This window comes from Lepidochelys kempii, chromosome 8 (assembly GCF_965140285.1).
Source record: "Lepidochelys kempii isolate rLepKem1 chromosome 8, rLepKem1.hap1, whole genome shotgun sequence".
NCBI lineage: Eukaryota > Metazoa > Chordata > Testudines > Cheloniidae > Lepidochelys > Lepidochelys kempii.
The window spans coordinates 79,034,755-79,305,191 of record NC_136387.1 but is presented as its reverse complement, the minus strand read 5'-3'; the positions used below and the strand labels follow the sequence as shown (position 1 = coordinate 79,305,191).

General features: G+C 42.5%; 7 protein-coding genes across 12 annotated transcripts; 2 read left to right on the top strand and 5 right to left on the bottom strand.

Moving 5' to 3' along the window:
- Positions 1-41,883: 41,883 nt before the first annotated feature.
- Positions 41,884-53,665, top strand: RPF1 (ribosome production factor 1 homolog). Its single transcript, XM_073357221.2, has 9 exons — positions 41,884-42,199; positions 42,633-42,689; positions 45,513-45,593; positions 46,034-46,129; positions 48,019-48,172; positions 49,218-49,300; positions 50,284-50,465; positions 50,554-50,680; positions 51,677-53,665. The coding sequence occupies exons 1-9, from the start codon at positions 42,017-42,019 to the stop codon at positions 51,716-51,718; spliced, it is 1,005 nt and encodes a 334-aa protein (XP_073213322.1). The 5' UTR covers positions 41,884-42,016; the 3' UTR covers positions 51,719-53,665.
- Positions 53,332-58,168, bottom strand: GNG5 (G protein subunit gamma 5). The gene is made up of 3 exons (XM_073357222.2): positions 57,958-58,168; positions 54,770-54,925; positions 53,332-53,577 (listed from the first exon to the last, which is right to left on the bottom strand). The coding sequence occupies exons 1-2, from the start codon at positions 58,036-58,038 to the stop codon at positions 54,800-54,802; spliced, it is 207 nt and encodes a 68-aa protein (XP_073213323.1). The 5' UTR covers positions 58,039-58,168; the 3' UTR covers positions 53,332-53,577; positions 54,770-54,799.
- Positions 58,169-58,307: 139 nt separating this feature from the next.
- On the top strand, positions 58,308-95,510 carry SPATA1 (spermatogenesis associated 1). Its single transcript, XM_073357224.1, has 14 exons — positions 58,308-58,469; positions 61,590-61,855; positions 67,081-67,187; positions 71,850-71,967; positions 73,194-73,247; positions 73,341-73,674; positions 77,259-77,510; positions 81,088-81,232; positions 81,394-81,454; positions 83,131-83,242; positions 84,027-84,152; positions 90,653-90,831; positions 93,190-93,288; positions 95,234-95,510. The coding sequence occupies exons 2-14, from the start codon at positions 61,820-61,822 to the stop codon at positions 95,336-95,338; spliced, it is 1,728 nt and encodes a 575-aa protein (XP_073213325.1). The 5' UTR covers positions 58,308-58,469; positions 61,590-61,819; the 3' UTR covers positions 95,339-95,510.
- Positions 95,511-99,567: 4,057 nt separating this feature from the next.
- Positions 99,568-109,765, bottom strand: CTBS (chitobiase). Of its 3 annotated transcripts, XR_012160432.1 has the most exons (8): positions 109,203-109,765; positions 107,688-107,826; positions 106,535-106,743; positions 105,493-105,664; positions 103,185-103,282; positions 101,996-102,189; positions 101,424-101,585; positions 100,122-100,209 (listed from the first exon to the last, which is right to left on the bottom strand). XR_012160432.1 is itself a non-coding variant. In XM_073357216.2 (7 exons), the coding sequence occupies exons 1-7, from the start codon at positions 109,350-109,352 to the stop codon at positions 100,024-100,026; spliced, it is 1,116 nt and encodes a 371-aa protein (XP_073213317.1). In that variant the 5' UTR covers positions 109,353-109,758; the 3' UTR covers positions 99,568-100,023. The 3 variants fall into 3 exon arrangements, 2 of the variants coding, with proteins under 2 accessions (XP_073213317.1, XP_073213318.1); XM_073357216.2 differs by lacking the exon at positions 101,996-102,189 and having other exon boundaries at positions 99,568-100,209; positions 109,203-109,758; XM_073357217.1 differs by lacking the exons at positions 101,424-101,585; positions 101,996-102,189 and having other exon boundaries at positions 99,568-100,209; positions 109,203-109,761.
- A 938-nt stretch (positions 109,766-110,703) lies between these two features.
- On the bottom strand, positions 110,704-144,085 carry LOC140916629 (vitellogenin-2). Its single transcript, XM_073358302.1, has 33 exons — positions 144,046-144,085; positions 143,789-143,809; positions 143,440-143,591; positions 140,772-141,023; positions 140,434-140,595; positions 140,105-140,253; positions 139,188-139,338; positions 138,908-139,065; positions 138,656-138,821; positions 136,418-136,543; positions 135,074-135,292; positions 133,375-133,592; positions 133,160-133,257; positions 132,569-132,693; positions 131,910-132,011; positions 131,268-131,387; positions 130,974-131,163; positions 130,473-130,566; positions 129,323-129,508; positions 127,863-128,007; positions 126,946-127,174; positions 126,678-126,853; positions 123,841-124,215; positions 121,891-122,103; positions 121,644-121,786; positions 119,676-119,814; positions 118,706-118,841; positions 117,195-117,381; positions 114,634-114,728; positions 112,973-113,070; positions 112,729-112,888; positions 111,494-111,655; positions 110,704-110,822 (listed from the first exon to the last, which is right to left on the bottom strand). Exons 1-33 carry the CDS (start codon positions 144,083-144,085, stop codon positions 110,704-110,706), a joined length of 5,106 nt encoding a protein of 1,701 aa, XP_073214403.1.
- Positions 144,086-158,106: 14,021 nt separating this feature from the next.
- LOC140916570 (vitellogenin-2) lies at positions 158,107-185,176 on the bottom strand. The gene is made up of 36 exons (XM_073358228.2): positions 185,137-185,176; positions 184,992-185,012; positions 184,726-184,877; positions 183,367-183,618; positions 182,594-182,755; positions 182,355-182,503; positions 181,543-181,693; positions 181,262-181,419; positions 181,007-181,172; positions 179,963-180,088; positions 179,410-179,628; positions 178,610-178,827; positions 178,340-178,441; positions 177,624-177,744; positions 177,391-177,492; positions 175,662-175,781; positions 175,389-175,578; positions 173,366-173,459; positions 173,045-173,230; positions 172,126-172,270; positions 171,775-171,973; positions 171,512-171,687; positions 170,784-171,097; positions 170,558-170,579; positions 169,976-170,026; positions 166,970-167,098; positions 165,967-166,179; positions 165,724-165,866; positions 164,963-165,101; positions 164,256-164,397; positions 163,440-163,626; positions 162,820-162,914; positions 161,588-161,685; positions 160,484-160,643; positions 158,950-159,111; positions 158,107-158,230 (listed from the first exon to the last, which is right to left on the bottom strand). The coding sequence occupies exons 1-36, from the start codon at positions 185,174-185,176 to the stop codon at positions 158,112-158,114; spliced, it is 5,223 nt and encodes a 1,740-aa protein (XP_073214329.2). The 3' UTR covers positions 158,107-158,111.
- Positions 185,177-198,586: 13,410 nt separating this feature from the next.
- Positions 198,587-245,985, bottom strand: SSX2IP (SSX family member 2 interacting protein). Of its 4 annotated transcripts, none has more exons than XM_073357213.2 (15): positions 245,749-245,854; positions 220,001-220,061; positions 217,540-217,671; positions 216,615-216,784; positions 216,169-216,369; positions 213,886-213,996; positions 212,899-213,034; positions 211,804-211,879; positions 211,542-211,719; positions 208,195-208,345; positions 205,212-205,348; positions 204,242-204,412; positions 202,524-202,635; positions 199,821-199,941; positions 198,587-199,575 (listed from the first exon to the last, which is right to left on the bottom strand). In XM_073357213.2, the coding sequence occupies exons 3-15, from the start codon at positions 217,580-217,582 to the stop codon at positions 199,491-199,493; spliced, it is 1,692 nt and encodes a 563-aa protein (XP_073213314.1). In that variant the 5' UTR covers positions 217,583-217,671; positions 220,001-220,061; positions 245,749-245,854; the 3' UTR covers positions 198,587-199,490. The 4 variants fall into 4 exon arrangements, with proteins under 4 accessions (XP_073213314.1, XP_073213315.1, XP_078710225.1 ...); XM_073357214.2 differs by having other exon boundaries at positions 204,242-204,367; XM_078854099.1 differs by lacking the exon at positions 245,749-245,854 and adding an exon at positions 245,963-245,985 and having other exon boundaries at positions 198,590-199,575; positions 204,242-204,415.
- Positions 245,986-270,437: the final 24,452 nt, after the last annotated feature.

The following is a 270,437-nucleotide window of genomic DNA, read 5'->3' as shown; positions in this document are numbered from 1 at the left end:
GTCTCACACTCCTTAATGTTTCTCTTCCTGACAACTATATTTCAACAAATCCTTCAAGTAGCATTTCTTTAATGAATTATAATTTCAATATAATTCATTCTACTTTCACAATCCCTCCTTTTGGTCAAGCTACGCAATGACCAACAATGACGGGGTTCCACATATCAAGCGTTCTTTATCTCTTTGTTCATCAGTGATATTTAAAATCATCAAATTAGCACTCTGGTTTGGGGCAGCTATCTGTGTAGCATGCCTGACACAATTTTGGATACAACAGGAAAGTAACTGAAAACACATAAAAATTATTAGGATTCCAAACAGGAGAGTTAGGGCTCCCTGAAAGAACCAATTTCCTATGCCAGAGAAATTGAAAAGGTTACTTAGCCACTTCCATAAAGAACTTGGCTCTTCGTGGGGAAGATATGCGATTTGTTCTAAGTGGCTAGCACGATCTGTTACCTCATTGGTGTTGTCTGGTATATACACACAGCAGTCTTTTCCAATGAGAGCACAAGTCCCTCCTTTTGCCGCGAGCACTATGTCCAATGCCTGACGGTTTTGGAGAGCCATCTGTCGGATAGCCCCTGTTTCTTTGGCCAGGGCTCTTAAACTTTCTCCGGTTTCATTTGCCATTATTTCAACTACTGCTTGTAACCTTAGGAGCCTTTTTGCATGGTGTATTACTCCCCCTAATGGTATTAAGGAACCGCCAATGGCCTCTTCCCAGGTTAAGGGGCTTATGTTATTTACATACCATTGGGCATCTGTTAAGTCCCTTCTTTTTCACCTGAAATTGCGGAGGCGTTCGAGGGAAGGTTCCTAGCACTCGGAATTGTGGGAAGAGTCGGGCGGGATAACAGATTCCTGACCAATTAGCTGGTAGTGCGGTATAAGGTCTGGTCCCACACACCCAGTTATGGCCTATTAAGGCCGGGAAGGGTCGGTTGCACCCATTTGTCGTATAGGTGTTTGCAAAGGAGGAGTAGTATCCCCTAAAGGGTACAGGTAATTCTCCTTACGAGGAGTGGTGTTATTTGCATGACATTGAAAGATTGTATTGTTTTCACTAATGTTTCTATAGGGGGAACACAAGATTGATTTCTCTGTTTGATCCCAGGTTGAGAAAAAGTTCATATCTCCATACCTGGCCCACCGCTTTTTAGTTTTGTTTGAATAATCCCATACACCATTGGCCACAATATGCTGAAGGCAACAGCTCTTCCCCAGATCCAGCCCTGTCACATTACACACCCAACACCAATGACCTTTTCCCTCCACCACACTTATCCATTTAGATGCATTTATTCCCACTGCTTCCCAAGTGTCATTGCTGTTCCATATTTTGTTAAACGGACGAGGCCCTCCAGTGAGGTCTGGGGACTTGAGTGGGATAGCCAGGACAGGAACACCAGTTTGAGAGCGGGCTGGGATGTGGCTGCAGACCCAGCAATTAGAAATATTAAGGGTCTGAGCTATCCACACCTGCTGCTGGATAAAAGAATTGTCATCATGGTCTCCCCAGACTTTAAGATACCAGTAGCCGAGGAACAGGCAGAGACGCATGTTGGAGGCAAGGCTCTTCTGGTTCTGACAACCCCAACTGGGGGAACCGCAGTCACGGTTTTATGCCCACCAGGCAGTAGGCGCTAGGCTCGCTACTGCTTTTTTGTTTGTTTGTTTTTTGTTCGTCGTCTACTTCTGGCAACCCTTACGAGAGCGTAGATTGTAAGGTATTGCAGACTGTTCCTCTACGTCTTCTTCTGGAAATTGACTCTGCGTTGTCCTGAGGTGATGATTGGTTCTCTGGGGATGGTGCCTTCTTACACTGTAAAGCATGTATCCACGCTGCGATGCCAGATAGTTTAACAGCCGTCTGTGTAGTAAGCAGTACCTGATGAGGACCCTTCCACCGGGGCTCCAAGGCGCGCTTTCGATGATGGCGCCGTACGTAGACCCAATCACCTGGCTCGAGGTTGTGGCAAGTGTTGGAGGTGGATTCCGTGGGCCAGGCGACTCGAACCTGTGAATGGAAGTGACTTACAGCTTGCATTAGTCCCTTGCAATACTGAAGGAGTGTACTGTGAGTCAAGTTCAAATCTGGAACGGGAGTAATGGTAATCATAGCTCGCATAGGGCGTCCCATAACAATTTCAAAGGGACTTAATTTATGCCTTTGGGATGGAGTGGATCTCATGTCCATAAGGGCTACTGGCCAGCTTAATCCTGTAGAGTCACAAATTTTAGCAAGCTTATTCTTAAGTACACCATTTTGTCTTTCAACTGCACCTGCACTCTGTGGGTGGTAGGGACAGTGCAACAGGTGTTTGATATGCAATATACGGTCCAGGTGTTGAACAAGTTGTCCAGTAAAATGTGTACCCCGATCACTGGACAGAGTAGCAGGAATTCCCTTGGCAGGCATAATATGATTTAACAAACATTTGGCAACAGACAGTGAGTCAGCCTTGTGACAAGGAAAGGCTTCAATCCAACCGGAGAATAAACATACCATAACCAATATAAATTCATATTGTTGACACTTAGGCATTTGTGCAAGAACGGTGCTTGAGGCAGGCCCCTGAACCCCTGGGCCACTTTTACAGGTTTACCTGTAAATATTATGGCTTTGGCAAATGGTACAGGCTGCACAGTGGCGGGCTGCAAAAGAGCTAAAATGTGGGGGCCCACCATCCTGTCTTTGTTACAGCAGAAACCATCCCCTCCTTTCCGACATGTGAAACACCGTGTAGCAGGGCGGCCAGAGATGGGTAGAGTGAAAAGGGGGCCACAAAGGCGCTCGTAGACGAGCACCAAAAGGAATCGGGATGTAGAGAGCAACCCTGGGCAACCCAGGATTCTTTCTCGATTTCTGGGGCAGAGTCTTGGAGCAGGATGAGGTCAGTGAGGGACCAGGGGTAAGAGAAGAGTGGAGAACAAGGGAATCAGACATTTCGACTAGGCGCACTGCAGCAGCCACAGCACGCAGGCAGGGGGGTAAGCCTTGGGCAACAGGGTCTAAAGTGGCAGAGAAATAAGCCACTGGGCAGTTCTTTTCTCCGTGCATCTGAGTGAGAACTCCAAGTGCACACCCAGATTGTTCATGGCAGAAAAGGGTAAAAGGCTTAGAATAGTCAGGCAGCCCTAAGGCAGGGGCAGAAGCCAAACCCTGTTTGAGGGAAACAAAGGCAGAATTGGCCTCAGGGGGCCACGGCATGGGGTCAGGCACAGAGAATCGAGTGAGTTCCTGGAGAGGTTTTGCAAGGGAGACATATTGGGGAATCCATTTTCTGCAAAATCCAGCCATGCCTAAAAACTTCCGGACCTGGCATGGGGAGTGGTGTCGGGGAAAGCTAAGGATAGCTTGGACGCAAGTGGGAGAAAGTGCACAGGAACCCTGGGAGAGGAGAAAGCCAAGGTATGTGGCAGAAGCTTGACAGAGTGGTAGTTTAGAGCGAGAAGCTTTGTGACCCTTATTTGCTAGGGCAGTAAGGAGCACTAAAGAGTCAGTTAGATCATCTACATTTTGGACTAGTGTGGACCTGGACGGGAAAACAAGGTCAGCAAGGTCTCGGGCTAATGCTTGGGAAAAATATGGCAGGCTTTCAGTATACCCCTGGGACAGTGTGGTCCATGTGTACTGTTGACCCTTGTAAGAAAAGGGAAACAGGAACTAGGAGTCAGGGTGAACCGGGACAGAAAAGAAAGCAGAGCACAAATCAACAACAGTAAAATGAGTTGCATCTGGTAGGATAGAAGCCAGAATCTTTGAGAGAGGCAAGTATTGATTCTGTCCACCTATGATTTGCCTCTTCCCACCACTGCATGAAACAATCAACCTCTCCTTTTGCCAATTTAGTTTTAGGTTGGCCGAGTTTGGCTTTTAAGATGTCTACTTGGTCTTTGTCCCAAGATCCTAACAGAGGCCACTGAATTTTGGGATTCTCCTGAGTTAGCCTTTTGCATTCCCATACACATCTTCCCCTCCCCCCCCCCAAGGTCAGCCTTTTGAAGCCATCCCCCACCCATGTCATGAGGTTTTCTGTTCATTAAAACACAACAATGCTAGCAACAAGACAAACACCACAGACAAACAACACAAAACATAGATCCATGGTATTCTGAGTTATTCTTCCGCTGGCGCCAGCTTGCTTGTAGAGTCTAAAAACAAAAGAAACAATTTCCACCCCCATGGTGGGGACAGATTATTGCTTAATAATAATACCACTTTCTTTTACAAATTTCCTTGCTAATTGCAGGAAAAAAAGAAGAATTACCTCCAGGCTGTACTTATTTTGTTCTATAGTCAGGCTGTTCTATAGTCAGGCTAGTGAATTACCCCAAGGGTTTTACCCAAGGCGCGGTGCAGCTGCGATTGTGCAGATTTCACTCACTCAGACCGTGGGGACAGGAACCCTTTGGTCAGTTTATCCCCAGACGGAGACGGCGCCCAGACTCAAACACACCACAGGGAGGATGGATAGACACAGAGACAAGACAGTCCTCAGTCCGGACAAAACACAGAAATAATTACCTGACCAGATTCCTGATGTCAGATCCCGGGATCCCTACCAGAACAGAGTGGGAACCAACAGGTTCGATGGCGTAGACTTCACTGTGGTCATGCACCCTTCCGTTCTGGCGGAGGACCGCTTGGGCCAAATGACCAGGTGCCAGCTTGCCACGGCCATCCTAAGAACACTCAGGAGTCACATGGCCCCAGTGAAGATGGCTGCCATCTCGGTGGAACCTCCAAATTGTCAAAGTCAGATTCAGGACTCACATAATTTGTCAGACCATTCTGTTTATTAGCAAAGCGCCTTGCTAATGCACCCAGAGGTGAGCCCCTCTCTGAGGCCCAAGATAACTTATTTATACAGCTAAGCCAAAGCCAATTTAACATAAGAGACAAAAGAAAGCAGAAACTGACAAATATACATACATATCTTATTTGCATACTAACATTTACCAATCTCCTAGCTCAGTAGGAGCTCTAAGTTAATTCGTTTGAGGACCCATTGTCTCACACTCCTTAATGTGTCTCTTCCTGACAACTATATTTCAACAAACCCTTCAAGTAGCATTTCTTTAATGAATTATAATTTCAATATAATTCATTCTACTTTCACAGATGGAAATTGTTGAAATCATGGTGGAATTCCTCAAGGGCTTCTTTTCCATGGGTCCAGATGATGCAGATGTCATCAGTGTAGCGCAAGTAGAGTAGGGGCATTAGGGGATGAGAGCTGAGGAAGCGTTGTTCTAAGTCAGCCATAAAAATGTTGGCATATTGTGCAGCCATGCAGGTACCCATAGCAGTGCTGCTGATTCCTCACACGTTGCCCTACTGTTCCTCACACGTTCTTGTCAACTACTGGAAATGGCCCACCTTGATTATCACTATAAAAGGTTTTTTTTCTCTCCTGCTGGTAATAGCTCACCTTACCTACATGGGGAGGAGGTGACCAGCCCTCTGTGGAGAAAGAAGTGTTTCGGGACTATTTAAAAAAGCTGGACGAGCACAAGTCCATGGGGCTGGATGCGCTGCATCCGAGAGTGCTAAAGGAGTTGGCAGATGTGATTGCAGAGCCATTGGCCGTTATCTTTGAAAACTCATGGCGATCCGGGGGATGACTGGAAAAAGGCTAATGTAGTGCCCATCTTTAAAAAAGGGAAGAAGGAGGATCCTGGGAACTACAGGCCAGTCAGCCTCACCTCAGTCCCTGGAAAAATCATGGAGCAGGTCCTCAAGGAATCAATTCTGAAGCACTTAGAGGAGAGGAAAGTGATCAGGAACAGTCAGCATGGATTCACCAAGGGCAAGTCATGCCTGACTAATCTAATTGCCTTCTATGGCGAGATAACTCGTTCTGTGGATGAAGGGAAAGCAGTGGACATGTTGTTCCTTGACTTTAGCAAAGCTTTTGACACGGTCTCCCACAGTATTCTTGCCAGCAAGTTAAAGAAGTCTGGGCTGGATGAATGGACTATAAGGTGGATAGAAAGTTGGCTAGATTGTCAGGCTCAATGGGTAGTGATCAATGGCTCCATGTCTAGTTGGCAGCCGGTATCAAGTGGAGTGCCCCAAGGGTCGGTCCTCGGGCCGGTTTTGTTCAATATCTTCGTAAATGATCTGAAGGATGGTGTGGATTGCACCCTCAGCAAGTTTGCAGATGACACTAAACTGGGAGGAGAGGTAGATACGCTGGAGGGTAGGGATAGGATACAGAGGGCCCCAGACAAATTAGAGGATTGGGCCAAAAGAAATCTGATGAGGTTCAACAAGGACAAGTGCAGAGTCCTGCACTTAGGATGGAAGAATCCCATGATCTGCTACAGACTAGGGACTGAGTGGGTAGGCAGCAGTTCTGCAGAAAAGGACCTAGGTGTTACAGTGGACGAGAAGCTGGATATGAGTCAACAGTGTGCCCTTGTTGCCAAGAAGGCCAATGGCATTTTGGGATGTATACGTAGGGGCATTGCCAGCAGATCGAGAAACGTGATCATTCCCCTCTATTCGACATTGGTGAGGCCTCATCTGGAGTACTGTGTCCAGTTTTGGGCCCCACACGACAAGAAGATGTGGAAAAATTGGAAAACGCCCAGCAGAGGGCAACAAAAATGATTATGGGACTGGAACACATGACTTATGAGGAGAGGCTGAGGGAACTGGGATTGTTTAGTCTGCAGAAGAGAAGAATGAGGGGGAATTTGAAAGGGGGTTCCAAAGAGGATGGATCTAGACTGTTTTCAGTGGTAGCTGATGACAGAACAAGGAGGAATGGTCTCAAGTTGCAGTGGGGGAGATTTAGTTGGATATCAGGAAAAACTTTTTCACTAGGAGGGTGGTGAAACACTGGAACGCATTACCTAGGGAGGTGGTGGAATCTCCTTCCTTAGATATTTTTAATGTCAGGCTTGACAAAGCCCTGGCTGGGATGATTTAGTTGGGGATTGGTCCTGCTTTGAGCAGGCTGTTGGACTAGATGGCCTCCTGAGGTCCCTTCCAACCCTGATATTCTATGATTCTACCTGATGATTTTCATTACAGTGTGTATGGTAACACCCATTGTTTCATGTTCTTTGTGTATCTAAAATCTCCCTACTGTATTTTCCACTGCATGCATCCAATGAACTGAGCTGTAGTTCACAAAAGCTTATGCTCAAATAAATTTGTTAGTCTCTAAGGTGCCACAAGTACTCCTGTTCTAGTTGCAGACTGAATATGCTCACTTCTCCCTGAACATCTGTGTTAAGTTCAGGTTCCTCTCTCAGCTCTTGAAATAGTCCACACACAGTCCTAGCAAACAAAAAAATAAACCCAACATCCAATTTTCCTAACCTGGCCAGGGAAAAAAACCTAATCAGATTGGAAATATGGACATGGCAAAGTGGTGCTTAGCTAATTCTTCCTTATCCACAGGGTACAGTGATCTCTTACTGAAAGGGTGTTCCTGATCCTTTTCCCTACCCGTTATCATGGAAGAAAGGAGGGGGGTCAGTCTTCTGGGGTGCACTTTGTGAATGGCAGGGTGAGCACAAAATGTGCTGAACCACCGGAGCACAGACTCGAGCTAGGGATCAACAGCTGTTCAAGGAAACGTAGCCCAAGTCCCAGCTTCATAGTAAATTGGATCATACTTGATTCATGTGAAGGAAGTGAATCGGACTAAGCTGGACCAGACAAGCTCCTTCTGTAAATCACTATAAAACAAGGTGAAATCTAGGCACGGGCTAACAGAGCATAACTTGGGGAACTCTCTGGGTTTTCTGGAGGGCAGGGGTGGCTTTATGTGAGGGAGGTAAATGCCACTTGACTTTTTGTTAATAGTAATTAAGCATATCTTGAGCTTTATTAATAAAAGATACATGTGCATACTGAAGAAGAGCTTCTTCCACACTAGGAGCATTACATTTTGCCAGCTAAATGTTTTACAATATTCACTACCTTCTGTTATTTCAATATTAGTATTATTTATATATTGCCCAAAGATATACAGTTTACAGATGCAAGAGAAGAAAGATTCCTGCCACAACGAATTTACAATATAAATAAACACACAGACCACAAAGAGGGGGGCAATGGGATACACACCTAAAGTTTTTACCCCAGTTTTCCCTTTTTTAAATTGTTTTTTCCTTGCATAGTTTGTCCATTTGCTTTTAAAAGCTTTTGCTTTTTGTTGTTTGACGCATGTCCGTTTGCCTTTTGCTTCTCAGGTTCTTTTGTAACCATTTCCAAAAACAGATATATACTTTCCAAAAAAAATCAGCCTGATACAGACACACAGCAGGGTTTTATAAGGGTTTTTCTGCTTCCCTGTTAATGTTTCGCAGTCATAGAATTTGAGACCAGAAGAGATTGTTGTGATTATTTAGTCTGACCTGCACAAACACATGCCACAGAATTTCAACAAGTGATTCCTGCATCAAGTCCATAACTTTCTGTTGAACTAGGGCAGTGGTTCCCAAACTTGTTCCACCACTTGTGCAGGGAAAGCCCCTGGCGGGCCCGGCCGGTTTGTTTACCTGCTGCATCTTCAGGTTCGGCCGATTGCGGCTCCCAGTGGCTGCGGTTCGCTGCTCCAGGCCAATGGGAGCTGCTGGAAGTGGCGCGGGCCAAGGGACGTACTAAACACGGCAAAGTGGTGCTTAGCTAATTCTTCCTTATCCACTGGGTACAGTGAACAAACTGGCGCAGCCCGCCAAGGGCTTTCCTTGCACAAGCGGCGGAACAAGTTTGGGAACCACTAAACTAGGGAATATTTTTGAGAAAGACACCCATTCTTGATTTAAAGACGTGAAATGATGGAGAATCCACCACATCACTAGATAAGTTGTTCCAATGGTTAATTATCCTCATTATAAAATTTGCACTTACTTCTAGTCTTAATTTGTCAGTCTTCAGTTTCCAGCAATGGGATCTTGTTCCGCTTTTGATAAAGTAAAGAGACTTCTACTGTCATAAACATTCTCTTCATTTAGGTACTTCTAGGCCATGATCAAGAATCCTTTAACCTTATCTTTGATAAGCTAAATAGACTTGAGTTTCTTTAATTTCTCACCGCAAGCAATGTTTTCCATATCTCAGATGATTCTTGTAGGTCTTTTCTGAACCATTTCTAATTTTTCAATATCCTCTTCCAAGTATGGACACTTGAACCAACATAGCATTCCAGTAATGGTGTATACACTAGTAATAAAACTTTCCTACTTCTACTCAGTGTTCCCCTGCTTATCCATCCAAGGATTGCATTTGATCTCTTAGGCACCACATTGCACTGGGAATTTATGTTCAGTTGGTTATCAACCATGACTCTTAAGTCCTTTTCTGAGTCGTAGATTCATATATTCCAAAGCCAGAAGGGACCATTGTGATCATCTAATCTGACCCCCTGTATAACATAGGCCACAGAACTTCCCCAAGATACAGCCCCCACCCCATCCTATAAGGGTGACCTATAATCCTTGTTTCTAGATGTATGGCCTGGCATTTAACTGTACTGAAATCATGTTGTTCAAGTCAGTTCAGTGTACTATTCAGTTCGGCTCACTTTGAAGAACTGACCTGTCCTTATCATTATTTACCACTCCACCAATTTTCCTATCATCTGCAAACATTATCAGCAATAATTTTATAAGTGTCTCTTCAGCAAGGGAGTAACTGATGGTCTATAAAGGGTAACGGTGAAACTGACTAAAGTGTCATTGGCACTCTATAAATACCTGTGATAGATATTGGTTATGCTAGGTAGATAAGGGTACTGATTCTACTGTCCATCCAATGTAAAACCACTGCTTCTGAGAGGAGAATAAGGCCTACTGTTTAACTATCCACCACAAGTATTTGCAGAGTACTAATGAGCATGAGATCTAGGCATTGAAATACAATAACATAAAATTTACAGGGACTTAATATTTAAATAATATGATTTTGTGAACCCACAGTCCAGGTCAACTCCTCCTGCGTCTGATCAAGAGTTGGGAGGTTTGGGGGGAACCCGGGCCCGCCCTCTACTCTGGGTTCCAGCCCAGAGCCCTGTGGAATGCAGCTATCTAGAGTGCCTCCTGGAACAGCTGTGCAACAGCTACAACTCCCTGGGCTACTTCCCCATGGCCTCCTCCCAACACCTTCTTTATCCTCACCATAGGACCTTCCTCCTGGAGTCTGATAATGCTTGTACTCCTCAGTCCTCCAGCAGTACGCCTTCTCACTCTCAGCTCCTGGTGCCTCTTGCTCCCAGCTCCTCACACACACCACAAACTGGCATGAGCTTCTTTTTAAACCCAGGTGTCCTGATTAGCATGCCTTAATTGATTCTAGCAGCTTCTTGATTGGCTGCAGGTGTTCTAATCAGTCTGTCTGCCTTAATTGTTTCCAGAAAATTCCTGATTGTTCTGGAACCTTCCCTGTTACCTTACCCAGGGAAAAGGGACCTACTTAACCTGGGGCTAATATATCTGCCTTCTGTCACTCTCCTGTAGCCATCTGGCCTGACCCTGTCACAATATATATATGTTAAAAGAGGTCCTGTGGAAAAAATAGTCTATGGTCACCTAATTAAAGACTAGCTCATAAAACGTATGCACAAAGGGGCTGAATTAATGGTGCACAGGCAACCCTAACTCTGGCATTTCCTAACTTTGCACACTTGACTTTACACACACAGAAAACTTGCATTAAAAAGTTAAGGTTGCAATAAAAAAAAAAAAACCTTCCCTGTTACCTTACCCAGGGAAAAGGGACCTACTTAGCCTGCTCTCCTGCTGCTGCCCTCTGGCCTGGGCTTTCCTTGCTTTTTGCCCCTGCTTTTGGCTTCCCCCCGACCGGGCCAGATGCTCTCCCCCCTTCTCCTCCCTTTCTTTCCTTTTTGTTGTTTTTTTTTCTTTCCTGCTGTTGCTAGAGTGCTGGCCGGCTGCTGGCCGGCTGTTAGCCCCCCCCCCCCCCCCCCCGCCCTCAGACGCTGCTGCCGCTCCAACTGAAACCCTGCCCTGAGAGAGGGGGGGCCTGCCGGCCCGCTCCCCAAAGTGGGGGAGTGGAAGGACCCAGACCCAACCGCTTGCTGTTTGTCTGCAGACCCATCTTCGGTTGAGAGGACTCTTATCACTTACTCTGGCATTTCTGGAATGCTGTTGCTGAAAAAAAGAAAACCCGGAATAGACAGAGAAAAAGCCATCCACCAGAGGAACACCACCTGGGGAATCTACAAATCGCCATGGAGGGGGCCTAAGACTGAGTAACTTTCAAACTGTGCTCTCTGGGTTCTCTCGTGTGGGGGGAGACCTTCACTGTGTCTTAATTGTTTTTGTAGGGACATGGGGGGTGTGGCACGGAGCTGCCCCTGATCCATCTGTGTCCTCCCAACCCCCACACTACGACCTTCCTCACTGCCCCCCCCCCATCTTTGCTGGCTATTTAACATCTGCCTCTGGACTCAGCTGCTCGCCCTGATTCCACCGCATGGACCAGAAGCACCAGCCAACCAAACAGGACTCTCTGGACAAGCGTACAGTGGTTTATGTGCCCCCCCCCGAATTGTCCACCCCCCAGCTTGTCCCTTTCTATCTGACCCCAACTCCTGTTAACCACCTGCCACCGCCCCCGCTGGGGTATCGGCAATGGAGGGCACCGGGGTGACCTCCACCGCTGCTATGCCCATCGCCTCCCCAGACTCTCGGGAAGCCCCTCCAGCCGGCGGGAAAGGCCAGGGCAAGAAGAAGGGGAAGGGCCCCGCTAAAACCACCGGGCCCTCCATGGCAGGGGCCACCCCCACTGCTGCGGCCCCGCCACCGACCACGGCGTCCTCCCCTGCTGCCCCCTCCACCAGCTCTGTGGATGTCCCTCCCTCAGCCCCCAGGACGTATGCCCAGGCGGCGGCAGCCCCCCCGCCTGCCACCTCGTCATCTCTCCCGCCTACTGCCTCCGCCACCATCAATAGCGGCTGGGGCCCCTTCCTCACCATGACAAGGAAGCACGGTGTCCGATGCCTCCTGGTGCCCACCTCGCCCCACGTGGAGACCTACGTTGGGGCGTTGGCGAGGGTGGTGGGGCCCTTGGCCATTGTGGCGGCCTCCAAAATGTACGGGAAGGTCGTCTTCTTCTTAGCATCGGAGGCTGCCGCCCAGGAAGCAGTGGAGAGGGGCCTGGCGGTGGGGGGGGTGTTTGTCCCCCTAGAGCCGCTAGAGGACCTGGGCATCCACCTGGTCCTGACCTCCGTCCCTCCTTTTCTCCCCAGTGCTGCCCTGCTACCTGCCCTTTCCACCCTGGGGAAACCTTTTTCTGTTATCAGCCCTCTCCCGTTGGGCTGCAAAGACCCCACCCTCCGTCACATTTTTTTCCTTCCGCCGGCAACTTTTATTGCCATTGGTAGCACGCGACGGAGTGGTGCTCGAAGGGTCCTTCCTAGTCCCCCACCACGGGGCCCGTTACCGGGTGTACTTTTCCACGGGGGAAGCCCGGTGCTACCTCTGCCGGGCGTCGGGGCATGTCCAGAGGGACTGCCCCTTAGCCTGGCAAAGAGGGGCACCTGGGATCCCCGAGACCCGGCAGGACATCGGCCCCGTCATTGCCAACGCCTCTGGCCACCCAGTACCCGAACCCGCCCCCCTCCTCTTCAGACCACTGCTACTTCCGCTCAGGCCCAAGGGGCACCTCCCCTATAGCGCCCAGACGAGCGGAGAGCCCCGCCCTCGCTGCTGACAATCTAGCGGGGCCTATGGAGGAGAGTGTGGCAGAGATACCACCAGGCGTGGGAGAGAGCCTGCCCCAGGGAGAATCCTCCCTCCCTTATGCCGCCCCACCGTCCCCCTCACAAGTCCCTGAGCCATCGCCTTTACCCCCTGACATGACCCCTGCTAACCAGCCCCCAGATGATGCCATGGAGGGCTGGGCCCTAGACCAGGGGAAGCGAGGCAAGCAGAAGCCTCGAGCTCCACCTCATCTACCCGAGGCGGAGGCCCCCCGGAAGACCAGGAAGGGGGGCACCGATGCCGAACCTTCCGCTTTGCCCACGAGTGTGTCCCATCCACCAGTGTCAGCCGGGAAAGACATGGCAGCACCGGAAGGTAGTGTCTCCCCTCCATGGGAGGCCCTCCCGTCCGAGACCCTCGAGGAAGCCCCTTCTGTCCTGATGCTACCCGAAGCCCCCGTGAACCCCAAGACAACCGTCGTGGCGGGTGCCGGTGGGGAGAACCCTGGGGCGGCGGAAAGTGTCCTCTGCTCCATGTTTGAGGAGATTGAAGGCCTTAGATCTGACCCCGGTTGCCCAGGGGGAGGACGAACTTCTGCCAGCAAATCTCGATCTGGGCGACCTCACTCCACCCCTCTTTTCCCCATGCTCCATCCCCTTAACTGTTGCTTCCGCTCCCACCTCCGAGGAGCCCCTGGACTCCTCCACCAAACCAGGCGCTGATGGCACCCCGCTGACGACCACTGAGCCTGCTCAAGTGACAGCTGGTGCCACGTGGCCGGGGCACAAGTCGCCAGGGGCACCCCCCGTTGGTGCGGAGCAATCGACTTCCTTGCTGGGCGGGGGCCCTACAGAAGATAATCCACCTCCTGATGCTGTGGCCGCTAAATCCACCATAGAGCGCGTGCCCAGTGTCACTGAGAGCTCCCTCCCCACCCCCTTAACCCTTGAGCCTGATCGGGAGGTGCCACCATTCAGCTGCTTGCCTCCTGAAACCCAGAACCTCGCCTCTGCCCCTGCCCCTATCCCTATCCAATTTACCTCCTGCAACCCCCGGGGCTGTCTCCTTCCCTTTCCCAGCTGATGACCCCCAGGGAGCGGCCTTTGTGTTCTCCTGCCCTGACCCATTAGGAGCTGCTATCTTCCCTCCACCGCCCCCTATCGCCCCAGAGCTGGAGGCGGGCCTAGAAGCTCCAGCCCATCAGGCACCCCGTCGGGAGTCCGCACCCTGCTTGTCCGTTTTAGTGGACCACAGGGCTGCACCAAGGGCCCTGCCGGGAAACAACCGGAAACTGTAACCCCACCCCCCGCCCCCATGAGCTGCAAGGAGAGCTGCGGAAGTTTTTAGAGGATGTCCGTGGCTCCCGCAACAAGGTACAGCTTGCTTTCCAGCGATGGGGGGATTTTTTTTCAAATCCTCCAGGCCACAAGGGCCCTCATGAGGGAAGGTAAAGGGACGGAGAAGCAGGATGCTGCGGCCTACTGGTGGGTCCGTGTCTTCCGTGACCAATTACTGACCTACGGGATGGGTCAATAACTGTCATACGGCCCGCTGGGGCATGCGAGTGTCCCTGCCAGTGAGGATTCCCCCCAGCCCCCCGCATGACACCTGTCACCATCGCAACATTGAACACCCAGGATTGTAGGATGGCTCTCTGCAGGTCCCAGGTGCTCTCCTTTCTTCGGGAGGGAGGATACTCTGTGATTTTCCTGCAGGAGACCCATACGGATCCGACCGCCAAAGACAGTTGGCGGCTGGAGGGGGGGACAGGGTCTACTTTAGCCATTCCACGATTCAGCAGGCTGGAGTGGCGACCCTGTTCTCCCCCGACCTACAGCCCAAAGTGCTAGGGGTCGCCGAGGCCATACCAGATCACCTGCTGCATCTCCGGGTCCGTATAGAGGGGCTCATGGTTAACCTGGTTAACGTCTATGCCCCGACATCAGGCCCAGAGCTGCTGCAATTCTATCAGCAGGCGTCCGCTTTCCTCGGCACCTTAGGTTCTCACAAGTGCCTGGTCCTGGGAGGGGATTTTAATACCACCCTTGAGAAGCGAGACCGCTCGGGGACCGAGCAGAGCCCGGCCGCCGCAAACACCCTCCGGGAGATAGTTGAACATCACTCCCTAGTGGACATCTGGTGTGACCACCACCCGGATGACACTTCCACATTCACCTTTGTCCGGGTGGAAGCCCATCGGTCGAGCCACTCCCAGTTGGACCGCATTTATTTATCATGCTTCCATCTCTCACAAGCCCACTCCTCCAGCATTCGGCTGGCCCCATTTTCTGACCATCACCTAGCCACCGTGACAGCCTCCCTCTGTGCGGAGAGGCCGGGGCTGACCTATTGGCATTTTAGGAACAGCCTGTTGGAGGATGAGGGCTTTGTGACGTCCTTCTGGGAATTCTGGCTGGCCTGGCGAGGGCAGCGGCGTGCCTTTCCCTCGGCGTGGCGATAATGGGACCTGGGGAAGGTGCGCACCAGGCTTTTCTGCCGGGACTACACCCGGGGCACCAGCCAATGGAGAAATGCGGCGATAGAGCAGTTGGAAAGGGAGGTCTTAGAGCTGGAGAGGCGTTTGGCCGCCAGCCCGAAGACCCGCTCCTCTGCGGACCGTGCTGGGAGAAGCAGGAAGAGCTCCAGGCCCTCGAGGACCATCGGGCCCGGGGCACCTTTGTTCGATCCCGCATCCGCCTCCTTCGGGAGATGGATCGCAGCTGCTGCTTCTTCTATGCCCTGGAGAAAACGAGGGGGGCCAAGAAACACATCACCTGCCTCCTGGCAGAAGACGGCACCCCCCTCATGGAACCAGTGGAAATGTGCGGGAGGGCCTGAGCCTTGTACACACGTCTTTTCTCCCTGGATCCGACTGACCCTAGCACTTGCAGAGTGCTTTGGGAGGAGCTTCCTACGGTCAGCGCGAGCGACTGAGACCAGCTAAAGTTGCCTCTCACTCTGGCCGAGTTCTCGGAAGCCCTCCGTCGTATGCCCACTAATAAGTCTCCAGGCATGGACAGGCTGACCATGGAGTTCTACCGCGTGTTTTGGGACGTCCTCGACCCAGACCTAGTCACCGTCTGGGCCGAGTTTCTGCAGAGCGGGGTCCTCCCTCTTTTGTGCAAGCGAGCCGTGCTCGCCTTATTGCCGAAGAAGGGGGACCTCCGCGATTTACGAAATTGGCGTCCCATCTCGCTCCTCAGCACAGACTACAAAATCGTAGTGAAAGCAATCTCGCTGCAGCTAGGGTCTGTGCTGGTGGACGTGATCCACACAGACCAGACCTACACCGTCCCGGACCGCAGTATCTTTGATAACCTATTTATGGTTCAGGACCTTTTGGAACTCGGACATAGAGATGGTCTGTCGTTCGCCCTCCAGTCCCTAGATTAGGAGAAGGCGTTCAATAGGGTGGACCACGGGTACCTCCTGAGCACTCTGCAGGCATTTGGCTTCGGACCCCAGTTTGTGGGTTTTCTCTGGGTGCTGTACACTTCCGCAGAGTGTCTGATTAAGCTCAACTGGACCCTGACCAAACCGATCAGCTTCGGGCGAGGAGTACGGCAGGGGTGCTCCCTCTCGGGCCAGCTGTACACTCTGGCGATCGAGCCCTTCCTCTGTCTCCTCCGCAGGAGGTTGACAGCGTTGGTGCTGCGGGAGCTGGAGCTGCAGCTGGTCCTGTCAGCGTATGCTGATGTCATGCTTCTCGGGATCCAGGACCCCGGCAGCCTCCTCTGCCCGGGTCAACTGGGTCAAGAGCTCTGGCTTGGCGGTAGGAGACTGGCGGCAGGCGAGCTCCCTCCCACCCACACTTATACCATCCGGTGGAGCACGGGTCCGCTGCTCTACCTTGGCATTTACCTTTCTGCCACGCATCCCTCTCCGCTGGAAAACTGGGAAAATTTAGAGGGCGGGGTGATAGAGCTGCTCTGGAAATGGACGGGACTACTCCGATGTCTCTTCCTCCGAGGGAGAGCGCTGGTGCTTAATCAACTAGTCCTGTCCATGCTCTGGTACCGGCTCAACACCCTGGTCCCTGCACCAGGTTTCCTGACCAACCTCTGGACATCGATTCTGGGGTTCTTTTGGTCAGGAATGCACTGGGCCCCTGTAGGGGTTCTTCATCTACCCCTGAAGGAAGGAGGACAGGGCCTGAAGTATCTACACGCTCAGGTCCGTGTCTTCCGCCTCCAGACCCTACAGAGGATCCTCTATGGTGCAGGCAGTTCGGCATGAAGCACACTGGCGCACGCCATCCTGCGCCGCATCTGAGGGCTCCGATATGACCGGCAGCTCTTTTGTCTCCGTCCGGGAAGTCTTCCGCGAGACCTCTCGGGGGCTGCCGGTCTTCTACCAGGACCTCCTCCGGACTTGGAAACTGCTTTCAACGACCAGGTCTATGGCGGCCACCGAGAGGGTAGATCTCCTCGCAGAGCCCCTGCTACACAACCCCCAGCTCCGTGTGCAGGTGGCGGAGTCCCGCTCGGTGCGCCAGAGCTTGATCCTGGCAGAAGTAATGAGAGTCGGAGACCTCCTGGACTACGACCGGAGTGACTGGCTGGATCCCCTGACACTCGCCCGGCGCAAGGGGCTCTCCAGACCTCGCACCCCCTGGCACGTACTTCAGGAGGCGAAGGCCGCTTTGCCGCCCGCTGCTCAAGCTTACCTCGATCGGGTCCTGCTCGAGGGCATGCCCCGCCCACCCTCTACCCCAGGCCCGCCAGACCTTTTAATTGGACCCCTGCTCCGCAGACCCAATCTACCCCTTCACCCCTTCACTGTGTGCCAGCTACATGAACTGCATCCGGTCTGTTTCCAAACTGCGCCAAGGAAACATCTATACACGCTTGTGCTCCACATCCTTCACGCCCTCACCCTAGTGTCCCACCCTGACACAAAGTGGCGAGACCTTCTGCCACCTTTGGAGGGTGAGCAGCCCCGGTGGACCGGCCTATATTCCACCTTGGTTCCGAGGCCCATCGGGGACATCAGTTGGCGGCTCCTTCATGGAGCTGTGAGCATGGGCACATACTTGGCGCTGTTCACCCCCGTCCCAGATACTTGTCCCTTTTGTGGAGCGAGGGAAACCCTGGCGCACATATATTTGGAGTGCGCCAGGCTGCAGCCCCTGTTCCAGCTCCTCACAAATCTCCTATTACATTTTTGGTTGCATTTTTCCTCTCACCTTTTTATTTATGCACTCCTGGTCCGTGGCCTCACAAAGTCGCGGGATATCCTAGTTAACCTCCTTCTGGCCCTGGCTAAAATGGCTATCTATAAAGCCAGAGAGAGGAGGTTGGCCGATGGAGTTTCCTGTGACTGTGGGGCCATTTTCCGATCCTCGGTCCGTTCACGTATCCAGGCGGAGTTTCTCTGGGTGGCATCCACCGACTCCCTTGATGCTTTTGAGGAGCGGTGGGCGCTGACCGAGGTTCTCTGCTCCATGTCCCCGTCCGGGTCCCTTTGTCTGACCCTTTGATTGGGGGAGAGAGTAAGAGGCCCCAGCCATTGTTGCTGCGGACACCACCACCTTAGAGGGGTCCTTTCACATGTGGGTGCACGTGCCCCCCCCCGGATTGTCCACCCCACAGCCTGCCCCTCTTGTTTGGTGCTTTCAGAGAAGGGAATTGTTGGTGACGCTCAGGCGTGGCGCCAGGTAACTCGAGGGGGTGGAAGACCACGAGAGTCGAGGAAGCCCCCCACTCTGGGCCCTGGCAAGCTTGAACACTTCCCACCCCTGAAGCTAATGAGAAAACAATTGTGATTGGTTGCTGTGTTACACATTGCATATGCTGCTGTTTTTACTTTGTAAGTGTGTTATGCAAATAAAAACACCTTTTACTTAAAAAAAAAATTACTCTCCTGTAGCCTTCTGGCCTGGAGGGAGAGGGCTGTTCCTCCTCCTCTCCCGGCTGGTACTGCTGTTGCTGCTCCAGCTGCTCCCCTGGCTGTGCCAGACACCACACACACACACCCCGCTGCTACCTGGTTGCTGGCCAGCTGCTGGACCCCCCACCCTCGGGTGCTGCTACTGCTCCAACTGCGGCCCCTTGCAGGGAGGGGGCCTGCTGGGCCGTTCCCTAGAAGGGGGGAGTGAGGGACCCCAGCCCCAGCCGTTGCTGCTGTGGACACCACCAACACCACGACCACTTGAGAGGGGCCCTTTCTGCCTGCCTGGACCACCACCTAGAGTTGCTGCTGCACAGTTTACTGCCTGGAGCTGCTGAAGCCCTGAGGAGGAGAAGAAGAGAACCATCTACCAGAGGGGGAGTACCTAGAGACTTTGCAGACCACCGTGGAGGGGGCCTTAAGGCTGAGTATCTTTCAAACTGTGTTCTTGTGGTGGGGGTCTTGACTGTGTTTGTAAGGACACAGGGGGTGTGGCATGGAGCTGCCCCCTGATCCATCTGTGTCCCTCCCCAACCCCCACCACTACCACCACCGCTGCCCTCTCCACTCCCCCCCACTGGCTGTTTACCATCTGCCTCAGCTCCTACCTCTAGACTCAGGTCCACCTCTTCCGTGACTCCTTACTCACCTACGGGGTAGGTGACGGACTGTTGCACGGCCCGTCGGGAGCTGCGAGCGTCCCTGCCGGTGAGGATCCCTCCAGCCCTCCTCATGGGACCTCTTACCATCGCAACGTTGAACACCCAGGGCTGTAGGATGGGTCTATGCACGTCCCAGGTGCTCTCCTTCCTTTGGGAGTGGGGGTACTCTGTGGTTTTCCTGCAGGAGACCCCATACGGATCCGACTGCCGAAGACAGCTGGAGGCTGGATTGGGGGGACAGGGTCTACTTTAGCCATCTCACAGTTCGTACGGCTGGAGTGGCAACTCTGTTCTCCCCCGACCTACAGCCCGAGGTGCTGGAGGTTGCCGAGGCTGTGCCAGGCCGCCTGCTGCACCTCCGGGTCTGTATGGAGGGGCTCGTGGTCAACCTCATTAACGTCTATGCCCCGACATCGAGCCCAGAGCAGCTGCCATTCTATCAGCAGGCGTCCGCCTTCCTCGGCACCTAGGATCCTCATGAGTGCCTGGTCCTGGGAGGGGACTTTAACATCACCCTCGAGGAGTGGGACCGCTTGGGGACTGAGCAGAGCCCTGCCGCCGCGGACGTCCTCCTGGAGATAGTCGAACACCACTCCCTGGTGGACGTCTGGCACGACCACCACCCGGATGACATTTCCACCTTCACCTTTGTCCGGGTGGAGGCCCATCAGCCGTGCCACTTCCGGTTGGACTGTATTTATTTATCACGCTTCCATCTTTCATGAGCCCACTCCTCCAGCATCTGGCCGGCCCCTTTTTCTGACCATCATTTAGCCACCGTGACAGCCTCCCTCTGCGTGGAAAGGCTGGGGCCGGCCTATTGGCATTTCAACAACAATTTGTTGGAGGATGTGGGCTTCGTGACGTCCTTCTGGGAGTTCTGGCTGGCCTGGCGAGAGCAGCGGCGTGCCTTTCCCTCGGCGTGGCAGTGGTGGGATCTGGGGAAGGTGCACGCCCAGCTCTTCTGCTGTGACTAGACTCGGGGTGCCAGCCGACGGAGGGATACGACGATAGAGCAGTTGGAACGGGAGGTCTTAGAGCTGGAGAGGCATCTAGCCACCAGCCCCGAGGATCCGCCCCTCTGTGGAGCATGCCGGGAGAAGCGGGAGGAGCTCCTGGCCCTTGAGGACCATCGGGCCCGGGGTGCCTTTGTTCGATCCCGCATCTGTCTCTTCTTCTACACCCTGGAGAAAAGGAGGGGGGCCAAGAAACATGTCACCTGCATCCTGGCAGAAGACGGCACCCCCCTCACGGATCCAGTGGAGATGTGCGGGAGGGCGAGAGCCTTTTACGCAAGCCTTTTCTCCCCGGATCCGACCGATCCTAACACTTGCAGAGTGCTCTGGGAGGAGCTCCCTACGGTCAGCGCAGGCGACCGAGAATGGCTCATGCTGCCTCTCACTCTGGCCGAGTTCTCGGAAGCCCTCCGTCGCATGCCCACCAATAAATCTCCAGGCCTGGTCAGGCTGACCGTGGAGTTCTACAGTGTGTTCTGGGACGTCCTCGACCTAGACCTAGTCACCGTCTGGGCCGAGTCCTTGCAGAGTGCGGTCGTCCCTCTTTCGTGCAGGCGAGCCGTGCTCGCCTTATTGCCAAAGAAGGGGGACCTCCGCAATTTATGAAATTGGCATCCCGTCTCGCTCCTCAGCATGGACTACAAAGTCGTGGCAAAAGCAATCTCGCTGCGGCTAGGGTCCGTGCTGGCGGACGTGGTCCACCCAGACCAGACCTACACTGTCCCGGGCTGCAGCATCTTTGACAACCTATATCTGGTCCAGGACCTTTTGGAACTCGGGTGTAGGGATGGTATGTTGTTCGCCCTCCTGTCCTTGGATCAGGAGAAGGCATTCGACAGGGTGGATCACGGGTATCTCCTGAACACTCTGCAAGCATTTGGCTTCAGACCCCAGTTTGTGGGTTTTCTCCAGGCGCTGTACGCCTCCCCAGAGTGTCTGGTCAGGCTCAACTGGACCCTGATCGAACCAGTCAGCTTCGGGTGAGGAGTACGGCAGGGGTGCCCCCTCTCGGGCCAGCTGTACGCTCTGGCAATCGAGCCCTTCCTCTGTCTCCTCTGCAGGAGGTTAACAGGGTTGGTGCTGTGGTATCCAGAATTGTGGCTGATCCTGTCGGCGTACGCCGACGACATGCTCCTCGTGGTCCAGGACCCGGGTGACTTGGCGTGGGTGGAGGCTTGCCAGGCCATCTATTCGGCAGCCTCCTCTGCCTGTGTCAACTGGGTCAAGAGCTCTGGCCTGGTGGTCGGGGATGGCTGGCAGGCGAGCTCCCTCCCACCCGCACTTCAGACCATCCGATGGAGCACGGGTCCGCTGCTCTATCTCGGTGTTTACCTTTCTGCCAAGCATCCCTCTCTGCCGAAGAACTGGCACAATTTAGAGGGCAGGGTCACAGAGCGGCTCCGGAAATGGACAGGACTACTCTGGTGCCTCTCCCTTCGAGGGAGACCGCTGGTGCTTAATCAACTAGTCCCTGGCACATACATATTATAGAAGCACCTGTTGTGACTCCACTCTACCTACAGGTAAAGATGACCTGCAAAGGAGGGAAAAAACACCTTGAATATTGCACTTGCAACAAACTGTTCACAAACAATCTACAGTCAAAGAATTATTTGTAGGAATTCCTTGGTAATAATTTTGGACAGTGGGGAAATCGTCAGTTGTTTGTGTACAATGTGCAAGCAGAAAGAAACAAAATTTAATTAATAAATGATTTGCTATGAATTCTACACCTACCACTATTTAGTACCTAGAAGCTACTCCAACAATACACAAAAATACTTTAATAGCAATTAACTGAAAACAAAGAAACATAATGAAAAGACAGAAGGTAATAAATTATGTAAACCATTTGGATAGAAATGAATCATACTCCCGGTATCAGAGAAACTTTTTTCTTCAGTACATGCAGGTATGTTTTATTAATGTAGTACCAGCCATGCCTAATTACCACTAACAGAAAGGCCATGGTATTCACCGCCCACACAGAGAAGCACAACTGCCCTGCAGAAAATGCAGGTATTTCCTCAAGAAGTGAAGGTGTGTCAGCACTTGCCTAGATCTGCTCTTAACCAGCTCTCATTACAAAAAGATGGGCTTTGGACCAACAGGTCTGGCTCCTCCCCTCTGTGAGAAGCTGATCTGCTTCACCCTGCTCTGTCTCCCCTTCTCTGAGTTAGTCCAGCTGCTATCCTTTAAGTGTGGTCCAGTCTGAGTTGGCTCATATACGTCAGGTCTGGTGTGGTTCAGCTTCTCAGGATAATGTCTGGTATATTAGGTGCCCCAGGGTGAGACTGAGACTTTGTCTAGGCCTTCTTTTGTTGATTCTGGCCCCTGGCTCTGGTCCAACCTCCCCCTCATGTAGCAAGGTCTGTGCTTCTTCTTGGGTATCAAGTTATATACGCCCTGTTCCACTCACTGAGAGTCTCACAGATAGGCGCTCAGCAGATACGTCCCTTGCAGCCCAGGAGACAGGGGAAAGAGGAGAAAGAAGAAAGAACACCATTTTTATTTAATTTTTGTCGTGTCCGAGATAAATAAAAAGAGGAACAGTTGTATGGGAACTGAAGAGTACTAAATGTTGCATCAGAGAGCAGGAGTAAGAGAAAACTGCCTGTCTAGAAGATATGAACCAGTGGATTGAGTCAAAAAATCAAAATATCATAAGATACTGAGTATACATGAAAGCTGAGTTTTATTTTTAGTCTTGCACATTAATAATATTTTACATAGTAATTTATTTTTAAATTATAAGCTTTTCTTCAAGTCTATCCAATTTTCATACAAACTCTGAATATCAAATACTAATAATATCTCAAGCCATGGATGGATTGATTTGAACATAACTCATAGCTTCATTGACTTCAGTTCAGTTTAGAAACAATTTTAGGGTATGGTTACACTCCTACCCATCCATACATAACTTTGACTCAGGTTTGGAGGTGTTTTAAGTCTAGGTTAGTTTCCCAGCATAGAGATGTGAATTAAAACCTGAGCTCCAGTTTACCTCAGGCTGGAGTCTGCCCACTTTGCAGTGACGATGCAGGCAAAATCACTTGAGTGTTGATAGTCCTCCAATGCCCTTCCCACAATTCCTCCCCACCAAGGACAAACAAGTTTCTCACAGTTTACAGAAAAAGAATCCTAGGTGTCTAGCACAAAGAACCATGGGATGTGCCCAAAGACACACAAACCAGTGCAGAAACAGTGGGTATGTTTACACTGCAATGTAAGGCCAGGGTTAGTGGGACTCGAGTGAACTGACCCTAGGTTAGAGAACCCGGGGCTTGAGTATCTATACTGATTGTTAACCCTAGATTAAGAATTTTCTAAGCCAGGTTCAAACCTGGGGCTCTGGCATCCACACTGCAGCATGCAGACCTGAGTCAAATCAACCATATCGCAGACTCTCTAGCACCCACTCGAAATGTGGCCACTCTAGCCCTTTGACCATGGTGCAGTGTGGGAAAACTTGACTGTCCACCCTGCAAATTACAGGAAGTTTGAACAGCCCCAACACATCCTGCTGAGCAGTCATTTTGGTCTGTGTGATTCCCAGCTCCTGGAGCCAGCAACAAGGAAGAGGCACTTTCACTCCTGTGTTAGGAAATGAGCAGAGCTGCCATGAGATGCTTGTGGAGATTTCAACAACATTTTCTGACCCACCAAAGGCACCTGACACAGACTATGATAGAGCAGGAAGAGGAGGAAGCAGAAGAGGAGGAGTACACAGGCATGGCAGACTCAAACTGGCAGATGTTTCTCAATACACTTGGGCCCTTGGTGTAAATCGATGTTTTTGGAGCAAGGCCACAAGCACAGACTGCTGGGATCACATTGTCATGAAGGCCTGTGATGACCAGCAGTGAGTCCAGAACTTTTGCATGAAGAAAGCTATATTTCTGGATCTTTGAAAGCAGCTTGTCCAGACCCTCCAGCATAAAGATACATGCATGAGATCAACTCTGCAAATCCAGAAGTGGGTTGCTGTAGCCATCTAGAAGCTGGCTATGCCAAACTGCTACAGGTCCATTGCAAACCAGTTTGGTGCTGGAAAGTCAACTTGTGTAAAGTGGTTGCAGAAGTTTCTGAGGCAATCAGGCATGTGATTTACCCCAAGGTGGCTGGCATAAAAGATATTCCTGAAGTAATTGCTGGCTTTGAGTTAATGGAATTTCCAGACTACGCTGTGGCCATTGATGGGATTCATGTGCCCATAGTTTTCACTTCTCAAGGAGAAGATAAACCATAAAGGGTACTACTCTATTGTTATGGAGGCCCTCATGGACCACAAAGGGTGATTTACGAATGTCAGCATGGGTTGCACTAGAAAAGTTTATGATGCCAGGGTTTTCCACTGATCAGGAGTCTACATTCATGGACAGGCTGGGACACTATGGCACCAAATGACATTGTCACAAATGGAGTTACTGTCCTCACCATTATTCTGGGAGGGACCCTGAAAACCTTTGCCTTGGCTTATGAAACAGTACCCTGATTTCAGAGGCCCTGGCAAAAGATGGCTTAATTACACTTTTAGCAGGTTCAGAATGGTTGCTGAATGTGCTTTTGGCAGATTGAAATCCCGTTTGATATGTTTACAGACCCATTTGGATGCCAGTGTCATCAATGCTGTCTGCATGGAATTTTAGTGCCATGCAATATTCTTATGAATGACATGACCACTTATAAAAATGAGAGGAGGGGGTTCTTCACAGTATGAATTGATGTAAGGAAATGATTGAAGTATGAATTACTATAGATAACTATATTGAGGGAAAGTCTTTGCATACTAATTCCCAGTTGTCCCTGATCACGTGCTTACCTTTATTATGTTGAATATGCATCATGTGATGTGAAGCAGTGACAGAAATAAACTTTCCTGATGAAATAAAAAACTTTATTTATAAACAGGTATTAGAAAAGTACGCTGACCCTTTCCCAGGCAGGCCAGCTGCCATTCCCACACCAAAACACTAGTAACAACAGAACCTTACAGGGGAAAAAAAATCAAAACAAAGTGCATGAAAGTGCAAACAGTAAAATCATGTACAAGACAGAAACACTCTACCCCTGACCACCTGTTCTCCTTTCCCTTCTGTCCTGTGCTAGTGGTGCTGTGGGAGCGAGGTGGAGGTATCCACAGGGGAGGAGGTCAATATGGAGGGCTGTATGGGGCAAGGTTGCCCTGCCCAGCAACTCATGGGACCTGATTCCATGTGCCACCCAGGCATGTAGTCTTCCAAGCTGCTTTTGGACCGCAGCACAGGGTAGCACGCAAGGGACTCAAGCCATGGTGTCAGTGATGCAGCAGTAGCCATACTCTTATCATGAGTGAGATGAGACACTCAAGCAACTCTTTCTGATGAGCTCTGTCCTCCTCACTTAGTCACCATTCCTGTTCCAGGAACTGAGAAGCAAGTGCCTACTCACATACTGAAACCCTGTCCTCAAGCTGTGCAGCCAGCCCGAGCATATTCTGTTGCCTTGCAGCATGCCCTTCTTCTAGCCACAAGTCCCTCTGTCTTTGGTAGTGGGCTTGCTGGTTAGCCCTGTCCAGAACTTCAACCATAAGTTCATCATGGAAACACTTCCTCTTGGAATGGTCCATGAAACTACCTTGGCCCAGGCTTCTGCTGCAGAGTGGAAAAGCTGTGGAGATACTGCAGCCAGTAGAGGTTGCAGAGCCTGCAACAGGACAACACACAGAGGATTATTGTCTCATATAGTTCATTGCAGGCATGAACACAGAAAAAATCCTTTATCATTTGCTAAAATGATACTTTTAACAAACTGAACTTCATTATTTTCTGAGAAGGCTGCTTTAGACAACAGAAGCTCTCTGGACACAGCTAGGTTAACTGCAGCAAAAGAATTGCAGAAACAATGGTAAGTTAAAAATGCAAAGTTGCTTTTCTGATTTTAGAAAATTGCAAAACTACTTGCATTGGGGGGGGGGTGCGGGGAGGAGGAAAGCCGCCATCAGCGGCTGTGCTACAAAAGCTTTTTCTATGATTTCAGGCCTTCCACATTTTGGAGGGCATAACAGTTCTTGTGGTGCCTGACTGTCAAAGGGAGATGTTATTCCAAGCTGCTGCTGGGAAACCTGCAATTTATGCAACAGAAGTATTCAAACATATAGTGACTGAACAGCACATCTATGAGTGGTGTTGGCTAGTCATCTACTAAGATGGCCCTGGAAAATATGCCCTTCCCTAAAATACATGTCTGGAACTTCAGGTAAAGTTTGCAGCTATCAGCACTGAGGATTGGTTCAATTCATGAGGGAATCAACAGGATGCTGTGTTAGCTCCCACTTCCTGTTAAGACTGTATGCAAACATGCAGAAATCCACAGCCTTCCTCCTCCCTACCCCTGGTACATTTCTGAACAAAATTTCAAACTGCAGTCATATTTGGGATAAAAGATTTTGTCATCTATGGACTACATGAACCACATCTACCTGAAATGGACAAGGTTTGTGAATGTAACACATCTCCCCGAACACACAGAGTTCACTGTTTCTAGGTGGCTCGATAGACCGTAGAATGGTTGCAGAGTGGCATACTTACAGGTATAACAATGTAAAGTTATCATTTTTCATGAACAGGAATGGCCCTAGCAAAAATCTGTGCCTTTCTAGTCAAAATACACTTTAAAGGTGCTATTTACTGTTTGCCATTTTGAACTCCATTTGGTGATGAGGGAGACATGCTCCTGGCACACAATCCGGCATTTGTTTTGCATTGGAGCAGAAATCCCTCCCATTACTGTATTAATAAACATTAAAATGGAGCCAGAAACTTACCAGGCTCGAGGGGTGGCTTCTCTGTCTGCTTCAAGCTCCACAGCAGGCTGTTTCTCAGGGAGTGCATCAGCTCCTCTGAGTGCTGACCCAGAAGGTACTGCTGCTGCTCCAAAGCCTGCTCTGGAACTGGTTTCAGCAACAGAGTGACTTCCCTGTCTCCACTCAGTGCCTGTTGCTGGCTCCCATCAGCCCCCATGCTGGACTCTGGGGCCAGCAGGGCACCATCCCAGGTGACCAGATCATCATTCACTATGGTTGGCTCCACGCTGGGTGCAGGGCCCAGTACCCAGTCAAATTCCTCATAAAACACGCATGATTTTGGCAAGTTGGTTTTCCAGTACTCTCTCTTGAGCCACTTAATCCACTCCCTGCACTGGTCACTGGGCTGGTAAATTTGCAAAGCTATCAGTTTCTTCACTATTTGCTAGTACGCATGGTCATTCCTGGTACTCTGACTAAAGTCCACAGTTCTGCTGGCCTTGCACCAGAAATGTACCAAAATCAGTAGGGTTGCCACCTTTCTAATTGCTGGTAACTAGACCCCTGAGGCCCCACACCCTGCCCTGCCTCTTCTCCCCAGGCCTCACCCCCTGCTCTGCCTCTTTCCCTGAGGCCTCACCCCCCTGCTCCGCTTCCTCCCTCCAAGGCCCGGAATCCATCACTCGCTTCTCTCCCCTGCCCCACATCATTCACTGGATAGTCTGCAGGTAGGAGGCAGTCCCAGCTGAGCAGGGGCTGGCACAGGTTAATGACCCGGTGCTTTCTCCTGCCCCGCGGCAATCGGACTTTTGGTTCCCAGCTGGGCAGGAAGCCAGGATCCTGGGGCACAGCAAGGTTCCCAGCAGGGAGCCTGGGTGGCAGCCCAAGCCAGGAGTCTGGGTGGCAGCCCGGTTTGGAGTGGAGACCGGGTGGCAGCCCGGCTGGGAGCCAGGAGTTAGCTTTCTTGTAAATTTTAAGCCTCCAATGGAGCCGTGAAATTTACAAGAATGATAGCCAACAGCCGATGTAAGGAACGCAGTGTCTACACACTAATAAAGTGTGTATCCCATTCCCTTCTAATGGCTGGTCCACATAAAGGAGAACACTTTAGTACTGTACCAGTTACTCTGCTAGCACAAGTGGCAGAGGTCTGTTCTGTGGATCTCAAGATTCCAACCCTTGTTGCCTGTGCAACTTTAATTCAACCCCACTGCACACGTACATTATGATACAGTCTTTAATTCAGTGTTCCCATGTACTTAAGTGTATTGAAGTATTCTACATACTTGTATTTAAGTGCTTTAAATATTCTGTACTTAGTACTTGTATTTAAGTACATTTAAAGGTACTTAAAGTGTGAGTAACTTTTTTATCTGTAAGTACTTTTCAACATAGCTTTTTGAAACAATCACATCCCTCCCAACTGTCTGGGATTCTGGTTGGCCCCCAGAACCCACTGTCCCAGTTTGGGAGCTTCAGGCATTGAGTTCCAGCTGCCAGCGCTTTTTCTGTTAGCTCTGCTGTTCTACCCGCAGGGAGCTAGCAGCCCTGTTTCCATCACTTCTGAATGGTCATGCAAAAGGCAGCAGGGAGCCTTGCTCACTAGCCCAGCAGCAGTGGGAAGACTTATCATCTAGCCTGGCCAAGCCCAGCAGAAGGGTGAATCAGTGTAGTAGGGCTGAGACCCCTTGGGAGGCTTATTTGTCTCAGTTTAACTTCACAGCCCAAATGAATGGCTACAGAGATAGACAGAGAGGGGAGTTTCTAGCAGCCAACCTGAGGGGCCCAACTCCAGTGGTGTTGCAGAACATACCTCCAGAAAAGAGACTGAGTTAAACACATCTGGTACACGCTCTTGATATGCAGTTCAGCACCAACCATCCATCTGAGCTGGCCAGGGAACAGCTAAGAGCTAGAATGAGATGGATAGAAGGGAGACCACCTGAACTGGCAGAAGACCAAAGGAGACGTGTTCCTGGCATATCCAGATACTAACAAGTCCTGCCAGGATAAATTAGCAATTCATAGATGCTCATCTGGATTTGACTTTCAGGTCAGTGAAAGGAGGCTAAGGACACTTCAAGAGGCTGTGAAATTTGCCATGGAAGTTGATTCTTTCCTTGCAGCAGCCCATCAGTAAAGAAAGGGGGAGGGATAGCTCAGTGGTTTGAGCATTGGCCTGCTAAACCCAGCGTTGTGAGTTCAATCCTTGAGGGGGCCATATAGGGATCTGGGGCAAAAATTGGGGATTGATCTTGTTTTGAGCAGGGAGGTGGACTAGATGATCTCCTGAGGTCCCTTCCAACCCTGATATTCTATGAAGGAGCCTCTAGGAAGATGAAAGCTGTCAGTACAGACATGTCTAATATGCATGATGGAAAAGGGGATTCTAATTTGGTTTGTGACATTTTTAAACAATTGGAAAAAATGTTAAATTTGGTTTGTAGAAGAATGAAAATTGGCAATATTGCAAACATGAAGAGAAGCAGTTCAGTAAATGGTGGTACTATGGAAAATTGTCCACAAAAAGGATTGTTATAAATTTAAGGTTGGCCAGGACGCAGCATCACAGGCAGTTAGTGAAAGTCCATCACCCACTACAGAAAATGGGGGACATCAAGCTGAAGGGGCAAAGTTTGGAGGTGTCTCCATGTTTCTTGTGATACACTACAGTACAGCCACAGAAAGGTGTGTGAGATCTTCCTGGAATGGTGCATTTGTGGGATTCCTGTTTCTGAGGGGCCACCCACAGAAGAAGGAGATGCGGGGAAAGAGGAAGAGGTAGCGGCAGAGGAGGAGAAAGAGGAAGAGTAGCAGGAGGTTGTGGCTCTCAAGGAGGGGCGCCATCAATATCCATGACAGGCCCAGCGGCAACAGTCCCTTGTTGACAGAGGAAGGAGCATATGGAATCAGCTCCTGTGAGAGGTGTTCTAGACCATCAGCAGGTACCTGTTACTTAAAATGAATTTTAGCAAAAAAGAAAGAGAGACTCCAAAGTGTATGCCAAAATTTACGTCTATTTAGTGCAACACAAATGCTGGGGGAGGGAGGAGTGGTACCTAACTAAAGAAGTTGCATAAAATTCCACAAATAAGGGTCTGAATAAAATACAGAAACAATATAAATCTGAATTAAAACAATACAAGGTTCAAAAACACTCTGAGTTAAAAATGCCAAATGGTCAGGTGCTCTGAGTTAAAAAAACATCGTGTTCCAAATCAGAAAGATAAGATGATGTCCTTAAAATTCTGTAGGTGACACACTCAAACAAAATGGCACTGGATGTTCTGCTCAGAGATAAAAGGTTAAAATAAGGATCAGTTAAAACAATGAAAGAATTCTCATGATGATAATTGACTGGGTAAATGTCACCTCAGGACGGCATGCAGAGATAAAGTTTCTTGACACCTTAAATGACTGCTTCTTGGAGCAGCTAGTCTCTGGAACCCACAAGAGGAGAGGTAATTTTAGATTTAGTCCTAAGTGGAGCACAGGATCTGATCCCACAGATGAATATAGCTGAACAGCTTGGTAAGAGTGACCATAATATAATTAAATTTAACATCCCTGTAGTGGGGAAAACACCACAGCAGCCCAACACGATAGCATTTAATTTCAGAAAGGGGAACTACACAAAAATGAGGAAGTTCATTAGTTAAACAGAAATTAAAAGGTACAGTGCCAAAAGTGAAATCCCTGCAAGCTGCTGCATGGAAACTTTTTAAAAATACCATAATAGAGGCTCAACTTAAATGTATACCCCAAATTAAAAATCATAATAAGAGAACCAAAAAAGTGGCACTGTGGCTAAACAATGAAGTAAAAAGAAGCAGTAAAAGGCAAAAAGGCATCCTTTAAAAAGTGGAAGTTAAATCCTCCTGAGGAAAAGAGAAAGGAGCATAAACTCTGGCAAATGAGGTATAAAAGTATAATTAGGAAGGCCAAAAAAGAATTTGAGGAACAGCTAGCCAAAGACTCAAAAAATAATAACAAAAAAAAATGTAAGTACATCAGAAGCAGGAAGACTGCTAAACAACTAGTGAGGCCTTTGGACAATTGTGATGCTAAAGGAGCACTCAGGGATGATAAGGCCATTGTGGAGAAACTAAATGAATTCTTTGCCTCAGTCTTCACGGCTGAGGATGTGAGGGAGATTCCCAAACCTGAGCCATTCTTTTTAGGTGACAAATCTGAGGAACTGTCCCAGATTGAGGTGTCATTAGAAGAGGTTTTGGAACAAACTGATAAACTAAATGGTAATAAGTCACCTGGACCAGATGGTATTCACCCAAGAGTTCTGAAGGAACTCAAATGTGAAATTGCAGAACTACTAACTCTGGTATATAATCTATCATTTAAATCAGCTTCTGTACCAGATGACTGGAGGATAGCTAATGTGACGCCAACTTTTTAAAAAGGCTCCAGAGGTGATGCTGGCAATTACAGGCCTGTAAGTCTGACGTCAGTACCGGGCAAACTGGTTGAAACTACAGTAAAGAACAGAATTGTCAGAGGCATAGATGAACATGACTTGTTGGGGAAGAGTCAACATGTTTTTTGGAGAAATCATGCCTCACTAATCTAATAGAATTCTTTGGGGGGTTCAACAAGCTTGTGGACAAGGGGGATCCGTTGGATATAGTGTACTTAGATTTTCAGAAAACCTTTGACAAGGTCCCTCACCAAAGGCTCTTAAGCAAAGTAAGCTGTCATGGGATAAGAAGGAAGGTCCTCTCAGGAATCGGTAACTGGTTAAAAGATAGGAAACAAAAGGTAGGAATAAATGGTCAGTTTTCAGAATGGAGAGAGGTTAAATAGTGGTGTCCCCCAGGGGTCTGTAGTAGGACCAGTCCTATTCAACATATTCATAAATGATCTGGAAAAAGGGGTAAACAGTGAGGTGGCAAGATTTGCAGATGATGCAAAACTACTCAAGAGAGTTACATCCCAGACAGACTGTGAAGAGTTACAAAGGGATCTCACAAAACTGTGGGACTAGGCAACAAAATGGCAGATGAAATTCAGTGTGGAAAAATGCAACGTAATGCACACTGGAAAACATAATCTCAACTATACTTATAAAATGATGGGGTCTAAATTAGCTGTCACCACTCAAGAAAGAGATCTTGGAGTCGTGGATACTTCTCTGAAAACATTCACTCAATGTGCAGTGGTAGTCAAAAAAGTGAACAGAATGTTGGGAATCATTAAGAATGGGATAGATAATGAGACAGAAAATATAATATTGCCTCTATATAAATCCTTGTCCGCCCACAGCTTGAATACTGTGTGCAGATGTGATCGCCCCATCTCAGAAAAAGATATATTGGAATTGGAAAAGGTTCAGAAAAGGGCAACAAAAATTATTAGAAGTATGGAGCAATTTCCATATGAGGAGAGATTAATAAGATTGGGACTTTTCAGCTTGGAAAAGTGGCAAGTAAGGGAGGCTATGATAGTCTATAAAATCATGACTGGTGTGGCGAAAGTAAATAAGGAAGTGTTATTTACTCCTCATAACACAAGAACTAGGGGTAACCAAATGAAATTAATAGACAGCAGGTTTAAAACAAACAAAAGGGAGTATTTTTTCACACAACACACAGTCAACCTGTGGAATTCCTTTCCAGAGGATGTAGTGAAGGCCAAGATAAAAACAGGGTTCAAAAAAGAACTAGATAGATTCACGGAGGGTAGGACCATCTATGCCTATTAGCCAGGATGCACAGGGATGGTGTCCCTAGCCTCTGTTTGCCAGAAGCTGGGAATAGGTGACGGGATGGATCACTTGATGATTACCTGTTCTGTTCATTCCCTTTGGGGCAACTACTATTGGCCACTGTCAGAAGAGAGGATACTGGACTAGATGGACCTTTGGTCTGATCCTGTTCTTATGTTCTTATGTAATGCTAAAATAACGTTAAGAATAATGGTAAAATAAGGATAATAAGGGTAAAAACAGAACAGTATTGAAATGGTATCCAGTTAAAAAACTGCTTTACAGACATGTACAGTGGGGTGGGCTATCAAGGTGTGGTGCTGTAGGAAGTGGGGCTATCAGCGAAGGAGGTGTTAAAAGCAGAAGCCCACCACCGCTTAACACCTCATACTTCCACATTTTCCCTGTGGAGTGTCTACAAAGCCCAAGCCTGGCAGTGACTATCTCCACATGTTCTTGGCCAGCTTGAAGAGACATGCAGACACTCAGGGGGGCCATATTTGTCAGGATTATGTAGTCACATGTGAGGACAATGGGGAAGCCTTGGCAGTGGGAAGGGCCTGATGATGGGGAATTTCTGTTTCGGTCTCTATGGAGATGTGGGGAAATGGGGGCGGGAATGTCTAATGGTCTAAGTTGCTGGGGGAGGCTGTGTCCAGGGAGAGGCAATGGGAAAATATATGTTGGGTGCAATAGCTTCTTCAGTGGGGGAGGGGGAAGGAGAGAGAGGACCCCAGACAGGGAAGGGTGTGGGTCAGGAAATGGATTGGGAGGTGGGGAAGGTGAAGGGGTGGAGGAGTACATGGGTGTGAAGACAGAGGAGGGCAAGAGGAAGGGCTAAAATACATGGGGTGAGTAAGATTGCACAACAGGGAACAAGACATTCAATGAGGGCTGACTGAAGCTGTCAGAGAGAAAAGAAATGGGGTATTGGACAAACAACACTGAGAGACAAGGCAGAGACAGATGAGGGGGCATGATGGAGGGACACCTGGGGTCAGCAGGGAAAACAGTGGGGGAAAGAGAGGAGGGGCGTGTGATGAAATAGGAGGCAGAGAGGGTGACAGAAGAGAGCAGAGAAAATGTCAGAGGAAGAGAAAGAGCAGGAGCAGAAGAGCAAGAGGGAGTAGGAAAGAGAGTGAGTGGGGGGAGAGAGAACAGGAAAACACGATGAAGAAGTAGGAGGAGAGAGAAAAGGGAAGCCAGGAGAAAAGGAGATAGGAGAGGTGGGGGGACCAAAATTGGGGTACCCAGGCTCCAGGTGATGACAGTAACACTCTGGGGGTCTGGGTGGGGCTTGGTCTCTGACACATTCAGTAGGTGAGTGCTGAGGCCCCACTGGCATGGGTTGCTTCCTAGGGAGAAGAGATGCATCCTGGTTCTGGGTGGCATTAGCAATACATCAGCTATTCAATTCACTGCCAGAACTAGTCTGTCCAGCGTCTCATTCTGAGCTAAAATGACCTTGTAACACCATTGTGGATGACATTGCTCACGTGTGCCTCTTTGATCTGTAGATCCCAGTGCCACATCACCCATTTGAGACCTTTTGGATGCCCCCTTCTAAGCCCTGCAATTTTTCACACCAGGGCCTTATTCTGGATGACAAGGAAGCAGAAACAGTCTTGTATTACCAGAACTGGGACCGGTTGTGCATTTGGTGGCTCCCTGGGCTCATCCGGAGCTTGGGATGAGATAAGCCTAGATTCTGATGTTGTGTTGTTTGAGGGAGCTATATCCAGGGCACCCTGCCTGTGATGTTTCACTTACTGGATCAGTGGCGGGCTGTGGACAAGGAGGGAGCTGGTCGAGAGCAGGATCACAGGGGAAACAGCAGAGGAACAGAATGTTGCAAGGGACATGCCAGATGGTGATGGTGTTCCAGTGGACGCATGCAGCAGGGTAACATCGGGTCTGCACTTGGGGTCTGTGGTGATGTCGTAGATGTGCCAGGTCGTGGGAAATGAAGGTGAAGTAATGGAGGTTTCAGACAAGGCAGTGAGGCAATGTGCAAGATGATGTTGGTGAGGTGCTCCAATTCAGTGCTGATAGGGGGGCTTGTTCTTTAAGGACTGGGGTGCATCACCTGGTGATGTGCTACATGGGAAACAGAAACCTTTGGACTGTGAAAAGCTTTCTTTGTGCAGTGTGTACCACTATCAGACACCCTGCAGTGCACTACCTGAAGACCCACACTGGAGTGACAAGTGGCAATATGTAAGACTGATGCCTTTCTTGACCTGCTTTCCTGGGACTGGGAGAGAGGTGACAGGATTAATGGGAAATGGAATTATGGTGCTTCTTTGTTGCTGTGATCCCTCTCTGGACAGTAGGACAGGTGACAGTGGAGTCTGTGACTGTACAACATGGCTATTGCAATAAATGACCTATAAAGTGCATGTGTCCAGTCCATGCGTTGCAGTGTCCTCATCCGTCCTATTGCTCACACTTACAATGTTACTGGTGATGCACCCCTGTGGTGTCAAACTCCTCACACCCATCATGATCAGGGCAGTGAGGGTAGCCCCTGCCAACCTCAGTTTCTCTGGGAGCTGAGCCACCCATGCTTCTTCCTCTTATGGCCCCACTTTCCTCATGCAATAGCCTGCATGCCTACTTTTACCTGTTGCTACTTCTTAATGTCTTTGATTCCCTGCCCATGACCTCCCAGGGCGTGGACTTGAGCCCTAAGCTTCCCTCAAAACCTGTCCCTAGCAGCTGAGTTTGTGTTTGCAGCACCCATCAAGACGTTGACTGAGGTAGTCATAAATGCATTTATGACCTCACAGTGTTGGTTGGTTGTTCTAATCCTTTTTTAAAGTTGTAATTCCCTTTTAACTATAGTTCTCCAGCTTATTGTTCAATACATTCTGGTTGCTATTTCAAAACCTTACCTTCTCCCTTAACCTTCATATTTTTTCATTTATTTTCTTTTACTCTCTCTCTGTAAATAATTTGTAATGGCATATTTTATCCCCTGCTGTATACACCCTCCTTTCAACCTGACCCTAACACACTCCCAGTTACTTAACTGACATGGAGAAAAAAAAACACCAGAAGCTGCCAGAATCTTGTGTATGCTACACTCCAATTGGTGCTACCACCAGAGACGGTCAACACGGGTTACACAAATGCAATTTTTCCCAGAACAATTCCATACCATACACACAACCTGAATGTTGACTTTTTCCATTACTGACCCCTAGTTGGACCAGCCATTTGTCAATTAACCCAAAATGAAACTCCCAATGTCTGTTCTTATTAAAGTACCGAAGCAGCTTGTCCCAGAGCATCAGCTGAGTCTGCTCGCACTGAGACATGACAGTTGTAAACAACTCTGGAGTAAGTATTTAGAATCTGCAGCTAGGATTAGCACAAGACTGCAGGGCCCATCAAGCCAATGAGAGACATTGTATCTCTTATTAATAAATATTTGTTTAGTAGTAGGTTTCAGAGTAGCAGCCCTGTTAGTCTGTATTCGCAAAAAGAAAAGGAGTACTAGTGGCACCTTAGAGACTAACCAATTTATTTGAGCATAAGCTTTCGTGAGCTACAGCTCACTTCATCCGACATCACGATGAGCTCACGAAAGCTTATGCTCAAATAAATTGGTTAGTCTCTAAGGTGCCACTAGTACTCCTTTTCTGTTTAGTAGTAGTTTGTCATGTTTTAATTCAATGGTTATGTCTCCTATTAAAGTATTAAGTGATTTTGCCATATTCTTCCCAAGTTCACGTTGTAATTTTGTTTGTGTTTGCAATTATTTTCATTGCCTGTCCTGGGCTCTGTGAAGTTTTAGTATTTATTAACATATATCATTGGTGAGGGGAAAGAGGATTACTGGAAGAAAAGCTTTGGAATATTAGCAGTCTACCCACCCACCCCCTTTACTGGAACAGGAACAGATAATGTGGTTTTTCACAGGTAGGAAATGAGCTTCTTACTGTAACCTGAGCCCCGCCGCTCATGGTTGAAGCCATTGCAGTTTGGCCCTGGACAGTGGGGCTCAGGCTTTGGTTTTGGCCCTGGGCCCCAGCAAGTCTAATGCCAGCCCTGGTGACCCCATTAAAACAGGGTTGCAACCCACTTTGGGTCCCGACCCACAGTTTGAAAACCACTGTAATACTCAATGAAGAAAACTACCCATGCACTTCTGATCAGTTTAAAGTACTATTGGCAACCATACTTTATGCTGCGTATCGTAAAGACTTTAGTTAGCTAGTCGAATTGCCACTTCTGGTTGCAAAGTCTAGAAAGATTTTCACAGGGCTTAACTGTTGTAGAATCTGTGTCAGGACCAAAATTACCTAGCACTATGCCAGTATTTTTTTAAAAAAGAAACATCTGTTGAATGTAATGAAGAAAATGCTAGACAGTCTTGGGGCCACCAAAGGACTCCACTCCACACTACTATTTCTTCCCCCTTAAGTATCGGGGTGGGAAGAGGCAGGGCTGGGGCAGAGCAGAGGTGGGGCACGGGCTGGAGCAGCACACAGCTGTGCAGGGCACCAGGAAATTTGCTGCGTACTTTGCATATGGGTAGCGACGGCCCAAGTTAGAAGAGACCTCAGGAGGCCATCTACTCCAATCCCCTGCTCAAAGCAGGACCAACACCAACTAAATCATCCCAGCCAGGGAAAGGTGTTGTGCTCCCCATCAGGAAATCAGTCTCCTGCGTGAAAGGCAGGAATACTCACCACTATACTAACAAGGAAGTTGTATGGTCCCACCCTAGCTCAGAGAATTTGTCTTCCAGTTACTCTGCAGTTTGAGACTGAAGAATAGAACTCTATACTTTGGAAAGTATTTTACCCTTAAAGCCTGAAAGTTCAGGTTCTATGCAGATGGAATGTGGAAAGGTAAAATTCACCACCCGAAACCACAACCAGGGTCTGAGATTGCTGCTACGCAGCAACTCTCCCAGCTGCTATGCAGCAACCCTCCCAACTGCTATGCTAGTCTTTGCACAGTAAAAGCAGCTGCAGCCCTAAGAACTAGTTGCACAGGGCACTGGGGTCACTGGATCTGCACAATCAGAAATCCAGTCCCTCAGTACTGTCCTGTGCTGGCCTTGCACAGGTTAGTATGGAGACTAGTTTTGTGATATGTGAGGCATGTGTAGGCCCCCCTGCATGGCTGCTTCACCAGCCAATCCCTAGCACAACCCCTACAAGAGGGTAAGTGGTGTGGAGGGCCAACACAAGACCCTCTAGTCTAAGCTAACAGTTAATTTCACTTAAGTGGAAATACAATAAAACCTCCATGTGTAGGCCCTAAGATTTAACAGCCCAAATAAATTTAAGTAAAAAGATTTCAGTTATCACAGGAGCCAAGTACAGCTGTAATGGTTAAAGAGACTTTATGTGTAACCTTTTACATTTTCAGAAATGCTTGCTGAACACATTACAAGATGACACGTGAGTATATTTGTTTTCCTTTTTATATACAGTGGAATACCAAACTACCTATGATTTTAATAAAGCTGTGAAATCTCTAGGTCTGGGAGTTCTCATTTCACCATCACAATAATTAAGAATCTTGGCACAATTTACTTCCTTTCAGATAAAAAATCATAATTATTTAAAATATGTGCTGATTCTCATATATTAGCAAAAATAAATAATATTCTAAAAAATTGAGAATATGGGGAGGGGGTCAATTATGCAAAAAAGGTTGTTGTGCCCACAATGTCCTACAATTAATTTTAAAAAAAAATATGTTGAGCAAATAACTAAATGCGAAACAATGAGTATATACTAGAAAATACAGAACAGGGAGCATGCTCATACCATTGACTTCCATTTGAGAACATATGACAGCTGTGTGAATGTTGTCAAAACAGAAAACTTTAAAAATTACGACAATGTGGAATATACGTGTGACTATGAGAGTTGGCGTGACAGCCTGATTGTAAATTACATATTAATAATACTTTACATTCAGGAACTGCCTTTCATCTGATGATCTCAATGTTCCTTGCAAGATGAGTAGTTACTAATATCCCTATTTACACACGGGAATAGTGAAGCACACAAAGGTTACGTGAACAGCCTACAGTCACGTACAAAGTTAAGTATCACTATAATTGGAGAATTCAAGAGTTCTGACTCCCAGACTCCAACACTTACCCCTGGCCAACACTCTTTTAATAATAAGTCTCACCTCACAGCCATTACTATATTGGCACTTGGGCAGAATCCTCTGGCATAATGCTGTCCACACTCACTCACCTAAAAAGAAAAGGAGGACTTGTGGCACCTTAGAGACTAACCAATTTATTTGAGCATAAGCTTTCATGAGCTACAGCTCACTTCATCGGATGCGTACTGTGGAAACTGCAGAAGACATTATATACACAGAGACCATGAAACAATACCTCCTCCCACCCCACTCTCCTGCTGGTAATAGCTTATCTAAAGTGATCACTCTCCTTACAATGTGTATGATAATCAAGTTGGGCCATTTCCAGCACAAATGAGTTTGTGTGGGGACGGGGGGCGGAGGGTGAGAAAACCTGGATTTGTGCTGGAAATGGCCCAACTTGATTATCATACACATTGTAAGGAGAGTGATCACTTTAGATAAGCTATTACCAGCAGGAGAGTGGGGTGGGAGGAGGTATTGTTTCATGGTCTCTGTGTATATAATGTCTTCTGCAGTTTCCACAGTATGCATCCGATGAAGTGAGCTGTAGCTCACGAAAGCTTATGCTCAAATAAATTGGTTAGTCTCTAAGGTGCCACAAGTACTCCTTTTCTTTTTGTGAATACAGACTAACACGTCTGTTACTCTGAAACCTGCTATAATTCTCGACATCTGATTTGTGTCCATTTATTCTTTTACATAGAGACTGTCCAGTTTGACCAATGTACATGGCAGAGGGGCATTGCTTGCACATGATGGCATATATCACATTGATAGATGTGCAGGTGAACGAGCCTCTGATAGTGTGGTTGATGTTATTAGGCCCTGTGATGGTGTCCCCTGAATAGATATGTGGGCACAGTTGGCAACGGGCTTTGTTGCAAGGATAGGTTCCTGGGTTAGTGGTTCTGTTGTGTGGTATGTAGTTGCTGGTGAGTATTTGCTTCAGGTTGGGGGGCTGTCTGTAGGCAAGGACTGGCCTGTCTCCCAAGATTTTTGAGAGTGATGGGTCGTCCTTCAGGATAGGTTGTAGATCCTTGATAATGCGTTGGAGAGGTTTTAGTTGGGGGCTGAAGATGATGGCTAGTGGCGTTCTGTTATTTTCTTTGTTAGGCCTGTCCCGTAGTAGGTGACTTCTGGGTACTCTTCTGGCGCCATCAATCTGTTTCTTCAGTTCAGCAGGTGGGTATTGTAGTTGTAAGAATGCTTGACAGAGATCTTGTAGGTGTTTGTCTCTGTCTGAGGGGTTGGAGCAAATGCGGCTGTATCGCAAAGCTTGGCTGTAGACAATGGATCGTGTGGTGCGGTCAGGGTGAAAGCTGGAGGCATGTAGGTAGGAACAGCGGTCAGTAGGTTTCCGGTATAGGGTGGTGTTTATGTGACCATCGTTTATTAGCACTGTAGTGTCCAGGAAGTGGGTCTCTTGTGTGGACTGGACCAGGCTGAGGTTGATGGTGGGATGGAAATTGTTGAAATCACGGTGGAATTCCTCAAGGGCTTCTTTTCCATGGGTCCAGATGATGAAGATGTCATCAATGTAGCGCAAGTAGAGTAGGGGCATCAAGGGACGAGAGCTGAGGAAGCATTGTTCTAAGTCAGCCATAAAAATGTTAGCATACTGTGGGGCCATGCGGGTTATGGGTGAGGACAAATAGTTATGGATGAGGACAAAGTCACAAAGTTCAGCCACCAGGTTTGCCGTGACATTATCGGGGATAGTGTTCCTGACGGCTTTGTCCTCACCCATAACTATTTCACATTTGGGGACAATGTATACCTTCAAATCAGCTGCACTGCTATGGGTACCCGCATGGCCCCCCACACTGTTCCTCAGACGTTCTTGTTAAACCCTGGATTTGTGCTGGAAATGGCCCACCTTGATTATCATACACATTGTAAGGAGAGTGATCACTTTAGATAAGCTATTACCAGTAGGAGAGTGGGGTAGGGGGGAGAGAAAACCTTTTGAAGTGGTAAACACCCATTTTTTCATGGTCTGTGTGTATAAAACACCCTCACTGCATTTTCCACTTTATGCATCCGATGAAGTGAGCTGTAGCTCATGAAAGCTTATGCTCAAATAAATTGGTTAGTCTCCAAGGTGCCACAAGTCCTCCTTTTCCTTTTGCGAATACAGACTAACACGGCTGCTACTCTGAAACTCACTCACCTGAATCCAGAGGGTCCACAACTACTGTCACAAGTATCAGCAGGGTTATTAATTCAAAACCTAACCACATATTGACAAGATGACAACTTTAAAAGAGCCACAATTTAGTGCATGGAAGCATTTATTTTTATTCATATTTATTTCCATGCTGTCTTCTTTATATTGGTGTTTTAGACACTTTGACATTTAAAGCTCCCCCTACGATTTTCGCATTAAATACTTAGCTTATAGTTAGAACTTTTAAACTTGAAGGTGCCTTATAAAAGCTAAATAATTAATCCTCACCCCGTGCGGGGAAGCGAGTAAAAATTGTCTCCATTTTAAGATGTGGAAACTCAAACAGTGTGAAGTTGTGCAACAAGCCAAGATCCCATTGCACTACAGAATGTGTTGTCCTGGCTCCACAGCCTGTGCACAGCCTATCTCTGATGACGTCTGCCTCTCACACCACTTCAAAGGGGACCTGACACACGCTCTTTACAAGCATTAGATGCCTTCTTGAAACCAGCGAGTCAGCCACCTCCACTCCACTTAAACAATAAAGGCCACGCGCTTGGGACCAGCCAGGGACACTGCGCACGCGCCAGCCCTCCTCCCACAGGGACCGGCAGGCGCAGCGACGAAGAGACAGACGCGAGCGTGCGCGCCACCCGTGCCGTCGCCAGCGCACAGGGGCGCGCACCCTCCGCGCTCTCCCATCCCATAGCCCACCTCGCTTGACGCAGGCGCGCACCCTTTCCATTTTTATTGCGGTCTCACTCCACTCCCATCGCGCAGGCGCACAAACCAGTTGCTGGTTGGTCGGAAAAGAAACAAGTGAGTCCTGCAGCAGCCTGCCTCCCCCTTCCCCTGTACTGGCTTCTGGTCCCTACCGAGCTGGGGACCGCGCCTCCTGTTTGCGCATGCCCAGTTAGCGGGCCCACTGGCGGCCCCGGAAGGAAAATGTCTGGCCTGGGCAGCATGGCCAGCATGGCCAGCGCAGCGGCGGGCTCGGCCGCGGGGCCTGGGGACTCGGCGCGGGCCCCGGACCAGGCCCTGTTCCCGCCGGGATTCAGCGTATCGGAGATCAAGAACAAGCAGCGGCGCCATTTCATGTTCGTGCGCTGGAAGCAGCAGCAGAGGAAGGTGGGAGGCCTGGGGCTGCCTGCGGGGGTCCGCGCTCGGCCCGGCCGGAGGGCGTGTGGCGCTTGCTTGTATTGCAGCACGTGGGCCGGGACCCGCTGGGCTCGGTGCTGTAGCAACCGCCGGCCGGACAGCCCCTGCCCCGGAGAGCTCACACGCTAAGAATCAGACCCGACCGCTGCAGACACACAGGGCAGCACAGGAAACACTGTTTCGAAGGGAGAAGGGGGGGGGAGCCTCTGTCACTGGGTGCATCGTTAAAATACTTCCCAGGAAATGGTTTTGGAGTTAAAGTCCTTCCTCTCTGAAAGGGCGGCGGATGGAGCCAGTGTAGAGAGGGGATTCCTGTGCGAAGGCCAGCAGAGTGACAGGCACATGCAGAGCTGCCTTTAACCCACTGTTCCCAGCTAACCAATCCGATATCTGTCTTATTCAGGATAAATTGGCAAATAAGAAAAAACGGAAAAAGGAGAGAGAAGCCCTTGGAGATAAGGTAAAAAAAAATGTTATTTATAGGGTCCTGTGTGTTACTATTTGTGTCTGTAAAGCATTATGCATGGTATAATATTTGTATCCCTTTAAAATAAAATTTTAAGTTTAGTATTGTACCTTTTGCAGTTTGATACCTGGAATTATTTCTCTAAACATGCTCTAACAAACTGGGGTAGTGGATGCTTTATAATTGTGTAGTCAGACCATTAGTGATCATAGTGCTGTTCACATCTATTGTTGTGGCACAGGTGGGGAGATACAATGAGTATTGTTTTGAATCTAAGAGAACCGTTGTTTAATATTCTGTTGAATTGTGGTATGACTTTGGGCAGATAATTTCTCAGGTGTTTCAGTCAAATGGACTGTAAAATTGCGGAAAAGCAAGGCCTTCCTGAAAACCAGATGCAGTGTTTATATATGCACATATATATAAACAGTGGCTTTGCTAGGTTCTAGCCATTTGGCTGAAACCTATACAACACTGTGTCTCAACAGCACTATGATGAGCAGTCCCAGGTAAACTGACTATAAATACTCACATTTATACAAACAGTGAATAAACTGGTTTTTGCTTGTTGCTGAAACCCAGCGACGTTTTGGTATTTGCTTGTTGCTGAAACCCAGGGGTCTTTTAATCTCCACCGTTGCAATGTTCACGAGGAGCTATTATTATAAATCATTACTTGTACATTTCTGCACTAATGCACTCTGTATCTAATGCTGCTTTGAGTGAAACAGCCTAACGCTGTGTGATCTTAGTCAACTTTACAGCGGATGCTGTGGGTAAAATATTTTGCAGCAGGAACCTGGTGCTTTTCTTTCACAGCTACTGGCTGAAGCCTGGAGAGAATGGTGGGGAAGAAAAAAAACAGGCTGACACAGAACAAAGAAACGGGGAACATAATGGGGAGCAATCACTTCCTATGAACTTGGAAACTAAGTGGGTTGAATATTGTAGCAATGTGTTCTGCTCCATATATTGCCTTTCTAGTATTAAACTAATGATTTCATTTCAGAATGAAGGTGATGGTATCACTGATGTACAAATAAAGTAAAGCCTCGTCCACACTTAAAATTGAGATTGATTTAGTTACCTCGGTTGGGGTATGAAAAATCCACGTCTGTAAGCAATGTAACTATGCTGACTTAACCCAGTGTTGATGCAGAATGCCTCTGTTGACTTAGCTGCTGTCACTCAGGGAGGTGGTGTTCTACAACAATGGATAAACCTTTTCCATTGGTGTAGGCTGTACTATGGATTTGTGCCAGCATAGTCTCTGTAGTGTAGCCAAAGACCACAGTTAGTCTTAGGGCACGGTTCTCAACCTTTTTCTTTCTGAGCCCCCCTCAGCATGCTATAAAAACTCCATGCCCCACCTGTGCCACAACAATTGTTTTTCTGCATGTAAAAGCCAGGGCCGGCGTTGTGGGGGGAGCGAGCAGGGCAGTTGCCCAGGGCTCCATGCCATAGGGGGCCCCGCAAAGCTAAGTTGCTCAGGCTTCAGCTTTAGCCGCAAGTGGCGGGGCTCTTGGCTTCTGCCCTGGGCCCCAGTGAGTCTAACACCGGCCTCCTTGGCAGATCCACTGAAACCTGCTTGCGACCCCCCCCCCCGCCAGGGGGTCTCAGACTCCTGGTTGAGAACTGCTGTCTTAGGGTATCTTCCAGCTTTTAAAGAATTATTACTAAAAACTGACAAAATGCATTACAGAATAATTGAGTCACTCACTTGAATGTGGAATTGAGCTCATTGTTTGACTCAGAGCTTGTCTACTTAGCATGACAAAGTGTGCCAGAAGGGTGTGATTTGTAAGAAACTTTGTTGATGTGAACTAGGTTCCTTTAGAGCATGCCAGCAGGGTTTCCTCAAGATAGAGCACAACATATTAGAGCACTTTACAAATCACAACCCTCTAGCCCAGGGGTGGGCAAACTACGGCCCACAGGCCGGATCCAGCCCGTCAGGGCTTTGGATCTGGCCTGTGGGATCGCAGCCCCCGCGCCGCTGCTGGAAGCAGCCGGCACCACGTCCCTGCGGCCCCTAGGGGAAAGGGCACAGAGGGCTTCTTGCGCTGCCCTCACCTGCAGGCTCCGCCCCCCACAGCTCCCATTGGCCAGGAATGGGGAACTGTGGCCAATGGGCGCTTTGGGGGAGGCACCCGCAGGGGAGGGCAGCGCGTGGAGGTCCCCGTCCTTCCTCGGCCCCCCCGGGGGCCACTGGGCCATGGTGCTGGCTGCTTCCGGGAATGGCCTGGTGCGGGGCCAGTGCAGGCAGGGAGCCTGCTTTTGCGCCGCTGCCACCCCAGAGCTGCCCCAGGTAAGCGGCTCCGGGCCAGAGCCCACACCCTTAACCCCTCCTGCACCCCATCCCCCTGCCACATGCTTCCTGCACCCCAATCCCCTGCCCTGAGCCCCCTGCCACACCCTCCTGCACCCCAACCCCCTGGCCTGAGCCCACTCTGCACCCCCTCCTGCACCCCGATCCTCTGCCCTGAGCCCCCTTGTACACCCTGCACCCCTCCTGCGCCCCAGCCCCCTGCCCTGAGCCCCTTCCTGCACACCGCACCCCCTCCCACATCCCACACTCCCTCCCACACCCCAACCTCCTGCCCCAGCCCTACATTCATGACCTGGCATGCAATTTCCCCACCCCGATGTGGCCCTCGAGCCAAAAAGTTTGCCCACCCCTGCTGTAGTCTGCTTTGCCAGCACCGTGTAGACAAGTCCTCAGTACCGCAAAGTACAAATAATGCCTTACATTTTATTTTTTTAAAGGGATTATTGCTGTAATTTATTGTATTCTTAATAAACTACTTTATATTAAAGGCACCACCAAAGCCTGTACCGAAGACAATTGAAAATCAGAGAGTTTATGACGAAACAACTGTAGATCCTAATGATGAAGAGGTAAATGTATAATCCCTACATATGTGGTGGTAAAGCACATTTTGGAGGAAATCATGGTTTAACTAAAAGGGACTGATTATAAAGTATGAATATTTATTTTCCACTCTTATGTTAGGGCATTTATGAATTCATAATATTGCAGATGTTGTCATCCCTTTATCATTTCATTTAAGATAATTTTCTTAGCAATAATTTCTTAGCAAGCCTTGTCTGTGATCTTCTCTCCCGTTGTATTGTTAAAAACATAGATACAAAATGGGACAGATTGACTAAACAATACAGTATAGGCCAGAACTTGGACCCGTATAGAATTTTGCTATTGACTTCAATGGTACCAGAATTTAAGTGAACAACTGTGTAACAGGGCTTCTACTCTGAAACCCAAAAACGGTGCGTTTTTCCTGTACGTTTTTTAATTCGCCGTCTTTTTTGGTTCCCAGGTTGCTTTTGATGAATCTACCGATGAGTTTGCACCATACTTCAATAGACAGACAGTTCCCAAGATTCTTATCACAACTTCAGATAGACCTCGTGGGGTAAAATACATTTATAAAATTTAAGTGTAATCTTTAAATTTTTGTGAATCACTTTATGGGGAGGTCTGAAAGACTTAGGCAGCTGATTATGGAATAGAGGTTTTCATTTCATGCTAGATGGTGCTACTGGAGTCCAGAAGTGACTTAAACAATGGTCCCTTTGTTGGTAATCTCAACAGAGAGACAGAGGACTTAATGGGCAGGGAAACGTCTTAATTCTCAACTCTGCGGTTCCTCTGTGTCAGGATAGATGTACATTGGCAGTGCAGCATCAGGAAATGTTTACTGCCACTGTCTTAAGCTTTGTCTCTTCATTTGATGAATAGGAGACTTCATTCTGTAGATCTTTAAATGTAATGCCTTTCACAATACCTCTGCATTTGCGCAGTCTTAAAAGAACACCTCCAAATTGAAAATTGCATCTCTATCTGAATTGTTTTTCTTCAGTTGGTTTACTTTGTTTATAGTCTGTTCCTTCCCTTTGATCTCAATCCTGCAATGAACTCTTCATGGGTAGAGCTTTGTGCCAACGCAGTTTTTTATTGCAGGATTGGGGCTATTGGTGGTTTTCGCACAGAGCATAGAAGAATGAAAAACACTTTTTAAAATTAAGAAAATGTGATCTGTAAAACCTCAAATTGTCAGGGGACTTGGGCAGGTGTCGTACCTGAAACTACTTTTAACTCTTTTTTTTTTTAAGTGATTTATTTGCAAGCTGATTGTGTCCCTTTAATATTTTGTTATTGTATTAAAACCATGAGTGCTATTACTTAATATTAGAATTTTTCCACTTTACTGTGTTCAAGGAATAATGGAGTCTCTACAAAAATAGTGTTTTCTGCATTTTTTGAGTGTCAACACAGAGTGCCCTCCAAAATGGAGGGAAGCTACTGTCCTTGCCCCAAGGAGTTTACTTTCTAAGTAGAAGATGGACAATACAGTTCAGACCTGTAATGCAGCAGAATATCAGACACTTTTTTCTCTAGTGACTGGTGTGGTGTTTTCAATGTACAGCACTTTGCTTTGTGTTAATGTTGGTAGAGTTCATGGAAGAAATGTTTAAGAAAAACACAGTACGGTAAAAGCTTTGTTATCCGGAATGTTGGGGGATTGGGGGACGCTGGTTAGTCAAAAATTATAGTCAACTAAGAGTTATACTTACCAAATGGAATACCAACTTTCAAAGCATTAGAATACAGTAAAACGAATAAACTATACAATAGTACTCACTAATCCAGTAGTAGTACTGCACTGCAGGGTGGTTGGTTTCTTGAAGCACTTAGGTGTCTACAGGTAAAGGTTTCTATACAGTAGGTTATCTTATGACACCATGTATCACCGTGGGAAGCACATGACGTGTACCCAAATCACAAAAAATATACTTAACACTAAAACTATACTGAATATAATTTAATCTTTGATTCTGAAGACACTTCAGGATCTTGCAGTGCCTCAGGGTCATCATTATCAACATCAATTATCACTGTAGATGTAGAAGGTATAGGAGATTGGGCTGAATCTGTAATGACCCTATGACAAACCTTGGAAGCTGCTTTTTTGAATAAGTTCCTGATGTCAGCTTGCTTACTTGTCTTCTGCCTCTTTTGCATAAAAGTAGAGTGCAGAATGTGCAGTTGCATAACCTACTGGGCAGTATACTAGTCTCGGTTACTAGATTGAAGATTTGTATTAGTAAATATCAGAAATGCCCGTTAATAGAGTTTTCTGGTTGATAAAGTGCCACATAACACAGCTTCTGCTGTATTTGATGAAGAGGTAGCTAGATACACTGAAAGAAGGAGGCAGTTGTATGAAATGTAACCCTTTTTATGAACCTTACAATATACCCAACAATTGAGATATTGCAATCAAGGCTTTCTATTGTGCAGAGAACAGTGAGATTCTGTGAACAGCTGTCTACTATCATACCTAACTCACATGTTTACTATCGAAGAGGACTGGCTCTGAAAAGAATTATCCCACAGTGCATCTCAAGAGACTTCACAGATCTGATTGTTATTAATGAAGATCGCAAAATACCAAGTATCCTTCATACACAAGAGGGAGTTTCTTCATAGAGTTCTCTATTATATGATGAAGATATTAGTACACTAATTCTAGACAAAGTTAAGAAAATAATTGGGCTATATAAGTCTCCAAGTTCTCTCCCAAATCCTTTATGCTTTTGTCTTCACTGTGCAATTTCAAGTTGATGTAGTGCAATTTTTCACTGTCTTTAGAAGTTAAAAACCAGTATTTCTACTTTTCTACAGGCCAAATATGAAACCAAAGACCATTTTTTGGGTCTGTCTCAAACTGTAACTTGTAACTTTGTATTTATAAGGTTTTAAGAACAATAACTTGCTACTCAGATATCTGCATGCCTCAGGTCAATTCTGAGGCCCACAGCACAGGTGCCATAATATGGTTCCATATCGGTATTCGATTTGGCACATCCTTGTATGTATTGTTTTCATGTTTGATCATAAAGGGCATCAATTTAGCACTTTAAATGGAAGGATATTCTTGGTGGTTAGGTAAAGAAATGCTGAATGTATCCAATATACTGGCATTCTATGTATGGCTTGGAATTCTTATCAACAAGTGAATCACTCTATTTTTTTGAGACAACTTAGTGCATGAATAAACATTCTTATTGCACTAAATTTAAGTAGTTTAATCAGCTGTTGGATTTTGTTAATATACATAAACTTTCATTGTTATGTTTATAGTGATCTATAGCAAAATAGAAAATAAATAATGTGTTCTGGTTAACTATTTGACCAGTAAAGTTTTAATGATACTTCATAGTATGCTAATATATTTTCTATAGTGTCTTTGTGTAAGTATGGAAATTTTAGTAATATGAGACCTTGTTACAGCATTCCAAGCTCCACTATTGCAGAGAAGAGGGTAGGTATAACTGTCTTATATATGAAATATAGGTTGTGTAAATTAGAAGAGCTCTAATGTAATGTTTCTGTGGAACTCAACACAGGTTTCTATATAAATCACTTCTGTTGTATTCTGTTTAAATTGCATTCTGAACTTCTTATCTATGCCAGCTTTTCTTAACTCTCTGAAACAGATGGGCTTGTTTTAAGTCATTTGCCTGATGGTCCAACTGCTCATTTTAGAATGAGCAGCGTTCGTCTGCGTAAAGAAATAAAGGTCAGGTTTATTATTCCCTCAATAACAGCAAAAAACTAATAAATGCATGATCCAAATGGCTTAGTGGTATAAGTTTTTTCCTTTCACATTTTCTTAACTTTTGTCTGCTGAGGAAACTGTTCAGACTTGCATGATATGCAGTTGGTTTCATAAAGATGGTGATGTTCTACTGTTTTTGAGGCGAGGAGGACCAGGACCTCTATTCTTTAGTTTGACTTCTTACATAGCAGGGCAATAGACTTTCACCCAATAATTCCTGCAGTGGATTGATCACTTTGTTTTTATCTCTGATACATTTTTTGCACTCATTGCAATAGCATTATATAAAATCAGTTGTGTACCAACTCCCAAAGTCTCAGTTCTCCACTTTGTGTATATATTCTCTTACTTTGTTTTTTATACACTGCCATCACAAATGTATAGGAATCCTGATGGTGTACTGGAAATACTGAACTCTTGTTTAGCCCCAAGTAGTCTAAAAGCACTGTGCTCTTTTTTTTAATGTACTTTAACAATGAAGGAACTGAAATCACCTTTAGTCAATCTGGTGTCATTAAAGGTTGGCCTGGATGGATGGATGAAAAGAGTAGCTTTGGTAGCAACGAGACTTGAATGTCCACAGAGATTTTCAAGGTTTTTGTGATGGCTGAACTGATTTTTTTTTTTTTTTTTTTTTTTGGTGAGGGGAAAATATAGAAGGAATAACTATCATTCTCTTCATATTTATTCAAGAAATTTGTTTTTTTAATCAATGAATTCGTAGAATTTTGAGGTCCTTAAATGTTTCCAAACGATGCTGTACTATATATATGTTCTTTATAGCATTTAACGTGGGGAGTTAATACATCTTTTGGCCTTAACCTTCTTCCCCTCTTTTTTATATTTGTTCAAATTTCTGTCTTTGAATATATATATATATATATCTTTGGAAATTTTTTTGTATTTAACTTGTTATCCTCCCTACCTTGTTACTTTCATTCCAGCGAAAAGGAAAGGCGCCCACAGAACATCAACCTGAAGTAATCCTGAATAACTTTACAACACGACTGGGCCATTCCGTTGGTCGCATGTTTGCCTCTCTCTTCCCACATGATCCTCAGTTCATTGGAAGACAAGTAGCTACCTTTCACAATCAGCGAGACTATATCTTTTTTAGATTTCACAGGTAATCTTTTCTCACATTTTGCTAGTGGCTAAGAAAAACTGCATTCCTGTAACATCCCACCCTAATGTGTTCCCCTTTGGCTTTGAAGGTACATCTTCAGGAGTGAAAAGAAAGTGGGAATTCAAGAGCTTGGGCCACGATTTACCTTAAAACTGAGGTCTCTTCAAAAAGGAACCTTTGATTCCAAATTTGGAGAGTATGAATGGATTCACAAGGTATGCCTTTCAGTAATGATATCGGGATGGGCACTTAAAATTTTGGCATTCTGAAATGTGACCACAAACGTCAGCCTAAAAGAAAAGTTGTAAATGGCATTTAAAGTATGGACATGGCTAACTGAAACTTCATTTAGAGTTTCTAAAGAAATATAGCAGAACCTTTCTAACTTGCATATTGGAAAATAAGTGATCAATAAAAAAAAGCAGGGATAACAAGTACTAATATAGCTCAATCAGTTATTTGTAAAGTGTAGTTGAACTTTAGCATAATTAGTAGTATACAACTGTTCTGTGACAGAACTTGTAAAAAGTCTTACTGAGACTTTATTAATGTGAACTTGCTACTATCTTGCTGGTAAAGTTGATTATGATTATTTCATTAGTGTGTAAACAGAAATAAATCTAATGTGCGAGTAAGTGAGGCTTGATTGTGTGCATAAATATCTCAGGTCAAACTGACTTTTCACATAATTTTAAATAAAATGGGAGTGATAGAATCAATAAGTAGTATTGAACAACTTCACTAGTCATTTTTGGCCATGGAGTTGTAGCACTTAGCTTCCAAGTTTAGAAATATTAGGCAGCATTGCAAAGCTACAAGAGGGAAAAACTCTGGTACACTTTGATCTGCCGGAGTAAGTGGTAGATGTAGTCCTCTTCTTAAACAGACATGAAAGAACCATAATCACCTTTATGGTGAGTGTGTCAGCACATTTCCATTTATGAGCCATCTATGTGATTTTGATAATGCCACACCTAAAAATGGAGTATGTACTCTCTGATCTTCATCTTCCCCACTGCTAATCCTGGCAGGCTGAATCCAAGAACTAGTTAAAGTACATTGCAGCTGCAATGCCACTGGGAAGATACACACCACCTTCCTCCCCCGCTATAGTTTTGTTTTAAAATATGTATTTGCCTATTTCTTTAGTGTCTGCTACTGTTACATTTAACAGCAAATTTTACAGTGAATATCTTTTCTTTAAATTTCAGCACCGTGAAATGGACACAAGTAGAAGAAAATTCCACTTATAATGGAAATGATCATCTAGTTCTACCTAATTAATAGGAGTGCAGAACTTTCTTGAATTCTTCTGTAACTAAATTGAGTCTGGCTTTGGTCCTGTCATCTCAAATTCATTGTTGTTAAACAATGTTGCTCATCACTGAGCAATGTTATCTGCACAGGCAAGCAGACTACAAACAGCTTCAAACTTTCTACAACAGATATTTTGAAACAGAATTGGTGTCGTCCTCAACCTTCCCACTAGGCCTCATTGCTTACTCCTAAAGCATTGCCTCTAAGGGTATGTCTGTCTACTGCCTCTAAGGGTATGTCTGTGCAGCAGCTGGGAAGCATAATCCCAGTGCTGGTAGACAAACACGTACTAACTCTGCTTGAGCACAGCAGTGTGGCTGTGGGGGTGGCAGGGGCTGGTCACCTGAGTGCAAACCTGCCTGATCCCCTAGGAACTTACTCAGATGACTGGCCTGAGCTGGGGCTCATGCCACCCCCAGCCACACTTCTGTTTTTAGCACTCTAGTATGAGCAGAGCTAACGCGTGTTTGTCAGCCTGCATTGGGAAGCATGCTATAGAATGCTGAGTAGACACATCCTTTGATTCAAAACTGGCAAAGTTTCCTAGAATGTGAGTAGTAGCTGCCAGTAGGTTGCACGGTAGTAATTACTGAGACTGTATCATTACTACCCCAGTGCCTTAGTAACAAAGCTGTTTGGGAGTAGCATGGTTGGTTGTGCTCAAAGGTAAGTAGACACAGACTCTACTGTCAGTTAAAATAGGTTAAACATGAATAGTGTTGCCGTTTCTGTAAATTGTGCAGTGTCATTGCTGTCACAGCTCTACTTCTGCTGTTCCCAAGAACTGCATTTCATAACCAGATTAGCTGTACTTGAAGAAAAGCTTTATTGTGAGAGGTGGAGTCTGAAGGAAAAGATATCTGACCAGAGATATGTATAGTCTCTTACTAAGACAGCTCAGAGTTAAAATACACTAAGTATTTAACAAGTTTCCAAAAATGGAGCAAGTGTGTGTGTGTGTATATATATAGCTGTATCTGAACTTCATTAAATGTACACACTGTCTGAAAGGCAGCTTCTTCCATTTGAGTAATTTGCCTCCAGGTGCAAATACAGCCCTAATCTGGGTGCTAAAAAGCGAATAGTTGGCCAGTGGTTTAACAAATTGGTAATCAAAGTCTGTTTTGTAGACAAACGCTTTAAATCAGCTAAATGGGTGTGAGGAATTGGATTGTACAGCTTCCAAGAGGGACTTTTGTAACCAAACAGTCTTATGTTGCTTTTAAGAACAAGTAACATAAAAATTATGAAGATACTTTATGTATCTTGAGTAGAAAAGAGCAATGGTTCTTCTCTACTGCAAGTAACGAGTAAAACAAAAACCTTCACTGGCTTCAGCACCGACTTTGTATAGGCACAGATGAGTACTTCTGAAGAAATCTGTGCTTTTGGCTTCAGTTGGAATTGTTACAGGCGAGTGATGTGGAATACCCACAATATTTGAAGTCTCCGATCAGAGTATGCTTTAGTAAATATATAACTCAAATAACTTTCGAGAAGTATTGGAGTCACAGTAACAAAACAGCCGTACAGTCATTCCAAAAACAGATTAAGTCAAAACATTTTTATTTTTTGCTTGGTATGTAAAACTGATTCCCTCATGAAGTAGAAGTTATTGCAACTAGCACACAGTTCATTTGGAGAGGTAGATGGTAAGAGGTTTGACAACAGTAGCGATTTACAGAGTTAACTTGGCACATTGTTAAGGCTAAGCTTTTGTACAGACTTCAAACCAAGCCACTCCTTGAGTCACATTCTCTCCACACAGAGCAGCTGTGAAAAGGTGTTAAAAGATCTGAAAGACAAAAAAAAAAAAAAGGAAGTGGTTAGAAAAAAGTAATGAAAATCTGTATGCATGCTTGATGAAAGTACTCCCATGTAAATCTATGACACTATAGACAAGTAAAAAGAAAAGGAGTACTTGTGGCACCTTAGAGACTAACCAGTTTATTTGAGCATAAGCTTTTGTGAGCTATAGCTCACTTCATTGGATGCACAAGTAGGTATAAATTAGTTCACCTTCACAGGTAGCTCATGGGACAAAGGGTGGCTTTCATTGCCATCACTTTCAGAAGTTTATATATTGTAAATTCTCCGAGGTAGGATGTTATACAGCAGGGACTAGAGGCAGAATCCAACTTGTACAAGTAAATAGGGGGCTTGTTGTCCTAGGAGCTGGATCTGTTAAATTGAGTGGTCTGAACTGGTTGACCAGAGAAAATAAATTGTTCTACAGCAACAATAGTTGCAAACATTCTCCTCTAAATACCACTTCCACATGAAGAGACACAGACTATTGGGTGAGAGGTGGTAGCTACTGCCTCCACTAATGCTGTAGACTAAGGACAATCACTTTGCTGCCCACCACCACCAGGTGTTCCTAACTTTTCTGGCTCATCCTCAAAACAGAGTAGGACTGCCCCCATAAAGTTTGCTGTCTGGAGAGGTTACAGGGGGAAAAAACCCTCTCTTTTAGAGGTAGTATGTCTAAACTGTTGTCCAAAGGACTTCTGCATGTGATGTCAGCAGAAACAGATGTTTCAGTCCCCCCCCCCCCCCAATTGTGATGGTAGGGGCTGGGACTTGAGAAATAGCATTTAAATTCTTATTACAAGTAAGGGGTTTTTTGAGTGGAGTACTAAAAGAACTTGATTACCACTGCATCTTAATTCCTGGGTGTGGTTCTCAGGAAAAGCTTAGTGTAGAGCAGAATCTTACACTGCCAGAATCCATGCTCTACCTGTTCCATGGACAAAAGACTTTAGGACTGGCAAACAGGACATTGTTCACTAGCATTAAATTCTTTTCTTTGGTGAGGAAATGAGAGCAGTCTATTTTAGTGGAAAAGTTTATTGAAAAGTCAGAACTTTTTAAAAATATACTCCAAAATGAATGTTATATACATTTAAAATGAATGACCTGATGGCAGCTTATATTATCAGGACAAATAGGAACAACTTGTATCATTGTTCATTTAAAAAACTTACCACTGAAAGAGACCAAGATAGTTCACCAAATTACAAAAATGAACAGACTTTCTGGGGTCTGAATGGATTTGTACTTGAAGACACTCCTGTCAGTAGGGGATCATGTTGTGCATTCTGCAGACAGAACTGCTTCAAGTCTGCTGCGGCTTGAGAAACCTAGTCATAAAGTAAATTTTAAATTAGGATTCACAGCAAATACTTTATCTTGTACGTAACATATTCTGTAACGTATAGAGGGTGCTGCATTCAGTACAGCTAGATTTTATTACACACAAAACACTTGCATTTTAGTTTTTGTTCAGTCAGAAAAACTACAGCATTCAGTAATACTCTATTTTAAGGGAGTTGGTCTTGTCTTCAGATACTGGGTGCACAGTTCAGCACATCTTTGAAAGTCAGCTCTTGGCTACTATACATACAGGTCCCTCAAGCTGAAGTAGCATTGAATGCACTATGGCTAATTTTTACAAGACATGCAATCATACACCAGTGTCTGCCACCTGATGCAAGTCCCAAGACTGTTTTACTTTATACTTTTTCTAAGGGCTTGTCTTCACTACAGGGTTAGCTCAAGGTATAACAAGTGTTGACTCTATCCCAGCTCCTGTGCACAAACAACTAGGTTCAGATAAGTGGTGCTTTTAACTTGAGGTGGCTGGTTTGGCAGTGTATAGGTTGAAGCTCAGGTGTTGCTAGGACAGAGATTGGAAACTGCGGCCTGTGGGACCGTCCTGCCCGGCCCTTTAGCTCCTGGACGGGGAGGCTAGCCCCTGGCCCCTCCCTGGCTCCCCTCCCTCCCCTGCAGCCTCAGCTTGCCGTGCCACCAGTGCTCTGGGCAGTGGGGCAGCAAGCTCCTGCTGGGCAGCATAGCTGCCAGTCCTGGCACTCTGAGCAGCATGGTAAGGGGGCAGAGGGTCCTGGGGGGCAGTTGGGACACGGAGTGGTTGGCTAGGGGGTGGGGTTCTGGGAGGGGGCAGTCAGGGGACAAGGAATGGGGGGTTGGATGGCTCCGAGAAGGGCAGTCAGGGGGTGGGAAGTGGGAGGGGGCAGAGGCCACGCTGTTTGGGGAGGCACATCCTTTCCTACCCAGCCCTCCATACAGTTTTGGAAACCCCCATGTGGCCCTCGGGCCAGAAAGCTTGCCCACCCCTGTGCTAGGACTAGTAAAGCAGTGGGGACTCAACTACTCCATGCTGCTAATCCAATCCTATTGTGCTGCTCTAATGTTGTGTTTCAGTGTTTTCAACTTCTCTCACTTGAATAAGTGTGAACTCGATAACTTAAGCTAACACTGAAGACAAGCCTTAAGAATAACAAGAGCTATGTCAGTATACCATTTTTGTATAAATATATTGATATAAGAATCTATATATGCCCTCAAGAATGTGAAAAATCCACCCACTGTATTTTAAAATTCAGTTCCAAACTAAGCACAGTGATGATCCTAGAAGTGGTGTCTATATCTGTATTACAGTTGCAGGCTGATGACTCAGAGTGGGGTGACACTGTGGAGGTCACAGTGCAAACTCTTGAGACACAGTGCTTCCCCAAAAGAGTTTAAGCCTTTGAATTAAGTGGGAGGAGTGGCTGAAAACAAAGCCTAATTTACTCTGACCAAACCTTCCAGTAGCTGGTCATTTAAATTGTATTTTATATGCACCAAAAGGAGAGGGAAAAGCCTTCTGCCACTCAGGTGAAGAATTTTAAATAAGTGGTTTTCAACCAGGGACATGCGTTCTGGGGTTACATAAACTTATCTAGATATGTGTCTAGTTTTACAACAGGCTACAGAAAAAGCACTAGTGAAATCAGTACAAACTAAAATTTCATACAATGACTTATTTATACTGCGCCATATGCTGTACACAGAAATAAGTATATTTATATTCCAGTTGATTTATTTTATAATTCTATGGTAAAAATGAAAGTGCACATTTTCAGTACTAGTGTACTGTGACACTTTTGTATTTTTATGTCTGATTTTGTAAGCAAGTAGATTTTAAGTGAGGTGAAACTTGGGGGTTTGTAAGACAAATCAGACTCAAGAAAGGGGTACAGTAGTCTGGAAAGGTTGAGTCTCACTGTTTTAAATAATCCTTGATGCTGTCATGCTTAACTAACATGTCTGCAAGTCCATCACCAAATAAATGTTAAAAAAACCAATTCTCTCTAACTTAGCCTGAAGGTTGCTTTACACATTTTTTTAAGCTTTCCCCACAACATAAGAATAGCCCTCATTTTGGAGGAAAAACAAGGCCAATTGTGGCTGCCTCAGATAAATTAACTTCATTGTCCCATTCCTCTCCATCAAGAAAACATTCTTGGGATGAGACAAGACATGAAGAGCATTATTTTTTTACAAAAGGTTGTAGGTACATTAAAACATAGCAGTAAAATGAAAACATAGCAGGTGCTTTCTCCCCAGTTACTCATTTTGAAGGGAGACCTGCAAACTGTAGCTTGCCAATTTGACACAAGGCCTATCCTAGCCACCAAGTCCACAGGCGATGCTCACTCAGCGTATGCGAGGGCTCCAGGGATGTCTCAACTTTATATCTGAATGATCAAAAAGGGGTAGAGGCCTGCAACAGCCGAAACCAGGGGTAGTCAACAGGTGGACCGGGGGCCAAACGCAGATCAGTGGGAACTGACCTGGACTTTTAATTATTTTCTCTGCAGTTTGGTCCTTGACCAAAGCTAATCGCCTGGCCCAGGCCCAGGCCGAGCGAGCCCTGTGCAGAGAGGTGGCAGGGCGGGGAGACTCCGCACAGCAGGGCACCTTAAGTGACGGGCCCGGAGGGGAAGGTGCCCAGCTGGGGCAGCCCCGCCCTGCAGCACAGCACACCCCGGGATCAGGAAGCGAGCGGCTGGGACGCGCTGAGCCCGCGGCCGCTGCCACCCCACCCAGTTGCCCGGCGCAGCAGCGCGGTACGACAGCCCTGCGCGTGGGGCGCGTCTGTCCGCACGTACAAGAACGGCCTGGAGCCCCGCGCGGGGCTCGGGGCTGGGCACGCGCGGACAGCTGCGCACAGGGGCTCTCGACTAGCCGTTAGCCCAGAGTAACGGGAGCTGCGGGCCGCCCCGGGGGGGTGGTGGACGGGACGGGGCGGGCGGCAGCTCTGCCCCTCCGGCGCGGGGCCTGGGCGCGGCACTGGCGGCCCGGCCGGGTGCCCCGCGGCCTTTCCCACCTTCACGCGGCTCACGCTGGCCTCCAGGCGCAGCTGCTGCACCACCTTCTTCATGGCCGCCACGCTGGAGGAGCCCGACATGGCGCGCGGGGAGCGGCTCGGCTCGGCTCGGGCGGCGGAGCCAGGCGCTGCTCGGAACTTTAGCACGAAGTTTCCGGCGCTTCCCAAACTGCCGCCGGCGCCTGCGCAGCCGCCGTCTCAGCGGGAGGGCGGCGCGCCGGCCCGGCCTGAGGGGGCGCTGCGACCGCGCTCGAGGGCTCGCCGGAGCGGCCCCAGCCCGGGTGTGCTGTGGGGTCTGGGGCGGCGGAGCCTGTGGGAAATGACGCCAATGTCACTGTCCGGATACAGCGCCGCAGGTGTCCCCGTAGCGGCGTATCTCCCTAGGGCCTGATAGCGTGGCCATACCCCGTCCCTGGGCCGCCCCAGCGCCAGGAGTCCCGGGGTCGGGGTTCAGCGCCTCGGCTTGGTTTGCTCCGGCCCCTGGGACGCGTGGCGAGAAGGCGCCGGGGCAGGTAATCGTGGCGCCTTAGTGACCCGCTGTTTCTGTGGTCAAGGGCCTCTGCTCGCCTGGCAGTGTTTGAAAAGGGAAACGTTACCCAGGAAACCCCTCCCTCGGCCGGGGCAAGGCCAGCCAAGCGGCGCAGGGTAAATCAAATAACCCAAACCGAAGAAGAAACATACAAGATCATGTAATTTGCGGCTCTGTTGCACCTGCTAGCCAGCGATCCCAAAGTGCTTTCTATATAAACTCATGAAGTGAACCTCCTGCCCTGCTCACCTTTGGAGTAACAGCCCATTTTATAAATGGGGAAGGAGAAGCTGCAACTTGCCTAAGATGAGATCACACAAGCCTGTGGCAAAGTCGACCAAAAACCGCAATCTCCTTCCCTCATTATATTTGAACAATCAGAACATGGTTCTTAGGAGTGCCCCTCTGGCACTAGTGACTTTTGTTTCTTTCATGTACTGCTTAAACTGGCTTATCCTTTCATCAACACCAAGTTGATTTACCTCACCCACCCTGCCTCTAGGATGGTGAACAGTTAGTTCTACAAGTATACATTAGTATACCGTTTTGTATTAGATTTTTCATGGATTTTGAGTATTTGATTTATAATTCACTATTTCTGAGAAAAATAAGGTGAATAGTAAAACAAAGTTTCAATCGCTGGCATATAATGCTCCCACTATATATTGTGGGTTTGGGACTTTGCATTTCTTTAGTAGCTTCCAAGTAATTTCTGGAGAAATTCCCCTAAAATGGAGACAAAATGGAAAATTTTTTTAGGTTGGATTTAGGGAGAAAATAATGCTGAATCCAGGCCTAGAGAGTTTTTATACTATAAAATAATGCTTGTGATGAGTCAGAATAAAATTAGCTCCTCAGATAAATTGACCTAAACATATCAATCTAATTTCAACAGATGTTTCTAGGAAAAAATACTAATTTAGAGGACTCCCATTAACTAGATGCATTTTGAGTTTGTTGCAATTAATTCAGACAACAAAAGATTAATAGAAATTGTAGCTTGAGGGGTTTTTTTGCTGAAAAACATAAATTCTCATCTAAAACCTTTTGACAACTGGTTTTAAATCCCTTATTCTAGAAAAAGATGGTAACTGAACGACTGTGATATAGTATTTGATAATAGATATGTTGTACAATTATTGGCCATTTTATAATCCCATTGATTTCAGTAGAAGTTAGGAACCTAAATACCTCCGAGGTTCTTGGCCAAAGATCTTAGAATCTGGATTTACTTTGACAAAACAGGAAAAAGCAATGGGATAGAGACCGAGAGGGAGGAAAGAAGGAAGGAAGGAATATGTAGAATAAGGCACTGGGGTGGGTGGTACAGTAAGCATAGGCTTTTTGTTTGTTTTTATAGTGATAGAAAATTACATCCGTGTAAAACACAAGATTGGAGAATTTGTGGTTTGTAGGCCAAGGGCCTAAAGAGACAATTAAATCTGTTGTTTTAAAGGAACCATTAGATATGGTAATCTCAGTCATCAGCGAAAAATGTAAACAGTGTTTGCAGTCTAAATGGAATAGGAGGAAGAAGAATACTTTGCACTCCTCAGGTCTTTTTACCGAGGATCTTAAAGCACTTTATGAACAATCATTAATCAAGACTCATAACAGCCATGGGAGGTCAATGAGAATTATTATTTTCATTTTAGTGATAGGGATACTGAGGCACAGAGTTGTTAAATGACTTTCCTAATGTCTCAAAAGAGGGGTCTGATCAAAGTGACCTTGTGTTCCTTATTCAGGTAAAACTACTGAAGTCAGGATCAGAACTCAGTGAAGGGCAGAACTGGGAATTAAAGCCAGACACTCAATTCTGTCCTTTTAATGATAATCTATCTGTCTCTATTTGTTAATCATAAATAGGGCTTCTTAATTTAGGTTTTAACCAAAAAACACAAATAAAACACCCCCGATGCAAAACAAATTAAATTGGTGCTTATCCAGTAAATACCAGAAAAGGTTACTTTTGTCTGAGAGCTTGTCTACATGGAGCAGTAATGCAGACTATGGGAGGTGTGATTTGTAATGCACACTAACATATTGCAACGTTAATTGGTCTCAGTAGACCTTGCTGATGCTCACTAGGGAACATTACAAAGAGATTACTCATTACAGCATATATGACTGTAATGAGTAATATATATATAACATATACAAAGAGAAAGCCATGAAAAACCCTGTTTTTTGGACACCTACATAAAATTCAAAAATTGATACAAATAATCCTCCAAAAATTAAATTAATAAACTCAAAAAACCAGAAGCACTAATCATCAGCCTGTCTATACTAGCACGTTTGGTACTTGTCAGCAACCTGACAGGTAGTGTATATTTATGGCAGCAAAGGATCTAAAGCAAGTGTTGTGTAAAAGCCTAGGAAGTGTATGTGCCTTTTTGATGTTGAGCCTTGCACCCAGGCCAAGAAACAACCTTTATTCTGGTTTGACCAGGCATTTGCTTTTACCAGTCTAGATAAGATGTGTCCTATTACCAGTCAGATTTGTCAGCTTCCAACACTGATCCAGGAAGCCTTTCTTGCATTGAAACAATGCATTGATGGTTCAATACCCCGCTAAAATGAGGGTTAAATAGCATGAAAAATCTGGGTATTGGAATCCGTGGAGAAATTATCACAGTTTGAAATGTGCATATCCGTAGATAGGATTAATGATACAGGGACTTGCCCATTCCCACATCCTCTCTTGCTTCATGGATGAAGCCAAGTGTCCTTGGACTACTTTTCCATTTTGATTCTTGCATGCTGAAATGTCATAGGTGTGAATGACTGCATGGCTTCAGACTCTGCCATTCTTGCCCACCTACCAAAAATAAATCCAGACACTGGAAGAAATACATCTTGTGTTTGTTAGATGCACTGTAGAAATATAGAAAACTATATACAGTAATTAAATACTTTTTGATGAAAGAAGAATGGAAAATGTTACTCAGAATACTAATGCAAACCTTAGTTGCACAACTGCAATTATGCAATTCACTGGGTTACTTAGGTGATATTTAGTTGTATAGAAGGTGTGTTCACATCAAAGGGAGTGTTAAGCCTACTAGTCAGTACTTAACTCTTTGCAGTTTGTCTTCAGGTTTTGCTGGAATCAAAGCCTTCAGCCTGAATCCAGGACCTACTTACAAGCTCTCTGCTGCTTTTTTCTAAAACTTTTGTACGAAGTGGAAACAGATTCAAACTGAATGGAATACCATTTTTGACTTACAGGATTTATCATAACCCTTACTGTTACATAGTGCTAAGATACAAACGAAATTTAAAAATCCATCTGGAATTCAGTGACATCCAATACAGGCACCAGTGAATATGTCATTCAGTCAAACTAGACCTCCAACATCAGAGGTGAGAATTTTTGCTCTGAATATTTTAGAAAATCTATATAACTGTTCTAAACTGTGAAAGTTTCTGCCATGCAACATTTTCTGGCAGATATGTGAAGAAAATATCCACTTATTTTAAAGATGTGTACGTGAAAAACCATTCAAAGTTTAGTTTATATTTAATAACCAAAAGTTTGTAGGAATATTCACTAAAGCTTATTTGTGATGGTTGTTTATATAGGCCACATATACACTAGGAAACTTTTCCAAAAATTTCCCACTATTTCTAACACTGGTTCAGCTGCATCAAAGATAGCAATATTGGCAGCTCAGCTATCAACAGGGCTCCCATGGCCATCACAGTTTTAAGCATAATATCACCTAACCCTCCTCAGCTCAGGTCTAGTCGTGGTTTCAACAGCCACTGGCCTGTGCACTTGAGTACTTGGACTATTGCTATAATTCTTAGAAGTCTGGAAATGTTTTGAATTTTTTTCCTAGTGTTGTGAAGACCTCCGTCTGTGTTTGTCATTAATAAGACGAATGTATATTAATGGTGAGCCCTGCACTCCTTTCTGTTGCATGGCTCAGAGTGAAGGCAAGGAGTAAAACTAGAGCATAAAGGGCCTGATTTTCCATTGCCTTACACTTTGTGTAGCCATTTACATCCATGCAAAGTAGCTGTTAAATGCCAGCATTCTGATCTGGAAAAGTGTATATGAATACACAAGATGCAAGGCAGTAGAGACAGTGATTACTTTGTGCCAGGGCTGAGCCTGGCACCTCTAAGCTTTGCATTTCATAGCCCTGGCACTTCTGGGCTTGCTGCATCAGTTATGAATGTAAATAAATTGCTTGAACTCCAGCACCTAATTGCTTGAGCCCGAGCACCTCTTTCATTACAAATTAAGCCCTGAGCCCTTTCCCTCAACACAGGCACATGGAGGCTTCTCCACAAACCGTTTTACACTGAGGCCCTGATCCAAGCCCATTCAAGTTCATAGAAGCCTTTGCATTGACTTCAATGGACTTTGCATCAGGCTCTTAGAGCTCTACAGATTTTGGGAGGTCACATATCTCTCTGAGGACTTCAAGTATTTTTAGTCAGTTCCAATCATTGCTGGTGGAGTAACATCCAACAGCAGCACAGCTCCTCTCCCCTGACTTCTACAGAATAAAATATAAAATCGTTTCAACGTTATTTCTGTGAAAAATTTCCACACTGAACATGCTGTCAATTGAAATGTGTGCGGTCCAAATCCAGCCCTCATGATTATTTATGTGGCCCACGTGAAATATTCAGATTGTGCTGAATCCAGGTTTTCTTTCTTTTTTTTTAAAGTACTTCTTTAGAACTTATAATTGCAGAGAGAGCCTGCCAAATGTGAACCAAGTGTAAATTGATATAATGTCTGCAAACAATGACTCAGAGGTGTAAACTCCTCTGCTGGTCTTGAGTCTGCATTAGTATTTTTATTAATATAGAAAACATTTATAATTTTATAAAATGATAATTGGAGTGAGGTTTGTAAGGAGCAGAAAGGAGATATTGGACCCAAGTTTATAGTTCTACTGAAACATTCTAATTTGCAAAAGTGAACCTCTACAATCATTCATAATTATTCCATGGCTGACATTTGTCAGCACTTTAGCTATTTTTCTTATTCGTGAGCTATATCCTATCACTGGGAAATTTCTGAGTTAATACTGCAGGATATGGTCCATTATTATTATATTATTTCAGGTTTCAGAGTAACAGCCATGTTAGTCTGTATTCGCAAAAAGAAAAGGAGTACTTGTGGCACCTTAGAGACTAACCAATTTATTTGAGCATAAGCTTTCGTGAGCTACAGCTCACTTCATCGGATGCATATTGTGGAAAATACAGAAGATGTTTTTATACACACAAACCATGAAAAAGATGGGTGTTTATCACTACAAAAGGCTTTCTCCCCCACCCCACTCTCCTGCTGGTAATAGCTTATCTAAAGTGATCACTCTCCTTACAATGTATATGATAATCAAGGTGGGCCATTTCCAGCACAAATCTAGGTTTTCTCTTCCCCCCACCCCCCAAACAAACCCACTCTCCTGTTGGTAATAGCTTATCTAAAGTGATCACTCTCCTTACAATGTGTATGATAATCAAGGTGGGCCATTTCCAGCACAAATCCAGGGTTTAACAAGAACTCTGAGGAACAGTGGGTGGGGGGGAAAGGAATAAGCAAGGGGAAATAGGTTACTTTTTATAATGACTCAACCATTCTCAGGCATTGGCACCCTGACAGCAGGATTGTCTGGCTATGTAGACTCCCTCCTCAGGCCCTACACTTCCAGCACTCTCAGCTACCTTTGAGACACCACTGACTTCCTCAGGATACTACAGTCCATCAGTGATCTTCCTGATGACACCATCCTGGCCACTATGAATGTAGAAGCCCTCTACACCAACATTCCACACAAAGATGGACTACAAGCAGTCAAGAACGCTATCCCCAATAATGTCACGGCTAACCTGGTGGCTGAACTTTGTGACTTTGTCCTTACCCATAACTATTTTACATTTGGGGACAATGTATACCTTCAAATCAGCGGCACTGCTATGGGTACCTGCATGGCCCCACAGTATGCCAACATTTTTATGGCTGACTTAGAACAACGCTTCCTCAGCTCTCGTCCCCTAACGCCCCTACTCTACTTGCGCTATATTGATGACATCTTCATCATCTGGACCCATGGAAAAGAAGCCCTTGAGGAATTCCACCATGATTTCAACAATTTCCATCCCACCATCAACCTCAGCCTGGTCCAGTCCACACAAGTGACCCACTTCCTGGACACTACAGTGCTAATAAACGATGGTCACATAAACACCACCCTATACCGGAAACCTACTGACCGCTGTTCCTACCTACATGCCTCCAGCTTTCACCCTGACCGCACCACACGATCCATTGTCTACAGCCAAGCTTTGCGATACAGCCGCATTTGCTCCAACCCCTCAGACAGAGACAAACACCTACAAGATCTCTGTCAAGCTTTCTTACAACTACAATACCTACCTGCGGAAGTGAAGAAACAGATAGAGCCAGAAGAATTCCCAGAAGTCACCTACTACAGGACAGGCCTAACAAAGAAAATAACAGAACGCCACTAGCCATCACCTTCAGTCCCCAACTAAAACCTCTCCAACGCATTATCAAGGATCTACAACCTATCCTGAAGGATGACCCATCACACTCACAAATCTTGGGAGACAGGCCAGTCCTTGCTTACAGACAGCCCCCCAACCTGAAGCAAATACTCACCAGCAACTACATACCACACAACAGAACCACTAACCCAGGAACCTATCCTTGCAACAAAGCTCGTTGCCAACTGTGCCCACATGTCTATTCAGGGGACACCATCACAGGGCCTAATAACATCAGCCACACTATCAAAGACTCGTTCACCTGCACATCTACCAATGTGATATATGCCATTGTGCCAACAATGCCCCTCTGCCATGTACATTGGTCAAACTGGACAGTCTCTACGTAAAAGAATAAATGGACACAAATCAGATGTCAAGAATTATAACATTCATAAACCAGTCGGAGAACACTTCAATCTCTCTGGTCACTCGATTTCTGATCTCAAAGTTACTATCCTTCAACAAAAAAAATTCGAAAACAGACTCCAATGAGAGACTGCTGGATTGGAATTAATTTGCAAATTGGATACAATTAATTTAGGCTTGAATAGAGACTGGGAATGGTTGAGTCATTATAAAAAGTAACCTATTTCCCCTTGCTTATTCCTTTCCTCCCCCCACCCACTGTTCCTCAGACATTCTTGTTAAACCCTGGATTTGTGCTGGAAATGGCCCACCTTGATTATCATACACATTGTAAGGAGAGTGATCACTTTAGATAAGCTATTACCAACAGGAGAGTGGGTTTGTTTTCGGGGGGGAGAAAACCTGGATTTGTGCTGGAAATGACCCACCTTGATTATCATATACATTGTAAGGAGAGGTTTCAGAGTAACAGCCGTGTTAGTCTGTATTTGCAAAAAGAAAAGGAGTACTTATGGCACCTTAGAGACTAACCAATGCATCCGATGAAGTGAGCTGTAGCTCACGAAAGCTCATGCTCAGATAAATTGGTTAGTCTCTAAGGTGCCACAAGTACTCCTTTTCTTATTGTAAGGAGAGTGATCACTTTAGATAAGCTATTACCAGCAGGAGAGTAGGGTGTGGGGCAGGGGGGAGAGAAAACCTTTTGTAGTGATAAACACCCATTTTTTTCATGGTTTGTGTGTAAAAACATCTTCTGTATTTTCCACAGTATGCATCCAATGAAGTGAGCTGTAGCTCACGAAAGCTCATGCTCAAATAAATTGGTTAGTCTCTAAGGTGCCACAAGTACTCCTTTTCTTTTTATTATATTATTGTAAATCTCCTTTCTGCTAGCAGTCCAAAGCCTGTATAACTGACTACCTGATAATGATTTTTAACCATGTTTATACAGTACTTCGAAAATCTACCTGACTCTGCAAGTCTAAATGTTATTATTCAAATAACTGGTTCACTGATACCAAGTAAAAGCCTTGTGTGCATTAAAAACATGTATGTTCTAAGGAGCCTGCCCTGCCCGCAGTGCGCACCAGGCTGGACCCGCCCCCAAACCCCTCCTGCAGCCAACCCCCCTGCTGCACCCCACACCTCTCATGCACCCCGACACCCTGCCCTGAGCCCCCTGCCACACCCCACACTGCTGCCCTGAGCCCCCTGACACACCCCACAGCCCTCCTGCACCCCAACCCCCTGCCCTGAGCCCCCTGCCACACCCCACACCGCTGCCCTGAGCCCCCTGCCGCACCCTGCATACCTCCTGCACCCAAACCCCCTGCCCTGAACCTCCTGCCACACCCTGCACCCTGACCCCCTGCACCCCAACCACCTGCCCTGAGCCCCCTGCCACATCCTGCACCACTCCTGCACCCCCTGGGGGCAGGGAGCAGCGGAGTTGGGATGGGGATTTCAGGGAAGGGGTTGGAATGGGGGCAGGGAAGGGGTGGGAAGAGGCGATGCAGGGGCGGGGCCTCATGGAAGGGGAGGAGTGGGGGCAGGGCCAGGGCAGTGGTGGCGGGTGGTCAGTGGTGCAGTCCTCAGGCCAATCGTGGTCATTTGAATTTGAGACTTCTGATTTAAATGCTTACTGTATATCTATAACTGAGATAATCTTCTCTCACTGCATTTAGTTGGTAGAGCTTCATGTTTTTTATGTCCCAGAAGAAGTGTGGAACTTCACATTAAATACAGTTTCTGCAGCTCTTACTAGCAAATTCATTTCAGCTGGATTTATAAGGTGAGTAATTCCTAAATAATGACGAAAAACGCTGCTTTAGACCCCAATCCTTCATACACGTATGCCTGTGAGTAATTCCTTTATACATTGCTTCAGCTAATCCATGCAGCTGGATAGCTCTGTAGGGAACCATTGCAGCACCGCATTAGCTAGAACAGTCCTTGATGTTCCTGTTCTGTGGTCGCTTCCAGAATCCAGGAGATACAAAGGTGGCACACAGCCAACTTTGCTTTTCTTGGGCTACACGAAACTTAGCTGCACCACAGCCAAGAATCTGGACCACTAAAATGCATTTCCAAAAGGGGAATTAGTGAAAGAGAGAGAGAGAGAGAGTGCCTCCCTTTTAAAAAGACATGGTGTTGGACAGGTGGTTAGACAGCAACATGAATTCCACAATTGTAATGTTTTTTATTGATACAATTGGAATGTTTGCCTGTCCATATTTATTGTCCTTTGTGTAACTTAGACTCCAATCCTGCATTGAGCTCTGCTTGGAACCTATTAAAATTGATGTGGCTCCATGTGTGCATAGGGTCTACCTGGGCAGAGCTCATTGCAGAATCTGGGCCTAAATTTCTAAAATATTTTTACCAGACCTTGCAACAGAAAGCAAAAGATTAACCTTTAACATTTTTTATTTTCTGAATGTTTTCTCTTTTGTAACATGCAAGTTATTAAGGATGAAACCCTAACCCCTTTGCAGCCCTGAGAGTTTTGCCATTGATTTCACCACTAAAAGTCTAATGAGTTTAAGAAAAGGAAGTGAATGCTATAGTTAATTTAACTTGAAAGAAGACACTGTCTGACATGCTTTAAAACAGGGGTCTGAAACTCAAATGACCATGAGGGCCACATGAGGATTAGTAAATTGGCCCGAGGGCTGCCCTGCTGCCCTGGCCCCGCCCCCACTCCACCCCTTTTGTGAGACCCCGCCTCTTCCCATCCCTTCCCTGCCCCCATTCCAACCCCTTCCCTGAAATCCCCACCCCAACTCTGCCCTCTTCCTGCCCCCAGGGGGTAAAGGATGGGTGCAGGGTGTGGCAGGGGGCTCAAGGCAGGGGGTTGGGGTGCAGGGTGTGGCAGGGGGCTCAGGGCAGGGGGTTGGGGTGCAGCAGGGGGCTCAGGGGAGGGGGTTGGGGTGCAGGAGGTGTGCAGGGTGCGGCAGGGGGCTCAGGGCAGGGGTTCGGGGTGCTGTAGGCGGCTTAAGGCGGGGGGTCAGGGTGCAGGAGGGGTGTGGGGTGCAGCAGGGAGCTCAGGGCAGGGGGTTCGGCTGCAGGAGGGGTTCGGGGGGGTGGGTCTGGCCCGGCGCACACCGGGGGCAGGGCAGGGGAGGGCAGACTCCTTGCCTGCCTGCCCTGCCCCTGCACTGCTCCAGGAAGCGGCCAGGACCTGAGGGGGAGGGGCCACAGGAGTCTGTGTGTTGCCCTGGCCGCTCCTCCAGGTACCTCCCCCGAAGCTCCCATTGGTCGCGGTTCCCCATTCCCGGCCAATGGGAGCTGCGGGGGGGGTGTGCTTGGAGGAGCTGCCAGTGCAACACACAGACCCCTGTGCCCCCCCCGCCCGCCTCCCTCGGGTCCTGGCCCCTTCCCGGAGCGGCACGGGGGCAAGGCAGGCAGGCAAGGAGCCTGCCCTGTCCCCGGTGCGCACTGGACCGGAGCCACTCTAAGTAAATGCTGGGGGGTGCTGCGGAGAGCTGGCGGGCCGCAGAAAATAACCCCGCAGGCCATGTGTTTTAGACCCCTGCTTTAAAAGAATGTTACCCCTGACTTGCTACTGAAGGCAGGTCCTGTTGGTGTGAATGACCAGCTGAAGCCCAATCCACTCCCACTTAAAGCAGGATTGAGCCCTAATCTGTGATCACAGGTAAGGAAGGGTACTATAGTCTTTACTCACAAGAACAGTCATTAGGAACCCTGAGGGTGCAAAGAAGTTACAGAAGATCAAAATGATCTAAAGGTAATAAGTACCATCAAGCAGTCTAATAAATTGAAATGTTCACTTGCATTGTAAGCTCTCTGCATACCAAAAGGATAGCTAGTTGTCCTTGTCACATGAGCCCCAAAAGAACTTCTTACAAAGCATGGAGGGATGTCAAAGTAAATATTCTCTCACATTCTTTGTGGAGCTTTGAGAAGAAAACTAATCACTGATGGAGATCTTGCAATGTAGAAATCAAGTTTAAAATAGCAAAGCAACCCAGAGTGTGGGTATTGCACACAAATTGGGGTATTAAATTATGTACATGTTTAGCTTATGGTAAACGTATCAAATGTTTATTATGGTAATGTTTTGATGTTGCAGTGAACATTGTATCTGTGTTTGCATTATATGCTCCAGCTTTATTTTCAAGAGTTGCTATGTGGGCTGCAAAAATTTGCTGTTAGCTAAATCTTGACACTCAAAAGTTTAGAGAAAGAATGAATATTTTCTTTTTGAGGTAAAACATTAGATTTTTTTTCTACATGATCGGAAAGAAAAAAATAGTAAATTTGTCTGTTTTCAGATAAACTCATGTGCTCTAATTAAATAACAACATTGTTTTTCAAATTGAAATTTTCTAGCCTACCTGTCTAGCCTTAAAATATACAAGGACATAAGACAAAAAGTCAGCTCTGGCTCATGAGATGATTTCTGAAATATTTCATAAAGTCATCATGTCACAATACCATCCCAAAAGGTCCCGTGCTGTGGGAAACCATCCCTGAAGGAGGGACAGCAAGTGAAGGCAAAGTATATGAGGAGGCAGTCAACCAAAGAGAGGCTAAATTCCCAAGTAGAACCTTGCATTCTCATGTGGTTGGCTCTGTCCCATTTCTATTCTACTCTACCTTGGTATCAATGGGCTTTTCTACATTTAAAACGTTACAGCAGCACAGCTGTCCCTCTGCAACTTCACTGCTGTGGCACTTCTGTGTAGTCCCTACCTATTGCTGATGTGAGGGATTCCCCTGTCAGTCTAGGTAATCCACCTCCCCAGGAGGCAGTAACTAAGTCTACAGAAGAATTCTTCAGTCAATCTACAACTGTCCATACGGAAACTTAGGTCGGCTTAACAATGCTGTTTAGGGGTGTTGATTTTTCACACCTGTGACCCAGGTAGTTAAACAACCTAATGTTCTAGTGTAGACCAGCCTAAGTACCTTCCAGTAGCGCATTAAGCACCATAGAATCATAGAAATGTAGGACTGGAAGAGACCTTGGTAGGTCATCTAGTTTAGTTCCCTGCACTGAGACAGGGCTAAGTATTATCTAGACCAGGGGTCTCAAACACGCGGCCCGCGGGGTTATTTTCCGCAGCCCACCACTCCCCCAGCATTTACCTAGAGCAGCTCCCATTGGCCGGGAACAGGGAACCACGGCCAACACAGGGCAACACACAGACCCCTGTGCCCCCGCCACCCAGGTCCCTGCCTCTTCCCGGAGTGGCGCGGGGGCACGGCAGGCAGGCAAGGAGCCCTGCCCCCAGTGCGCACTGGGCCAGACCGGACCCCTGAACCCCTCCTGCAGCCAGACCCCCTGCCCTGAGCCCCCTGCCACACCCTGCACACCCTGGGGGCAGGGAGGGGGTGGAGTTGGGGTGGGATTTCAGGGAAGGGGTTGGAATGGGGGCACAGAAGGGGTGGGAAGAGGCAGGGCAGGGGAGGGGCCTCACGGAAGGGATGGAGTGGGGGCGGGACCAGGGCAGGAGGTGGTCAATGGTGCGGCCCTCGGGCCCATGTACTAGTCCTCATGTGGCCCTCATGGTCATTGAGTTTGAGACACCTGATCTAGACCATGTCTGGCAGGTGTTTGTCTAACCAGTTCTTAAAAACCTCCAGTGATGGAGATTCACAACTTCCCTAGGTAATTTGTTCCTTACAGTTCAGAAGGTTTCCTAATGTCTAACTTAAATCTCCTTTGCTGCAGTTTAAGCCCATTACTTCTTGTCCTGTCCTCAGTGAAGAACATTTTATCACCTTCCACATACTTGAAGACTGTTACCATGTCCCCTCTGAGTCTTCTCTTCTCCAGATTAAACAAACCCAATTTTTTCAATCTTTCCCTGTAGGCCATGTTTTCTAGACCATTAATCATTTTTGTTGCTCTCCTCTGGTCTTTCTCCAATTTGTCCACTAACATGATTAACATCTGTCACATATTTTTGTTCTCTCATCCTTCTCTGGGGAAGAAGTGTGTGCTGTGGAGTTTTTTGTTTAATAACACACATGCACATACATTCCTGTATGTTTCTATAGAGAAGGCAAGATGCACTTTGCATTTAGAGAACATCTGTGATACTCCTTTTTTTCCTAGGGGAATTGATTCTGCAGTTTTGGGCCAGCCACCAAGAAAGTTCTGTCTTTTGCACAGATACCCTCATTGTAGTTCCCAGTAATTTTGTCTTCTAGTGTCAGACAAGCAAAAGTGTTTCCCACACTTTTTTCAAATTGCAGGTCCTGCCCCTTTGCTTTTTGTATGGATAAGTGAGATGTGAACACTTCTCAGGTAGTTTTGTGATCACATTTGATTCGCAGTATTATCATATTGTGATGCACCATCATGACTTTGAAACACTAAGCCTGTCTGATCTGGAAATACAACATTTCAGGCACATTCTCACATTGCAAACTAAATAGCCATCATCATTTCTTACAAATGTAATAATGAATAATGGTTTTCTAGGGTGCCTCGTCATGTCACACTGAGGGTACTGCGGGAGCAGCTTGGAGACTTCCTGGGTGAAGATGCTGTTGCAGATAAGTTTATATTTCTGAAACATATAGGGAAAAAGCTAGCAGTGGTAAGTTATTTCTGCATTTTCCCTAGATTTTTTCTTTTGCGTTTTTTTTTTTTTTGAAACTGGATATTTGGCAACATTTTATACCTTTTCCCCCATTAAACTTTTCTGAAGCAAAACAGGGAAGATTTTCCCCTGCTCTACTGAGATTGTCACATATTTAATAAAGTATTTTTTCTTTAATAGTTAGAAAATTAAAATATCCTAGCATAGATAACTGGACATTTTTAGCACCAAGCTGTAAATATTGATTTAATCTTGTGAATTTTAAAGTAGTCCTATGCAGTTGGTATTATCTTCCTGTTTGTTTGGGGTCATGGTAACCTCTTGTATTTGTATCTCTATGATCAAATATTTGCTGAGTTTTTCAGTTCTGCTGTTTCACAACAGTAACAATGTAAGCTATTCCAAGAGCTGCACCTTTCTTACAAAGTAAGGGGCATTTGAATTAGGAAAACACGTTAATTTTTTTTTTAATAATTTGTAAGTGAAATCGATGTTATTGCCTTTGAGTAACTGAGAGCAGAATTTTGTCCTATATTTAGTTTAATTGAATTTATTTAATTGGTTAAAGACAGGGTTAAATAGAAGTTCAGATTTCTTATTCTCCATAAGACACACTGATTTCAAATATGCTCTTAAATATGCATTGATCACCTGAGATTTTGTTTGTTAAGAGGACTAAGTGAAAATCTGAAAAGGATGTAGCCAAAGATATCAAGACAACTAATAAAAAATTCCTTAAGCACAATAGAAGTCTTCAGGAGAGTCAGTGGATTCTTTTTCTATATTAAAATATTTGTTTTAACAATTGAATTGAGAGAACCATATTACTTAACACACACTTCCTATTCAGACTGGGCCTAATCCAACTCCTAATGAAGTCAACAGGGAGTCTTTCCACTGACTTCAGCTGGGAGTTGGCTAAGGGCCTTTGAGCCCTAAGTGAAAGCGTAATGGGTGAAGATATTTATAAAAATACACACACGCTCCTGTTGGGCTGATTATAGCACACATTTTGAAGTCTGACAAAAGTACTAATGAATAGATGCCATGTCAGAAAACAGAGAATTGTCATCTATGTTATTCCCACCCAAAGTGCTAGTGTAATAAATGTAATTTGTCATATGTAACTTACCAAGAAAATAACATATACAAATCGATTGGTATGCTGCATACCTTTTATAGAAGTTATTTTGTTGATTTTACTTGCTTTTTTATGTTCCAAGGTGAAGGCAAAACAAGAAACAGAACTGAAACTCAAGTTATTTGCTCCCCCACATGTACGTATCATACAGTTTTCAAGTTATCATTTCAAGTGTGCAGTTCATGTCGCTTATTTCTTCCTTGTCTAATTAACACATTGTATGTTTTAGGCACTTCATCCCGAATTATATTTGCTCCCTGGAGTGGACCACTTAGAAATTGCTTATTCATCATCATCAACTCCAGATACACAGCACTTTAATGTAGAATCCCATAGGTCTCCCCATGGACCAAGTACTTTAAGTCTTCCAAAGAAAAAGCCTGAAAAAAGTCCAACATTTCTAGAAGGTCCACAGAAACATACTCTCAGGCAGAATCAGGAAGATTCTAGCTCTTTAGAATGGAGTGAGACAGCAAAAGAAATGATTCCAGTTTTGCACATAAAACCTGAACAAAGCCTGAACAACAGGACTCAGGAAAAAAAGATTCCACATAGAAGGAAAGGTAAGATTTAACTAGTATGGGGAAGAGAGAATGAGATGCTTAGGTACAGACCTAAACAGGAACAAAAAAGAAAATGGCCAATTACACTATAAATCCAAACAAATACAAACCTGTTGAAATAACGTTGTAAGAAGACTGACTTAAATGATCAAATTCAGATCTGAAGATGAAGCCATTTCCTTCACCTCACTATACCATACTAACAGTCAAATAATTTACTTCTTTGTACTTCGCCTTTGGTGATTTTTGTTGTTGTTGTTGTTCAGATTGACTTATAAAAGAAGGGAAATGGATTTCTGCTCTTTTTTGCCTGATTAGAATGCACAAAGTAGTCCTGAAAGGGTGATTTTTGTTTGGGGTTGTATTTCTTTCATTTTTTTTTTCAGATTAATTTTTACATTACAGTACAGATCTTTTCTTCTCTGGGAGAGACTGTGGATAGCTGGAGAATTGGTATGGTTATGACATCAGGGAGGTCATGCCATTAAAACTTGATTAATTGAGATCTAAAACTTTGTTTTGGTGATAACACACACTTAAACCAAAATACTCTACAAAAGGAGGGAAGAAAAGATCTCTTTCAAATATTTAACACCTGGCCCTTTGAGTTAAGGGCTGAGAAACCTCACAATATACATGAGAGACCTCCAACATGTTCTCCATCAAAGCTAGAGAAGATCAGACTTGATGTTTCTTTTGCTGTTTCAAGTCTTTGTATTTTATAAGGAAGCTGAAAATAAAGAAGCGTGATGCTATCTGAAGTGGCTCACAACCGTGAGTGCTGATCTCAGGTCAGACTGTCAGAAAAAAAGGGCAGACTCTTCAAACTGGTGGTGTATCTATAATTAGATTTCACCAAGCCAGTAACATATGTGCATGCCTGGATCACTATATTAGTCTTCCCATGGAGTCACAAACAGTCCCCCTACCTTGCCACCCAGACAAACTGGACTTTATGATATTGGTCACGATACCAAATATCACATCATGTGAGGGGTTACTCCCAGCTCCAAAGGGCCAGTCACTTACCCAGGTCAAGTTGGTACTCCAGATCTCACCAAAGACAATGCTGAAGCCAATTTCTCTAATAAGCTAATTAAGGCCATGTCAACACTTACAAGCTCACAGCAGCACAGGTGTACCAATACAGCTGCGCTGCTGTAAGATCACTGGTGTAGCCACATTATGCCAATGAGAGAGAGCTCTCCTGTCAACTTAATAAAACTAACTCAATGCGCGACGGTTGCTATTTCAGCGGACGAGCATCTCCTGCCAACATAGTGCTGTACACATGAGCACTTATGCGGGAAAAAACTTACGTCACTCGGGGGCGGTGGTTTTTTCACACCCCCGAGTGACAAAAGTTTTGCCGACATAAGCGCTATTGTAGACATGGCCTAAAGGTTTATTCGCCAATAAAAAGAAATTAGAGTTATTGAGAGGTTAAAACAGGTTAAATACATTAATAGGTGAGTCCAAATTTGTAAGTCCAAAGTGATAGCAGAAATGTGGTAATCTGCAAGTGTTCTATAAATTTCTCGTGGTTACCCACAGTAATTCTGGGGATCTCAGTCCACTTGTTCAGTATTTCACCCTGTTAGAATTCAAAACACTTCAAAGATACAGGTAAGGTTGCCAGCTTTCTAATTGCACAAAACTGAACACCTTTGCCCCACCCCTGCCCTGCCCCCCCACTCGCTCCAACCCTCTGCCCTTCTTCTGTTGCTCGCTGTCCTCCACCCTCACTCACTTTCACTGGGCTAGGGCTGGGGTTTGGGAGCGGGAGGGGATGCTGTGTGCGGACTCCAGGAGGGGGCTCAGGGCTGGGGTTGGGGTGCAGGAGGAAGTGCAAAGAGTGAGCTCTGTGAGGTGGTTTGGGTGTGAGGGGGGGTTCTGACCTGGGGCAGGGGTTTAGGGTGCAGGGTCTGGGAGGGAATTAGGATGCGGAAGGGGATTCCAACTGGGGGCAGAGGGTTCAGGGTGCAGGGTCTAGCCCAGTGACGCTTACCTCAGGCGGCTCCCGGTCGATGGCGCAGCAGGGCTTAAGGCGGAGTCCCTGCCTGCCCTGGCTCTGTGCTGCTTCTGGAGGCAGCCGCCATGGCCGGCCAGTTCCCAGCCAATGGGAGCTGCAGAGGTGGCCCTTGGGATGGGGGTGGCGCACAGAGCTTTCCTGACCGCACCTGTGCCTAGGGGCTACAGTGACATGCCGGTCACTTCCAGGAGCTGCATGGAGCCAAGGCAGACGAGGAGCCTACCTTAGCCCCACTGCACCGCCAACCCTACTTTTAACGGCCTGGTCAGCAGTGCTGTCCGGAGCCACCAGGGTCGCTTTTCAACCGGGCGTTCCTATCAAAAAACAGACGCTTGACAACCCTAGATACAGGATCGATCCCTGGATCCATTCTTTTAGCATCTTTTCAGGAAAGGCAATCTGGCAGCCATATTCGTTTACAGCATGGGCTCTTCCTTTGTTGATTAAATGCAAACAGAGTCTGTGAATATCCATTGTCAAACAAAATGACCCATGCTTTGAAGTTAGCAATCTTTTACATTTCCAATGCGCCAATCTTGTGTGATGGATAAATGTAATGTAAACACATTGTGACAGCCAGAAACAATCCTTCATTAGTTTTCATCAAGTAAATTCCCATCTTAATACTAACACACAGTTTTGATCTAGGGTTAATTAAGTGCAGGGATATACATAATGTAATGCGATTGCATTCATCAGGTTACAAATAAGTGAAGACAATAACATTAACACTTTTTTTTATATCCACACACAAGTTAACTGTCCTATTCCTCCTTTGATATTCACACACAAGTGAATTGGTCTATGGCTTTAATTTGAGCTGGTCTGTCAGCGTCACAAGCACAATCCCATTTTCTTCCCTGAGAAGGCTCAAATTAGGGAAACGACAATTGGTTGGAAGTAGGAGAAGGATATTTTCACTGGGATGTACAGGGGTTAAATTGGCAGCCTAAGAAATCCAGCAGGTGTGTAATTTGTGCCACCTATTTTCCATTCCCGGGTTCTTGAGAGCCTCTCTTGCATAGGCAGCATGATTAGTAAAACAGATGGCACAAGATCTGAAACTGATGCAGACTTGGCAAGGTGTACAACCGATAAGTCCTATGATGTTTTATAGACTTGTTTCCTGACCTGTTGTTTATCACCAAGATCTGTATGGTCTGAGAGTCTGTACTGTGACCATGAATTCCACTGAGAGCATTGAGTTTAGGAAGCAGGGACATTTCTTTTGAGGGGCCTGTATAACCCTGAAATTCTCTCTTTCTGTCATTGGTATCATTTGGGGAAAGCTCAAAATCTGTTTGTTTCCTTTTAATTTTGTATATGTGGTTTGATTATACTTATTCCTTACTGCTTTGCTCTGAGACATACTTGGGATGTGTTGCTCTTTTGTGAATATCACTTTTAGTTTGTTTTCATTTACTAAGGCTTTCAAAGATTTTCAGCTATTGGACTCTGAAGAAAATAAAATGTATGATTATTAACATTTTAAAGGGCACATTTAAAATTGTGTATTTCTTTTCCCATGTGAAACTGGTCCATTGTAATGCAGACCAAATTGGATCCAATGGATCTCTCCACATACCAAGTAGTTTAAATCCCACGAAGTGGGAATCTGGAAAAAATCCTACATCTTTGGAAAGTGCTCAGAAAAATCATCTCAGCCAGGATCAGAAAGAATCTAATACACTTAGGTGGAGCCAGAAAGACAAAGGGACTCTTTCAGGTCATCATGTAAAACAGAGCATTGAACAAGCCAAGAACAATGAGACTCAGGAAAATTACATTCCCCCTGGAAAAAAAGGTATGATTAATTAAGTTGTCTACTCTTTAAGGGTGCTTTTTAGAAAGGGGGCATATAAAGCTAAACAAGAGTAAAAAAATCTCTAATTTCACTATGAAAACTGTTCAGACAATGTTATAAGAATGATTTGGAATCACAAAAACAAAGGAATCCAATTCTTTCCTTCACCTCACCCTGTTATGCCAAAGGCACAGTAAAATGCTCTTTAACTGCATCCACTGTTTTGAGACCCTTGCAATATGTATGCCCAGTTATGTAAATTAATGGAATTTCTGCATAAACTCTAAATTTTATTGTGGAGAAATAGTAGTTAAAAAGTTTGAAGCCAGTTTCTGTTATAAAAAACACTTTGACTTCCGCTTTCCTAATTTCCTCAAAATCTACCTGAAATTTTGCAGCCATTAATTTATGTTGGGGTAGAATTTTTCTGGAAAGTTTGAAGCAAAATGGAAAAGGCCTTTGGGAAATAAGGTTAAAAAAATGAGGTGAGCTTGTTTCTTGAACATTTTCTTGAATTTGTTTATCTCATCATAATTCCAAAATGGTTTGGTTTAGAAACTCTGAATTTGCTTTAATCTGTTAGCGTTTGAGATGAAGAGATTGGGAGGCAAACTTCCATGTTTTTCAGAATTTCTAGGTTAATTTCAAGACTAGGTTTTTTTTGACTGAACCAAAGTGTTCCCTTAAGGAATTAATAGATGTTTACAGTATTAATTTAAGTTTAAGAAAGTTTTCTTTCTCATCTGGAATTTATCATTTAACCAGATGTACTAGAACCTTCAGATGGTAAATGTAAACGTTTATTACAATCCGTAACTAAAATCCTGATTCCATTGAAGTCAACAGCAAATCTCCTATTGTCTTAAGTGAGGCCAGGATTTCATCCATAATTTTTACACCATATGCCTCCTACTGTACTGGTTAATATATGGCATGAAATATGAGTTTATGTCAAGGTCCAATTGTCCCATTTATCCTTCACATATATGTATTTCTTGTTCCCCATTTTACTGATATGATTTCCTCAACATTTTCAAACACAAGTTCCTAAAATTAAGCTCTTAAATCCATTGTACCTGCAATACCCAAAGAGTTCAATGTAGATGTTCAGCATCCCTGAAAATAAAAATATTTTATTCAGATGCCTTATAGATTTAGGAGCCTAAATTTAGACACCTGACTTTCAAAAATTTGACTTACAAATATAGTTTTGTGGGTACACTAATATCTTAATTTCCAGAGTGCATAGATGTTTCCTCATATACCTTGTCAAATACACAGTGAGATTTTTGTTATTTTTTGGGAATGTCATTTACAGAAAAGGTCTAAAGATCTAAAAGCTATGGGTGCTAATGGGTTCTGGATCAGGCCCAAATTACACACTCAGAACTCCCATTGACCTCAATAGAAGTTTTGCCTAAGAACTGAAAGATGGGACCCAAAATTTTTAACCTGTGATATCAAGGCTCATTATATAATACATAAATAAAGTGATTGAGCAATTAATCTGTAGACAGCTGCTTTATTGAGCTATTTTACACTTTAAAATGAAAGCCTTTTATGATTCTCCAAGAAAAAATTTTCAAAGATCTGCAGCTATGATTTATCCTGGCTGAGCCCTCCTTCATCCCTGACTACTGATACGGGAATACTTAAACATGCTCAGGTTTCAGAGTAACAGCCATGTTAGTATGTATTCACAAAAAGAAAAGGAGTACTTGTGGCACCTTAGAGACTAACCAAATGCTCAAATAAATTGGTTAGTCTCTAAGGTGCCACAAGTACTCCTTTTCTTATTGTAAGGAGAGTGGTCACTTTAGATAAGCTATTACCAACAGGAGAGTGGGTTTGTGTGTGGGGGGGGGGGGGGGGAACCTGGATTTGTGCTGGAAATGGCCCAGCTTGATTATCATACACATTGTAAGGAGAGTGATCACTTTAGATAAGCTATTACCAGCAGGAGAGTGGGGTGGGGGGAGGTATTTTTTCATGCTTTGTGTGTATAAAAACATCTTATGTATTTTCCACAGTATGCATCCGATGAAGTGAGCTGTAGCTCAGGAAAGCTTATGCTCAGATAAATTGGTTAGTCTCTAAGGTGCCACAAGTACTCCTTTTCTTTTTTCTTTAAACATGCTCAGTGGATTTTTGCATGAAAAGACTTTATTTCCATATGATAATTAGGAGCAATAAATTATTAAAATCCGTTATCAAGAATCTGAATTAGAATACGATAACGGGGAAAGTAATTTCATTCACTTCAGTTTTCATTTTTAACGATATCTACTGCAATTTACATTTAGCCATGCTCTTAGCACTCAGAAAAGGAAAATATTTCTACAGTCCTCCCACAAAGTAGAATTTGAATTTGCTTTTACAATATTAAAGTTTGACTCCTAAAACTGAGAATTGAACATTTTCTCTGATTAGACTAGAATGGAAATAGTACAAAGGTGTGGGTGGGATTAAAGCAAAAATAAAGCTAACAGTTATATGCCAGAATTGAAAATGTTTTTTTGAAAGAGATCTGTCAGCTACACATTTTTGTCTAAGACTGGATGGTTGCTGAGTACTGGAAGCCAATATTTATAGTAGTCTCTTCAGAATGGTCTACTACATTACTCTACTACCCGATTTAAAAGGAAATAATTGATTCAATGGGTATAGTTGGATGGTAAGTGACAACTGATGTAACGTTAGTAGCTTGCCTATGACCATCTTCTTGTCTTTCATTTCTGAAGAAGACATAGTTTAAAAAGTTCTAATTAATTCTTTGTTTAGCATCCATTCTGATTAAATTACAGTTTTAAATCACATTGTTAATACAACATTCAAAATCTGAATAAAAAGAATTTTTACAGTCAAATATAAAAACTTCACATTGTCCTACCTTAGCATTAGCTGATAAAACTTGTACTGAGAAACTACTAGATGCATTAATATTCCAAGTTTTCAAGTGCACCGGCACTATTAAATGTTAATTTAGGCAAACCCCTGGATGTCCAGCAATTTGGATTAGCACCCAGTGGTTTGGACACTTATCAAAGTTTTAGCCAAATTTCTGTTTTACACTGGAAAAAAAATGATGGTTCAGAGAATCCAATCCCTCTTAATGTTGCACATTTTCACGTGTTTTCAAAAACTCTAAGATTCTTTAATTATATAAAGATATAAGATTTTTTTTTTTTAAAGGAGTGCGTCCTCTGAATCAATATTTTCATTTTGAACATTGGATCTTAATGTAATTGTCACTCATTTTTAATAACATTGCAAATATATAGATTTGATTTAGACAAAATCAGAATCTGCTTTTGAAGTCAGACACTGGAAGTGTAAATTACTGGATTATCTTTTTAACGATAAAAAATCAGGAAATGTTCAAAATCATTTTTGTATGCAGTGTAGTTGACAATTTCATTTTATTTTCCCTAAAGCAAAACAGTGAGCTTTCCAGTTTTTCTTAATGATGCTAACAAGACCTATTTTTAACTTAGTCCTTTTGATGGGCCATTAGTAAAGTCTAAAGGGACCCTTGAATATTGTATATGTTGCCTAAATATTCTGTACTTTGCTGTAGAAGAAATCCCTATAGTGGTGGGTGCAAATGTGGAAAATAGATGCAATCTAAAAGCTATCAGGATGGGAAGAAACACTACAGGGGATTCTGAAATTCCAGAATCATTGGAAGATGGAGACAAGGAATATTTGCACAATAAGAAAAGGTAATAATCGTGAGTGGTTATACTGACAAAACATTTCATTAATGGAAACTTCTTTAAATACTCTATTAAATGAAACCAAGGAGAAAAATATACACTTTAATTAAATTTAAGACAAATTTATGTTTTTTAAGTTAATTTTTACTTGGTACTTTTATCTTCAGTCCTCAGCCGTCTGGAATGGGAGAATCTGGGGCTGATAGTGGTATCAATCAGGATGATAAGGTATGTTTCAAAGATAAAGTGTTAGTGCTAGTATAAAGAAATAGATCCATTCCTCCCAGCAGGGAAATTCCCAACTTTGGTTCAGCTGGCTCAGGTTGCAAAGATGCACTCGCTATTCAAATGTAGGGTTCCGTATAACTGGAAACCGTTGAGTCTGCTCTGAAACAAATTTGCAAATGAAAAATATCAACAACTGCTTAAGCAATGAATGAACCCCTCAAAAGTAGGCATTAAAGTGACTAGCAGCTTGTTCCATTGAATAGAGAGTACATTTACTAGGTATTATAATATTTTTTAAATCTTAACTGATTTTGGTCCTGCTCATTACCAACCATAAATATAGATTTATTGACATTGGCTGCTTTTTAGTAATTAGTATCCATTTCCTACTGGCAATATCTTGAAGACCTCATTCAAGTACAAATGCCATTGAAGTGTAATATAAAAAACCACTTACGTTGAGACTTCTGAAAACAACAGGTATAGTATATCTATAAAGCTAAAATTAGAGCATCTTTGAAACAGTGCAGAAGACACATCTGAGGTCCTGAGTACCACTTAAACTCAGAAATTAGAGTTCAAGTGGGTTTAACTCGCACATGTGGGCCTTCTGTAGAGGCGTGACTTTTGATCGTTAGTTGAATTACTTTTGTAGAATCTTACTAAAGGAATTGGACAACACAAAGGCTGCTCTTATGACTTCTGCTATACTTAGAGTAGAGCTGGCTGAAAAAAATTGAAAATTTCAATATTTGACACACTTTTTAACAATTTTTCCCACTTTTTAATTTTCACACAGCTCTGCTTTACAGCAGTTGAAAGTTCTGGTTTTTTTAAAGGAAATGGTTGTTAGTTGTCAGAAGGAACCTCACACCAGCTGGATTGTCTGTGAAGAGTGACTTTTAGTACAAGTTATTTTTATACTATCATAAATTATACAGAGTGTGCGAATACACGTATTTACATTCTTTTTTTATTTTATTAATGATAAAATATAACCACACATAAATATATGTATCACTCAATAAGAAGAAAGCTACATAATAAAAAAGATTACCACAAATCTTTGATTTCAGTATATTTCTCAAGGATAGTGAAAGATTCATTACAGTATCAAAGGATATCTCTTAGAAATGTGTAAGAGAAATGGAAAGCTCATAAAAGTTATCTGAAATGTTAATGTTCAGCTTACTCTGAAATGTGATTTGATAAAATTGGCATTGTGGAGCTTCATGTTTTGTCTCAATGATTTCTATATAAAATGTTCTCTGTTTACAAGTCAAAAGATGTTTTTCTTTCAGCCCTAAAATTCAACCTGGATCTAAGAAAGAAGCTAGGTTCTTTTCTTCTCGTGCATTATCACCAGAAATTAAAGTTCTTTAGGCTAAATTCTGCCATCAGATTTACCTCTGCAACCCTACTTCTTTCTTTTGGTTTGCAGAGGTCTGACTGACTGGAGCTTAGTAAACATGTCTTTTGATGACACACAAAAAGAAAGCTTAGTCAAATTCAGACCTCCCATTCACCCATGCATTCTTTTTGGGCAGCACAGATTAAGGGGATGGCTGAGTTTGGCCCCTCATGCATATTAACTTGATTAGAAACGTTTCTCCAAATACAGTACAAGAATTCAAGGGTCAATATTATGCATTTTTATACTTTTCATTTGCCTCTAGACAGATAAGAATAACGTAACTCATCTTGAGTATTCAAGTCGATACATTTCTCCTCCTCCTCCACCGGCTCTTTCTATAAACAGAGCTCAAGTTCCCATATTTCAGACAGAGAGTAAGTATACGCTTCCAAGAAATTACAAGAAATTGAACCTTTATTCAAGATGTGAATGTTTATTTTAAAAGGTGAATTTATAAGTGCAAAGTATTAGTTAGCCCTGGAGCACCCCTGGAGTCGGCGCTATGTACCAGATCACATCTGCCAGCTGAGATAGATGGGCGAATGCCTAGTCCATGAATCTCCCTGGAGCTCAGGCTTAGCACATGCCCCAAGACACTTAGGGGATTCTAACAGTGGAAACTTAGGCATCTATAGGATTAGGTGGCAGCTGAGCAGGGGTTCTGCAAATGCCCCTGGCATCTAAGTGTTGGACTTAGGTGCCTAAAAAGGAAGTTTGGTGCCTAAATCCCCTTTCTGAATCTAGCTTCTAGTACTAACTAACCATTTTGTTGCAGTATATTTAGCAAAATGCTTTCAGCAGGAAATAGCCCTCTTGAGTATCTGGCAACAGTTTTCAGCACATGTAATGTGTTTCTCATGCCTTCCCTTTTAAATATAGTTTTAGTGATGTATATGTATTTAATATGGACATTAGTTCTAATTCATTTATGCATTTATAAATATATATATAACCCTTGTGTGAAGCATTAAGTAGAGGCCAGTGTTAGAGATAGTTTATTGGACTGTGGGAATCCCTACTCTATGTTCCTGCAAGGAGACAAACTGAAAAAGTTGGGCATGCTTTATGATACATGCACTCACTGAGACATAACTATGGCTGGCCTTTCCCTCTTTTAGCATCCAGAACTTTACTAAGTGTAGGTTGTAATTTCTTTAGAAAGCAAGATGGTTGAACAACTGAAACAAATGAAGGCAGAAAGAAGGCACATGGAAAGAACTAGAGAGGAACTGGTTAAAAAAGTCAAAGGTTTGCTTGAACAAAATAAGCTGAGGAGATATCATGGTATGTTTTTCAATTGTATCATAACTGTGTGAAAGTAAATGTGAAACTTTTTATCTGCCTGTGTCTATGTAGTGTTATAGTATATGCTTAATTACAGAGATAGCAGCTGGAAAAAAATACCGCTCAAAAGGCTCATTTGTGTGACTAAGTATGGTAGAGAGGTCGAGGACTAAAATGTCTGCTCCCATTGATGCTCAGTGGTACTCCTATAAATATCTATGTCCCTAGATATTATGAACCATAGCACCGTTATGTTATCTGTAGAAGTACAGTATTCAGAAGGCATCCGTAAACCACATCATAGTGCCAAGCTCATGAGTTAAGCATTCCAAAGTGCTGTTTTTAGGAGTGATATATGAGGGCATGACAGAAAACTTGTCTGCTACAACCCATACAGTTATTAGCGGCACCCAGATACCCCTCTATTTTATTCCATGAAATAACTGGTGACAAACCTTATTTTTCTATAATAACAGATAAAGCCTATAGAAACAAAATGCATACAGAACATGAGCTTATCTGAAAACCAGATCTGCCTCTTTGGCATGGCCCATGCCTTCTTTTGTGCTTGTACATATAAAACATCTTAATTCTTTTCCCTTTCAATTGTTTAAATGATAAATTAATTCTCAAAACAAAAATATGGTAAGTACATTAGGGGAAAACAAGCAATGTAGTAATGCTCCATTTCATAGGTGTCAGGCAGAATGAAAAGAGCTCTGGACAAATCTATGGATTCTGTGAGAACCACACAGGGTACCTTACAGAGTCGCATGCATCTCTACAGCCATATGATGAGTGTCACTGCCCAGAATGGTTAAATATCACAGATACCTAACTGATCTATGGAGAAATATCAATATACAGTAATTATTGATATAGTGCAACCTACATTATACAAAAGTCTCAGTGGACAACTGAAAACTTCAACTCCTGTTGGGCTGGTTTCCCCCTATCATAGAGACAACAGGCCTCTGCAGGTTTGGTTGGTTTTTCATACTCGGGACTTCACGTTTCCAGTAGAGTCCTGCCATTCCATTTATCAACAGCCCCAGGAGTTTTCACCAAGTGCCTTGTGGTAGGCATTTTTAAGATTACAGAGTATTCATGTTTACCTTACCTCAAAGACTGGCTCATTTAAGGAACTTCTCCTTAGCAGGTCTCAGACAAACATCCATTACATCCTTGCATTCTTTGCCACGTCAAGGCTCAGGGTAAGCAAGAAGTCACCTGTAGTACCTTTCCAAAAGACAGAATTTGTAGGTGTGCAACAGCATACTTACTGCCCATCAACTGTGAAGTTGTGGCAGAGCTTATGAGTCAGTTACACAGCAATCCTCAGACAGCAGTACAGGAATGTCTAAGAATGCTATATTACATGCATTGTGCATGTTTGTCACTCCTCATGCGTTGTTGTATTCAAGACTGGTTGAAGTCCAGCTACCTATCAAGCAAACACCACATAGATATGGCCATGCAGATACCTCAGGAGGTCCTATTATCATGAGATCGGTGGAAGGATCCTATTCAAGTATGCAGAAGTGCTCAGTTTTCTTCTCCTCTATACACAGTAATGGTAGTAATGAATGCTTCCAACCTCAGATTGGGAGTGTACTTGAATCAACATAAGACACAGGGACTATGGTCAAGAGCAGAGGTGGGCAAACTATGGCCCATGAGCCACATCCAGTCCGCGGGACCCTCCGACCCGACCCCTGAGCTCAGTGGCCCCTCCCCCACTCTTCCCCCTCCCGTGCAGCCTCAGCTCACGGCAAGGCTGGCACAGTGCTCTGGGCGGGGGCGGAGGGGGCAGGAGCTGCGAGCTCCTGGGGCAGCGCAGCTGCAGAGCCCTGGCCTGAGCCGGTGCTTGGAGCTGCATAGCAGTGCAGCTGTAGTGCCGCCAGCTACTGGTGCTCCAGGCAGCGCGGTAAGGGAGCGGGGGGGTTGGATAGAGGGCCGGGGCACTTGTGGGGGTGGTCAGGGGCCAGGGGTGTGGATGGGGGCGGGGCGGTCAGAGGGTGGGAAACGGGGGTTGAATGGGGGCAGGAGTCCCAGGAGGGCGGTCAGGAAGGAGAGGGGGGGATGGATGGGGCGATGGGGGGAAGTCAGGGGCAGGGGGTCTGGGGCAGTCAGGGGACGTGGATCGGGCAGGAGTCCCAAGGGGGCCATGAGGGAACAGGGGGATGGATGGCGTAGGAGTGCTGGGGAGGCCGTCAGGGGGCGAGAAGCAGGGTGGGGTCAGATAGCGGTCGGGGACAAGGCCAAGCCTGGCTGTTTGGGGAGGCACAGCCTTCCCTAACCGGCCCTCCATACAATTTTGGAAACCCAATGTGGCCCTCAGGCCCAAAAGTTTGCCCACCCCTGGTCAAGAGACAAGTCTCATCTTCACATAAATATCTTAGAACCCAGAGAAATTTGTTTACTGTATATGACATTCCAGTCTCTAATCCATGGTAAAACAATACAGGCAAGACAAACAGCTTGGCGATGTTTTACGTAAACAGACAAGGAGGAAGCATATCATTTCCGTTATGCCAGGAAGCTGTTAGCGAATGGAACTGGTGCAGCCGACATCAGATTACCCTGACAGCCATTCACCTCCCAGGATTAATATCCTAGCACGGTGTTTCCCAAACTTGGGACACCACTTGTTCAGGGAAAGCCTCTGGCGGGCCGCGCCGGTTTGTTTACCTGCCACATCCGCAGGTTCGGCAGATTGCAGCTCCCACTGGCCAGTTCAAACAAACCGGCTGGGGAAGGAGGAACACCCTCCCACATAGCTTTTTGCCCTACAGTTAGGGTATTCACCGGGGTTGGGGGAGACCCCCCACTCCAAGTACCCCTTCTACCTGAGGAAAAGAAGGGATTTGAACACGTCTGCTACTTCTCAGGTGGGGCATAGGACATTTTGGGGTGTGTGTTGGGGGGGGGGGGCTCCCTCCGTTTCATTGAAGCAGGGGAACTGGATTTTTGGGTTTCCCATCTCCTTGATAAATGCACCGGCCACAAGCGTCAGTGTCATACTTTCTTTCTCACTGGTCCAATGCCGCTTTCATTATTTTTCCACAGTGGAATGTTTCAACAGGAGAAGCTGAGAAAACCCTCACATCGGTATAGTCTCTAGCCCAATGTTTAGGCCACCTTCTCCAACAAGTAGTAGATTCCCTATTCAAATCCCTTCTTTCAGTGCAGGTGAACTTCAAGGGGGTGTCTCCCATAAGCCAGGTAATCTAATGCCAATGGGGGGGTTGCACTCAAGAATGCCAAGCAGATGGAAGTGCTTCACTGAAGTCTGGACTTAGATGTGAAACTCTCTGAGAGAAGTGGGGCTTTGGCCATGTCCCACATCTTGGTAGCTCTCATTGGTTAGCTTAGGCAGGGAGCCACCTAGCATGTTGGGTTTTGTTAATCCCATTCTAAGGTCCCTATCTAGCCCCACTCATTGTATAGGCGCGTAGGTGCCTCACTCAGGCTTTGTGAATCCCAGTGATTTTCTAGGCACCTAAAAGGGGTGTGTGTGGCGGGGGGAAGGGGGTTGATGCTGACCACTGCCACACTTACACGCCTTTGTGAATCTAGCAGTCCATGAGTTGCATGTGCTCTGTGCGTGCGGGATTGGACTCTCTTGCCCAACAGTGTTTTTGGCTTGTGCCTGCCCCCTAGGTGCCCGGACACACACACCTTCACGGGGCATAAAAGGGTGGACAGGGAAGAACTACCTCTCAGATCTGTTGCCACTGTAGAATCCAGGTGTTACAGGCTCCCAGAGTACTGGCGAAGTAAGGGGAGGTCATGGAACACATAGACAACATCTCTCATAGAACCAGAGTTACTTTTTTGAGGGATTGTCTATATGTAGCACACAGGAGTGGCAAGTTGTATGGCCCTGTGGTGCCTGGGAGCCCGGCTCCACCAATGTTTGGGGCCAGGCCTCTCCCCCAGCCCCAATGCACCTCCCCCGAGTGTCCCTTGGCCCCCACTTGGTGCCCCCATGCACCTCCCCCAGCCCCCGAAGCATCCCTGCCTCTCCCCTGCAGCTCCACTCCGTGCTGCTGGCTCTGGGCATCAACTTCCACCGCAGGGTCCTAGTGCCCCCCGTTCATTAGTGGCAGGGCAGGCTGCCCTTACCTTGCCCTTCCGCCTCGGACCCTTCCCTTTTCCAGCAGGGGGCTCCCCCCGCCCGCAGTCACCGCTCCTGCCCCACGGTGGGCAAGGGGCAGCTCCAGCCCTCACCTGCAGTGAGGCACAGCAGGAGGGGAGGAGGCGCGCATGTGATGGCAGCACCACAGGGGAGACGAGGGGGCTTCCTGGACCTGAGAGGGGCTCTAGGAGCACGTGCAGTGGTGCAGGGTGTGTGTGTGTGCTTGGGGGAGGGGGGAATCCCCCAGAGCTCACTGCTGCTGGCGGGAAGAGGGCTGGGGGGGGGTCCTCCTCTCTGGCCCCAGCCCCAGGGCAGCCTGCCTGCACCCCAAACTCCTCATGCCCTGCCCCACCCCAGAGCCTGCACCCCCCCCCAGCCAGAGCCCTCACCGCCCCTCCCCTCCCCCCCGCACCGCTACGTGAGTCCTTGAGGAATGAGCCTTAATTTGAGCATGAGGTCCTAACTTAGTTAACTGATAGCATAATATAAAATAGTCTGAGCTTCATTTAGCTAATTGCTGGAAAGAAATGGCCTAGCTGCTCATTCTTTCAGCAAATGCTACAAATACTCTAGCTGTGCGTCTGACGGGCAGAGTTCTCCTTAACTAAAAAGAAAAGCTGTGCTATGGCCGGGGAGTAAAGGCTCTTCTGTTATCATTCCAAAGGGGTTTTAGGGAGAAAACAGGCATGTGAATACAGCAGTCCGGTTTACATGAAAATCTGAAACTACATTAGAAACAAATTTTGGCTGGGGTTTAAGGGAGACCGTATCCTTATCAAAACTAGTGTATGATGGCCCTGCCATGACTGCTTGCGGGTCTCCTACTCTACATGCCAGGGTAATTGCCACTAAGAAAGCTCTTTTCACAGAAAGGTAGTATAAAGAACATGATGCTAATGGTTCAAATGGCAGTTCCCATCAATCCAGCTGAAGCCACACTGCAATCTCAGGAGGGAGGTGGCCCCTATATAGGAGAGAATAGATGTATTAATTCTTTGACACTGTAGGATGTGACAATATACTGTGATAAGTGGAGATAGTGTACTCTTTTAATAGTGTATTCAGATCACTTTAATCCACATAGATAATTTTAAATCATGGGACTGAATGAGAGAGTTGATGTTGTTCTGCTCAAAGGGTGAATCTTTTCCATTTGGCGTAAGTGAGCTTTGTCAAGGCCTTTCTGCTGTGAATCAAGATGATCTGGACAGCTTTGGAACATGATTTCTCTGTATTAGTCAGGCAGCCAGCATCTACGCTTGTAAGGTACAGAGAAAGTGGGTCTGGCTGGAATGTCTTGGGAGATTATATCCAGATCCAGGGGTAATGTTATTGGAGATTATACTGAGAGTGTTAACAGGTCTGAGAACTATAACTACCTGCACCAAGAGGCTGCTAGCCATATCTATATGTCACCATCTTGTCTGAGCTTCCACACTGTCCTCAGAATTGGAGGGATCAGTGGATAGATATAAGTTAGCCCTTAAGTTAGCCCAGGAGATGAGCTGAGGAAAAGTGTCCAAAAGAGATCCTGGACTCAGACTCCCTTCTGGAATAAAAGGTATGGCATTTCTTGTTTGTCTCCATCACCAACAAGTCTATGGCTGGGTGATCTGATTTGTGAAAGATATGTGATTGACTGAATCCTTTACGGACTATTCATCATTAAAAGAAGAATGTCTGCTCACATGATCTGCTGGGACAGGAGCTGCTGCTGCAGCAGGGATAGTGTAGGGTCGGGCTTGTTCTCCAGCCAATTCCATCCTCCCCCCTGCCTCCCCTTTGCACCTGGCTGGGATTAGGGTTGCACGACTGGGGCAAAGAGTGCTGCTGTGGACGGTTAGTGCCCCCCCTTGGCATCAGTATATTGCACCCACTGAGGCAGGAGGCTACATCCACCTCTGAATTCTGCTCAGCAACTCTGGACCTGTGGAGTTCCCCAGCTCTGCATAACACATGCTCCTCATTGGGCTTCTCTTTAGCGCTGGACCTGCAGAATTAGCAAACTTGGCGCTCTTTTGTACATCTTAGTCATGCAGCACTGCAAAGCTCCACAGGACTGAAACTCTGGTCCTACAGCGTTCCTGCTGCAGCTTCAGAGAACAGATCTAGCCTTTAATTTTAGTTGGCTGGGGTCCAGCTAATGCTGGTTTGACTGAATAGTTAGTGTAAGGTTGAGTTTGGCTAAACATTCATTGATTTTTTAAAAAAAAATCTTACATTTTTCATACATGTATAAAGCACTGAAGTTGAAGCACACTACAGAAGGACTGTGTGCTGGTCATTATTAATTATTATTATTAATGTACTGTATATTAACCTGATGAAGAACAAACAGAGCGATTGTTGTCCTGTATAGCCCGTGATGCATGGAAAAAGAAATACTTTGAAACTAAGAAAGCTACCACTTCATTGGAGGACATTTTAAATAAACTGCGACAAGATTTAGAGCTTTACTACCAAAAGTTACTGTTGCAGCTGGAAGCCAGAGATATCAGGAAACGACCAAACAATTTAACACACATTGCAAACGCCAAGGTAATATCTTTTGTTCATATTTGTCAATTCCTTTCTCTCTTTCCATGAAATTTGGCTTCTGTTATAGAGTATAAATTGTAACAACAAATTTACCACCATAATCCAGAGATTCCAAATTTTACTAATTCTTTCTGAATGACATTATCTGTAAAACAGTCGTATGTCCTTCAGAGGTGAGCATAGCCCATCTAATTTAATCAGTGTACACCATTGACCAGGTTTGTTTTAGGGATTTTATATCTAAAAAAAGCTTAATTAGTTTAGAAAACCATTTACCAAGAATAGGAGCATTAGTCCATTTGCATAGTATAAGCCATTCTGTTTGCATAGGCCAAGTGTGGACCATCCCTGCTGATCTTATAAATTACTCTTTGTTTGCCCAGAGTGTTTCATGGAAGTAGTATACCCCCCTCTTCCATGAATGCTGGATGAATGCATGAGTGTGCATGGAAGAACACAGTTTACTTCTTTTCCATATGGTAACAACTTGTTTAGTTTTGTATAAACTAGTATATTTTTAACGTAACAGATTTTTCATGAATGAATTCTATGTATCACGGTTTGCATGCTGGTGTAAAGATGTTCCAAATGCTTTTGTACAATAGCACAGCCATAGCTCTGGGTGCACACTGGGCACAAATATCCTTTAGGAAGTATGCAATCTTTCTGCATGAACTTACTCTGTTGAAGAAGTAGGGAAATAGTAATCTCGGTCTAAATGCCTTTGGTGCACTTGCACTTTGAAAATTGTGGGTAGCTCTGAAACCCACATTAGCAGAAGGAATTGGTGAGAGTTAAGGGAAGAGTAAACTAAACTGGTCAGATAGACTGAGGAAAAGCTTCCTGACAGTGAAATCTCCTAAATAGTGGAATAATTTGTCAAGAGAAGTAGTGGAAGCCCCTTTGATAGTTAATCTGAAACTAGAGTAGGCAAAATAACAGAAAACCTACCGTGGCAAAGTATTTGTGGATGTTTTTATGTTCACATCTGAAAGCTGTAAGTGTAATTGTTATTAAGCATACTAATGTTCATGGACCAGCACGTGGCTCTCTGTCTGCCCTGCCAGTATTACAGAAGCATGTGCTGTCAGTTACTTCTGTTACTTCAACCTCACTTTAAGGGGATGTCTACACTGCACCCTTCTTTCATTGGTGCGTAGTGTACCTATATGCGTAAGCCCATAGCACAGCTGCCAGTAGCAGTGTAGATGGTGAGGCACAGCTCAGACAAGTAAAGGCATGCTTGAACAATGTGCCTATGTCCCTGCACACATACCCTAATGGCTCTCTACTCGCCCTAGCTCTGCCTCCACATCTACACTGCTAGTTTCAGTAGTGTAGTGTCCTGTTGCTTGCCCACTGCAGGAGCTTTTCCTCACCACAGGAAGAGACTCTGGCAGCAGGGAAAGGCTCGGGCAGGTTGAAAGACTCCAGCAGTGTTGAAAGGCTCTGGCAGGGGGCAGCCACCAGGGCTCAGGCAAAGGCTCTACCAGCTCCCTGCTGCTGGAGCCCTTCCCCCACCCCAGGGAAGACTCCAGTAACGCCCTGCCGGACTCTTTCTTTGCCACAGTGAAAGGCTCCAGCGGTGGAGAGCTGCTGAAGGTTTTCTCCACTGCCTACTCTCTGCTGGAGCCTTTCGTTAACACATGTAGCTACATACTGCAGTGTGGACCAACCTGTTTTTCACTGTGCCATGTACACTGCACACCACCTCCGGTGGCATGTAATGCAGATATAGCTGCTAGGATATAAAGAGGTTTTCAAAGGCCTAGACTAACACACACATCCCCTTCAGCTTCATTCACTTCAAGGAAGTAATGCTGATTTACAGCAGCTAAGGATCTGGCCCATACTTTTGAAAACTAAGCCATTTAATTTTTGAAAAATGACACTGCCATTGTAGAGGTGGTGTTCTGTTTAATCCACACTATTCAAGACTATAGCAGGTTGCCCTCAATGTCCTGACTGAGACAAAGTAATGGCATTCTATGGGTGAGATTGAGACATTCATATTTTTTTAAATCATAGACAGAGTCCAGTCGTGAAGACCAGTAGCAGAATAATGTGCTACTATACATCGCCCAAAGTAACAGGGATTGGGAAAATTGTGGGTGCCCCCTGCTCATCTGAAGGCAAGCAGGGCCTGGCTCTTGGAGGGAGCTTCCCTCCTTTTGAGAGAAGACTGCTACAATACAGGACATTTGAGGGCAGGAAGTCAAAAATGGAAGGAGGCTTGGAAGAAGAGTTTAGAGGATTACTGTCCCGGGGAGGGGGGGAATTATGGTCAATAACTGCAGCGGTAGAAAAAATATATAATATAGCAGAGCTGCATAAAAGCTTTTTGTTTATTCCCCATAGAACACCACAATCATCCAGATTACAACAGTGCAGCACGAAATTGATCAACTGAAGAGAAAGCTGGATAATACAAAAATGAAACTCATAATCGAAATTAAGGTAATCTGCATTTATTCTAGCCAACCTGGAAATTAAACAAATAGAGATTTTCTTCGCTATAAAATCTAGAGCCATAAAATATTTGAAATTTTTAAAAGTTAGGCAGTATTTGAGGAGATATTATGTTAAATGACCATCCTGCCTTACTCCACATCATGTAGTAATAAGCAGCATTCATAGTGTTTCCATTTTCCATGAACTGCATAAACTAAAGCCTTGTCTACACTGCACAGTTTTGTCAGCAAAACTCTACTGCTGTGCCAACAAAATAAAACCCCCTCGACAAGAGGCATAGAGCTTTTTGCGGCAAAGTTAAAACGACAAAGCATCAGTGTAGACACTGCTGTCTGTTATGTCACCATAACTGACCTCCCCCAGTATCCCACAATGTCCACCGTGACCGCTCTGCTCACTGTTTTGAACTCAGCTGCCTTGGCATGCAACCGCTCCCCTTTCAAAGCTCTGGGAAGTTCTGACAGCGGAGCATGCCGCTCTGCTCCAGCAGTAAAGAGCAAATCATTGCCATGGAATCCTGCTCTCTCCAGCACTAGGGTTATCAACTTTCTAAGCCCCAAAAACCAAGCACCCCTGCCCCACCCCTTCCCCTGCCTGTACCCCCACCCCTCCCTAATGCTCCACCCCCGCCCCATCGCTCACTACCCATCTCTCTGTAGGAGAAAGCTGACATAGTAGACAATATAGGCCATAGTTTGGAGACTCTGAGATTGACACATCCTCGTAGAGCCTTTCAGAAATGTCTGATGAAAAGATGAGTAGCGTGATATGGAAGGCTACACCAGCCTAAGAGTTGTAAAGAACCAGCAGACTTAGATAAGCACAATAGAAAAATCTATAAATAAAAAAAAACACTGATGTCCATTGCTCGCTAATGAAAGAAAGAGGATGCAGAGGTGGAATAAGCATCCCATAAAGTATTTTCAAATCTAAATCAATGACATTGAGGGCATTTTGGAAGGGCAAAGTAAAAAAGGGACCTGAGAAAGTTATTACTGCCTCACATTGTATCCTGACAGCAAATGAAGTGGAACAAAAGTTGAGTATTTGGGAAAACAAGCTCAAACACAGCTCTAGGACAGTAATTCATTATCCAGCCTTGTTTGTAAGACACCAGCTTCAGAAAGTGGAAGAAAAACATCTAATTATAGCTGTTGGAGATATATCCTTGATGTAGAGTCACATCTATGAGAGACTGACAGGAGTAAATTCACAGTTTTAAACATCCACAGGGTAACAAGGTATTGACATCCTCAAAGGGTATAATGGAGCAGGCAACAACAGAGATGAGATAAGGGGGCTAGCAAACATTTATAAAGAAATGGAAAAAATTAGTATAATGGAAATCAGATGGTCTAACCTGAAGATAAAGAACAGAATGAAAACCCATGAGCGTTTGTCTGACAAGGTCATTTTATTCACAGACCAGGTCTGGTCTAGACAACTGCAGTACAATACACATCTTTTCACACGAGCTTGGAGCCAGATTTTAATTTTAGTTATAGAGAAGTGAGTTCAGAGTATGACACTGAAATCAATGTGGATTGTACTGTTGCAACTAAAATAAGAATTTGTCCCTTTGCCTTATCATTTGCAGTGTGGGAGACAATTCTGTCCATTGCTAGCAAAATGGAAACGACTAGAAAACTTATTTCTAGAAGAGAAATATTGTCAGTTATACAAAGCAGTCCTGAGTGTCTTAGTCAGGCAAACCCTTACTGATGGCGATCGGAATTTGCCGAGTAAGGATTTCAGGATTTGACTTTTAAAGACGACACAACAAAGGAAACATGCAGAAAAGCAGGACTAGAACTGGATAGAATCAAAGCGTCCTGGAGATGAAAGGCACATTCTATATCCATCTGACCCACATAAAAGTTAAATCTTCAACTTCAAAATCTTCCTTAAATAATCTCTAGTTCTTTTGCAGATGAGAAAGCAGGCAGCCTCTGATTTACGAGCATTGAGAGCAGAGCTGGCACAGAAGAAAATTCAGTCATCTTTAATACTCCAGTCTGAAACACCAATATTTTAGAAGGATCACATTACTTGGGATTGTGTGATATATTTGTATCGAAGCTCAACATATCAGTAGTTGGTTTTATGTTCCTATGCTTTTATTGTACAGACTTCTCAATATGTAAGATAGGATAATTGTATATGTTAAAATAGAGGTATATCATTTATTTAAAATGCCCTAAAATATCTCAAGCTAATAATTGTAACTTAGTTGTAATTCACTTATACTTATAAAAATATGCAGTTTAACCAATTAGCGTGTTTATTTTTGACTATAAGCTAATAAAATGTAAAGAAATGGCATTAATTTTTTTCAAATAGTGAATTATGTTTATTTTATACAATGAAGATCAACATGGAATTGTAATTTGAACTAGTATACCCATAGTTGTGAATAAAAATGTATATTTGGTCTTTTGAAGTACATATAGCTCAATCAGTTTAACCCACAAAATACAGTCGGCAATTTTTACAGGACTGGGGCAGCAGAAATCTGATTTCAGATATCTACTCATTGTGCTTTGAAATTCAAGCATTGTAATCATAGCAGTCTTGTAGTTTCTTTTCCCTCTCTTACGTGTAGCTGCACTGACAATCAAGTGCCCTTGTCCTAGCCATGAGGTTGTGAATATGATCACGGTCAGACTTATATGAAAGAAAATGTAGAGCATACAGTATTTATTAACCAAGTTCAGAGTGGAGGCAACAGGCATGTTCCTGTATGGAGTATCAGATCTCTGGAAGGGAAATAGTACCCCCTCCATGTTAACTTTTTCCATTCTCTCCTGCTTGCTTCCTCAGTTCCAAAGGGTATTATATCTAGCAAAGCAGGACGCTGCAAGAGGTTAATGTGAAGCGGCCACAAAACTGACAAGGCTATACTAAATTATTGCAAGTGACAGAAACAGACAGGATGTCAGTAATAGGATGTGAAAGTTCTTGCAACACTTTCAAAAGGAGGAACTCTAAATCTTGTGAGCTATACAACCTCTCTGTCTCCAATGTAATCCCTCTTTAAATCCTTCTATAAAGCTTTCCCAACAAATGAACCAACCCCTGTTCCACTTCAAGATTGGAACCTAAATCCTATGAATCTGAACTGTATTGTCTAGGACCAATTTAGATTTCAAACTCTAGAAGGAAGGGACTGTCTTTTCTGTTTATTCAGCATGGAAAACACTAACGGTATTTAATAAATAAGAGCAGAGGACTGGACTTTGGGTTCCAGTCACTGCTGTGATACAGAAAACTTGAAATTATAAATAGTTCAATTAAAATTCTAGTTGATGAAACAGATTCAAGTGTTTAATTTTTAAAGTTTTAACAAAAATTAGCAAATGAAATACACAGCAGCAGATGAAAAGAGATACCACAGGTAGAAGGTGATCTAGTCCCTTTTGTTTTACATCTAGTCCCTTTTGTTTAGTATAAGGAATCCAGATCCAATCTGTGACCCCCTGAGGGCTGGAAGTTTAGAGTTATGGCTCTGCAGCAGCATCCCTTTTCCCCAGAAGCACTTCATGGGAATGTGGCTCAAAATGTTGGGAGGGGAGTGGACTGGACTGAGACAGTTCCCCAAAGCATTGTCTTTTCTCAGCCCCATAGAGATTCCCCATTCTCAGATACTGCTGAAATCCCTTCATAGGAGTCAGGTTTCACAGGGTTTTGAGGCAGGGCCAAAGGGTGAGTGGCTACAATATGTGATCATCTCCATGGCAGAGAGGACAGCTAAATGAATATCCACGCCCAAATTAACAGCTAACTCATGCTCCTTGCATGCACCTTCTTCAGGGAGGAAAGTTTTACACAAATGCAAGGTGTCTCCTCCCTGATGGTACACACTGAAGTAAACCAAGTCACCTCCACCCAGAGTTTCCTAGCCCCTGTAGTCCAAAAAGTCTCTCTCAATGTGATCACACCCTATAATAATCTACAAGAATAAATGACAACATATTAAGAGGAAAAAGAGGGAAATGGTTACGTATTAAATAGTAGATTCAATCCAGTTCTGTAATGATTTCTTCTTTTACAGAAAAAATCCTCAATCTAGCATTTATAGAAGTTATTTATTTGCTGGATGCTGGCTTAATATTCCTCAGTCCCTCAGATGAAGTCTAAAAGCAGTTAGATGGACATGCATACCAAACATCCAATTTACTTCTTAGTTTTCAGCACTCTACCAATGCTTACTTTGTGCATTTTCCTAATACAATTCTGCAGCAAGCAGTCCACACAAACCTGTTTAAGCTATACTGTGTTCAACAGTAAAGTTTTATACACCCCCAGCAGTGTCCATTTGCACTTCTCTAACAGTTATAAAACAGCTTTTAAAGGTTTTATGACTGACACTATGTTAAGCACTTTTCAACTAGTAGAGAAAGTACAGTAGAACCTCAGAGTTACAAATTGACCAGTCAACCACACACCTCATTTGGAACCAGAAGCATGCAATCAGGCAGCAGCAAAGACAAAAAAAAAAAAAAAACGCAAACACAGTACAGTACTGTGTTAAACATAAACTACTAAAAAAAACAAAGGGGAAGTTTAAAAAAAGATTTGATAAGGGATCATTTGAATTAAGATGGTTAAAAGCAGCATTTTTCTTCTGCATAATAAAGTTTCAAAGCTATATGAAGTCAATTTTAAGTTGTAAAATTTTGAAAGAAAATCCATAATGTTTTGTTCAGTTATGAACATTTCAGAGTTGTAAACAACCTCCATTCCCAAAGTGTTCATACCTCTGAGGGTCTACTGTAACATCAGTTGCAAGTTATAGCAGAGTCAGGGCCTAACTTGACAATGTTAGGTATTTAAACCAAAATCCTGATTAAGGAGGGGGGAATGTCAGACTCCTATTAATTATTTCACTGTGTCCACAGATTCAATAAGACAATATCAACATTTAAAAAACAACACTTAGTATATCAACTTAAGTGCATACCTGAGTAGTCCCACTGACTTCAATGGGAATACTCAAAGCGTATAAAATTAAACAGATGCGTAAATGTCCCCAGGATATGGGCCTATCTTTGTAACAAATACACAGCAGGACTAGAAAACAGTTTTCTTTCTTCTTTCATTGCAGTATGTTCAAAGACAAACCACAGACTCAGAAGATTTGGATTACACCTCACTTTTAAAATGTTATATACAGAAAATCTCTCAAACACAGTTTAGTAGATCATTTATTTATGAAATAATCCTTGAAACATTAAAAAACAAATATTGTATTTTGCTTCTAGGAAGATGAAAGTGCCATGAATTGTTCTTTTGCCTCAGCCTTAATATTTCCTTTCCATTTTAACAAAACTTCACTGAAATATGCACGTGAGCACACACGCTCTCTATAAATGTTTCCAAACATCTTAATATTTCATTCAAAATTCCCCTGGCACAATGAATCATCATCAGAAAATATTAGGACTAACCTGAGATTCTCATTCTGAATATTTTCACATGTTATAAGCAACTAGAAATGAATATAGGGTCCTTTTATTCAGCCTGAGTTTTGTGGAAAGAAATGTGAAAAACACCATGCTAGATCAAGGAATCTATCCTCTTAGTTGTCAGGAATCACAGCATTTAAAGATGAAAACATCTATTAGATTATCCAATCCATTTCTCTACTGATACAGAGTTGTTCTCTCCGCAAGATCTACATAAAATTGACCTAAAGACAGATTTTTTCAGGGTACCATGTTATAGCCAAATTCTAACCTCACTTTTATCCATACAATCCCTTTAACTTGAACACAAACATGATTTATCCACACAGACAAGATCAAACCACAATATAGCACAAATGAAGCACTAGCACGAATAAATACTGTGCCCCAAAACAGATTCCAATGTGTAGCTGGGCACCTTTTCTGCAAAAAAAGTGTTAAACTAGCCAGTGTGTGTGCATATGTTTCCCATAGCTAGTAGTACCAGTTACTGACATGAAGGATGAGGCGAATAAACCTCTACATACTTAGAGAACATCATCCATTCCTCTGATTTTGAATTAAAAGCACCATGTAGACTTTACACTAGCATCAGAAATTACAGCAGTATGGTGACTACAATTATCTAGTTCAAAAATGTAGACACTTAAAAATGCTAATTATGAAATCAATGTGTTCAGACAAGTCATAAGAAATGCTTATCATATACACTTTAGAATGTTGCTTTGAGAAAAATGGGCTTTCTTTGCAGCCCAAGGTTTTCTGGCTTTTGAAGTTGTAAAAAAAACACCTCACAACGTTATGTGAACATAAAAAGAATATTTAATTCTTCAGTTTCACTGGCAACAAAGCTAAATGCTACAAATAATTAAAACCTTCACAACCTTTACAGAATAAAGAACAGTAATTGGTTATGTTAAAGCATTTGTATTGAGCAGAGCACCTCATTCTCATATGCTCTCTTTTAAATGGTTCAACATACATATGTTGTTAATATATATTATGAGCGTCAAGTTCAAGGTCTGATGCAGTTATGAAAGTTGTGAAAATGAGAATAACCAGAACCTGTTAAAACAGTGTTAATGCAATGTTAAATACTTTCTAAGGTATAAAGCACAGACTGACAAGATGAAGTTTTGCTTGTAACCAGTGCATGCTTGCAAGAAGGCATAAGACAGCATATTAGCCATAACAACTACCAATTAATTTTCTATATTCTAAATCCAGAGGTAGTGTTCACTATCTTACATAGTTGCTATGGTCTCAAGGCTCGCCACATTGCTTCAGTCTGCTGCTCTGCTACAGAACTTCTGGAGTAGTCAAGACAATTTCCATTCCACATGCCAATACCCCTTAAACCACGTTTCTTTGCAAACGCTGCCTTCAGGGAAATGCTCTCCGGATTATCGTACCATACTTGATGAAAATGACCAAGAGAGTCCTATAAAAAGTTCATCGGACATTTGTGTTAGCATATATTAACACTGTATACAAAGAGGTCAAATGCAATGAATCAAAACTATAATTATAAATGAAGTAAAAACTCAGATGAATAAAATATGTACAGTGCTTTTCCAGACTTACATTTAAAAGCTCTACAAACAAGACAATCTAAAATTCCCTTTCCAAAAGTGCAAAGAAGCTACTTAGAAGAATGTGTGTGTGTGGTTTAAAACAAACAAAAAAAAAAAAACCCCACAACTCCAGCTATCTTTCTTCTACAATGCACAGACCAATAAACATCTCTGCTTTCTTACTAGTATTTTTCTCTGATCTCCAGACAAGCAACCACAAATGAGTTACAAAGATGTTTGTATTAATTTTGGTTAAATGAGATGACTAGATCTGTGTGTATTTTATTGATAAATTTAATTTAAAAAGCTGATAATATCAAAGGCTTGGGCTAGGATTTCAATCGTGCAGTCTAATCTAGTAAATGAAATTCAGTCACAGAGTATGTGTTTTTGTTCCTAGCAATAAACATAGGTTTAGAGAAAGTTATGGAATTTTGCTAAATAAAAATTATATTGCTTTCAGCAGGTGATGACTTTTAAGAGCTTTTAGTCAGTCATCAGTGCACTAAAGTTATACAAAATTTAATACCAGGTAACTGACAATCCATCACCAACGGAACCATAAGAAATATTTACAGCTTTATAAGTGCACACCAATAATATATGGGCTCAGTCTTCCACTGCATCCAGATGGAGTTTGGACACAGTGAAGAGGGGACGCCAAAGGGAGACAGTTGCAGCTCCCTGATCTTGTGCCACCCAGCACCAGCCGCAATTAAGAGCGGCTGGGATCCTGTTTTAACTTACATCACTGCCATAAGGTTCCTTAGGGGCCTTATGACAAGGAAGGATGGGCATAGTGGAACTCTGTCCTACCAAACCCCCTTCCTGGCATCATATGCATCCTCCCTCTCAATGAAGAGGTGGGAGGCTAGTGCAGGAGCCAGCTCTGCCACTTTTGCCAGCATTATGCCAATGGAGAGTTCCCCTGCACAAGTTAAGCTGGAATCCATCCACTCTGCAACACATAAGCATCCAAAGTGGATAGATCACACCTGAGAATCTAGCTTTTATGAGAACAGAACTAAGGTTCATGTACATTTAGTCCACAGCTCAAATGTTTGTCTAGGAAACTGCTTACCTTATATTCATAATATGGAGCCTTCTGCTCCTCATCCCACAGGCTCCCAGAAATAGAACTATTCACCTGCTTCATTATTGTTCCATAGGTGACCTGACGCCCTGCAGCATCACTGCATGGAGCCCCTCGGAAAGGAATATTTGGGAGGGAACAAACATGATCCTGAAAAAACAGGGAGTTCTGGTTCATGTTTCTTGGATTTATTAAACCCTTCAGAAGGGATAAGCCTGGAAGAAAGTCAGAAAGAGGCACCTGCCAAAAAATAACTAAATATTCACACCAGATATGGATTACTATCTGTTTCAATAAAATGTAGAGAAAGAAGTTCAATTGAAGTTCAATTTCATTTAACTGAAATGAGTAACTTCCAGCTCCTCATACTGGTCTACTGTAGGAAACAACACTAATATTCACTTTATATTATTTGTGTAATAAAATAATTAATTAAATAAATACATAACAAAACTCCTCAATAATATTTTGTACTTGTAGCCCCCTTGCTAATTTGGGGGCTTCAGAGAAAGAGGAGCAGAGGCACAGACTGGATCTTCAACTGAGAGTGCTTGACTCACCTATGCTTGAGCCCCAGTGTCTGTGGGGGCTGGCCCAGGAACCTGACTGACATGCCTGGACAATCAACTGCAGGTCCCAGAGAGCCTTCATATGCCTGGACCACATGACTGAGCATGGCAGGGACCATGTGAGGAGGGAGAGCTGATTTCAGGAAGTCATGTTGGAAGAGAAGCAGCCTCAAGAGAGCGTCTCTCTGCAGTAGAAGGGGAGATGGCTATTTTGACTCTCCCTATCAGAGGGCCTGAGACTGACCTGGAGCCCCTAGCTCCAACAACAGAGAGACCAATCCCAAGATTCTGCTGCACCAGTGAGCACTGAAAGCCAGCAGAACACAACAGTCAGGGCTCAAGGCCACCAGGGACTCCATTCAACTGAAAGGCAGGACTATCAGTTTCCCAGGAATGGATACCAGCCATCCACATCAAACTCCAGTCCCTCCACCCCCAAGATAAGGCCTCTAAGGAGCACTGGTGGTGGCGGGGGAAGAGGGAATTGTCATATCAATTTAGTTTGTGGGCTTTTATTTGCAGGATTTGGGGGGTAAGGAGCTTATTTATTTAACGTCTTTGATTCCTTTTCCTGTTGTCTTCCCCTTCCTTTTAATTTACCGCTATCCTTTTCAGGAATTAAATGCTATTTATGTAATTCCTTGATTTATTGTACCCATAAATTATAATGTCCTAGAGGTCACAGGGTTGATTACGGATTTACACACCTGGACACAGGATGGAGGCACCAAGCACTAAGAACTCAGGGACCACTGGTCCTAAAGGGGGTCACCAAATCCCTGTAGAGGGATAAGAGGCTCCACTACCTTCAGAAGGGATCAGGCTGCCCCACAAGAGGGAGCTACATACTTATATAGCTCTTTTCATCCAAAGATTTCAAAGCACTTTTGGGTATCCAAGTATCATCATCTTAATTTTACAGAGGAGGAAAGGGAGGCACAGAGGTAGAATGACTTGCCTGGCATCACACAGTAAGTTACTGGCAGAACCAACTAGAACACTGATATCTTAAGTCCCTGTCCTGTGCTCTTATCTTAGAGACCACACAGTTTTTGCACTTCCTAACTGTAAAAAAACAAAACAAAAAATAAATAAAAAAAACCCTACCAAAAATTATATAGCATATCATAGAAAAAAAAATATCAAAAACACAGCTATGATAGAACTGCCTTAATCTTACCTTAGACAAATCCAGACATCTATAATCATAGCCATACCAGGGAACACCCATCACAAGCTTCTTTGGCTCAATGCTCATGTTAATGTAGTCATCATATCCTAATTTAAAAGAAAATATGAATTTACATGCATACTTCTTTTTTCTGCTGTATATATTTACTAACTTGCCAATGTAATATAAGGTAATGAAGTTAATGCAAATCCATAAGGGTTTATGGAAAACAGACCCTGTCAAACAAACTTGATATCTTTTTTGATGAGATTACTAGTTTGGTTGATAAAAGATAACAGTGTTGTCCTAAGACTTCGGTAAGGTGTGTCACTTGATATATACCACATTTTGATAAAACACCCAGAATGATATAAAATTAACATGGCACACATTAAATGGATTAAAAACTTGCTAACTGATAGGTATTAAAAATGTGTAACTACACATGGGAAATCGCTTTGGAGTTGGTCTGTCTCCAGTGGGGTTCTGCAGGGATTGTTTCTTAGCCCTACACTAAGAACATAACTGTTTACCATTTTTACCAATGACCTGGAAGAAAACATACCATCATAAATGATAAAGTTTACAGATGACACAAAAATTAAGGGAAACAGTAATGAAGGAGGACAGATCACTGATTCAGAGCAATCTGAAACGTTTGGTAAACTATGCACAAGCAAACTGTGTGTGTTAATACAGATAAATGTAAATGTATACATCTAGGAACTAACAATGCAGGCCACGCTTACAGGACAGGGGACTCTATTCCGGAAGGCAGTGACTTTGAAAAAGATTTGGGGGTCATGGTGGATAATCAGCTCAATATGAGCTCCTAATGTGACGCTGTGACCAAAAGAGCTAATGTGATCCTGAGATGCATAAAAAGGAGAATCTCAAGTAGAAATAGAAAGGCTATTTTACCTCTATATTTGGCAATCATGTGACTGCTGCTGGAATACTATGTCCAATTCTGGTGCCCACAACTGAAGAAAGATATTGATAAATTGCAGAGGGTTCAGAGAAGAGCCATGAGAATGATTAAAAGATTAGAAAAAAATAGTGATAAACTTATAGTGATAGACTGAGCTCCGAAGAGAAGGTTAAGTGGTGACTTCACAATGGTCCGTAAGTATCTACATGGGGAACAAATATTTGATAATAGATTCTTCAAACTAGCAGAGAAAGGTATAACACGATCCAATGGCTTAAAGTTGAAGCAAGACAAATTCAGACTAGAAATAAGGCATAATTTTTTTATTTTTATTTTTTAAACAGCAAGAATAATTAACCACTGGAACAATTTACCAAGGGTCTCCATTGCTGATAATTTTAAAATTAAGACTGGATGTTTTTCTTAAAGATACGTTCCAGTCATTACTCTGGGGAAGTTATATGGCCTGTGTGATACAGGAGGTCATAATGATCCCTTCCAGCCTTAGAATCTATACCTAGAGCAGATTTCCCAACATTAATGAAGCAAAGGTTATCAAGGCAGATAAATACATCTAAGACCCTCTTTCCAATGTAATTCCTTTGGTATAACATCTTTTTACTGTTTGATCTACCATATGATTAATTTATTAATAAAGAAATGTCTCAAATCATATAAAATTAAGTACTAAAAAGACTCAAGTATGAACTATCTGCAAGACATTAGGAACTCCAGGGAAGTGCACCAATTAGCTTTCACAGCCATGCTTTCATATGATACCCTGGCCAGCGAGGAAAAACAAAGGGCATTTCAGTATATGCAGAAAGCTGCCAACATTATTGAAATATGAATTCTAAATACAAGAAAGTTCTACATGATGCACAGAAAGGAAAGATAAAGTTTAACAGCAGAATAAAGCAGTTCAAGATGTTTCAGTAGCTGACAACCTGAGCAGTTGTAGGGTGACAAACTGTATGAGCCATTAAGCTGATGTGGAACCCTGCACATTTAAATCATTTTCAGTCAAGAAAGAAGTTAAATGGGTGCAGGTGCAGCCTTAGGTAGGTGCCATTTGTGCCTATGCCCTAATCCAACTCTTGCCCATGGGTGTACCTGAATCCCACTGAGGGTGACATATATAATTCAGGTGTCAAATAGCACATGACTGCTCTATGTCCATTCATGGCGCCACAAAAATCTGAGGTACCTATTCCCTCAATGTGAAAACAGTTCTCTTAGTAGATTTTAGTAATATCAAAGGCTTCAAGAAAACAAATAATGCAATCAAAAGGCATTTAATATATTTTAGGAAAAAGGTGTCCCCTTCCAATAATGCATTTTAAAAGAGAAATGTGCCAGCTGCTAACATTATTGACTGATTCTTACCATCTAAGGTCTGACTGTAGGGAGCATTGGCTCTTGCAATACATCCTGTCCAGACCTGACTCTGCTCATCATAAGACATCACGAACAAGAAATCACAGGCATCTGCAATCCCACTGTAGTTGTAGCATCTTTTGTCTATGCATGCTGGAGACCAAGCCACATCAAAGGTGACCTGACAGACAAAACCACAACTTTAAATCTAGTGTGGAGTTCATATATTTTATTGCTTTGCTGTTCTGTAAAGCAGAGCTATGTAAACTTTAGTGGGATGTTTTCAAAATGCTGCGCTGTTCGATACCCATGGATTGTAAGAGGAACTGTAATATTTCTGAGTTTTCAGAGCAAATCTGCCTTTACAACTATAAAATTAATATGCATAAAAGGAGCACAGTCAAGACTAGTGGGCCCAAAATCTGATTCACCTTTTTTAAAAATATGTCTGCAAAGTCTTCTGTGTGTGTGTAATTTAATACACACACACAAAAATAGAATTACGAACTATGACCAATGATAATTTAAGAACATGACAGAGAACAGGCAAAGGATAAAGATAAATCTTTTCAAAGGAAATCTTTAACATCTTTGATTCCTTTGCCTGTTAAATCCTGCTAAAGATTTATCAAGTTTTTCCTCACATCATGCTGAAATTATCAGTATTTTCAAAGTTTCATTAAGTCATACCAACAACAACATAAAAGTGATTTACCTCTGGCAGCCAAAACACCAAAAAGGTCTATAATGAAAATACTGTCAATCCCAGCAAAATTGCTTCTATTTTAATATTTGAGTTCCTTAAAGGATGCATTTTCAATTATCCTTCAGAGAAAAAGAATACAGCCGTTTTTGTTCTGTTTGTACAGCACCTAGCTCAATAAGGAGCTTATATATGACCATAATATATATAATACAATGTACACTTGGGAAACAGTGCCAGTGGCTTGCACAGAATTTTACAGACAAGTGCTCTTTACATTATGGAATAAATTGCGAGGACATCACAGATTTAAAATCTATCATTTTATAAAATAAATGTTGTTTTCACCTGTGATCCTGGAATTTCTCTATGAAAAGCATCAGTAGTTTCTTTAACCAGAGCCGTTAATGCATAGTATTCAGGTGACATCTCACGAACTTCTTGCTCTATGTCTATATTAATTCCATCCATATACTGCTTTTTGGCCAGGTCCACCTGTTGAGCTATCCAGGCTGTTCTGTTAGCAGAGTCAATAATTTCCTTCACAGGTACATCTCCTAAACAAGAAATCTTAATAAATTACCACTTATTTGAATAATGGTAGATATTGGGGCTGGGGGGGAATCCTATTCTGCCATATACTTCATTTCCATGCTCTATGTGGACCGTATAGTGGAGACCAATTCAAGTGTGGGGTAGTTTGGTATTTTTTTGGTACAGTTTCCTTGGGAGATCATACTATGCTGTGAGATTATTCCTGAATTTTTCTTTGTAGTTTCATCCCGCTACTTCTGGTTATTCCTTCTTTAGCCACTGTGAACAATTGCTCTCCCTTCCTCGAAGCCGACACCTTTCTGATACTTCCAGACATAGTGACACACTCTTCTTGTTTCTTTTAACCTTTCCTTTTAAGCGATCCCTCCTTCTTCCCATATCTTTGTTGCCTTTTTCTGTCTTTTTTGTAATGAGAAGTCCAAAACTCTGTGTACAACCTGTAAGTGTGGCCACAAATGAAGGATTTCATATATAAAATAAACCCCAAATATGAACAGCATTTTCAGCCTCATAGGTATTACACTTTTTTTTTTTTTAAACATTTAATACTTTACACACTCCTTCCTCCTAGTATATATTTGGGGCTATTCTTGTCCAAGAACCTTTAAGATTGATTATAGCTCTTTAATTCAACATTTGATTTTTAAGTATTATACAAACACATGGAGCAGAGACCTGGCACAGGTCCTGCCTATGCTTTTCCTCTTCCCATTTCTTCCTCTCCATTCCCATGTGACTTCTACTGGTCTCTTTCCCAGTAGATCCTTTATTTTGCTGACACTGAAGTAGTTTTGTTACTATTGGGGCAGAAAGAATTGGAGTTTTGCCTGTTTCATACTTTTTTTTAAAAATTCTGGGTGGTAGTGTATCCCTATGCAAAAGGGGGTATATTATTCCCTTATAAATTTAATACATAAATGCCCACATTTCCCTAACTGTAACCAACCTTTTAGTACTACCCTGGCTCCTTTAGAATGAGCATAACACAATAGCTCAGGGTCATATTTTCCAAAAGCTGCCACAGTTGTAATCTGTGACCAATCATAGAACTTCCAAGATTTTCTTCCAACATCAAACACAAAGACCTGCAAAAGCAGAACAAAAAGTAAGCAACTGGAAGCACACCAAATGTCAAACTCTCATGACAGTTTAATTTAAATTAGAGCTGCGTCATTCCTTTCCCTTGCATCCCAAATACATTCTAGGTAGAGTAAAAAGTTAAATTATTCATGCTTCTTGAAAGCCAGCTTGTCCTTTACAGATCTAGTGCCTGCCAAATTCAATAGCTGACTGGTCTCAAAACGCAAACAAACTGGCAGGAGCTTTGACAGGATTCAACATCATTTCCCAGTAATTCATGCTGACCCGGTTTATACATTTTTTGTCAAACAGAAGCTGCCAGATCAAATAAACCTACCCTAACTGATTAGATTCATTTAAACAGTTTGCTAATGAACTAATTTAGACTCATTTAAAACTTCAGGAAGGTCGTGGTGGATTACAACTCATTTTATTCTATTAAAAACAAGACTGTTTTGATTTAGTGGGCTGGATTTTGTAAGAGGTTGAATAAATCATCCCCGTAATTTAACAGTAGACCAACATTTGAGGGTCTACTCTAATCAATTTTCAAAGTTTCATATGTAAAGTTGTAATGTCCAGAAAGATACATCAGAGCCCAAAAAAGAGAAGCAACCGATTAGCCATGAGAAAAGGAGTACTTGTGGCACCTTCGAGACTAGCCATGAGATTAGCCATGAACACCTGAGGAATAAAGACAACAAAATAGCTCACTCCCCAACTCTAGCTTCTGCCCTAAGAGGAGTCACAATTCATATGTACTTTAGCCTCAACTTTTCAGCTCGCTGGCACTGCCAGGGTGGTACACAGAGTCCCCGGCCATAACCGACCCCTTAAAAGGACAGTCAAATGCCCTGGAAGAGCTGCGGCCAGCGGGACTTTGCTTCGAAGGCGCCAGCCCGCCCATGTCTCCAAGCCCTGACGAGCCATTGCGGGAGCTGGCTGGGGCAGGCGGGCGGTGCTCAGGAGCCCCTCCCAGCCCCTCCGTAGCCATGCGACACGCCGCGGTGCTGAGGGCTCGCAGGCAGCCCGCGTGGGAGGGGTCTGGCGGTGGGGCTGGGGCGGACCCGGAGCGAATCCGAGACTCTCCGCCAGGGAATGGGGCGGCAAGGACGGCACGACGCCGCCCGCCAGGCCCATGCATCGGGGGTGGCACGGGGCAGCCCGTAGAGCGGCTGTAGGCCCCAGCCAGGGCCAGGCCACTGCCCTGTGGCCCGGGATCGGCAGGCGCCAGGGTGGGAGGCGAGAAGGGCCGCACCGGTGGGCTGAGGCGCGCAGCGCCGACCGGACGCGAGGCCCTCTGGGGGAGGCCGCAGGGCCTCGAGACGGGCAGCCCCGTTCCCAATCCCAGAGCCCCTTGCGGCGCTCGGTGACGGGATACCTCGAACTCCCGGGCGCCGGCGATGGGGCGACAGAGCGCGGGCTCGCGGCAGGGGCACGCGCCGCTGCTCCAGCCCAGGCGCAGGAGCGCGAGAAGGAGAACAGGGCAGCCGCGGGACGTGCACGCGCCGGCCCGCAACAGCCGCCTCATGCTGAGCACTCTCGCTACGTCACCCTTCCCTGATCCGGGCACGCGGCAGCCGCTGCCGGGTCTCAGCTGGGAGCCGCGCTTCCGCCTCGACTCCCGCTACGGGAACGGGAGCGGGCCAATCCTCCCGCTCTCGCTGCTGGCCACGCCCCCAGCAGCGCCGGGGGGCCCAGGCAACCCGGCGCCGCCCGCCGGGGACTCGGGCTGACGAGACGGGGCGACACCGGCAGCTCCAGGGCTGCTTGGGAGGGGAGGCAGCCCGAGTCCGGGCTTCGGCTGGAAGCGCGCTGGGGGCGGGGGCGGGCTGTGGGGGAAGCCAGGCTCCCCGCCCCCTAGCGCTCAGCACAGCCCGGCCCGGAGCGGGGCGGCAGGGCGTGTAAATACCGCCCGGGGCCTGGAGACTCAGGGCCAGCCCGTCAGTGACCGACAGCGAGCCCCGCCCTCCTGCGGACCACGTGCCGCTCGCCAGGCCCCCGCCGGCCCAGTGAGCGGCGCTAGCCGTGGGAGCCTGGAGGCCCTTGTGCCTCTGCCAGAGTGTGGCCCGTTATTTCCCCCGCCCCCTTTTAACAGCTGGAGAAACTGAGGCAAAGGGAGCAAGTAGTTTGGCAAAAGGCTCCAGAGAAAGTAGGCGAGAGGGCCACCCCTGGACGGGCTGTCAACTGTCGCCCGCTCCCTGCTGCCCCCGTCCTTGGTGCCTGGCAATACTGGAGCTGGAGATATGCCAGGGGGAATCAGGCCCCACGGAGCATTTACTCTAACATAGCCTCGGACTTTGGCTACGTCAGTTATTGGTACCCAAGAGGTCCAGGCCTGCTTTTTACAGGCACTGAAAATATGTAACACAAATGTAAGCCCATAGGAACTGCATGTGCTTAGCACTGATGAAAATGAAGCCTTGGGGTGTGTAAAATTGATTATCCTAAACCTGGGACACACAAAATAGGCTCCAGTCCTGCGATGGGCACTGCATGAGTAGGTGCCTGCACAGTGCCAGTTGCAGGATTGGGCCCTGGAGGCAACTTTTAAAAGTGTAGCTTTACATGACGGCTGAAGGTTGCTGCATAGCACAATAATATAATGAAGCGTTTTATTTCTCTGTGACAAAATAATTATGTGTAGTCAAAAAATAAACCTGAACAACTGTTTAATTTAAAGTACAAATATTTATTAAGGGTAACCAGAATTGTTTTCAAAATTTTAAAATATTACATTGAGAAATCATTTTATAAAATAATTCAGTGTTACCTTCACTGTCTGAAACAAAGTAGTGTGTCCATAATTGCAGAGAACGAGTATACATATATCAAAAAAAAAACCCCACCATTAGGGGTATCTAACCCTGTGAAATGTAGTGTCATGCTGCACACTGTAGTTGTTCACAGGAACACATTGTATGAGCATCAACTGTGTTCTCCAAATCCTCAGACTTCTGGTCTAACCTAATCTGCTCTTCATCAAAGCTGGTTGTGGAGTCTGAAAATAAGAAAATGGGGGGAGGGGAAGTGATGCAAAAGTTATTTGTATACTTTCCCTGGACTCAAATGTGCTAATTCAAATGGATTATCCATGATTATACAGTTTCAAAATCTGCATTTTGATTACTTGAAGAGTAAAGCAAACATCTCAAAATCCTAGGCCAAAGCAATAAAAAACTAAAAAAAAGTTGTAGGAACCAGTCTTTATGCAGGTCCAACTCCCACTGAACTCAATGAGAGTTTTGAATGCAGAAAGACTCCAGGGTCAAGCTTGTCATTTTAATGAGCATCATTATTTGGAATCTTATTTTTTTAAGACAATACACTTTTAAAAATCATTTAGGCTAGCTTCTCCTACCCTTACCCATGTTGAAGTAACATTGCTCTGCAAGTAGACTTTACTGCTTTTTTATTCCTCCCAAAATTTAGGGTTTGGGGGTATTTGGGGCTTTTTTCACATTAGAAATAACACATCCTCTCTTCTTTGTGCTGAAGATTCTTGGTAAACTCTTTGAACAACATGAATAACAGTGTCAAAGGAGGCTGTAGCCTGGACTGATGCACTTCCTCCCATAGCTGATGGGACAGGGAATGCTAAGTCTTCATAGAGTCTAACAATCGGACATCCATGATACAGCTCCTGAAAAAGTATGGAGTTTTGAGACTTACCAGCTGGCACACAATGGAAACCAACAAAGACGGGGGCAGTTCTAGTTGCTGAACATCCTTTCACACAGCGCAAAACTGGCTCGACTGAATAGCATTTTGAGGCCACGTTTTCAAAACCAACTGGCTTCTCAATTTTGATGAGTGTGTGCTGCAGTTTACAAGCTACAAGAAGTCAAATAATTGGATTTTAAAACATAAGCTCTAGAAAGCATATACATTTCCTCAACTACAACTGAGCATTACATAGAGGAATCAGTGAAATCAAAGAGATCTAAACAAACTAGATCAGTGATAAATAATATTTTAAATTTGTTCCCATTGAAGTTGATGGGAGTTTTACCATTGATTTCAGGAGGAGGAGGATCAGGCACTAAATTCTGCCCTGAAGAATGCCAATGGGATAACAACTACATGTCTGTAACAAGAGGCCTCCTGCAGTAACAGGCCAAGACAGCTCAGGGCAGGTGTTATGCTTTGCAGAGTAGGGTTGCTCCTTTGTGCAAGTGTGATGCACATGCCTGACCTGCTCCTGGCAACATGGACGGACTACATGCTGCTCAACTTGGGGCACAATTACATTCCTTTTCTTCCATGTCACATCACACCGCCTTTGGCCATCGAGGGCATTCTGACTTCTTACAGGGTGTAGCTGCTAATACGTTTTTGTACATCATGGCAAGATGTCATGTGCCCCCACCTTCTATCCATTAAAATGTTGTCCCTCTATAGCTCCTAATCAGTTTAGTGTAATTAGGAGAGAGAAACTTTATATTTTTGATAGACAATAAAAACATGAAAGTAGCAGAATACAAATCAGCAATGAAGATATGTCCAATAAAATGCCTTTAAAGAATATCTGTTTTTCATAGGCATTTACTGGTCCTTACCTGACTTACATTGCAAAAAGTCATTTTTGTGTTTATATGATTTAGCACACACACATCCCTCATGTAGATGCATGATAAAACACTAACCTGGTATAACAATGCAACAACACAAGACCTTGCAATAAACTACCAATCTCAAGAAAATGTACTTTCTTTTATCTGTGAGCACCAATCACATTGATAGTGAAAAGCATGCACTCGTAGCAGATTGTCAGGTACTCTATTGTCCACCTCTGCTTTAGAACTTGGATCCAGCATAGCACATATATCTAAATATTGTAGCTGTTCTTGAAGCTATTCACTTGTGACTTATGGTAATAGCACAAATATATTTTAGAATCTTCATACCTCCAGCACAGGGCTCTTCTGAGAGAATCCAAGAATGAGCAAAGCTCACTGCATCTTTAGCCACATAGCCACTAGGCATTTGATATTTCTGTTTACTCTCGCCGTCATATTTTCCACAAATACCACATGTTTTTCCAGCCATCCAGAAACCAACTTGAATCTGTATGAAAACAAAGGAAAGGTCAATTTAAATGTTTATTTTATAAAACCAAAAACACTAACAGTGAAGAAAAAAGTACTGTACCTTAAGTGTATGTCCATCATAATAAAGTTTATCTATGCCATACTCTGGGGCTTTTACTGACAAGCCGTCCTTCTCACTGCTGATCAGTATGTATGCATCTGCAACATAATAGCAAATTGATCTTTCTTTGAAGGCAAAAGTCACTCTTTTAGAGCCTGATCCAACTCCCATTTAAGGAAGAGTCTCCTGTTAACTTCAATGGCATTTGGATCAGGCTCTTAAATTGACAAGTCTCTAAAACCTCAATCCTGAAATCAGATTGGCAAATGAGTACCTCAGCTCCTGTACAAACCCCCAAAGAAGTAAAGGTGCCAAATTAATATTGTTTTGTGAAGCTCTGATCCTGCAAGCAGGTCCAATGAGGGTCTTTGTCAAGAGATCTGATTGCAGGATCAGGGAATAACACAGTAATTATTACATATTAAATCAATTTGAGAATAGCTGTTTATAAAATATACACCGAATACAGTCAAACTGTACAATTCCTATAGTGATGACAGTTGTCTATGGAGAGGAATGGCATGCCCTAACATTGTTCTGGCTGCATGCCACAGAAAGAAGCAAATTTTTTAATATAATTTGTGGGAAATAATTTTTAAAACACCAATATGATCCATTTTAACTGTTTAAGTGAGCCATTATTTGTTTCAAACAAACAAACAAACACCCCCAAATCAGAAAACATAAATATTGGAAACTATAATAAAAAATATGGGATCAGATTGTGCCAATTGCCTAGAGTCCAGGCATGCAGAACAGGAATGGGGCACAATTAAAAATGACCGCTGCTCTGGCAGAATCCCAGAGACACTTGGCAACACCTCCCCACCCCAAAGGTGGCCAATATGTTAGCCAAGATGCTGCAATACTATAGCTGCTGTAACTCCATTGCTCCATTTCGACAAATAGAGCTGGGCTAATTTTTTGTACAAAAAACTTTTGGGGCAAACAAATGCAGATTTGGCTTCACCAAAACATTTAACAAATCCATGTCAGTTTTGCCAAACTGTTTTGGTCAGGAAAAAAAGTAAAGAAAAAAATCAAAACGTTTGGTTTCAACATTTTCAAAATGAAATGTTTTATTTAAAATGACTTTTTGAATCAAAATCTTCAATTTTCATTTTAAAAAAATCAATAATGTTTACAAATGCTTGAAACCTTTTCATTTTGGGTGGAATGAAAAGTTTCATTTTACCCAAACAATATATTTATGTTTTTGAATAAACTCGGGATGCAAGATTATGCAGATCCAGTGTCCCTGTTTTTTGCCCATCTTTTTTGCTGCCCCCCAAAACAGTCTTGGTGGAGCCAGTGCAAAGAATCACAGTGTGGCATGCAGAGGGTGCACAGGCCACCCTGTACACATTCCTCTGTCATGCTCTGTCTGTTCCTTGCCTACCGCCAATGGAATTCTTAAGTAGTGCCGAGGGCCTTAGTCAGGCTCTCTAGATCAGGGTGAATTTTATCCTGAGAGAGTTCTGCAGAACCACGCTCTTAAATATTATTCCCCAGCCACAAGTCTGATAATATTGTTGGGTTTTAATTAAAATACTGCTGCTACATTTATGGGGCTGACCTGCCTGGTGTGGTTCTCCCTCTTTCTTCTTCAAATATATAGCAGGAAAGATTAAATGCAATATAAAATATTCTGTGTCACGTACCAGAATTAGATGTGTATGGGAGAATCTGTGCTGGGGTGTGAACACCATTAATCATCAGCTGGATGAGTCCATTTGAAGGATACATGTCAATCTCACTTTAAAAACAGAACAAAATTAGTTTAAAGTAGGGGTCGGCAAACTAAGGCCTGCAAACCTACGGTCCAACCCATCAGATCTTTTAATTCAGCCCTCGAGCTCCCACTGTGGAGTGGGGTCAGGGGCTTGCCCCGCTCCACATGCGCTGTGGCTCTGCACAGCTCCTGGAAGCAGCAGCATGTCCTTCCTCCGGCTCCTATGCATGGGGCGGCCAGGTGGCTCTGCGCGCTGCCCCTGCAGCTCCCGTTGGCTGGGAACTGCAGCCAATGAAAGCTGCTGGGGCGGTGCCTGCAGATGGGGCAGCGCGCAGAGCTGCCTGGCCGTGCCTCTGCCTAGGAGCTGGAGTGGGGACATACCGCTGCTTCCAGGAGCTGCTTGAGGTAAGTACTGCCTCGAGCCTGCCCCCCTGACCTCCTCCCATACCCCAACCCCCTCCTGCCCTCCGAATCCCTCAGTCCCAGCCTCCCACATCCCAAACCCCTCATCCCCAGCCCAACCCCAGAGCCCGCACACCCAGCCGGAGCCCTCACCACCCCCCCACACCCTAACCTGCTGTCCCAGCACGGAGCCCCCTCCCTCACCCTGAACTCATTTCTGGCCCCACCCCAGAGCCTGCAGCCACACCCCTCACCCCCTCCCTCACCCCAACCCCCAATTTAGTGAGCATTCATGGCCCACCATACAATTTCCATACCCAGATGTGGCCCTAGGGCCAAAAAGTTTGCCCACCCCTGGTTTAAAGGAATGTTTCCCTTTTGTGCTACTTAACTCACAATTCATAAACACTGTAGCTCTGACCCTGCAGGGTCCTGAGTTCCTTTACCACCCTGAAGTGAAATACCCCAACACACTATAGAAGCTAAACAGATACTTCTATATAATTAAAGTGAGTTGCTGGTGCTCCACATTCCACAAGAAAATTGGGTTCTCTGTGGCAAAATTATGATCTCTCTAATTATCTGAAAATACTGCATATTGTAGCATTTTTCCCCAGGAAAAATATGTTTTAAAATTTTATTTAGACATTACATTTACCATAAACAGTTTAGTTCCCCCAAAATATTTTAGCAATCATGATACACTGTTCATAATGTTTAAATAAGAATTTTTAACAGAGTCAGAAAATAAAAGACTGTTTCCTTATTAAATTACCACTTTAAAATAAAAATGAACCATAAGAATGGAGATTCAGTCACTTTTTTCAAATGTTCCCAAATGAGTTCACCACTCCTGAAAGGTGATAGCCTATTTGAATTCTAGGGAGCAGTAGGCAGAGCCCACCAAACTAAAGGCTCATCCCCATCAGGTGAGAAAGGGACCATAAGATCCAGGATACAAATGATTACTTGGGACAAAACATAATACAAACAGGAATGGGAGTGCAGGTCCAAAGTGTAAAACAAGGGCACTGTATGGGGACAGCGAGCAGGGAACCCCAGACAGCACCCACTGCTCTGTGAGGAGTTGGTGGATGTTTCCTAGAGGAACGCCTCCAGGATGCATGAAATGACAAGGGAATGGAAAAATTCTCCACTGTCACAGAGAACGCCCCTAGTGCAAAAGGTGCTAGACCAGGGGTTCTCAAACTGGGGGTCATGACTTCTCAGGGGGTCACGAGGTTATTACATGGGGGGTCGTGAGCTTTCAGCCTCCACCCCAAAACCACAATTCACCTCCAGCATTTATAATAATGTTCAATATAAAAAAAGTGGTTTTAATTTATAAAGGGGTTCACACTCAGAGGCTTGCTGTGTGAAAGGGGTCACCAGTACAAAAGTTTGAGAACCACTGTGCTAGATGGACAGACTTGGAGCCTGCAACCTTTTATTTTGCCACAAAACAGGTACAGCACACTGTAAGCTTCCCTACGCTGCCCCAACTTATACCTTATACTAGAGGAGACCACCTACATTTCAAGGAAATAAAGGACAACTCTCCCTTATTGTTTTTTGTGGTACATAATCATACACACATTATAATATCAAACTTTTCTATTACAGTGTGCAATTCTGCACAGTTGCTGCTGCAATATAAGACAATGTGTGTTCTAAACTGACTTGATTATGGATGTGGAACATTAGGCATCAAATAACGGATCACCTCTAAAATGAGAGAGTAGTTCAGTTTCCACCTACATTCAAACGTGTCCACTCTGCCGAGATTGTCAAGCAGGATGCTAACTAGTATAATTGCAATCCTTGTACTTGCTCCCTAAGAACTGGACTGAGACAGCCAACTAATTTCTCATAGTTTAATGAACAGCTGTCAGGTGCTAAAGATTTTTGGTTAGTACAAACCTCAGTTGCATTTAAAAAAGTGACCTGCAGGTGTAAAGCTCTGGGTGTCTTTCAATTGACTTCAATAGCCATTGGATGGGCCCTCTGCCATTATCAATCCCCATTAATCCTCAAATTCCCTTGTGATCACTGTAGCATCTAATTGCCACATTCTCTGGAATTACTTACTGACTTGCAAGTTTGATATTGATTGCTTTAAGGTCAGCAGACTCTTCAGCTTTCTTCATCATCACCAGGAATTTCAGTTCTGGGCTACAATCTTGGGCCAAGACATGGTAGCAATTTGCAGGCATTGAGTAGTTGAATTCAACTTCATTGAAGGTTGTGATCATGTTTTGGGAGACTGAACAATGACCTGAAAAAAAAAGCCCACCATTAGTGAGCTTTTTTCATTTTAGGTGTTCAAATGTAGTAATTGTTTTTTCAATTTGTTCGGCCAGTCTCTGCTCTTGCCGACACTAGCATAAATTCAAAGTAACCCCATTCTATTGAATAATTTCATATTGGCTCCAGTGTGAGAGCAGCATTTGGCCCAGCACTGCACACAGGCAAGCAAATATATGACCATTACGAACACTGAGATAAATTCTGCTCTTACTTGCTCTGGTGCAATCCTATAAATTTGGCCTATTGACCACAGTAACCTTGATGTGATGTAAATGAGAGCAGAATTTATCTCACCATGTTAATAATAATTACCACATCATTGACTTCAGAGAAGTAGCACCAGAAGATGGAGTTCCATGACAGAGTATATGACATCTTATATGGGTTTATTGATTATACTGAGTTTTATCTGGATTAGTGCTGGTTAAAACCAAATCCTCAGAATATCAGCATTCTCCCCAACACTTTTCACTGAAATGGCACTCTCAGAAATTTTCCTACCAGCTCTAATCAGCTTTGACTTCAATAAAGTAAAATCATGGGAATTTGTCCCAGTGGGTTTACGCTCGTGTAACTGAGAGCAGAATTGGCTCCTATATGTTTTCTTATTAAGTTTTTGAAACAAATGTAGAGACCAATTCTGCAGTCCTCCACACTGGGACAAATTCACCTGTGATACAAATCTATTGACTTCAGTTGAATTGTGTCCTTTTGCACCAGTGCATAATTTGGCCCTTTCATTGAAGATTTTACCTGAGAAAGGATCGCACAACTGGGTCCTTAATATTTCATTATTGAAAAAGTAAACCCTTAAAAACACAAATAAAGGAGGTGAGATTATGGCCAAGATTTGCAGAAGTGATTTTGGGTGCTCTTTAAGGAGTCTAAAGCTGCTTACCCAAACACTGAAGTACCCAAAATGATTAATCACTTGTAAATCTTGGCCATACGTTCCAATCTAATTTTATCCCAGGATTCTTACGAGATAATGAATCTGACACAAAATAATGTGCAAATTTGGGAGAATGTGTGTTTTTCACTGCTGTCAATGGGCAGAAGCAAACCTTAATTCCTGACCTGGATTTGAATATTTGTAGTCATTAGTACAACATATGGTACACTGAGCCAAATTCTGCTCTCATTTACACCTATGCAACCTAGCTCACCTTGATTATAGATGTAAAGTTTTTATTTGCAGTTCAATTTATTTTTTAATAAATGTAAAATAATTCCAAGTAATGAAAAAAAATGAGGATATTAGTGCATGCCTTTGAAGATGATTAATTACTGACCTTTAAGACTGTCAATGACTGAGGATGGTATTTTAGTGAAGAAATTCCAAGCAGGATACTGCAGCACTGAAGTTGATATATGTGGATCTAAAGGGAGTGGCAGTGGAAGGCTAATGTCTCTGCCATAAATTGTGAACTGAAAAGGAAACAGAAAACAGATTAGAATATAGACTATGCCAAATTTCTGCAAAACCAATATTTTCATGGTACTATTCAAAGGGGGCTGTGTTATGCATTTTCTTTTCACTGATCGAAATCTACATGGGTCACAAGTGAAAAGGAATGGAAGTCCCTATTTGTCTACACTACAAATTGACTGCACAGGTGGTACATATGAAGTCTCTGGAATAACAAAAGGTGATGTAGATTAGCTCTGAGGTTCATTAATGGAGCTCTTTGAGGAAACATATACCACAGACCTCCACTGCCCAAATGGCTTGGGACCTGTTTACATGAGAGAGAAACTTCCCAGGTCTGAACTACCAGAGTCAAGATCAGTGAAGCCTCAGACTGGAGCTATATCATTTTGAAAGGGCTGCTGATAGGACATTATCTGTCAGGGGTCCTCAACAGTAATGTGTTCTCCCTGTTCTTGGCCCAACAGAGCCTGGATTTGTCAACCTTCCAAGCATGCTGTTCTCTTCCCGGATATTTGGGGAGGTGGTACTCTGAAGGCTGAACTGTTTTTTGTTAGTTGTTTGTTTCTTTGTGTATTTGTTAGGCTGGCACTATTTTATTTGCTGATTTGTTTTTTATTCATTTGAGTAGGGAAAAGTCAATTACAAGATATTTTTATTATGAAACAAAATTATGTAAAAGCAGCAAGAGCGTAGAATAGGAGTTTATGCCTGTTTATATAAACTGAAAAAAATATTTTGGCTCAAGCCAAAACTCTTAACCTTCAATTTTGTGAGCGCTAAATTCTCTGGCAAACCTCTTTTTAAAAAAAATAAAAAAAGTAAAATATTACATCAGGTAGCTTGAGAGCAACATCACAGGTTCTTGGAGAAGTTAGAGCCACAACCAGAGTAGCCTGTTGAGAGGGATTGTTCTGTTCCCTTTGGGAAAATCCAAACATGTATGCAACTCCTGGAACAAATGTGTAAAACCTGGAAGAGGGAATAAGTGATGTAATTGATTTTCTGTGGAGAGTTTTATTTAAATTCCATTCATACCGAAACACTCATAATGAAGTAAATGCTGTATTTGGCATCGGTTAGAGAGCAAGCCTGTCACCAAGCAGTGCGTGTTAGTATGTGGTACTGTGCAGGGCAGGAGAGGCAGCAGTATCAAAAACACTGAAAATTGCTACTGAATTCAGGAGGCCGCATGGCAGCATGCAGTAAGCGGGATGGGATAGCCAATCGGCGTTAAAGACATTCAATGTTGAGAACTGGGCACCCCCAATCCATTAAATACCTAAAAAACAGACAGCTTGTTATTAAAGCCCCACTATGTGTTAACAGGATTCATTAGCATGGGCCCTTACGCTCACTTGGATTCTCACTGTGAAAAGATGAGGACCTCATCATCAGTCCCTATTATAGGTTTGGGTCCTAAATAAACAATACAAAAAATTGCCTCAAAATAAGTGTTGCCTCCAAAAGAATAAGAATGAACTCTGTTACACTCAGTCCCCTGTTCATCCTCCACAATAAGTGCATGTAGTGTACATGAAAAAATGCATTCAGAACAGAATTTTCCAGGTATTCCATTGGATAGCTTCTATCTAGGGTAGCAAGAACAGATATCAGCCTCACCAAGTAATCCAACCTAGTTTAAACTATGTTCTCCTCAAGCATCTGGTGGTAATCTGTTAACCAGGCAGCTACTATCCCAGTGTCTCTAACTAACATGTACATGTATGTATTCAGGTATCAAGAGAAGTTGCCATCTGTGTGTCTCCATGTTGGACAACATTGAAAAAACCCCACTGTAGTGTGGCTGTGAACCCATAAAAGAAACCTATTCTGAATCTAGCAATGCACCATTTTCTTATAATCATTGCCACATTAATTAAAAAATGAGGAGTACTTGGGGCACCTTAGAGACTAACAAATTTATTAGGGCATAAGCTTTCGTGGGCTAAAACGCACTTCATCGTATGCATGCAGTGGAAAATACAGTAGGAAGATATATATATACACATGAAAAAATGGGTGTTGCCATACCAACTGTAACAAGACCAATTAATTAAGGTGGGCTATTATCAGCAGGAGAAAAAAACCTTTTGTAATGATAATCAGGATGGCCCATTTCAAACAGTTGACAAGAAGGTGTGAGTAACAGTAGGGGGAAAAATTAGCATGGGGAAATAGTTTTACTTTGTGTAATGACCCATCCACTCCCAGTCTTTATTCAAGCCTAATTTTATGGTGTCCAGTTTGCAAATTAATTCCAATTCTGCAGTTTCTCAAGAAACTGCAGAATTGAAAAACTGATAATAGCCCACCTTAATTAATTGGTCTCATTACGGTTGGTATGGCAACACCCATCTTTTCATGTAGTGGGTTTCAGCCCACGAAAGCTTACGCCCAAATAAATTTGTTAGTCTCTAAGGTGCCACAAGTACTCCTCGGTTTTTTTGCTGATACAGACTAACACAGCTACCACTCTGAAACCTGCCACATTAATGTACTCTAATCAGTATTTAATGAACTTTGTGTTTCAAATGGACCTATTGTGCTGCTCTAAGAGAGACTCATGCTAAGGATTACATGAAAAAAAGTGAATTGGAGACTAAATAAAATAGGAGAGACCAATGTGTGGTCTGATCCTTCAAAAATTTCCACATTCAGGAGTTTTGCCTGCGTGGGAACTGCAGGATTGCGCCTGTAATGGTTGAACGCTCATTGCTGAATATGCATTCTCCAAGTTTGATTATGTTGTAAAATAAGTAAAGAATTTAGATTTCAAAAAATGATGCGTCAAGTCTCACCATCTTGCAGCTGTTTTGATTCTTGAAGGAACTTTAGGCCACTCTAGCTTGATCTGTGTGGCTGGGTAATCAGCAAATTGGCCAGTTACAACTTTTCCAGCAATCCTGTAGTCCTGGCAATCCTGGCCCCATTTTAGATAACCCTAAGAGAGAGGAATAATTACTTTTATTTTCAATTTAAAATATAAAAACATAGTAATATCAATATAAAACATTTACCGTTGGTCAGATTATGTTTGAACCTTACCACTGCTTTGTAAGAATTTACTATTGAAGCATCAGCGCAGAGTTTCCATATACTTGATTCTGAGATGTTTGACACAAACACTTGTATCCTGGGTGTTGTGGAGTGTAAGTCTGTGTACAACACAAGCTGGAAGCCTGCCAGCTTTCTGTCATTTCGAATAGCACGAAGAATAACAGCCAGTATCGGAGGTTTACTGTCTCCCAAGAATTTAGGCTAAAGTCACAGGAGAAAAAGTCAGTTGGATCATTTTTAAAAGTAAAGTAAAGTACTACACTGCATGTCACATGAATTAATATTTGTTAAAGGAATGGTCTCTATTAAAAAAAACATGCTATGTGCAGTATTCGGCAGAATCCTATCCAGAAATACAGGGAAATCCTTTAAGCATGTGATCCAGCCCATTGAAGTCATTGGGAGTTTTGCCATTGACTTCTAGGGGAGCAGGATCAAACCCTAAACAAGTAAAACAATAATGGAAAAAATCTTTTACAAGAACAATTTCAGTCTAACAGAAGGAAACATGGAATAGAAATGTGACCTGACAAAGAACAGATCTTTTAGATGAACAAGATTTGGGATTGAGCCTGCATTCTTTATTCATTCAAAACTCATAATGAAATCAAACAGCACAGGATCAGATTCTTTCATTGTACCAAACTGAAATTTAGTTAATAAAATAACTGCCTTCTTAAACAAATACATTTTAACTTTTAAAACCATAATAATTTATGTCAACAAACAGATCTGTTCAGCATATTTACACTGCACAGAGAAAACATTATATTCATTAAGGTCCAGATTCTGTCTGTCATTCTTACATTGTGTAATACCTGACTATGCACATAGAGTAAAATTTTCAAACGTCCCCAAGTCCCATTAACTTTCAGTGGAATAAAGGTTCCTAAATGTCTATGTCACTTTTGAAGATAGGACTTTGGTTCCTAAATCACTTAGGTGCTGTTGAAAATTTTACCCATGGCCTTCTTGAGATGAATGGAACTACCTGCAGAGAAAGGTTCTACTACACATGCATCAGGTCAGCAGAATCAGGACCTAAGCAGTACAGGATGCAATCTGCTGACAACACAAACCAGAAATTGCTATAGGCCTGATTCAGATACTTTTATACATGTTGAGTAGCACTTCACAAGTGGTCCCATTTATTTCAATGGGACTACTCACTTAGTAATGCACTATGCATCATGTGCAAGCATATCTCTTAGGTTCCGTTAAACCACCTTTATTGGACATAGTAGTAAGAGCTATTCAATGACAACCCAAGGCACAGTACTTCTATAGTAGCAAGAAAGAGAGTTATAATAATTTATATATTATTTAATTATATTATTTAATATAATAACTCACTAATCTTTTCTTTACTAGTATCAGAATTTTACAATAGATGGAAATCCGTGGCAGTGTTGACTCCCATAAAAGCTGCTTTGGGTTACTGCTCCAAAAGGTGCAGCACAAAAGATGGCAAAATATTAGGTAATAATTTCAGTAATAAAATATACGCAACACTCAAATCTGAGTGACTCAGAGAATCTCAGAAGTTAGAGATGGAAGAGATCTATATTAGGTCACCTAATCTATCACCATAATGGCAGAAAGCAATACTGTACAATATATTTTTATTACTTTGCCCAGTGCTCCATATGCTTCTAATTTCCAGCCTCACTCTCTGTATAAACTCTCTTGTATAAACTGGGAAGTAAGAGTAAATTCTACTAATGCCACTGGTCTCTCTAGGTCTAATTCTGCCCTCAATTATGTGAGTGTAACTCTCATTCAATTCAGTGAAGTTACTCCTGTGACGGGGCCGAATTGGTCCCTATATAATTAATTCATAATGCATAATTTCCTGATTTATTATAACAAAGTGCATAAAGTAACGTAACTATTACCAGAAGTAAAATTCATACAGACTTAAGAGTCCGAATGAGTTACCTGCTGTTTGGAATACTCGCTGTTACTGCTGCTGCTACAGCTCCTCACTGGTTTGTCACTTTTCCCTTGCTGTTCCTTGTTTGCAGCATGATCCTCTTCACCGCTACTGCAGCTTCTGCTGTTACTACTGTCACTGCTCCTGCTGCTGCTTCCTTCCCTTTGTCTAGGTTGCCATGTTTTGTCTTTCATGTCTGTATTCCTGTATTTGTCACCAACAGAAGAGGAGGAGGAGGAGGAAGATGATGATGAGGACAATGATGAGGATGAGCTGGATTGATATTTAGCAGCTGGATCTGTGCGAATTTCTGCAATTTTGACTTTATCTTTCTTGGCAGCCTGCTTCTTAAGGTGCTGATGCGCACTTCTGTTTGCAGCCTGCAAGTCCAATCAAATGTTACTTTGAAGAATTGTAACAGTTAGTGAGGCAGATTTTTAAAAATTCATTTTCCCATCATATTCAGTGCAATGTTATTGAATTTAAAGCCACTTGCATGTTCTTGACTTTCCAGGAATAATAGCTTCATTGCTTTGGGAATTATATATCATGTGTCATGAGTAAAACATTCAGGCCTCCTATTCCCCTATGTTGGAAATATCCATCCAAGGGACAGGAGATTTTGTGATTCTTCCTCCAAATCATTTGGCAGGGTTAGCCCTGCCTCTTGACGAACAGGGCACTTTGTCCCATAAACCTAGCCTTTCAGATGCAGGATATCCACAGGACACAGGAGAAGCTTTTTGGAGGCCCAAGATCTCCACACTGCTTCCTTGGCTCTCATCCTCCTTTGTAGCACAGTCAAGTTCACATTCTGTATCTCATCATATACTAGCACAATGCTGCAATGTTTGCGTTGTAAATACTGAGAGGGAATGTTTCAAAGTATAGAATCATAGAACTGGAAGGGACCTTGAGAGGTCATCTAGTCCAGTCCCCTGCACTCAAGGTGGGACTAAGTATTATCTAGACCATCCCTGACAGGTGTTTGTCTAACCTGCTCTTAAAAATCTCCAATGATGGAGATTCCACAACTTCCCTCAGCAATTTATTCCAGTGCTTAACCACCTTGACAGTTAGGAATTTTTTCCTAAAGTCCCACCTAAATCTCCCTTGCTGCAATTTAAGCCCATTGCTTCTTGTCCTATCACCAGAGGTTAAGAGGAAAAAAAAATATCTTCCTCCACCTTGTAACAACCTTTTACATACTTGAAAACTGTTATCACGTCCCCTCTCAATCTTCTTTTTTCCAGACTAAACAAACCCATTTTTTTCAGTCTTTCCTCATAGGTCATATTTTATAGACCTTTAATCATTTTTGTTGCTTCTCTCTGGACTCTCTCCAATTTGTCCACATCTTCCTGAGATGTGGCACCCAGAACTGAGGCCTACTCAGAGTGGAGTAGAGCTGAAGCATTACTTCTTTTGTCTTGCTTACAACACTCCTGCTGATACATCCCATAATGACGTTCACTTTTTTTGCAACAGCGTTACACTGTTGAGTCATATTTAGCTTGTGGTCCACTATGACCTCCAGATCCCTTTCCACAGTACTCCTGCCTAGGCAGTCATTTCCCATTTTATGTGTGTGCAACTGATTGTTCTTTCCTAAAAGGAGTACTTTGCATTTGTCCTTACTGAATTTCATCCTATTTACTTCAGACCATTTCTCCAGTTTGTCCAGATCATTTTGAATTTCAATCCTATTTTCCAAAGCACTTGCAATCCCGCCCAGCTTGTTATCATCTGCAAACTTTATAAGTGTACTCTGTATGCCATTATCTAAATCACTGATGAAGATATTGAACAGAACCAGACCCAGAACTGATCCCTGCGGGATCCCACTCATTATGCCCTTCCAGCCTGACTGTGAACCACTGATAACTACTCTTTGGGAACAGTTTTCCAACCAGTTTTGCACCCACCTTATAGTAGCTCAATCTAGATTGCATTTCCTTAGTTTGTTTATAAGATGGTCATGTGAGACAGTATCAAAAGCTTTACTAAAGTCAAGTTATACCGCATCTACCATATCCCCCCATCCACAAGGCTTGTTACCCTGTCAAAGAAAGCTATCAGGTTGGTTTGACAAGATTTGTTTTTTACAAATCCATGCTGACTGTTACCTATCACCTTATTATCCTCTAGATTTTTGCAAATTAATTGCTTAATTATTTGTTCCATTATCTTTTCGGGTACAGAAGTTAAGATGACTGGTCTGTAATTCCCCGGGTTGTCCTTATTTCCCTTTTTATAGATGGGCACTATATTTGCCCTTTTCCAGTTTTCTGGAATCTCTCCTGTCTTCCATGACTTCTCACAGATAATCGCTAATGGCTCAGATATCTCCTCAGTCAACTCCTTGAGTATTCAAGGATGCATTTCATCAGGCCCTGGTGACTTGAAGACATCTAATTTGTCCAAGTAATTTTTAACTTGTTCTTTCCCTATTTTAATCTCTTCTGATCCTACCTCATTTTCACTGGCATTCACTACGTTAGACTCAAATCACCACCAACCTTCTTGCTGAAAGCCAAAAAACAAACAACAAACAACTTCTTTATTTGAAATGTAATAATAAGATACTGAATAGGTCTGATTTGATTAGGCTTTTAACTCTTCTTTCCTTCCTTTTTAGTTTAACAAGTCTAAACTACCTCGCACTGTCCCTTCAGCATATACTTTTTTACTCCTCAGAAAATATTTACAGTTCTAACTAAATCAAACTCTGTTTTTTTCCTGCAGATTTCCCTCTAATTTTGTAGGACCATTTATTTTGTTTTGTTGAATGGCATTTTTTGTTGTTGTTCAATTATCTTTCATTTCAAACCAAGTCAGTTACCTTAAATATACTTTCAATTCCTAGGATCTTCTTCAGTTTTGTTTGAACCACGTCATCTGGAATTGAATCATCATCCTCCTCTGACACTAGGGTTACCAGCTGGATTATTCTGAAAGCTGCTCTGGATCCTGCCTGAATCTCCAGCTGTATTTTGTCAATAGCAGTATCTGTACGGACTAAACAGCAGACACATGCATTAAGTTTTAATGCATACTGCTTTAGTTGTACTGATGTGGAGAAACGGAAAATTTTGTGCATAATACGATACCTGGTTTTAAAACTAATTTGATTTCACCCTCTCCAACCAATCTGTGTAGAAATGTATCTTTTAAGAAAGCAGCATCTCGTAACTGAAGGTTAAGACAGGTTTGGCAACCCAAACTATGTAATTTGCTACAAAAGACTAGTGCATAAGATCTTCCTCCAGCTCTGTGGTAAAATTCCTCTTCTGAGCCATAGGAATATGTCTCGGACATCCCGTCAAAAGCTGTTCTTTGCTGCATTAAACAGAAACATGGCAAGTTTAAGGGGAATTGGAGAGGGAGCAAAAGTGACTCAAAAACTGGTGCAGGACTCCCAAGCAGCAGCTGGCCCCCCGCTTAAAGGGGATTCCCAAGTACGAAGGGCACTTAGCAAAGCAGAGCCTGGGGCTGTGTTACCATTTGCACTGATTCCCACAGGGCTTGGGAAGCAAAATGCACATCCTGTTCCCTGCCCTCTCCATCCTGCCTGAGGCCTACACCTTCCATGTGGATCTGATGGCCCACGGAAGCCTCTCTATGGGGTACTGGGAAGAGGAAGAGAGCCCCATGGTTATGGATGATCCCTCCTACTGTGAAGAAACAGCCAGATCTGTACACTTAGGGTCTGCTCTGCACAGAAAAGAGGAATGAGCAGATGAAGAGTAAGAATTCCATCACTTGGCCGATTAAATTCTACTGCAGCGATGTATATGAAGACTATTTCAAATGGTCTGAACACCTAAGTCCCATTGACTTCAATGGGAGTTATGGGAGCTCAACACTTCTGAAAATCAGATCCATTATCTATCTATCTATCTATCTATCTATCTATCTATCTATCTATCTATCTATCTATCTATCTATCTATCCACCTAGACCATCTATTATCTATCCATCCATCCATTATCTATCTATAATATACAAATACAGGAGTGTTAATTACCGTTGTGGCACCATTTCTTGAAGTCCTTTCTGCCGATTTAAAACGTTGCTCGGAGATATCCGATACAGCTTCTTCTGGTAGAACTAACAATCTCTTTGCTGAAGTTATCTCTTCCACATTTCTTGAAATAGCATAAAGTTTAGTCCTGTGGGGATAGGCATGATACACTACTTGTAAATGGCTCTATCAATAATGTATTTTATTCTATTCTGATTTTTCACAGGCCTGCTATTTTTAATCCAGAAGAGATAGAGGTGATGCTTGGCAGAAGAAAGCAATCTGAAGAAATAACAAGGGTTTTGACTGCTCTGTTTGTTGGTGGAGTCTACACATCCCTTTCAAAAGACGTTCACAATCTCGGGGTTGTTGGGGGCTCTCTGTTGCTGTTGGATTCCCATGTAACCATAGTGGCTCAGAGTACTTTGTTTTATCTGTGGATAATAAGGGTAATCTATGACTTCTCCTTGATGACTTTGCCACAGATACTGCCTTTGTCATGTCCAGATTGGACAACTGCAATGCACTCTACTTGAAGCTGCCCTTGATGCTGCCCTTCATCTACTTAGTGAAATGCACACTACAGCTGTTGTCCATATACTGCACTGGCTCCCCATCTGCTTCTGGTTGAAATCTAAGGTGTTGGTTCTATACTGCAAAGCCCTTCATGATTTTAGATCTAGCTCTTTTAGAGACTCTCTCTCTCCCTAAGTCCCACCAAAACTGCTGAGATGAACTAATGTGTTTTGAAGACATTCTGTAGCTGTGATGACTGAAGGATTGGAGATAGGGCACTGGCAGTCTAAGGTCCCACCTATGGAACTCCTTCTCTCAACTAGTCCTCCAGAACTTAAATTTACTGCCCTGCTGAGTATAGTTCAAGACACATCATGTTCTGAACAACAGCTCTGCAGTGGACTATTTATGGTTAATTAGAGTTGATACAGTATGTTGCTTAATGGGGACAGTTCAATTTAATTGGTTTCATAGTTCTAGATGCTAACAGCATGACCGCAGAACAATTATTAACTAAATAAAACGTTAGAGTAGTTGAGCTCTGTATGAGCCAAACAAAGGATTATAAAGGCAGGGGCATTTAGAAGTGCAATAATGGCAATTACGCTACAAGTTCACTTGTATTTAACCACCAGAAGTGCACTGGGCCTGATTCTGTAGTTCTTACTCTGAGTACTCAGGCAAAGCCCTCAATGGCTTCATTGCCTGAGTCAGGACTTCAGGATGAGGACCATTAAATGACAGAGGACTGAAATTGCCGGTAAAGTTGAATACAAAAAAATACATCCTGAACACAGTGAGCAAAAGAAAATATTTAGCATTCTATAACTATCCTACTACAGGAAAGTCTTAGCAAAAAGCTGTGTCTTTATCATTTTATAATAAGTAATTCACCATCAATTGTACAGAAGAGTTAAAACTAAACAAACTAAATATAACTGCTGTACCTTGCAGTCACTAGCTCAGTTTCCTGGTGACACGGAGTTGTTTCAAACTTCAAACTATTATCTTTGATGTTTATTCTGGCATAAAATTTCATTGGGATGTTGGCACGGAACTTGGCATGAAATTCAAGACCACTCTGAAAGTACTGTGTATTGATTCCCATCATTGCCACTGTATGCATGTATACGCTGAAAGAGAGGGAAAATATAAACATGCCTAACCATATAAATCGATAAATATATACTTAGCAAGCACACTTTGAAATGTAGAATTCCCTTTATATAAATATCTCTTTTTGGAAATGAGAGTTTGTTGCTGTAAAAGGAAAAAGGTCAATCTATTGACAGATAAAGAGATATATCATATATTAGGAGGTGAGATCCAGATGACGAATTGCAGAGTCATGTGATAAATGAATTTAACATGGACCATTAGACCTCCTCACCTGCCCTCTTCAGTTCTAATCCATCACCCCAGTTCTTATTCTAATATTAGAAAACTCTGAGCTCTTTCAAACACCTGCTATTTTTAAAAAACCAACTAGCTTCAAAAATATTTCTTCTTCTTCCCCCAGCCAGCCCCGGCAAAATTACACTAGCCTGAGGCCCAGGATGACCATATTTAGTGCTGCATCAGTAGCAGCTTTTTTATATGTAAAATGTCATGACTTTACATCTGATATCACTCATCCCTGAAGGGGTAGAAATAGAAGCTTTATGAGACATGGTAGAATCCCAGCTTCCCACTTTGGATCCAGCACACACTGATAGCACAGCAAGGTCTGCGATAACATACTTTACAATCATGGCATTTTTTAGGTATAGAAAAGCTTTTTTATGTCTTGTTTAGAGATACTGTATTTATATGGTTTGCTCTGAGGCCTGGATTAATGATGACTAAGTCACCCAGCAGTGTAGGCACAAAAAAACATAATTCCAGGATATTTTTTTAAATGCTCTGTAATGTATGTGGCAAATACAGAGCATGATGATGTAGTGTGGAATAAAAGGTTTAACAGCACCTGTTTGGATTGACCTATATAATTTACACGTGGCTTCACCCTTGTAAATAATTCAGCTATCCTAAATCTCTGCCAATAAAGTTATACCATACCATCATATTTATATACATATATATCCTAGTTTTCCTCACCTTGGGTTGATATCAGCATGAAGTTGCACATTGGCATCAAAGAACTGCAAAGGTTTAAAAGTGCCAGATAAAGAGGGGGACATATTTACACCAACTGTAAAGAGATAGAAAAGAATTATAGCAATGGCAAAACAATATATTAAGGGTTCCAAATTGACAGTTTTGTTAAAATAATAATAATTAGCACATAGGGAGCACCTTTTCATCTTCAAAACACTTACAGAATTAAGGGCCCAGTTTTACCCTTGTAGTGCCTACTGAAATGAATCAGGAGTTACACATCTGTATCCAAGGGCAGTATTTATTCCCAGCTAATTAATTCTCACACCAAGTATGATGTAGTTATGTATTACTACCTCCATATTAGAAATCAGGAACTCGAGACAGAAGGTAGGCGACTTGCCAATACTACAGAGGGATTTAATGTTAGAGCAGGGATTAGAACTCTGAAATCCCTACGTGTTGAGGTGAAACCATTAAATGATGCTTTTCAAAACTCACCACTGGCTGTAGCGTGTATCAGACCAGTACTATATAAACTGAATTCCAGTGGCAGGCCAACACAGGTAGGGACAATGTGCCGAACTTCTCCTGCCAATATCGCCTGTGTCCATTGTCCTGCAATGCCTCTTTGGATTTGATTGATCACTTTCTTCACTAACATGTGCCTATCTGATGATTCAGTCAGAGCCTGCAAAGGGACAAAGATCCAGAAGGTTAAGTTGAGGGAGCAGAGGAGCGGAAGGAAACTATGAAGCCCCTCAGACAAAACAGAAAGATAGGGGCAATCAATACCTTCACTGTCTGTTGAATGAGCTCCTTGTTGACGTCAGCAAAGGCAAGCTCATGGCCAAATACTTTTACATAGGCTGATATGAGCGGATTTTCAGGAGGCAGTTCCTTCCATCCCAGAACCTAGAGAAAAAATGTTGCTTTATATATAGGACTGTATTAACAAATACTGGGTCAAATCCTGAGGATGCTATCTAGGCTTATTCAGGCAAAACTACCATTGACCTCAGTGTGAACTTGCCCATTTAGTACCTGGGTAAAGACCATTGTAAACAGTGGGCTACACCCAAGAAAGCGCTAATAAAGAAAAAAATCCTATACAGCAATCATATTTTTAAAGAAAATTGATATACTGTATTTTAACACGCACTTTAATGTTTGTATTAATTATTACTATCATCATCATCTGTACTGGCCCCAATCAGGGATAAGGGCACCCTTGTGCTAGGCACTGACATATATACAGTGAAAAGATGGTGCCTATCCCTAAAAGCTTGCAGTGTATGGCTAGATATGTCATTTGGGGCTTTCTCCTGTACTCTTCACTCACTGACACTGCTGTGGGAGTTTTGGCTGGGTAAGAAATGCAGTACCAAGAATTCCAGTAATATTTTTCAAACAGACGTGAAGAATGAATACACATACCGTTTTCTCAAGCACCTTCAATTTTTTGTATGTGTCATATTCAGCAAAGGGGATGTTCTGTTTCCTGACGAGCTCTGTTAGGCCTTGTGACTGGAGAGCTACCTATGCAAAACAAATAAAATTAGGCAGACCAGAATATGACACAGTTAAAATACAGAGCGTGGGAGAAGTATCAAACATTGGTTTTTACTAGGTGAAAGCCATGAGAAAACTAGTAATGATGGAGAGAGAAAATATGGAGGGTCAGATTTAACCATTGTCATGAGCCATCATGACTCCATTAAAGTCAATAAAATTGCTGCTGTGTATCCAGTAGTGGATGTGGCTCAAAGAGTAGCGGGAAATCCCTAGTATAATGTTTACACACATATATGTTAGGCAGTTATGGTTCAGGTTTACAGACAGATATTAGATGAGCCTTCTGAGATTTCGTTTACTTTTGTTACATTTTATTTCCACGCTGAATGCTTTCACAGCCTCTCTCATCAGAGTCTATAGGTCAAGAGGGCCAAGAACAACTGCAATCAGACTCCCTCCCCAAGCCTTCCATCTGCACCAACCCCTATTCAGGGCTGTGGTTAAATGCTGCAGTCCATCCAGAAGGCTTCCATGAGAAATATTTGTATAGGTTTGATTGTTGATCTAAATGTAATATTTACCTCGACAAAATCAGTTGCGGTATTTGCATAGTATCCTCTCAGTTTCATGATTATTGCAGATGGCAACATACTGCTTGGACTGTTCATGAGATAGATTCTTCCAATTGCACCAGCTCTATATTCTGCTATAGTAGAAATCAAAATACAGCAGAGGTTTGGTTTTCATTATGGTGTCCAATGATATCTTGTGCACATAAGGTATAGTCACCTTCTGTGTGTAATCATGTAAATGAGTCTGTCAGCATTGATTTCTATGTGTTGCCCAATCTTCACATGCAAAGTCTCTCTGAGGGGAGAATTTGGGATCATGTCCATTCTGGGAGGTGAGGCGGCAGGTCTGAGGAATACTGGGTGTCTACACAAATACCTCAGTCCATAGCTGAATGCTAGCGATCCATAGTATTCTCCATAGATCCTGAGACATCTGCAGTTTAAGAGGTCTATGTGTTTTTCCTGCTCCAGGAATGGACAAATCCCACTGCCAATGGCAGGATTTCAGTTGAAATTCATGGCATTTCATGGCTTTTCTATGGGAATTTTCTAAGGATATAATATTAGCCAAAGCAGTTCCACAGCATATCTGGTACTCACGGTAATAGCCGCCAACGTGAATAACCTTGCTGTAACGATAGCTCAGCCTGTCAAGTCTTGGGCTCAGTAGTTTAAGGGCAATGTTGCAAGCAGCAGATCTAAATAAAATGGAGATAATGCTCCATAGTAACTGAATTCACTTTGCATTTATACTTAGAAAATTGTAATGAAAATCACTACTTACAATGGAAAGTTTTACTTCTCTTTTTACTCACACATTAAAGAGCTGTGGGATCCTGCTTATTGCCAAAACCTTCATATGGGAATATGTGAAACTGGCAACCTGCAAACTGCTCTCCTTTAGCAGAGCATTGGCCATAGTTGTTACGAGAGGAAGAGCAGGCTTAGTTTCAAAGATGACAACACAAGCCATCATTCGGACAGTAGGAGTGAGTGAACGGTCCACAAAGATCTGGAGAAGAATTTCCTGTACCTGAAGGGGAAAAACAAAACAAAAAACAACAAAAAAATACATTTCCAGGTCCTAATAACTTCTTAGGGTGTATTCTCCCTTTAAAAGACTTCAGTTTGCACTGGTGAGTCACCCACATATATTGAGGGGAGAATAAAACTGAAAGTATGGCCGTCTGTGCAACGTAGGCGCTGATGCACAAAGATAGGTATTGTTGGGGCACAATGAACAGAAGTTGGGGGGGAACTGCCAATAATAATATGCCCAGTCTTGCAGCTTACAATGACCTAATTCCCACTGATATCAGGGAGAGTATATTGTGTGCAATAGGGAAGGATCAAAGTAATTTGTATTCACCATTGCTTACATTACTTGTTGTCAGTGCAACTTCCATACATAGATTGTAGTCAGTCAGATACTACAGTAATAAGCATGGTATAAACGCACAGACAGACAAATAGACAGTGGATTAACACACACTCTCTTTCTCCCCTGTATTATTTAAGTTAATAAAAGATCTCAACATATGGTATAGGAAACAGAATTCTTTTTCATCTGCAGTTTATAATTCTGATAAAGAATCCTAAAAAACAAGAAAGTGCCTATACTTATTACATTTTTATAGTTTTACTTTTTAGAATGAGATCCCACAGTCCTTTTTTACTTAAAATTCCTACTGATGTCAGTGTGAGCTTTGCGTGGACAGCAACCACACAATCAGGAATGCCTGTAATACTGATTATACAATTTTATTTGATTTTTTATATATCCTCACATTGATCAACTTTCAGTTTATGCATTAATCTATTATCTATGTCCAGCCATATATATGTGAAGAGCTAAGGGCAGATCCTCAGCTGTATAAATTGCTATAGATATGCCGATTGGTGTCAGTGGGCCTATATTACTTTACACCAGCTGGGAATCTGCCCCTAGTGCATTCCGTAGCAGTGCTAGAGACAAAACAATCAACAAACCTGGTGAATGGAACCATTTTTGAAAACCCATGTCATGAGCCATGCTAAAATGATGTAACAGTATTTTACTCTTCTGAATTAGAGTAAGACAATATTTCTTGTCTTAATTTTAAAGTCTCATACAGCCACAATATGGTATATTGTACCACTGATTCTACTACTGTGAACCTCCATTGCAAATTATTTTGGGCTCAAACTTACTTCCACTGCAATCAATGGCCAAACTCTTCTTGATTTCAGTGAGACCAAGGTCAGAGGGAGCAGTCTTTAATTGTGTACATAAAAAGCATGACAGGTCTAAGAGATACGACATTAAACAATGCGAACCAAATCCTCAGTTGGGGTAAATCAGTTTAGTTTCACTGAAGTCAATGGAGCTATGCTGACTTATCCTAGCTGAGAATCTGGCCTTGGGTATCTGATATTACATACTGACTGCACAAAAAGTGTGTCACGGACATGACCAGCATTACATTCTGTATTCTTTATGTCCAATGAGTTTGTTTAAACAATAGTTTCACTTACTTTTGATGGGTCTTTCCTGGCTATTTTTCTCAAGGCCAAAACAGCATCAATATAAATTCTAACTGGAAAAGCCATCGCGGCAGGTGAAAATATTGGCAAGAACTTCAGGATGCGCTTGATACTGGCTGGTTCTCCTGCATTGCCAATGGCTTTCAGAGCCAAGGCCATGTCATCTTCATGGTTCTTGCTGACTGCCTCAGCTGCAAGGTCATGGAGGGGCTGCAAACAAAGCAAGAATGTGTAGCTTTGTTAATTCAGATAATAATCTCGCATGTACACACTGCCATCCTTGCCCACAGGGAATAAAAAGCCTTTTGCTCCAAGACCTTGCTCTCTTCTTTGAGCTGAACCTTGCACATTTCATTCCCAGGCTCCCATTACCATAGTGCCAAATACAGAGAAGAGGAAGTAGTACTCACTGACTTAGACTAGTGTAACTTTCCCTGCGTTATACCTGTTCATTCCTGTTCACCCGCCCAGGGAGTTGCAAACTGCACCTCCACAGTCCAGCCTGGCCCCTGAGCCCTGGGGGAATTCACAGAGAGGGTGACTCTCTCAATGATTCTATTGCAGCTTCTCGAGCACCATAAAACAGGCACCAAATTCAGTATTGGCAACACCCCTAGCAATCTCTATTAGAGTCCATTAGGTGCTGCTAAATGTGTTCCCCGATATTCTCATAACTTCATCTGAATGTTTTCTGCTTCCCAGATTCATTGGGTAGGATTTACCCATATGACAAGGACAGATTACTTTTATACAGGCTTTCCTTTGTTTAACCCTATTGTGCTGGTTTTCAAGGTTTAAACACATTCTGATGTCAACAGACCATCTCAGTACTCTGGTACTTCTGAACATAGGAATAGACCTCCATAGACTGAAGACAATGATCAGAGAAGACCTGGGACAGTGTACAATCATGAAGTTTCTTCTTAAGATGATCATTTTAGGAGCCATGACTTGGGATATGTCTGGAGCTTCATTTATAGTGGTATTGAGGAGTAATGTTACCAATGTAAAGTAGCATGTACTATATACCTAGTACTCTTATTATAATCTGACAAGTTGCCACTCATTGTAAATTCAATTTCAACTTGTTTACAGAATCCATTTTTCTTATGGACTATCACTGCTTGCATTCAAAATTCTGAACAGTTAAGGTTTTTCAAAGAGCTTCCACTCACCTTCTAATTTTGTTTGCAATTTTGCAGTTGATCACAGCTGCAAATGATGGAATTTAAACTTCTATTGACCTGATTTACACACAATTAGGTGGGAACTAAACTAGAAGCAGTTTCTGAAATTTCTTCAGGTATTAAAAAATCTGAAATAAAACCCACTCACCTGAAGAATTCTATTAGGACAAGATGATGATACAGAACAATATCTGTTTATCATGGAACCATATGCCAGGTAAGCAAGCTTGCGAAGCATAGGAGCTCTCTGAATTCGGAAGCTGGTCACTAGATCCTGCAGAAGTAAGAAGCAGCACATCTTAATATTGGTATCCAGTAAAAGTCATATTTAGTTGAATGTTCACCTTACCTATTAGAACAAATCAGAAACTATCTTGAATTTTCCTAGGTATTTTCAGTAAAATGAAACCAGACTTGTAACAAATTCAGACATATGACCAGTATGTGAAGTTGTTGTGATATTACTGACGGTAACTAATTTCCCTCACATATTAATGATCAGAGTGGGTCTAAATTGTCCAAATTTCTATTTCTGGCAGAAAAAAATGATGAAAATTTTCATAGATGGGGGGGGGAGGGTGGTTGGCCAGCTATCATCAAATATCCAAGGTGCTTAAAAATTTTCAATGATTGAAAAAATTCATCAAAATATCAACATTTTTCTAATGACCCTGAACTTTACAGTGAACTGCTTTAAAAAGGAAATATGTCACATCCACCACATATCATTGTGTAAATTCACTAATAAAAGTGGATTGGGGTCTGCTAGTAGAAGGAGGACCCAACACATGGACACTACACCACATGCCAATATCCTGGACACTGCGATCAGCTTCAACAATGGAACCCTATAGACAACTATATACAAGAAACCCATGGATCACCACACCTATATTCACAGATCCAGTAACCACCCCAAACACACCAAGAAATCTGTTATCCACAGCCAGGGACTCAGATACCACAGATTATGCTCTAAGGGGAAAGTCCAAGATGTACACCTTAACCCACTTAAAACCGCCTTCACCAAACAAGGACACTCCCCCAGAGAAGTAGATCAAATCATGGAACAGGCCACCCAAATACACCAAGAGAATCTGCTTCAATACAGAAAAAACACCCGCTTTGACTGCGCACACCTAGTTGTTTCCTGCCACCCCGTACTGGAGTCCATACAGGGTATCATTCAACAATTACAATCCAGACTCGATGGGGACCACATCTAGAAAGAAATCTTTCCTAAGCCCCCTCTTCTGGCCTTCAAACAGCTGCCCAGTCTCTCCAGGCTCATCACCAGAAGCAAGCTCCACACATACCAGGTCCTACCAACTCAAAGTGGCACCAGACCCTGCCATAACAGATGCAAAACCTGCAGATGTATCTCCACTACTATAATGATAAAAAAAAAACCACAACTCACCTTTCAAGATCAATGGGTCTTACACATGCCTGTCACAACATGTGGTGTATCTCATCCAATGCACTAAATGCCCCAGTACAACTATGTGGGTGAAACTAGACAATCACTACATTCTCAAATGAACTCAAACAGAAAAATGTTAAAAGGTAAAAACACCATATCAGACATGAGTGAACACTTTTCACAAAATGATCACTCCATATCTGACCCCGCGGTTCTCGTCCTCAAAGGAAACCTGCACAACACCTTCAAAAGATGAGTCTGGGAGCTTAAATTCATAACATTGCTACACACTAAAAATCATGTTGTCATAAAGACACTGGATTTATGGCTTATTGCCACAATCTGTAACCCACTACCCTCCCACTTTTCTATCCTATGGCTGCAGTGATGTTAACTGGACACTTCACTTTGAATAGTCTCTTAGAATGTAACTACTTCCGGTAAACAATCTGTTCCACCCTGTGTTTCGCATGACAATAAGGGCAGATCTACACTGCAGCATTCCTTCGGTGCAACTACACCTCTCAGGGATGTGAAAAATCCCCATTCCTGAGTGATGTAGTTATACCAACCTAAATGCCAGCATAGACAGTGCTATGTCGGCGGGGGGGCTTTTCCTGCCGACATAGCTACCCCCTCTCGTGGGGGATTAACTCCGCCAACGGGAGAGCTCTCGCCCATCAGCGAAGAGCGTCTTCATCAAAGCACTACAGCAGTGCAGCTGCACTCATGTGGCTCATATGCCAGCGCAGCATTTCAAGTGTAGACTTGCCCTGAGTACCTGTCCCACACCTGAAGAGCAGCTCTGTGAAGTTCGAAAGCTTGTCTCTTTCACCAACAGAAGATAGTTCAGTAAAAGATATTACCGCCCACACACACACACACACACACACACACACTGTCTCTCTTGTAGAAGAATTACAAGACAACAGAATGAGGAATGATCCTATGTACTGTACTCACTGCTACAGCTTGTAAAGTGTGGTCATCAGCTTTGGATAAATGGAAGGCGAGAGCGATAGTCAGAGCTGATTCCAAATAGCTCATGTCCTCATTATGAATTTTTTGCTTAAGGAACATGAATGTCTCTGTAGTTCCTGCTGCACAGATTGCGCTCAATAACCAATGCCTGTAAACAAGAGGAGGCATCTATTATTTTCATTGTCAGAATTTCTCTATTCAGAACTGTTGATTGAGAGTGATACAGTCAATTACCGATATTGAGGTTTATCAGCAAATTGTTTCCAAAGAGACTCAAGGTTTTCAGGGGTTGCCACACGACAAAGCTGGATAAGTTCTAAGAATTTGGCTGGAGCTTCTCTATTGTACCCTTGTTGATCATGCTGAATTAATTGCTGTAGTATTTCTACTATCTGATAAAAAAAACAGAAGGCAGAAGGGATTACAAGATATCGTTAAGTGTCTGAAATAATTTCCTGATCTTCCACTAGCTTTATAAATAATGAAAGAGCCTAAAATATTAAGTATCTTATACCTGTGATTCAGGATTTTTCGTCTTTATTAGATGAATTGGCATCTGGAGTAGTTCTCCTGCAAAATGGTAACGAAGACTTCCATAGTTTTGCAACTGAATTTCTGATGTACTTGCTTGACTGTTTCTAACATCATTCAAAGTAAGTTCTTGTCTGCAAGGAAAAGAGTGAAATGTAGCCATAACATTTTTACTTTGGGTGCTCCATTTGTCTAAGCTAAATCCAGTGGATATTATAGCTGAATGAAAGATTCCCAACAATAACTTCACACTGTCGGCAAATGGGTCAGAAAATTCTCAAATTTATTCATTATTCAAAATCCTGAAAAATTTCTTGAGGTTATCATTTTACATTTGCAGATTGTTCACAAACTGTTCAGTAACAATATTAACAAGTCACTCCATGTTGGTTATTTATATAAACCATCAGGGTGTTGGGAGACTTAACTGAAGTTTGTAAACACATGGAGATCTCTGGCTAAAAATATCAAGTGTAAAATATGAGCACCTATGAAACTTGCAACAACGTGAACATTTTTACAGTAAAAAGTTTATATTTAAATCTCACAGCTTCTCTATCATTTTAACAAAGTAAACTGAGGAGAAGCTAGTATTAACAGCATCTTATTGATATTTACATTTCTCAAATATTTCAGTTTACATGCACGTGAGATGCACCCTATGCAAAAGTGAAATGCCACGTACAGCAATTTGGGCTGCATTAATTACAATGAAGAAACTTAGATACAGGCAGAGACACATAGGACCGGATTACTCCTCTGAATGCCAAAAACTAACAAAAGAACCATCCAGCTGCAGCAATTTTTGTTTTATTCCCAAAGTCTTGGTGAATGTATTTTAAAGGTATTCTCCCTGGTCTGATCATTATACTCATTTACAGTGTAATGGCTGAGGCCTACCTTGCCTCCATGACAGCAACACCAGCAGGTTCACTGAAAGGGGAAATCTGATAGACCTGCTGCAACACAGCTTGTGTGATCAGGGTGCCAGCATCTGTGTATTTCATTTTGTAGGTGAATGCAGCTGTTCCTTTTATGATCTTTTCTTTCTAAAAGGGCAAAGAACTCCCATAGTAAATGAGAACAGACCATTGTTTAACTCCAGATTTATCATGAATGAGCCAAATTCACCATTGAAATGAGTATACTCCATCTCTGTTTAAATCAGCTCAGCAATATGTGTATACACCTGCAGTTAATTTGGCATTATATGTCTATATGTTCCATACCAGTGGGCAGGTAGCACAAGAGCGGATGTAAGCCATTCCAATGTTCTTCTCCACTTTATCCTGGCAGTTGTTGAGGTCTTTGGTTTTGAATACTGTGACTCGGTTACTCTTCCTGTCTTCCTGGATAATGTACCTTGTATGGCAGACACCTCCAATCCCGGCCTATAGAGAGTGATAGAGCTTAATTGCATTTCTCATTTGAAACAGACTTTCATTCCAGGACAAGGAGCAGGTGAACAGTAACCTTCCTGGAAACTGTATCTGAATCAAAATAACTTTATAATAAAAAACGAATGTTTGTTCTTATGGCAGAGTAGAATTAGAAAGGAAAAACAAACCTCTTGCAAGTCATATGCGTTCTGTGACTTTTTGACAGTTATCTGCAACATGTTCAGAATCCCTCTCACTAGGTTAACACATGTGACAGGAGTATCTTTGGGGGCATAAATGTTCCCAAACTGCCCTCTGTTGTATTCAAACTTAAAGAGTTGGGTGAGACATGATGCAATTGTCAGGATGAGTTTGGAAGATCGAGTGAATGGATCTCTGGGCCAGATTCCATTGTATTCGTCCAACTGTGGAGATAGGATCTGAGAACAAAATTCAGAAAACACACCTGTCAAAATTTTTGTCAGTTAAAAATATTTCCCCAAGAGAAGAATCTGAGCTCCATCATGAAGCCACTTGTCTAAACATTGCATAAAATTATCTCCTTTCCTTTCCTATACTTGGGTCTGGGATGAGGCTGTCAAGACACAATTTCCACAAAGGATTTCTGCCCACCCAAAGTTCTGACAGAGAATAAAACAAATCATGCAACCTTCATTAGTCCCACAAACCTGGTAGTACCATTTGAATGTTCAAGTGGAGAGTGAAAACCCTGATTACACAGACTATCTGCTGGGGAGGGAAATACCTTCCCTATCCCCAAAGCTTCAGACAGCTTTCACACAAAGTGTTCTGGGAAGCGCAGCCGAAACACTGCTTATGTGTGCCTCCATATACAAATGTTTAGAATTACGGCTGCTAGCCACTATGCTGCACAAAAACATCATTGGTTAGGAGAATAAGAGGACCATTGTTTTTAATAGGGGAGGAGGAAGGATCTCTGGTTCCTACCAACACAGATATTATGCCCTTCCCTCTGGAGGTGTCAACCAATTATAGTGCTAGCAGCCTATAAAAGGTGTTTAATTTTACAAGTACTTGCTTGTAATGTAGAGACGTGAGGGGAAGGGGGATGTAAAAACAAGACATCTCCTATATATAATTCTAATTTTATTCGAAGCCTTGTTTAGTGACTGCTGCTAAGTGTGGATTGCCCCTTTGTCATTTTAATCTATGTCAGTATTCTGTAATTCAGAATCCCTGCATGTTGCCCTCAGTAATGTAAAGACAGAGCTACAGAATCAATAGACATTTAGGGTCAATTTTTGGTTTCTTTTACACCAGTGAGACTCTTAGAGTTAAAAAAAAAAGAGTACTTGTGGCACCTTAGACACTAACAAATTTATTTAGTCTCTAAGGTGCCACAAGTCCTCCTTTTCTTTTTGCAGATACAGACTAACATGGCCGCTACTCTGAAACCTCTTAGAGTTCAGAAGGGTTTCTCCAATATAACTGTGATCAGAATTTAGCAAAGTAAATAAATATTTCTAACAGATATTACATTATTTCCATTCAGATCTTTCATTGTGTTATCATTATCCTATCGTAGGGTGAGGTACATAATAAATTATGTTGGTGTGGCACAAATCCATTTGTTACAGTAAATGTAACAAAGAAAAATAGCTTCTGGGCCAAATTCTGGCAGTGTTTTTATATATATATAAAATATTCCCCCACATTTGTCTCTTATTTCCATTTGTTTAGATGCTTAGACCCCTTTTCTCTTGCCACGTTTTAAATTGTTGAATGTATTTTTTTCTAATGAATAGGAACACTCCTATATTATATTATTGTTGTAATTCTCCAGTTCTGAATAAAAATTAAAGCTAAACAATATTGAAAAAACAGATCGAGGAAACAGGAAATAACACCAGGCATGACATTTTATCTACAGCATTCAGCTTTTCTCAAGCTATGGAAAAGATATGACAAAATGGGGTTATTTTATTCTTGAATTTTTATTAACTTTCTTTTTAAAACGTCCTGTTTGTCTGATAAAGTATTTGCATAGACAGTTGTTTTAACAAATGCCTCTGGTATTTTTCGAGCATTCAGGGTAATTATGTGAATACAGCCTTCAAACAACTTATGTAACTTTGTTTTGAAAAACATCTATAGAGCTGGTGCCTGCTCCTGCTTCCTTTGAAATCAGTGGGAATTTTGCCATTGACCTCTGTGGTAGTAGGATCTACCCCTGATCTGTAATTTTCCATACACAATCTGAGTTCTCCAAAACTTTCTGGGTGCCTACTGCTGTGGAGTGCTGAGTGCTCTGAACTCCTCCGCTTCCAGCAAAACCATCAGGAGACAGGGCATTCAGCAACATACACGATCAGCTATGAGGCCAGGTCTTAGGTCTGGCTCAGTACGAAACCCTGGTGGGGGGGCCAAGAAGGCTTTATACCGCCTTCACCACCACATCCTGGGGCCACCCAGAGACCAGTCAGCTCCTAACACAACTAAGAGCAGCCTTAGCGCTGCTCTAATTTGAAACAGCCTGCAACAGCTCTGCCTTGCATCAGCCGAAGACAGCAGCAGCACTAGAATCCTCAGTCGTGCCCTCTTTCCCCAGCCACCTCCTTGGCTGAGCACCTACACTTGGAACTGGGAGGGGGGTACAGCTCAACACACTGACTCTGCACTACCTGGGGATTCCCCCATGCCGGGGGAAATCCTTAACTGACTGGTTATGGAGTTACAGGGTCCTAGGATTCGAATGTGGTTGTTCTCTGGCTGCCAGTCCATTACACAGGCCTGGATGTATTACTATAACTTCCATTACTATTTACTGCATCTTCCTTTGCTTGCTTGCTTTCCTTCATATACACTGTCATTTACCTTCAGCATGTGATAGTTGTGTGACAATCCACTGATCTCTACTTTGCATGTCAGCCTTAGCCCAGCTCTTGCCAACCCTCTCTCTTGCAGACCATGCAGAATGAGGCCTTCATAGCTGTACAAGTAGGTCTTGCTGTTGCTGAAACCAGGTGCTAATAAAAAAAAGTAGTTGAAATATCTACTTATGCCAACATTTTTGTGACACTATAGTTCATCATCATCATCATCACAACAAAAAGTCACATGCCCAATTCTACCCCCAGAAAAACAGGAGACGTTAGTGGGAGATGTACCAGTATATATGATGGCAGAGTTAGGTCCATTAATTTAAAATGAGCAGTAGACTTACCAATGTCATATTTCTGACTCCCTGGGGGGAAAGAAATCAAATGGATATGTGAGACACTGAAAACAACTATTTTCACTTCACATTTAATATACTGACTTATCCATAAAACTCCGATAAAGCTTGTGACTAGGGCTTTAAAAAGTGCCTAAGGGAGTTCAGCTCCATCTCACGTGAAAGTCAATGAGATTTGGGTGCCTAATCTCTTCAGGCCCCCTCTGAACATCCCTGCCAAGTATTATTAGAAAAAAGGAGCTTACCCACAAAAGTGAACATCAGTGCCAGTATGATTCTCCTCATGATGAAGGTGAAAGAAGCCCTCAGGGGAACATGCAGCTTTTATAGAAGAAGAATTATTAACTGGTGGGCACTGCCGGGGTGAATTTTGTTGAGTTATCAACTTTTTATCAAGTTACTCAAACAATTTTTTTCCGATGCTGTTGACTTTTTATTCTGAACTGAAGGTATCATTGGCATAGTCCCACTCTGATCGTTCCACCCGAGCCATTTATACCTTTTGAAAATAACTTTCAAAACAGAGCTGCTTTTTAGACTTTTTTTGAAGGATCGTTTTAAAACAAAATATTTAATTCATAAAGAAAATTGTTGATGAGCCTTATTTTCTGGAAGTTTCTGGTGCTGTAATGTTTGTGATAACTTTGTCCTGGTTATTCTGACCTGACATAAGGCACAAGAGCTTATCTAACTGATAATGGTTCAGAAGAATTGTGCAAAAACACCAGAGAAGGGGAGAGTCACAAGGTTGTCGTTACCTTAGTAACCATATTAAAAAGTTTCATTTTAAGTACTATTTGAGCATATACTAAAGTAACATAGCAATATTAAACTTGCCTAATTGTTACAACGGCTATAGCCGGAAAAAAGGTCATGAACTTTTTCGTCTCTGTTTGCTATAAGAAAGAGGTGTTAATAACTTAAGGTATGTTTATACTGTATTGTAAACCTGGGATGTAGGTTTCAGCCCAAATCCCGCATTGGCCTAACACAAAATCTTTCTGGCTTGGGTTAGTAAACCTTCAGGACCCAGGTCCAGGCCACCCAAGAGAAATACGGGGCCTTGGACCATCAGGTTCACTGGAGGCCTCACCCCCTCTCGTTTAACTTTATTAATACAGAAGTTACAGACTTTTTTATGGGGAGGGCACCTGAGCTTGGGGCCCCAGTACAATTGCCCTCTCTTTCCCCCCCTGTCATCAACCCTGCCCCACAGACCCCTCCTCTGCCCCCAGGGACGGGTTCAAGCCCAAGTCCCACTGTGAATCAGGTCCAAGCCGTGACATGTTGCAGTGTGGATGCAGCCCAAGCCGCAGACCTGAGTCACAAGAGCTGTGTAGTGCAGTATGGATGCATTACCACAGTTGTGAGACCCGGGGCCAACAACTGTAAATCCAGGTTTACAATGCAGTGTGGATACTCAGTCCCAGGCTTGGAAACCTCAAGTCCACAAGTGAAGAGCCCAGAGACCAGGGTTTATAATACAGTGTAGACATACCTATAGGTCAGACTGTTTCTCTCCACTCATGTGGGCAGGTTGAACTGGGTTGCACAGTAAGGGAAGTATGGTGGGGAGGGGGAGCAGCTTTATCCCAGCAGGAATATTACTGGATCATACAGAATCTGATCTATTCTGATGCATGACTTATTCATATTTGAATGTCTGATTCTAAACACCCTGCCAGAATTATTATGTCAATAGGATTACTTCTGAAAGTATGGGGAGCAGGAGTTAAGCCATGAGCAAGAGGGCTGTAATTTCAAGTGTCTCTTCTTTTTCTTTTCAGGCAAAATGCCTAGATTTAATTTATTATTCTTAGCAAATCCAAAATACAGTTTATTTCAATATGGAGCGACAATTCACTGAATTTTATATAAATTGAGCTGTCAAGCTTATCCAAGTCAGGTGATTTAGTTTTACTAAATTAAGTTTTTTTGGTCACTGGTGTAATTTCCGATATCACTGAATGGTGGGGATTATTTTTAGCTCCTAAAATTTTCTCTTTTTTATAAGGTCTGAGAAAATGTAGATGTTGCTCCTTGATCAGCAGTTTCTTCTGAAAGGGTTTTCTAAAAAATACATAGTAACTATTTCACCAATAATCATTTGTAATGATAGCATTAATCCCAAATCTGTTTTTCCCTTCCTATAAATATTTGATAAGAAAAAGTAATATTTCACTCCATACAAAGAGAGAGAGAGAGAGAGAAGCCAGCCTTATCTTTCAGAACTAAGAGTGTTTATATCTGAACTGAATAGATTTGAAAGGTGTAATTCATCCTAGATTCATAGACTTTAAGGCCAGAAGGGACCATCATGATCATCTAATTTGACCTCCTGCACACCGCAGGCCACAGAACCTCACCTACCCACTCCTGTAATAGATCCATAACCTCAGGCTGAGATAATGAAGTCCTCAAATCATGATTTAAAGACTTCAAGTTACAGAGAATCCACCATTTACACTAGTTTAAACCTGCAAGTGACCTGTGCCCCAAGCTGCACATGGCAAAAAGACGAAAAGCCTGCAGGGTCTCTGCCAATCTGACCCGGTGGAAAACTCCTTCCTGACCCTAAATATGGCGATCCTTCCATCCCCCGCACAAAATAACTGGCTTTGTATGAGACACTACGTAAGAGAATTTTTCCCCGGCAGGCTGCAGCACTCTCCATGCTGCATCTCCATGCTGTACTCTCCATGTTCCCTACATGGGGGCTTCTTGGCTAATGTACCATGCTGATGGATCCCATGGGCCCCTATGCCAGCCTTAGCTGCCTTTTCCTCATCAGCCTGTTTGGAGCTGATGTCCAGCTCTATTCTGTGTCAGGCAAAAGGTGCAGAGGCTCTTCCCACTGTAACATATTGTAGCCCTCTCTCTTTAAAATTGGTTATATGTAATCACTGGAGGGCCTCCCAGTGAAAGAGGTCTCTCACATGATGCAGGCACACTCAGGGTCTGCATGCTCAGAGTCTGTAGGAGCCATCTTGTTATGTATCTAATAAAGACAATTGTGGATTAAACTGTACATCCCTGGTCTCACTTCCCAAAATACAGAGGCTGTAGTATACTCACAAGGAAGACACTCTCGGCTCCCTGTCCGTGCTAGAAAGCATAGAATCATAGAATCATAGAATATCAGGGTTGGAAGGGACCTCAGGAGGTCATCTAGTCCAACCCCCTGCTCAAAGCAGGACCGATCCCCAATTAAATCATCCCAGCCAGGGCTTTGTCAAGCCTGACCTTAAAAACTTCTAAGGAAGGAGATTCCACCACCTCCCTAGGTAACGCATACCAGTGTTTCACCACCCTCCTAGTGAAAAAGTTTTTCCTGATATCCAACCTAAATCTACCCCACTACAACTTGAGACCATTACTCCTTGTCCTGTCATCCGCTACCACTGAGAATAGTCTAGATCCATCCTCTTTGGAACCACCTTTCAGGTAGTTGAAAGCAGCTATCAAATCCCCCCTCATTCTTCTCTTCCGCAGACTAAACAATCCCATTTCCCTCAGCCTCTCCTCCTAAGTCATGTGTTCCAGTCCCCTAATCATTTTTGTTGCCCTCTGCTGGACTCTCTCCAATTTTTCCACATCCTTCTTGTAGTGTGGGGCCCAAAACTGGACACAGTACTCCAAATGAGGCCTCACCAATGTCGAATAGAGAGGAACGATCATGTCCCTCGATCTGCTGGCAATGCCCCTACTTATACATCCCAAAATGCCATTGACCTTCTTGGCAACAACGGCACACTGTTGACTCATATCTAGCTTCTCGTCCACTGTAACCCCTAGGTCCTTTTCTGCAGAACTGCTGCCTAGCCATTCGGTCCCTAGTCTGTAGCAGTGCATTGGATTCTTCTGTCCTAAGTGCAGGACTCTGCACTTGTCCTTGTTGAACCTCATCAGATTTCTTTTGGCCCAATCCTCCAATTTGTCTAGGTCCCTCTGAATCCTATCACTACCTGCCACAGTATCTACCACTCCTCCTAGTTTAGTATCATCCGCAAATTTGCTGAGAGTGCAATCCACACCATCCTCTGGATCATTTATGAAGATATTGAACAAAACCGGCCCCAGGACCGACCCTTGGGGCACTCCACTTGATACCGGCTGCCATCTAGACATGGAGCCATTGATCACTACCCGTTGAGCCCGACAATCTAGCCAACTTTCTACCCACCTTATAGTGCATTCATCCAGCCCATACTTCTTTAACTTGCTGGCAAGAATACTGTGGGAGACCGTGTCAAAAGCTTTGCTAAAGTCAAGGAACAATACGTCCACTGCTTTCCCCTCATCCACAGAGTCAATTATCTCATCATAGAAGGCGATTAGATTAGTCAGGCATGACCTTCCCTTGGTGAATCCATGCTGACTGTTCCTGATCACTTTCCTCTCCTCTCCTCTAAGTGCTTCAGAATTGATTCCTTGAGGACCTGCTCCATGATTTTTCCGGGGACTGAGGTGAGGCTGACTGGCCTGTAGTTCCCAGGATCCTCCTTCTTCCCTTTTTTAAAGATGGGCACTGCATTAGCCTTTTTCCAGACATGACGTGACGACAGATGTGACCAGAGTTTGCATGAAGCGGTTGTTTTTCTCAGGAGCGCAGTGGATCAAATTACTACACACAGACAAGAAGCTGCAATTAGCAGACCAGCAGGAACCACACAGAAGCTACAGAGTACTGAGACACACGGGCCGTGTCTACCTTCAGCCGGGAGCTGTGAGTCCCAGCATGTGTAGACGGGCCAGCGCTGCTTGAGCCAGTGTGCTCAAAACAGTCGTGTAGCTGGGCTAACCTGGGCAGTGCCAGTCTGGGAGGGGTAGACACACTCAGCTAGGCAGAGTTGCTCTTTTTAGTGAGCTAACTCAAGCAGCGCTAGTGCAGTGACGTCTACGCAAGCTGGGAATCCCACCGCCCAGTTCAAAGGTAGATGTAAATAAGACTTTAACAATGGCCCTACTGGGCCAGCCCAATGGTCCATCTAGCCCAGTGTCCTGTCTTCCAGCAGTGGCTGGTGCCAGATCCTGCAAAAGGAATGAACAAAACAGAGCAATTTACTGAGCGATCTATCCCGTAGCATCCAGTCCCAGCTTCTGACCATCAGAGGTTCAGGGACACCCAGAGCACAGTGTTATGTCCCTGACAATCTTGGCTAATAGCCATTGATGGACCTCTCCTTCATTAACTTATTGAATTATTTTTTGAATCCACTCATACTTTTGGCCTTCATGACATCTCGTGGTAACAAGTGCCACAGGTTGCCTGTGTCTTGTGTTAAGAAGCACTTCCTTTTGTTTGTTTTAAACTTGCTGCCTATTCATTTAATTGGCTGACCCCTGGTTCTTGTGTTATGTGACAGGGTAAATAACATTTCTTTATTCAGTTTCTCTACACCCAGTCATGATTTTATAGTACCTCTATCATATACTCCCTTAGTCATCTCTTTTCTAAACTGAACAGTCCCAGTCTTTTCAATCTCTCCTCATATGGAAGCTGTTCCAGAATCCTAAACATTGTTGCCTCTCTCTGTACTTTTTCCAATTCTAATACATATTTTTTGAGATGGGGCAACCAAAGCTGTACGCAGTATTCAAGGTGTGGGTGTACTATGGATTTATAAGTGGCGGTATGATGTTGTCTGTCTTATTATCAATCTCTTTCCTAATGGTTCCTAACATTTTTTGACAGCCGCTGTACATTGACGGAATATTTTCAGAGAACTCTCCACAGTGACTCCAAGATCTCTTTCTTGAGTGGTAACAGCTTATCTAGACTCCATAATTTTATATGTACAGTTGAGATTAGGTTTTCCAATGTGAATTACTTTGCATTTATCAACATTGAAATTCATCTGCCACATTGTTGCCCAGTAGCTGAGTTTTGTGAGATCCCTTTGTACCTCTTCACAGTCTGCTTTGGACTTAACTCTCTGGAATAATTTTGTGTCATCTGCAAACGTTGCCACTGTTTACCCCTTTTTTCAGACCACTTATTAATATATTGAACACCACTTGTCCAGTACAGATCCCACAGAGACCCTGTTATTTACCTTTCTCCATTCTGAAAACTGACCATTTATTCCTACCCTTCCTTTTAACCAGTCACTGATTCAGGAGAGGACCTTCCTTCTTATCCCATGACAGCTTACTTTGCTGAGGGACCTTGGATCACCCTTGTCCACATGTTTGTTGACCCCCTCAAAGAATTCTAATAATATTGGTGAGTCAAGATTTACCTTTCTGAAAGCCATGTTGACTCTTCCTCAACAAATCAGGCTCATCCATGTGCCTGATTATTCTTTACTATAGTTTCAATCAATTTGCCTGCTACTAAAGTGAGGCTTACAGGCCTGTAATTGCCAGGATCACCTCTGGAGCCTTTTTTTAAAAAAGGCATTACATTAGCTCTCTGCCAGTCACATGGTACAGAAGCTGATTTAAGCAATGGGATACATACCACAGTTAGTAGTTCTGTAATTTCACATCTGAGTTCCTTCAGAACTCTTGGGTGAATACCATCTCATCCTGGTGACTTATTACTGTTTAATTTATCAATTTGTTCCAAAATCTCCTCTAATGACACCGCATTCAGGGACTGTACCTCAGATTTGTCACCTAAGAATAATGGCTCAGATTTAGGAATCATGGCTTTTGCTAGTTGCTCTTCAAATTTTGCTTGTCCTGCCTAATTATTTTACACTTGCCAGAGTTTATGCTCCTTTCTATTTTCCTCACTAGGATTTGACTTCCAATTTTTAAAGGATGCCTTTTAGCCGCTAACTGCTTCTTTTTACTCTGTTGTTAGGTATGGTGGCTTTTTTTTTTTGTCCTCTTGCTGTTTGTTTTTTTTATTTGGGGTATATATATTGTTTGAGCTTCTATTATGGTATTTTTAAATAGTTTCCAGGCAGTTTGCAGGCATTTAATTTTTGTGACTGTTCCTTTAAATTTCCATTTAAATACCCTCCTCATTTTTCTGTAGTTCTCCTTTTTGAAGTTTAATCTACTATGGTGAGTTCCTCTGGTATTTCCCCCCTACTAGGATGTTAAATTTAATTACATTGTGGTCACTATTACTAAAGTGCTTCAGCTATATTCACCTCTGGGACCATATCTCGTACAGCACTTAAGACTAAATCAAGAATTGCCTCTCCCCTTGTGGGTTCTAGGACTGCTCCAAGAAGCTGTCATTTATGGTGTCTAGCAATTTCATCTCTGCATCCCATCCTGAGGTGACATGTTCCAGGTCAATGTGGGGATAGTTGAAATCCCCCTTTATTATTGGGTTTTCTGTATTTGTAGCCTCACTAATCTCTCTGAGCATTTCACAGTCACTGTCTCCATCCTGCTCAGGTGATTGGTAGTATGTTCCTACTGCACAACCTGACCAATTTCTGGTTCCCCTGGCCTACTTCCTACCCCACTCTGCCAGCATTGCTTTGTCAGCATCAGGCTCCATCTCACTGCTTTGTAGTTGGGTGGTGTCCCCTCAGGTCACTCCTCAGGACTGCCTGGGTCAGTAGGGTGCTGGTCTGCTCAGCTGCTGGTCTAGGATCATGCAAAGGGCTCAACTCTCTAGCAGAGACATCCACCCCCTTCCCTGGTCCAGGCTGGGCTCTGGGGGCATAGGAGGTGCAGGTGTCTGGGCTGGGCGGGTGCCCCACAGCTGGGCTCTGGGGGTGGAGGTGGCAGAGAAACAGGAACTGGGTTGTCGTAGGGGTTTCTTTCTTTACTCTTGGGGGGAAATTTTTTGTGCCTGTATTGTCACAGACATACTTGCTGACAGGTATTTTGAAATAAATTACCATAATATTTGAAACTGGTGTGATTACATAGTGTTATTTTGACAAATAAAATATGCAGAATTTTAAAATAATCTGTTCAGAATTTTAATTTTTTTGGCGCAGAATCGCCCAGGAGTAACACATCATCAAGCATTGCAGTGAAACATACTACAGACCCAGATGGTGAAATCACTGGAGAAAAGGTTGTCTATGCAGTTGAGATCACTTCCATACTCAGCACAGATTTGTTAAACAAACTGAAGGAGGATGAACATAAATCCTGTAAGGCACACCTTACACCGTATTGTACATGAGGGCTGGCCAGGCAGCAAAAGACATATGAATTCCACACGGCAGCCATATTGGGCTGTGAAAGACACTACAGTGTTTCATTACAACAAGGTTCATTAATTAACAACGTGGCAGGACATGCTTAACTACTTACATGAATCACATCAAGGCATTTGGAGAACAAAAGCAAGAGCTAAGCCAGGTCGGACCCAACACAGAATAACGCAGAGCATGTCAGAAATATAGGCCAAGAAACCAAAAAGACACACTGTGGTCTCATGAGATTACTGATGGTCCATGGCACAAGACAGCTGCAGGTATTTTTGACTTTGGCAAACACACCTATCTACTACTTTTCCAAATTTCTAGAAGTTAACTGCATCTGCAAGACAAGTCAGCACACTCTGCCAATGCTAAACTGAGAGCTGTATTTGCAAGACATGGCATCCCTAAAAAGTTAGTGAGTAACCATGTTCCATTTGCAAGCAGAGAAATGGGTAACTCAGAGATCTTAGGGAATGAAACGTGCTCACTCCAGTCCTGGATAGCCACACTCAGTGGCAGCTGGTGAACTTTGGGGCTAGTGCAGCATAGCAAAAAAAAACCCCATGCCTGCTTGTCCCCATGACACTCCTACCTCTACCCCCATCCCCAAACACAGAGAATGGAAGGATCAGCCCAAGGGAAGTTGCCCTACCTTGCCACCTAGAGTCCTTACATACCTTGGCCAGTCCCAGGCTTGGACCTCCTTTCCAGGATCCTCCTCTTCTCCCTCTGTTGTGTTCCCTCTCTCTGCCACTGACTTCTTCTGCCCTGCCTGGTGAGGCCTCCGCCAGCAGCTCTGCTGCCTTCACTGCAGCACTGAGCTGCAGGCCTTGCCCCAGCCAGCAGAACCTGAGAGGGAGAGACAGAGACAGCCCTCCATCCAAGTCAGTCCTAGCACCTGATGCTTCCTTGACACGCCACTAAGGACCTCCCCCAGAGTACCTACCCACCATTGTCTCCAGCTAGGGATTCCCCTCACCAGGCCCATACCCAGCTAGGAATCACCCTAGCAACACCCACACACTGCTCACCTTTAACAACCCACCACTAGTCTGTGCTTGGACTGGAGGGATGTAAACCATAAAGCAGCTGTTCTCAAATTGTGGGTTGGGACCCCAAAGTGGGTCATGACCCCATTTTAATGTGGTTGCCAGGGCTGGTTTAGAGTTGCTGGGGCCTGGAGCCATAGCTGAAGCCCGAGCCCCACCACCCGGGGCCATAGCCCAAGGGCTTCAACCCTGGGCAGCAGGGTAGGTTACAGGCCCCCTGCCTGAGGCTGAAGCCCTTGGGCTTTGGTTTTGTCCCCCATCTGGGGTGGTGGGGCTCAGGCTTCGGTCCCCCCTTCTGGGGTCATGTAGTAATTTTTGTTTTCAGAGGGGGGTCGCGATGCAATGTAGTTTGAGAACCCCTGCTGTAGAGCATTGTAAAATGTTGCTTTCTAACTGGCCCCTGCTGATGCACTCTAAAAGTTACCTAGAGCATGTTAGTGGCAGCCTGTCGGTTCTTCATTTGCAACGAAATGGGTGCCGGGGCTCAAGCAATTTTTTTACATTCATAACTGATGCAGCAAGCCCAGAGGTGCCAGAGCTATGAACTGCCAAACCTAGAGGTGCCATGGCTCAGCCCTGGTACAAATTAAGCACTGAGTCTTGTACAAACTAGGTACCTTTTCGAGAGCATCAGCAGGGTCTATGCAGGCCAGCCGGAGTACAATGTGACAGCACTTGCCAGTCACCGCAGCCTGTGGCAGTGGGTCCACCACCCCAAACACCCCTGAAAAGTGCCACCGCTTCTCTTCCTGTCAGACCTTGATTGCTCAATCTGTGCATATGCCGGAGAAGATGAATGCCCTGAAAATAAATAGCCCTCAAATAGCCAACACAGCAAATCAGTAGAAGGCAGTTATAGATTTGCTGTGTTGGCAAATTGTATTTAGTCTCTCTCTCTCTCACACACACACACACCCACACACACGTTTGTGTACTTTGGTGGGTGCCACAACACCCTCTAGTCATGGGCTGGCGTTGCCCACAATCCACTGGAATGGCTGAGAGAACCATTCAGACAATAAAATCCGTGTTTCACAAAACAGCTGCACCAGGTAGAGATCCCTTCTTAGCTCTTTTGGGGTTGAGAAACACATCTGAGATCATCCCTGGCCTTCCACTTACAGTATCCCTATTTCAGTCCTATGCCATTTAGCCTGGCACTTTAGGAAGTTCAATGGCTAAGCTGCTTGGCAGCATTTATAACTTCTCAGGGTTATTATTAAATTGTGCTTTTAGGGGTGTTTATGAGTGTTATTCATTAGAAATAAGCCCAGACCAGATCCCTGACTCTGAATAGCCCCAAATTTTGAATAAAGTTGGAGCTAAAGCTGGGTCTGAATTTCCATGCTGGTTTCTTGCTACCAAGGGCTGACCAAAAATCCCATTTCTGAACACACCACATTTTGGAGAAGTTTGGATCCAGTTCAGCATCTTGCAATCACATTGCAATGTGGTTCAAGTAAAAGAGGCTGGCAGAGTGTTTTCTGTGAGGGCTCTAGGACTGTGGAATTTTCTCCTCAGTCCAAAATTGTCCAGATTTGGTGATTTTCCTGGTGCACTGCAAGAGACCTCTGTCTGAGAGGGTTTTTGGATGGGCTGAGGATGTACTGATGTTGCATGATGATAATGGGACAGAAAGGAGTCTCTGTAAGTGGCTGGCCGAGTTCCTGTTGAAAGGAATGTATTAATGCTACTGGGATTTTATTGTATGTTTAATGAGGCATTAGGGCTACCTAGAGCCTTGTAGAGGCTTTTTATTTACTTAAAATCTAAATAAATAAATAAAAACATTACAAGAAAATCATCCTCTTTGACAAGTCTTCATCCAGGACACATGAGCCCAGAAAGGACATTTGCTTGTTGGCTTAGAGCCCTACTAAACGGGATAATTTGCTTTTGTGCATTGACTGCAGTGGAAATGGGGGAAAAAACTGTTGTCAGAACTGTTGTGAAGCAGGAGGTAATAACTGAGTGCTTCAGTGCTCCCCTCTCAGCTCAGCAGCTGCTTCTGCCATTGGGGTTGGGAAAGTTGTTGATTGGCTCTCTGCACCTATGGATGAATTTGCTCAGGACAGGTCTCCTGCTCTGTAGGGGTGACTGTCCATTTTCTTTTAGGATCAGAGGAGTGAAGTTCTAGAACAGCCTTCCAAGGGAAGCAGTAGGGGCAAACGACATATCTGGCTTCAAAACAAAGCTTGATAAGTTTATGGAGGTGATGATATCATGGGATAGCCTAATTTGGCAATTAATTGATCTTCAACTACTATCAGTAGATATGCCCAATGGCCTGTGATGGGTTTAGCTGATCGCCATATTTGGGGTCAGGAAGGAATTTTCCCCCAGGGCAGATTGGCAGAGGCCCTGGGGATTTTTCGCCTTCCTCTGCAGCATGGGGCATGGGTCACTTGCTGGAGAATTCTCTGCACCTTGAAGACTTTAAACCACGATTTGAGGACTTCAATAGCTCAGACGTAAGTTAGGGGTTTGTTACAGGAGTTGGTGGGTGAGATTCCATGGCCTGCATTGTGCAGGAGGTCTGACTAGATGATCATAATGGTCCCTTCTGACCTTAAAGTCTATGATTCTATGATCTTTTTTCCTCAATAACTTACCCATTAAGTTCTTTTTTCTTCTTCCTTGAGTTTGAACGGGGAGGCCTGAAAAGGGAGAGTCTTCCAAAGATTGGCATGATGCCTTGGAAGTGTGGTATACTGGAAACTGGTTTAAATGACCAGCGATCACTTTAAGCATGAGAGATTTCCTGGGTCTGCTTACAGACTAGGGGGTTTGAGTGAAGCCCTGTGGGCTGGGTTGTCTGAGTCAGTCAAAGGGAGCCTGTCTGGAAAAAGTCAGTTTAAAACAAGGTGGGGTGAATTGTGCCTCACTGCCCCAGGGAGTAGCCTGTTTTATCTCTCTGTCTCTGTTTTTGTTTTTGGAAGACAAGCAGGGCTTGGCATCCAACCCATTCTGCGACAACTCATGATAGTGAGAGGGTGTGTGAGGGAATGAGCTTTGCTGCAGAAAGGAAGAGAGAAAGGGGCATGCAGCTGCAACCAAAGACTGACCATCATTGGTCAGAATGAGAGTCGGGCATGACTCTTATGCCAGCACATCCCTTGGAGTTCTGGTGGGTTCATGTCTCATATTTATTCCAGGCTTTGTGGTCTGGTGAGTTCTATTACAATAATGCACTATGGGGTATTTGATGGAAATCTGTATTTTCCATCACAGCTCCAGAGTGCAGTGTGTTTGTATCTTTGGTATTAAGCTAGTCTCAATGCTGAAAGATTCATTCCAGGCCATATCCTCTATAATGCAACTGTCCTAATACGGCTTTGTTCAGAAAGCAAAGTCCATAGTAGAGATGAGTTGATTTCCAAATGATCTACGGTCTACAAAAAGAGCAATTCCACTGAGTGCAATGTTGTTAAGGTGGGTGATACTGAGTTAGTTCCAAGTAGTAAAAAGCAGCTGTGTACATCACACTATTTGTAACACAGGGTAACCATGAAATCATTGAAAATTTAACTTACATTAACACTTAATCCTCCCAAAGCACTAACTTTGGTGCCATTTTTTCAAACAATAAATCCTTACACACAGTCACAGATGTTGAAAGTATCAGCCTGAGAGAGAAGGAGCTAGCTCACAATTATAACTCTAACCTGTACAAATCTCCCACATGTTTTCTGTATATATGAATATTATTAAAATAATAATAGTTATTATGAAAAATAATACACCATGATCTAGTGGGACAGGGATGACAGGACTTGAAATCAGCAGATCTGGGTTTCAGTACCAGAGCTGATACTAGCTCACACCATAACCATAGTCAGTCATTTTACTACCTGATGCCTCAGTTTCCCTGGCTGTATGTTGAGCATAATAATACCAATCGTGCCTATCTCACAGGGGTGCTGTGTGTTTAATCAATTAAGGTTTGAAATTCTTAGATAGAAGATGCTATATAAGTGATAATTTCAAGTAATTATAATGTTTAGCACTTATATAAAACTTTTTCCAGCTCAAAGTGTGTTGCAAATGTTAACTAAGCCTCACAATGCCAGTAAGACTGTCTTCTGCTTTGCATCAACAGAGTGTCATGTAAAAAAATAAAAAGGTGTCAGTAATGAAATGGCTAGGTGGCAATATTTCTCAGCAGGATGCTTACTAGCCAGTGGGGATAAACACAAAAGGTAAAGGTCAGTCCCCGTTCAAGTCAGTGGCGAAACTTCCATTGACACCAAAATTTCACACAAAAGGGACAAGAGTTTTTGGGCCTGATTTTGACCTCACTAACACCAGTTTTACACGGATGTAATTCCACTGCCTGCAATTAAAAAACTCTCGATTCACACTGGTGTGAGAGCAGAATTAGGCTCTTTATACATTGCAGTAAGTGGTTTTAAATACTAAACAGTTAAATTCTCAAACATGCCCCTTCGTGCCTTCTCCCATGCTGCCCCACACGTTAGGAGGCGCAGCCCATAAATGTCCACAAAACGACCTCATTAGCCACCTTTAAAATCTCTCCTCGACGCTCTCCTTTGCCACCATACCTACAAAAAACTTGTCAATGTTTAGGCCATGTGTGTTGAGCCCACACCTCTCACGCTGAATTCTTGCCCTCCCCTGTCTGTCTGTATCCATCTGTTGTCTTTTGTCATGTACTTAACTGTAAGCTGCTTGGGGTGGGGATCATCTTTTTGTTCTGTGTTTGTACAGCACTTAGTACAATGAGTGCTAGTCCCTGACGAGGACTCCTTGGTGCTGGGTGATAATAAATAACAACAATTCTTTACTACATTGAACATTCCCATTCAGATGGGAAGTAGGTGTGTGTGACATGAAGCAAAACAGACCTCTTCCTTTCTAAATACTGTGAAATAAGGAACTCTTTGCCATTTCTTTTTAGATGCACAGATTTATTAGGAAATCACATATGTATGAAGAGTCAGTATTGTTTCTACAGCGACAAAGTGTAACATTTCCTTAAAAGATCAGTTTTCTCCAAGAAGATTCAGTAGGACTTTAAACACTTAAATTAACATATCTGTGATTGCCCGAGAGGAATTTTTTGGCACCACAGTATAAAAACAATGCTCCAAGTTTCTAATCTGCTGAACTGTAGCCTCATGCAATGCACTGTAGTTCCTCACATGAACATGCTGTATGGGCCTCAATTGTGTCCTGTATATCTTCTGACTTCTGGTCAAGCTTCATCTGTCCCTCAACTAAGCTGGCAGCTGAATCTGGACGTGAAGAAAAATGACAGATAAGAATGAAGAAGAAAAAAAACAGTCAGTTTGCAACACGTGGGATTTGTCATACAGACTCCATTAGTACACTGACTGGACTTAGATTCTCCTAATTATCATGCACATTTCATTTGACAAACTGGATTGGAAAGCAGCCATCACAGCAAACTAACCATTAATTTAAAAGACAGCAATTATAATGCTCATTTATACTAGTTCATTTTGAATCTATTGTTTTTTAAATGTCAAACTCTGAAAACGAAATTGCATTGTAGATACCAATATTTGTGAAATCTCAGTTGCTGTCTTAGAGTCTGGCCCTAACCCACCCCTCTAAACCATTGACAAAACTCCACTGATTTCAATGGAAGCAGGATCAGGCCCATAGACAGTGATGAATAAACAATAGATAATATGGGACCTCCATTTAGCTACAGATTTAAAAAGTCATTACCAGGAAAAACATCGTAAAATGCTGACAGGCAACATATTTATTTTTACATCCACTGAAGTTAGTGTCACACACCAAATGTTAGCGATTAAGACTCCAATTCAGCGAGGTCCTTAAGCACATGCCAAAGCTTATGCATGTGAGTACTTTCATTGAAATCACAGAGTTTACTCACCTGCTTAAAGTTAAGCACCTGGCTCATCAGGGCCTAAAGTAGTAAATATTTGTATAGCTCCTATACTATGATTTTTTGTTGACTTACCCGCTGGCAGACAATGGAAGCCAACCGAAACTGGGGTGGTCTCAGTTGCTGAACATCCTTTCACGCAGCGCAGCACAGGCTCAACAGGATAGCATTTTGAGTCTTCGCCCTGAAGTCGAATTGTTTTCTCAAGTTTCACAAGTGAGCGCTGCAGTTTACAGGCTGCCAATACAACAATCATTGATATTTCAAAACCGTCTGTAAATGGCTTTAGATTTTCTCCAAAGTTCTCCATCTGCTAGTGATAATTTGTGTATATCAAATGAATTGGCTCCATCCAAAGTTCTATATGGATCATATGTAAAGCAATATCCCTAACTAATAATTTTCCTTTGCTTTATTTAATTCGATCTATATGGGGATATAGGATGCTTATTTCAGATGGAGTTCTGAGTTATCTCTAGATGAATATGGAGATATTTAACTTAATATCCTAATGAATATTATGTGGGTAAATTGGCTCACTGAGTAAGTGCAAGACTTGAGTTTAACAGAGAATAGATCTCAATCATCAGGAGAAGGACCTGGAGCTGTGCACAAATAAAAGTAATCAATAGAGAATGGCATGAATATCATGACCATTCTGATTAAATATATTTGTAGATATATGGTAGATCTGGTTGTTATTGCTATGAAGAAACAATCCCCATTGGTCAGTAACAGATAGGTCTGATCTTCGGTGATCACTACAGCCAGTTACAGGTGGATGAGAAGAACCTCAACTTACTACTGAGTATAATTTTACTCTCTCCATGCACACATTGAATGTAGGCACTATATACGCTGAACCGCATTGTAATCTAAACTAATGTAACAGAATAAACTACAAGGGCCCCGATTCACCAAACAGTTTAAGCATGCACTTTACTTTAAGCACATGAGTAGTCCTAGTGAAATCCATGGGAATACTCACATGTTTAAAGTTAAGAATATGCTTAAGTGCTTTGTGGGATCAGGCCAAAAATAGTAGCACTGAGCCAACAATTTAAATTGTCACTCAGAGTAATAATGAGAGCTGGTCAAAAAAATCTGATGGAAAAGTTTTCTGTCAAACAATGCTGTTTCATTGAAATACCATTTTTTTGCAGGAATGTGTTGATTTTGATGCAATTCTCCATGGAAAATTTTTGAAACAATTTGAAATTGAAATGGAGTATTTTGTTTCAACTCTCTTCTTTCATTTCCTCTTGATTTTCCTCTTTTGTTTCATTGTGGCTTTATTGTTTAATTTCAACTTTTAATTTTTTTAAACTTAATTTTTAATATTATGTATGTTATATTTAATATTCATATACCAGAGTTAATATTTTATAACGTTTCAATGTTATCAAAATGAATCAGTTCAATAAAGTATTTTTGATGTTTTGAATTAAAATTATGTTGGAATTTCTGTTCCGAGAAATATTTCAAGATTTCAACTTTTCATACTTATTTGGGATTTTTTTTTTCAAAATGTCAATTTCCCACAGGATGGAAATTCAGTTTTCTGACTAGCTGTAGTAATCATACATTATGTATAGTAAAGTTTTCATACCGCCAGCACAAGGCTTTTCTGACAGAATCCAAGACTGCGCAAAGCTCACTGCATCTTTAGCTACATATCCATTGGGCATCTGAAATTCCTGTTTATTTTCAGCATCGTATTTTCCACAAATACCACACGTTTTCCCTGCCATCCAGAAAGCAACTTGAACCTTTGTGAAAACAAAGTAAAAGTTAATTCAAGTTTATATTTCAGGATAATGTCAATGAAACAAAATTTTGTTACAGAATGGTCTCCTGAGGTAACATAATTGCAGAGGAAAATAAAAGTTAAGGTAAAGCCAGATTATTTGTTTTTAAAGAACAAGATTTGATTCTGTGCTTTCCGTAACAATCACTCTGGCTGAGATTTTCAAAGGGGCCTGAGTGAGAGTTATTTGAGTGCTTAGCTCCATGAGGTCCTTTTGAAAATCCCTGTGTCCATGTCTAACCTATTAAATGATTGATGCTGAAGATGTAAACATTTTGTTTGATGGATGTTTTTAATAGATCAATTAGCACTTGCTATACATGCCATTTATTGATCTTCTACATTCCTAGCAGATGATTCTTCTATTAGAGTTTTTTTTAAAAATCAGGGTTTTGACTAGTTGAAGAGTTATATAATGAGAAGTACAGGGGACAGGAATTCAGAATTCCTGAGTTCTCTTTGCAACTATGTCACTGACTCAATGTGTGTCCTGGGCAAGGCACTTCACCACCCCATGTTTTAGTTTATCTAACACACAGGCAGGTTCTGAGGCTTAATTCCTCAGTGTCTGCGAAGCATTTTGAGATCTTCGGATGAGAGGTGCTATGTAAGAGCTGAATATTATGATGACTGCCTGGAGGCTGTTATTCTGTAAACTCTTTTACCCTGATCTTAAAGTTGGCTTTGCAAATGCAGACCCTTGCACTCATGCAAAGTTTCATCTACTTCAGTGAATAGGAATCTGTATGGATATTGGAGTCTGAATGTGGAACTGGAATATCACTAAATGGGGTAAAATAATCTTGTACTCTGATTAGCAGACATTCCCTTGTGTAAATATGGAATTTTGTGGATTTTCTGGGAAGTTTATGCAAATGAAAACACTAGCGGAGGAGAGAAAAATACCTTGAATGTACGTCCATCAAAATATAGTTTATCAATGCCATAGTCAGGAGCCACAAGTGACAGACCTTTCTTCTCACTGCTGATCATCAGAGAAGCATCTGCAATAAAAATACAAATGATCTTTTATAATCTTTATAATAATTCTGTAAAAATATAATCAAAGCCTTGTTTTTCTTCAGGTATTTTGTTGTTGTTGAAGAAGCAAAACACACTGTATATTAACAAATTACTTTCCTTAAAATTTGCAAATATGGAATGTAGTTGTTGGCAGGAACTAGGGAAACATGATTTTAACTCTATAGCCCTAACAATCACATTTGTATTAATTTTCCTTTGTAAATATTAACAGGTTCCTGGGAATAACAATGGAGTCCTCCAATACTTAGTATTACATTTTTGTAGATAATTAAGGCCCTGTCTACACTCCAACAGAGTCAGAAGACTTGACTGCAACTTGGTAGTCACCTGATCCATTTATAGTTACCTGTAACCAAGTCAATGATAATGGGATAAAACCCTGGACTCCCAAAATGTTAATCCAGTTTTGGAGAGGTTTGGCGCATCAATGTCCTACACCTTTTAATTGTGTTATTATAACCAAGTCGGGGGACAACTGTATTGTATCCAGCTCTCTTGCTTGTAAACAAAGTTTTAATGTGTCTATTCATAGAACAAAATGTGTATGCATTGGGAGAACAGAACAGGCTCTGCCTTGTGGCTGACTTTATCCCTACAGTTCTCCATATTTTTTGTTAGTGTTCTGTTTTTATAAATATTTCTATTGATATAAAATCCCAAAATGTCACATATAAGTCAAATTGGCAAAAAAAGTCCCACCATATAGATATGGCAACTATAAGAAAAACTATATTTGGAAAAGTTTAATCATATAAGTGATTAAGACATTTGGGCTAAAAGAATACCCTTCCTCCAGTCCAGAACTTCTGAGAGTCAAAATCCTACATGCCCAAGCATTTTAGAAAGGGAGCGGTGGGTCAATGAACCTCAACTGTCTCTTCCTTAACTTTTCAAAAGTTCCCAATTCTACTCTGTCTTTATAAATGCTGATCCGCAAATATGTAAATAAATGCACAATTTGTAAAGAGTAAATATTACTCTTTAGCCCTAAGTACAAAGCAATATCACTGCCAAAATGGTAGAAATACCTCTACTGGAGTATATTTCTCTCTCTCCTGATCCAACCTATGAGAAAGGGCTAAATGGACACCTACCAAAGTCAGATGTATATGTGACATTTTCCACTGGGGTTTCAACACCATTGACCATGAGGTTAAGAAGTCCATTTGCAGGATACATGTCAATTTCACTTTGAAAAGAGAAAAAATGCATTTATATTCTGCTCTGATTGTGTTCATGAACACACCATGTCCAGACTACAACCTCTTTCACTAAATATCCCTGATTTTAGCATTATTTTGTTTCAACATCATAGTTATAAAGGGAAACACTGACACAACTCTGGGTGCAATACCACCAATGTAACGCTTAGACGGAAGTCTCTTCTGCGTTACATCTGGACGGTGTGATACCTTTGCATTTCCAGTGTCAGGCCAGAAGAGGAGCTGGATGAAAACAAACTGGCCAAATCACAGTCCAGATAAAACGGATGTGGGGCTGACGAGTTGCAGAGTATGTGGCAGAGGTAACATCTGTTCCCTCTGAGGAAAATGTAGGGAGAGTGCCCCTCTTTTTTTAGTGAAGTTTGCAAACTGGTACATCTGTGGCTGTTTCTGGATTCCCAGGTTTGCAGCAGAAGCCAAGAGTGTTTTATTCGAGGTTGCCTTTGTCACTTCAGGACTGGATGATTTTAATGAGTTTTAGAATGACTTACTGACTGCCAAGCTTGATATTGATTGTTTTAAGGTCAGCATATTCTTCTGCATTCTTCATCATTACCAGGAACTTCAGTTCTGGGCTACAATCCTGGGCCAAGATGTGGTAGCAGTTTGTGGGCAGTGAGTAGTTAAACTGTACCTCATTGAAGGTTGTGATCTTGTCTTGGGAAACTGAGCAACGAGCTGGTAAAAAAAAAACATGCCATAGAAACAAGTGAATATTTTCCTTTTCATAAGAGATATTTATTTAAACATAATATTTTATTTTGGATCTACATTTCAGTGAGAGAACAGATAATATTTTTCTCTAAGATTACATGGGATTTAGGCTACTCAGTGTCCATAATCTCTAAGCAAGGCATGAAAAATATATTCCTCACATTTTAGCAACAAATTAGTTTTCTGACAATTCAAAATGTATCAGTTCATATTTTCCAGAACAAATGATTAAAGTGAAGTCATGGATTCCTGTGTAAATTTATCTTGACTCTTGCAGACAGACTGGATGTGAAACAAAAGCAGTACGTGCACCAATGTGAGGAGTTTTTTGGAATTTAATGATTCATTAATGATTTAATGAAATGATTTTTCTCTGATTTCCAATCTGGAAATAAATACTTTGGGGCTTCTGTGCACCATACATTATGTTCTCTACAGTTGGAAATGAAGTAACATTATCATAATGAAGAAAAATCACTAGAGTGCTATTTATTTCTTAAAAAGAGAAAAACCTTTCCATGTATTATCAGACAATGCTAAAATAGTGATAGAGCCTGTAGAGCTTGTGCCTCTAAAGAGGGAGAACTGCTGACCTTTCAGATGCTCCAGGACTGCGGATGGTGCTTCAGAAAAGAAATTCCAGATCGGGGGCTGCAGTGATGAGGCAGAGGCTGGTAGAGAAGGCCCTACAGGCAATGACAGCGGAATCCTGAGGGCTGTGTTATAAATGGTCAGCTGAAAAGTAATTAGAAAACAGATTTAAAATAGAGTTCAGCAAGCTATTCACAGCAAATAATTTATCTGTTGATTTCAGCCTCTTTTCCTATTTGTGAATTATCTGCGGGAGGACGTAGATTTTTACAGAAATATTGGTTTTTTAAAATTATTTGACAAATAGTTGATGTGAACATAATTCAGCATATTCACTTCTCATGAACTCTTCACCATGACTACTGCCAGTATTCACTCCTGCTATGTGATCGGTCAACTAAATCATATGGTATTGTTTCTGCTTTCTGAGCGGATAACTTCCAAACTCAAAAAGAGTTTCCGAGATGGATGTACAAACACATATTAACATAAGTAATCATGGCACTTTCTCTGAACAAATATCACCACACAAATGTCCTTGGAAAGAAAGTAAAAGCGTCAGAGACAACCGTGAATCAATATCATGGTTTTAATCTGAACGAATGTTTTCAAATACTTTTTTGGAATGTTGACCCAGCTCTAATAAAAAAAGCATCAAAGTATTCTATCCGGTGAAATATGTGATGGCATGATTATGCTGTATATTCACCTCAGGCAGTTTGGCGACAACATCAAAAGTCCTTGAAGAAGTTAGAGCCACAATCAACTTGGCCTGTTGAGAAGGATTTTTGTGCTGTATTTCAGAGTAGCCTAGTATATAGGCAGCTCCCGGGATGAAAGTGTAAAGCCTTGAAAAAGAAAACCATTATTTAACGGTAAAAAGTTTACTCAGGTCCCTCAGACACTCAGGTATTGGATATCTGAGGCATTTCCATCTGACCATAAGCTAGAGGAGATATTAAGGACTAGCCCCTTTGTTGTGGCTGAGAGCAGATGATGTGGACAGCTGAAAAGGCCTCTGGTGTGAAGGAGCTCTTATGTGGCACAAAGCCAGCATACGCAGCAACTGGCACAAGTCAGAGCAGTCCCCAGGGCAACACAGGTCCACTGTGAGAAATAGTGAGCCATAATGGACTCCATGGCAGGCCCCATCCCCACTCCCCGCTTTACTGAACAGGAGCTTCATGACGTAGAGAATCTGGCCCTAACTTTTCAGTAACTTCTGTCTGGTATAAGGAGATTACTTTCCACTTGTACAGTATGGTAGGTTTGGTATAACAGTATATGGTTATCTTATACTCCTTAGGGGTCGTTTGATGAGTTTCCAAACTCAAACAAATCAGAAACGAGAAAATATAGAGACCAAGAATTGGCAGTTAATCACTGGAAGCTCAAGGCTGAATATGGATTTTCCCAGCTTTACTGGTACATCGTAAAATAAATTGCTGAAATGAAAGAGCAAAACCTCACCATTTGGCAACTGATTTGACTCTTGAAGGAACTTTAGGCCACTCCAGTTTCACCTGCATGGCTGGGTGATCAGCAAACCAGCCAGTTACAAACTCTGAAGAAATCCTGTAGTCCCGGCAATCCCGGCCCCATTTCAGATAACTCTATAATGGAGACAAAAACATTCAATTTTTTAAAAAGTAAAACATACTTGAGATCGCTGTATTGTGTTTAGAGCTGTGCGGTGCTATTTTTGAGTCTTACCGCTGCCTTGTGAGCATTAATGATTGAAGCATCAGCGCAGACTTTCCATGTGCTTGATCCTGTGATGTTTGACACAAACACTTGTATCCTGGGTCTGGTGGAGTATAAATCTGCGTATAGCACGAGCTGGAAGCCTGCCAGCTTTTTATCATTTTGAAAAGCACGAAGAATAACAGCCAGTTCTGGTGCTTTACTGTCTCCTAAAAATTTAGGCTAAAGGCAAGGGACGAAAAAAAATGCCTCAGAACAATATTACAAAGAAATGACTATATTGTGTTAGCTTTTATTTACGGTACAAAGAATATAAATGGAAAGTAAGAAGTTGACAAATGCATGTAATTTTACACATTACAGATATACAATAATATAATATAAAATAAATAAAAATGTAATGGGCCAAAACTTGCAATGCTTATTCAGCCACAACTCCAGCTGATGTCAATGGGAGTTTTCACAAAGTGAACATGGAGTAAAAGCTGTGGGATTTAGCCCAAATAATTAGAACAAGTGCATTTTTCTGGAAATAAAAAAAAAGTGTCTAATTAAATCAGCATGTTTTAGGTATGCTGTTTGTTGTTAATACTTAGCACTACGCTTTGGAGACAAGCTGTTTCTTTGTGCCCCCCTGCCTGTCTGTCTATATCACCTGTCATCTCTTGTCTTATACTGTATGCTCCTTGGGGCAGAACCTTTTTGTTCTGTGTTTGTACAGCGCCTAGCACAATAGGGTCCTGCTCCCCAGGTGAAACAGGAGCAAGCAGTCCTGTGTTTCACCGTGTTGGAAGCATGTGGCCTGCTCCTGCTGTTGGCTTTTGCACAGTTATGCAACATGGGAGAGAGAGGGAAGGTTTCTTGCACAGACATCTTTCTCTTGTGCTTGCAAACAAGAGGCAGCACAGACTGGGAGCTACTTTTCTTTGCCCATTAGCTGGGCAATAATTGCAAGTCCATGCCAGTGCTGCCATGCTAACACACTGCATTTCTTGAAGACTAAGAAACTGACCCGGGAACCTGCTCTGTCAGTGTCTTCGCTGCTACTGGAACTAGAACTAGAGCTTGAGGAGGAGGAAGAGGAAGAGGAGCTGCTGCTGCTGGTGACGCTGCTGCTGCCTGGGACTTTCTTTTTGGGATACTGCAACAATAAAAAAAAATCATCCTTAGTAGAGCAATTTAAGGTAGTTCATAGGAAGTTGTTCGAAATGACAATGCAGAATATTCTTTTACAAGCATATTCTAATTACCAGATTATTGTCAATAACCTTTAATGGAGTAGCTGAATGATTTCCAAATATTATTCCTTTTTAATATCTTTGGGTCTAACCCTACAAATTGTTGCTCACCCATGGATCTTCTTGCCCAGGTAGTTCTTACGTATCTGAGCAGACCCACTGGGTTATTTGCATAAGTAAGAATTACTTGTATGGATAAGACTTGTCAGGATCAAGCCATAAAGCAGGTTAACTTTTGCTCTCTCTTTAAGACTACTTACACAGGAACAGTGCATTCAAATAGCACTTCTGCTTTACAAGCTCTTCCTATGGCTGCATATAAATAATACCCAAATCACTGCCACACAGCAAAGCTTTGGTCTGATATAAAAGAGCAGCACTGACTCAGTCCATTGCTCTTTAGCAGTTTAGGGCCTGATCCCATGAACGGCTGAACCACCACTTTTCATCTTACTTTCCTACCGATCGCTTTACTTGCCATGAAACAATGATTGCAATGGGAATGGTTGGTATTGACTCCTCTTTGGATCAGGCCCTTAACAGGCACCCGCCACTGATTTAAAGTAACACAGGCCGGTGTATTCTGCCGCCTTTGTCAATGCGGCTATGCTAGTTAGCTAAGAGAAGCTAGCCCAAGATGTCACGTGGTCAGAGCCTGCCAAATTATTTAAGTTCCTCATGGCACGGCTTTTGGGCTAAGCTCATGAAGGGACTTAGGCGTGGTACCAGTGAGTGTTGCAATGCCTAATTTTCATGCACCCTGTCACCTAGCGGAATTCTTAGGCCCGAGTTAGGCATGCATTCTCCTCTACAAGGCCTGGGGAAAATTAAGTGCCTCAGAAAGAGATTCACAAACACCAGCCAACTGAGTGGGGAGCCACCTAAAGTAGCCAATAGGAAATGCCAGGGAGTGGGGCATGTTTGAAGCCCCACCCCTCAAAGATAGGTAGGTGCCTAACTTCACCTTGGATTCATAGCCATGAACCGTCACCTGGTGTTAGGCACCTAAGCCAGCTCTGCTCCTTACAAAAAACAAGAGAGAGAAAGCCTGCATTATAGCCAATAGTCCGGGAGCTCAGGGCACTTGCTGGGGGTTGGGAAGCCTGTTTTCAAATTCTTGCTCTGCCTGATTTGAGGCAGAGATTTGAACTTGTGTCTCCTACATCCCAGTTGAGTATCCTACCTGCAGGCTACAGGGTATTCCAGGGCTGGACTCTCTCAATCTCTCCTATCGGAGGTGGTCCACTTTGTATAAATAATTAAATGAACACATGGAAGCAGTGACTTCAGTATAGATCTCCCATATACCCAAGAGTGCCCTAACCACCATCCACCCTGAATACCGAACATCCTGGCAGTCAGGACATGCTCCTGAGAGTTGGGAGACTTAGGTTTAAGTTTCTGCTCCAAATCAGGCAGAGCGGGGATTTGAAATAGGTCTCCCACATCCTAGCAGTGCCCTAAACTACTGGGCTATTGGGTGTTCTAGGGGATGGACACACTCTTGCTCCTCTTCCCACATGTGGTCACCCCGGCTGTCTTTGATGGTAGGTATGCAGAGCACACTTATCAGGCCCTGCTGGGGAGATAGATGAGGGGCTGCCGAATTTGAGAATCTCGCTGGGTCTCAAAGGTGTGAGCTAGCACACTGAACACTCAGCAATGTCAGATTTAGGCAGATTTGTGCATGCCCACTGGTGGAAATTCAGACACCTGAAGGGCAAGGCAGCAGCTGAGTGGGGGATTTGAGGATTTCAGTGGCACTAAACGTTGCACTTAGGCACCTAAAATGACAGTTAAGGTAGGTCTACCCTGCAATTAAGCACCCACGGCTGGCCCAGGTCAGCTGACTCAGGCCCGTGGAGCTGGAGCTACAGAGCTGTTTAACTGTGGTGTAGATGTTCGGGCTCCAGCTAGAGCTAGGGCTCTGGAACCCTTCCCCTCACCGAGTCCCAGAGCCTGGGCTCCAGCCCAAGCCCAAACATCTACACTGCAATTAAACAGCCCTGTAACCCAATCCCCACAAGCCCCAGTCAGCTGACCTGGGCCAGCCATAGGTGCTTAATTGCTGTGTGATCTACTTTTAGACTAGGGTGACCAGATAGCAAATGTAAAAAATCGGGACAGGGGGTGGGGGGTAATAAGAGCCTATATAAGAAAAAGACCCAAAAATCGGGACTGTCCCTATAAAATCGGGACATCTGGTCACCCTACTTTAGACACCTAAGTCCCTTTGTTGATCTAGCATTTGGGCCTGAATCTCTGTGGACTTGCACCTTGTATAGACATTCTGCTTAGCTAGAGTTTTATACCCACTTTGCACAGGCACAAATGCCTTTACAAGCTACAATGCAGTGGAAAATCTGGCCCTTTGTCTTCTTATATTTCTGCAAAACACTGGAACATATTTAGAAACTGTAAACATCATAAAGACTGGTTTCAGAGGGGTAGCCGTGTTAGTCTGTACCAGCAAAAACAAGGAGGAGTCCTTGTGGCACCTTATAGGCTAACACATTTATATGGGCATAAGCTTTCGCGGGCTAAAATGAATGAGGTGATTTATAGCCCACCTGATGAAGTGGGCTTTAGCCCACGAAAGCTTACGCCCAAATAAATTTGTTAGTCTCTAAGGTGCCCCAAGGACTCCTCGTTGTTTTTGCTATTATAAAGACGGTACTACCACTTATTTTCCGTCACACAGGTAGTAATTCCCACGTGAGTTCTTGCAGTATTTTATTCTACCCATGTCAAGTCAGACGCAATGAGTGAAGAAAACTTACCTCCTGTGTATGTGCTGACTTGAAACGATACTGATAGATCTCTGGAGTTCCCTTTGAAAATGATAAAAGTAGGAAGTTGAAGAGCCTTACACAGAAGAACCTGCTTTCTGTAATTGCATTGAAATGTGCAGCACTGCAAGTAAGTAAGGATTTCAGACTGAAAAACAACAGTATAATCTTGAAATGTTTAAACAAAAAAATGAATGCTCCTAAATTAGCAGCCCCTGGAAACGCCACCAGAGAATTGAGACTGAAACATGCAACAGCAGAGCCCGTTGAGAGAGACCAATAAAGCAAGAAAGATCGGTCGCCTCATTCTGGTGGCCTGTAACAATACTTCAGCCAAAGCAGGGGAAGCCCTGGCGATACTTTAAAGGGGTCCCCTGAGACAGGTGGTTGCCTGGTGGAAGTGGGGTTCTTAGAGCAGGTTTCACAATACTGGACCAGTGTGTTCTGTAGCAACAATTAATAATTTCCTGATATGCTACGCAAAGCCGCCGGCTATCCGAAATATACCTCACGCTGACTTTATCTCCCCCACCCCCAGCCCCCCCACGCATCCCAGGGACACGCGCGAGGTACCTGCGCTTGGGAATACTCGCTGCCGCCCCCGCCGCTGCTGCTGCTGTTCCTCTCTATGACGAGCTGATGCCTGCTCCCAGGCCGACGCGCTTTACCGCTGCTGCTGCTGCTGCTGCTGTCGCTGCTGCCGCTGTCGCTGCTGCTGCTGCCGCTGTCGCTGCTGCTGCTGCTGCTGTCGCTGCTGCTGCTGTCGCTGCTGTCGCCGCTGCTGCTGCTGCTGCTGGTTTTGCTGCTGCTGCTGCTGGTTTTGCTGCTGCTGCTGCTGGTTTTGCTGCTGGTTTTGCTGCTGCTGCTGCTGCTGCTGCTGGTTTTGCTGCTGCTGCTGCTGCTCTCGTCTCTGCTTCTCGGTTGCAACGTTTTGTCTTTCGGATCTTGACCTTTGACCTTCTGACCAGACGGGGAGGAAGACGAGGAGGAGGAGGAGGAGGAAGACGATGAGCTAGATGGATATTTAGCACTGGGCTCTGCCCTCAGCTCCGTCACCTGGGTCTTTCCTTTCTTGAGAGACTGCGTCTTGCGCCGCTGGGTTCTATTGCCAACCTGCATCAGCGTTTCAAAGAACCACGCCGGTGATTAGACACATCAATAGAAATAAATTTTTACTATTTTATCTCACTGGATTTCCAACTATTTACTTGTTCTTTCCCTTTAAAGAAGCACGGCTTCATCGCTGTGATTATTAAATCAGATGTGGTGGGAAAATAACTGTCCCCACTTACTTAGGCTGAAACTCGTCCATGTGCAGAGGGCCAACACCATGCCTACGTACCACCCCAGTTCCACTCAAGCCTTTGATGTTAACTCACACGCAGGCCTCTCATTTGAAATTTTACCCTTCTTACTACCCTTATTCTCCATTTTCCATGCAGATATTCCATACTGTATTTTAAAACCACTGCTTTTTGTTTGTTTAAATATGTCCCCATACACCCTCAACGCCTCGACGTCAATTACCTTAAACACATTTTCAATTCCTAGAATCTTCTTCAGTTTCGTTTGAACCCCGTCATCTGGAGATGAATCTTCTTCTTCCTCGGACTCTAGGGTTACCACCTGGATTATTTTGGAAGCTGCTCTAGATCCTGCCTGAATCTCCAGCTGTATTTTGTCTATCGCTGCATCTGTACGGGCTACACACCAGATACATCCATTAGGAGATCTACTGCTTCAGCTGCACTGACATGGATAAACAGAAAATCTTGTATTCAGTACTATACCTGGTTTCAAAATGATTTTAGCTTCATGTTCTCCAATTAATCGGTGAAAATATGTATTTTTTAAAACAGAAGCGTCTCGTGCTCTCCTGTAAAAGCAGGCCTGACAACCAAAACGAGTCACTTTGACACAAATGGCTTGCGTATATGTTTTTCCTCTTGTACTGTGGTGAAGTTCCTGTTCAGGACCGTAGGAATATTTCTTAGGTATGATGTCAGAAGTCTCTCTTTGCTGCATTAAACATGAGCACATTAGTACACTGGTAGCATTTTCACAGACAAGAAGTACAAATATCGCTATGCATATAGTAGAGAAAATAAGTATTAATATACAAACATGGAAGAGTTAGTTACCGTCACGGCACCTTCTCTTGAAGTTTTTTCAGACGATTTGAAATGCTCCTTCAGAATACTTGATCCAGCACCTTCTGGGAGTACTGGAATCTTCTTCACTGTGCCTGGTTCTCCTATATTTCTTGATACAGCAAAAGCCTTATGCCTGTGGGATTATGCATGAAATATTTATAAGTAGCTCCAAAGGGCTGTTGGATGGATTTAATCATGTCTCTATTAAAATGTCTCTATTTTAAGAGTCACACAGTTTTGAACACTAAATTGTAAGAGCCAAATAAATATTTATAAATGCATTTTTGCAGCCTAATAACATGACTTAGGAATCATTCAGTCCTAGATGAACTGCAGGTTGGTATAAAGACAATGGGTAACATTTTCAAAACCAATTTGACTTAGGTTCCTGAGTGCCTAAGGGTTTGGCTATATGAACAAGCAGGGGTGTACACTGCCTCTCACTAGCCCGCTGTGTGCTAAGTGTCTGTGTGGACCCTGCTGCTGGGCCCTGAAAGTTCCTTAGTGCACTTTGATGTACCCCCCTTTGAAATGGCAGCAGCAACAGAGACCACATAGACAGGTGCAGCGGACTAGTGTAAGGTAGATTTACACCCTAGCTTGCTTTGTACTAAATATTCATACAGCCAAGCTCTAAGTCAATTTTAAAAGTGGGAATTAAGTTCCAAAGTGATTTAGGTGCTTTTTGAAAATTGTATCCCATGTTACACACACACACACAAAAAAAAAAAAAAAAAAAAAAAGAAATCATGAATTACACTCCACAAAAGAGGTGCAATGTAACTAGGAGTCACATGTATCTCTGATCATGTGAAATGATTATACTGCTTACTGTGTTGGAAGGTTTCACAAAACAATAGATTGGGGGGGGGAATTGTTTTAAATGACAGAAATTTAACAACTCTACCTTCCCATCGCTATCTCAGTTTCCTGTTGGCATGGGGTTGTTACAAACTTAAAACTTTTTTCCTTCATGTCTATCTTGGCATCAAATTTCAATGGAGCTTGTACACGGAGTTTGGCGTGAATTTCAATAGAAGACTGAAAGTATTCTGTGTTGATTCCCATCATTGCCACTGTGTAAGAGTAGATACTGAAAGAGAGTGAAATTGCCACAGATAAGCAAACAGACACTGTATTTAGCCACTGCTCTTTAAGAGGTAGAACTCCCTTTCCATAGAAGTCTCTGTAAATCTCAAAACCATAAAAATGATAACACTTTCCTTACCTTGGGCTGATGTCAGCATGAAGTTGCAAGCTGGATTCATACCACTGTGAAGGTCTAAAATCACCAGATAAAGGAGGGGACAGCTTTACTTCAACTACAAGAGACCGAGAACAAAAGTAAAAGATGGTAAAAGTAAAAATAAACAAGTAAAGAGAAAAGGCTCTCGTAACAGATTATTAATGAAAATAAAAGCCATGGTGATAAGAGCAAAGTCTTGTCCTGGATTAAAAACTGGAGAATCAATAAGAAACTCAGAGATGTAGTGAACAGCTACTCCTTAAAGTAGAGAGACATTGGCAGTCAGGAACATGAAGGGTACATACTAGAACTAAGGCTAGTTAATTTATTATATTAATTAATGATTTGCAGGGGAAGTGGTGAGCAAGCTGGTGACTTGTACTGATGTCACTAAGTTATTTCTATGTGTAGAAATCATAAAAGATTCCAAGAAAATCCAGGAAGACTTATATGTGTTGGTGAATTTGATGGCAGGATGGCAGATGATATTCAGATTGGATAAATGGAAGGTGATGAACACTGGTAAATATAGGTCCTGATTCTGCTCTCAGTTATACCAGTGTAAATCAGAAACAACTCCACTCAAGTTATGGAGTAACCAGTTAAGTGGGATAAGAATCAAACATCATCTAAAAGGCTTACATATGCTGATCAGCCCTTAACTTGCAAGATTCATTAAAGGAAAGAAATAAAGGAGCCCAGTTGGATACCTCAGTGAAGAAATTGGGCCAGTGGGCAGCGAATGGGATATTTGGGGATAGAAGTTATTGCAAAAGTTAATGATATGATATTGAACAATGGTATGTGCTCTCCTTTGGAGGTAGGTGTTCAGTTTTAGCTTGCTCATTTTAAGAGAGACTAAAAATGGGCAACAAAGATAGCAAATGATATCATAAGACCTACATATAGTGAGCAGCTACAAAAATTAGGCCTTGAAAAGGGAAGAATTAAATCACAACAAAAGGTTCCCCCTCACCCCCACTCTCCTGTTGGTAATAGCTCACCTTACCTGATCATTCTCGTTACAGTATGTAATGGTAACACCCATTGTTTCATGTTCTCTGTGTATATAAATCTCCCCACTGTATTTTCCACTGAATGCATCCAATAAAGTGAGCTGTAGCTCACAAAAGCTTACGCTCAAATAAATTTGTTAGTCTCTAAGGTGCCACAAGTACTCCTGTTCTTTTTGTGGATACAGACTAATGCGGCTGCTACTCTGAAACCTTAAATTTACTGTTACTCAAAGGTATAGTCCCTCCCTTTGACACATTACCGTACTACAGGACAAAAAGGATCACTCAATTCAGTTAATGACAGGCAAGTTTAAAACAAAGGAAAATGTTCTTCACACACTGTGTAGACAGTTTGTGAGATTCACTGCTGCAGCGAAAGAGAGAGTCAAATAATATTATCTAATTTAAAACTCTTCTGCATAATCTTATGATCACTAAATATTCTACCACCCATTCAAACATAACATGTCTAAACTGGAACTCCTCATGTCCCCTTGCAAGCCCTCTACTCCTCCTCCCATCTCTATAATTCCTGGCAATTCCTCCCAGTGACTGCTGAGCCATCTTCAGTTCCTCTCTCTCCACATTGGTACTAAGTCTGCTGGGTGTTTCTATGCATCACCTTCAGAATCCACCCATTCCTATAGAAAAATCTCTTGTCCAGGTTTTGGTTATTTCTGACCTTGAGTACTGTCACCACCTTCTCTTTGGTTTTTCAGATTCTTACCTCACCCCCGCCCTTTTCTGTCCATCCAAAATACTGCAGCAAAAATCATCTACCTTGTTTGCTGCTGCAACTACGTCCCAACCAGCTTCAAATATTTTCACTAGCTCTCCTTCCTCCCTTTCTGTCCTGGCTTTTCAAGGTCCTACGTAAATTAGTCCCTCCTACCTTTCTGTTCTCATAACTTTTCACTCCACCTCCTCCTAATTTGTCTCCCATCCCATGGTTTGATCCAATATAGCAAATCTTATGTTCTCAAGCTCACCACGGGTTGTTGCATGTGCCAGAGCAGTAGTATATAAACTGTATTCCAATGGCAGACCAACAGTGGTAGGGACGATGTGCCGAAATTCTCCTGAATATAATGGCAGAATCCATCGTTCTGCAATGCCACTTTGGATTTGATGGATCACTCTCTTCAGCCATGCGTGTCTGTCTGCTGGTCCAGTCACAAGCTACAATGTAACAGAGATACAGCAGGTTAGATGAGGATATAAAGCTGCCAAACACTTCAGACAAAATTAGGGGGAGTCCATACTTTAATAGCCTGCTGAATGATATCCTTGTTGATGTCAGCAAAGGCCAGCTCTTGGCCAAATAGTTTTAGGTAAGCTGATAACACAGGATTTTCTGAAGGCAACTCCCTCCATCCCAGAAGCTAGGAAACAAACAAAGAAACAAACAAACAAAAGGCACTTAATACAGTATATTTGCAAATAAACATTTAATAGGCAACAGAAATGGCCACTGACTAAGCTATATTTTTTCTTTGCCATTTGTGTTTCTTTGCTAATATCATAATGTGGCTTTTCAGAATTCCATGCAATTCAAACATACACAAGTGACTTCATATATAATGTATGTATTCTGACAAGATAACATTACATCCAATGCAGAGGGTCAGGTCACGGCCTGCCACACCACTTAAACCCAATTTAAAATAGGACCACAGAATCAAATAAATCCTTCACTTGAGGACACAGAAGTTCTGAAAACAGACCGGTTGCAAGGGGAGGAAGAGAGGCATGATCTGGGGAGGCCAACCCTGGGCTGGACCTCTACTATGTGCTATGGAGCCCAGGTTCATTGGGGCTCACTATGCAGCGAGGTACAGGGTGTTTTGGAAACAAGGCCAGAGTGGGAGGCTGCTCCAGACATCCCAGGAGAACGCAGGTGATTGAAACTTGGAATTTCCAAGCCACAGGAAATTCCAACATTTAAAAACTAATGTTCCAAATAGAAACAAAAACTATAAATTTTGATATTACTCATGGAAAGCAAATGCCAGCATTTTTTTGGTCTCGAAAATTTGAAATGTTTCCATTCAATTTTTCAAAAACAAAATGGAGCAGCCAGCTATCCACACTCTGGGGACTCCCCCAGCTGCTTTTGCCTCTGAGGGATACCTTGGGCTGCTCCCAGAGATTTGGGAGTAGACTGGGCATTGCCTGGAGTTGGGGGTAGCTCGGGAAGTCCCCCAGAGTCTGGAGAGTCCAACGCCATGGAGTGGGGAGTCTAGAAGTCCTGAGAGTCCTGTCTCAAGGTGAAGCACTCAGGGTTCCCAGCTATACAGCGGGGAGCCTGAAAGTTCTGGGGTCCCAACTCCAAGGCAGTCAGCATGGCGGGGCTACCGCAGAACCATGGACCCTGAAAGCCCACGCTCCCCAGCAGCACATCGGTGGAACGGGCAAGGAGCCAGGCAGGTTTCCATCAGAACCCTCTTTGCATTTTGGCAGACGTTCATTGAAAATGAAAAATTCGGTGATGTACAGTGTTGTAGCTGGGTCAGTCCCCGGATATTCAAGAGACAAGGTGGGTGAGGTAATATCTTTTATTCGACCAGTTTTTGTTGATGAGAGAGACAAGCTTTTGAGCCACACAGAGCTCTTCTGTTTGCCAGACCTGAAGAAGAGCTCTGTGTGGCTCAAAAGCTTTTCTCTCTTACCAACAGAAGTTGGTCCAATAAAAGATATTACCTCATCTAACACATTTCTGTGAAACATCTAGGTATCAGTGAATTGGCATTTTCCAATGAAAATCCATTTTGTTTGAAAATTCTTGACCATCTCCACAGAAGAATCCTTCCCCTGCTATCCCAATGTGAATCTCCACAGTGTATAGCTGAGACACTCAGACTGGGTTCAGGGGCGTTAATTTGCCTCTCAGTACAAGACTGAACTGGTGCTGAGAGTCTTATTAAATCCCTCTGCCCTTGATGAATTCCACCCACAATACATCACATGAAACAAAATGAGAACAACACATACTGTTTTCCCAATCTCCTTTATCTTTCTGTATGTGGAATATTCTGCAAATGGGATGCTTTGTTTCCTTATAATATCTGTAAGACCTTCTGCACGGACACCAACCTAATAAAAAAACAACACTGTGCATGAGAGGGTGCACTACAATACAGTTAAAACATACTGTTAGTGAAGAAATACATTTGTCAAAAATAAACTTTGATACGATCTGTTATTGACTTAAATATAATATTTACCTCTAGCAAACTAGTAGCTGCACCTGCATAGTTTACAATCAAACTGGAAATTAAAGCTGATGGGAACATTGTTCTTGGACTGTTCATAAGGAAGATATTTCCAAATGCACCAGCCTGATATCTACCTGTTGTAGAAATTAAAAACAAAACAGTGCAATGTTGTTGTTCTATTGACCTCTGGGGATGTCAATCTGAAGTTTATAATCCTTTTTTCGTAAAATATATTCTCATGAAGATTTTCAACATTTAGGTCCTGACCTAGCAAATGTTTACCAGCGAGTATCTATATACATGAATATACCACTGAAATCAATGAGATATTCAAATGAATAAATGTTTGCAGGATTGGGGTAAAATTTTGTACTAACAAATGCAATGAAACTATCTGATCAAACTTAAATATTCTAAGTACATTTTATTGCAGTAAAAGGCATTTTACAAGAAAGTTAGAGAGCTAGTCAAATAATTTGTAAACACAAATATACTCTAATAATTCTTCATAAAGAAGAAACACATTAAACTTTTCAGAATTCAGACACAGAAAATATCTTATACAACTAATTAAATACTCCTTTCAAAACTCTTTAAAACCTTCCAGCCATTCCAAAAGGAAAGAACTCTTACAGATAGAATCAGAATGATTTACATTAGTTCTCCAAATGACTGGAAAATGGTGTTTCAATGATGAACACTCTCTGTAAATTAATTTTTTTTACTCACTGTAGTAACCACCAAGAGGAATAACTTTACTGTAACGAAAGCTCAGTCGGTCAAGTTTGGGGCTCAGTAGTTTAATGGCAATGTTGCAAGCAGCAGATCTTTTAAAAAAATGGATAAAAATATACAAAAGTAAGCTAAATTTTACCAGAGTAATTTGAGTCAGTGTGTGTGCATGTGTGTGTATATATATATAATTTTACTTACAAGAATGTAATAGAAATGGTACTTCACAGATAATGTACAGTTTTACTTCTCTCTCTACTTACACATTATAAAAGCGTGGGAATCCAATTCTTGACAAAGCTTTCATGTGGGAATATACAAAACTGGCAACTTGCATATTGGTCTCTTTCAATATCACATTAGCCATAGTTGTTACCAGAGGAAGTGCAGGCCCAGTTTCAAATATGACAACACAAGCCATCATTCGGACTTCAGGAGGAAGTGAATGATCCACAAAGATCTGGAGAAGAATGTCCTGCACCTGGAGAGGGAAAATATAATTTCATAAGTGTCTAATAACTTCTAAGGTGGGTATTCTCCCTTTCAGATTCAATGTATAATTTGTATCAACAAATCACACATCCATAATAAAGGGAGAATAGAACCTCAGGCGTAACCTTTTTTCCATTGCATGAACTGATGAATTAAAGAAAAGTGTGGGGACATAATGAATAGCTTTTGAGAAAATGCTATGACTAGTGAGACAAATTTATCTGTGATGTAACTCCATTGGTTTTGTGTATTTGATCCCCTGCGTTCACTGTCATTTAGACCACTTTAGCAAGGGGTGTTCCAGTAGCAGACCAATGACAATATGTGATTAATATAAGATGTCACATAATATGACAAGTGACTAAAGAAACACCATTACATTTACCTCCCAACAATTACAGTGCCTAACACGATCAGACCCTGATGTCACTTGGGGCTCTAATATCGTGATACTAATAACAATAAAGAATTGTTCTGAATTCACAAACACTGCACCACTGAACTCACTTTCCCCCTGGCATATATTCTGCATATCTCATTATTCAGGTAAAGTATAATTGATTCTGCTTACCTTTCTGGAGTCCTTCAAGCCTATATGCCTCAAGGCCATCACAGCTTCGACCTGAATATGGACTGGGAAATTAGAAGCACCAGATGAAAATATTGGCAAGAACTTCAGGATGCGCTTGACACTGGCTGGTTCTCCTGCATTGCCAATGGCTTTCAGAGCTAATGCAATGTCATCTTCATTGCCCTTGCTGGCTGCCTCGGCTGCAAAGTCATGGAGGGGCTGCAAACAAAGCAGATTCTTTCATACAAAATTCAGTCATACGCATATTGTTATCCTCACCCTATGACTGTAATGCAACTGATGCGATTACAAATATTCAGTGACCTCCTCAGGATTTATTCTAAATTAGCTATGTATTCAAGGGTGATGACAGCTTCCTGGCTGGTATCGCTTGGCTACTAAGGAAGCTTCTGGAATGAACATTTGTAAATTAAATCACTGTGTATATCCTGGATCATGTTTTCTAGAATAAAAATGATCAGGTCTCATTGCAGTTTCATCTTTCTTATCTTTTTTAAGCTGTTAAAAACTATCTGAAATGAAAAACACCTACCTGAAGAGCTTCACTAGGGCAAGATGAAGCCAGAGAACAGTGTCTGTTTACCATGGATCCATATCCCAAATAAGCAATCTGGCGAAGCATGGGAATTCTCTCAAGTTGGGAGCTGGTCACTAGATCCTGCAGAAGGAAAAGAGGCACCTCTTTAAATCAGGGTTATGTTCAGATAAGGACAATTATTTAGGATTCATCTAGAAAGGTTATTTAAAATTGAATATCTTTCACTTTCAATAACATTAAATCAAGCCAGTAAAATATTTTACACAAGCTTGAGCCAGATCCACAGCTAATATACATCAACATATCTCCAATAACTTAAATAGAGCTATGCTGATTTACATCAGCTGAAGACGTGGCCTAAGAAAGACAGGATACAAAGTACAAAGGATATGGGCAGGGGCCAATCTACAAATGGAATTTCTCTGGAAGAGTCTGTAACTCTTTATTATATTAAAGAATCATGCTCACTTCATATTCTGTGTTTTCTTATATTAAAAAATAGGAATATTAACTAGAAAGAGAAGAAAGTCTACTATAGAATAGACGGTTGCACTAACTGTATTGTAAAGAGTTCGATGTTTTTATTTTGCTAATATTTCACCTACAATACTTTTACTTTATTCCAGTGTCTAGGAATGTTATGTAATTACTCTGGACTGGAAAATGTAATGCTTTAAAGAGCTATTGAAATTATCTGGCACATCCATCACCATTAATACTTTAGAATTAACAGAAAAAGACGAACTGAGGTTTGATGGAAGAAGAGAGAATGTATGGTCCGAGAAAACTAAAATGGGGATAGCAATTCAGGGTAGGTGTGGGAGTTAATTTTTAATGCCAGCATAACAAATTGAAGATATAGGACCCAATTCCTTTTCCATACAGGCAACTGTCAATTGAAGTAACAGAGTTTTTCTGATACAAAATGAGTGTAAGTGAGAGAAGAATCTGGCCCCTGAAGTGCTATATAATCACTCATTATTATCAATTGTTATCATGATGATGTGACCAGAAAAGGATCCTGTATATTGTACTCACTGCTGCTACTGCAATAGTATGGCCATCCGCTTTTGTTAAATGGAGGGCAAAAGAAACAGCCAGAAGTGCTTCAATGTACTTAAAGTCATCCTTGCGAATTCTCAGCTTAAGGAACTTCAGTGAATCAATGGTGCCTGCCATAGCAATTCCACTCAGCAGCCAAACCCTGCAGCCGAGGTACAAAATCCATACATTTAGCTCTCTATGCTCCTTGTACAAGACATGTCAGTTGTGAGTGACACAGTCAATCATTACCTGTGATGAGGTTTATCTGAAAATTGCTTAAAGACAGACTCCAAGGTATCAGGGCTTGCTACCCGACACAGTTGGATAAGCTCTAAGTATTTGTATGGAGCATCCCCATGGAGCTCTTGCTGGTTGTCCTGGATTACTTGTTGCAGTGTTTCCACTATCTGAGGATAGAAGGCAGAGGGAATATAATAATTAGTTGCTTCTCTGTTAGCTTGTAATAATATATTGATCTTTTATTAGTCAGATAAATGGCAAAGCAGCTTAATAAACTAAGCATTCTATACCCTTTGCTCAGGGTTTTTCGTCTTGACTAGCTGAATTGGCATCTGGAGCAGTAGTGGTGGGAAATGATAAGGCAGACCTCCACAATTCTGCAGCTGCATTTCTGGAGGGCTCACATGTTCACTTTTCACTTCAACCAAGGTAAGTTCTTGTCTGGAAAGAAACAAAAAGAAATCAACGTGTGTCTTTTGGAGAAATAAGCTGTCTAGCTGCATCCATCTGACTTCACTGCTTTGGCTGTACAGTGGGGATATGGATAGTTCTTTATTTGTTTTTTCTATCACAATAATGATTTCTTGTGGTTATGGTCTTTCCAATGGAACAGAACACTATGAGGGGATAATGGGTATTTGCAATGAAATAACTGCTGAACTGGAGCTGAATTGTTAAGTGGAAATGAATTGTTATTTTCCAGAGCAAGAGATACTGGTTTTCTGATAACATATCATATATAGTGATATTATTCTGTGTTTGCCTCAAGTTCACTTTAACTCAGGGGATGTTGGTGCTATAAAGCGTCACTTTCTCAGTGGAATCGTTGTTGAATAGAAGCACTCCCATGGATTTAGGAAGCAGAATTATTTTTCCATTTTTTTCTCATTTAATTACAATACGAAGTTCAATTTAGATGCAGCAAAAAATTATTGTTAGTGCAAAATTCCCACAGCTTTTTTTTTTTTGGAGGGGGGGCAGGTGGAGTGGAGTATGAATGCCTGAAACTTTATCAGCTGCCATTTAGGACAACTCCCCTTTACTTCACTTGGGAGCAAGATCAGACTGATACCTTTACACTTATTTTCACCTCTGGTCTTACCTTGCCTCCATGACAGCAACACCAGCAGGTTCATTGAAAGGGGAGATCTGATAGACCTGCTGGGACACCACTTCTGTGATCAGGGTGCCAGAATCTGCATATTTCAATTTGTAGGTGAATGCAGCAGTTCCTTTTACAATCTTTTCTTTCTAAAAGAGCAAAGAAACTCATGTAATTCATGAGAGTAGACCATGAGAGTAGACTCATTTTTAGAGTGCATTTGTTTAAATTATTCATACCAATGGGCAAGAAGGACAAGGGCGGATAAAAGTCGTTCCAATATCCTTCACCACTTTATCCTGGCAGTTGTTGAGGTCTTTGGTTTTGGTAATGGAGACTCGGTTACTCCTCCTGTCCTCTTGGATAACATACCTTGTAAGGCAGACGCCTCCAATTCCAGCCTATAGAGAATGGTAGAAAATAACTGGGCTTTGTAGTTATATCAGGTCTGCATGAAAGGAAGAACTTTCCTCTGAACTGAGATTTAAAGTGAAAATGAAATTTTGTAAGACTATATGCAAACCATTTCTTAATTAAGTGTCAAAGCCTGCTCTCATTACGCACATGAGTAGTACTACTGAAGTAAGCAGGAATACTCAGATGAGTAAAGGCTGCAGGACAGAGACTCTATTTAGGAAATAATCAACTAATTGATATAGCCAATTCAATGAACACTATAGATTAAACTGAATAGGCTAAAGGAGGAAGATATACAATAAAGATCAAAATGTCTGATAATTACCTTTATTTTCCCCATAGTCTTCTATTTTATAGAGTGCACATATAGAGAATGTAATAGACAATCTGCCAGAAACAATCACCTTCATATATAAATGTATATTTTCTTTTGTCCAGATGAAAGTATTTTAACATTTTTGGGCTTGTGAGTGAGATTTTAAAATAAATACAAATAAACTCTAAGCAAGAGTTTTAATTGACTGAAAAGCATTTAATAACAACAAGTGATGCTTGGCCACAGGCAGCAAACTAGCTTGAAACTGGAGAAACAAACCTCTTGCAAGTCATATGCATTCTGTGACTTTTTGATAGTTATCTGCAGCAGGTTCAGAATTCCTCTCACAAGGTTAACGCACGTGACGGGGGTATCTTCTGGTGCATAAATGTTTCCAACCCGCCCATTGCTGTATTCAAACTTAAAGGGTTGGGTGAGACACGAAGTGATCAGCTGAGTGAGTTTGGAAGCTCGAATGAATGGATCTCTGGGCCAGATCCCATTGTATTCCTCCAGCTGTGGAGATCGGATCTGAGAACAAAATTCAGAAAATGCATTAGTCTCCATTCTGTGAGCGAAAATATTTTTACAGTATGTACTGTACACAGAAAATAACTAGGGAAAGAATTAACATTGCTATACATGGTTTACTCTGAATATAAACTGCAGAGACCTTCTTCTGTGCTGTTTGTACAGCACCCAATACAATGGGATCCTTGCCCATGATGGCTTGGGGGCTTTTAGGCACTAAGGTAAAACAAACAATAAATAAAAATAATATATAGCGATAAATACATAGAACTTGATTCTCCCCTCTTGCTCTTATATTGGTGTAAGACCAATATACCTCCATTGAATCAGGCCCACTGAGTATATTATATATTAAAGAAAAAAGCTAAAAACGTTTGAATTACCTCTTAATATTTTTTTAAAATCTATTCACATCAACCACTCTGAGCATAAAGTTGAATAGAATACCCAACATAGATTTTTAGTTTTACATAATAAGTAACTGCGCAGTACAAAGTCAGAAGAAGAATTTTAGGACCCTATTTCATCAGCCCTTATTTAGGCAATGCTCCCATTGAATCAACAGGAGCTTCAGCTTTGCCTGAATATTGAATAAGTAAGAGTGCTGAATAACATAAAAAGTAAGTTGGATAGAATTGTTATTATTAAGTATAAATTAAGGACTTGCCTTTGCTCCTAATGACTTCCATGGGAATTTGGAATGCGTCAGGATTGCCAGATCAAAACCTCAAATGAGAGCAGAATTGGACCCCTGGTGTTGCAGGCCAAGGTTCTCAGATATGACTAGTGATTTTTGGTGCCTCGATTTTCCAGTGATAAGTTTTGGTGCCTCCATTTTTGTCACCTGACCTCTGAAAATCAGATCCCATTAATGTGTCTCAAGTTGAACACTCCAAAATCAAGGCACCTCAAATCACTAGTCACTTTTGAAAACCGGAGCCATAACTCACAAGTCATTTCCCACTCCCTAAAATCTTCAAAGCTCTTTTCTCCATTGCTTTTTTCCTGTGGCTGCCTACAACATTCAATAGCCCAAGTATCGCTTTAACCTGACTTGCTATTCAACACTGGTTTTGCTTGATCTCTTTTGGAAATAGTGCAGTCTACCTTGAGGAGGTGAGCCCTCTGTGACAATCCACTGATCTCTAGTTTACAGGACAGTCTCAGCCCAGCTCTTGCCAAACCAGGCTCTGGCAGTCCATTTAGGGTCAGGCCCTCATAGTTGTACAAGTAGGTCTTGCTGCTACTAAAATCAGGCTCTGTGGAAAATGATACAAATATTCACTTTTAGTAATAGTTCAAAAGACATTCGGCGTCGTGGTCATTATGACAAAGGCATTGAATGAAGCTTAAGAAATGAACAGTAGACTTACCAGGGTCATACTTTTCACTCCCTGTGAAAAGAAATCAAATGGACACATGAATAATGGCAAACAAATTAACTTTGAACTTAAGTTTTTTGACTCAACTATAAAAACCCAGCAAAGACAAACAGAGAAGGGCTAAGTATAAACTTACCCACAAGGGTAAACACTAGCGCTAGTATGATTCCCCTCATGATGAAAGTGCATAAAGACCTCCTCAGGCATCGTGAGGCTTTTATAGAAAAACCATCACTAGCACATGGCCACTGCTAGGCTGTATTTTGCTGATTTTTCAATTTGTTATCAGTTTATGCAAACACTTTTCTTTTTGCAACCATATTGACTTTTGAATGGGAGGAATCCTGGACAGACCATGCCAGGCTCATTGAAATTATATTATTTAAATCTTTGACAGACTGCTTAAGAGTATCTCTTGCTTTTCCTAAAGTTCTTTAAAACAAATTAAAAACACATATAATGTTACTTTATTTGCGAGATTTTGTTCATGGCGGCTTGCCTGTAATTGATTCTGCCACAGATTAGAATGACTTTGCCCTGGTTATTCTGACCTGGCATATGATACACAATGTTATCTAACTGATAATGACTCAGTGAGCAAGCAGTAGTAAGTGTGACAACTGTCTTTCTCTTATTTCTTGATTTACCAAAATGTTAAAATAATATAACAATGTTATGGATTTTAGGTAAAAGTCCAGTTCCTAGATTATTCTCTATGCTGCTACGTCACATGAATTTTTGAGGTTTTCATTTCTGTTAAAGTCAGGTTCTAGATTTATGCATGAAAGGGATAGAATTAGGGTACCAGACAATTTATAGATTACAGTGATGGGCATTTCCCCACATTAACATAGTTCATTTTAAAATTATTATGGCTATGCAAATATGGCAGTTGAAGTACAACTTTAAAAACATATTATTTGCTTTGTTAGTACTTAGATGCTCATTGTGTTAGAGACGGTACAAATACATATGACAACTCAGTCCCTACCCAGGAGAATTTACAATCTAATAGTTAAAACAGACGATATCTGGAAAGTAGGTAGTATTATCAAATCCCCATTTTACAGATGGGAAAATTAAACACTGAGCCTGAAATCCTGGTTCCATTGAAGCCAATGGCAAAAATCCCATCGACTTCAATGGGGCCAGCATTTTATTCAGAGAAATGAAGTAATTTGCCATGGTCATACCTGAAATCTATGACAGAGCTGAGAATTGTCCATTGCCCTAATCCCAAGATTTTACTTCAACAGCCGAATGAACACATATGTAATTGCACATTTTTGGGGCATGACATTGGCCTCCACTTTTTATTCTGAGGTATACAGCTTTACTCAGTATTCAGAATTATATAACATTTTACTAAGACTATCTTCTTTTTCTGTTACTTTTCTTTTCTCAGTGCATTTGATGTGTCCATGATATCACCAACCACAAGAAGCCCCCTCTGGAAGTCTGCAGCTGGAATACAAGACTGGTTTGTTCCTTTCTGGTCAGATTATAAACAAATTTGTTGTTGTCTTTAGCAATATTAAATTTGCCCTGTCTCTCAAGGTGGTCTCTCAGTTAACCTAAGGTGGCTGCCTTAGCATTTAAAATTATTTTCAGCCATTAGGTCTAAAGTGCTTTTGCTGAGCAACATTAAGAGAAAATAGGTCCTGCCAACTAGCCAATCATGGCACAATGGAATACACAGAGCTGGCTAATGGTTTTGTAGATCAGATTGATGGGTTGGTGACTGGATCTACTTTGGCCATAATATGGTGATAGGTTTCAGAATGGTAGCCGTGTTAGTCTGTATCAGCTAAAACAACGAGGAGACCTTGTGGATGCCCAAATAAATTTGTAGTCTCTAAGGTGCCATAAGGACTCCTCGTTGTTTAGGCCATAAAAGGGCCTCTTGCCCCAGCAGATTTACATCCTACCTTCACACAACATGCCATGGCCTCCCCTCCAGGTCTACAACCAGGGACAAAGCCCCAGATGAAAGAAATTTTAAAATCAATATGCAGTCTGGTGATCAAATATGAAAGGGGTTGGCGATGGGGTAGGCCAGCCAGGATGGAAGATCCCAAGTAGTTAATATCAGACAGTACAGACCAATCGTACTGAGTTGTTGTAATCCGTTTACACAGTATTTCAATGTTCAGAACTCCAGTTATCCGTGTTTTCATGCATGTACGTTGGAGCTCTGCAACTCACTGCTTTGTTAAACAATGAGTGGAAAACAGATAGAGCTCATCTATGGTCAGCCCTTACATTGCCTCACAGTGAGGTGATGGAGTAAAAAGTCTCTCCCTTTGCTCAGCCTGTGTAAGGTGTGGCCAGAATCATAGCCCTTTATGACTGTCCTTTGGGGGAGAACAGGGCCTGCTATCAAGCTGTTCCCATATGAAAGCAGCACTCCAGAAAGAGGACAAGGAGCCAGCTGCCCACTCTGGTGTGAGGAGAGGATGCTGCACCCCTTAGAAGAAGAATTACAAAACTTACTCCACCCCATAGAGCTTGAATTTTGAGGAAGAATTCCTCCTGTGTTCCCCTTGAAGTGGTGTGTCTCCACCCTGCCCTTTACTACAGGCTGTGACTAAATGCCACAACCTAGCCTGTAATTTCTATGCACATCCAGAGATTTTCTAATTCTTTTAACTTCATGATTTCTAAGCCAACTTTATTCAGTCATGTCACAGGCACCTGTCCTCAGTAAGGAATAATTCTCAGGCAAGTTTTTAAAAAAAAACATTTTTGAGCTGGCCAAGTGTAAAAAAATGTGTCTGGATTTTAAAAAATGAGCCAACTAGAATTTCACCAGAATTTTTGCACAACATTCACTGTCAGGCTGAGAAATCTTGACGCACCAAGAAATATTTTCAGAAATGCAAACACCTGCAACTAGTGACTTAGGAAGAAAGCAACATAATAGTGTCACCAATGAAACACTAATATTTACACACACATGTGGACTAATAAGATCTTGGGGCTTGATTTTCAGAAGCGCTGGGCATTCCATATAGCTGGAGCATATGGGAGCCAAAATCAGACCAAAAATAGAAGCATTGCCAAGCTCAAGTATTCAAAATTCATGAGTCAGCCCCCCCCCCCCCCCCCCCCAATCATGAGATTTTAAAAGAAAGTTATTTTCCTTTGCCCTCTTGGGTTGGAGTATCTAGAGTTCACATTTGCCAGCTTTTCTCAGCAACACGAGGGTTAGACATTTACTTTATTTAAAATGAAAGCTGCGATTCCTAGGTAATAACCTCACTCTGGCAGTTGGAGTTTTAGGAAAAGTACTAGCTATCGAAGACTCACCACAAAATTACAAGAGTTGGGAACATTGTAATGGATACACAGATAATCTATGCTATCCAAAGGGTGTACATCTGTGTCTGCGTGTGCGTGCATTACATATACACAAAAACATTTTGTTTTTCTGCATTTAAAACAACAACAACAAAAAACTTACTCTTGACAAAATTGCAGTGCATGTGTAATGTGTCCTCTTAGCTCCGGTCACTATGACCAGGAATTTTTTGAAACATACAAAGATTTCACCAGCAACGTGTAAATATTGTACCTTCCAAGGTAAAGGTCAGTTTAAATGGGAATAATTAAAAACTACAAAGATTCTTAGTATAAGAGGGCGTAAGTACAATTACAGGTCAGCTAGAACCTTCCAGATCCCTAATAAGTCAAATTGCCAGTGCAACCACATACTTGAACTGAACTAGCCTTTCAGATTGCCCTATTCATCATTATAATTACTTGCATCCATACCACAATAACATATAGTCTTAAAAAGAGCACAGTCTGGAAAATGTTGTGGAGATATGGGTCAGACATAGACAGAGAGAAAATGGGACAAAGAAATGGAAGGTGGGAATAAATAAATAAAAGGCACACAAACAACTTCCAGGGAGCTTGGGGGAGCGGGTTGTTGTTTGAGGAGAAATTTTTAAGGAACGCAATGGTCTGCAGACCTCAGCTTGCAAATATTGTGAATTTTTCTCTACAATTAAATATACAATTTGTAATTTTCCCTTTGCTGATCGGTCATATTAATCAGGTGGTTTCATTTCTGTTTCCTGATTGAACTAGCCAAAGCACACATGACAGATTGTGTATTTGACACAAAGATTGGCCATCCATACTCTGTTGGTTAATATGAAATGCAAGGCACTTATTTTACAATGAAAGGTGCTTTACAAAGTTCTACTCTCTAAGAATAGTACTTTCTTTTGGCCTGCAAATAAAATCTCATTCATTTTTCATTACTGTCAATCATCATGGTGAAGGATGGGTGAGTGGATTTTGTGTTGGGGCTGGTAATTTTTTCAGCACAATAGTGGAGGGCTGTAGTATACGTTTGAATGTATGCTACATTCAAATGTATTCAAGTTCAAGTTGAATAGGTGAAACATTCACTTTTTATAGTTGCACTAGTAAAGTCTGAACATTAGTTGAAAATAAACCTAAGTTGACTATGATTGAATTGAAATTTCCTTTAAAATTGATTGAATTTTTCCAAGTTTGTCCGCTATTTGATCAGCTGTAGTTATTTGTAACCCTTGTACAGCTCTGAAGCACTTGGAAATTCCTCACCCACTTGGAAGAATCAATTTAAAATTGGGATACGCATAGAACAAAAGGACTGTTCCACATTTAATGTAATAACAAGGTGTCAGTTATTCCTCACTGAAGAAAGCCTCAGATAATGCATTAAAATAATCTAGTTGCATGTGTTTCAGCCACTATCTGACTACCCACAAACCAACTATGATACGGCAAACAAGTATTGCTTCTCAGCAAAACTCACAGTGAAAGGAATGGTCCTGGAGCAGGAGGATTACTTGGACATTGGCCTGATTCTAAAAGCTTTTCTTACTCAAGTACACCTTCCTCATGCAAACAGTACACTTGACTTCAGGGGAATGCTCATGTGACTCAGGGTTTATAGGCTCTGGCTTTATTGTTGGATTATGCTGCTGTGCCTGTCAAAATTCAGGGATATATTAGTTTAGTTTGATAGACCATCTAGCTAGCATACCGCCATGAACAATACAGGGTACACAGGCCGTATTTGGACTTGACCTAGTAACTTTGGTTGGCCAAATGTTTAAGTTAGCATGATTAAGAGATGCTTGAAGCTGCTTTTTTGGTCTGTAGGCAAAAGGTTGTTAGGACAAGGGCACTCATTTGCCGTAGACACCGCCTCCCTCATTGACACTAAATTTCCAGTGTCATCACGAACGTGCTATCATGAAAAGGTGTGGAAATGAGTAAATGTTTAATCTTGACTAGTCATTAATTATATTTAAACAATCAAGACACTTATGCCTGGGCCTAAACAGAAGTTTGCCAGCCAGCTCCTGATCACCCGGCACCTTCTTGCATTGAGACACTGCTGTTTGCGGTTATAACAGATTGGGTTATGATGCACACGCCACTGGCAGACTAGAATCTTTGATGTGACTCAAAGAGGCAGGTGTCCCATATGATCTACATGCTAGAACCCCTAACTGGACAAGAGTGTCATCTGGGGCAGAGTAGAGGAGTCACTGATCCCTGCAAAAGATGCCAGCCATGTGGCGAAAAGGGCGGGGGTGGACTTTCTTACAACAACACAACACCTGAAATTGTATCCTGCTTCCTTGTCTAGATTGGCCCCTCAGAGACACAGTAGTAAAATACTCAATGCTGGCTGAGCCAACTCTGAAGTACAACGAAGAGAAGATCAACTGCCTTTCCCACCTCACCCCACCCCCGCATGCGAAAGCACGCAAAAGTACATTACATCACCCCAGAAGATATCAGTAAATATCAGCCTAGGTCTGAACTAAGATCTGTCATGTGAGCTAAAGATTTGGAGAAGCAGTTGTGAGAATCGTCTGTACAGCAACTCAACGGGGCTCAAATCACTCAAGCGCCCACTGGAGTGTGTGCACATGTGCATGATTGAGTCTCTCTGTGTGTTCTTAACTGTTCCCCAAGTAGATGCTAAAAGCCTAAGACTGTTAACAAATCAGCAAGGGATCTCCAGGTTAAACCAGTATCATTTTAAAGCTGCTGTAAGTGCAGGATTTTAGAAGTTATTCTGAGTCTGTGCCAAGCTGCCAGACAGATACAGCCATTGTGTTAAGATGGGGAGGAAGATATATTATAAAAGCAAAGCTTAATGTAATCTGTATGAACAGTGAGGTTAACAGGAGAAAAGATCAGCTAGAAAGAAGCTAACAGAAAGTTATTATATGAGTTGCACTTCCTGAAAATCGAGGGAAGGAACAATCTTTGCCTCTAGCAGACACTGAACTAACTGCTCAAGTCAAAGGGAACAATGTCTCCCCTTGCCCTTCCTGCAAAATTCTAAAAGGAATTTAGAATTTGATGTAATGATTAACTAACTGTAGTAACTGGCGAGCCAGATAAACTTAACCATTGACCTACTGGTTATATCTTAAGTGTAACCTCAGTTTGATCACTATGCTATACTTTTATAGATTAATTTAGGAGAGCTATAAATTAATGTAGCTAGTGACATATTTCACTTAAACTCATATCTGTTTTATAACTGCTAGCTTAATACTTTAAATACTTGTATAAAAGATACACTGAATTGGTTTATTTCCCAAAACATCAAAGCAGACAAAGTAACCAATGTGAGAGAAAAAGGTAACATCATGAACAATCATTCCTGAGCCCATCCTAGGTTTAATTACTTAAAATAAGACCCTATTATTCCTACAATGAGGGTGATTTTGTCACAGCTGTAATTTCCATGACAAAACCCGTGAACTTGGAGATTTCAAAAAATAGTTAAGAGTCATGGGTTTTGTCAGCGCTTTTTCTGAATGGCCAGTTCAGTACATGAGTCTGGATACTCTGTTTCTTTGCACAGTAAAGAAATGCCACCTGACTTGAGAACAGCCAGATTCCTGAAAGCTTTCATTTTAAATAAAGTAAATGTCTAGCCCTCGTGTTGCACTCCTGATAGGGTGCACTCTGGTTCCCTATCCCTGGAATACTGTGATCTTGGGAAGAGGAAGAAGAGTAGGGCTGCTGGAAGAATGTCTTGCTGGGAATAGAAGGTGACATGAAAGATTAAATATATTCTCCAAAAGTAATTGCAGATGAAGAATCATTCACTGGGGACATTTCTAATTGGGTCCTGCTGGGATCTGTTTGTGGCCCAATGCTATTCAATATCTTTATCAATGAGCTGAAAGAAAACATAAGATCATTACTGGCACAGTTTGCAGACAACAAAAGAATTGGTGGAGTGGTAAATAAATTATAAAGACAAGTGTGACCTGATCACAGTCTATAAGTACCTATTTGGGGAACAGCTTCAGCTTAGTAGACAAACATACACAGTGGTTGGAAATTGAAACTAGACAAATTCAGACTCAAAATAAGATGTAAACTTTTAACAGTGAGGGTAATTAACCACTGGAACATTTACCAAGGACTCCTGGTGGATTCTCCATCACTGGAAACTTTTTTAGAGATTGGATTTTTTTTAAAGATATGCTCTAGTTTAAATAGGAATTATTTTGGGGATGTTCTATTGCTTATGTTATACAGGGGATCAGACTAGATGATCTCAATGGTCCCTTCTGGCTTTGTAATGTATGAATGATTGCTGGTAAAGTTTGCAGACAACACAAAAATTGGCGGAGTAGTAAATAATGATAAGGAAAGGTCAGTTCTACAGAGGGATCCGGACAGCATGACAAGTTGGGCTCACTTGAACAACATACATTTCAATACAGCCAAATGCAAAGTCACACACTTTTAGGAACTAATAATGTAGGGTCACACTTATAAGATGGGGGACTATTTTGGAAAGCAGTAACTCAGCAAATGATTTAGGGGTCACGGCAGATAATCCACAGAACATAAGCTTTCAGTACAATGCAGTGCTAAGGGATCAAATGCAATCCTTGGATGCATAAGTAGAGGAATAATACTGCACAGAAGTAGGGAGGTGTTATTACCACTGTATACAACATTAGTTAGACCATCACTGGAATACTGTCTCCAGTTTTGGTGTCCGCACATTAAAAAGGATGTTGACAAGCTGGAAAAGGTTCAGAAAACAGCAACTAGGATGATTCAATGTCTGAAAAACCTGGCTTATAGTGAGAGACTTAAGAAGCTCCGTCTATTCAGCTTGCCAGACAGTTTAAAAAGGTGACTTGATCACAATCTGTAAGTACCTACAAAGGGAAAAAATGCTAGTAGAAGGCTCTGTAATTTAGCAAAAAAAGCCATAACAATGGCTGGAAGCTGGAGCAAGTTACATTCAGGCTAGAAATAAGGCACAAAATTGTATGTGAAGGTAATTAACCACCATTGGTGAATTCTTTATCACTTGGAGTCTTTAAACCATGGCTGGATGTCTTTCTATCAGCAATGCTCTGGCCTACCCACAAGTTTTGGGTTCAATGCGGAACCCACCTGGTGAAAAGTTCTCCCGTCTCATGCAGGAGGTCAGACTAGAGGATCTTAATGCGCCCTTCTGGCCTTGAATTCTGTACCTCTGCATTGGGGAGCTGGAAGATGGGGAGAAGAAGAAAAAAATCACATACCACAAATGTTGGTAATTTTCACCTATGTATAACACAGTAAAATCCCTGCTTTAGCTGTAAATTCCAAATAGTAAGTACAAGCAGCATGATGGATTATAATTTAGATAGGCATTTTTAAGGCTGTCAGCACGTCTGCCTAAGGACTGAAATGTTGAGCATTCTGCTTATTTTGTAAATTACCTATTTTCCTTTCAATAATAAAACTTTTAAATTGATATTTCCAGCAAGTTTATTAGATTAGTTAGCCAAGCCCAGTTAAAGTATACATGGAATATTTCTGATAATAGCTTGGCTGAAGGGTACACATTTTTTCCCCTATAATCCATGGGAAAATTCACAGCTATTTTTAATGCATCCTAACCAAGGCAGAGTGAGACTCCATAAAATCTGTTGTAGGCTCTTCCCAATTTGAAGGCATGGATTGCTTCGTAGAGAGGCATACACCAACAGCTAATGTTCTTTTTAGTATGATCAAGAATGAGTTTAAAATTGGGGCTGGAGGAGCCAAAAACTTAATTTAGGAAAAGGAAAAGTTGTAGCATAAGGAAGGGAGTTCCATGTACAAAATAGCACTGTCAGGCCTTGTCCATTCAAATGGCAAGCCAGATAGGAGGAAATTGTTTTGTTTGTTTTTTCAAATGAATTATCTGCAATCTCCAGTAAATCATGTAATAAAAGTTTCCAGGGCCTGAGCTGTAGTGAAGCAGCTCTTAATACAGCTCATGAGTGAGACAATTTAAGCTATGCACTACCCCAGTCCTGGGGCTGGCTCCTATGTTGGTCCATTTCCCATGCACAAACTGGAGCAGCCTGAGGGCTGCTCTAAATTATGCTAGCTATTGGCCCCAGGGGGTTGCTATGGAATCCACAGAGTGCTATGCTATGAGGGATAGAAGGTAGCATCAGAGCCACTTTGAAGACTCTAATACACGGAGAATCCCTTTAGAGGCAGGGCACCTTCTCAGAAAAATTCACAGATAAAATTGTGTCAGTTTATATTTTATATCCTGCAAAGCCCAGGTGGAGGGAGTGGAAGACATAATGGAGCATACAGACCCATAGAAAGTTGGGGAAGCAATGTCCCCTCTGGCCCCATAACAAGTGACACCCCTGCTTACAGAAATGCACAGGCAAGTGATCCTGTTGTAGCTGATCATGCTAGCTTTAGGGCAGCTTTGTACTCGTCCCCCAACCAAAACTGTCCTAATGCAACTCAGGACTTGTCTCAAAACCTGAGAAACTGTGCCTGCCAATTTGCCGAGAGCATGTGTAGGAAGGTTTCCCCTTCCCTGATGAATTTAATGAATACTTGATTTACGTTGTGGACATTTTTAGCTGGAATAGTTGAGGGGATCCTGGTCATCAGCGAAAGCAGTCCATGGCACATGGTGATTTTTAATATCTCATATTGTCTTATAAACAGGTATATGATTTTCTCCCATTACTGCAAGTTTCAGGTCTGTAGGTAGAACAGTTCCATGGTGCATTAGGCTGAAGGTGGTTTACAAATTATGTTGGGTTTGTTAAAGTTGCAGTAGGTCAGCTTGGAGCATGAGTCTGAATGTTTCCCTAAGATGCTGGTAGTTTACTTTGGAGAAAATAACTGCTTCTAATGAAAGGCTATAAGCCAGAGTTTTAAAAGTAGGTAGGCACCTAAAGATGCCAATAGACACTTAGTAGGATTTTCAAAAGCACCTCTGTAACTCCCAGGGAGACAGGCACCTTACTAGTGTAGACACTTTTGGAAAAATCACACTAGGCACTCATCTGCATCATCAGGTGTCCAAACACCTTTGAAAACTTAACCCTATTTCCTGCTGGCTGGTGTTGGTTCACTTCCCAGACCACAGTAGTAATTCTGGTCTTTTACACAGTTCTGGTGAATCATGAAGTACAGGAACAAATGAGGTTACCTAGTAAAATAAGAACAAGGGCAAGAAGCTGGAGTCTTGTAATGCTAAAAGTTTGGGCTAATCTCTTCTGGTTGATTTCCAGATTGATGATGGATAAGGAGAAACCTTTCTTCAAAGGTAAAAATATCTATTTCCTCACTTTGGGCCAAACCCAATTGCTACTGAAATCACCAGAAATCCTCCATTACATTAAATGGGGTGGGTGGCCTCAACATAATCCAGGATTTAACAAAAGTCAAGCATACAATAATGAAATTCCTATTTCTATCATGGTGTAATGGATATACCACATTGTATTCCACCCTGTTTGTAAAGTAGATGGGCTTCTAGGTACTGAATCCTAGTACAGCTTTTAATTTTTTGAGCAGGGTACATTTTAGTTAGCCATTTTATGACCCTTCTCTGATGAACTCGTAACAGACTAAGATCAAGAACCATGAATAACTAACTCCAGGCAAAAAGAAAAGGAGGACTTGTGGCACCTTAGAAACTAACAAATTTATTTGAGCATAAGCTTTCGTGAGCTACAGCTCACTTCATCCAATGCATTCACGAAAGCTTATGCTCAAATAAATTTGCTAGTCTCTAAGGTGCCACAAGTCCTCCTTTTCTTTTTGCGGATACAGACTAACACAGCGGCTACTCTAAATCCAGGCAAATACTCTTATACCTGGTCAGCCTCCCATACTTGGAGAAAGCAGCATCATTTTTATCAAGGAGATTGAAAAGGTAGCCTAGCATCCGTAGTGTTACTTTCTGCAGATTAAAACTTGTGTGGCAATCTTATTTCACCACACTACTTGTATTAAGCTCAGAAGCGCCCACCTTAATATTGTACATGTGCAATATTACTTCATCCAGTAGTAGTAGTAATCGTATACCACATGCAATGCTAAAGTACATACTATTTCACTTAATGGGTGAATTCCACCCCTAACCGGCTCAGTTTTCAGGCCTCAGTCTATCCATCCCCTCACTCTGGGAGTGGAATCAGATGCTTCTCCTACTCTAACGCCAGGATCCAGATTGCAGGCCCCTGGTAGTAACTTCAATTTCCTCAGCAGGCCTAAACTAACCTAGGCTCAAACCTTCCACTTCTGTTGTCTCAGAGAGCAATGACAGTGGTTAATACAACAACCAGACAGTTCCTTGAAGCAAAGTTATCTATTTAGAACAACAAAACAGGCTGTACTTGTAGCTACCTTTCCTCTAAGGCTTACCAATCCCTGGATCTGGGAAGGCCCAGCTTTTTCAGTGTCTCTCCTCTGGGTCTCTCTCTGTGTCAGCCCGGAGACGGCTTTTGACAAGTGAACCCTTCTTGCCCAGAGAAGGACTTTCTAACTGTTTAGTGCTCTCTTCATCTCCAGACTCCTAGCTTTGGCAAAACAAGGCTGGCAACTTGTTGGAAACCGGAGAAAGGATCCTTGAAGCTAAGAGCTTACCCCCATTGTCTTTCAAGCATGAGCTGGGGCATCCTTATCTAGAGCTATTGTGTTGCTTTCCTTTTGCTCTTCCCACAGCCCCCATGTTACCTCCATACAGGAAATTCTAATAAACCACCATCAATGTACAGCAACTTTACCTCACTGACCAGGTCACCTCCAATATTCATACACTTATTACAGATCAGTATTTGTACATTAACACATAGCAGATCTGTGACCCTTACACATACACTAGCCCAGATTCTACAAGACTGATTATAGCTTTACAGTTACAGGATACTGTCCATGTTGGCAGAACTCAAAAATTGGCCTACCAGTTCACCACCGTGTGCCTCAGTTGCCATACATGCTTGCAACACAACCTGCTTTCATGGAGGCATTAAAATTACAAGTTTGCGTGTCTCCTCAGAGGTTTTCCCTAGTAAGCAAATTACTACAGACAGCCTCCAGTTGCTACTATTCAATAAGCACAAGAAATTTGATGAATAAGCAACACTTTAGTCCTCCAAAATCATTTTATTACCCCCCAAAAAATCTGTAATATCAAGTATGGGAGTCCAATTAAGTTCTTTAACAGGAAACTGACTAAGCTTCCCAGTGTATCATCATACACAGAACACCATTTAATTAATTTGAAACAACAGCAGCACCTAGTGGCATACTGGAATTACCAGTCTTATTAAAGAGCTTGAATAATCAAACTCTATTATATGAATATAGAATAAGAATATGAATATAGAATAAGAATTCTATACGTGACTTTAAACTCCTAGCACATTCCTTCCTCCCTGTTGAGAGATTTTTACAGCTTTGAATATGTTCTTTATCTAATGGAATGCCTGAGAGCATAAATTGACCAGGCCAAGTTCTGCCCATTGACTTATGAGGGTTGATCTTAACCCAGTGGCTTAAAGCAAAGTTTAACAGTGGGTACCTATTATTCAATTTCAGTAGAGGAAATGTCTCAAACTCACATTGATTAATTGGGAGGAAATAGAAAATCAAGAACTATATTGTTAAAGATGCTGTTACTTTGAAATACCTATGGCATTAAGACAATCTGAATGGCTAACAGGCCTTGAGCCTTCTCTAGGCAGACCAAAATTCACAATGCACGTGGCTGCCTGCATCCTTAAGAGCGCTTCATGCAGGAAATATTATACCTGTGCTCTGGAGTTTATACTGGCTTCCAATTCATTTCTGGTTGAACTGGACGTTTCGGATTGACCAGGAAAGTTCCAGCGGTGTCCATCTCGGCTCCTTTAGTGACCTTAATATGAAAGAGCTATGGAAGCTCCAAATGGAGAAGTGAGGTCACGAAATGAAAAGCAATCAGAGAAGACACCAAATGTTTTGCTGTTGGTACCTCAAGTTGAAGGTCAAGTTGAATCCTGTCCCTTTTATCTCTTACAGAGTTTCAGAATTCTGTCATATTATATTTTTCCACCCTCCCTTCCCCACTGAAAAAGTTTTATTTTTATCTCTACCTACCCTTTCGCTAAGACCTCTCCCTTATATATGGCCTCTTCATGGACTTATGATCAAAATGGATTTCCTTAAGTCAAGGCCAAAGTAACTCGAATCCATTAAAAAGAAAAACACACCATCCAAATGTGTTGATGTAGGACCATGACTGTTTACAACTGGTTAATACAAAAAGATCATGCTGGACTTCAAAAATTGAATACACACATTGGAAAACATTTCTTAGAATATACTTTGCACATTTATTGTCCAGTTACATTTCAAAGAATTTGATTCTCGACTGAAACAATTACAGTCCTAACACATCTGTAAACAGAGTATCACTATGAAACCAGCTTAAATTGGCATGTAAAACACTATGATTATAGATGCATGTTTCATTTCATGGCATCTTAGCAGAATCATTTATATTGTCTATTTACAAACATATAAAGATCTTGCACTTTAATCATTGGAAAGCTATGAAAGAGGTACTTCCAAGTCACATGACTTAATAAATATATAACTTGCTTTGTTAAAAATCTACAGTATACTGTACATTCAAGTTGAGACAAAAGTTTCAATGCTAGCTACACTTGATATAAATGTTCATTTACAATAATTAAACAATTCCTAAAAGTGCTACCTTTGTCTGCGATAAAGAGAAACACTAAGGTTCCAGTGTTTCATTTACAACCCCAAAGAAAAAAAAACAAAAAAACCCAACCCAACTCATACATTCCTTTATTCACAGAATCTGACCGTCTGTTACTAGAATATCCAAAGCTTTTTCTTTTTATTAAAAAAACCCCCATCTTTCAAAAGTTGCAGACAAAAAAGGGGCAAGAAATTGTTTAAAAAACTAAAATAAAGTCACACCCACACACTGCAACTCATTTAATCTTTTAGCTCGCTGAAAGGATGATCAAACTCATAACACCCTGTTTCACCTTAGAAAGAAAAGTTTATGGACACATTTATTTAACAAAAGACAGCAGACAACCCTAGAAAGTCTAAGGCAGTTTATCTATATAACAGAGAACATGAACTTTAGAAATCTTCTGTGACTGAGATCTTGATTCATTATTCAGTTTCTGCTTTGCTGAGTCCCTTCCATTGCTTTGGCTTGCTGTCTTCAGTAGTTTTATTCAATACAACACTTGAATTGCTGGAAAGAGAAAGTTAAAGTGTCACTAATATTGCCCTTTGCAAATATAAGTAGAACAATTGTTTTGATACTGGTTGAAAGTTGTATAATAATTATGCTAAATAATATATTCCACGGTAACTCTTGTCAATGTCTAGTTCAGAACTTTCCCAAGCTATGGTCCCTTTCTCTAATCACTACTACTCCAGCTGAGCAGTTCACACACTCACTATAAAAGTAATGATGGGTGATATAATTTCAGATACCTGTTGTGTGGGATATGCTGAATTGTCTGGCAAAGTTCCTCTGAAGGAGGTACAGTAGGCAAACAATGAGGTTTCTTTTGCCGAGACCTGAAGTTCAATAACTGATTGTCTGGGTCAGAATCTGCAAGTCATACAAGTATGTTATTACACAACAATGTAGTTATGAAAGTATCTAGAGAGAGGAATTCTTCCATGACTCTTATTTTCACCCAATATTAAAAAAATAATAAATATGCACATTCATTATTATTAAGGCTACGATTCTGTCATGGATGTTTTTAGTAAAAGTCAGGGACCGGTCACAGGCAGTATACAAAAAATCAAGGAAGCCGTGACCGGTCCCTGACTTTTACTAAAAACATCCCCGGGCAAAACGGGGAGGGAGGAGGGTCCAGCACCCTGCTGTACCCCCATTCTCTCCCCACCGCGGCTGGGAGCTACAAGGACCCCATTGCCCAGTGGCTGGGAGGGGTCCCCCGCTGCCCTGTAAGGCTAGGAGATGGGGGGGGAGGAATCCCTTGCCAGTGGCAGCAGGTGGGGAGCTGCCACTGAGCAACTCTGGGGTCCCTCTGCTGCCAGCGGAGGCTGGGAACCTGCAGGGTCCCTGCGACCTCTGTGATATAATCTTAGCCTTCATTATTATTGGATGTATTGGACTAAAAATGATGTTGAAATCAGTATAGATGCTGTCTTTTGTTTTTGTAAATATTTAACTTGAAAACAAAAAAAATCGAATACAAATAGTCGCACTGAAGTCAATGGGACTATTCGTGTGTTTAAAGATACCCATATGAGTGTTTTCTGGATCAGGTTTTTACTTCTGGTTTAGCAAATCTTATTTCAATTGATTCAAGGATTACTTTAGAGTCCAGGATACCTGGCAACACCCATGCAAAAATCACTTATGTCAACATGAAAGCTCATAAACTAGCCCAAAATCCAAAAGAAATGAAACTGAACAGATAACATTGTTTAGCACTTTCTATTTTAGTCCCCCATTTAAGTGAATGAGAAGATCTGCATTAACTACAATGGGAGTAGGATCAGGCTCTAATTCCTTTTCATTTTTAGATTTGAAAAGGTTTCAAAAAGGTGGGCAAGCAGAATTATTCAGTATTACACGGCACTTCCTGTAAGGTTAAAGTACTTTGGAGCGTAACGTAACAAAGCCTTAAAACTAAAGTAAAAATAGATAGTTTTTAAAAACCATTCTAGTGATAATCGTTATGTAAAGGTATCCAAATGGCATTACATCAAGATGGCGATCCTTTACGTGACAAGGGAATTCTTTAATTTTTATATTCTTACATACCCTCAAATCTAAGCTGCAGGCTGGGCTGTTAAATGCTACATTCTCTCTTAAAATGCACTTAACATGCACACACACAAAAATCCATAAGTATGAAAAAAATCACAAATGCTATAGCACACAAGTTTGACACCAATAAAACATTTTTTTTTAATGACAGCACCCAAATAATCTTAATTCTGTCCCTAAACATAAATGTTTCATACCAACAAAAATAATTCCATGTAGAGAGAGGTCTACAGCAAGAGCAGGGGTGCTGAACATTGGCACTGGAGTGGAGGAGGAAAGTCGCTTTATCTTCTGACCATATTTACTTAAGTGTCTATCTTTACGTGCTAGTTGTTAGCTCATGTTTATGTTTAAATGTTGGCTCCCAAGATCAGGATTCATTTAACGATTGCTTTTTCTCTCTTTTTTAAAAAAAAGTAACCTGTGCTCACGGGTGCAAACTAAATTGTGCATGTGGAAATTTGGGAGTGAAAAAAAAAGTATCTAACACCGATAAAAGGCTGAAAAGTCACAGGAAACTAAGCAAAAGTTTTCAAGTGTTAATTTTGATGTGATATGAAAATTACATATTCCAGAATTATGAATATGTTAGAAAAAAATCTTTGTACCATGATAGCCACAAATATTTTCAATTGGTTTCCAAAGGAAGTGATAACCATCCCAAATCACACTGCAGATGATATAGCATTGAAATTATGGCAGTATTCAGCCAACTTCCATTTTATTACCATCACTAGCATCGCTTTCACTGCTATGGTTTTCCAAGTTGCTTCTTTTCCATTGAATAGCTATGTTTTGGGTTATCTCTTAGATACAAATGTTTCCAGGATGACGCTTCCAGTTCCTACCCTTATTTCTAATCTCTTCAGCTGTCCATATGTCACCTTATTTTTCTGTTCTTATCAGTATTCACTGTGCCTCCCATTTGATTCACTAATTGCATCCGATGAAGTGACCTGTAGCTCACGAAAGCTCATGCTCAAATAAATTTGTTAGTCTCTAAGGTGCCACAAGTACTCCTGTTCTTTTTTGCAAATACAGACTAACACGGCTGCTACTCTGAAACCTGTAATTAAACATGCTATTTAAGGCGAAGAGTTCTGTTCTATAATTGATATTCAACAGGTCCCCTCTCAAAAAGAAGTTTATCATGTAGCCATGACTGGATTATCAGGATTCCCTTCTTAGGTGAACTACCAAGAGAGCCTAGCAACCCTGACCTGCACATAGATTTTTAACGTTTTTTATATGATATCATGAATTCTCTTTATACTTAGGAAGTCTCCATTTCCTTGTGTATGTATCTTCCAGCTGAGAGAGAGAAAATAAAACATTATAAGAATAGTTTTATGAAATTTACAAAGGTTAGCGAGTTAAATACTTGCTTCCTGAGTAGGCACTTTGAGTTTTCACATGTTCAGAGTTCTTGTGATCAGAAGTCATGCTCAAAAACTGTTGCTTCAGCCAAGCTCCTCGATCTTCTTCAAATGCCCTTCTCTGAAAAGAGAAATGTCAACTTATATTCTGTACAGAAAGTGGTAGGTTTATATGGATTGATTTGCTTTGCATGTAAAATCATAAAGTGAAGTTCATTCATATATTGAAAAAGTGGGCAGTTTAACATAGACCTACAACTGTAAGAACCCTAAAAGGATCAAATGGCAAGGGTGTTTGCAAACTGAACCCCATTGTTTGGCTCAGAAGGATGTGCTATGAAGGTCCTTACAAGTGCCTCTCACTTTACCTTAGGGCTTTTGGCCAGGAAACTACCAGTCAGATGCTAAACCGACCTTCTGTGCAGCTGCCAGACACGACTACGGCTCAGTGGCGTAAAGGTAAAATAAATAAATTGGTAAACTAACCTAAACTCAACTCCACATTCCCCCAACAAGAAGTGGGTAAATGCTGTTTACTCTCCACTACAATACTACGGTACTGATCATCTCGCAACTCCAAGTGTGTTCTGGGAAGAGAAAAAAAGAGCTCGAAAGTACTCCTGACTACTCCCACCCAAATCTGAGAGGAAAGAATGAGGGTTTCCCTTTCACGTGACTCTCAAGCCAGGGAGGGGAGAAGTGATGTCAATGTCAGGCAGTCCTCAAAAATCCAGATGGCAGCAGGATGGGGAGGAGACAGTTCCTGTACCTCTTAAGAGATCAGACAAACAGGAGATACCAAGGAAGGGAGAGACAGGATGTGAGAGCAAGGGAGCAAATTTCCCCATTGTTCGAAATTCTTCCTCCTATGTTCAAAGGAGACAACAAACCCCGACTCTAGGCTCAAGGGCTGCTGCAAATTTTTCAAAGATCTACATAGATCACAGTAAAGATACAGTATTAAAGTATTTAAAATATTAAATACTTAATATTAAAGTATTAAGAGGAGACGCAATAGCAAACTGATACATGGGTAATTACAGTGATGCTGCAATCCGGACTATATGTTTAGACACAACTGGTTAAACTTAGCAATATGCCTGTGATACAGTTTAAGAGTACATCCTATATACTCTCACAATCTTATTAAAATATTTCTCTAAGTAAAGTGAAAATGTGGAGAATTTTATAAAGTCTTACTGGAACTGAAAAATATTGATGCAATGTGAATCAGTGCTATGTATGTACCTATAAAGTCTAAGGCCAAAATCTAAATGAATAATAATAACAACAACAACAATAATAGCATGCTTAAAGTTAGGTTCCTAAGTCTCTATTTAGATACCTAAATAAGTGACCTTATTTTCAAAAGCACACATGCAGATATTTGAAAATCTTGGTTTAAGCTTATAAAAAGAAATAGAAAATTAGTTATCCCAGGTCAAGCAACTGTATTTGCCAATGTATGTGTACAAAATGTAGTACTCTACTATGGGCGAACAGAGTGATCCATCATATTGTCAGTAGTCCTGCATCACATGGTTTACAAGATACGGCAGAGGAGAGAGAGATCTTCCAATAGAAAGACAATAGCAAAGGGATAACAATACTCACAAATGCATACGTTCAACATTGGCTAAGTTTTTCCGCTTACTAAGATTACAAGACTGGCTAATCTTCAGTATTAAAGATCAAAGGCCCATAAAGATACCATTCCTTTTGAATACCTCAAGTCCTAATCTAATAGCAGCTTCTGTAAAACTTCTTCGCTCTCTCTCAAAGTTCTTTTTTTGTTCTCTAAATAGTTTCCATTCTTCCTGGAGGCGCTCTCTTTCTTCCAACAAGTAACAGTCCTGTAGTAACATAGAGGTATCATCATCACATGGAGACATAAGCTGCTGCTGCAGATACAAGGAACAAAAGTCAGAAATGTTATTCAGAAATTACTATTTAGACTTAAAATATGTTTCTACAAGTTTAGATTTAGATGCCAGCAAAAGTTTATTAAATGAAAGACAATCAGGCTTGGTCATAAATGGGCCACTGGCACAGGGAATTAGGAAGTGTGGAAGGAAAAACTGCAGAAGGCAAACAAAGAAGTTTAGCACCCTATTCAGAAAGCTATGGAAAGTAGACGAGATAAACTTTCTGAATACGTTGCTAAACTTTGTTGCCTTCTGCAGTTTCTCCTTCTATGGCCTGGTCTACACGGGGGGGGGGCGGAAATCAATCCAAGTTACACAACTTTAGCTACATGAATAATGTAGTTGAAGTCGATGTAGTTAGATCTACTTTCTGCAGTGTCTTCACTGCAGTAAGTCAACAGCTGGCGCTATTCCGTAGACTCCGCCTGCGCCTTTCGCCCTGGTGGAGTACCTGAGTTGACGGGAGAGCGCTCGGTCAATTTATCACGTCTAGACTAGACATCATCAATCTACCCCCACTGGATCAATTGCTGCCTGTCGATCCAGCGGGTAATGTAGACAAGCCCTATATGTGCTAACTTCACAACAAAATACTGTTTGCCAAGGTGAGAGTCACATCCCCTCTCCCTCTGCTCCAGCCTCCACAGTTATCAAAAACAGGAACACCCAAATATAAAAAGGCATTGTTAGAATGATGCTTCAATTCCGACTCGAAGAAGGGAGGAAGAGAAGAAAGCACAGTTTAAAAAAAAAAAAATCAAAAGATTCCGACCTGTAATAGTTGTTGCTGAGTTTTGATCATTTCTTTGCACTGCTGAATTTCTAATTCTAGCTTTTCAGTTTCCAATTCATGGTCCTCTCTTGAAATTACATCGCTGCCATTCAAAGCCCCTGAATGTGCACGTGACACTAAATACAAGAAAAAAAAAGAAAAGTTTTTTGGTGTTTTAAGTAAAAGAGGCAGCCACTGGTAATGCTGTTCAATAAAGATGCTAATTTAAGATAAAGAAAGGTTTACGAAATAAATTAAAAGGCGTTTTAATATGCATCTGTCGAACCTTGGAATTTGAAAGACCCTGGGTATGTCTGAATACTCACAGGAAATACTGAATAAGTTCTCGCAGATACAGTACTGGATCTCTACAAAATCAGCCAGACATAAAATACAATTCAGTGGATCACTTTATTACAGGGAAAGAATGCCCCTGAATTGTCCCTTAACTATTTTACAATTTCTGGGCTTAACAATGGTTTCTCTGGACCCCTACTTGTAAAACAAGCAGTGTGCTTTGAATTCAAACAGTTCAGACAAGTCAGATAGTAAGAGTGAGGGAAGAGCCAATTTAAAATAAAACAAACTCCCCATGGTATAGGGGAAAACAAAAAGATTATACTTTTAGTATAAACCTTGTTATTGAGCTGTTTGAAGATACTGTAAAGAAAAGCAAGTTTAACAGGTTTTGAACAAAATAAAAACAAATATTAAGAAAATCAACACTCAGATAAGACAACAACAACAAAATAAATTCAGGAAACTATTTCCTTATTACCCATCTTAACTTTTGGATTATCCTACCCACTCCTGGTATGCTACCATTTGGTAACATACAGACAAACATGCACCGTGATCTGCCGTTCTCTCTCGGGGACTGAGAGAGTCCTTTTAGGCTAGTTATTAAGAGAAGCCTTAGACTCTGGTGGCAGCCTTTACCTAGACCACAAGCAGACTCCCCACTGCCTACTAATAAAGTCTCTCCAAGACAGATTCTGCAACTTGCATCGTACATCTCCACAGAAACAGCAAGTAACCACCAGAACATTCTATGGCACCTGCCATTCCAACTTCAGAGAGTATACTGTCGTTCACAACATATGTGCCTCATTAATCAGAATGTTCAGATATTTTAACCACAATAAAATGATTAATATGACACATGAGTGGCCTACACCAATCTCAATACGAGATCAAAAGCTGGATTTGTGCAAAGCCTTAAATACAAAGCTCATGAATTTAGTATTGTAATAGCAATATTATGGCCAAGGACGGTCGGGTCCTTTGCATACGAGGGTGCAAGTCCCATAAGGGAGGGGGAAAGAAAGTTCCTGTTCCCCATCCCCAAAAAATGTTATTAGGAGGTAGGTCAGTGGAAAGGTTAAAAATATCACTTAAATACAAAGTGATCCAAATGTTAAGCATTTTTATAATACCATGCTTAGATCAGAGTCTCAAAGCAAGGGGAAAAAAATATTATAGTGACTCACCCTGAAAGATATAAGGTTTTAGACCTTTTCAAGGCAGGATTAACATTTTAATTGAAAAACATTTGCCTTTTTCCTCCATGGCACAAAATGAATCCCATTTCAAGAAAATCTGATTTCTAAGCATCATACCAAAACGGGGGGGAGCCAGTTTCTACATTTGTACTGAATCAGGTAAACTGAGGAAATCTTTTAACTGAAAGTTATCCAGTTCTTCAGAATCCACCATAATTTTGGAGTTATTAATTTCATTATAAAAACCCTAGAGGGGAGTTACTGTAATATAGACCTATTGGAAAAGTAAGGGCTCCATGTATTCTATAAGCTTTATGAAGGAAACACGGATCAAATGAAAAACATACATACAATATTACGGTTATAATCTTCCAAACATTTACCCCAGGAAGGGGGAGGATTGGAGAAAGATGTTTTATTTCCTACAACAACCGCCCCCTTGCACATACATAGTATTTTTTAATTATTACATGTTATGTTACTTTAATTTCAATGTACAGACATAGCCATTTATATATCTGGATGGCTGCATTATGAGCCAAATCTTGATCCCACTGAAGTCAGTGGCAGAACTAATGACTTCAATGGGATAAGAATTTGGACATTGGTGCACACGCACAAAACCAAAAAGTGACCACAGAAACACTGCAAACGTGCAAAATGATCTTTTTACTCCATATAGCTGTCTCTCAACCAGTGTCTCCTCTACTCCCAAACCTACCAAATCAATACTCTTCAGAGCAAGTGTTCTCAAATATCAGTGTGGATAAATTTTAATAAAGGCATTTTTTCATGGACTATCTGCCTCCCATTCACAGTTTCATGGGTGACCTCCCTGCTTGTTCATGATTGCATAACATCCCTCTGGTAGCTAATGAAAAGGTAAAAATATTTATGTATTTTAGCTGTTTCTAATGCTATTTAGCAGCTGGAAATTAATTGAAACTAACACTATGCCACCAGCCAGTTCTGCCTAGAAACCCATGTGAAGCCCCAAAACTTTGAAAATGATTTAGATACTTTTTGTGAGTCATTATTTCAAGTTCTTTTATTTTCACTTCACCGGTAACTCAGTTAGCCAGGATGACAGACGACAGAAGTCAAATTTAACACAGGCCTCCTTTCTGCTGAAACCAACAATGAGAGATATCTTCCTTCAACAAATGATAAGTTGATACTGGGAAGGATAAGTACCTGAAAATGGGGGGTTAGAATTGAAGTGCCCCTCAGTCAGGGATAACAGTGTTGCTACATGAGAGTTTCTCAGCTCTCCTGTAATTAAATCTTTCATATTTCTATTTCTCTTGCATGGCACTTGAGGCAACCTACTGTGTCCTGATTTTTTAATGTTCTTTTAAAAACTCTTTCTAGCTTTGGTATTGTTATGTCAAATGGGTCAGAGTATAACAAACAACACTATGGAAATGGAGTTTCCACAAACATCATGATGATGCAGAATACAGGCTTACGATGACACTTACCTTGGTTATCCAGTTTTTCAACATGATTTTTCAGCATTCTCCACTGCTTTCTAATGCTGTTGGTAAGCTGTTCTCGCACAGTTTCACAAGAAAGTTCCCACATATTCTCTTTATTTAATTCTACAGCATCTTCCTCCATGTCTGACAGCACCTGTAAAAGCAAAAACAAGAATCTGCTGAAACAGTCCTCTCTATGAGGCTTATTAACTGTATGAGGGAACAGGAAATTCGGAGAGTTTCCATTTAAGTGCATTTGCCTAGTTTGGACCTGACAGGGAGTTTGGCTCTCTAAATGCATGGATTTCAGGGGGTCTGGAGGGCAGACCTTCCACATTACTTCCTAGCTGCCCTTGTCCCCCCCATATGCAGAATGAATATCAGCCAGCAAGATACTGATGACACAAATACACTTACCCCTTCCTGAAGTAGAGATTTAAGGTTACAAGGAGTCATGCTGCTAAATCTGCCTGGCAGCTGCCCTTGAAACACCAATTCCGGGAATGAGGAGCTCACTATGCAGTATATGACATGTTTTAAGAACATAGGGATGGGGTTTGTATAATCTTGTATGTGGGGATTACTCATCTAGACAGAGGCAGAGAATTATCCTGTGGACAGCAAGTACCTGGCCCTGCCTCCTTCTTATTCACAGTGCACCAGTGAGGGTGAAGGAAAGATGAGTGAGAAGAGGTGGTGAAGTAGTGAACAATGCTGTGGAGCCAGAATTCCCTTCTCCCACTTCTCTTTTGCATCCATAGGCCTGATGCACCCAATGTAAATCCTCTCTAACTCAGGAGCAGATAGAAAAGATTGGATCCTAAATTAATTTAGACAGATAAAATTGACATGTTCAAGGGTGGAAAAAATGGTTCATCTACATATGCTGCAACATTTACTCACTAAATGAAATTTAGTGCTTCTGGGGGTTTTAGAAACTGCAATATCAGCAAAGGAGGGAACGGAGAGAAATTTAACATTCTATCTAATTCCATAAAGACAATTTTTCTTGAGATGCCTATGTGTACAGTGCCTAGCACAATGAGGGCCCAATCCTTACTGGGCCTCTGGCTGCTATTGTAGTAATAAATATTAATATCAATAGTACCCTAGTCCAAAGCTCTGCATTCCAGGCTAATAACCTCACTTGACTCAGTATAAAGTTGCTAAGTAACAAGAAGCCAAGCCACCAGTGTGAACATTAAGGCAGCAAAAGATGTTCAGGGGTTTTTGTTTTAAACCAAAGTTCATTTAGTCAAGCTTGTTTTGAATCAGTAATAACTACTTTAAAAACAAAACAAAGAACCTCAAATAGTTATGTTTTCCTTTTTTACATATGTAATTTAAGCAAGTTTCTGATCATTGGATTACTGTACATAAGTATCATAAATAGCAGTGCTTTAGTTAGAAGTCTCAGGAGACTATTATAATTCAATTTCTAGAGATTTACCAAAATTTCACCCAGAACGAGCATATTTTACATTAAGAGGTCTTTACTTCGGAGCACAAGTTAGCTTTGCCCAGTAGAGAGACACATTTATTCCACACCCCCATAAAATTAATAATTTTTATCAACTTTTTTATATTCATATGAGTTTACTAGACAAGTAAAAAATAGTTAATACTTTGCGCCTATAACCTATGTCATAAATGAACCCAGAGCTGCTTTTGACTGTGAGTATTTGCAAATAGTTAATCCATCAGTCCAGCTAGATTTTTAGAATATACAGAAGTAAAAAAAATTGCTGAAATATTTGCATTTGGAGAGCAGCTAATGCATATGCCCCATAAGTAGAGCCCTGCAAATCCACAGATATCAGCTCTATAGCTGCAGATATCCTCATCCGTGGATCATTTTTGCGGATCGCAAATCAGATGCAGATACAAATTTTGTATCCGCACAGAGCTCTACCCATAAGTACTTTGCAGTCACTACTTAGACTCCGCTGGTTATTCATTTTACAAAGTAGTTGAATGCCCCTCCAATAAATTAAATGAGGCTTGTGTGTGTTTGTTTGGTTTTTTAAGTCTGCTATAAAAAAGTTATACCCCAAGAGATCAACAAAGAACTGTAGAAATTTGATGCAGTCATCTAAGAACATTTCGTTGCAAAGCATAAAGTCCTGTTATTCCTCCAGTTTGTCTTGGTACGCAAGCACATGTATCCCTCAGTCCTGAAGCTGGATCTGCATGGGTGGCCCACAGAGTTTGCGCCGAACCCCACTGTCTTCACTGGGTCCCAGGCGGCATGAGAGTCCACTTGTGCATATCCATTTACAGGACTATAGCCACAGTATGTAACATGCATCCTCTGTATAAATGGGGCCTTAGCAGTGAAACAGTTCCACAATACTGAGTTGCAGTACTACATTATAAAGTGGAATTTCAACCTAAAGTAAGATTCTTTCCTAAAGGAGTCAGACACTTGACTAATTAGACTAATTGACTAATTAATACTAATTAGAGCACTAAACACACTGTGGGCCTGTTTTGCCTGTTGCAGGATATACGAGTAATTCTCAGTGAAATTAAGGAGAATTACTCATACCCTGTGGCAAGAACACCAAGCACAATGTAATATCTCAATTTCAGCAAAATGCCTAAACCTACTGAATCCCCCAAAACACCACTTAATCAAGCAGCTCTGTTCGACATCTCATCCACAACAGTTGTGATTCTAAAGCACATTTAAAAGATTCCTTTATGATTACATACGTTTTCATACCCACGTCTGCCACAACATTGACAAGCAATAAAGCAATGTGTGATGGCCCCAACGTGAACAATGGAAGGGAATTACTAGCAGAACTGAAAACCATTCAATTTAGTGATAAAAGTTTCCTGATAGTAGCTGCAGATTTTTAGCAGAAACATTGATTCATCTTGCTTGTAGGACTTAGAGCCTACCCTACTTATAACCTCATTTTTTTCTAGATACAGTACATACTGGAAGTACAATTTTTCAACATAAGCACCTTAAGAGGTTGTCCAATCACATTAGGGCATTGAAAATCAGCACCTAAGTCCATTTTCTATACCCAAATATTGATCTGAGAAAAATGCATGATTTGGACAGCCTATTTAGGTCCATTTGAACAGTGGAATTCTCATGCGACACAGTAACTAGTGCAGGTGGCAAGTTTTAAGAAGCTAGAGTAATATTTTTGTATGTCCCAATGACTGTGCATAGTACTAGTTCAGTATATAGTTGTTAAAAGAAAAGGAGGACTTGTGGCACCTTGGAGACTAACGAATTTATTTGAGCATACACTTTCGTGAGCTACAGCTCACTTCATTGGATGCATGCAGTGGAAAGTTGTTGTTTTTTAACCAAAAATAAAAACACTTACAGGCCCAATGCCATCTTCAGCTCTTTCCTTAGGTTTTTGTTTCTGTGGTGGGAGAAGTGAAATCATCTCTTTCTTCATTTGCTGAAGAACTTTCTTGAGCTCAGCATTTTCCACTAGAAGCTGTTTTTGGCGTTGTTCATAGCCACCTAGCAAAACTTTGTACATTTCTTCTTCATTCCTGAAAGCAGAAGCCTTACAATAAATAAATAAACTGCAAAATACACTTTGATTAAAGTATGTATTTATATAGCTATCAACTTACCTGGCTTCTGTTTTACCAGTTCTCCAAGCACCTCTCTTCCCATCAACTCTACCTACGTAATTTAGAACATCCATAGCTACAAATGAGAAGGGAAATTAAAGACATTTCAGAGTGAAGTAAAAATCCCCAAAGTATATCTAAATATTCAGGTAACCTTCCATTTGCCTTTACATTAAGAGGCCTTACAGGACTGAATATAAAAATCAACCTTTGGACTAACATGAGACCAAACTCTCCTGAAAACAAAACAAGAAATGTAGATAATGGAAGGAAGAGAGGAAATGTTGATGGTAAAGTTATAAGTAACATCTAAAATTAATAAATGAAAAAGATTGTAGAGTTTCTAAAATGATGGTGTCTCTTTTAGAAACACACTCACTGTGTGACAGAACAGCCTAATGATCCTTATTTGTTTTATGTCTTATTTAGAAGTGGCAGAGCACCCTAAGTTTTTTTTAATAAAAGTTGCAATGAGGTGACACAGAACTGCTTCCCCCTTCCCCTCCATAGGCTGTGCCTACACTAGTTTTATTTCCTGTCTAGAATCTCCCACCTTCGCTAACATTAGTGCGGTTCCAGGCCTCCAGGTGGTTGCCAAAATTTTAAGCAGTTTTGATTAAACCTGCGATAGCTGGGGGACACAAATATAGTACTTAAAGTGCTCTTTACAGCCCTGTCTACATTAGCACTAAGAGATGTTCCTACCACCATCAGAGCTGAAGTGGTACTAGCAAAGGTAGAAATTATAAGGGGGGAAATGTTTTAATTTAGGAACTGATCACGATTCTCATCAGGCAGCCAACTGGCCTTCTTTGGTTTGTGCCTATCAAAACAAGGGGAGATACTCAAAAACTCTTACAGGGCACTCTTACATTAGTAAAAATAGAAATTCAAAGTTTTCTTTAAGTCTATGAACAGTTAAGTTTAATTAAATGCTACATATTTTATGCAAAACCTTCTTTATGACCTACTATTCTGGATACCAAAGTGCATTCTAAGTAAGGAGCCTGGCATATTGTTAATGCTAGATGCTAAAGTAAATATCTTGAACATGCAGCTTTACTGTATCACTACGATGTAGAAGACTTTACTTACCTATTTTTTTATCCTTTTTGTTCATGACTAGTTGATGTAAGCGTTCTTTTAGTTTGTTGTATTCTCTTTCTTTCCTCTTCATATCATGATTGTACTGAGTAGCACGACTTGCAATAATATTTTGTAATTTTTGTACCTAAAAAACTCAAAACCCCATACATTTTCAACTAAAGGTTGTGCACATACATTCCTTTAAACTTAAAAACAAAAATAAAAGAGCTTGGTATAAATATTTGTATAAAATATAAATTTTAAGGCCTAGTAACTTTCAGTCTCTGTCCAATATTTTTAGCTGAACATTAAGATGCTACTTACATATAGACACCACTGGGATAGGCACTACAGAAAAGCTAATTGTGTAAATGTCCAGGTCCATGACTAGTGCTCCTAGACACTGTTGTCATCCAAATAACAATAAATGTATTTACATCTGTGTGCACATAGAACTCCTGCTCAGGTTTTCCCTAAGCACCATACAGTTAATTTAGGCAAAATATTGTTTACAATAAACTTCCAAGTGGATTCTAGCCTTTCCCTCTTCAAGGTTAAAGGAGCTATTCCAGGTTTTGGCTGCATGTTTTGTTTCTTTGCTCTCCTACACATATCTGAAGTGTTACTTTGGTTTTGTTATACATTAGTAGAAAGGCTTTGGCAAATAGCTGGGTCTCAGAGCCTAGCAGCCAGGCTTTAGCTGACCTAACTCAGAATGATACATTTAAAAAGGCATCACAAGACTGCACGTGTATTTATACGAGACCACCATTTTTATCATCTGAACCAATCAACTCGATTTGCACATGAATTGCATCCCATTAGCAGCTAGTATGCCAGACTTCACAGTGACCACATATGAAATTCGCTAACTTTCTCTATGCAAGCCTGACTTTATGTATTCTTTTAAAATAAAATGTTACTAAAACCTGAGGTTTTCTGTAAGATTAGTCAAAACTGTCTGAATGATTTGTGTAGATGTACAGGCTGACTCACCTCATCTTTTTCATTTTTAAGTAACTGGTGCAGATTTCTGTTCTTACATTGTTGTTGTCTGTCTCTTTCTTGAAGTCCCACTATTTCCCTTCTAGAAGCTTCCAGTTGCTCCTAAAAAAAGTACCCATAATTCAATCTCAATTAATAATTACAAAAGAAAAAAAATAATTTGAGACAAGTTTGTTCTTGCTGAAATATCAGAAGCCCAATACACAGGGAAGGCCCCTCGACGACAAATTAATCTTTATTTCTACGGCAAGAGGCCTGGATAATATGGTTACCCCAGTGCAGCAGATTCCTAGTTCTGTAGCAGCTTCACTTCATGGGGATTTTTACTGAGTTAAATACAGAAATGAATATAAGCAACACAGAATTACAACTTTCAGTTTTCAGAGTAACAGCCGTGTTCGTCTGTATTCGCAAAAAGAAAAGGAGTACTTGTGGCACCTTAGAGACTAACCAATTTATTTGAGCATAAGCTTTTGTGAGCTACAGCTGTTTGATACTGAATGCAATTACTCTTTCTCTGCCATTAAATTATTAAGTATTCAATATGCCGCAATGCTTGCCTTCTCCACAGAAGTCAGAGGAGAAGCTAGATGTTTTGGCAGCTGGAGCTTTTGTTGGCTTGGATAAGTATGTTAGCTGGATGTTTCTACTAAAATTATCATTAAAATCATGTTGATTTTTGAATTGCCAACACAGAGGTGAATGGGGCAGCTCATACCTTCCCTACAGACATTGTTTCAGTGCACATTCAAGCAGACATCACTGTAGGTTCACATTTTCAAGATTTTCTTCATGACCATAAGTGGCGGAAATTACTTTTGTGCTTAAAAAAAAAAAAAAAAGCTGCAGCTAGAGGTGAACTTTGCAGTAAATTCCATAGCATGGAACAGCAGAGTTCATAGGGCCCTTTTCTTTGCATATGTCAACGGCTATGGATGAAGAAACATATGGAAGTGATAAATACATGCAGGAATAGCTCACCAATAGATAACATCCTGCACAATACCACCTCTGTAACAATGGATCACTCCATCATACCGCTTTTGGAGGGGGCAGGAAGGTACACACAAAATTTACATATTTGTGGGCCAAATTAGGGTAGCTTCAGCACAAAAGCTCTGTGGAAGTAAGATGCATAATTTCTCTCTTTTAACACACCTGCACATGGGGTAAGTAGTTTGGATGACTTCGCTGAAGGGTTAATATAATACATAAGTTAAGTTTTTAAAAGCAGGAGTGCAGTTGTACAATAGCATTTTAATGTTACATGCTAGCGTTGTTTTCATGCAGATTACATACACCTCAGGATAGAACTGTTGTCTGCCTGTGGGTTCATGCACAGTGTCTAGAAAAATCGCATCCTAATTCAAACTGTGACTTCTGGGTGCTATTGCAGTACAAATAGCAGCAAAAGTGGTAGGGGTAGCCAATCTTCTTGCCAAGTAGAACTAAGAGGGGCAACAGCTGCCTTGCTAAAATGTTACCATGAAAAAGAAGCTTATTTTAAAGATGAGCCACAACTCAGAATCTGCTGATAAAGCAACTATACCTATTTTCAAATACAATTTTTCCATTCAGTTCATGCCATTTAAGTCACGAGCACTAACTGACTGTCATTTACTGTTTAGCCTAAAATTTTGGGAGGGGCTGGATTGTAACAAATTATGGAGCCTCATCTACCAATTTGGTCTAAATTCAAACCAGTAACCAAAAAACTGTTGCTGACTGCTTTTGAATAGACACTGCGACACGACAGTTGTCCTCAGGCCTTTCAGGGAAGCCAAGAACTGAATGGATATGGAGAATGAGCTACACAATAGCCTTTGGAGATGGTCCTTTGGAATCAGGATGAGCAACATGAGTAACCTTGCTATACTTGTTATGGCTACATGTAGTAATTTATTTTCTAGGATTGAAAAATCTAGCAACACTCACAATATCCTATTTAAAGATAAACCGGCCAAATCTTCCAAGATCTTCATTTCCATAATGAATTACCACCCTCTAATCTAATCAATTTTCTTCAGGAACAGCTGGTCACTAAACTGTTCACAAAATATCCATGTCTTTATTAGAAAACTATTTCTTCACTCATTTTTCATTACATTTAATGAGTTTTCCATCAGTTAGAAAACACACCTCAGGAAAAAAAACTTGTAGGACAATTAAGTCTTAATAAATCAGCAAAATAACCTTACTGAGAATTTATAACATTTGTTAGCTGAAAGTGCCACATTGCATTATGATAGGAGTAAGAAAGAATAGATTTTCTACCTTTACTTTAGCATAGCAGTTCTGCAGGTGGTCCATATCACTACCCAATTTCAGATGCTGGATTTCCACCTCTTCCTGAGCTCGGAGGTTCTTGCGTTGGAGTACAAGCAGTTCATTCACACAATTTAAGACCGATACTATATTTAATTCTTTATCTTTGCACTCCGAATAAAGAGAAGGGAAACCTAATGTTGTCAGCTCCTAGTAAGGGACAGAGAGAGCAATAATTGGACCAATTTCTTTCTATGCTTGACAAAATTCTCAGACAGCACACTAGAAGACATTCATTTTTGCAAGGAAAAAAAAACCCCTTTGGCTTCCAATTAGTAACCAAAGAAAAGCCTACTTCATGGGAATAAACTCTCTCACCTCAGAGAATACTCACACTCATTTCCACGACTGATTGACAGTTATATTAAATGACCCCACTTGAAAAAGTGGCTTACCCTGTTAAGATAGGAGATACTCTGTTCAACATTCTCTTCTGTGCAGAAGGCACTGAAAAAGCTGTGCGTACTTTTGGACAAAGGCAGTGGCGAGTGTAGCACTTGTTGCATGTTTAAACTTGAGGGGGACATCTTTTTTTCTGAGGTATTCTGAGAAGTGGTTTTGCTAGCTACAATTCAAAATATTATGAAACAAGTTTAGGACTAATTATTTAAATCAATTCAAGAGACTAAAACAGGATTATTCATCATTGTTTAGGAACTTTAGAAGTGACATTTAGAACTATTAAAAGTTTGGGGGGAAATACTGTAAACAAAATGCTAGGAATTGGAGTTTCTACCAAAAAGTAAAGCATCAATAAGATTTTAAATAAGTCATTTTCATGAAAAAATTCCTCTCCCCTCCCAAAGAAAGATTCTCATAAAAATCATTCTAATTACTAGTTCATTTGCTTATTTAGATTACTATTTCATATACATGCCCAAGATATGTACTGAGGATTCTTACATATTAAGTTTCATTGTACATTTTAATTTACTCTCTCACCACCCCACATACATTTTAAAAAGTCTTGCCTTTAATACACTGTTAATCAAAACACAAGATAAAAGAGAAGCAGAAAACAAAACGAAAGTTACAGCAATGGGAGACATTCACTGACTAAAAAGCATGAATGTTTAGAATTCTCTCACATACAGTAGAGTAATTTTTAAAGGTAACTATTCTGTAAAACTACCTTAACCAGTAAAAATTGTAGTATAAACACAATTATATTATTTGACATTTCCACTTAAGGAGTCAGATATTTTATGACAAACTCCAATCTCGCTGGTTAGCACCCTGTAAAATATTGTACCACTAGTGATTCTCCAACCCCATAAATTAAAATTGTTCCCAATTTTGTCTTCTAACTACAATAGTTACCTGAGGACAGTGGTGGCACTGTAACAGTCTTCCAATCTCCCATAGCAACAGACAGCCAGAGTACCTGAGCAACTGGTTCAGCAGTGAAGTATTTAGTACAATTGCTGGTAAAATCTCCTACATAGGCATCTCCTAAAATAGCAAGAACATTTTAGATTAACAGTAGTATCCAACACATCTAGAAGATTAAAGCAGGTATACAACAGATGTCGCTGGGCTCAAGCCATATAAACTTTCTATATACAAACAAATCTATGAAACCCGGTGATTACAGCACAATAAATACAACCAATACTTAAATACAGATAGACCAGACAAGACAATTTTTCATGCACGGTATTTAGATAACAAATTACAAATTAAGTCACCAAGCATCCCAGAAAGAGGATAAAGAATCACGATGCAGAGAAACTAATCCAATTGTTTTTTATAGTGGTGTACATCATTAGAGGAACAGTAAGACCATTTCTCTAAAGTCATAAGGGACTTTATAACCAAGCAACATAATTTTATTTATAGAAGAGTCACTACTTGGTTAAGTACAGTTTCATCATAGACTGATCTCTGTGGGCTTATTACCTAGGAGAAAAATAAATGTCTTCCAAACTCTGAAATTAGTATACGTGATATAGAAGGAGCAAAAGAGGAATTATCAACCTGATGAGAAAAATTTCGTTAAACTTCAAACCTATACGAAAGTCCCACCACGTGGCAATCAGTTCAAGTCTGTGCCTAATTTTGTATTTTTAAAATTTGAAACAACAATTGGCAAAAAAAAAAATAGGCTGGGAGAGATCTGAATGGAACAAATCTATTGGCCTGGCCACTGACCACAGCACTGGCCTTCTGGAAACCAAAAGAACTTGCACTCGTAAGATAAAGCTGGCTGGGTCTTCCAGGAGACAGAGAAAGCAGCATTAGACCCACAGATGCCATGCTGCCCTGGATCTAGAAACCAGCATAGTGGCATAGGGCCCCCATAAGCATGGCCTTTACCTCTCACAGCTGTGCTGAGAGCCACACAGGTCCATGGATATCTGCAGCTTTAGAGGAACAGACCCACTCCACAGGGAGGCACACCTGCCTCTCTGACGAACAATTTGGATGATACCCTCACATGAGTTTCATGTTTTCCTCTGAGGATTTTTACACCACAGATCAGATACTGTTGCAATAAACCACTTACAGCAGAGCAGTTAAGACTTCAGGTGTCTACAGCAATTAGAACCTACCCTTCAAAAATGGTTGCTTGATACATACTTAACATAGAGGTTTACTCTAGCTGGTTTGTGACCCTTAAGCCCATCTTTAGAATAAGGTTGGAGATAAAATTTATTTATAGGCCTTTCTATGGCACTAAAATGTGTCACCACTAGATACTATGGCAGTGAGTTTACCCTGCCAACATCCTTGTGAATTATTTTCAAGATGGGGAACTGAAGTACAGAGGTTTTTTATTTTGATTTGTGTTTTATTCAGGAACTTAAAATGGCAGCTTGGTAGACATGGAGGAGTATGCTGTAGCACTCCTTCCTCCAAAACTTAAGACTTGGTTAAGGTTCAGACTGGCCCTCAGGAGCTCTGGCTTCTCTTTTCTGCTATGTCACAGACTTCCTGTGTTACCCTGGACAAGTTATTCGGGCTCTCTTTGTTTCCTGATTTATAAAATGGGGATAATAAATAAACTGATAAATACCACCACTGCACAGGGGTTTTGTGAGCCTCAATTAAATCATTAGTATTTGTAAAGTGCTGTGAGACCCTTGCATGGCAAGCGCTATTATTACAGACTGAAGTTTTATTTTTAAAAAGAAAGAAAGGAAGCATAGTATAGTGTCATGGCTGAGATTTAAACCCAAAATTATTCAAGACATTCAAAGAACAGGGTAAGAGTGCCTCAATCATAGCTCCCAACACCTTTTCAACTTTGCCCTAGCTCTAGGGCATTGTGGTGCAACCACACAAGGACAGGCCCAACGTTGGGAAAAAGGACATATCACTGGGAGAATGCTTCACAGATATAAGTTCACCAGGGTAAAAGGGACAGAGTTGCTACTCAGTAGCTGCAGCAAATTAACACATTCCAACTGATGCAAATGTATCCATCAGAAAACGCAGGTGTAAGGGAGTAGCAGTAGAGACCATGTTACAGAGAAAGAGAAAAAATGAGGTACTACTGCAGTAGTGCCGCCCCCAAAAGCCAAGGAATCTAAAGGAACTGGGTCTTTTTTATCTTCCGTATATTAAGTTGTTGGGGTTCATGTTTACAGTATCTCTCAAACCACGAGGTCCAGAAACTTTCAACGAAAGCTGAGATTCTCATGTAGCCCCCATGATTTCTGAAGCAGAGTCTTTAAGAAGAGGGTCTTCCCTTCCCTCTCTCCCACCGAAATCAACTATATCTTTACCAAATAAACCCAGAATCATGCACAATACAAAGACCATACAAAACATTTCTTACATGTTCATTTAACTTCTGTTGGATCCATCAATTCAGATCAGGAGTATTACCCATCACAGTCCTGTTAATAAAACATAAAACACAAATCAAACTACAGACATTTTCACATTACCGGCATTCCAACAACTTAAGTCCTCTGTCTTAGTAAGTTAGGGTGATTTCCAGGAACTGCGGACGGTGGGAGCTGCAGGGGCGGCGCCTGCAGGCAGAGGCAGCGCGCAGAACTGCCTGGCCACGCCTCCGCTAAGCAGCTGACCAAGGGGGATGTTGCTGCTTCTGGGGAGCCCCCCAGGTAAGTGCCACCCAGACCCCGCCTCACCCCATCCCGTGCCACAACCCCCTGCCCCCTCCCACATCCAAACTCTGCTGCTGCTGGTGGGGGGGAGGCAAGAAGCCAGGTAGGGATCCTGCCGGCCCTGCTAACTCCCTCTCCTGCCCACCCCCTCCCCCTGCAGTACCAGCAGGGTCCCAGACCATGCGCCACTGCCCGCACCATGCCCCCCGCACCTGCGGGGACCCTGGGCAGCACCCCTCAATTATTCACTCGTATTTTTAGTAAAAGTCATGGGCCGTGCATCTTTGTTTACTGCCCGTGACCTGTCTGTGACTTTTACTAAAAATACCCATGACTAAAACGTAGCCTTACTTATAATCAAAGGGCAACCTTACAATATTTGCAATATGACCTAAAGAAAAGCTCTGTGTAGTTCGAAAACTTGTCTCTTTCACCAACAGAAGTTGGCCCAATAAAAGATATTATCTCACCCACCTTACCTTCTCAAATACTTGCAACAGACACAAGTCACAGCACAACCAGTTTCATTTACCAAATCAGTTTTCCCTCTTTGCTTAAAAGGCGGACAGGTCTATCATTAGCCCTGATGAAAACAGGGCCTAAAAAGTCCCTATTCCTTCCACTTTAAAGGCAGTCTTTTAACACCAGCATAAATCTATTTTACTAGACTAGCTATAAAAGTTACCGTCATTTGCATATCCGCAATGGACAAAGATCAAATTCCTTTAATTCTATGCAATCCTTACCTAAGTAAAAATCAAGAAGTTATACCAGAGGCTCTCATTCATGAAAAGGGAATACACACTGTCATAAATATAAAGGGAAGGGTAAAACCCTTTGAAATCCCTCCTGGCCAGGGGAAAGCTCCTCTCACCTGTAAAGGGTTAAGAAGCTAAAGGTAACCTCGCTGGCACCTGACCAAAATGACCAATGAGGAGACAAGATACTTTCAAAAGCTGGGAGGAGGGAGAGGAACAAAGGGTTTGGGGGTCTGTCTGTAGTCGTCTTGGCCGGGGACAGAACAGGAATGGAGTCTTAGAACTTTTAGTAAGTAATCTAGCTAGGTATGTGTTAGATTATGATTTCTTTAAATGGCTGAGAAAAGAATTGTGCTGAATAGAATAACTATTTCTGTCTGTGTATCTTTTTTGTAACTTAAGGTTTTGCCTAGAGGGGTTCTCTATGTTTTTGAATCTAATTACCCTGTAAGATATATACCATCCTGATTTTACAGGGGGGATTTCTTTATTTCTATTTACTTCTATTTTTTATTAAAAGTCTTCTTGTAAAACACTGAATGCTTTTTCATTGTTCTCAGATCCAAGGGTTTGGGTTTGTGGTCACCTATGCAAATTGGTGAGGCTTTTTATCCAACATTTCCCAGGAAAGGGGGGGTGCAAGTGTTGGGAGGATTGTTCATTGTTCTTAAGATCCAAGGGTCTGGGTCTGTAGTCACCTAGGCAAATTGGTGAGGCTTTTTACCAAACCTTGTCCAGGAAGTGGGGTGCAAGGTTTTGGGAAGTATTTTGGGGGGAAGGACGCGTCCAAACAGCTCTTCCCCAGTAACCAGTATTAGTTTGGTGGTGGTAGCGGCCTGTCCAAGGGGTAATATTTTGTACCTTGGGGAAGTTTTGACCTAAGCTGGTAAAGATAAGCTTAGGAGGTTTTTCATGCAGGTCCCCACATCTGTACCCTAGAGTTCAGAGTGGGGGAGGAACCTTGACATGGTGGCACAGTGGTGGGATTAACCTGAAATCATTTTGAGATCCAGTTGAGATTTTTTGAACTAGAAATACAGATTTTAAAAAGGAATTTTTAGGAAGTCCAGAAGGCAGCTTTGAAACTGAAAGCAGCTTGGTTTCTCTCTGCTTTGTGGCCAAGCAGAGACAAAAGGGGATTATCTTGTGAATTGCAGATTTTCTTTGCCTGGAGGCAGGGTACTTAACTCCTGCAGGGAAATTCACAGTCTTCCAACCCAGAGGTTTTTTTTTTTTTTTTTTTCTTTTCTTCCTAAAAGTAAATAGGGGGTGTGTGCTCTACCCATTTGCCTGGAGACAAAAGTGGCAGGGTTTTTTTTTTAGGATTTTGATTTTTTTTTTTGTTTGTTTTACAAGGAGCACAGGTTTGAAAAGAAATTTTTTTTTCTTCGTTGGGCTGGGTAAGCAGGTTTCCAAGTAGTTGGAGGTTTTTTGCTTTAATTTGGGCCCAGAGCAGAGACAAGGGAATTGTCTTTTTCTGTAGGCTGACAATCACTATCAGAGAATAGGTATTCTATTCCAGCACAGCAAAATTTTACAGCCAAGTTTTGTTTGTTTATTTCTAAACCTCAGGTGTAAAGTTAGTTAAAAACAGAGAGGTTAGAATGACCAAATCCTCAGCTCGACTACAGCTGGAATTAGCCAAATTTCAGGCTGAGGAAAAACAAAGGGAACATGAAAGACAGATAGAACTCATGCAGCTGAAGAAGGAACAAGAAAGGGAGGCAGAACAACACCAAGAGGCTGCCCACAAGAGGGAAATGGAGGCAAGGAAGCATGTGGAGGAGGAGAGGGAAAAAGAGAGGAAGCATGTGGAGGAGGAGAAGGAAAAAGAGAGGAAGCATGTGGAGGAGGAGAGGGAAAAAGAGAGGAAGCATGTGGAGGAGATGGAGAGGATAAAGGCCCAGCAGAATATACCAACAAACCCTAGCAATCCTTCTCCAGGTACCACTTCCCATCCCAGAAAGTTCCCCACCTACAAGGCAGGTGATGATACTGAGGCCTTCTTAGAAAACTTCGAAAGGGCCTGCCTTGGGTACAACATCTCTACTGACCAATACATGGTAGAGCTGAGGCCGCAGCTCAGTGGACCCTTAGCTGAGGTGGCAGCTGAAATGCCTAAAGAACACATGAACAAGTATGAACTGTTTAAATCCAAGGCGAGAGTCAGAATGGGGATAACACCCGAGCAGTCTCGTCGGAGGTTCAGAGCCCTAAGGTGGAAACCAGACATGTCATTTACCCGACATGCCTACCACATTGTAAAACATTGGGATGCCTGGATATCAGGAGCAAGTGTTGAATCTCCAGTAAATTTGCCCTTCCTAATGCAAATGGAACAATTCTTAGAGGGTGTTCCTGAGGAAATAGAAAGATACATCCTAGATGGGAAACCCAAAACTGTAATTGAGGCAGGAGAGATTGGAGCCAGATGGGTGGAGGTGGCAGAGAAGAAGAAAACTGGTCGCAGTTGGAGCGGAGACCAGAAGGGACCACCCCAGACCACACCCTATTACCGGGGGCCGCCCAAAGCCCCACCTACCTCCCAAAGAACCCTCCAGACCCCTTATCGTCCCACCACCCCGTTCTCCAGCAACCCTCCTCGCCCCGGTGACCCGTCAGCTGGACGATGTTTTAAATGTAACGAGCTGGGGCATGTAAAGGCCAACTGCCCCAAGAACCCCAACAGATTACAGTTCATTGCACCGGAATCACACCAGAGGTCCACAGGCCCAGATACCTCCCAGATACCCTTGGAGCGGAGGGAAACTGTGAGTGTGGGTGGGAAGAAGGTCACCGCGTGGAGGGACACCGGAGCACAAGTGTCAGCTATCCATGCTTCCTTAGTGGACCCCAATTTAATCAACCCAGAGATCCAAGTGACGATTCAACCCTTCAAGTCCAACTCTTTCAATTTGCCTACAGCCAAGTTGCCTGTCCAGTACAAGGGCTGGTCAGGAATGTGGACTTTTGCAGTCTATGATGATTATCCCATCCCCATGCTGTTGGGGGAAGACTTGGCCAATCATGTGAAGCAGGCCAAGAGGGTGGGAATGGTCACCCGCAACCAGGCTAAACAAGCCGTGAGGCCTAGCTCTGTTCCGGAAACTTCTATCAGGACCCAGTCAGAGGTGATGGACCTGGACCCCAGGCCAATGTCTGCAACAGCAGTAGTGGATCCAGTCCCAGAGACCCAGACGGAACCAGTCCCAGAACCGGAACCAGCCAAACAACCAACACCAGACCCCGTGTCAGCACTGAATCCAGTACTTGCAACCTCAACACCAGAGGGCCCCACCGAACCTGAACTGGCAGCAGCCGATAACCCTACACAAGAGGCTCAGCCGGAGCCTGAATCCCAACATAGTGCACCAGCGGAGAGCGGTTCACAGTCAACAGAAACAGCTCCATCCCCTATATCGCTTCCACAGGGACCAAGCCTAGGTCCACAATCCCATGAGGAACTGATGTCTCCAGCATCAAGGGAACAGTTCCAGACCGAACAGGAAGCAGATGAAAGCCTCCAGAGAGCTTGGACGGCGGCACGGAGCAACCCACCGCCTCTCAGCTCTTCTAATAGATCCAGGTTTGTTGTAGAAAGAGGACTTTTATACAAGGAAACTCTTTCTGGGGGACACCAGGAAGACTGGCATCCTCAGAGACAGTTGGTAGTTCCAACTAAATACCGGGCCAAGCTCTTGAGCTTAGCCCATGATCACCCTAGTGGCCATGCTGGGGTGAACAGGACCAAAGACCGTTTGGGGGGGTCATTCCACTGGGAGGGAATGGGCAAGGATGTTTCTACCTATGTCCAGTCTTGTGAGGTGTGCCAAAGAGTGGGAAAACCCCAAGACCAGGTCAAAGCTCCTCTCCAGCCACTCCCCATCATTGAAGTTCCATTTCAGCGAGTAGCTGTGGATATTCTGGGTCCTTTTCCGAAAAAGACACCCAGAGGAAAGCAGTACATACTGACTTTCATGGATTTTGCCACCCGATGGCCGGAAGCAGTAGCTCTAAGCAACACCAGGGCTAAAAGTGTGTGCCAGGCACTAGCAGACATTTTTGCCAGGGTAGGTTGGCCCTCCGACATCCTCACAGATGCAGGGACTAATTTCCTGGCAGGAACTATGAAAAACCTTTGGGAAGCTCATGGGGTAAATCACTTGGTTGCCACTCCTTACCATCATCAAACAAATGGCATGGTGGAGAAGTTTAATGGAACTTTGGGGGCCATGATACGTAAATTCGTAAATGAGCACTCCAATGATTGGGACCTAGTATTGCAGCAGTTGCTCTTTGCCTACAGAGCTGTACCACATCCCAGTTTAGGGTTTTCCCCATTTGAACTTGTATATGGCCGTGAGGTTAAGGGGCCATTGCAGTTGGTGAAGCAGCAATGGGAGGGATTTACACCTTCTCCAGGAACTAACATTCTGGACTTTGTAACCAACCTACAAAACACCCTCCGAACCTCTTTAGCCCTTGCTAGAGAAAACTTACAGGATGCTCAAAAAGAGCAAAAAGCCTGGTATGATAAACATGCCAGAGAGCGTTCCTTCAAAGTAGGAGACCAGGTCATGGTCTTAAAGGCGCTCCAGGCCCATAAAATGGAAGCATCGTGGGAAGGGCCATTCGTGGTCCAGGAGCGCCTGGGAGCTGTTAATTATCTCATAGCATTCCCCACCTCCAACCGAAAGCCTAAGGTGTATCATATTAATTCTCTAAAGCCCTTTTATTCCAGAGAATTAAAGGTTTGTCAGTTTACAGCCCAGGGAGGAGACGACGCTGAGTGGCCTGAAGGTGTCTATTACGAAGGGAAATGTGCTGGTGGTGTGGAAGAGGTGAACCTCTCCATGACCCTTGGGCGTATGCAGCGACAGCAGATCCAGGAGCTGTGCACTAGCTACGCGCCAACGTTCTCAGCCACCCCAGGACTGACTGAACGGGCATACCACTCCATTGACACAGGTAATGCTCACCCAATTAGGGTCCAACCTTACCGGGTGTCTCCTCAAGCTAAAACTGCTATAGAACGGGAGATCCAGGATATGTTACAGATGGGTGTAATCCGCCCCTCTGAAAGTGCATGGGCATCTCCAGTGGTTCTAGTTCCCAAACCAGATGGGGAAATACGTTTTTGCGTGGACTACCGTAAGCTAAATGCTGTAACTCGCCCAGACAACTATCCCATGCCACGCACAGATGAACTATTAGAGAAACTGGGAAGGGCCCAGTTCATCTCTACCTTGGACTTAACCAAGGGGTACTGGCAGGTACCGCTAGATGAATCTGCCAAGGAAAGGTCAGCCTTCATCACACATCTCGGGCTGTATGAATTTAATGTACTCCCTTTCGGGCTGCGAAATGCACCCGCCACTTTCCAAAGACTTGTAGATGGTCTCCTAGCGGGATTAGGAGAATATGCAGTCGCCTACCTTGACGATGTGGCCATATTTTCGGATTCCTGGGCAGACCACCTGGAACATCTACAAAAAGTCCTTGAGCGCATAAGGGAGGCAGGACTAACTGTTAAGGCTAAGAAGTGTCAAATAGGCCTAAACCGAGTGACTTACCTTGGACACCAGGTGGGTCAAGGAACTATCAGCCCCCTACAGGCCAAAGTGGATGCTATCCAAAAGTGGCCTGTCCCAAAGTCAAAGAAACAGGTTCAATCCTTCTTAGGCTTGGCCGGTTATTACAGACGATTTGTACCGCACTACAGCCAAATCGCTGCCCCACTGACAGACCTAACCAAAAAGAAACAGCCAAATGCTGTTCAGTGGACCGGAAAGTGTCAGAAGGCCTTTAACAAGCTTAAAGCGACACTCATGTCTGACCCTGTACTAAGGGCCCCAGACTTTGACAAACCGTTCCTAGTAACCACAGATGCATCCGAGCGTGGTGTGGGAGCAGTTTTAATGCAGAAAGGACCTGATCAAGAATTCCACCCTGTAGTGTTTCTCAGCAAAAAACTGTCTGAGAGGGAAAGCAACTGGTCAGTCACTGAAAAAGAATGTTATGCCATTGTCTACGCTCTGGAAAAGCTACGCCCATATGTTTGGGGACGGCGTTTCCACCTGCAAACCGACCATGCTGCACTAAAGTGGCTTCACACCGTCAAAGAAACTAACAGAAAACTTCTTCGGTGGAGTTTAGCTCTCCAAGATTTTGATTTCGACATCCAACACATCTCAGGAGCTTCTAACAAAGTGGCTGATGCACTCTCCCGTGAAAGTTTCCCAGAATCAACTGGTTAAAATCGTCCTTGAGATGTGGAAAATATTGTTAGTCTTTATGTACTTGGTAGTATATTTAGAGATGCATGTGTCTTATTAACTCTGTTTTCCTAGAGCTCCAGGAAGAAATCCCAGCCAGTGTTTCACCCTAGCTGAGATTTGGGGGGCGTGTCATAAATATAAAGGGAAGGGTAAAACCCTTTGAAATCCCTCCTGGCCAGGGGAAAGCTCCTCTCACCTGTAAAGGGTTAAGAAGCTAAAGGTAACCTCGCTGGCACCTGACCAAAATGACCAATGAGGAGACAAGATACTTTCAAAAGCTGGGAGGAGGGAGAGGAACAAAGGGTTTGGGGGTCTGTCTGTAGTCGTCTTGGCCGGGGACAGAACAGGAATGGAGTCTTAGAACTTTTAGTAAGTAATCTAGCTAGGTATGTGTTAGATTATGATTTCTTTAAATGGCTGAGAAAAGAATTGTGCTGAATAGAATAACTATTTCTGTCTGTGTATCTTTTTTGTAACTTAAGGTTTTGCCTAGAGGGGTTCTCTATGTTTTTGAATCTAATTACCCTGTAAGATATATACCATCCTGATTTTACAGGGGGGATTTCTTTATTTCTATTTACTTCTATTTTTTATTAAAAGTCTTCTTGTAAAACACTGAATGCTTTTTCATTGTTCTCAGATCCAAGGGTTTGGGTTTGTGGTCACCTATGCAAATTGGTGAGGCTTTTTATCCAACATTTCCCAGGAAAGGGGGGGTGCAAGTGTTGGGAGGATTGTTCATTGTTCTTAAGATCCAAGGGTCTGGGTCTGTAGTCACCTAGGCAAATTGGTGAGGCTTTTTACCAAACCTTGTCCAGGAAGTGGGGTGCAAGGTTTTGGGAAGTATTTTGGGGGGAAGGACGCGTCCAAACAGCTCTTCCCCAGTAACCAGTATTAGTTTGGTGGTGGTAGCGGCCTGTCCAAGGGGTAATATTTTGTACCTTGGGGAAGTTTTGACCTAAGCTGGTAAAGATAAGCTTAGGAGGTTTTTCATGCAGGTCCCCACATCTGTACCCTAGAGTTCAGAGTGGGGGAGGAACCTTGACACACACACTCACAGAAGTCCTGAATAGTCCAAAAGTCAGCCTGCACAAGAGATTTACCTTGGATAATTAATATTGAGTGTAGCAATGATCGATGATTGGCCAACTGTGCTTTATTGATGTAATATCAGTGCATCAACCCCCAATGGTTCACAGCTAGGATTTCATCAATAAACAACAACAAAAATCCTATTTTTTTTTAAACCTTTTCCCCTATTTTTAAAGTTATATGTAAGAATACAGAGACTTCAGCTGCAAAGGCAGCTTGGGAGAGGGAAGAAAGTTTTAATATGCCTCCTCCCTGCCAAGTGCCAATATTCCCTTTCAGCAACAGTTTGTAACTATAACTGAATTTCTAGGAGAAAAATTACATTGCAGTGGAATGATGAATCCCATACCATCACACACAATTTTATGTTTTCTTAAAAATAAAATATGAAGTAAAGAAGTCATAATTAACACTATTACATGATGTCGCAGTGTGCATTAATAGGCTAATGGTGTTTTTGGGGGGGAGGTCAAAGGCACTCAGCTTCTGCCACACAGTGCATTCAAGTCGTTCTCTTACTATTGCTTACAGTGACGTTGATAGGAAGACCCAGGAAATCTAACCCAGTTGGATCAGGAGCAAGCCACTTTCAAGAGTTCCTATTCCTCGATTTCAGAATGGAGGGGGGTGCCAGGAGGAAGACGTGGGAATGGAAAAGAGTGGTAAACTGAAGTCCTGAAAATCCAATTGTTTTCTCCCTAAGCTGAAACAGAAGTCAGATCCTTGTATCTTGGAAAACCCACCAGAAGCATATCATAAACCAGACTTAAAAACAGCAACCTGAAGACCCACTAAAAGGCAATCTAACCTCAAGGTCCTAAAATTGCTCAACCACCAGCAAAAGGCATCCTAAATTGTTGTGCACCATCAGGAGACCTTACTAAGTCTCCAAAAAGCAACCATCTCTGAAAATGGCCAGTGTTTTGCCACTAGAATTATCTTCATTGTACAGGTTCCTCTTTTTACTGGATATGGGGCTAAATGCAAAAGAGCAGAGTGTGTCAGTCCACCTATGCACAGGAGGAGATGCCACAAGCACACTATTCGTGTGCTCACATCCTTTCATTGATTCTCAATGCCAGTGACCTTGCTCTTGATCTTCAAAGCCATCAACAGACTGAGACCCAGCAACCATATCTCCATCTATGACCCTCCAGGGCGGTTATGTTCTTCTAGGACAATGCAGTTCACAATATTCCCAGGATTAAATATAAGAACCACAGATAAACATTCTTGGTCGAGGTGGCTTAGCTGTGGAATGAGCTAGGTTAGCAGTTGATATGCCACTGTGGCTAGATAATAACGAATGACCTAGTTTTTATATAGTGCTTTTCATCAGCAAGTCTAAAATAACTTTACATCATTATCCCTATTTTACAGATGGAAAACGGAGGGATAGAAGAGAAGTGACTTGGCCAAGGCTACCCAGCTAGCCAGTGGCAGAGTTAGGAATAGTTCCAGTTCAGTGCTCTTTCCATTAGGCCACATGGTTGCTATGTAATTCCTCAGAGCTCCTTTCCCGTCCTGTACACGTTGTTATAGTAGAATGCAGGATAATTGTGCTTTGAAATATTTGCAAGTGTAGTTGCCAACAGGCCAGTAAGAGAAATCTCATGGATAATCTACATTCCAAAACCGTGGCAGTTTTATTACATGTTTGTTACAGAAACTTTAAGCATATAAGAGAAGACTGGTGTCTCTTACCTTCTCTGCCCCCACGCTACCATTCCCTGCAACATATATCCCACCTCCCGCAGACATTATCAGCTCCCCATCCTGCTGAGCCATTAGCTGGCAATGCAGAAGCCATTAGCATGCAAGAAATTGCTCCTTGTTGTCTCCTGCCCTATGCTGCTGCATATACATATCACAGGCAGCAGCTTACTGCAGGGGAGCATGCTACCTTGGTTATGTAGCCTGATCTGCAAACAGAGCTGGGCCCCTCATTCCCACTACGCACCACCAGCTAAGACTTCTATCCCTGTTTCAGCTGGGCTTCCCCAGCAATGCCCCAGTTCCACCCAGTCTACGCCTCCTCCAAACCAGGCCCCTCCTCTTGTAGCCTGTAGCAGTGGCTCTCAACCTTTCCAGACTACTGTACCCTTTCAGGAGTCTGATTTGCCTTGCATACCCCAAGTCTCACCTCGCTTAAAAAGTACTTGCTTACAAAATCAGACATAAAAATACAAATGTGTCACAGCACATTATTACTGAAAAATTGCTTACTTTCTCATTTTTACTGTATAATTATAACATAAATCATTTGGAATATAAATACTGTACTTATGTTTCAGTGTACATTATATAGAGCTATATAAACAAGTCATTGTCTGTATGAAATTTTAGTTTGTACTAACTTTGCTAGTGCTTTTTATGTAGCCTGTGGCAAAACTAGGCAAATATCTAGCTGAGTTGACGTACCTCCTCCTGGTCCACATACCCCTGGTTGAGAACCACTGGCCTATAGAATAGTTTAGGTAAAGAAATAAGTAGAATTTAGGACAGGAGTATGGAAAATTGATATTAGTGTGAGAAAGTTAGAGATAAGTTAAAGACAGAGTGTTACAGGAAAGTAAAAGTTATCAAGGACATGACCCAGGGTTATGCTGCCATTATGTTTTAGTTATAACTGGTCTGAGCAAGAAGAACTGAGAATGTTTTAATAAAATGCAATCTAAATTGACAGTATGGGAAGCATATTGGTTCAGATGTTAATTTAAATAATGTGTAATGTAAAGAAATAATAATGAGGTGGCAGAAATATAATTATGGTAAAAAGCAATTTAATGTTAATTAGTATAATAATGGATTATAAAAGGAGTAGTTTTGCTAAATTGGAGAACTCCAATTAACCTCCAAAGGATACCATTAGGTTCCAGGATTATAAAACTGTACTTTGCTCTTGTGGACTGATCATTCATTGATACATTCAAAGATGTTACAGTGTAAGTATAACTGTAGTGTTGTGTAAATAGTAATTGCATGACTGTTTGCTTAACTAATTTTTCTTTTTGATAAAGTTTGGTTGTATCATTCAAAGTGTAGTCCTCTACTAAATACATTTTCTGTAACCAACCTAGAGGCTCCAACATGAAAACTCAGTTGGGTTTTATTGCACCCTTATTTTAACAACCTAATATTAATTGGAAACATTTCAACATAAAGGTTACAGAAGATTAAACCCCACACACACTGGCCACCACCCACCACACTGTGTATCTTAACTATTTTCTAGATTACAGAGGCTTAAATCTGTGTTACCGTCAGTCCCTCCATCCCAGTCACATGGAGAGGAAAGAAGATTGCACGCAAAGAGGGGGAGGGTCCCCAGACCCCAGAACTTATAATGAACAAAGAGAGGGGCTCCCCTAGACCCCCATATGCACACGCACGCACGCACACACACACACACACAAGGGGAGAATTCAGGGCTAACAGACACCCACCACCCATAAAAGCCCAACATCTTCTGCTACTCCTCATATTCATAGGATCATAGAAATGTACGGCCTGAAGGGACCCTCAAAGTCATCTAGTCCAGCCTCAAGCATTGAGGAAGGACCAAGAACACTTAGACCATCCGTTATAGGAGTTTGTCTAACCGGTTCTTAAAAACCTCAAATGATGGTGTTAGGATATAGATATTCAGGCCTGTCGGTAAAGGCCTGTACTCTAAGAATTTAGGTGTATTCTTATCACTTGGCTAGTTATAGAGGTATAAAAGAAAGAATCAAAATCACTGTCTGCAGGTGTAAGGTCCTTCTCTTACTGTCACAGTCTGAGGCCCTGTTCTTAGGCTAAGGCCTTTGGCTAAGCAGCAGAGGCAGCCATAAGCTGGGAAGCGAACGGTCACAGCCTCACATTCCAACCTAGTCACACTGAAAGAAGGTGCTATTGGGCTGTTAGGCATTATCAGGACAGGACTGTATTCCTATCACCTCCAGAGAAAGGGAAGTGCCTAGAAAATGTAAAAGGAAACTTCGTTTGATAGCATCCTGTCTGGCAAGAACTCACTTATCAATAGCTGGGATGTGAAATCATAGAATCATAGAATATCAGAGTTGGAAGGGACCTCAGGAGGTCATCTAGTCCAACCCCCTGCTCAAAGCAGGATCAATCCCCAATTTTTTCCCCAGATCCCTAAATGGCCCCCTCAAGGATTGAACTTACAACCCTGGGTTTAGCAGGCCAATGCTCAAACCACAAATCCTCACTTCTGTATGGTTTTGTCATTATAGTTCCCACTTTGCTATTGTTTGTCTGCATAATCTCTGTCTGGTTCTGTGATTGTTCCTGTCTGCTGCATAATTATTTTGCTGGGTGTAAACTAATTAAGGCGGTGGGATATAATTGGTTAAATAATCATGTTACAATATGTTAGGATTGGTTAGTTAAATTTCAGGGAAATGATTGGTTAAGGTATAGCTAAGCAGAACTCAAGTTCTACTATATGGTCTGCAGTCAATCAGGAAGTGAGAGGCTTGGTGGGGGGAATGGAGATGGGGAAATTGGAATCATGTTTTGCTAAAGGGGGAAATGGGAACAGGGACACAGGTGTAAGGCTCTATGGTGTCAGAGCTGGGAAGGGGGACACTAAGGAAGGAAACTGGAATCATGCTTACTGGAAGTTCACCCCCAATAAACATCAAATTGTTTGCACCTTTGGACTTCAGATATTGTTGCTCTCTGTTCATGCGAGAAGGACGAGGGAAGTAAGTGGGTGCAGGAATAAGCCCCCTAACATCTTGGTGCCGTGACTCAGATGCATCACATTGGATAGGAGAGTGGCAGCCTGTAAGTCCCCCTCCACAACAGTCCGCGCAGCTGCTTGGAGGGGGTATCGCAAACTCTCGTGATGGTAGTTGCAAGTTCTGGCAAGCCAGGGTAAAGGATTTTTGGATAAATGGATAAGGAAGAACCAGGGTCCATACCAGGTGCAGGGGTCAACCTGGGATAAGATTAAAAAGGAAATGAAGGAAGTGTTAGGGGACCCAGAGGGATGGGGGGTGGCTGAGGAGCCCACCCTCCTTGGTATATGGGTAGTGGAAGAAGGTCCCTGCTCATGGGGACTGAATGCCTTCCAGGGAAAGGAGGCACTTCAGTCTGCTTGAGAGAGGTTTGAAGTAAGGGCAGCATTATGGGAAGCTGCCAGTAATCTTTGAAGTTTGGTGCTGCTTCAGCAAGGGCTGCTGAAGGGTTGTAAATTAGTTAGGGGTAGTGAAAGATGATTTGGCACAACAGGGTTTAAAGTCAAAAGCAGAGTTAACAGACTATCTTTAGAGACTGGAGCTGGGACTTGGTCCTGGGGGAGTGGAGAGAAAGAAGGAGAAGAAAAAAAAAAGTTTCAAAGCGCAACCTGCCTTTCCACACTCTTTTGTTTTCTGAAGTTTTAATGGAGGGTACTTTGGATACTTATGTGAGATGTCAAGAAGGAAGTTTTTGCTTAATGATAAAACCCAGTTATATAAATGTAACTGGATGTTCAACTCTGTGCAGTCACATTGGATGGAAGCTTGGTAAATAAATTATCCAAGGGGGTCAGGTAGAGTGGCTACCACCACCACTATGCTTCTGTCCCCAGAAGCCTTTACAGCTATTCTGAGGGAAAATGGGCCCTTTTCCCATAGAAATGGTCTATAAGGGACTGCTGCAGGCAGAGAGAGAATCTGATCAAAATTATTTGACTATTGGGTAATGTAATCAAAATCACTAAAGGATGTAAGGGGTTTCTTATGGAACTTAACTTGGCTGCCCCTGGTTGTGTCTAGTTGTACAAGATGGAAGTGTAATCGGGGTACAGTTGTGTAAAAGAGTAATCACAGTGCAAGGGATGTTAGGAAAAAGAGAATTTTGTGTGTGTGTGTGTGTGTGTGTGTGTGTATAGTGCTAAAATCTGAAGCTGTGTCTCAGCTATTACCTGAGAATAAACTTAAAGCTTGGTACAGCAGAGAAACTATTGCAAACATGGTCTGTTGTACAAGAGGGGAAACTGAGGTACACCACCTCATGAATTTCATAAATGACCAGTGAGTGGGGTAATTCACTAGCCTGACTATAGAACAAAATAAGGACAGCCTGAAGGTAATTCTTTTTTTTCTGCAATTAGCAAGGAAATTTGTAAAAGAAAGTGGTATTATTATTAAGCAATAGTCTGTCCCCACCAGGGAGGTGGAAATTATTTCTTTTGTTTTTCAGACACTCTACAAGCAAGCTGGCGCCAGTGGAAGAATAACTCAGAATACCAGGGATCTATGTTTTGTGGTGTTTGTCTTGTTGTTAGCATTGTTGTGTTTTAATGAACAGAAAATCTCATGATGTGGGTGGGGGATGGTTTCAAAAGGCTGACCTTGAGGGGGAGATGTGTATGGGAATGCAAAATGCTCAACTAGGAGGCCAGCACCTGTGTAATAGCTACCATGGTACCTGGAAATGGAATGGCAACTAAGGTGGTCCCCACAAGCCCTATGGAAATAATGAGAAGGGGAGGAGCTAACTGGGAATCAATGGAGGGGTGTGTAAAATAGTGTAAATCAACAGAAGATGTTTGGCTGTGCCCCTCTCCTGTGACTATGGAGGAGCAGGATCAATGGCCTATGCAAGGGGTGGACAATTGGGTATACTGTGTATTAGGTGTTTTGCTGGGAATGTACATATTACTGGGGGCACAATTACACTAGCCCATATCCAAACTACACACATCTACAGATGGGGATTCCACAACCTCCCTTAGAAGCCTATTCCCGTATTTAGCTCTCCTTGTAGTTAGAATGTTTTTCCTTATAATGAATCTAAATCTCTCTCTTGATGCAGATTAAGCTGATTACTTCTGGTCTTACATTAGTGGACATAGAGAACAATTGACCACTGTCCTCTTTATAATAGCCCTTAACACATCTGAAGACTATTACGAGGTACCTCCTCGGCCTTCTTTAAACCTCTCCTCAGAGGTCACCTTTTATCATTTTTGTTGCTCTCCAGTTTGTCCACATCTTTCTTAAAGTGTTTCACCCAGAACTGGACACAGTACTCCAGCTGAATCCACACCAGTGCCAAGTACAGTGGGACAATTACCTCCCACGTCTTACACATGACACTCCTGTTAATATACCCCAGAAGGGTATTAGCTTTTTTCAAAACTGCAACATAGTAATTCATATTCAGTTTGTGATTCACTAGAACCTCTCCCTATTTTGGAATATGCTCTTTCCTCCTTGTTGTTAATATTAATTGTGTTGAGAATATGGTCACCATTAATCTTTTTAGTGAAGACTGAAGCAAAATAGATATTAAACACCTCAGCCTTCTTGATATTGTATCATTAGCTCTCATTCCCCATTAAATAGTGGACCTATACTTCCCGTTGCCTTTCTCTTGTTCCTAATGTAGTTATAGAACGCCAGTGTCAGGAATGTGTTCTTTGTGCATGCTCTGAGCATGCCTGTTCTAAACTCTCCCCCAGAGGGGCTCTTCCTCAGGTCCTTGTTCACATGGGAGGAGGGAGAGAGATCATGGACAACCTCAGAAAGGCAAGGCACGCCCCCATAACCTGGCTTATACAGGCAGGCAGGGAAGGTCACATCCCCATAAATGGGCAAGGGACCCCCCAGATCTCATATCACAAGGGGGATAGCGGTTCAGACCCCCACAAAAGACAAGCCCTCTCAGAACCTGGCTTCCTGGAGGAACAGATTGTCACACCCCTTTAGGTGGGCTGGGAGTCCCTAGATCATGGCACATACATGGTGGGGGATGTGTGGCTGAAAGGTGTCCCACCCCTATTTTCCCCCAGTGCCTCTGTCATGCACCCCCATGTCCTCCTTTCCAGCGTCCCACTGCTCCCCTCCTCTCCCACTGGTCCCCATCCTCTCTCTGATTCCCAAACCCTTCCCCCCATTCCCTCCTATTCTTCCACCCCAATCACCCTCTCTACCCACTGAGCATTTGCTTGCGTAGTTTATTTTCCCTTCAAAAAATCAGATTCAGCACCTTCTGAATATTCTGCTGCACTCGGATTACGTTTCTCCAAAATAGAAATACCTCTTTAATAGCGGCATGGTGACTCAGAGGTCCACTGGTGGTTAACTATTCTGTGTCAGCAACTCTTGTCACACCTGACACGCTCACTACACCTAATACACTGTTGCTATGATATATACCCAAGAAGTGGCATGTAATATCGCTGAAAAACTAAAAACTGACTGATCCTGATCATTAATATTCTTGCGTGATATATATATGAGCTGTGTACACAAAGCGTTATGGATGTGTGCTAGATTTACGTTCTTAAAATGTGTTTGGTAAGCAAGGCATAAACCCAGCCCCCACTAGACAATGGAATGTGTATGTGTGTGTCTGACCAGCCTGGCCATCAGGCAGAGAAAATAAAGGCACATTTACATAAAAAGCAAACAAAGCCATCAACTTAGTGTGTGGGGAAAGAGCTCTGGCTGGGGTCTGAACCTCAAATGATAAGCAACTGAATCAACTGTTGTGTACAATATTACTGTATTATAAAAGTGTATTGAGTGGGGGAGACTTAGGTTGGATGTTAGGAAAAACTTTTTCACTCAGAGGGTGGTGAAGCACTGGACTGGGTTACCTAGGGAGGTGGCAGAATCTCCTTCCTTAGAGGTTTTCAAGGTCAGGCTTGACAAAGCCCTGGCTGGGATGATTTAATTGGGGATAGGTCCTGCTTTGAGCAGGGGGATGGACTAGATGACCTCCTGAGGTCCCTACCAACCCTGATAGTCTATGATTTCATGTCTTTTATGAAACCCTGTGACACACTGGTTATGAATATCATCATATGAGGCATTATGAATACTCACTAATATTATGCTTTGAAGCAGAGGTGGGGAAACTAACACATCTGGCCCACGGGACCGTCCTGCCCAGCCCTTGAGCTGCGGGCCGTGGAGGCAAGCCCCTGGCCCCTCCCCTGCAGCCATGCTGTCGCGCAGGCAGTGCTCGGGGTGGCGGGGCTGTGCGCTCCTGCAGCGCAGCGCGGCAGCGTGTCTGGCTCTGGCCGGGCGGCACGGCTGCCAGACATGCTGCTCTGAGCAGCATGGTAAGGGGGCCAGGGGGCTCCGGGGGGCAGTCAGGGGATAGGGGGGTTTGGATAGGCGTGGGAGTCCCAGGGAGCCTGGCAGGGGTGTGGATAGGGGTCGGGGCAGTCAGGGGAAGGGTGGTTGAATAGGGGGTGGGGTCCCGGGGGGGCTGGTTAGGGGAACAGGGTTGGGGGGGGGCAGTCAGGGGACAAGGAGCAGGAGAGGTTGGATGGGGCAGAGTTTCAGGGGGGGCAGTCAGGGGACAGGGAGGACTGGATAGGCATGGGAGTCCCGGGGGGCCTGTCAGGGGACGGGGCTGTGGATAGGGTCGGGGCAGTCAGGGGACAGGGAGCAGGAGTGGTTGGATGGAGTAGAGGTTCTGAGGGGGGCAGTCAGGGGGTGGGAAGTGGGAGGGGTCGGATGCTGGTGGGGCCAGGCTGTTTGGGGAGGCACAGCCTTCCCTACCTGGCCCTCCATACAGTTTTGCAACCCCAGTGTAGGCCTTGGGCCAGAAAGTTTGCCCACCCCTGCTTTGAAGTCTGTGACCAAACACAAGGAGAAACAGGATTTCCCCCAGACAGGAGAGAAGGGATGTCTACCTGGCTCCAATGTAAGGTAAGCATTACAGAATCAAAACAATAGAAGCCCCATTTACATACAAATCAACAGAGGGATGGGAAGTCCACAGGAAGGGAAGAACAGCAAGAGGTCAATGAACTTTAAGAGAGATACTTGTCAAAGGTTTGCTGGATTATAAGGCGAGGAGCAGAGAACTCCTAATTTATCTTTCGCCTACGAAAACAAGGGAAACCAGCACCTCATACTTCTGTGGAAGGTCCTGACTGAGAGAAAGTTAGCCATAGCTGGAAAGAAGAAAGATGGGTAAGAAATCCTGAACAGAGACTGTAGCTTGTTAAGTTATGTCTGAGCCATTAGAAAATTTATTTTTAATTTTATCTGCTTATAACCATTTTCGTCTTTACCCCTGTACTTGAACTCATTTAAAACCTCTTTTTGATTAAACAAACTTATTTTACTTTTAATCTAAACCAACCTAGTGCTATATTTGAATTGACGTGATTGTTAGCACCAGTTAAAGTAACAAGCTGGGCTTTTCTCTCTTTACAGGAGCAATGAACCTTATAGCTTCTCTGAATGTTCCAGGAGCAGGCTGGACAATTTAGGACAGAGAGTTTGAGGGAAATTTGGAAGCCTGTTGTGGTCATCCTGCAACTAGTAGCCAAAGCTGGTGGGGCTGCTGTGCTGTAGGCAGGCTGCTGAGGTTGGAGTGCTGAACCAGGGCTGCACAGCACACAGACGCTTAAGGAATTGCATACCTGTTTGCTGGCGGTTGGTGTCTGGGCTGTGAGCCACAGCAGGAGAGCATTTAAGGCACCCAGGGTTACAGGGCAGGCAGTAACACAACCTCTCACTGGTCTGGGTTGAACCCCAAAATGTCAAAGACACATTGGAGATGTGCCCATTTTTTCTTTTTCTTTGACAAACAATTCATAAAACTATTTCTTGTTTGTTTGCTAATGCATTCCTAACAAAATATTAGGAACCATTAGAAAAGGGATAGATAAAAAGATATTAGTAAATATCATAATGCCACTATATAAATCCCTGGTATGCCCACACCTTGAATACTGCATGCAGTTCTGGTTGCCCAATCTCAAAAAAGATCTATTAGAACTGAAAAAGGTAGAGAAGGCAACAAAAATGATTAAGGGTATGGAACAGCTTTATGAGGAGAGATTACAAAGACTGGGACTTCTCAGCTTGGAAAAGAGACAACCAAGGGGCGATATGAGAGATCTATAAAATCATGAACGGTGTAGAGAAAGTGAATAAGGAAGTGTTATTTACTCCTTTACATAACACAAGAACCAGAGATCACCCAATGAAATTAATAGGCAGAAGGTTTAAAACAAACAAAAAGAAGTACTTCTTCACTCAACACTCAGTCAACCTGTGGAACTCATTGCCGGGGCATGTTGTGAAGGCCAAAAGTGTAAGTGGGTTCAAAAAAAGAATTATCAGTTCATGGAGCATCAATGGCCATTAGCAAAGATGGTCAGGGACACAATCCCACACTCTGTGTGTCTCTAGCCTCTAAATGCCAGAAGCTGGGTGTGGAAAACAGATGGATTACTCGATAAATTGCCCTGTTCTGTTCATTTCCTCTGAAGCATCTGGCATTGGCCACCATCGGAAGACTGGATACTGGGCTAACTGAACTATTAGTCTGACCCAATATGGCCATTCTTATGTTCTTATATACAATAATGATTTAAAATGCAAATCAGATCTAGTCATAAATTAGTTTTAGGAGTTCAATTTGTGGCACAATTTAAAATTATATATAGTAGCTAGATTACAGGGCTCACCATATACAACATACAATGCTAGTTGTCTGAAGCACACAGATTTTGAATGTAAAGTTTGAACTTATGTAGACTGCTACTCCTACTCAATTGAGTTTTCAGAACTAGTTCAGGCAAACTAGTGTCAGAACATAATAGTTTTTCATAGTACCGCAATGTAATCACATTACACCATCTGGCTGCTCAACACCAGATGGGCAGTTTCACAAAAGTAAAATAAAATATAAAGTTGTCCAGAAAATTCCTCTCCAAAATTAGTTCTCTTCCCTCTCAGAAAGTTTTAATTTTTCCTGATGTCAGAACTACTCTACAAAAAGAAAATACTTGTTGGCTGGTTGAAGTTGAGTATCACAAATACTCCCCAAATATTTTAGTCACTACATTTTGCAGAATGCAGGTATGTTGCAACTTGTAAGCTGCCTCACAGAAAATACACAGAAAGCTGTTCATAAGACAGAACAAACAAAAAAGATATATGGTAACATTTACTTAAAATACAACACTATTACTTCCCCTAAGATTAAATTCCAAAAGGAGATGTAAAGCTGCTTAAAGCTTTTACATTTGCCTAGTAATCCCCTCCACAGATGGCTGTTATCCAGATGAAACAAACATATCAGCCTATGGAAATTTAGGGCACACAGAAGTAATTAAATTACAACTTTATGCCTATCTATAAAAATGTCATAAGAAACTTGCTTTATTTTTTGAAAATCCAAGTGTCCCCACCCTTGAAATTTGACAGTTGATCATTATTTTACTGCAGATTTTAATAATCTAATTTGCAATTAGTGATATAAATACTTTTAAAATAGAGTTGTCTATTTTCATTATAGTTATAATAAAAAGTTACTATTGGATAGTCAAAAATGAACCCCAGAAATTCATAAACCCTAGTTCACTAGTTTGTAACTATTTAACCTAGTTTAGTGCTGTCAGTTATATTAATCATAGAAAAATGCATGGGTCATATTTTGCCAACATTCTTCTACATTCAGAGTTTTATGTGTCGTCTAAGCTATTCAAACTCATCAAAGTTAATTTGAAAAAAGCAAATCACAAATTTTTCAGCCTGCAGTACTGTAGTATTCACTCAATGCATCTGTATATTATGGTCTTGCGAGACAGCCCCACTTTGGAGTTTGGGTACCCATACCAAAATGCCACTATATAAATCCATGGTATGCCCACACCTTGAATACTGCATGCAGTTCTGGTCACCCCATCTCAAAAAAAGATCTACTAGAATTGGAAAAAGTACAGAGAAGGGCACCAGAAATGATTAGGGGGTTTAGAACAGCTCCCATATGAGAAGAGATTAACAAGGCTGGGACTGCTCAGCTCAGAAAGAAAGACGATGGGAGGGGAATATGAGAGAGGTCTATAAAACCATGAATGATGTGGATAAAGTGAATAGAGAAGTGTTATTTACCCCTTCACATAATACAAGAACCAGGGGTCACCCAATGAAATTAACAGGCAGCAGCTTTAAAATAAGCATAAGGAAGTACTTCAAACAACACACAGTCAACCTGTGGAACTCATTGCCAGGAGAAGCTGTGAAGGCCAAAACTGTAAGTCGGTTCAAAAAAAAGAATCTGATCAATTCATGGCATATAAGGCCATCAGTAGCTATTAGCCAAGAAGATCAGGAACCCATACTCTGGGTATCACTAAACCTCTGACTGCTAGAAGTTGGAACTAGATGTCAAGGGATGGATCACTCGATAAATTGCGATGTTCTGTTCATTCCCTCTGAAGCACTGGCCACGGCCAGAAGACAAGATACTGGACTAGATGGACCATTGGTCTGATCCAGTAGGTTCATTCTTATGTTCTTATTTTGCATTTCTCAATTTCATTTACATTTTAAAACGACTTGCAATTTAACAAGTAAAATGTTTATTTGAAGTTGACCAGCTATACACCTACAATCACACAGAAAAACACACACTTACATCTGGTAAAAGTTACTCATATGCCTGAATGTTAGACAATTGCTCCTTCACGTTCCTAGCTCCTTACACCAGGAAGTTAAAACAACATTAAATGCTGAGCTGCAAAGTTACCCCCACATCCACCTTCACCAAGTACATTCAGTACTCTTTTCATACAGCATCATCTACTATTGCAAGATTCAACCATGCCTTCTACCTTTATAGATGACTGATCTTTTCTTTTCATTCAGCCACTGGGGAAATAGTCCATCAAGCTCCCAAATCCCCGTCCTGACTTGAACATACCCATTTCACCTCCACATTAGCATCCCTCTACTATGAGAGCATTACCATCTCCCTATTAGGCATCTCTTTCTGGCCCTATTAGGCAGCCCTTGCTCACCATTTTAGCATTTTTAATAGCTTACAATGGGCTTTATGGTATTGAATCTGATATGATATATTTAGTCAATCTTCTCTTCTTTTACCTCATCCTCAATGCTGAATTTGACCATGACAAAAATCCAGCCTATCTATAAATCCAGCCTATAAGTATTTTGTGGAGATCTTGGGTACCCAATTCTTCTTGTTTCTCTGTATTCAAAACACCTACTACATGTGACTAGCATAAAACATTCTTCTTCCACTATACCTCACTTTAACAATCCCCAAGGTTTTAGCATTGGTACTTTTCCATTTAGTCCCCAAACACTCCCTGAGCCTTCTTTCTGAATTCAACTTTTTAAAACTTTTTTTTTTTGCTTTTCCTTTTAATTTTGTTTGCAGATAAGATATTTTCCCACCTACCAAGGTCTTTCTATTTTCCAGCTCAAGTTCTACTCACTTCAAATACGAGGGGTCTGTCTCTTGCTCCCCCGTTTCTCCATCTCTCCAGCATGGAAAAAAATCCTGCTTCCATGCTACTCCTTCTCATTTGATGATGGCTTCAAATGGAATCAAGTCCTAAAGTCTCAAAACCACTTTTCCTCCAGGTTTACTACTAAGAAACTGTCATCTAATAAAGTCAAATCCTACTTCATGGACCTCCCATTCTATTCATATCCAAACCATTCCCCTGAAACTTGAGCAAGGTGTCCATCATACCTACAAGAAGGACATACTGGATGCTACAAAGTTACTTATATTTGCATGCTAGCCTGGTAACTGTGAAGTGCTCTGTATGACTAAAGATATACAAAAATAGATAATATTAAAATGGTCTTGCATTGTAATTTGATCTTAAACAATTTCCTTTGTATCTTGCTACAAGATAGGAAAATCCTGATCAACAATGATTATTTTTTAAAAGCAAAGCAAGGGTCAAGATAATGCAATATAAACACCATGGCCTCTTACCTCCTACAACTCCTGATTTCAAGTGTTAAACCAATTTAGCAGCAAAACCCAGAATAATTTTGAAAATTCACAGCACGCTTAAAACAGATGTAAGACCGTCACCAGCCTAGAAGCATCTGCTACGTTCAGCTTCACACAAATCAACAGTATATTGGGCCTGATAGCAGGGGTCCAGCTAGCAACCTGAAAACTGTACACAGACTGGATAATCCAGTACAGCGTCTTCCCTACAGATCACCCTGAATCTGACAGGGTGTACACATCAGGATTTACAAGATTGTCACTGACAGTTGGTGTAGTTAGAGTCCTAAAGCATCAACAAAATGTTGCCCCAGAGAAATTGGACACCATGGAATATAACTTTACCACTCCACCCTGCTTCCAAACATGACTGACAGAGAGGCATACAGAAGTTGGGAACACAGTACTTAGTTATAAAGCTTGGAACAGCAAGGAAAACCCACAGTACAAATAACATTCACACACCACTTACCAGCCTCCCTCCTAGCCACCCCTCAGCTTAAAAAAATAAAAGAGACAAGAACAGATGCTACACTGGCACCTTCAGTGCTACTGCTAGGAGGTTATGCTGTTCAGTCATCCACACAGACATTAGCCTAATTCCCTAAAGCAATTACAATACTGTGTTTGCAGACAATTTGCAGGGCCCTCCCCAACACAAACCATGTGCACCCAAATGCCTGCAAACTCTCCCCATGTGCGTGTCCACTACATGTGCATTCCCCACCGCCAGGAGTACACGCATCCCCTCCACCTGCAAACTCCCCCCCACAATATGCACACATCCCCACCGTATGCAAACTCCCCTCCCCCTGTGCACACATATCCCCCACAAGCTGCCACCACATACCAACTCCCCCTACCACCTGCAATTCCCCATGAGTGCAAGTGCCTCCCCCGCATCACTTGCGAATTCCGTGTGTGAATGCACGTCCCCACCACCACCTGCAATCTCCCCCCGTGTATGTGCAGGCATCCCTCAGCCGCCACCACCTGCAATCTCCTCCCGTGTATGTGCAGGCATCCCTCAGCCGCCACCACCTGCAATCTCCTCCCGTGTATGTGCAGGCATCCCTCAGCTGCCACCACCTGCAATCTCCTCCCGTGTATGTGCAGGCATCCCTCAGCTGCCACCACCTGCAATCTCCTCCCGTGTATGTGCAGGCATCCCTCAGCCGCCACCACCTGCAATCTCCTCCCGTGTATGTGCAGGCATCCCTCAGCTGCCACCACCTGCAATCTCCTCCCGTGTATGTGCAGGCATCCCTCAGCTGCCACCACCTGCAATCTCCTCCCGTGTATGTGCAGGCATCCCTCAGCTGCCACCACCTGCAATCTCCTCCCGTGTATGTGCAGGCATCCCTCAGCCGCCACCACCTGCAATCTCCTCCCGTGTATGTGCAGGCATCCCTCAGCTGCCACCACCTGCAATCTCCCCCCGTGTATGTGCAGGCATCCCTCAGCTGCCACCACCTGCAATCTCCCCCCGTGTATGTACAGGCATCCCTCAGCTGCCACCACCTGCAATCTCCCCCCGTGTATGTACAGGCATCCCTCAGCTGCCACCACCTGCAATCTCCTCCCGTGTATGTGCAGGCATCCCTCAGCCGCCACCACCTGCAATCTCCTCCCGTGTATGTACAGGCATCCCTCAGCTGCCACCACCTGCAATCTCCCCCCTGTGTACACAGGCGCATCCCCCCAACCCCCACCACCTGCAATCTCCCCCCAGCTGCCCACCACCTACTAACTCCCCCCAAGTATACACACGTTTTCCTCTCAGCTTCTCCACCCCTACCCATGGTCTACAAACACCACCCATAGTTTGGGCACAGGCACCTCCCCCTACCTCCAAACTCCCCTCCCCAGTATGTGCATGCTTGGGTGCCGCCCCCCCCAAACTCCTCATCCCCCACAACGTGTGCAAACAAACACCTCCTCCCACTGCCTACCAACTCCCTCCATGTGTGCATGAGAGGTCCCCCCCTGCTACCTGGAAAAACTCCCCCCTCCTGAGCATACAAGATCCCCCCCCCCGCCCTCTGTGAGTGAACAAGCATCCCCTCAGCTCAGCCATTTGCACACGGAGAGTCCCCCTCCAGGAGGGGGACTAGACTCTCCGGGAATTAATCTTTAATTAAAGATTATGTCACGCGCTGAAATCTCCAGGGATACATCCAACCAAACCCGGCAACCGGCTGGTGTGTGCAAGAGCGCCCCCCCCCCCCCGCGAGGCACAAGGGCTGGAACCAGGGGCCCCGCCACAGGCACCCCCGGGCTGGAAGGGGTGTCCATCAGGTACAGCAGTCACAGGCTGGCTCACTCGCTCTCAGCACCCCCCCCCCGTACAAATCGTTCCAGCAGCCCAGCCTGTGCGCGCAGGAGCATCTCCCCCCCCCCCCCCCCCCCCATTGGCCAACTCCCCCGGTGTGTGCGCGAGCGTCCCCCGCGTCGGCAAACGCGCCCCGCCTGCAGCCCCTGGCCGGCCCCGCTGGAGCCACAGGCAGCCCAACGGCCCCAGGCAACGGCCCCAGCGTCTCCGCCCGAGCAGCCACGGCCGGGAGCGGGCTCACTCACCCGCATGGCACCACCTGCTGCTGCCGGGGGGGGGGCCCACTCCCGAGCGAGCCCAGCCGCCGCCGCTACGCGCCGCAGCCCGGGCCCCGCAGGGTTAATCGCCCCACCCCCTCCCCGACGCGGCGCTGCTCCCATTGGCCGGGCTGTTGCTAGGAGACCTGCAACAAGGGCCTGCGCCGGCCCAGTGGGCCGAGTCCCGAGCCGCGGCACCCACCTCCGCCGCCGCCGCCGCCGCCCGAGGGGCCCTCCCGCCCAGCGCGGCCGCCTGTGACCCGCCCGGCGAGGGAGGGGGCTGCGCGCCGCACGCCTGCCTGAGCCCCGGGGGCGGGCGGTCCCCTGTGGGCGTCGGGCCCTGCCTGAGCCCGCGCTGTGCTGGGGGAGGTGCCCAGCCCGGCCCTAAAGGCTCTGTCTGCAGCCTGCGCCAGGGCGGGCTTTGGCCTGCTCCCTGCAGGCAGCCCGCAGCCCCAGGATAAACAGTAGCAGCGCTTGGGCCCCAGAGGTGCCTGGCGCTCTCAGGCACCTGTAGGCTGAGCAGATGTCCTGATTTTATAGGGACAGTCCTGATTTTGGGTCTTTTTCTTATATGGTCTCCTACTACGCCCCACCCAAATTTTTCACATTTGCTGACTGGTCACCCTAGGCACATGTGAAATAAGCCGGGCCGCAGACTGTCTCTGTCCCTCGGGTTAGCGCTCATCCAGCCTGTGTGGTGGGTACAGCAGCCCGGGACCCACCCAGCTGTACTGTAGAGTTTGTGTAGCCAAAACATGTAGGTCCTAGGTGTGCGTGTGGGGGGTGACTGTGGGAGCGAAGGAGGCTAGGAACAGCCCAGCCTCCGTGCTGGAAAGGGGAGAGGGAGGCGCTGACCTTTTCCAGGAAAGCGCAGTGGGGCTGTGGAAAGGTGCTGGTCTCCCTGCTTGTGGCTGAAAGGTGTACTGAGAAGTGTTGCTTTTCCGGCCCCAAGGGAGGTTTGTGGTATATGCGTGAAAGAATAGTCCTGTTTGGGGGAGGGGAAGGAGAGCAGCATGCTAGTGTTAATATGTGCAGACTTGCATGAAAACTAACATCCTTATTATGTATATATGTCAGATCTCATTTAGGCAAAGGACAAGAAATATTGTACAACACTCTCACATGGTGTGTATAGTCACGGCTCAGACAAGGATGAAACCTGAAAAATACAGGCAAACATTAAGAAAAGAAAAGGAGTACTTGTGGCACCTTAGAGACTAACCAATTTGCCACAAGTACTCCTTTTCTTTTTGCAAATACAGACTAACGTGGCTATTACTCTGAAACTAATAAAATATAGAATCAGTGAGCACAAAGACGGGGGGTGACAAAGTATAGTAAAGTTATAGAGAAGAAACCCAGGGCTGGACGGGACCTTGGCAAGGTCATTTAGTCCATTTGCCTGTGCTGAGGCAGGAACAAGTAAACCTAGACCAGCTCTGACAGGTATTTTTTTAACCTTTTCTTTAAAAACTCCAATGATGGAGATTTTACAGCCTTTGCAAGCCTATGCCTCTGTTTAACAGAGGTGCCATTTTAGATTTTGATAGGGGAGGGCAACTTTAACTGTGATTCCAGAGGCTACTAAAGCAACTAAAAACTCTACTTATTTTGCAGACAATAACTTAGAAATTAGCTGACTATACATACGTGTATGTGTGTGTATATATATATATATCTAATCCTAACATGTTCTTACATCTTGTGTCATGACACTGGTTAGGCTGAAAATGTTAAAGTGCATACTGGGTCAGACCAATGGTCCATCTAGCCCAGTGTCCTGTCTTCCAACAGTGGCCCATGCCAAGTGCTTTAGAGGGAATGAACAGTACAGGTAATCATCAACTGATCCATCCTTTGTCATCCATTCCCAGCTTCTGCAAACAGAGGCTAGGGACACAACACTATAATATCATGAATAATACAAATCATGACAATAATCGTTGACTTTATGGACTCTATGGCTGCAATTTTTGTTCTTTGTCCTGGAATTGGCCTGGATACAGGTGAAACCCTAAGAATTTGAGGCATAAACACATTTGATACTTGTATGACACTCATTCCTTCTTTTTCTTAAACTCAGAACAAAAAATTACAAAACAAAATGGTTTTCAGTTAAAATATAAAATTTCACAGCAGCCGTTGCTATACAGCCCAGCCTGGGGCAGAACCTGCTACCCCTTGGGGTTAAGTGATCTGACCTCTGTGCTGCTTTACATCTTGTCAACCATGACATCCTTCCCAATCGCTTGGGACGATTTGCTGGAGTCTTAGAGAACTGGCCTTTTGGTTTTGTTCCTATCTGAGTCCTGTTGGGTTTTTTGTTTGTTTTTTGCAGCATACAGCAGAGAGGGAGAGGCTGTTTCAGTGGATAGGGAGCAAACTCTCAGAGACCTGGGTTCTACTTCCCCCTGGACCTCCTGTGTGATGTCAGGCCAGTGCCTTAGGGACAGAGTTTTAAACGTTTTCAGGCACCCAAAGATGCAGCTAGGTATCTAGTGGGTTTTACAATGCAGTTAGCCTTCTAGGCACTTTTGAAAATCCCACTAGGTGTCTAGATACCTTTGAAAATCTGGCTGTTAGTCTGCGTGTGCCTCAGTGCTCCCATCTGTACACTGGGAATACCAGCGCTGCTCTACTTCAGAGGAGCTGTGAGGAGAAATAGGTTAGACATTGTGAGGTGCTCAGATACTACAGTGATGGGGCCACGTAAGTACCACAGATAGCGTGGGAGCTTCTCTATACCACTGCTAGCTCTTCCCTGGGTTTTGGCCCATTTTCACCTACCGCCCTCACATCTTCCTCTTTTCTGAATTAAACCTGGACTCTGAGGGCTTGGCTGTATTTCTTCTGAGTCCCCTGCATTCAGTTTTTACTTCCAGATCATTAATTTAATTTCCAGCCCTTTCTTAATCACCCTGCCTCTGTTTGTAAACTCTGTTATGAAACTCAGGGGAGGCTCCAGCCCCCCCTAAATGGTGCCCCTGCTGCTTAACTATCCTTGTAGTTTTTCCTAATATCTAATCCAGTGGTTCCCAACCTTTCTTGTGGGAATAGCATATTGCTATTCCCAGAAGACTGTGGCAGGCGCCAAACACCCCGCCGCTGAAATGCTGCTGCCGAAAAGCAGCAGCAGGAAGAAGCATCACCGCCAAAATGCTGCCAAGAAATGGCAACGCTTCTCGACGGCATTTCGGTGGTGGGGTGTCCTGTGGATGCACAAAAAATGCTCTGGCCGGCGCCATGGCGCCCCTGGGCACCACGTTGCAGACCCCTGATCTAACCTAAATTTCCCTTGCTGCAGATTAATCTGATTATATCTTGTCCTACCTTTAGTGGACAGAGAGAACAATTGATCACTATCCTCTTTATAATGCCCCTTAATGTATTTGGGACTTATTAGTTTCTCCCTTCAGTCTTCTTTTCTCAAGATTAAACATTCCTGTTTTGTTTTGTTTTTTTTTCCAAAGCTTTCTCTTAGGTCATGCTTTCTAAGCCTTTTATCATTTTTGTTGCTCTCCTCTGGACTCTCCAATTTGTCCACATCTTTCTTAAAGTGTGACACCCAGAACTGGGCATGGTATTCCAGCTGAGGTCTCATCAGTGCCAAGTACAGTGAGACACTTGTATCCCATGTCTTACATATGACACGCCTGTTAATACACCACAAAAGGATATTAGCCTTTTTCACAACTGCAACATGTTGTTGACTCATCTTCAGTTTGTGATCCACTATAACCTGCCAATTCTTTTCAGCAGTACTACCGCCTACCCCGTTATTCCCCAAAATATATCACATTTACATCTTTCCCTTGCCCCCCCCATTAGACCTGTAAACCTGTCAAAGAAGGAAATTAGGTTGGTTTGGGTTGATTTTTTTTCTTGACAAATCCAGAATCAATACAATAGGAGAGAGTTCAAATCCAAGAAACTTTTTCTACTTCTATGTAATATCATGAAATTCTATGCTACCATTACTTTGGAGGGCCACATATGGCTAACAAACTGTTCTTTGTCCACTCCTGACCTAAAAGGAACCCTCAAGTAGTGATTGACCCAAATTTTTATCTTCTTTAACGCTATACTAATCTGATGTAATACTCAACAAATTTAATTTTTTTTTTATCTACACTTCTGTTTTGTGAGTATAATAACAGTGATAGCTATCCTCATGTCTCTTACAGAGCTGTTTTAGCGGTTGGATATAAAAACAGGCTTTCCCAAATTTGATCATTGGTCCATCTAGTCTAGTATGCTGCTTCCAACTGGGACTCATACCTAATATGTCAGAAGAAGCTGTAACTTACCTAAAATTTATCTTGCCAGTTGTGCAGTGCAGTACAAAGCAGAGAAAGGCATTCCTTCCAGGTTTCATTTATTGTCTTGTATCCTAATGCACGTTTTAATTACCTTTGTTGTCATTGCTTGCAAATCTAAAAATGCTACTGATAATTATAAAACCCAGCCCACAGTATCTGACTTGAGGACCTCCTAATTAATCTATCAAAAGTATTTTTAAGATATTTATTTTGATATCTAAGAACACTGAATTCTGCAGGTCATGTGTATTAAGTAATATCTTAGTTTATTTATACTAAATTTGCTGACCTTTATCTGAAGTCTCGTTGTCCTCATATTTTTGAGCAAAGTAAACAAGAGGAACTAATCAGTTTTTACTATGCCCTTTATCATTTTAAATACTTAATTTACCTTTTCTTAAGCTCTTTCAGGCAAACATCTTCATTTTGAGTTATTCTTAAACTTTGACTTTGGCAATTTAAATCTTCTATCCTTAAACAATACCTACTGTGTTCAGGACTCCCTTTACGGCTTTTGGAGAATGTATTTCTGTCAAAGGATCCAGCACAAATAGTCACGGACTCAAAAAAAGTCAAATAAATAAATAAAGGGATAGGTTGACTGGGAGGAGTCTAACCAATTAGTCAAAAGCTAGTGTACAAGAGGTGGGTACAGGAGGAGTCAATTTTGAGAGGAAAAAATAGGCTTAATATATGGTGTATAGGATTGATCATACCACTAGGAAAACTTTGGTATCAAAGATGTGAAAGTGACAGCATAAAATAGAATTGAAAAGATTAACACTGAGTAGCTTATACTTCTTTGTTCACAATGTCCTTTTACAAGTCTGTAAATTAGGGTTATTCTCCCAGTCTGGCAAACACTGGTTCTTTTTCTATGTTTCTAATAAAGAAGGCGGCAACATGCTTCTTTTATACACCAGCTGTTTATACACCAGCATTTTCAGCAACAATCTGCACAACATTGGAGATTATTTATTCAGAGAGGGCAGGCTCCACAGTCAGGAAGGAAGGAATCCCTGAAGAAAATGAGTCGTCTTAGTTTTCCTGCTGCAGATTTTGCTGTACTACACTCTATCACATCTGTTTGGAGTCCCTTTTTAGTTCAATAAAGCATACCCAAATATCAGTTGGAGAATGGCAAAACCATGGATAAGGTCAAGATCAGCTTTACAAAATTGTCATGAAAACTTAAGTCTCCCAGACACAAATTTTGCCCATTATCATCAAGATGGAAAGCTCAAGATATTTTTCTTGTTTGTCAAAGAATAGTTATTTGCTCCACACAAGTGGACTAGTATAATTTTGCAAGGTTAGTAAATGGAGTTAATTTTTGCCAGGGAGAAAGCATAACCCTGATTTTGTGTAGATCTTGCAGAAATACTGACACTAGTCGTAGATGTTCTTTAAAAAAACATACATACACTTTTTAAAAGGTGTTTGGAACCTGTCCATCATTCCTCATAATACAGAAAGACATGCCTTAATGAATCAGATGCACTGTAAAGACTTTGGACTTTATACTACAGAGTCTTTATTTGCTGCAGATGTGATTGATTTTAGCTTCCTCCAAAGCAGGATTGTACAGAGTACATATATTAATGACAGTGGCAAGATGGATGACTGACTTTGTGCATTGGGGAGGATTATGCTCCTGTATCTTTAAGAGATACCACACATGCTGGTGCTGAATTCTGGTATTCTATTTGATCTTAGCAGCTGTTCCTAAAGGATGTTATTCAGAAGAGTGCTCCCCAAGCGCTTTGCTGTGGATCGTGTGGTTTTTTTTCTTTTAAATAGACTGTGAGGAAGGAGCAGAAATCTTTTGGGAAAGCTCTTGGGCAAGAAATAGAGAGAATTATATTTTATCTCATGGAAAATTATGTATAGATAAAGTGTATTAATTTATAAAGGATCAAATCAGTTTGACAGTCTTCATGAAACCTCATTGAGAACAATTAAAATATACTGAGCCTCTTGGCATTAAGAAATGGGATGATATAGTTAGGAATTTGTGGGGGGATGGGATTGTCTCACTGGAAATTTCTGTTGTCATAGGATACATTGGAGGTACACATCTGATACTTCTTGTCCTTTAGCAAGTAAACATATACATTTCCCATAATGCATACTATCTCTGAATTTAATCTACGTATGATGAAAAAATCATAAACAGTTTAATGGAGTTTTTCTCTGTACTTTCATCTAATTGCAAGAACTATTTGGAGACTTAGCTTTTATTTATCATTCAGTAGTACATGAAAAAGTTCTTGGGTTAATTCCTTGTGATTTCTCCATTACCCTGTGACTTCCTTGGTAAAGTTAACTTTGATTTATTTTAATTCTGATTTATTAGAAAGGTCGATACAAAGGATGATTAAAGTCATTCAAAGTTCTGTTGTTGTTTTGGGTTTTTTTCCCCTGTATTTTCCTTCACATCCTGGTGTAAGAAAGGGGGTTAAGAAATCGAACAATAAATATTAAAAAGTGAGGAAAGCTCTTGATATTTTGGGAAATGGGGAGGAAGAAGTAGATCTTAAAAAAACTTAAGATAGTATTAAATTGTTATATAGATAAGGGGGTCAAGATTCTTCTTGTTCTTCTACGTTTACATTCAAGAAACGCTCACTTTCAAGATGAATACATTTTCTTTAGTTTTATCCTTCTCCCTTATAAATCAGTAGGGCTGATGAACGACATGTTGACTGGCAGAACAAGCTCATTAAAATGTCTGATCCTGTCATGCAATAGGCCACAGTGGTTCTCAAATGTATTTGATCGTGCCCCCCTTCTTTGTGGCTGTAGTAGTTTAGCCCCATTCCCTCTCCCCCCTTCCCCGGCACATGGCCAGCAACCACCGCTCTCCAGCACAAAACAATAGGCAGAAGGCAGAGAGTGGCCGCTGCTGGCCAAGCACCCAGCTCTGAAGGCAGCACCGCTGTCAGCAACAGTGGAGAAGTCAGAGTGGCATGGTATAGCGTTGCCACCCTTACTTCTCCTCTGCTGCTGGCAGTGGCGCTGTCTTCAGAGCTGGGCAGCTGGAGAGAGGCAGCTGTTCTCTGGCCATCCAGCTCTGAATGTGTGCAGTAAGTTTTTTCTCCTACAGCTTCTCATGCCTCCCCCTCTCCCAAATACATTCTGCGCACCGTGCAATTTGACAACCTCTGCATTAGGCTACTGGATTATTTTTTAAAAATCCAGCAACCTTCTTAGAGCCTCTGAACATAAGCATGTTCAACATAGCCACACCCATATGATTTATGGATTGAATTATGCAATTAAAAATACCGCTTAGTGGTGTGCTCTCCATGGTAAGTTACCACTGTTTAATTACTGTTCCCTAGTTCAGTCAGCACACTAAAGCCACCAGCTGTAAAATGAGCTCCCCACAGACAGGCTGCCTGTGCTGAGCTTATTGCAGGATTGGGGCCTAAATGTGCAGAAGGAATATAAAAACGTTACCTGACTGCAATGCCTTCAGCCATTACAGGCCCACTTCTGCAGTTTTTAAACAAATCCCACTGAAGTCCCAGCTTAATCAAAAATCAATAGCACTACTCATAGGTGCTAGAACTGGAGGATTAGGCTCATTAGGAGCAGCACAGACATACTGAGGCTAGTAACTATTAAATGGTTTCAAAGATCTACAGTGTATGCAGGAAAACTCTAAATCCTTGCGGGCATAACAAATTGGGACACGGAAGATTAAATTAGTACTTCTCACCTCCCATTTAGAATATAAAATGTGGACAGAAAACATGTTAATTTGTTGCATGTCTGTAAAATTTTTCATCCAAGGATCAGAAAGAGTTTTACAAACATTAATCTCACAGCCCCCCTGTAAAATATTAACACGGTTTTACAAATGGGAAAACAGGGATCAAATGTTTTAAGAATTTTTCAAAGGTTCCACAGGCAGTCCTGCCCAAGCCAGGAATTGAACTCAGATCTCTTGACTCCCATTCCTGATCATTAGGCCTTATACATTTCTGAAACATCCAGTTCCAGGTGAAATGTGCCTCTAACTCCACAGCATGGGTTCCCACCATTCTCCACATAACCTGCAATAGGATGGGAGTAGTAATTATTTACAGTTAAAATGCCACCCTCGGGGTGGGGTGTGTATGTATAGATAGGTTCCATCTGTATGAAGAATACTGCACCGTCACTTCCTGTACGTAAAAACAACTATGCAAGCATCAGGATGGAAGTCAGCCTTTACTCAATGGTTACTACCAAGTTACCAACCATAATAAGGAAACAACTGGGAAAAACACCACATATTCCCATGAAGTTTCTAGAATGGGAGTTCACCAGAGTGCAGTCCTTTTTATGTGACACCCACAGAATAATACTAAGGAAAATAAAACAATATGGCAACTTTACTTCAGCTTAAGACAAGCCATCCTGTGACTAGCTCACTGAGCAAATAAACGGCAACTGTCCACTGTGAACACAGCTGGTGCGTCTGTTTTTAAAGTGTTCTCAGCTGCAAGTAGAAATGTTGCCTCCCTCAAGAGAGGTGCCTCATGTCAGACCACCTGAGTATAGCCTGAAATGGAGTGAGTATATAGCTAAGAATGCGTAATCAAGTAAGAATCCCTTTTACACTTAAGGTTGACCTCAACTAAAGCATTTCAGAGATAAAATTATATCTATGATTCCATCTTAGGCCTCAGTCCTGCAAATACTAATGCACATCTATAACACTATACACACACGTTGAATGGAGCTCAAATTTACATTTTCCTGTTAGTTAAGAAAGGCACTAGAAACACATTGCAGCCCAAAAAGAGATTTTTTGGGAAAATTCCAGATTCAAATGACTATTTTAATAGTATCATGAGTCATTTACCATATTAAAATATATTTGAGACAAGACAATATATAAATAAGTGGGGTTTTGCCAGGACCAGCAGGATAAATTCCTTCTCCAAAAGAGAAACTAAATGTTTTCTTTATTCTTCACATGCATTGCAGAAACTACAAAGATCTGTTTAAAATGCTTTAAGATTCAGACAGTTTTAGTAATTTACTATAACTAATTTTCGTTTGCTGGTCAGAATACCTCCAATATTTTGAACAGATATTGAAACCTGCATGAAGAATCACCTAACTTCCTCACTCATATCATTTAAAATATCACCAATATTTCTAGTACAATAGTGTTCAATCTTGAGTTACAAGGACAAGTGTGAATAAGCAATCAATTTTTGCAGGTCCCTTGAGTAGTAGTTTAAGACAGGTTTCACAGAATTTGATAATGAGCGAAACTGTTGTCAAAAAAAAAAAAGATTGTTGAGAGACAAACATGTCTTAGCAAAACAATTTTTATGGATAATATTTATCAGAGCCCCAGTTCTGCAAACAGGTTGCTCAAAGCTTATAGTTACGCACACCCGTGCTTGCAGAATCAAGACTATACTTTGTGATTATGATAACATCTGGATCATATGCTTCTCCCAGCTACACTTGCAAGCTATCTATGTGCTATTAGGAATTTTAGTTTGGAATAAGTATTTCCAGTAGACCTGTTTCCAGTGAAAGAGAGGTTTGCCTGTAGTCCCAGACAGAAGTTATTCCTCTATCTCTGCATACTCACACAGTACGTGCAGCACCTAGTACTTAGTCCATGACTGGGGCACTATGGTAATACAAATAATAAAAAATAACAATGAGAATTTGTGATAAATTGATTTTAAAACAATATGTAGTCTATAGCTAATTTGTGGAATTCACTGCCACAAGAGTGCATGGAAACAGATACCCTAGCAGGACTTTAAAAAAAGAGAGAGAGAGAGAGAGAGAGAGAGAGAGAGTGGGCAGCTTTATCACCCTGTTTCCTGACATTTTGGAATTGATTGGATGTGGTTTTCAAAAGTTATTGCATTGCAGTCAGGCAAACAAAAATGCCATTGGGTTGAGCGTTAGGCCTCACTTTTTGCAGCTTGGTGTAACCTTAATACTTAAACCAGCCTAGCTATGTCAGTCAGGGGTATGAAAAAACCACCACTAGTGATATAGCTATGCCAGCTAAACCCCAGTGAGATGCAGCTATGCCGACAGAAGAGAGCTTCTGTCAGCATAAGTGAATATCATTCAGCGGGGAGGTGTTCTTACACTGGCAGAAAAGATCCTCCTGTCTGTGTACGCAGTATCTATACTAGGGGACTCAGTCGGTATAGTTATACCAGCATAGGCTCTGCAGTGTAAACATAGCATCAGTCAATTACCCATTGCTGGAGGAAGGACGTAGTGGTAATTATTATCCCCTATCTATTTTTATAAGACAAGACATAATTAGGGATTCAAATCTCTATACCTAAGGAACATTTAAATGGTTTAAGATACTGGCTGTGTGCCACACTAAGCCTAAATGGAAAAAATATTGTTTACCTCTCCCAAATGATCTGACTGCCATTTATATAATTATTGGAGCGAAAACTATGAATGTTTAGTTAAAAATTATACCAGGCTGGATACTGAGGCCCCGATCTTCGTGGTGCAATTATCCTGCTGCATGGAATGGCTTGCAGAATTGGGGCCTAAATTTGTAATTAAACAAAACCAACAAAAAAAAATAATTTGTAACTCTCATAAGTGTAAGTGGAAAATCCTGTTCTTTGATCATAATAAAAAATGCAATCACTGAACTTGATCTTGGGGAGTACGCAGCACACAAATACCCACTGAAGTCAATGGGAGTTATGGGAGTTCATGACTCCTTCCACTATTCTTTACATAAACAGGTAGAAATATTCTGTAACATTACTACTGTAAGCCTTGTTTGCTTACCTCTATTCAGTGATGAGCTGGAAGACCCAGTATCAGGCTAGATCATGGCATCTGAAAAATCTCATGAAGAAACTTTAGAATTTCTGGAAAAAAGAAAATAAAAGCCCATTTGTATCAAAGGAATTGGAGGATGAGCCTAAGAATCTTTTTTTCTTCCCACTCCAAGAGTATGTTTGGGCTCCATGGAGGTGAGGAGGGGGCAGGGACAAGCCCAGACCATGCTCTGTTGAATTCTCCTTGAAACTTGTGGAGCTATTTCAAGTGAAACATAATACAAACCCCCACTTCTCTGCCACTACAAGTTCTTCATGAGGGTGCAGCTGGGGCAGCTGTTGCTGGTCATTGCTCCTGAAAGAGCAGTACTGCCATGCCATGGCATGGGTGGGGTACAAGGGTCCTGCAATTAGCGTACAGGCACTGGTCACCTGTATGAATGCTGTGCTTTGCTCCAATGTATTTTCCTATAGATTTGATCATCCCTGGGTTCAGAAAGCCACACACCCTACCTAGTTGCTTGTAAGGAGAGTGCCAGTCCATGCTCCATAATGGAATGAGTCCCTGGAGATGGCATGAACTGGCCCTATTTTTCAAACTTACTAGTATTATTTTTTAATCTTTAAAAACACAGTACATGGTCAAAGGCTTAGAAACCAAAATAACATGAAGACAAATGTTAAAAATTGCTTCACTGAATTATCTGCTGTACAGTTCCTTTCTCTGTTACATGGCTACTGCAAACAGACTCTCAGCTCTACTTAAATCCATAATCAGGGTAGCCTGTATCTCTCTATAACAGGAACAGAATGGAGATTAATAGTTAACTACAGATACTGGTGGTTCACAGCTTGGAAGCCCATTTTGCCCAGAAGCTAATTCTAATTCATCTCTTCAAATGAAATGCTTCTTCCTTCGCTAGATGCTCCATTCAGATATCTTCTATAGATAGCTTCCATTTGTTGCATTATCAATCTCTCTCTGCAACTGTAGCGTCATATCTAATTTGATGGGGAAAGAGGTAAGCCATTCTCTTCTATTCACAGATGCCAGCGAATAATACCAACATGCTACAGTCAGTGAATGTTTCCCCTTCTCCAGCAATGATTTAGAAATTCACCTTTGGGGAGGGAGTATCTTTCACGTCTACCATCCAGTTTGCTTCATACTCATTCCATCTATTTCTAAACCTGCTGCATTATATTCCCTGTGCCATTAGTGCAATCTTTTAGTCTTACTTCATTTTTATTTTATTCACCCCTCACAGACTTCCTTGAACCAGCTGTTTTTACAAGCCTGCTTTCAGGAATGCAAGATATTACCTCACATTTCCCTATCAGAATATTAATCATAACAGAGAAGTATATATTTCCATGGTTTTCCCAGCAGATCTCACAGGGACACAAAGCAATTTACCCCTCCCCCCCCCCAAAAAAAATCCCCAGTTGCCCTCATTCCCAAATTGGAAAGTAAATTCAGCTTTGACTACCTACAGTATTAACTTTCTCATTTGTGGAGAGGCCTCATTAGAGGTGGTAAAGCTTGAAAGGCAGGTGAAATGGGATTGCCACATGCTGCAGGGGTGGAGTCACAAATAGAAGATGCCGGGGGGGGGGGGGGGCGGATATTGTGGATAAATGGAGGTGGGAGGAGTTTGGTCCAAGATAGGGAAGGAGCTGGACTGGAATACAGTTTATGGTCCTTCACACAGGACCAGCAGGACCTGAGCGTACTATAGAAAACACCTCACAGTTTTGTGGACAAGCCCTACTCAGCATTGACTTTGGCTGAATGAAGGGGAAGATACAACAAGTGCTTTTTAGCCAAAAGCATGGATCAGCCTCACAGGGCCTTTGAAGGGAGAGCTTTTTTCCCCCTGTGATCCGATACCTGGTGAGAGGGCTTTCTGTGATGGAAAACATCAAATACTCAAGTAAAGCAAAACATTAACAATTCTAGATTTAGGTCTTATTTTATAGTGAAGATCTCTATTCTTCTCTATTCACACTTCTGCCTTTGTGGAGATCACCAGAAAAAGACGACACCTGGCAGCCTATTTCAGTAGAACAATAGTGGCATCCAGTGGTCAGTTACCATAACTCAAAACATTAATTCCCAAGCAATTTACAGGAAATTTACATTTGATTCTGGTTTCTTCTCATAGGAAAGATGGCAGTCACCCACATTATTTATGACCTTTCCTTGTTCAGTTCTGCTTCAGAAAAAAAAATAGATTTCCCCTTGAAAATGTCCTGTGTTGTAAGCCAATATATTTTCTAAACAAGGCATCTAGCATTGCTGGGGATCATGCAGCTGCTCTGGTGCTTTTTATTAATTACATAGGGTTACCATACGTCCGTATTTTCCCGGATATGTCCAGCTTTTTGGCTCTTAAATCACCGTCCGGGAAGAATTTTTAAATATCTAAAAACATCCGGGATGTTGACATTATTATTTTTCCCCAAAGAAGAGTTGATCATTCAAGAAAGAGAGTGAATGTTGATCGCTCGAGCGAGTGCCCGCTTTTCCCCCCTAGCTCCCAGTGCTTATGCCGCAAAACAGCTTGTTTCGCACGGCTGGGAGGAGGGGGAACGCGGCGTGCTCAGGGGAGGAGGCGGGGCTGAGGCAGAGATTAGGGGAAGGGGGCCAATAGGGCAGGGAAGGGGCAGAGTTGGGGCAGGGACTTTGGGGAAGGGGTTGAAATGGGGGCAGGGAAGGGGTGGAGATGGGGCGGGGCCGGGGGCATGGGAGCAAATATCGCCCCCTCCCGTCCGTGGAGTGTTCTCTTTTTTGAATGTTCAAATATGGTAACCCTAAATTACAGCAAAAACTGTTGCACAAAACCTCAGCCCAACTTTTCTAGTGTCTAATTTGGGTTGCCTCCGTTTTTGGGTGTCCTTCTTGAGATTGGCTGAAAGTCATCTGCCTATCTGTAAAATACGTATAAATAGAAGAGCACTGTACAGTGTGAGTCAGAATGGGAGACTCAGGAAGCCAACCCATACAAAATCCTACCAGAACTATTTTTCCCTGAAGCCTGCCGAAACAGGATTCATCTCTCTATTTCTTCTCTAATCTATGCAAGGTCACTTTTATGCTTGCATCTCCTGCAGTTCCATCCCCTGTAACCCCCAGGCTGCAGTGCAACTGAATGGTCCAAGATTTTGGAGGCACTTGTCCGACCCCTAGAAATCTCTCAAATGCCTGAATCTTGTATCAAAAGCCTGAGGTTAGGCAGGTATGATATGAGGCCGACTTCACACATTAGCCTTTACCTAAGGAAGAGGAAGAGAGATGCTGCCAGTGCAGTTCATGTGCAAGCTTGGTAGAGGGAACAAAGTGGTCACTGTAGGGACTGATCACCAGCCAAATATCCAGTTGTTTGGCAGCTCAGGCCAGGCTTTTGTGAGATTAAATTAATTAATGCTTGTAAATGCCTTTGAGATCCTGAGATAAAAGCGTAAACACATGCTATGCTACGGCATGATTCATTTTCCTTTAATTTTAGATATATACCTTGTTTAGCGGTTTGTCAATCCAGCATCTAAAGGGTTAATCATCCTTGAGTCTATTTCAGATTAATTAGATTACAGCGAATGCAGAGTCATCCCTGGCATAAATCGGTATGGTCCAAGATCTCTGTTGTGTTCCTGTTAGCTAAAAGTGCATGAAAATAGTCAAAATGTTATACATCGTTGCAATTAGCATTGTCATTTGCACCTATGATTGATTAGTCTGCAGGAACTGTGCTGAAGAGCTGTTCGCTTGCTTGTAAATTGATGAAACTACTGTTTTGATTGCTATTACTCCTTGGAAATCTTTAACATGTAATTAAAGTGATTCCTCAATATGCAGCATACAGTGAACACAATTCATGTCTAATCAAAATGTAATTTTTTTTAAACAAGCAGGTCTTTAACATTAAGCTGTGTTTGACCCCCAAAATGTCAGTCTTGCCCTTAAAGTCTGCAGCTAGAGTTTGTATTCACAAACAGATTGATGAATTTAGCTCCCTATGTACATCAATAAACGATTGTAGGAGCTGTTCATCCTGAATAAGAGAAGAATGACACTGATTGCCTTCTGCACCTGCCCCTTTTCTTGTGCTAGTCACCATTGCTGTACTGGAGAACAGAAACCAGTTTAAAAGAAATCAGAACAGGTGTACTTACTCTAGCAACCCAGACAGATTGATCATTTGTTTCTATCCTCTAGTATATTTATTAGATTTCAAATTTGGTTTGATAGAAAAAAAGGCAGCTGTAACAGTCTCAGTTCTATAGGAGGTAAGAGAAATTTCAGGAAAAATAGACAAGCAAATCATACTATGTAGATTTAGAAGGAAAGGACATGAACTAACTGGCCCTCAGACACGCCTATGAACTTAATGTTTTAAAGACTTATCTGGTAAGTCAGGGACATGGAATAAAAATAGTTTTGAGTTGCATTTCTTCACATTAATTACACATTTGCCAGTCAACCAAGAGGATTAGTGAATGAGAAATGTTTTTAAATCTTGAACTCAAATCTGTGTGAGTTAGATCTTTGGGCCTTTATGTTTAAATATTTAGATAAGTCAAATTTTTGTAAATGACCTGAACAGGCATAATAGTGGGTGGAAAGATTTCTTCAGGTTCTGTGAAGATAATTAGAGCTTTTCTACCCTCTAAGATGCTTTTTCCCCAATCATTTTGTGTGTATACCTGAAGGAGTTAGAGTTTATTCTTGTTTTCATTATAGATATATGCAAAAAATCAGAGTTGTGATTTTTGCACAGATTTGTTGGGTTGGTTGTTTTGTTCCCAAATGATGTACCTATATTTAATGTCCAAAGTCCTGATTCAATTCCATTGACTTCAATAAGATTTGGATAAGACCCCCAAAGCAGCAATTACATACCTGTTTGCATTTTACTACCCACTTAAAAATGCATCCTTTGAAATGCAACCAATATTTGTAAAGGCTGAGTAATTAGTGTGCCAAACTATCTAGATTATTTGGACATCTATTGTGCACAGTGCCTGGGGATTTAAATAACAGATATGAGTGTTATTTATATTCCAAATTCATAACCAAGTATTTATAGCATATCATTATTCTTAATATTGTTTCCTCTCAGTGCCAAATCCTTGTCTTGTTGAAGTCAATGGCAGTTTTAGCACAGACTTCAATTTGGCCCTGGATCTGTAAACTCATGAAAGGGATAACTAGCAGTGGTTGCAAACCATTCAGAGTGCAGGTGGGTGTTGTGCATATCCCATAGCTGTGCTAGTGGATTTCATTCTTGACCTGCAATGGTCCCTTTCTATTCCAGTTCTGAACCTCTGTTGAGCAGAGACTGAAAGTGTGTGGTGGTTTTGTGCTGCTTGTGAAAAGGGACCTGGAATGAGTGGGGCTTTCTTCATTACATCAAGAGTTACTGACGTAAACGAGAATTTGAACTCCATTCTCCAAATGAAAATTTGTAGGGCCTCAGCTTTCTGCTTTATAATCCTGAAACACTGTGCAAAACCATAGGAAGCATCTAGTAGGCATCAGCAAGATATACAGAAATTGTTCACACAGCAGTAAACTAACACTGGGCATCTAAGCATGGCAAAGTAGGCATTAGAGGAAAACAGCACAATGCTGTACCTGTATAACCTACCTGAAAGAGACAGTATAATCAGAAAGAACAGGAGTACTTGTGGCACCTTAGAGGCTAACAAATTTATTTGAGCATAAGCTTTCGTGAGCTACAGCCCACTTCATCGGATGCATAGAATGGAACGTATAGTAAGAAGATATATATACATACAGAGAACATGAAAAGGTGGAAATTGCCATGCCAACTCTAAGAGGCTAATTAATTAAGATGAAGATGAGCTATTATCAGCAGGAGGAAAAAAAACTTTTGTAGTGAGAATCAAGATGGCCCATTTCAGACAGTTGACAAGAAGGTGTGAGCATACATAACATGGGGAAATAGATTCAATTTGTGTAATGATACAGCCACTCCCAGTCTCTATTCAAGCCCAAGTTAATGGTATCTAGTTTGCAAATTAATTCTGGTATAATCAGAGTAAAGTCTTACAAGTGCAGCCTGGAGGAACGCTATAAGCTATTGAATTTAGCTGCATACCTAATGACATCAGCAAGAAGAGCAGCAACCATCTTTCTTCCCATGGCCCCGTCTGAATGTATTAAGCCAATTTCAGCTTGTTCTCTGTAAATGCTAAGGCAAAAAAAAACATTTTTTTTTTTAAAACAAATGTAGCAGGAACTATTTGTCTGTTGAATGTACTTAGAAGCAATTCCAAACAACACTATAAAGCTGCATAAGGAGATGAGTCAGGATGAGGGGGAGAGTGTTTAAAATGGCAGGACACAAAAGACTTCTTTCAGGAAATAGCCTGGAGGACTCATTTAGCTGCACATCAAGTTGCTGAAAGGCAATTAAAAACGAGGATAGTGTAAAGCACACAGGGGGTGGCATGGTCTATGAATTAAGGTGAACATTTATCTACACATTGTAATTTTACAGCATCAGTTCACATTAAAACATTTCCAGACACTGTTTAAGGACCAGCACTTGTATATATGAGTAATTCTGCCAATGTGAGTGGAGCCACTTATTACTCATATGCATGTGTTTTAAGGATCAGGCCCTAAGATGTTACAGCAATCAGAAAACAGTGTCATATGTACAATATTGTTGCCCAACACCTGAGATTAAGTGCAAAAATCCAAATCATTTTGCTTACAGTGCACTTTTGCTGATATTGGGGAAGGGGCAAGTAATGTATTGGACAGCCTTTCTAGATATTCACTGTTAGGATAAAGAAAAGGAGTACTTGTGGCACCTTAGAGACTAACACATTTATTTGACAGGTTTCAGAGTAACAGCCGTGTTAGTCTGTATTCGCAAAAAGAAAAGGAGTACTTGTGGCACCTTAGAGACTAACCAATTTATTAGAGCATAAGCTTTCGTGAGCTACAGCTCACTTCCTCAGATGCATATCGTGGAAACTGCAGCAGGCTTTATATATACACAGAGAATATGAGAAAACCTGGATTTGTGCTGGAAATCACTTTAGATAAGCTATTACCAGCAGGACAGTGGGGTGGGAATAGGTATTGTTTCATATTCTCTGTGTATATATAAAGCCTGCTGCAGTTTCCATGATATGCATCTGAGGAAGTGAGCTGTAGCTCACGAAAGCTTATGCTCTAATAAATTGGTTAGTCTCTAAGGTGCCACAAGTACTCCTTTTCTTTTTACATTTATTTGAGCATAAGCTGAATGCATCGGATGAAGTGAGCTGTAGCTCACGAAAGCTTATGCTCAAATAAATGTGTTAGTCTCTAAGGTGCCACAAGTACTCCTGTTCTTTTTGCGAATACAGACTAACACGGCTGCTACTTTGAAAACTGTTAGGATAATAAACTGTTAGGAAATGTATATGAGCACTATTATCCAGAAATCAGAGGTCAGTATAGAAATGTTTTTACAAAGATGGCGGAGAAGCAGATAACTTCCAATTACTACTTATTCTTCTTGCTTATCTGCATCCCTGCATCTCATCCCATGAACACAACCAAGTGCTTTATTTTTTAAAAGCATTAATTAATTCTCACAGTTTGGTTTATCTGCAGAGCATAATTTGCCTCACCAGCACAATTCTGATGATTCGATTAGTAAGATGTGACTATGGTTCTGTGGTCAAGCATCTGCAAACCTGGAAATCCAGGACACAGCCAGATGAAATCTAAATACAGCATAATTAAGGGGCACTGATGAAGAATGTAATTAACTTGATAGCTATATATTGGACGTGACCCACCAGACAAACCTAGAATGGCATTAAATTTGGGAAAAGCTGTCCGTAAATCCCTGGCTCAAGGAAAATGCCTGCAGTAATAGATTCCTTTATGAATGTCAGTTTAAATAAAGGAAATGATCAGTTGTGTCCATGTGCCTTTTTAGATATCAAAACCAGCAAACCAGTGATTTTCTGTCTTTAGCATTACAGGAGCTACATAAAAAGGAACCATCCTCCACAGCAATGCCAGGTGATGAGTGTACTAAAACTGATTAGATTAGACAGAGATTACAAAGACCGAGGAGAACCCATGGTTACAAAATAATATCACAGGGAACATAACAGTACTGGACATCTATTTTTACCTAAAACAGCTGATTTTTTTTTAATATACTTGGCTTTAAAACCCATTACCCAGCTTTCACTGATCTCCTGTCCATTTTCATGGCAACAGGAAACACAGCCTTTGGCAAAGTTGTCAGAACACTTGTTTCAGAGTAACAGCCGTGTTAGTCTGTATTCGCAAAAAGAAAAGGAGTACTTGTGGCACCTTAGAGACTAACCAATTTATTTGAGCATGAGCTTTCGTGAGCTACAGCTCACTTCATCGGATGCATACCGTGGAAACTGCAGAAGACATTATATACACACAGAGACCATGAAACAATACCTCCTCCCACCCCACTGTCCTGCTGGTAATAGCTTATCTAAAGTGATCATCAAGTTGGGCCATTTCCAGCACAAATCCAGGTTTTCTCACCCTCCGCCCCCCCCCCCCCCCACACACACAAACTCACTCTCCTGCTAGTAATAGCCCATCCAAAGTGACCACTCTCTTCACAATGTGTATGATAATCAAGGTGGGCCATTTCCTGCACAAATCCAGGTTCTCTCACTCCCTCACCCCCCTCCAAAAACCACACACACAAACTCACTCTCCTGCTGGTAATAGCTTATCCAAAGTGACCACTTGTAACATTCAGTTCCTATGACTGAGCCTTGCCAATGGAATTTGAACAAAAGGAACCCAGAGATTTTTAGAAGCCAGTCTCACCTGCAATGTTTTTAAGAAAATACCCTAATAATGAGTATGTCTTTAAAACAACCTATTTCATAAGGAAACTTTTCAGAAGGTTTTATTAGCCAGCAAATCCCAGCATGTGCAATTATACAGAGAAACCATTTAGTGAAACTTCTTACCATAGTCCTCTCCTAAAAGGCTCTCAGCTAGAACTCACCTCCCTTCTTGTCTGACACAGCCCAGGTTTGTCCACGTTCACTTTAAGCTGAAAGAGTTACATCTTTTACCAGGCTTTCCTCAAAAGGGTGGTATATAGGCTATTATAGGTGAATAGACCATTAGCTAGTGGGTTGAGCAGGGAGATATATTTGTCATTGATTCCATTTTTTAATGATTTTGTAAGAAAAATATACAAACATCGCATGTTTCGGAAGGTTTTTTTAAATTAAAATATAAAAATCAATACCTACCCATCTTATAAATATGTACATTATATCGTAATATTATGGAACCAATAGCCAAGATTTTTCAAAAGTGAGTGATTTTGGGGTACCTTAATTTTTGGGTATCCAACTTCGGACACTTTAAATGGAGCAGTTTTTCAATGTGGGTTTTTAGAGCTAGGTTCTATTTCTGTCTCTACCACACCCCATGCGTTTCCAGGGCAGCATTCAAGCCAAAAGTTTCAAAATGATTGGTGATTTGGAGTGCCTCGATTTTTTGGGACATTTTAAAGGGGCTGTATTTTAGAGGGCAGAGGCTTTTCAGTTTCTGAAAATCAGACCCCCTTTAAGATGTCAGGTTGTCCACTCAAAAATGGAAGGCCCCAAAAATCATTAGTTTCTTTTTAATCTCTTGTTCATTACTTATAACTGATCAGTTTTATAATGTGCTTGCCTCCAGAGACAGCATCAGAATCAACAGTCAATTGGAAACCAAGCTAGAGAAACAAGCCCACATTTTCAAAAGTGGCCTGTAATTTTGGGTCCCTTCGTTTCCTAGATGCCCAGTTTGAGACACCTCGGGCCTGATTTTCAAAGGTGATGAGCACCCAGCATTCCAGCTGAAGTTGAGAGCTGTGGTTCCCAGCACCTCTGAACATCAGGCCATTGGTATCTTAAATTGGGCACCCAAAAATGGAGGCACTCAAAATTAGTGAACTCTTTTGAAAATGTGGGCTTTAATAATTCGAACTAAAACCATAACCAAACCCTAAAAAACTCCCTAAGACACAAATTCCTAACCCACAAAATTTTAAAAGACAAACTATTTTAAGAAATGAAGCAATTATATTGTTAACTACAACACAAAAAGGCCAAACATGTCATAGCAGGGGATTACTACAGAAATGATAGTAAATAAAGTCACGCTGCCCACAAAGTGACTCATTTGTATATCAAGCACACACACGCATGAGGGAATATTCTGCTGGGTGCTGGGGTAGTTGCTAGAAATACAGAGTTTATGTAACACATTGTGGTTCTTTTAGTGCTTCTGAAAGGTGCCACACTAAAGACTGAATTCCTTTTTGTTTCTACAGAAAGGGATGCAGTCTGGACTACAGTAGTGCAAGCTTCCCCATATCACCTTGCCACTATGCCTCAAATCCATCGTGTAGGAAGCCCCTCTAGAGATGAGATGGCTGTTTGGTTTCCAGGCCTACTCAATCACTGGCCTCTCTGCTGAGACTGCAAACGGGGGAACCAATTGTGATGGTGTTTTGGTGTATCTGGGACACTTCTAATCATGTTATTCATCTTGCTACTTTATAACCTTACTCAGAAATAGAAGATTTGATACTAGCTGATAATTAACAAGTAGTCCCATTGATCCCAATAAGTAGTAAGCACTGGGCCTGGCAGTATTAGCAGAAAATCATTGGCAACAAGTTATATGGGCCCGTGGTGCCCGTGCGCCATCAATATTCAGGAACCTGGGCCCGGCTCCACTAATGTTTGGGTTTATACTTTCAGATTCATCCTGTCCATAGGCTGGACTGGGGCAACCACCCCAGGCCCCGAGCTTTGGGGGACCCTGCGCTTCAGGGGAATGCGGGGTCCAAGGCGGCCTGGGGAGTTAGCGGGGGGCCTGGCGCAGGCAAGCAGCGAGCAATCCGGCCCCAGCCCCAGCGAGCAACCCGCCTCTTCCCACCCCTGCTCTTCCCCGACTCCACACCTTCCCCCAAGCCCCGTCTCTTCCCCCCTGCTCCGTACCCGCCCCACCTCTTCCAGGCCCGATTCACCCTCTCTCCGCCCCCATTCCACCCCTTCTCCCAAGCCTGTGCCCCTTTCCAGTTTCCGCCCCTTCCCTCGAATGACACTGGGTTGCTCACTGCTGCCAGCACCAGGCCCCCCGCGTCCCCCTGAAGCGCAGGGCCCCACAAAGTGCAGGGCCAGGGGCAGTTGCCCCGGTCCATCCTATGGATGGTCTGGGCACCACCAAAAATTATACAAACCTGGCGCCCATGAGCAGAATTAGACCTTTAGTTACAATTTGGATAGCATATCAAAGATATAAATGACCAAATATTATTATAGCAATCTCTATTAGCAAGTCAGGCAGTGATGGTTTCAAAACAATTTGAAATTATTGGCCCTTGTTTGGCTACCATTAACCTCCGTGGTTCAGGATGTCACCCACAATCCCCCATTTTATATGCTTGTAACTTTCCAACATTTTTCATGTGTTGGTGTGTATTTTCCATGCTTTATCTTTGCTTGAGAATGAAGATTTTTTGTTGGTTTTGAAAGATTAAGCAAAATCCTTTCATCTTTGGCTGAATTAGGAGGCCCTGAATTAAAACGCACGTTGCCCACAATATAAAATATTCTGACCATTCTTTCTCCTTGTACAAGTAATGCAAAAAACCCACAACCCTTTGAAACCTCCCACTGAGCAGTAAGGAGTCTTAGGAAGGGAAAACATGTTCCTCTCTAGTCTGGCAGTGCAGGGAGTGGTCAGACAGAGCCCCCATCTAACTCTTCCCCCTTCTTCTTTTCTATATTTGTTCCCTCAGTGAACCTAGGGTGCACATTCTGGCAATCACCCAAGTATGGGGACTGTAATTGTGATGCACGTGCATGGGCCATCTGATAGGAGCTCTATGTATTCTTCTTTCCCTGGGCACCTGAGTTGGGGCCAGTCACAATTTGTCTCTTTATAAATAAAGGACCTAATTCTGCTCCTTTTGAAGTCAATAAATTGAATGCAAACGATACCAAAAACTTGATTTTACACAAAATAGTGTTTTTGACTTAAGACTTCTGCTTTGACTGGTGAAAGTTTCCTGCATAGAATAAACACTTGAAAACGTATTTACAGAAGTGAAAAGAAAAGGAGGGTGAATTTGTGTGGGGGGGTGGAGGGTGAGAAAACCTGGATTTGTGCTGGAAATGGCCCACCTGATGATCACTTTAGATAAGCTATTACCAGCAGGACAGTGGGGTGGGAGGAGGTATTGGTTCATATTCTCTGTGTATATATAAAGTCTGCTGCAGTTTCCACGATATGCATCTGATGAAGTGAGCTGTAGCTCATGAAATCTTATGCTCTAATAAATTGGTTAGTCTCTAAGGTGCCACAAGTACTCCTTTTCTTTTTGCGAATACAGACTAACACGACATTTACAGAAGTGATTTTCAAAGTATGCAGCCATTTTGGTACATACATTTTTACTACCATAGGGCACATGAAAGCTCCACCAGGAGCATCATCTACTAGAGTCTCTCCCGGTGGAATTGGTAGGTAACATAGAAGCTGGATCAGCTGTCAGATGACTGCCCTTTGGACTAATGTTTTTCAAACTGTGCTGTGTGGAATCCTTAATAGCACTAATGGACCTAATGAACCAAGTCTCCCAGGAGAAGTAGGGAAAACTCCATTGACAGAGTCATTTAAAACTAGACTGGACAAACTGCTCAGGAATATACTGCTGGGAACAATTCTGCATTAGTGGAAGGTAAGAAGACTAGATGACTTAATAACTCTTTTCCAACTCTAATTTCCATGACCTGTACAAAAATGCACAAAGGGCAACGATACAGCCCCAAGTTATTTAATGGGGTTGCATTTGAATCCCTGAACCAACAGACTGGTGGGGAGAGGCTTTGTGTCAAGGCCACAAAAATCAGCACGAAATGGGGATCTGCACAGCTAAAGCCAGAATTTCTTAGGAATCCTTGGCCAGAGCTGCATCCTCTGCTCACTTTCCATGCAGTCCCTTAAAAAACGACAGCCTGACAGCCAGTCAGGTTGCAATTTCTGGCCCCTCCTGTGGGAGTCAGAGTGCAGAAGGGTAGTTAGTGCTCTTCTATGCCAAGTTGTTTATTATTTTACTTTGTATGCTCATAGCACCTAGTAGCTCCAATCACAGACCAAGACCCTATTGTGTTAGGCACTGGATTAGGGTGAGCGGATGTCCCCATTTTATAGGAACAGGCCTGATATTTGGGACTTTTTTTTAATATGGGCTCCTATTGCAACCCCCTCCCCTGTCCTGATTTTTCACACTTGCTATCTGGTCACCCTACATTGGGTCCTCAATTTTATACACAGATTGATTCCTCTCTTTCCTGGTTATGCCTTCAGGGCCAAGCCACATGATTTTCTACAGAGGGAACAATGGTGGCTATGGAGGAGGAGGAATGTCCTACATATCCACCCTTATCCTCTGTGACTCTTTCTGTCATTTCTGCGTACCCCACACCACATCAAGGAGGAGTGGGAAACACAAGCAACAGGTTATTC

What these genes read in the sequence shown, in the direction of transcription:
- RPF1 (XM_073357221.2), top strand. Translation starts at nt 42,017, where the DNA reads ATGTCTGGCCTGGGCAGCATGGCCAGCATGGCCAGCGCAGCGGCGGGC. An exon ending in CTTCAGATAGACCTCGTGGG is followed by an intron (nt 46,130 to 48,018) that starts GTAAAATACATT and finishes TCTATTGTGCAG; the next exon opens with AGAACAGTGAGATTCTGTGA. An exon ending in AGTATGAATGGATTCACAAG is followed by an intron (nt 50,681 to 51,676) that starts GTATGCCTTTCA and finishes TTTAAATTTCAG; the next exon opens with CACCGTGAAATGGACACAAG.
- LOC140916629 (XM_073358302.1), bottom strand. Translation starts at nt 144,085, where the DNA reads ATGAGGAGAATCATACTGGCACTGATGTTCACTTTTGTGG. An exon ending in CCAGGAAAGACCCATCAAAA is followed by an intron (nt 133,593 to 135,073) that starts GTAAGTGAAACT and finishes TTTCCCCTTCAG; the next exon opens with GTACAGGAAATTCTTCTCCA. An exon ending in TCACGTTGGCGGCTATTACC is followed by an intron (nt 132,694 to 133,159) that starts GTGAGTACCAGA and finishes TTTCTACTATAG; the next exon opens with CAGAATATAGAGCTGGTGCA.
- SPATA1 (XM_073357224.1), top strand. Translation starts at nt 61,820, where the DNA reads ATGTCATTCAGTCAAACTAGACCTCCAACATCAGAG. An exon ending in AGTTATTTGCTCCCCCACAT is followed by an intron (nt 73,248 to 73,340) that starts GTACGTATCATA and finishes TGTATGTTTTAG; the next exon opens with GCACTTCATCCCGAATTATA. An exon ending in TAAGCTGAGGAGATATCATG is followed by an intron (nt 84,153 to 90,652) that starts GTATGTTTTTCA and finishes TGTCCTGTATAG; the next exon opens with CCCGTGATGCATGGAAAAAG.
- CTBS (XM_073357216.2), bottom strand. Translation starts at nt 109,352, where the DNA reads ATGAGGCGGCTGTTGCGGGCCGGCGCGTGCACGTCCCGCGGCTGCCCT. An exon ending in GATGTCTGGATTTGTCTAAG is followed by an intron (nt 101,586 to 103,184) that starts GTAAGATTAAGG and finishes CTGTTTTTTCAG; the next exon opens with GATCATGTTTGTTCCCTCCC. An exon ending in CTCCATATTATGAATATAAG is followed by an intron (nt 100,210 to 101,423) that starts GTAAGCAGTTTC and finishes AACTTTTTATAG; the next exon opens with GACTCTCTTGGTCATTTTCA.
- SSX2IP (XM_078854099.1), bottom strand. Translation starts at nt 217,582, where the DNA reads ATGGGAGATTGGAAGACTGTTACAGTGCCACCACTGTCCTCAG. An exon ending in ACTGCTATGCTAAAGTAAAG is followed by an intron (nt 213,997 to 216,168) that starts GTAGAAAATCTA and finishes TACTTTTTTTAG; the next exon opens with GAGCAACTGGAAGCTTCTAG. An exon ending in CTCAGCAACAACTATTACAG is followed by an intron (nt 204,416 to 205,211) that starts GTCGGAATCTTT and finishes TTGTATCTGCAG; the next exon opens with CAGCAGCTTATGTCTCCATG.
- LOC140916570 (XM_073358228.2), bottom strand. Translation starts at nt 185,176, where the DNA reads ATGAGGGGAATCATACTAGCGCTAGTGTTTACCCTTGTGG. An exon ending in GCTTGAAGGACTCCAGAAAG is followed by an intron (nt 178,828 to 179,409) that starts GTAAGCAGAATC and finishes TTCCCTCTCCAG; the next exon opens with GTGCAGGACATTCTTCTCCA. An exon ending in TCATTCAGCAGGCTATTAAA is followed by an intron (nt 175,579 to 175,661) that starts GTATGGACTCCC and finishes GTTACATTGTAG; the next exon opens with CTTGTGACTGGACCAGCAGA.
- GNG5 (XM_073357222.2), bottom strand. Translation starts at nt 58,038, where the DNA reads ATGTCGGGCTCCTCCAGCGTGGCGGCCATGAAGAAGGTGGTGCAGCAG. An exon ending in CCAGCGTGAGCCGCGTGAAG is followed by an intron (nt 54,926 to 57,957) that starts GTGGGAAAGGCC and finishes CTTTATGACTAG; the next exon opens with GTTTCTCAAGCCGCAGCAGA.